At 33.8% G+C, this 271923-nt stretch overlaps 22 protein-coding genes and 1 long non-coding RNA gene across 44 annotated transcripts in view; 10 read left to right on the forward strand and 13 right to left on the reverse strand.

Annotated features, from left to right (window-relative positions):
• Positions 1 to 3239, reverse strand: part of LOC129322186 (U-box domain-containing protein 5-like) — a 5278-nt gene extending 2039 nt beyond the window's left edge. The window contains exons 1-5 of one of the 3 annotated variants that reach the window (XM_054968318.1): positions 2494 to 3239; positions 1473 to 1559; positions 1009 to 1194; positions 720 to 827; positions 1 to 542 (exon numbers count right to left, since the gene is read on the reverse strand). The exon at positions 1 to 542 is cut by the window's left edge and continues 561 nt beyond it. In XM_054968318.1, coding sequence (XP_054824293.1) covers positions 1 to 542; positions 720 to 827; positions 1009 to 1194; positions 1473 to 1529 — 893 coding nt within the window. In that variant the 5' untranslated portion in view covers positions 1530 to 1559; positions 2494 to 3239. Of the gene's footprint in view, positions 543 to 719; positions 828 to 1008; positions 1195 to 1472; positions 2024 to 2493 lie in introns of all 3 variants that reach the window. The other 2 variants (XM_054968316.1, XM_054968317.1) reach the window with 2 other exon arrangements.
• A 23923-nt stretch (positions 3240 to 27162) lies between these two features.
• Positions 27163 to 33117, forward strand: LOC129321965 (uncharacterized). Its single transcript, XM_054967980.1, has 8 exons — positions 27163 to 27631; positions 27738 to 27833; positions 28429 to 28539; positions 29052 to 29361; positions 30159 to 30249; positions 31058 to 31400; positions 31571 to 31719; positions 32208 to 33117. Exons 1-8 carry the CDS (start codon positions 27356 to 27358, stop codon positions 32713 to 32715), a joined length of 1884 nt encoding a protein of 627 aa, XP_054823955.1. The 5' UTR covers positions 27163 to 27355; the 3' UTR covers positions 32716 to 33117.
• A 1197-nt stretch (positions 33118 to 34314) lies between these two features.
• Positions 34315 to 37544, forward strand: LOC129321967 (uncharacterized). Of its 3 annotated transcripts, none has more exons than XM_054967986.1 (4): positions 34315 to 34644; positions 35268 to 35365; positions 35518 to 35884; positions 37267 to 37544. In XM_054967986.1, exons 1-3 carry the CDS (start codon positions 34442 to 34444, stop codon positions 35871 to 35873), a joined length of 657 nt encoding a protein of 218 aa, XP_054823961.1. In that variant the 5' UTR covers positions 34315 to 34441; the 3' UTR covers positions 35874 to 35884; positions 37267 to 37544. The 3 variants fall into 3 exon arrangements, with proteins under 3 accessions (XP_054823961.1, XP_054823960.1, XP_054823959.1); XM_054967985.1 differs by lacking the exon at positions 37267 to 37544 and adding an exon at positions 36045 to 36142; XM_054967984.1 differs by lacking the exon at positions 37267 to 37544 and having other exon boundaries at positions 34320 to 34644; positions 35518 to 36142.
• LOC129321966 (zinc-finger homeodomain protein 6-like) lies at positions 36886 to 40496 on the reverse strand. Of its 3 annotated transcripts, none has more exons than XM_054967982.1 (3): positions 38919 to 40496; positions 38519 to 38846; positions 36886 to 37204 (listed from the first exon to the last, which is right to left on the reverse strand). In XM_054967982.1, exons 1-3 carry the CDS (start codon positions 39439 to 39441, stop codon positions 37189 to 37191), a joined length of 867 nt encoding a protein of 288 aa, XP_054823957.1. In that variant the 5' UTR covers positions 39442 to 40496; the 3' UTR covers positions 36886 to 37188. The 3 variants fall into 3 exon arrangements, with proteins under 3 accessions (XP_054823957.1, XP_054823958.1, XP_054823956.1); XM_054967983.1 differs by having other exon boundaries at positions 38985 to 40494; XM_054967981.1 differs by having other exon boundaries at positions 38519 to 40017.
• Positions 40497 to 53222: 12726 nt separating this feature from the next.
• Positions 53223 to 55020, reverse strand: LOC129321473 (alkylbase DNA glycosidase-like protein mag2). Its single transcript, XM_054967241.1, has 2 exons — positions 54803 to 55020; positions 53223 to 54614 (listed from the first exon to the last, which is right to left on the reverse strand). The coding sequence occupies exon 2, from the start codon at positions 54553 to 54555 to the stop codon at positions 53554 to 53556; it is 1002 nt and encodes a 333-aa protein (XP_054823216.1). The 5' UTR covers positions 54556 to 54614; positions 54803 to 55020; the 3' UTR covers positions 53223 to 53553.
• A 1376-nt stretch (positions 55021 to 56396) lies between these two features.
• Positions 56397 to 61485, forward strand: LOC129321471 (sugar transporter ERD6-like 6). Its single transcript, XM_054967239.1, has 18 exons — positions 56397 to 57321; positions 57420 to 57482; positions 57578 to 57667; positions 57750 to 57809; positions 57901 to 57966; positions 58059 to 58124; positions 58212 to 58287; positions 58463 to 58527; positions 58666 to 58758; positions 58906 to 58986; positions 59103 to 59187; positions 59697 to 59743; positions 59820 to 59882; positions 59990 to 60049; positions 60134 to 60199; positions 60294 to 60353; positions 60571 to 60685; positions 61144 to 61485. The coding sequence occupies exons 1-18, from the start codon at positions 57127 to 57129 to the stop codon at positions 61254 to 61256; spliced, it is 1464 nt and encodes a 487-aa protein (XP_054823214.1). The 5' UTR covers positions 56397 to 57126; the 3' UTR covers positions 61257 to 61485.
• A 1691-nt stretch (positions 61486 to 63176) lies between these two features.
• Positions 63177 to 67008, forward strand: LOC129321472 (sugar transporter ERD6-like 6). Of its 6 annotated transcripts, none has more exons than XR_008596009.1 (18): positions 63177 to 63601; positions 63723 to 63785; positions 63897 to 63986; positions 64297 to 64356; positions 64447 to 64512; positions 64650 to 64715; positions 64813 to 64888; positions 65035 to 65099; positions 65199 to 65291; positions 65385 to 65465; positions 65539 to 65623; positions 65713 to 65759; positions 65840 to 65914; positions 66002 to 66061; positions 66139 to 66205; positions 66303 to 66362; positions 66479 to 66593; positions 66684 to 67008. XR_008596009.1 is itself a non-coding variant. In XM_054967240.1 (16 exons), exons 1-16 carry the CDS (start codon positions 63461 to 63463, stop codon positions 66359 to 66361), a joined length of 1194 nt encoding a protein of 397 aa, XP_054823215.1. In that variant the 5' UTR covers positions 63177 to 63460; the 3' UTR covers positions 66362 to 66472. The 6 variants fall into 6 exon arrangements, 1 of the variants encoding a protein (XP_054823215.1); XR_008596010.1 differs by having other exon boundaries at positions 65852 to 65914; XR_008596012.1 differs by having other exon boundaries at positions 63466 to 63639; positions 63875 to 63986.
• Positions 67009 to 74022: 7014 nt separating this feature from the next.
• On the reverse strand, positions 74023 to 75614 carry LOC129321212 (GATA transcription factor 18-like). Its single transcript, XM_054966905.1, has 2 exons — positions 74796 to 75614; positions 74023 to 74590 (listed from the first exon to the last, which is right to left on the reverse strand). The coding sequence occupies exons 1-2, from the start codon at positions 75225 to 75227 to the stop codon at positions 74297 to 74299; spliced, it is 726 nt and encodes a 241-aa protein (XP_054822880.1). The 5' UTR covers positions 75228 to 75614; the 3' UTR covers positions 74023 to 74296.
• Positions 75615 to 86102: 10488 nt separating this feature from the next.
• LOC129322255 (uncharacterized) lies at positions 86103 to 95591 on the forward strand. Its single transcript, XM_054968447.1, has 26 exons — positions 86103 to 86448; positions 86701 to 86862; positions 87674 to 87839; positions 87986 to 88102; positions 88197 to 88327; positions 88444 to 88594; positions 89208 to 89275; positions 89633 to 89731; positions 89836 to 89951; positions 90700 to 90874; positions 90963 to 91073; positions 91169 to 91247; positions 91376 to 91519; positions 91606 to 91719; positions 91966 to 92087; positions 92163 to 92245; positions 92344 to 92468; positions 92557 to 92677; positions 92773 to 92910; positions 93104 to 93200; positions 93291 to 93410; positions 93847 to 93939; positions 94039 to 94144; positions 94526 to 94668; positions 94788 to 94877; positions 94996 to 95591. The coding sequence occupies exons 1-26, from the start codon at positions 86293 to 86295 to the stop codon at positions 95125 to 95127; spliced, it is 3159 nt and encodes a 1052-aa protein (XP_054824422.1). The 5' UTR covers positions 86103 to 86292; the 3' UTR covers positions 95128 to 95591.
• Positions 95592 to 100530: 4939 nt separating this feature from the next.
• On the forward strand, positions 100531 to 103517 carry LOC129322256 (ADP-ribosylation factor-like protein 2). Its single transcript, XM_054968449.1, has 5 exons — positions 100531 to 100804; positions 100893 to 101003; positions 101899 to 102061; positions 102531 to 102611; positions 103011 to 103517. The coding sequence occupies exons 1-5, from the start codon at positions 100740 to 100742 to the stop codon at positions 103146 to 103148; spliced, it is 558 nt and encodes a 185-aa protein (XP_054824424.1). The 5' UTR covers positions 100531 to 100739; the 3' UTR covers positions 103149 to 103517.
• A 2321-nt stretch (positions 103518 to 105838) lies between these two features.
• On the forward strand, positions 105839 to 107739 carry LOC129323156 (uncharacterized). The gene is made up of 3 exons (XR_008596365.1): positions 105839 to 106116; positions 107012 to 107209; positions 107313 to 107739. It is a non-coding gene; the product is annotated as an uncharacterized LOC129323156 (long non-coding RNA).
• A 3447-nt stretch (positions 107740 to 111186) lies between these two features.
• Positions 111187 to 119035, forward strand: LOC129322728 (uncharacterized). 2 transcript variants are annotated; one of them, XM_054969081.1, is made up of 17 exons: positions 111187 to 111298; positions 111421 to 111703; positions 111784 to 111945; positions 112693 to 112872; positions 113045 to 113102; positions 113555 to 113605; positions 113800 to 113882; positions 114827 to 114914; positions 115501 to 115542; positions 115639 to 115713; positions 115796 to 115864; positions 117572 to 117687; positions 117805 to 117917; positions 118059 to 118138; positions 118240 to 118360; positions 118498 to 118564; positions 118653 to 119035. In XM_054969081.1, the coding sequence occupies exons 2-17, from the start codon at positions 111456 to 111458 to the stop codon at positions 118786 to 118788; spliced, it is 1689 nt and encodes a 562-aa protein (XP_054825056.1). In that variant the 5' UTR covers positions 111187 to 111298; positions 111421 to 111455; the 3' UTR covers positions 118789 to 119035. The 2 variants fall into 2 exon arrangements, with proteins under 2 accessions (XP_054825056.1, XP_054825057.1); XM_054969082.1 differs by lacking the exons at positions 111187 to 111298; positions 113045 to 113102 and having other exon boundaries at positions 111329 to 111703; positions 112693 to 112870.
• A 15148-nt stretch (positions 119036 to 134183) lies between these two features.
• LOC129322115 (uncharacterized) lies at positions 134184 to 135242 on the forward strand. The gene has a single exon (XM_054968184.1). The coding sequence runs from the start codon at positions 134251 to 134253 to the stop codon at positions 135088 to 135090; it is 840 nt and encodes a 279-aa protein (XP_054824159.1). The 5' UTR covers positions 134184 to 134250; the 3' UTR covers positions 135091 to 135242.
• Positions 135243 to 136089: 847 nt separating this feature from the next.
• LOC129322114 (vacuolar sorting protein 39) lies at positions 136090 to 144534 on the reverse strand. The gene is made up of 13 exons (XM_054968183.1): positions 143952 to 144534; positions 142696 to 143354; positions 142256 to 142467; positions 141894 to 142025; positions 141632 to 141775; positions 141275 to 141387; positions 139524 to 139953; positions 138982 to 139305; positions 138450 to 138671; positions 137971 to 138213; positions 137355 to 137804; positions 136836 to 136934; positions 136090 to 136571 (listed from the first exon to the last, which is right to left on the reverse strand). The coding sequence occupies exons 2-13, from the start codon at positions 143129 to 143131 to the stop codon at positions 136368 to 136370; spliced, it is 3009 nt and encodes a 1002-aa protein (XP_054824158.1). The 5' UTR covers positions 143132 to 143354; positions 143952 to 144534; the 3' UTR covers positions 136090 to 136367.
• Positions 144535 to 145102: 568 nt separating this feature from the next.
• Positions 145103 to 147502, forward strand: LOC129322822 (protein AE7-like 1). The gene is made up of 5 exons (XM_054969230.1): positions 145103 to 145305; positions 145581 to 145686; positions 145858 to 145957; positions 146793 to 146838; positions 147141 to 147502. The coding sequence occupies exons 1-5, from the start codon at positions 145194 to 145196 to the stop codon at positions 147239 to 147241; spliced, it is 465 nt and encodes a 154-aa protein (XP_054825205.1). The 5' UTR covers positions 145103 to 145193; the 3' UTR covers positions 147242 to 147502.
• A 7750-nt stretch (positions 147503 to 155252) lies between these two features.
• Positions 155253 to 157866, reverse strand: LOC129322315 (uncharacterized). The gene is made up of 4 exons (XM_054968580.1): positions 157698 to 157866; positions 157465 to 157574; positions 157036 to 157321; positions 155253 to 156471 (listed from the first exon to the last, which is right to left on the reverse strand). The coding sequence occupies exons 1-4, from the start codon at positions 157770 to 157772 to the stop codon at positions 156400 to 156402; spliced, it is 543 nt and encodes a 180-aa protein (XP_054824555.1). The 5' UTR covers positions 157773 to 157866; the 3' UTR covers positions 155253 to 156399.
• Positions 157867 to 172682: 14816 nt separating this feature from the next.
• Positions 172683 to 173952, reverse strand: LOC129284433 (uncharacterized). The gene is made up of 3 exons (XM_054919921.1): positions 173439 to 173952; positions 173173 to 173306; positions 172683 to 172983 (listed from the first exon to the last, which is right to left on the reverse strand). Exons 1-3 carry the CDS (start codon positions 173618 to 173620, stop codon positions 172910 to 172912), a joined length of 390 nt encoding a protein of 129 aa, XP_054775896.1. The 5' UTR covers positions 173621 to 173952; the 3' UTR covers positions 172683 to 172909.
• A 1719-nt stretch (positions 173953 to 175671) lies between these two features.
• LOC129322701 (succinate dehydrogenase [ubiquinone] flavoprotein subunit 1, mitochondrial) lies at positions 175672 to 183971 on the reverse strand. The gene is made up of 16 exons (XM_054969037.1): positions 183647 to 183971; positions 182976 to 183143; positions 182206 to 182293; positions 181771 to 181917; positions 181544 to 181684; positions 181085 to 181170; positions 180904 to 180996; positions 180751 to 180814; positions 180483 to 180626; positions 179731 to 179918; positions 178434 to 178608; positions 178180 to 178350; positions 177146 to 177215; positions 176946 to 177066; positions 176827 to 176864; positions 175672 to 175995 (listed from the first exon to the last, which is right to left on the reverse strand). Exons 1-16 carry the CDS (start codon positions 183740 to 183742, stop codon positions 175893 to 175895), a joined length of 1893 nt encoding a protein of 630 aa, XP_054825012.1. The 5' UTR covers positions 183743 to 183971; the 3' UTR covers positions 175672 to 175892.
• A 20618-nt stretch (positions 183972 to 204589) lies between these two features.
• LOC129321868 (cholesterol 22-monohydroxylase CYP90B51-like) lies at positions 204590 to 208934 on the reverse strand. Its single transcript, XM_054967798.1, has 8 exons — positions 208512 to 208934; positions 208115 to 208439; positions 207853 to 208005; positions 207517 to 207765; positions 207336 to 207428; positions 207138 to 207216; positions 206893 to 206999; positions 204590 to 205108 (listed from the first exon to the last, which is right to left on the reverse strand). Exons 1-8 carry the CDS (start codon positions 208718 to 208720, stop codon positions 204866 to 204868), a joined length of 1458 nt encoding a protein of 485 aa, XP_054823773.1. The 5' UTR covers positions 208721 to 208934; the 3' UTR covers positions 204590 to 204865.
• Positions 208935 to 219840: 10906 nt separating this feature from the next.
• On the reverse strand, positions 219841 to 226219 carry LOC129322765 (ATP-dependent DNA helicase DDM1). The gene is made up of 16 exons (XM_054969137.1): positions 226045 to 226219; positions 225836 to 225906; positions 225375 to 225608; positions 225198 to 225281; positions 224605 to 224951; positions 224326 to 224515; positions 224044 to 224219; positions 223479 to 223548; positions 223208 to 223397; positions 222861 to 222953; positions 222676 to 222770; positions 222472 to 222591; positions 221536 to 221655; positions 221341 to 221439; positions 221129 to 221239; positions 219841 to 220519 (listed from the first exon to the last, which is right to left on the reverse strand). The coding sequence occupies exons 2-16, from the start codon at positions 225896 to 225898 to the stop codon at positions 220307 to 220309; spliced, it is 2205 nt and encodes a 734-aa protein (XP_054825112.1). The 5' UTR covers positions 225899 to 225906; positions 226045 to 226219; the 3' UTR covers positions 219841 to 220306.
• Positions 226220 to 227929: 1710 nt separating this feature from the next.
• On the reverse strand, positions 227930 to 231976 carry LOC129322923 (sulfite exporter TauE/SafE family protein 3-like). The gene is made up of 12 exons (XM_054969388.1): positions 231534 to 231976; positions 231229 to 231388; positions 230910 to 231110; positions 230558 to 230622; positions 230421 to 230457; positions 229902 to 229951; positions 229735 to 229821; positions 229489 to 229539; positions 229123 to 229344; positions 228921 to 229014; positions 228328 to 228468; positions 227930 to 228234 (listed from the first exon to the last, which is right to left on the reverse strand). Exons 1-12 carry the CDS (start codon positions 231759 to 231761, stop codon positions 228152 to 228154), a joined length of 1419 nt encoding a protein of 472 aa, XP_054825363.1. The 5' UTR covers positions 231762 to 231976; the 3' UTR covers positions 227930 to 228151.
• Positions 231977 to 235877: 3901 nt separating this feature from the next.
• Positions 235878 to 241717, reverse strand: LOC129322129 (U1 small nuclear ribonucleoprotein 70 kDa). The gene is given in 12 exon segments (XM_054968204.1): positions 235878 to 236258; positions 236362 to 237054; positions 237302 to 237370; positions 237658 to 237820; positions 237898 to 237979; positions 239217 to 239279; positions 239373 to 239437; positions 239525 to 239600; positions 240731 to 240810; positions 240906 to 241020; positions 241443 to 241523; positions 241525 to 241717. Coding segments are annotated over 11 exon segments (1476 nt in total). The 5' UTR covers positions 241546 to 241717; the 3' UTR covers positions 235878 to 236258; positions 236362 to 236393.
• Positions 241718 to 257731: 16014 nt separating this feature from the next.
• Positions 257732 to 266132, reverse strand: LOC129322297 (proline-rich receptor-like protein kinase PERK4). 10 transcript variants are annotated; one of them, XR_008596245.1, is made up of 10 exons: positions 261584 to 261968; positions 260675 to 261457; positions 259994 to 260392; positions 259820 to 259906; positions 259596 to 259666; positions 259369 to 259445; positions 258918 to 259062; positions 258498 to 258659; positions 258248 to 258409; positions 257732 to 258098 (listed from the first exon to the last, which is right to left on the reverse strand). XR_008596245.1 is itself a non-coding variant. In XM_054968540.1 (9 exons), exons 2-9 carry the CDS (start codon positions 260808 to 260810, stop codon positions 258332 to 258334), a joined length of 1155 nt encoding a protein of 384 aa, XP_054824515.1. In that variant the 5' UTR covers positions 260811 to 261457; positions 261584 to 261968; the 3' UTR covers positions 257732 to 258331. The 10 variants fall into 10 exon arrangements, 6 of the variants coding, with proteins under 6 accessions (XP_054824515.1, XP_054824519.1, XP_054824520.1 ...); XR_008596244.1 differs by having other exon boundaries at positions 257732 to 258162; XM_054968540.1 differs by having other exon boundaries at positions 257732 to 258409.
• Positions 266133 to 271923: the final 5791 nt, after the last annotated feature.

Consider the following 271923-nt stretch of genomic DNA (forward strand, 5'->3'; position numbering starts at 1 on the left):
TTCTTCCCAGTTTTTGGGCATGTATCATGACCTTCATCAAACCACTTTTGTATCCACATCCTTTCATATGTTTCCCCAGAAGCAATGACTACAGGATCGTACATCACCTTTGAAGATATCGGACACCTGTACCCCTCAGGGGAGACAGCTCTGCTCAACTCATGGTTGTGAGCTGATTTATCAGTTGCAATTGGTTCATTGCTTAGAGCATGGACCTTTCCAATTTTCCCTCCCATGATATGGTTTCCATGCTTTTTCAATAGATACCAAAGATACCTCAAGATCATCTTTTTCGTTGGTTCATTTGGCCCAAGTTTATTTAGCAACTTCTTAATAGATCTTTTCTCTATTAAGATGGCCTTTGGGGATGTAATATTAAGTCTTGCTGCTGCAATCTGAAGAGCTTTAATCTCGTAATCTTCGGTTGAATCCGATGTCGAAGGACTTTTCTGCAGCAGTTCTCTCACAACCCTCCCAGCCTCTTCTTCGGATGATTCCAGGACAAACGTCGCACATCCCAGATCATCAATTATTTGAGAAACCTGCAAAGCAACATTACAGTGCCAGTTAGAACAACATACAAGGCTCCAAACGTGTCAAAATATAAAGATAAGGAATCAGAGAAAAGAACATCAAACGACACTAGTTAATGTGCATTCTGTTTTATAACGAACCTATCCAAAAAAAAAAAAAGGATCAAAGCTTGGTAATTAACAAACCTCTGCCGCCAATAAAACTGTAACCATACTCTGAATTTTGTCCAAGCTTTTCTCAAAAGAATTTCTTGCCTTTAAGCATCTTAAGAGGACCGTATGTCCCGTGAATGCCTGAAAGTAACATTAATTCCATTTAACCATACCACCAAAATGGTAATTAATTAATGAAGTTGTTCACAAAAAGGTAGGCCCACGCTGTTTTAAATGTTTTGACTTTATTAAATCAGAAAACAAAAGGCTTTACAATTATAGATTTCTTCGGCCACAATGACGGAAGCTACTCAGTACTCACCAGGTATAGTTTGCTACAATCAGAGCAATGTTGCAGAAGGAGTTTGGCCTTATCAATCGCAGTGTTCAGAGAGCACAGAGACTGTATTCCCGACAAGCATCGAGGTCGTGTTGCCTCTAGATCTGGTAATATCTTTGAGATTCTATCAACTAATCTCATGAGTTCCATGCACATTGCATGATGCACCTGGAATCATTCACTTCAATTGATAGAATAATTTGTTCTCAAATCCAATTTTAGTAGAACATGTACCGGGAAATCCTTAAAAAAGAAGTCAGTTTCCTTTTTTTCCCCTCTATGTCGAGTAAGATAGGGCAATTAATTTGAAAGGAGCAACCTTTGACAGACTTGGAAAATATACTGTCAATTTAAGCATACCAATAGAAAGATAAACATAAATATTTATATAACTGACTAAATAAAAGCCTGCGGCAATTTTTTTTCCGTTCTCTAAATTTGTGTACCTTGAACGAGCAGGGATTTGGCAGCTTGTGTGCTACTTCACTGGTACCAGTAACCATTTATTTACTGAAGCGTCCTAAAGCTGCCAACTAGAAAGAGCAAGAACAAAAAGCAAGTGAATGCCCTTCTTGCATAAAATATCTTCTATTATTAATGCAACCGCTGCATGATAGCTTTGAGAACATCTGAGAGATTGAACTGCTAAGTGGAAAGTTGCATGCTGAAATTGTAAGGCTTACCAAAAGTGAGTAAATTACAACAGCAACAGGTAGTATTCATCTCACAACATAGCAAACTAGAAGTAAATTAAATTAGCAGAAATATACGCAATAATTAGTTGCGAATGCACGGGGTTTTGAGTCGTTTTAATAAATAATATATGATATTAAAACGCTGCATAAAATATATTCTATTAAAACGCAATAATTAGTTTGAGAACAAAAAGCAGGTGAATGCCCTTCTTGCATAAAATGTCTTCTATTATTGATGCAACCGCCGCATGATAGATTTGAGAACATCTGAGAGATTGAACTACTAAGTGGAAAGTTGCATGCTGAAATTGTAAGGCTTACCAAAAGTGAGTAAATTACAACAGCAACAGGTAGTATTCATCTCACAACATAGCAAACTAGAAGTAAATTAAAGTGGCAGAAATATACGCAATAATTAGTTGCGTATGCACGGGTTTTTGAGTCGTTTTAATATATAATATATGATATGAATTTTAGTATACCCAAGGCAAATATTATACATACATATATGCATGTATAAATTGGCAGCATCATAAGGTTATGTATCCTTAATGTTATAAGAACAAAAGCCACGACGGATTTATGTCAGCTAAGTAGCTCCATGCAGTAGAATTAAATGTCGTTGCCCGAATTTTAGTGGAAGCCCAAGATGTCAATAAAATACACCGAAAAAAAATAAGAACTCAATCCTTCATCGGTGTATCTTTGTAAATGAACAAACAGAAGCATGCATCTCTGCACACCATACTCGGCAAAAGGAGAAGATAATTACCCAATGTGGGGAAAGCAGAGGAATAGGAAGAAGAGGATATCCTAGCTTAAGAGAAGAATTCCAGAGAGAGCTCCAAGCAACTATGCACCAACATATATGCCACTACCCTATTGTATACGCATATCTTAATTCCACTTTCAGTAAAACAGAATTCGGCTCAAGTGTTCAGACCACTACAGATTGCTACACCGCTAGACAGTTCCTCAACAGAAAAAAACATCGCCGAACTTTCGCTAATTTTAAAGCAGCAGAACTCGGTCCTTCATGGCGTCTTTGGTGCAGCAGTTGTACCATAAATAAGCAGTGCTAACAAGAAGCAAGGGTTCCAGAGAATCATGATCGAGGAAAAACCCAGACTCTACCAACAGCGAAACCACAAACCTGCATGCATGGAGTCAAAAACCCAGACGGAATGATATATAAGAAGAAACAGAGTGTCGAGGCTTTTTGTTAGCCTCTCAAAGGATTTGAATATTTGATCATGATTAGCCACTGTAATAATGGGTTGAAGGGGAATGAGAGAGAGAACCCAGCAGTTCAATGAAAGCTGAGCCCCAAGCGTCCAATAAGAGGAAGCCAGTTGTTGTCAGTAGCAGAAATCTTGGGTTCAAGGAAGGCGACGAGACGGAGACCCGTCAACGTACGATATTATCTAAAATTTATGGGTCGTCGTCCTCGACCGAGAGGACTAAAGGATAAACAGGAAGCTTTACCCGCCATCTCTATGGCTTGTGGTTTGGGTAGCAATGGTTGTGATGACTGTGATCATCGTCGACTATGCATCCAAAAAGATGAGCGATTACGTAGGTCCGACCTCTCGTCTCGCAGTGATTAAGTGACGTGGCTGTGACGAGGCAATCACTTTAAGTGGTCATTGTACACATGAGTACAGAGAGCTTATTGCTTTTATCAAATAAAAAAAAAAGAAAAAGAAAAAGGAAAGCTTATTACTTTTGTAATATCTAATTTAAATGGTTTAGATTTATAATTTTTTTTTCTGATTATTTTTTAAAAAGTTATTTTAATAGATGTTAAACTGAAAGTAAAAATAATTTCTTAAATTTCAGTTTTTTCAAAAAATAATTTTTTATTCAAAATATATTAATTAAAAAATTGAAAATCTGCATCATTAAGATTAAAACAGTCTAAAGACTGTGAACTTTCAATGTTGATGCAGTGGCGAGGTATGCGACGTCGTTTGTTGACTAATGGCGGCTGACATTTGGACCCGCCGACTTTGTCATCTATTGAGACATTGGGGGCCACGCTGTCGTCACAATCGTCATCATCCATGATTCGATGTTATTGCATTAGTGCCTCAGTGAGCTCTGTCGTCCGTACGTCATCGAATTACATTTTAGTATTTTACTTTCTTTTCATTCTCTTTTTTTCTCTTCTTTTTTTCATATGACTTCGTAAAACTAAAACAAATGCACAGAGCGGGAGAATTTTTGTCAAATCAGTTCAAATAAAGTGAAAAAAATATCAATCCAAGACCCATAAAATATATTTATATCAATCAAGGGTTTTAATTTCAAAAATTTCAATGCATTATCTTAATCCTTAATTGATATTATTTTCATGTGAAATGATTAAATTATTCATAAAATATAAAATAATTCATTATCACCAATCATTGAATTGCCAGTGGAGACCTTGCCACTAGGAAGGTCACTAGAGCTTTGATATTGGTTACATTAAAAAAAAAAAAATTGGTAAAGGTATAAGGAGGTTTGATCTCACAATCTCTTAACCACCGACAAAGCTTCATAACTACCAAACTTATTTAATTATATATGACAAGATAAAAAAATGTAGTAATTCAAATTCCTAAACCACTTTCATGTTAAGATATAATGGTGTGTTGTTAATTTTAAAATGACACTTATTATATTACTAATGTTACTTGTTAGTATAATTAATTATAAATTAAAAATTTTAAAATTTCATGCATTTTACTTATTAAGGTTTGAATGTATTATTGTTAATCACAAAATGATTGTTGTCAAAAGTGAATGAATACGTGTTGATGAATAAGTGACACTTGTATAATTAAATCCATCCTATTAGTTATTTGTTAAAATTCAAATGAATTGTTATTAATTTTAAAAGAGTATTTAAAACTCAAATGAATACTTTTTTATAAAGAAAAAACACTTATACAATTAAATTCATCATATTCATTTTTTTTAACTTGTTAAAGCCTTAGTAAATTGTTGTTAATTTCAAATGCATTGTCGTGAAAACTCAAATAGATACATACTGATAAAAACTAATGCTTATATAATTAAACCCCTCCTCATTTTTTCTAATGTGTTAAAGTTCAAATGAATTGTTGTTAATTTCGAGATTGTTGTCAAAATTTAAATTGATACTTGTTAGTGAAATACTAATATTTATAAAATTAATCACCTCCTATCAATTTTTCTAATTTATTAAAACTTGAATGGATTGTTGTTAATTTTAAATGAGTTGTTGTCAAAACCTGAATAAATACTTGTTAATGAATGATTAACACTTGTATGATTAAGTTCATCCTATCACTTTTTCTATTTGGTAAAGGACTAATAATTGTATAATTAAACCCATCCTATCTATTTTTTTTAACTTGTTAAATTTTTAATAGATTGTTGTTAATTTTAATTGTGTTTTTGTCAAAATTCAAATCTATTGTTTATACACTTGTTCGATCTATTAGACTTGCACTTTCAATTATCAATAACAAATATCCATTTGAGTTTTCATAACAATACATTCAAAATTAATAACAATTTATTCAGGTTTTAACACATTAAAAAAACATATAAGACATGCTTAATTGAACAAGTATTAGTCATTCATTAACAAGTATTTATTTAGATTTCAACAACTCTTTTAAAATTAACAACAATTCATTCAAGTTTAAATATAATATTGATATGATGAGCTTAATTGTATAAGTATTAGTTATTCATCAATAAGTATCCATTTGTGTTTCGACAACAATCATTTAATGATTGAAAAAATACATTCAAAATTTAACAAAAAAATACATAAAATTTTAAAATTCTCAATTTATAATTAAACATATTGGATAATAAGTAACATTAATAAAATAATAATTGTCATTCTAAAATTAATAATATACTAATATGTTATAATATAAAAGTGGTTTATAAATTTGGATTATTATTTTTTTACCACATACAATTAAATGGCCTTGGTGGCTGCTTTTTAGGTAGTTAATAAATTGTGGGATCAAACCTACCTTAACCATTTTTACCAATTGAAAAAAAAAGTGTCACCCACATTGGAGCTCCCTTGACCAATAGCAAATTTTTTTATTATTTTAAATTTTTGGAAAAAATTTGGTTATTTAACATAAAAAAATTAGTATTGATTAAAAACCAAATGACTACAATAAAATTTTAGAATCTACTGATCATTTGCTGATATAAATATGCTTCATTGATTCTTAATTGATATTTTTTCAAATAAAATATGGAGCGCACCTAATACCCCATATCAAAGAAATTCATGTCTCAGTTTCAAATTGATTTGAGTTCAAAGGTCTTATGTGCAAATATATTTTATAGTGAAATGATTCAGTTGCCTCTCATTTGAGAAAATAACATCTTGTGCAAACCATGTCTAATAAAAGAAAATTGTATTATTAATGTATGAATCTTGTCATATTATATACAAATATTCTGTTGTTCATACACCTGAAAACTTATACATTATTATTTAACTAAATCATATGAACTATATATAATGAATGAACATCATGTTATTAATGGATGGCCCTTATCATGTCAAACAGGGACATTCTATTGTTGAAATATATGGAAAACTTATCTATTATTATTGTTTAACCAAACCACGTGAATTATTTATAATGAACAGATATCATGTTGTTAATGAATAGTTCTTATTGTGTTATATACATGCATTCTATTGTTCATGCACTTAAAAATTTTGTATATTTTTGTTCAACTAAATTGCATGGATCATGTGTGATGAATGGATATTATCATGTTATATATGAAAATTTTATTGTATATTGACTTGAGAAAGTTGTACATTTCAAATGAGAGGTAAATAAATATTTTTACTGAAAACATTTGCCTTTGGTATGATTCTTCCAATAAAATTTCTAGACACCAAGGTGCTAAGTAATCGACATCTGAAATTAGGCACCTTGAATTCCTTGTTTAACTCCGTTTCACTAGCTTTCTATGACACCTTACATCGTGAGGGTAAAAATTCAAAATATTTTGAAAATCAATCTATCAAACGAGCTACAAAAATTTAGGATTTCAAATACGATATAGGATAGATATTGCATTTAAAAAGAAAAGTTTCACCCAAGCTCTACACAAGTTAAAGCACAGGAACAATCATAATATTTTTTGTTTTTGGGAAAATTAAAGAGAGATCTAATCCTATTAAAATTTATCATAAAGAACCATAAAAATTAAAATTAGGATGAAGGACCAAAATAAGTATAATTGATTATTATAACCTTAATATAAAATATGTTAATAATATTTTAAAATTAACTTGAAGTATTACATAAGTTACCAAGAAAATATTTTTAAAATAAGGTTCTACAGTTTTTAATTCCACAAGTATAAAAAATAAAAAGACAGTATTAAATTTAATTAAATCTATACAATTTAAAAAATATTTAATTTGAAATAATTTATTGAATATAATTTTAAAATCTCTATTTTTAAAAAATTAAGTCAATATAATTTAAAAAATATTTACTTTTAAAATTTCATTGCATCTTATTTTTTTCATTAGTTTAAAAAGATTCTTTAAATGTAAGCTTATCCTCAAATCATGACGAATAGCATCTATAAATGTTACTCCCTCTGTTAAAAAATACAAGACATTTTTTAAGGAGTTAAATATTTATAAATATAAAATATTTTTAATCTTTCGAGGTGTAATCATTATTTTTTTTAAAGTGCTTCCATTGATAACGATTTTATATTTATTGTAGGGTGTTTAATATGAGCAATATGAAAAGATAAAATTAGTTTAACAGTAGATAACTATTTTATTAAAAGTAAAATTTAATTAAAATACTTTATATTTTTAAACGAAAGGAGTAGGTAGTAATTAAAAGGCCTTGAATTGATTTGATGATTCATGATGATATTTAACTCCTCTTATATATTCAAACTTGAGAATTTTCAAAGTTAAAGAAATTTTTTACTTGCTTTTGTTTTCAATATTATCTGTTCATTTACCATTGCCCGTAAAGTAGTCATCAAATTCAGTTTGAGATGTATTTAGAAAAAAATATAAGAAATTTGATTATGGGTAATTTTATATTTGAAAATTTATATATAGCATTTGGCCCTTCTAAATAATTATTATTTTAAAAATTATTTCTAATAAATAATATTTTCTTCAAATCCTTAACTACAATTTTCCTTTTCCTAGTTTAATATTAGGGAGAATGACATAAAATCTTTTCAAATTATATAAATGATAATCTAATTCTTTAAAATGTCACGATTCAATAAAATTCCTTGAGATCTTTTTGTTAATAAATTTTAAATTAAAAAAATTATTTTACCCTTGTTAACAATTTGTAATTTCTTGTTTAATTCTTGTAATTAAAAAAAAAGTTGTGATTTTTTAAACAAACATTGTGGATATGGTTTATTATTTTAAGAACTTATTTTTTAATAATAAAAATTACATTTAAAAATTTTTAATTTTTTTCAACTCTTGTAATTCATAAAACAAAAGATTCTTATTTTTTAATCAAAAATTATGATTGATGTTTGTTTTTCAATAATAGAAATTACAATTAATAAATTATGATTTCTTATTCAACATTTGTAATTTACAAAATAAAAATTGTGATTAGGGTTTATTATTTTCAACAAAGATAAAATAGTATTTTCACTAAAAAATTATTGATAAAGAGGTCTCTCGATATTTTATTGAAACTATAACATTTTGAGAGATTAAATTATTATTTATATAATTTAAAAAAATTATTATTATTTTCCCTTAATATTATTTTGTAGAAATGTTAAGATATGGGACCTATTTTGGACATTTCAAGGCAGTGGAGTTTGGACTTTTTTGGATGCAATCTAACAATGCAAGGACAGATACATTGGGTGCAAGTGGAAATGGTTTCCTTGCTCATCTCTTGGATGAGCATGCGGTGCTTATTTAAGATATGAGATTTGAATAAAATCTGAACGGTCTAAATTTAAAATATTATTTTATATTAATTTATTAAAATAAAAAATTATAAAAGTTATAAAGTAATTTTAATAAATTTTTTATTTAATTTAAATTTAATTTAAAAAGTTTAATTTAATATTAAAATTTTTATAATTGCACGCGGTGTTTCACAAGAATGTTAGACGCATACGACGTAGCGATTTGTACTCCATTGCTTGCGGGTTCGTGTCTTGATGGAAAATCACAAGCAAGGGACCACAAATCTTTCATTCACGAAGCATATCCATGCTTGTCAGAGACTAACAAGAAAACAAAAATCTCCAACTTTCACTCGTTCGAAGATTCCTTCCCACAAATTTTTGTTCATATAACCTACAAGCGCGTGGACCAGGAAGAACACATATACTGACTGATCACTGGCCCGACGAATTAGAGGGGCATCGGTGGGGCAAGGTGTGAGATGATGAATAGGGGGGCAATTGACCAAGGAAGGCTCGCGGTCGTCGTTCAGTAAATGGAGATGTCGTTTCAATTCATACGTAATTTGTGGGTTACGAGCAAGGCTACACTAGCTTGTCACTCCAACGCCAAGTAATAGGCAACGAAAGTTAAGCCACCGCCATTCATTATTAAGGGCTTTCTTGGGGGTGGACGCGAAGTGACAAACATTCCATGACCGAATAATTATTGTTCTCTCCATATGCAAAACACCTCTTCTGCTCTTCATCGCATGTTTAGAGTTTAGGTTGAATGAAATATGTTGATAAAGAATAAAAAATTCAAGATATGATGATGAATTAGTAGAAGGTGAGAATAATAGAAAGATAAGAGTCATTAATGATGGAGAATATTAAATGATATTTCTATTTAATTAGTCGTCTGTTCTATTACTTCTTCTCTTTATCACCTCATTTTATTTTATTCAATTTTTTTTCAACAACCAGACAAACCTTGATTATAATGAACAGTATTATCACCAAGCTCTTCAACATTATCAAAAAATAAAGATTGTTGGCACCTGCATCTAATAAGTGCTCCTCTAACGTACTTGGTTTCTAGATGATGATTGAGCTTACCCCCTTTGGTCACAAAGATCTATTAACAACTTTAAATAAATTAAACAAACTTTGTTAAACTTACTCAAATCTTTTAAAATCTTAGAATTACTTTGATGAAATTATATCATTAAACAAGACATTTAATCAGTTAAGAAGTTGTTTTAAAAAAATATTAAATTTTGTTTGAACTGCTAATTCTCTTCATTTTGTCAGATTCACATTCGGTTCAGATGGCTACCTGATTGATTCTCGATCAAACTGGCTGATCCAGTCTGATTCTAATAGCAGTGGCTAAAACACATAGTGATAATAAGAAGATGATTTTGCCCTCCTTTCACTCTTCCCAACTCACACAGACAATATGGCATGAAGTCAAAAGCAACACTTCATAATTCCGTATTCTTTACCCTTCAAGCATGCAACAGAGTAATTTACAGTAAATGTAATCTTGTATTAGATTCCTCCAAAACATAACACGGCCTCCACGATTCCACTTGCAACATACATTAGACCTCTCGTCCAAGTTGCCCAGCATGCTAATGCTCTTGTGGTATCCACCAATATAATATCTCTGCCCACGTCTACCACATAAATATATAAATTCGTATTTGGGTTAAGCAAGTGGCTTCATGAAGGATCAAAAACGAAAAAAGCAAATTAAAGAGACCCACTTTGACAATCTCATTAATTGGTGGCTACCATCCTGCATGATGGAATTTATTGCTGGAGTCTGCATTAAAAATCTTGGCAAGGCATGGGCCCTTCCGAAGAATTTCCCGTCAAGCTACAAAAAGAACACAGTCCTGCAACCAAGTCACACCATACAAGTTGATGCATAGACCTTCCCCGTGTGCCAAACGCAGTACTTCCATTTCGCATATCCCAGAGTAAAAATCCACGTCCCCGTCCAATTCCCGTTTATCTCTGGAATAAACTTTAGGACGAAAATCTTGGGGTACCGTATATATTTATAGTTTTACACGCCAAACCTGAACAAAAATGGAATAAAACGACACTGCCACAGAAAAACATGAACAAGTGTGATCCTGCAAAATTTATGTGCGCGTGAGCCAACAGAACACGCGTTGGCTGAATTCTAAGGTTCCTCTACCATTATACATCTATGTGGAACGAAGAGATTCGTTCATATAGTATCATCCAGAGTGCTTTTCTGCTAAAAGATATCATAGTCAAACCACAACTATTACCATTTGGCTTCTCTCTAAAATTCTGCCCGCATCTCGGTTATAAAGATGGCTAGTTGAAGAATCAAAGGCAAAGTACATACTTAACTTTCATCAATCAAGGACCAAATCACGATAATTGGATCGATCCCCTGATTTTGCAAGATTGAAAGTTTTAAAAGATCAATTTCCAATTACCATTTCTTGGCGGCTTCTGAGAGAGATAATAGTATATTTACTACAAATAGCCACGATACGTCTAATCCAAGTATACTTTTTAGATAACGAATACCCTGTGGGATAAGGAATAAACATGATAAGATTATTATAAAGAAGAAAGCAGCATCATTCGGTGGTAATTAAACTCAATTGAAAGAGAAACTAAAACCACATCTCTGGTCTGCTGGGATGCAACACTGGATATTTATAGCATGAAAAGTTGCATAAAAGACATATATACCTACGTACAGCAAGATGTCACGAAAGGGCTGTTCCTGGATTCTGACATTATAATCTGTTCAAACTAATCATTGTTTTACCTCTGTTTTTACCCACAGATTAACCCAGCTCTGTAATTTTGACTGACCAGATTAAAAAAACCATACCATCCTCCAGCAAGAATCTTAAAAATAGATTGAAGCTCTGAAATGAGACATGCTAAATGGACACGTCATTAGAAAACAATGGTTCTACCCTCATAAGGGACCCATGCTATACATTGTAATTAGGAGTATAGAAGAGAAACATCTAATTCTGTAAACTCACGTGTTCTCTGTCTCTCAACTGAACAAGTTCCTTAAATGTTGCTAAAGATCTTCTAATGAAGTGTAATAACAAGACTTTTACAAGTCAGGGCAGGAACGAAGCTGTCCAATGGTTTAAGCATTCCATTCTTTTTGAGTCCCCTTCTGGTGTCTTTTTTATGGGAAGAGACTATCGACAGATAAAATCCATATCTTGCTTCTTTATCAAACTGATAATTAATCCCTGGGAACATAAATCAGTCTGGTATTTTCATGAACATAAATCAGTTGGTATTTAAAAATCGGTATATCTGATTACTTTCATCCGTTGTAAGTTTAGGTAGTAAGTAGTAATTAACAAATAAAAGTAAAATTAGCTCATTAATATACAATTTGACATAAGCGACAATTAAAAAATACAGAAATTTAGAGGCGCAAAATTAAGCACTGATGACATAAGCAGAAAACTTTCATTTTCAACACCAACATGGAATTCTATTCTCGATCTTTTCCTCATGATGCAGTTTAATTAGTTCTTAAAAGTTTCATTGAGCCAGCTGCCTGATGAAACAGGGCAAATCAAATGCTTTTTGAGGCTACCATGAGAACAAACTATTCCCTTTTTAAAGTCCTCCAGCAAGAAGCTGCCACGAGTTTTCATGAAAAAATTCTGATCTTACTATGCTAAAACGCTGATTGTTTTAGGTTTCTTCACCTGCACAAGGAGCTAACAGATAAAGCTGTAAAGCTGTAATGCCAGCATCAGGAGTCCAAGTTAGACAAAGGTGGTTTCTGGCTGTTGCACATTACGTGTCGAGTAGAAAGGATAGTCCAACTCCAACTTGCAGTGACACAGTGAGGAGTATATTTGCTTAAACCAAGAAAAAGGCATGTCCTTTGATCCTGATTCTCCTCTTCAAGTTGCTCTCCATTATCATGCTTTGCCTTGTGGTTCAGAAGGCACCGGGTCACAATATCTTTGGTGCCTGTGGAAGATATATTCCGCCAACAGATTTAACCCCACCAAAACACTTTTCCTCCAATTTATAAGGAGCCAACCTGCTCATTGTTTCCCATACCATCCCTCGACTCAGAGTCGTTGTCCTTGACAGTAAACTTCCATCTGTATTCAAATCACCAACTTAACCTTTCATACGATTTTTCTACTTCCTTCCTCGGAAGCGTGTTAGTTTCAGATGGCCTCATCATGGACACCAAGGCAGAACAAACTATTTGAACAAGCCCTAGCTTTATATGATAGGGAAACCCCTGACAGGTGGCAAAATATTGCCAGGGTGGTTGGAAAATCTGTAGAGGAGGTGAAAAGGCACTATGAGATCCTCAAAGAAGATGTTGATCGCATCGAGCATGGCCAAGTCCCATTTCCCCATTACAGAACAAACGGCAACAACACCTAAGGCATTGCTGTCAAACACCCCAGGTATTGCACCACTTTTTTCCTCACAACTGCATAGTGGTCTTTAGCAAATGTTCTTCCTCGGTTCAAAAGAATCTGTCAATCTCATTGATCAAAATGATGCATTTAAAGAATATAAAGTAACTGTTCGTTCTCTGTGAACATTTAATAAAATAGTAATACTGAATGAGTTTGGCTGTTGCACTGCAAATTTGCTCTACTCCAAAGTACTCCTTGATGCCGGGGTCCTGGGAATAATTTGAGAAAAAATGTAAATTGACAGCTTTTAGTGTCGTTGAAATCCTCAACAATAATCATTTTTTCGTGCGCGCGCGCGCGCGTAAATCGCTATCAGTCTAGAGCATTTTTTGTAATACCATTTTCGGAATTATATATGTAGCTTCTGCGTCTGAAGTCTGATTTAACCCAGTTGTTTCCATGCTTGGCAGGCTGTGGATGATCCAGAATCAAGGACTAGAAAACCCTATAGATTAGAAGTAGTAATCAATAAACGGCCATCGCCAGCTAACTCAAGCGAACGTGGTTGTGATCGCGCCTGCATCTAGCTACCTACTTAGTTATCCCTCCTTTGTAAAATATATGATTTGATGTGAATTACTCTCGTGTGTTGTAAGCTGTAAGTAAAGCAGAATGATCAACTCCCCATGTTATCGTTGAAGATCAATTTCCTATATATTATAATCTACCCACCATCGTCAAATACAACTATCATTGCCTGGTTCCGAGCATCATTATTATAGCCGAAAGGTCCACAAAGGAAAAGGTTGCTTAAACATCAAAGAAAGAGTGCATGGAAGTGACACGAGAATCTCTTATCTCTTATCACAATGTGCTTGAAAAAGTACGTGAATATAGATATAAAGCAAGCTTGAGGCTTACGAGAGAAACAACAGTGTAAACTAATTTAAATGATTTCGAAGCAGATTATAACGACGAGCATAGTAATAAAAAATAAACGAAAAATTACAGCGAAAAAATGACAGGACAAAAACTGATGGTATATATATAAAGCTTGGCGATGGATCGCACTCGCAGAGAGAGGGAACTGTTGCAGGATTAAGCATCAAAAGGATAGTGCTGAGTTGAATGGCTAACGTCAATGATTCTGGATTCTTAACCAAGTATGCGACAAAACCAAATGGCGCATCAGAAACCAAAGGGTAGGTTTCTATTCCTCCGCCGTGATTCAAGGAGGTGGAGTCGTACTAGTACTAAATATAGAACACTGGTCCACCATACGAAGAGAATGCTTAACTCAAATCATTTTTTAAATATTTTCTCAACCTTGAAAAGTCAGCACCCCATCAACTGGTTTTTTTAATATAGCCCCAGTAACACACGGACAAATATGCTGGGATAAATTAAAGCATGAGTCTTGCGCCTGAAACATAATACGAAAGGACACCCACCAATCGACCCCTAACGTTAACAAGATTTGTGAAGGGACGCCCAAACATAAAGAAAGAATGCTAATTATTTTGTGTTGCGGAGCTTAATAGGCACAAAACCGATAAAAGAAGTAAGTAAAGGGGGAAAAACTTGTTGAGCCTTAAATTTATTTTGAGTTCCATTTTTGCCTTGTGTTCAATATAATATTAATTTGTTTTAATTTTGATTAAAATGTACTTTTAATCCTCTAATTTTATATAAAATTTTAATTTGATTTCTTAACTTTAAGAAGTGTATTTTTTTTGTTCTTCAATTATAAAATCAGTATTAGTTTCACATGATTATTTTTTATATCAATTATATATTGTTATTTTAGAAAAACTAATGTTAACATTTGAGAATATTTTGTTAATATTTAAAATTTTAATATATATATATATATATATATATAGTGAAGAAACAAATAATGTTAGGATTAAAGGATTGAAAAGACATTAACCTCCAATTTTTTAATGTTTGCTGGCATTTTTATTTGACATGCATAGTCAATAGTCAATCAAAATTGGTTACCTTGAGAAAATAAGAGAATAAATTTTAAAACAACTTTGTCACCGACAAATTTTGAAATAACTACAACCGTGCACGGAGATTTACAATGACCATGGGCATCGCACTAAGAGGGCTTCCAGTAGCTGCCACTAAATCAAGACAATAATATATCCTCTGTTGATCCGTGTCCATGTCCCTCGCCTTTACAATCCTTATAATTTTACTGTAAAAACTTCTTAATAAAATCATGACAAGTATTTTTTCAATACAATCCTAATCTTTACAAAAACAAAAATAAAAAAGCCCAACAAGTGACTATTAAAATTGCAATATATATATATATATATAAAAACATATATATGTGCGTGCGTTCGACGACCGTGCATGGGAGCAATCAGATTTTATACATTCCAGTGTATTCCTCGTGAACTGAATGAAAAGTCCTCGGTTGGAAAATAAACTCTGGCGGGAAAAAAAACTAAATGCATTGTCTAGTCGGTACATCTACCAGTATCTCTAGGATGGAACATGGTCCACTACCATCCTTTGTCTGCTTCTGGCCTTTTCCCGCTTTTTTTTATGTAAGTGTATATAACATCTACAGTAGTTTTTTCCCCACCTAATAAAAGCGGGTTTATTTTGTGTACTTTTGCATAAGTCAACACCATTTTACTTGAAGAAAACTCCCTCTCACCTCTCTTTTACACAAATTAGTGCTTGTTTGGATAGCGTTTTAATCGATTATTTGAGGCCAAAAATCAATTTTTGCCAAAACTATCCAAACACCTATTTTATGGGTTAATCGATTTTTGGGCAAAAAATCAATTTTCTTCTAAAGCTGAGAAGCAAACCAAAACTGTTGGAGAAAATTATAAAGAAAGGCCCAAAAAAATGACAAACAAAACATATAATTTAATAAAAATAAAATCAAACTCCCTTTCCTTCTCTTTTTTTTTACTTAATAAAATTCAAACTTTGTATCCTCAAAAAAATTAATATTTAGTATTTCAAAATTAAATTATATAGTAATTTATATAGCTAAAATTAATTTTAATTAAATTATCCAAACATCTTCAATTCTGTTAAAATCAATTTTAAAAAAACGGTATCCAAATATATTGCGTTATAACATAATCAATTATGATTAAAATCTACCACTTATAGTGTGTTTGGATAAGGGAAAAAATCGATTTTCCCCCTCCAAAATCGATTTTTTCAACAAATTGTCCAAACAGGCAAAATAAGACAAAAATCGATTCTCGCATGTTACGCGCGTTTTCTCGTAAGCTGATGGAATCAGCTTTTGCCAAAAGTTAATCAAAAAACGTTGGAGAAAATTACAAAAGAAAGCCCACGAGCAAATTACATATAAAGCACATAATTTAATAAAAATAAAATTAAACTCTTTTCTCTTCTCTCTTTTTTTTTCCTTAATTAAATTCAAATTTTATATCCTCAAAAAATTAATTTTTTATATTTAAAAATTAAATTATATAGTAATTTATATAACTAAAATTGATTCTGATTAAATTATCCAAACATTTTTAATTCTGTTAAAATCAATTTTAAAAAAATAGTATCCAAACAGATTGCGTCATAACATAATCAATTATAATTAAAATCTATCACTTAATCAATTATTTTCATAATCTATTATACCTAACTGAAATCCAAACAGACCCTTAATCAATTATTTTTATAATCTATTATACTCAACTGAAATCCAAACGGACCTTTAATGCTTATTATAGATGATCATGAGAAAATAAGGTGATGCAGTAGAATGGAGCCTGGATGGTTGAGGTTTACGAGTTCATCATCATGAAGGAGAGGCTACTGGTGAAGGACCTATACAAGATGAGAATGATAATTGGACATGTATGTGGTTTCATGAAAAAATTAGATTATTACTCAAGTATCATTACTGAGTTACGTTGATGAGTATTAGAGAGGAGCTGTGAGCCGTCCCTATTCAGTTCAGGAGGAGGATCAGGAAAACAAAGGCTTGAGACAAACATATCAAACATATGTGGAAATATGGACTTTGAATCATTTATTTAATGTATGTGACAACATACATGCATGCATGCATGCATGCATAATACTATATATTTTCAGATGTAAACCACTGATACCGAGTATGTCTCAATCACATAGTTTCTTTTGTAAGTCACTCGTTCGCAGCTGTTTGGGTATCACCATATATATTGTAAGCTGCTCCACTTAGGAGGAAAGAATCCCGTAATGGCCGTATTGGCTCATGACATTATGATCGGCTCCGAGTGTTCCACGTATATATATTATAGCATGCATTTAGAGAGGCATAAAAATCTACAGGACTAGTAACAAAAGAGGAAATAATCCCAGCTGCCAATTTGGTTAAAATATTTATAGCTAACTATAGGCTTGCTAGTCCCTAATTTGATCGCGATTCTTCTCTTCCACTTTCTGTCCCTTCATCCCTTGATCACCTTATTTCTGTTCTTTTTGTAACATATATTCGTTCAACACGCTTAAGTGCTTAACCCCGGCCCACCAATTCTCCCACTCCATTGTAAGCACCTAGTCTAGCTCCATCAGATCTCCTTCACAAACACACCATCATCTTCGTTAATTAACTGCGGTAACCCTTTCTTCTCTCTTTTTTCTGTTTCTCGGATAATTCTCCTTCGTTGCCTCATCAACATTCCCACTGCTTAAGCTTCCCCTGAAGTATAATAGAATGACTACTTGGACACCAGCCTAAAACAAAGCATTTGAGAGAGCCCTTGCCCTGTATGATAGGGATATGCCTGACAGGTGGCAAAATGTTGCTAATATGGTGGGTAAATCTGTGGTGGACGTGCGTCAAACAGCACTACAAAATTCTCAAGGAGGATGTACAACGCATTAAGCTCGGGCAAGTGCCATTCCCTCCAGACATAACATACAGCAAGAACACCTCACGTAAAGGATTGTGAATAGTAGCACAGGTATTGCAACACTTTTTTTGCCCGAACCATGCATTTATCCTAGAGTCTCAATCGAGTCTGAACTATAACATTCTCATTATTTGCACCGTATCACTCCATGTCACAAACTTGGCCCTTGATCACCCGAGCACCGTGAAAGGACCAAACGAAACTGACAGTATTTAGTAATTTACTCCCTATATATAAGAACTTGGCAATTTTATTGCCGTCAGTCGCTTCAAACATGTCCAGTGCATGCAAAATGACATAGTAGTTAATTAGCATGGTGATGGTTTTATTTGTCATCTGGGATTTTTATCATATGTGGCTTGTCTCAATCAGACTCTGCGCTGCCATCGTCATTAATGTAAGGTACTATCACTGCGCTGCCATCGTCATTAATGTAAGTAGTCATCCTCTGTTTCCAATTCCTATTCTGTCATCATCATGATCACATCGTGTTTGTATTGTACTAATGAACGGGACAAATCGAAATCGAAGTTAATCACGGCATTGACACTAGAACAAAGTACTATGCCCTTATTAGTATTACTATCATGCAAAACAACGACAACAATAATAAGTGTGTGCGGATTGAATGGCTAACCTTAAATATTCGAGACTTTTAACAATCTCGGGACAAAACCATGCTTGTGCGTATCCAATATTGTGGTTGCAAAAAGCGATTCGAGCACTTAAATGACAAAGAAACATACACTGAGTGAGCAGAGAGAAATGAAAAGGCCCGTAATTGCAAATTGTTTAAAATTCATAATTGCACAATATTAAAAACCTGTAATTGTACACATGGTTGAATCTTAATTCTTAATAAGTGCTATTATAATCAGGTTTTGCTTAGGGCCTAAATGAAAAAAATGATGTTGAAGACCTATGATTGTACAATATTAAAAGCTCATAATTACACACACATTTAAGTCTTAATTCATGAGAAGTAATATCAGAGTCATATTTTGTTTGGGATTTGTATGAAAAAGAGGAAGCTTGCAATTGTATGATGTTGAAAATTCATAATTGCAGAATTTAGAAACCCTTGGTTGCACATGCATTTAAGTCCCAATTTATAACACGTAGTATCACTATCAAATATCGCTTGGGACCCATTTGACAAGACAATGCCGGAAGCTTGTGATTGCTCGATGTTAAAAACATGCAGTTGCACAATGTTAAAAGCTCATAATTGTACATACGTTTTACGTCTCAATTCCTAAAAAATAGTATCACAATCAAGTTGTGTCAGAAACCTATATGAAAACATTACTAAAAAAATGTGATTTAGTGAGAAAATTTATCAAAGGATCTTTTTTTTTCCTAAAAGAACAAGTTAGCGAGGGATTGTAATTTTGTTACCAGGTATATATTATTAACAAGAAAATTTAGTGAGTGCCGTCATGTTCCTCACTAAAAATGATAAATTAGTGAGGCATTTAGTGATAGACAATATTTACATCCTTATAATCATGTTCAGCATGAAAACTTAAAGAAGAAATTATTGTCTTTCTAAATTCATATATTAGTAAGAGATTAGTGAAGGATAAAATCCCTCTCTCACATTAGCAAGGTATTAGAGGCAATTTTCTCCCTTGCTAATTTAAAATTATTTAAGTTTTACCCTATATCATACATTTCTCTGAATATTTTAATATGATAAAAAAAACTACTAGAAAAATGTGATTTAGTAAGGGATTTTTTAAATTCAATTTCATACCTTTGTAAAAAGTATGAAAATGAATTTAAAAATTTTAAAATAATTTTTTAATAGATGTTAATTGTAAATATACTATAATTTATTAGATGAAAATACAAAAATATTTAATATACTCGGTCTTGTTTATGAAAAAATAAAAGAGCATTTTAACGGACATATTGGAGAAGAAAGAGGAGTATCATGACACAAAGAAAAAGTATGAGCTATAGCGAGGAAGCGATGGGGACAGAATGAGAGATCGAGAGGGGGAACCTTCACTCGTTTTGCTCGTCAAACAGTCACCAGGGTCTGATGAAACTTCAAATTTGAACTTACACAAGAAATTGTTCAACCAAAAAAACAAAAAATGAACTCATACGAGAAATCAATAAGCAACTACTTTATTTTTCTTTCTTTTATAAAGACGACTTTATTATTATTGTTATTATTATTTTCTTTACACGGACGTAATGGCTTTAAAGTTTATATTTCTATGTATAAAAGAACCGAAACTCAACACAGCACATGTCCTTCCCTCCCAGATTTTCTAATTTAATAACTTATTCATGATTTCAAATGTTAAATTTAAAAACTATACAACTACCCTCCCGTTTGGCTCCCATATCTTTTTCTAGTTGAGAGTGAATTTTCAATTTGGAGTAAAGTTAGATAGAAAATTATAGTGGAGAGACAAATAATTTATTTTTGCGATATTAAAACAAGTAAATAATTAACCAGGCTGGTGGCTAATGGATATTGAATAGAATAGCAAAGACAAACCCATAAAGTCAATGTCAATAATTCGATTTTCATTTAACTCAAGAGGTTTTCGAATTTGGATGTATAAATAAAGAGTTTCATTACGTACCCACCCTGTTTTTGCCTGATTTTTTTGTAGCTTTTTAGTTTAAGAAGGAAGAAACCCAGAAATGTACTCAATGCTCGCCCTATTTGTAAGCGAAGGAAGTGTAGTGTCACAATTAGTGATTTTTCAAGAAACTAAGATGGTCAGGAGTGTTCTAGAATCCTCCAAAAACCTCTTGATTAACCTTGAGGAAGTTAGAGAGTACAAGGTAATTCTAGAGAAATCTAGACATCTCTAACATAAATATCTTAAGACAATATCTAAAGAATTCCTTGTAAAAATTTAGATATTTGTTATAAAATATCTAGTCAAGAATTCTAGAAAATTAACAACAGTTGTATGATCAATTTAATCTCGATCATTTATTAAGAAGGTGTGAATTTTCTAGATTTTAGAGGAGGCTAAAAATATCTCACCCCTCCTTATTTGTCAGCATCTTTAAGTTCTTAAGGAATATAAGTCTCACATTCTCACAATTCTCTCAATCATCCTTTGCTCTCAAGATTTTCATCCCTCAACTTAGCCAAGCATATTCCTTTTCAACAAGTCCGGATCACTTAGCATCTTCTAGTAAAGAGCGTCTATGTGCCACGCAAGTCATAAGACTAGCCTAGTGACAATTGGTATCAGAGCATGGTTTAATTATTGTGCTTAAAGGAAGGTATTGCATGATGGCAACTGAGTTTGTATAGAGGTGCAAGAGCAAGCTTGTGTACAAGAGGAACAAACTCATAATAAGTCTAAGCAAAGCAAGAGCAAGGTTCCAGCAGATGAGTTCCCAAATATCAAGTTGCTAGCTTGAAAAATCACATGAAGAATGTGAGGATTATTGTGGGAAAACTCGATGATCAATTCAGCAATCTCATTTAAGAGAATTCTGAGGTCACTCGTGTTGCCAAGTTGATGATTGAAGAACTTGGCCGCGACTTTGGGAAAGAGCTTCATTCCCTTAGTTGACCTTTGCAATGGTCTACACTCCTAAATGGATGAGATTCGCCATGAATGGGAATTTCATAGTCGTGCAGGCAATGCTATTAGTTATAGTACTTTAAAACCACTTCTCAAGGTCTGAAGGTGCCTAAACCAATGATGTACAATAGTGCCTGCAATACGACGGTTATAGAGAACTTTCTCTTTGGCCTAGAACAATACTTCGAGGCCACGTGAGTAACTAATGACTTGATTAAAATCAACAATGCTTCAACTTTCCTTTCAAATACAACCCAGCTATGGTGGCGCAGGAAGCATGTTGAGAGAAAGACATTTGCACTCTCAATACATGGGCGTCATTCAAGTTAGAACTTCATAAGCACTTTATTTCCCACAATGTCGAGACAGATGCTAGAGGTAAGCTCTATAAGTTAAGACAAATAGGTAGTATTCTTGATTACATTAAATAGTTTATTACCCTCATGTCTGATATTGAAGACTTATCTGACAAGCAAGCTTCTTTCTACTTTATAGATAGGTTCAAACATTAGGCTAGAGTAAAGCTTGACGGATACAAGGTGCAAACTCTAGATAAGGCTATTACGGATGCTGAGTCCTTAATAAACTACTCTACCAAGAACAAGAAGCCTAATCCTGGTAAGAGCGGGGAAGACAAAGGAGGACAAAAGAAGAGTTCTGATTGTAAAGATAATAGTAGCCATAAAATCCTTAGTGGAAGTTCTAAACAGGATAAACCATCCTCAACCAAATAAGATCCCTCAAAGCCACCAAAGCCATACTTTATATATAATGGTCCATATTGGACTCACGATTGCCCCACTGTAAAGCAATAAATGCCTTAGTTGTAGAGATAAAGGAAAGGCAAGACAAAAAATAATAGGTTGACCTTGGTTCCTTGCAACATTTGGGGAATTATCTAGACTCTTCTCTCTAACCAAGAAGGAGGATAAGGGTTTACTCTACGTCGATCTTGCCATTGAAGGCAAGTCTGCTTCTACCATGCTTGATATTAAAGCAAGCTATAAATTTATGAAGGTTGAAGAAGTCAAGTGATTAGGCATCTAGTTCAACTAGGGATAAGGCAACATCAAGGTAGTAAACTTTACTACAAAACAAGTTCTTGGGATTACTAAGGATGTAAAAGTAAAGATCAAAGATTGGTAAGGTATGTTTGACTTCACCATAGTCCCTATGGATGATTTTAAGGTTGTGTTGGGACTTGCTTTCTTCTGTAAAACATATGCCTTCCCCATTCTTGAAGCCAAATCTATGGTGGTCATTAACACAAATATGGCTCAAGTTATCTCTTTAAAGTGCTTGGAGAAATCCAAACCTATGATTTCTTCCTTACAATTCAAAAGGGGTCTCAAGAATTCAGAAAGCTGCGTTGCCATCATACATTCATTGGTTAAGGAAGAGGATAGCATAACTAACTCATGAGAAGCCTTATCACCTTGCATCCAAGAGGTATTATGGGAGCATAAACATGTCACACTTGATAAGTTGCCAAAGAAACTACCTTTTAGAAGAGAGGTAAACTATTAGATTGAGTTGGAGCCTAGTGTTGAACTACCTACTTTAGTACCTTATCGCATGTCACCTCCAAAGCTTGCTAAATTAAGGAGACAACTCCAAGATCTCTTTGATTTAGGGTATATCCAACCATCCAAGGCCCCATGTAGTGCTTTAATTCTCTTCCAAAAGAAGAAAGATAGATTGCTATGGATGTGCACTCAAGAACAAGTACCCAATACCTTTAATCATTGACTTGTTCTATTAGCTTGGAAAGGTCGGGTACTTCTTTAAGCTTGATCTTCAATCTGGGTATTATCAAGTACACATTGTAGTAGGTGATAAGCTGAAGAGAACCTACTTAATGAGATATTGAGCATTGAAATTCTGTGTCATGCCATTTGGACTGACAAATGCCCTAGCAATATCCTGCATACTCATGAACAAGATGTTCATCCCTTGGGTTAGTTCATGATGGTATACTTTAATAACACTGTAGTGTATAGCACTATCCTCAAAGAACATACTCAATACTTAACGAAAGTCTTCCAAGTACTCTCTAACCATGAGCTATACATTAAGTTAGAAAAGTGTTTTTTTGCCAAAAAAGAGGTAGACTTCTTAGGGCATAAGATTAAGGATGGGAAGCTCATGATGGATTTAGCTAAGGTTTAAGCTATTCAAGAATGGTAGCTTCCTACTAAGATCTAAGAGCTAAGATCATTTTTTTGGCTTGGTGAACTACTATCATCGGTTCATTAAAGGATATTTAATAATCATTGCTCCATTAACATATTTGCTCAAGAAAAATAGATCTCAGCAATTGTTATAAGATTGCTAAGATGCTTTTGAAAAGCTGAAGCAAATGGTCACGTAAGAGCCTGTTATGTTCTTGCCCAATTACTCCAAGCCTTTTAAGGTACATACTAATGCCTCAAACTTTGTAATAGGGGTGTGCTGATGCAAGAATGACATCTTATTGCATATGATAGCCGCAAGCTAAATGACACAGAGAGGTGTTACATGGTGCAAAGAAAGAAATGACTACCATCATTCATTGCTTTCGAACCTGGCATCACTAGTTACTTGGAAGTAGGTTCACTATAATAATAGATAATGTTGCTACAAGCTACTTTTAGACATAGAAAAAGCTCAGCCCAAAGCAAGCTTGCTTGTAAGATTTTCTCACTGAGTTTGATCACTAGCTGGAGTACAAACGAGGCAAAGCAAATATGGAGGCAAATGCATTGAGTAAAAAAGCTGAGTTGGGTACTCTCACAGCAAGCATGCCCCAAAATGACTTCCTTGACAAAATCAAAGAAGATATGTCTTAAAATTCAACAGCAAGTGACTTGATGAAGCTTGCTAATAAAGGCAAAACTTCGGGGTTTTGGGTGAAGGATGAGATACTCCACACCTTTGAGAATCGAGTTTATGTTCTAAAATGGGGAAATATTTAAAGAGATGTCCTTAATAAGTGTCATGATTCAAAATAGGCTGGCTATCTAGGTATGACACAAATACTTGCCCTTGTATAAAATTACTTTTATTGGCCACATATGCAAGATAATTTTGAAGCAAATGTGAGGACCTGCCTTATATGACAGCAATATAAAGTTGAACAACAACATCCATCACTATAAGAAGGGCAAAGCGACAAGGGTGTCGTGAAATTGTGTGGGAGAGAATGTCACAATTAGTGATTTTTCAAAAGGTTAAGATGGTTCAAAATATTCTAAAATCCTCCAAAAGCTTCTTGATTAACCTTGAGGAAGCTAGAGAGTACAAGTTAATTCTAGAAAAATCTAGACATCTCTAGCATAAATATCTTAAGATAAGATGTAGAAAATTCCTTGTAAATATCTATATATTTGTTTTAAAATATCTAGGATAGAATTTTAAAGAATCAACAATAGCTATAGGATCGATTTAATCTTCGTTATCAATTGAGGAGGTGAGAATTTTCTAGATTCAAGGAGAAGCCTATAAATATCCCACCCCACCTCATTTGTAAGCATCCTTAAGTTCTCAAGAAATACAAGTATCACATTCCTACAACTCTCTCAATCATTCTTTTCTCTCAAAACTTTTATTCCTCAATTTAGTTAAGGATCATCCTTTTCAACAAAGTAGGCTTACTTAACATCTTCCAATAAAAAGTGTTTAAGTGCTGTGCGGGTTGCATGACTAGCCCCATGACAATAAGCTCATCCTCTCACCTACATTCTTGGCCACCCAATCAATGACTTTATATCGTATATGGTACATACCTAGCATACATGAGAAAATTTTCTCCTTGAGTTGAGAGAATATATGAATTATCTGTAAATTCAAGTAATGCTCTCTCAACAGAGTGAACAAAAATTGCAATATAATCAACCTATCTCTTTAATTATGGAATCATCGCCAATAATATTACTACCATCACAATGCAGCTGTATATGTTCTACAATAATGAAACTAGATTTTTTTTTTTTATACTTTTCTTCAATACTTCTTTCCATGAGATTTGGAGTGGCACTCGTCAATTTGATCAAACGATTGGAAAGGGGGATGATATCCCATTCAAAGATCAGCTTTCAAACTTTGTATTAACATGAATTTCATTATATATACCCGGTATATTGTTAGCCAAATTTCTTTTCAGGTTCAATAAAACAAGTTACTACTACTCATGAAATTGAAATGTAGCAAAGAATCAATTTAGGAAATGGTAATGTTTTGATTATTTTTTTGGATGAAACACTGAATAGTAATAATAGAAAAATAACACAATTACAAGAAAAACACAAAGAGAAATCTCTCATCAGTTGCCACCTGAAGTAGAGATGATTCGCCTGATCAAAGATTTCAAAAGCAAAAGAAGTCCAACCATGTTTAGCAAGACGACATCAACTGTACTATTAGACTCCTTGCTAACTAGCCAGTCACTGTGCAAGATACTATAGCAGTAGCTTTAATTACATTAATAAAAGGATGGAACACATAAAGATCTCTTATGAGAAGGTAGATTGCTTCAACACAGTCGATATGGATTCTGATCTTACAAAGCCTCTCACCCAACAGTACTGCAAGCCTTATAATAAGCCATGGATCTCGGCAATCACCAGTGGGCAAGGAGATAATTTACTGCTGATAAAACTAAAAAGCCATCTTCCTTCCGAGTTGAAGGCCACACTGCCACAAGAAATAAAACCATTCATAAGGATAAACCCATTGCAAAGTGATCCAATCTCCACCTTTTTCTCTAGTATTGGTTTGACAGTGAAGCTGCCTATGGTGATTATCTGCTATGATTTTGAACAACACCCTTCCCCATCCGAGCACAAATCTGCTTTCTCGCCATCAAAGACCTTTTTGTTTCCCAAATTCCAAATTTCCTAACAGGTATAACTAAAAATCAAGCTCTAGGATACTCTTCTCATGTTATTTGCTCCTAATAAATTTTATCCACTCAGTGCAATCTAGACTATCAAACAGTTCAGGAACAGGGAGAATCAACTGAAGACCATCTGTCCAACCAGAACTTAGTTTGCAGACTAGAAATAATTCTTTTGCCGAATGAGCTTCTTTCATATGATTTTTAATGTATAATTCTCTCTCATGCTTGGATTATATAGATGCTTCAAAATCATATATGAAGAGTTTGACCAAAAAAAAATCATATAAGAGGAAAAATATTGAGAGAGAATATAAAGAGAATTTGATGATTATATGGATGTGTTTGGTTTTCCAATGATAAAAATACATTTATCTTTTAAAATGATAAAAGCAGCTACCCTCACGTTTTTTCAAATTGACTTTTCCGTGACTTGTAAATTTTTGTAGATGGACTTTTTTGTTAAAAAAGAAAAAAAAATTACGTTTGAAAAGTACTTTTGGGCATGAGATTAATGAAACTAAAATCTAGAATTTTTTTCAACGGCATATCAAATCATATAAATTATAAAACGCTCCCAGGAATAGTTTGCAATAATGACTACACCAAAAAGGGATTGGGCCAGGCTAACAAAAAAATCGTTCAACTTCAAGTCGGGTAGTCGTTTCAGACAGGTGCTGTTCGGCAGAGAAACGACGGTCGTTTAAATGTTTTTAATTGCTCCGCAAACAAGGCCTCGTCCATCGCTGGGCTCAACTTTCTCAGTCATGATTCATATCCCATTTGCCGTTTAAACCCTAGCAGGGGTTTTATGCTCGCGCCACACCACAGATCCTCTCTTCAGGTTCAGGGACAAAGGGATTAACCTCCTGAGGTTCAAAATGCAATGTTGCTGAACCAACTTAATTTTCACCATCTTTTCGAAGGCACATTCTAAGCCATGAGTGCCGTAAGATTATCATCATGCGTTGCCACGGCTGCGGCCGTGGCTGCCATGTTCAGTCTCTCCAATAAGGCTTACGCCGAGACCTCCTTTCGGTTCCCTTTTCTCTCTCCTTCGTCCACTAATTCAGCTCCCCTGGAAGATCAGGATTCTGATACCAAGTCAGAATCTCAAGCTGCTGATGAACCCAAAAAGTCCGGTTTTGACCCGGAATCGTTAGAACGAGGGGCAAAAGCTCTCCGCGAAATCAATGCTTCTCCGTATTCTAAACAGGTTTTGATTTACCATTGGAATTCTATCTGACATGTTTTGATTTCAGATACAAACAAAAAGAAGTGGTCAAAAATTTGCGGCTTAATATCTTGGTTCTGCTTTCCAGGTGTTTGATTTAATGAGAAAGCAGGAAAAAACTCGCCTTGCTGAGTTAGATGCCGAGAAAGTTCATTATGAACTAATTCAGTCTCAAGTTGATATTGTAAGTGATGGGCTAGGAAGCGACACTCATGTCTCCAAAATTTCGTTATCAATCAATTTATGAAGATAAATTACTTTGTCGTTCATGGTTCCTCCATGTTGTATGTGCTCTTGCCCGTTATGCTGGGCCTTACAGAACCAGAAATTTGCATAAACTTTTAACATATGTGAATATAAATTAGTTGCGACTGTATCTTTTTAGTAACTTTGGTTGCCACTTTTCTTGTTTGAATATAAATTTATTGTTTTCTCCCCACAGGCTTGTTTTTTCTTTGCTAGCTGACTCATGTTGTAATATTTAATGATCTTAGAACAGAAAAGGTACTTCCCACCCATCTTTTGATTTACAATTTGTCCATTGTAATTGTGTTACGGCTGTTTTTCTGCGGCTCCCTTTTTGGAACTTGGAAGTCGCTTGGTTTTATTTAGTTAGGTGGCTTTTCTTTACATAAGACATAGGCATCGGATCCAGTCGCCCAGCTGCAGCTGCTCTTGAAAAATTATTTTGTAATGCAACATAGGGAAAATATTGTTGGTGTTAATTTTCTGACTTTTCCAGCAGTATGTTTACTTACACCAAAGTGACTTCACTGCAGGATAGGCAGCGGAAGTTAGCTGAAGAACAACGAAATCTTATACAGGAGCAGGCCCAGAGGCAGGCCCAGGTGCTGCGATATGAAGATGAATTGGCCAGGAAAAGAATGCAGGTACAGGCTGCTGAAACAGAAAAAATATTCATTTTTTAATACAGGATATAAATATTCTTGGCTTTTTTTTTAATTGATTGAAGCTACTTGTCACTTGTCTGTTGGTATAAAATTTAAAATGGCATAACAGTCTTGACTGTAGTGGAAGCAGATTAAAAATATGCAGAAAAAGATACTGAGCTTGACTGTGCATGTTATATTCATTGCCTTTCTTCTTTTCCCTTTGGTCTGTAGGTTTGTGTATGCATTTCTCAATGAAAATATTGTCTTTTTCTCTTTGCAGCTTAGAATATTGGAATTGGTCAAGCATTGGTTTGAAGGATTTATGTGATTATTCTCCTCGGTGTCTTTGTGTTTGAAACTGTAGTAGTAGGTTCTGTTTTGAACTCCCGAGGCGAAATATAAGCCTTGGTCTTTCCTGACATGTCCAAGGCTGCACTCATTTCAAGCTCCTCTGTCATTGAATTCTTTTAAATCAAGATCCATCCAATATCTGTTATTGCCGTTTGCAGGCAGATCATGAAGCTCAGAGACGACATAATGTTGAATTGGTGAAGATGCAAGAGGAGTCCTCAGTTCGAAAGGAACAGGCAAGGCGAGCTACTGAAGAACAGATTCAAGCTCAGCAGCGTCAAACGGAGAGAGAGCGAGCTGAAATAGAAAGGGAAACCATAAGAGTTAAGGCCATGGCAGAGGCAGAGGGCCGAGCCCATGAAGCCAAGCTTACTGAGGAGCATAATAGTAGAATGCTTAGAGACCAGATGCGGGGTGAAAGAGACAAATGGCTTGCTGCAATTAACACAACTTTTAGTCATATTGAAGGTATGCATCTGATGAGGACATCTACTGATGCATGGTGGTTCGGAAACTGGCAATTCTGTGACTATTGGTTTTTTCAATTATTATTTATCTTAGTGTCTCTTTTCCCAATTTCCCTTTTTATTCAGTCTAAAAGTATGTAATATATCCTAGAATATGCTTCATATGCATAAATTATCAGTGTCTATACAATGAGTGTTGACTGGCTTGCCTCTATAGTGGATTATTGGCCCTCGTTGATAGATTTTCTATGCACTTTAATGTAGCAAATCTTTTTTGTTTTTTTTTTTTTGGGGGGGGGTGGGAGTGTTTCTTAGGAAGAGTTGGTTAGTGACATGGACTTCATGTTTGTGCACAACAAAACCCATTATAGACTGATGTGTTTATCACTCGTTTGTCGAATCTTAAATCAGGAGCATATATGCTTGCAGTTGGATATGCTGAGTATACCTTTGCTTGCCCTGCAATGCAGGATAGATGCTTGCACTTGCATGAAATTATTGCTGTCATGGCCACTGACTGGTCAATTTTTATATTTTAACTGATATTTCTGTCGTAATTCTCTGTGGGAAAGTCATTTGTTTTTGCGTTGGGTTCCTTTTGGTTGCTTGAATTCTTGTTTCATGATCAATAATGATGTTCAATTGGTATTCTTCCATCTTATAAGTGACTTGTTTGTGGTTTTAGCTTCATGTATGTTTATCAACTATCTTCTCGTTGATGGAAGATAAATCCTGTACTATATTATTCCATTTTGAGAATTTATTGGTATAGCTATAATTTGTCAGCATAACATGCAGGTGGCTTAAGGGTCTTATTGACTGATAGGGAAAAGTTGCTTATGACTGTGGGAGGGGCCACGGCATTAGCTGCAGGAGTATATACAACTAGGTTAATATGCCACCTTTCTTGCTCCATTTGACTTGTTTAACATCACAATTCATTTTGAAAATTAGTTGGCTGTGGGATTTATCCACTCCTTGCTAATTATTAATCTGAGTTTGTAAGTATATAAACCTATTTTAACTATGACTATGTTAATGCTTCTCAATGCCATTTATGCTTACAAACTAAATTGGGGAATCAGCGGGATTGACTGCAACTTTTGGAAGGGAAATGAGTGATTGGACAACTCGGCAATATATCTTTTAAATGAAATTATAATGGGTATTGGGGCCTTGGAGAAAAGTTGAAAGTCAGAAAGTGTGTGTTTCTGTATCCCTCACCAAATAACTGTTTAAGGCTCCTCCAGCATCCTTCCAACTTCCTATCTTTCACCCCCAACTTTTTTGTCCTCCCCTCTGGCCCATGAGAAATAATCCAACGGTCATTATCCAGAATATGCCACGACAACTTTTTCTGAAATCCCTTGACTTGATTTTCAAATTCTTGTTTGTAAATTCTGAAACCTCCGAATCTGATGGAGAAGGAAGAATAGTTGGCCCCTTATTGATTAGTAAAGCAGGTGCAGTGTGAGATGTTCAACTCTTGGTTTCCTTACTAACTGCCTGGATAAGAAGAGGAGAGGGAGGGTGTAATTAAAATTGGGAAATATGATTAATTGATTAGCTTCATATATTTCTTCAATTACAGTTCTTCACTGCATCAAACTGCAGTCTTAAGCTATAAAATCTGTGACCTATCAGAATTGTAATTGTAAATGGGATATGAGCGTTTAATTTTATTTTTGAATTTACAGAGAAGGCGCTAAAGTGACGTGGGGCTACATTAATCGGATTTTGGGGCAGCCATCATTGATCCGGGAATCATCCATTGCAAAATTTCCAGGGTCAAGGATTATATCTCAAGCCAAAAATAAAGCTTTAAGTTATAGTACCATGGCCAAGGCAGAAAATTTTTCTGAGAGTAAAACTGGCCTTGAAAATGTGGTACTACATCCATCACTGCAGAGAAGAATAGAGCATCTTGCACGGGCTACATCAAATACCAAGGCCCACCAGGCACCATTCCGTAATATGCTCTTCTATGGCCCTCCTGGTACCGGTAAAACCATGGTTGCAAGGGAAATTGCTAAAAAATCGGTATGATGGCCTTATTTTTTCTTTTATGCGTAGTTCTTTAGTTAGATTTTTCTTCCAGTTGGCTGGTAATGGAATTTTTTTTAAAATATTCCATTTCCACTTCATTCTTACTAATCTGGAGGTAATTAAGGTTTCTTTAACGACTACTCTTCATCAAATTCGGTGGGCAGGGTTTAGATTATGCTATGATGACTGGAGGAGATGTTGCACCCCTGGGCCCACAGGCTGTTACCAAAATCCATGAGATATTTGATTGGGCCAAGAAATCTAGAAAAGGCTTGCTACTTTTTATTGATGAGGCTGATGCTTTCCTTTGTGAGTAAGTTCTTTTAGAGGTTAAACAGCATTTAGAGACTTAATTCTGGAAGAAAAATATTTATGACTGAAATGATTTTTTCTCTGAAGCTGAATAGCGGAATTTAATTGGTTAACACAATTTGTCTCTCATGCAAAATATGACTTGTCTCATGCAATTTAATTGGTTGAACTACAGTCTATTCTAATGTCTCGTGCTTCTCTATTTTTGGTGATGGCATCTTGTGCTTCTATTCAATTGATAACGGCCTAGAAATGATGTGGGCACCAATCCCGTGGCCCAAACTATAATGAACCTCACTTTGATCCACGGATACCATTAAACGTACTGGTGAACAAACCAACCACAAGATGAGGGGAGGTTTTTTTTTTTTTTTTTTTCGGGGCATTCCCATTATTTGTGGAGATTTGATCTGCAAACAGGATGATAGGTTGTATATTTGGATTCTATAGCAATCATTTTACTGATGATTTATTGTGGACCCGATGCAGGCGCAACAGCACACACATGAGCGAAGCTCAACGAAGTGCTCTAAATGCATTGCTCTTCAGAACTGGCGATCAGTCAAGAGACATAGTGCTTGTCCTTGCCACAAACAGACCGGGTGACCTTGACAGCGCGGTGACTGACCGCATCGACGAGGTGATTGAATTCCCACTTCCTGGGGAGGAGGAGCGTTTCAAATTGCTGAAGCTCTATTTGAACAAATACCTGAGCGGAGAAGACAATGGCAGCTCATCCATACTCAGGAAACAAGCCCAAAAAATAATCATGAAGAATATATCAGAGGATGTGCTGAGGGAGGCTGCGATGAAAACGGCGGGATTCTCAGGTCGTGAGATAGCCAAATTGATTTCCGGCATCCGAGCAGCCGTGTATGGACGCCCAGACTGCACTTTGGATTCTCAGTTGTTTAGAGAAATGGTAGATTACAAGGTCGGGGAACATCACCAACGTATAAAACTGGCGGCTGAAGGCGGTCTTCCTGACAATTTTTAGTCTCCCGTGCTCCAGTCTGAATTCCGGGGATTTCTTTTTCGACAATTTTTTTTTTTAAAAAACTTTCATCGAATTCGTTGTATCATCACTATACTTGACCCCTGAAGCAGATTCATTTATAGAGGTAGAGCCCCGCTCCCCGTCTATCCTGCGGAAAATTTTGCGGGATCCTTCCCAAATTGGTGCGGAATCTTGTAAGTGTCTTGTAGTAGAAATGGAGGTATACTGCTGTGTCTGTGAGGCATCCCCTAGAGGCTTGATGCCATGAAAGCGAGAAACTGGGCCTGGACTAATGGTGTTTTTCTTGCTAACTGAGTGAAAGGCCCATAAGAATTTTGGCCCAAAAAGGAGTCAAAGGTCTATTGAGTTTTAATCGTTATTGAATAATTTTGATTTTGACCAGATTAATTTATTTATAATGGAGAAAAGTAGGTTTTTCTGAGAATTAAGAACTTTTGAATTTATAGCATTATCTTATTTTAATTCCTTATCACAATCACAAGTGTAATAAGCTGAAATATTTGAGATATTGTTGATACGTAAATCCTGAGATGAGGGTAAAGATGAAATATTTATGTATAGTTTGAGACGGGGGATAATGTATCATAAATACTATGTTTGATGTGGATAATACGTTACATTTTTTAAAGTATTCAACTAAAATTATTCCTTTTTTGTGTGTATATTTAGATTAATGAGGATTTGGCTTTAAATTAAATTTTTCATTTGAATATGCAAGAAATTATGGATTTGGCTTCAAAATCCAAATCCAAGTCCATATCAAGTTAAAAAAATTTTATAATTTCAAATTTTCTTTACATTTTAAACATTTTGTTTTTCGTGTTTTTTACTGTTAAAACTTTGATAAGTCTTGTATGTTTTTGCATATCTTATTGATTAAGAAAGAAATGAATTTATCATTTTTGGTTTTTATTTTAAATTTCAGTTCATCTTTCCTTTTCATTTGTTTAAATTATCCAAATAAAAGATTTTACTACATGGATTTCAAATGCCATATTTAAAATACAAGATTTTAAATATAAAATTTAAATTCATCAATTTAAACGTTACCTTAAATTATTTTGATTACCGCAAGATTCCATTAAAAATGTGACATAAATTTTTTTACCTCAAATATTACATTTATGTCATCCCCAGTTTCCTCCCATATGGAAGTTGGAAACCTTTTCTAGGGGACGAATTGGATAAATTCGCGCTTAATTATGGTCCCAAATTTAAGCATTTACAACGTTACTGGAAATGAAGTTCGAGATCAAATTTATAGTGATAAACAATTTGTTGTAGATCACAGCGGGGAAAAAAATTTGTGGCAGAACGACAAGAACAGAAAAGAAAAAACGAAAACAAAGTAATAATAAAACCGGAAAAGGCAAAATTGTATTAAAAAAAAAACCGGAAAAGGCAAAAACAGTACAATGGAAACAAAAATGAACGTGTGGTCCACATTAAACGGGGACGACAGTCCCGTTTAAAGCCATGGATTGGTCGTGGTGCGGGCCATGCGGCCGTACATTACCCACATATTGAACACGTGGCCTCAGCCCCGTTGCATGCCCCCTCCATATTTCGCCACGTTTTCCCCCCGAGCGCCACGTGGCCTCTCCGTTTGGCATCTCGGGACTCCATAACTCAACACCGTTCCTCTCCGCCATTCTCAAATGGCATAACGCTTTCTTCTTTCCGACGAACAAAGTGAGGAAAATCGATGGCAATCCCACAGGTGTTGTACTTGCTGCTGGTGCTATGGGTCGCTGTGTGCATTGGGTTGTGCAGCTGCTGGGGTGACTCTGCTGCCGACATTGCCCGAGCGACAGCCCAGGACGTCCAGCACGGTTGCGCAGAAACCACGCAATATGCAAAGGAAAGTGCCGAATCTATGACTGATTGGACTTACGACCAGTTCCTCCTGTAATGTTCTCCCTCCTTCTCTTTCCAATCACAATCCCTGTTCTCCGATTTCTGTCTCGTAATTTTATTTTTTCTTCCTCAAGTACCCGTCACCCTTTCCATATTCCTATGCCGCGGCACCTCGTTCGATGCTTCAATGAATTGTTCTATTCAATAGCTTGGCAATTCCTATCCTTTCTAATTCGCAATTATAATTGTGTACACGCTGGACAAGGGCATTATGGACACTGTAGGAGTAATCGATCCTTTAGTTTCTAGCTAGAGGTAACATGAAAAGAAGGGGTTGGGAGTAGGCAAAGAGTGATGTGGTGATCATAGTCGTGTGCAAGCAAGCATCCTTTGCAATTCCCTGCTATACATGTTGGAAAAACATGTAGGTGATCTTCCGTCATAGCTTTGGATCAGTGCATGTGTATTGCTGCTAATTTTTTATTATGCTTGACAAGTATTTGTTACATGAACTTCCTCCTAAGGTGGTTGCTTTTATCGTTGGAATTTCTTAATAAATTTTATTGTGGATCAGAATTAATTTAGCTATACTTTATCCTGTTAACATTTATAGCATATTAGACCGAACCTCAAGCATTCTCAGTTTGGTAACGGATTTGCAACCCTTCTTTCAGAAACAAGGAGAATGCAAGACAGGCGGCTCAGAACATAAAGAATAAAGCTGGAGATGCTGCCTCAATGGCCACTGAGAAAATGAAATCTGCAGCATCGGGTTTTTTTTTTTTTTTAGCCCTTTGTGTATTTTTATTCTGGCCTCCTAATTCTCTATTTGAGAGAGACATCTTGTTTAAGTAAAATTTCCTAAGTATTTTTCTGACCAAAAAGCAAAAGGTTCCTAACTACATATGTGATTAATTTGTTCAGGAACTTCCGAGTATTTTTCTCACAAGTCCGGTGAAGCTAAGGAAAAATTGTCAAAAACCATGGGATATGACAAAACTGCTGAGGCCTATAATGAAGTTGATAAGATTATCAGAATGGCGACAGATAAGGCTTCCACCGATGCCATCGATATCTTGCCTGATCCTGTGGGATATGAAGGAAGAGACAAGACGGCTGAAGAAACCTATGACCAAGCTAGGCATGGAGTAGAGGAGGCATACAGGTCAGCAAAGGATGCCATGACTGAAGAGAATAGGATTAATTACGAGGATGCCAAGGAGAAGGCTTCACAGGTCACTGGTGATCTTGGAGCCAGCATGAGGATGAGCACCAGCTAACTAATATGAGGGTATGGCTAGTTTTACCTTTTTCTTGAGTTAGTTTTTTTGTCAGTTCTGCTACATTGTGTGATGCTATGCCAATCACTTGTTAGATATTTTCCCCCTTAAAAAAGGAGGATAACGTAGGGTTCACCCGATCTACTGATGCTAAATAGTTTTATATAATAGGTTGGGAACTTCGCAGCCCATCGTCACCTTGTATCTTACTCTGATGAAACTAGTGTATATTTTTTTAATAGAAGTCGTTGGGTCCCTACTTTAACTTAGTTGATTTCAAAATTGTTATCCCCGTACGGAACTAGAAATGAATGATTAATTTGAAAGGTGGATGGATTATTAAAGGTAATCTCCACTCTTTTATTAATGTGGTATCTTTTCATATGCGTTTTGATTAGAGGTGGTCTTTAGTTGGTGGTCCATACCAAATGCAAGCTATGAATTTTTTTTATGCAAAGGTGGGGATATAAACCAACTTTTATAAGACGTAATATCAACTTTTTCGGAAATATCCAAGAGTGGCAATAGTCGGAAAAATGTTACAGTAGCTACAAGTCACAGTACTGATAAGGGTCAAAGTTGCACCAAGAGTATATTACAATACAATCTGAGCAATTGCCTCCGTACGCGTGGGGAAATAGAAAAGAATACTTTTTTGCGTTTAGTACTGCATTAACAACTTGTGTATGTGTGTGTTCCCAAACTTTGGGCAATGATGAGAATGTGTGGTGCGTTAGAAATTAATTAAAACTAGACGTCTAACAGACAGGTGATCATAACATTAATAAGATTTAATTTGGCTTGGAGTTAACAGGCTAAGCCATTAACAACCAATTTCTTGCCTCAATCAATTCTTCCATGTTGCTTATCCTTTTGTCTTGCAATGACCTGACTATTATCCTTGTATTCCATGCTGCTTATCCTTTTTTAATGATATTTGTTAGTGTTTAATTCGTTGTCATTCTGTTTGGCTCAAGAAGAGCTTGCAAGCAGTAAAAGTGGAAACCATATATCTTGCTTGTGTACAATGATCACAATATTTTTTCTCAATGTGAAATACCTCTATTCGTACCAGTACAAATTTCAACAATCTTAATCACTTTTTCCTTGCCTCGAACCAAGAAACTGTTCAAAATGTGATTTACTTTGATGCCAGAGGCATTACATAGGTTCTTACTCTAAGGGAGTTAAATAATTTTGATTGTGTGACGCCAGCGCTCCTGCAACTAGGGTAAATCCGTTGCACAAACCTTCGTGTGTAGTAATAAACCATCAAAGGAATGCAAGGCACCGCCATTTGTTTGGTTCTGCATGATCAGCTTCCGTCAAATCTGCAAAAAAGAAGAGCTTTTTAGACACTTTTGTGTTTTTTTTTTTGTTTTTGGGTCTACAGATCCTCGCTTCCGAAACGTCTGTTGCACAGATAGGTGTTGTGCGCTTCTTGCATCGCAAGGTTTTATTATTGCGTGTAAAACCAGTGGCACGGAGCATCGGAGGGTGGTCAAATCTCGTGATTAGCAGGCGTGCATTGCTAAGTCATGTGGAAACATTTCAAACACATACACTCCGATATTGCAAGTAGTCATCCATCACCATTACATCAGAAATAGTAGGGCGTATTTCCGTAAGTTTCAGAAAATGGATTGGCTTCTTAAATCTTTGGGGTCTACCCCATCATTATATTGGTTATACTTTTTTTGCTTTCGCTTTGGCCGCAATTCTATCTAATTCATACTATTTCTCCAATTTCATATATACCACTTCGTTCAAGAAGTATTTGACTTCATGGGTGTCTCCTGGATACAGAATAAAAAACATCTAAAGCGAGAAAAAACTACTTCCCTCGTCTATCTGTTTTTCGTTTATCATTATTATTATTATTATTATTATTATTATTATTGGGACTATTATCTCCCCGGTTCGCTGGTGTAGAACGAAGACAAAACACAATCGATAGCTGAAAAAGACATGGTGAGAAAAGAGCGGGGTATAATATTGTCTGCTAATTCATGTGTCGGTGTCCAACAAGAGGGGAGAGGACAAAGATTGTGTGGTTGGGTGGAATCCTATCTCGCTCAGGGACAGCCTTCATAACTCTCGTTAGCAAGAAAGTGAATAGGTTCCACGGACCGATGTTTCCATGATTTGAGGGGTTGGCCTGATTGGGACAACGCTCTTCATTTAAGCCATTATTATACAAGAAATTACACATCGCTGCTAACCTAAGAATCGTCAGCTTAAGTTATGACTGCATCGATCCCTACGTACGACTACGACCTAGAGTTGTCATCCTAATTTCTTGCTGATTCTCTAGGTTTTTTGCTCTAGCGTCCAGATTGTAGTTGCTCTCAACAACATGAATATGCACACAGCATTAAAAAAAAAAAACAAAGATTGCAGGCTGAATAACAGGATTGTGCTGCAAATAACATAGAGATGGGGAAGTCAGAAAAATCGAAAAGTTATAAGTGGTGTTTTCGCGACATGTATATCTAGATCATAGCCCCTCTACCACCGGAGTTTGCGGACTTAATCTACTTATTCGCTGGTCATAAAATCTGGTTGTCTTCTTAAAACAGGTAAAAGAAAATGTTATATATCAAATGACAGGAGATGAAGATGAAGCCCAGCCTTAGATTGCTTACATTTGGTGCTTCTTCATGGCCTGCTTGTTATTGTGTATCCAAACCTTGAAGACCTGCCGCTTCACACCCACTTGATTGCAAAACTGCTGCACTTCTTGCTCGTCATGTTTCTGGATCCTCCATCCCAACTTCTCCGCAAACTCCATCATCCTATCCTTCTGCTGCTGGCTGAACTTGGTCCTAAACCTCTTCTTCGATGACGGTACCGGCTGTACTGACCCTTGCCCGCCCGCATCATTATACTGAAACATGTTCAGATCTTCACTCGAAGACTCCGCCGCCCCGCTGCCGCCGCCGAAGGCCATCATAAATGGCGGGAACGGCCCTCCTGCAAATCTCATATGTTGATGATGATGTAGAGAAGGAGGGAGTGGCGCAAACTGGGGAGAAAGAATCCTACTTTGCGCGTTATTGCTTTTGCAGGGAGGGCAGGCGTAGTAATTGAGGACATTAGTTTGAAGTTCACCTTCGGTCTCTTTCCGGTGAAAATTCCGGTGGCAGTCACAAGCAGCACATATCAAGGATTGCGGAGTGCCTTCTCCGCTTGGCATGAACTCGCCGCATCCGTCCACGATGTGTCCCCCCATGCTCGCCGCATGATTCTTCAAGCATTCTCTGTACCTTACTGTAGTCCCTGTTGCTGGTCTTGGGTTTGATCTGCTAGCAATTGGTGTGATCGCTGTTACGCTCGGCGGATCTGGATCTCTTGTGTTTCTCTGAAATTGCTGGAGTGGGTTCGATGGCAGAGAAGGAGGATGATGAGGATGATAGTGGTCTGAAGTTTGAAGGGGTTGATCACTACTCGTCTCCCCTACTGTTGAAGCTAGAGTTGGAGAAGAAGATGAGTCCCTGTTGGAGGGATTACAACCTGAAGTGGTTGGTAATGGCATCTCTATTTCCTTATCTAAGCCACTCAGTTCCATCAAATCTGAGTTCTAATGAAGGCCTAGATCTAGATTATATATGATTTGGTATAATATTATCCTAAAGCATGCTCATTTTCTTTGCGATTTTGCTTTAATTATATGGTGGTGTGGGTCTTCCTGTGCAACCTGATCAACCCCCCAACTCGTCCTAATCTAGCGGAAGAGCAGTCATACTCGAAGATATTATTGTAGGCGCCCCTAAATATATTCTTTCCTTTTCCTTATTCCGATATTGACATTCCAAGTGCTAAATTTTCTCAAGGAGCCGTGTTTTAGTGATCAATCTGTTCCTATGGTGGTGCTGGAAGTAAGTGTTTTGATATTTTAAAAATAAATAAATTCAGAAACAAAAGAAGAGAAAAAAGGGTAAGCTGGTGGGAATCTATTGACATAAGGCCATGAGATGGGTCCCTTCCCTTTGAGAACCTATGTAAGACTCACCGGTAAGCCAGAATATGACTGTAGATTTGAAGCCAGCTATAGGAACTTGATTGCACCAGCAAGAGCGTAAGAGGGATAGAAACAAGAGCACCTGAAAAGGCTTTCTAATTAAGCACCGATCACGAAAGAGTCTCAATCTTAGTTGATCAGAAAAGAGGGGCATGCAAAAAAAAAAAAAAAAGATGACAATACAAGGTGGGAACCTAAAACTTAAAAGGGCCGAGAAGAATGTTGTTTCCCACCACCCATCAAACCCCGTAAAAACCAAACTATGAAAGGAACAACACATGTGGGTTGGTTGCGCTCAGAACTAGTGATGACTGCGCTGGAGGAGTAGGTGCTGCGGAACCGACAAAGGTCATGTTTGTCATCTCAAATCCAATCCAGTTCTTAATTATTGCCCTTCTCAACTACTCTCTCCATCAAACCCTAACCCAACTTCCTCATAATCAATGGTTTTTTTCCCCCCTTGAAGAATGAGATGGGAGTTACAAACTATAGACAGACGCCTCCTTGCCTTATAAGAATCTTCCTGCAACCTTGAAAATTGCTACGATTAAGCGGCTTCAGTTCGGATATATGCAAATCAGACTGAAAACCCTACTTAAACGAGAGGTTTAATTGGTTTTATTAAGATAAGAGGGGGGAGAAGAAGAAAAAGAGTAAAGAGGGACATGAGGCTTTTTTTCTTTCTCTGGAAGGGGGGTTGTGAACGTGAGAAATTATTATTTATTGAAGTGAGTGAATGCTTGCTGGGCCACTTAATAGCAACTTGTCTTGTTAGTGTTAGTGTGTGTGTGTCAGATTTTCTCTCTCGTGTGCGTTTGCTGCTGCAACCCACTTGTTTTGCCCATTAATTTCTCTGTGATTGATTTGGGGCATCTTCTATTTTTCCGCTCCGCGCGTCAATCTTTTCATTGCCTTGTGGTACAATCTCACGCTGGCCACTATTCCAAGCATATCACAAAATGAGGGGAAATCAAAGCGGCATAACTAGCCTGCTGTGTATCAGTTGACCATTTCCTTGTCCAACCCTGAACCAAGCCTTGGCATTTGGGTTGAAACGTGATACATGTACACGCCAACGCTTCTTCTCCTTGACTCGTCCATCGTCTGTAGGTCATGTGATGGAATGATGTAATTATGAGGAGAGATTGTATTTGACCTCCCAGCCAGCGTTGCTAGAAGTTGAATTATAATCATTTTGGTCATAATCATATAAAAAAAATATTATATTTGAAATGTTCTTAAATTTTATTTTGTCTTTTAACTATGTTTATAGGTTTTTATTTTAATATTACATAAAACACGAACAATTCGTTCATGATCCTGAGCTAATGTTTTGAGAAGTGGTTACAAGTTCTCGAGTTGCGCTTTCATCCTTTGAATGGAATGAGCTCAGCTCGATTGGCAAATTAAACGAAACGTCACTCTGTTCATAACATAATGCTCGATTCCAGAAAGCTGCACATGGCTGACATTCTAATACTGATACTGATTATATTTCTTTATAACAGCAAGTTTTCAGATAAGTATAATGTAACTATAGTAAGCATTGAATTTGATGTGAAAAGCAGGGGGGGAAAAAGGCATCGAATATTGCAAACTGTGCATGCATCTGTGCCATTTATCTCGTGTACTTCGATGATATTTTTCTTTCCCAAGAGTGCTGGCATGATTGTTTCGCTAAATCCGTGACAGATTAGGAAACAAAATCTGCATTAGAGTTGCTTGTTTCTTCAATTTTATGAGATTGTCATATCTGGGAACTAACAGAAAATGTAATGAACGAGAAATAGAATATCTCGCGAGTTCCTTTGAAACATGCAATTCTTAAAGTATGATTTGATGTGTGATGCCTGAGCTTCTTCGTTTGTTGACTAACAGCAACAATTTCGGAGTATTAATTTAATGTACGTATGGCAGCCCCCATTTGGCGAATTAATTAATCAGTAATTGGGAGTAATTAAGAAATGTTAAGCCTCACACGTGGCAGATACCCAGCCAAGAGTCTCTGAATTGGCGTTGGCCTTCAGCTCTTGGGTCTTCCTCTTGCTTTCCTCTATTTCTCGTTCTGTTGTTAATTACAAAATGATATTCTCTGACCTCAGACTTGAAGTGAGAGGAATAGAGGTAGGAAAATGCAGGGCTTATGCCCTTGAGCCCCATTTATCATAAAATAGTTCATTTTTTAAGTTCAATTTTTATTTAAAAGGTTTAGGATCAACTCGTAAGCTCATTTTATTTTAAAATAATTTAAAAAATAAATATAAATACGGATATAAAATTTTTATTAAATTTTAAAATGAAAATAAAAATTTTTAATTTAAATTAACTTTATGAAGTCTGATAAATACAAAAATTTATGTATTATAAAGTACAACATTAATCAAAATGAGGATATAGACTTATTGCTCACCGCAAGTGTACGAGTCGTAACAAGTAATAAAGTAAGAGTAAAGCATTGTTCCCTTAAAAATTTGTTTAAAAATAGTGATTAAAAAAAAAGATTAAGCAAATTGAATTAAGTTGAGTCAAAACGTAAGTAGGTGATGTTTGATTTAGCAAGCTAAATTAACACTAGTAAATAAAGAAAAGTAATTGATTTACACACTTCAAACATAATTTGGGACCTATAATTATTTATCCTCCTTGTATTTCATAACACCAAAATTACCTCATCTCATAAATGCTTTTAATAAAAATAAGTGTTAATTTAAAGTTTTAAAAAAACTCGGACAAGCTCTCTCAAGTCAGAACAAGTGTTTAGTTAGATTAATTGCCCAATATTTTATTATAATTAATAAAACTTAATTTTAAATACCAACATTAATGTGGCTATACAGAGCTAATAAGTATATCTCTATCTTACTAGCAAAACCATCTATTCAACATGCAAATATCAAATTTTTACACTATTTTATTCAAATTTTACATTCAACTTAGCCCTTTCAAGCATCAATTAAATGAACCCAACATCTAAATGGTGGTCAATCACTTCAAAGCATTAATAAAAGAGTAAAATAAATACACATATGTCATTAATTGCAAAAAGAGAAGAAACTTAGTGTTAATCCATACAAGGGTTTCAAATAATTCTAAAATAAAGAGTTTAGCTATTCATAATCATTCACAAATTACAAATATACAAAATAATTGGATCTATTTTAGATTACAAGATAGAAAAGGGAAGAGGGATAAAAAAAACCAAAGAAAATGAGCTTCAACTTCAAAATTTCATTTCCTTCCTTCAAGCACTTTCAATGCCCAAACCCTGATACAAGCAAACTCCAAATATGTCTAAAAGTGAGTAGAATGCATTCTAGGTTGAGCTCTCAACATATATACTTCCTATCCAACCAATTTAGATAAATAAAACGCAGCATTTTTTGATAGCGAGAAAAGTCGCGAACTAAAGTCATGACTTTTTAACAACTTTGACAGTTTTGAATTGTTTTTACAATTAACAAAATTTATTCTTTTTGCATATGATTTTTTCATCTAAAAGTCTTCCAAAAGCATAAATGAAAGTCAAAAAACGCATATAATCAAATTTTAAACCAAAATAACACGAATTAGGTTCAAAAATATCAAATTAAAGCAAGTATGCAAACTCAAAACAAAATGCACATTTCTTAATTTGTGCAATCCAAAATATATATAATTGAACCAAAATATATTAAAATCTAAGAAAAATATAATGAAATGATATAAAATTCTAGATGTTAACAAGACCTTACAAAGTAATTATGTTTAAGAAATTAATAAAAAATTTGTCAATATTGTGTTAAAATAAATGACAAAAAAACCAACATTAATTGTCTTGACAACATAATACTTGAAAAATAATTAATTTTTTAAAAAATAGGGTTCAGAGAGCCATTCAAGCCTGAATCCTTTTTTTAGGATTTATTAGGATCAGGCCTAAAAGCCCAGTTTTACAAAAAATATTAATTTTTGAAACCTAAATTCTTATTTAAAGGGAGCTTTTAAACTCAACCTTTATTTCTTAGCTTAAAAAGAAAGCTTCTTTAACAATAATTTAAAAATTAAATTGAATCAGATGACCAAACTATTAATTGAAGCTATTGATGGCTCAATTTAAATTAAAAAATTGTAAATATACGTGTAAATCCTTTTTGACAACCATTGAATGCTTCAAGCCGTTAACGTTTTGCTTTGTATGTTTCAATTATTTATCCGGAGTTGGAATTTTACGGCCATGGTCAAACTCTGCATGATGAGTAGTATATGTAAATATACGTGTAAATCCTCTTTGACAACGATGTAAGTGACTTTTTATTTTTATCCCAATGCTCAGTATCCGCAGAATGAGGGCACTATCACATTCTATCTAAAATGAATCTAAACTTTTACTGTATAAAATCATTATTATTATTAATGATAGCCTTATGAAATTTTTAACATAATTATTTAATATGGATGCATATCTTAAAACTCAAATTAGAGACCTTAAAATAAGTTAATTTAATTCTTTTGATCAGTTGAAACAAGCACCTTTAATATAATGCAAGTGATCTTATCAAATACTAACCACCTAAACTTTTTTTCAAAAATAAATATTTATTTTTGAAGTTATACACATAAATTAAGAAAAGTTGTTAAATTATTTAAATTCCATAATGATATTATTAGACTCTGCTTAATCTGGATTTAAGGTGGGTTCGGGCTGCAAACACGAATAATTAAATTTCATGCCCCGTGTTTTCATTTCACTGTCTTGTCATCATTTTTTTTTTAACAGAGGATCAAATGGTTAAAAATTAATTAATACGACCTTGTTAAGATTGTAGTGACATATATTTGGAAGCAAAACCAGACCTGAAGCAAAATAATATTTTGAAATGGAGTATGGGTTTTCCAGGTTGTTCTTGTTCATGACATTGGTATAAATTAATTATAGAAAATAATTTAAATTGAGGCGGGTAAACTAATCTTAAAAAAAGAGAAGAAAATTAACCAGGAATTTTGTTTCTTTTGTGGTAATGGTGGTGGTGTAGAAGAATTCAACTAAAGTATTATCAGCTTTGAATAGAGAGGCATCAATCTATATAGATTTGAAGATGTTGAAAGAGAACAGTCAACTTTCGAATTGGTGGGCAAAATAAAAAAGACGATTAAAAAAAAAAAAGATGATTGGGCATTGGTGGTGACGAGCATTTCGTTGGAACATGGAAATGCACGGTGGCTGTGGGGAATGAATGCATCATGTGCACGACACCAAAGTTCTAGAACAGGGGCTGAGGGTTAGCTTCTCCCCACTTCTTTCTTTTTTCATTATTTTTTTTTTCTCACTTTCTCCCTCAGTTATTATATTTATTTTTTAATAATTGAAATTTAATATTTTATAAAATTATTATTATATTTATTTTTATTTTTTAATAATAAATTTATGAAGTATCAAATCTCAATTATTAAAAAATAAATTTAATAATTGAGATGAAAAGTAAAGAGAAAATAAAAAAAATAGAGAGAAGCTAGATCCAGTGAAAGGGGGGAGAGGATTCTCTTCACTTTTTTTCTTTTCATTTTTTTTTCATTTCTTCCATCCTCACTATTCATTAATTTTATCATTTAAAAAAATTTAATAAAATAATTTAAATGATGAAGATAAAAAAACTGTAAGAAAATAAAGAAAAAAAAATGAAGAGATCCGAGGGACGCTTTATATCAACCACAACGGTTGGATATTTTCTCTGCCTCGGGCTGTAACTCCACGGGGTCATGATTTACTATTTTCTTCTCCATAGGAGAGGACGTTTGATAATTGATACGTATATCTAACATCTACATGGTTACACGGAAAATTTGTTTTTAAATTAGAAGGATAATATTTCCTTTTAACGTTTCAAAATGATGATATTATTCTATAGTTAATAAGTATTAATTTTGACCGATTATTAATAAAAACATTATAAAAAATAACTTTAAATATTATAAAAAACGACTAAAAAATTAATATTTTTATTAACTAATAATAAAGTTAATATTTATTAATGGAAAATTTATATTATACTATTTTGAAATGATGAAGAAGAACATTGGATCAAAAATAAATTTTGGATTTCAAATGCTCTTGACTTATAATTTAAGGACAAATGTATCATTTAATATTATGTATAGCAAACATTATATATAGGTCTCATGGAGCATATTTATTTACAAATAAACCTCATGAAATTTAAAAACCAAAACCACATCTCTTAAAATTTAAGTGTAATTTAAAATTAGGGTGCAAAAATAATATTGTCCTTACTTGTAATGCAAGGTTAGTTTTATTATTGAACATGTGAAGTTATAATTGTAAAATATTAAAATAATATTTGTAAATTTTTGATAAAATAATTGTAAATAATTAGTGTTAAAATTTATTAGTAATGCATGATCAATTTAATTATTAGAGATGTGAAGATACAATTATAAAAAATATTAAAGTGATAGTTGCAGATTACTAATGAGATAGTTGCAAACAATTAGTGTTGAACTTTATTAATAACACATAATCGATTTAACTATTAAATATGTAAAGTTATAGTTATAAAATGTTAAAATGATAGTTGTCACTGATGAAGTAACTATATCACTTGTGATCAATTTAATTATTAAATATATAAAATTATCATTAAAAAATTGAAATGATGATTATAAATTACTCATATGACAGTTATAAATTACTTAATTGATGTTATGTATTTTTAATAAAATATTATTATTATTATATTCTAATTTAAAATTTGTGATCTTTAATTCTTGCAAGAGTTATATATAAACAAATTTGACGGTACATATATATTCCTCCGATCCTCTTTATCTCATTAATATCAATGCAAAACAAGTATAAGAAATAAAAGTGTTTAAAATTCTAAATATACTCTTATATAACAAATTTAAAAAGTAATATCAAATTTTTTTTTCTCTCATAAAGAATAATTTTAAAAATATATTTTAAATATTACTTAAAAAGTAATATTATAACTTATAAATGAGATTAAATAAATTTTTTAAAATATAATTTATAAACGAGATAAGAGGGAATGCATCCTTTTTCCCTCTCCCTCTCTCCCTCACTCATAGAGATTCCTGCTATGTGGAAGGACTTTTAATAATCAAGAAAGCAAAGGGAGGAGGGGAAGGGACTTTGCGAAGGAAACGGTGTCCCTTTCACCAAACTCATTCCGACCCTACAGATTTGCCCCCTCCCGCCTCTGTCCCTCTTCCCAAAAATTAATCCTATAAATTCTTCTAAATTAATAATTACAAGATGGAATATATTACCCATTACTTTACACATTAATCTTCTATTATTACTACTATTTATCGTAATGGAATATGATGTTTAAGGGCGTAAAACATTTTACCGAGTCGTCATTAATAACTTACTGCTCGAGCATTCCTTTTTCGCGAATGGGTTTGTGAAATAAATGTGAGATCATTCCGTATCCAGCAACCGTTACTGTATCGTATTGTTGCTTTCGTAAATTCATGGTCCTAAGAAATTGGAATATTTTGCACATTTTTTGTTCAGTTTACCGACTCCTCCAGAACAATTGTTATAGGGCCTACCAGATATGAGAAGAATGTAAATATTATGTAAATTTTCCACGCCATTAGGAACTCGGATGGCATTTTCTCGCAGGAATTAGGAAGTAAAGGTTCGATATCATGAAAGTCTCTTGAATTGAAATTCAACGCATCGTTGATGTTTGAAATCTGAGTCCAATCTCGGCTCGCCGTGATTTGTCCCATCAAATATATCATGTGATTTTCGCTGGATACGGTTCTGAAGGCATCATTCTTGGACGAGAGAAAACCAAGGACGAAACTCCACCAACTTGACCAATTAACACAAAAGGCCCTCTAAAATGATTTTCAGCATAATAGTTATGTCTTAAGTCTTATAATATTGAATCAATAATAATTAAATTCTCAATAAAAATTTTTAAAAGTAAATTGTAAAAATTAATTCAAATAATTACAGACAAAATTTTTTGTTACAATCTACTTCCCTGTCTCAAATTATAAAACAATTCAAGACAAAATTACATAAATCAATAAAGAAAAACAATAAACTTAAGTGAATAATGATACTTCATAAATTTATTTAAAAAAGCAATAAACTTTTAAAAGTCTCCCTACACACTTAATCATTACATTCTTTTTTTTACATATAAAAAAATTATATCACATAATTTAAGAAAAATTAATTAATTATAATAATTGTGTTTAAAAATAAAATAGTTGGACTAAAATACCATGTGTAAATCAGTATAAGTATGAATTAGTTGTTTCTTTTCAATGTAAATTGTGAGGGTAATTTAGAAAATTATAATAAATGCTTATTAATATTTGTGACTTTGTTTATAGAAAAACAGATCAAAAGTAGAAATTTTTCTAACTCAGAATAAAAAATAGAGAGAGAGAATATTATAATATCATTTCAATTTTTTTACTTAAAAAATAATATTAAAAAAATCTCATTAATAAAATTTATTAATGTGAAATGAGAAGGGGAGAGGGAAACAGAGAAAGGAGAAGGAGAAGGGAGAGAAAAGGTTAAAAATGTCAAAAACTTTTATTCAATAATACTCAAAGGCTGAATACAAATAAAAGATTTAACTCTATTTATAAGGCTCTATAAATAATAAAATAATAATAATAATTTAAACTAAAATCCCAACTTTTAAATATAAATATAATCTTAAAAATACTAATATCTAAATAATAATAAAATAAATAATAAATTTTGATTCTAATGAATAAATACCCGTGATGAATAATCTTAATATATTAGATAAATTTTAATTATCTTGATTAATTATTATCTCATATTCCATCATCTATTATTGTCAAATTGTCTGACGTTGTCTTATAATTTCAAATGAAAGAATAAAGAGTTACGTCTGATTTTTAAATACTAATTGGCAATTAAAAATTTTTAAATTTATAATTGTGTGAGTTGATATTTTTAAATTATTTTTTAAACAAAGTTGTCAAAAATTTAGCTATTATTAATTTAATATTTTAAAACCTAAGTCTCACTCTTTTCATAATAACTTGGTCCCCCGATCCGAAATTAACTATATGCAACGTTTCGAGCTTAATTTTATTTTCATTTTTTCCGATTTCCTCCGAATCACTGAAACTGAATGAATCAATTGAACATTGAAGCACCTCATCCAATTGCGCGCGCTTTCTCCCTTTACTAGAAGCATTTATTCTAAAATCTCTCTCCAGCGTTCACCAAAATCATTGCTTCGTTATAACATTAAAAGCAAATATTTTATAATAATTTAATAATCTAAAAAGATTTCTGGTAAAAAATCTGAAAAGATTATATTTATTAGATGGGTTATTGAAAATTGAAATAAAGGACGGACAATGATGTTTTTTTAAAGCTTGAATTTTCTGGTAATCTCTTGTTAATTGCTAAATATTCAAATATTATTCGTCTCTCTTTCGTTGATTTCATTCCATGTCTTAATGTCTAACACTCTGATTTCAACAGTCAATTTCTATTTTTAAATGTAAGTCTCCTATTTTTAGTATCTGTGCATCCCAATGAAATGAGAAGCACAAAGTATAGTATAACAATAACCCGTTCAAAATAAAGACATTTGAACTTTTGACTTAAATATAGTATAGTACAAAAAAAACCAGGACACAGCCCGGAGTATCAAAATTTCCTTCGTTACAGCAAACTAGAAAATTTTTAAAAATCTTAATCACATGATTATAAGCTTTTTTAAAAAAATCAATTAATTCAACAGATATTGGGGGGGCATTGGAAGATAGGACCGTGGATTGGGGGGTAATTTTTTTTTTAAAATTATTTATATAAATTTATTTTATTACCGAACTTTAACTCTAAAAAGGTTGAAAATTTTAGACGAATTTAGAGAAAAAGTTAAATGAGTTTAATATTTAAAAATTGCGGCACAAAACTTGGCAGGAATGAGACGCAGAATCTAAAATTCCATGTTGATGACATGTAATTTCTTCATCACCTAGACGTGACTCCACCGTTAGTTTCAGGGCTTACTTGGGCTAATGTATGCTCCACGGTTCAAAGAACATCAAAATCCTCACATTTGATATTTAAATACGATGTTAGGGATAGGAGCCAAGTTAATGGTGACACTTGCATATTTGTTCCGAGGAAAAAATGATCTTGAGAACCTGGAGGGAAGTGGTCCCTGTGAGTTTATTGTCGCGTAGCGCTTCCATTGTCGGATAGCGGATGTTTAAGAATGTGTGGTTAGAATGCCGTGAAGTGGATGCTGCCTGTGAACATGGTACCACTCGTTGTCTTTTCCTTGCCAGTTGCAGACGGTCTTGCCCTTTGCTTTTTCTTTTTGGGTTCTCTCTTTTACGATTCATGGCCCCAGTCACAGTCATCGAGAACCATCCTTCACTTCAGATTAGTATTGCCTTTCCTAAACGAACAAGGCTGACAAGCACGTGCCTTAACCTAAATTCCCCCGGGCCCACACTCTGCACGACTCACGCAAGGTTGAGCCCAGCTGACCCAACTATTCATGGCCTACATGACAGCCCGCCAAGTCTCATCAACCGTACTTTTGGTATCCCTGCTTCGTTTAGGTCACGTTTATCCACTAAAATTTAATGAAATGAATTAAAAAATTAAAACAAAATAAATTCAATCACCTTCCTTCTGATAGTAAATATGATAAAATTTATTAATATATATTATAAATATAAAAATTATTATATATTTTAAAAATTTTATAAATTATAATTTTTAATTTAATAAATTAAATTATTTTTTTCATGAACGTGCTCACTCATTTTTTTTAATTATTTTATTTTTATTTTTATTATTATTATTTATTTTATCTTAATAATCTAATGTGACTTCAATACTTCCAAGCTTGCCAATAGATTGTCACAAAAAACGACAAATCCAGCTACTTCTTTGGCACTTCATAAGTTAAGTGGCAGGAGCCATCAAGTTCAATGATGGAGAATCAAGGAAGTTTGGGATATTATTTTCATACCGACAGATTTCTTTTTTTTAAAAAAAAAAAATCATCTCTAATCCGGCACCCTTGAGGGGCGTATTGGGGGGGGGGGGTTTCATAAGCACGCAAACATTTTAATGTCAGGTTCAAATCCGAAACTTCTTTCTAAATTGAAAAAGACGGTGCTACAACTGAAATAACCAGGCGTCCACTGCCTCGGCAAAATTTAGACTCTTCATATCGCTCATATTCTTCACTTGCCCTTAATATTTAGGGGGTTTAGATTTTAGAGAGAATTTTAATTAAAGATTTGAAAAGAGACTTAATTTCATGAGTTTAAAAATACTCTAAAATTTTAGTTCAGTTCAGAGAATAAAAGTTAAAAAAATTTTGATGATAAAAAAAATCAAAATACCCTTTACATATTATACAAAATTATTTATTAATTTTATTACTCCACTTATTGGTTTATGAATATCAATTATAAATTACATGAGTTGACATGTCAATAATTATATAAGATTTGCAATATAAGTTTTTCAATCATAAATAACAACATTAATTGTTAAATTGCTAACTTTACTTATTAATTGACTAATATCAGTTGTAAATTTCTGACAGATCTTATAATTTACTAACACCAATTGTCAATTATTGAAAATTTTTGTAATTTACAACTGATATTAATAAATTAACAAGTAAAGTTAACAAATTAATAACCAGTCTTATTAATTGTTTGACAAACGAATGTTATTTACAAGTGATATTAATAAATTAACAAGTGTAATAAGAAAATTAATAATTAATAATTCTGCATAACATGTGAAAAGTATTTTGATATTTTCACTATCCAAATTCTTTTAACTTTTCTTCCCTTAACTAAACTAAAATTTTAAAATATTTTTTGACCCACTTAAAATTAAACTTCTTCCTAGATCTTTAATTAAAATTCTCTTAAGATTTTAAGTTAGTCATTACTCCATGTGATTAGGGTTAAAAGTTAAAAACCCATACTATATTGATTTTGCTTTAGCCATAAACTAGAGTTAAAAATTCGAATAAGCTCAACCCGAATGAACCAAAATAGCAAAACCAACCTGAATTCTTGTAAGTTTCAAACACTTTGAATACCCTAAATTTATTTTTTAAATTATTTTTAATTAATTTTTTTACTTTAAAATTAATTATTTTATTTTATAAAATATATTTTTTTGATACTTAAACAATATATAAGATTAACATATATAATATTTTAACATAAAGTGAGATAAAACTTAAAGAATTAATTAATATTTATATATTTTTAAAAATAAATTTTTTTATCCTTGCATAAATTTTTTCAGGCCTATTTTAACCAAAAATATCTGTTTGAAGTTCAAGTCTAAATTTTTTTAGGCAAATTATTACCGACTCTACCATAAACCCCCACTAGCCCACACTGATTCCTGATTAACACCTTTCCTAAACATGAAAAAAAATTGCAGAGTCCAATATTAAATCTAAAGCTGTACATTTTGAATCATTTTAAAAATTGTGTGCAATGTATTAGCCTATTTACAAAATAAATAGAATTAGTAAAATCAAACCCCATCAAGCAACTATGATCGGGCACGGCCAAAAAGGCCTACATTCGAAATTTGTAAATAAAAAAATTGTATAAAACAATAATTCTTTCTCGGGAAAATGCTAGTAAATCCTTTATTGGGACAGAACTTGATCTGAGACATACTAGCAATTTTCCCTTCTTTTTTTTTTTAAGCCCAGGCATAGCTTAAATCTAGATTGATGATAATTAGATACTGGGTAATTAAAAAAGTACGAACGTTATAAATACTGCCATCGAGTGGGAGAGAGCAAAGCATTAGCCATTATCATTCCTCACCCAGGTGGCCAGGACCTCCCAAGCCGATCCTCTTGCTGGTTTATCGAGGACAGAGGCATGAAATAATGTTGAACTTCCATAACTGGAGCACCTGCAATTCAATCGTGCCTGATGTGCACTAGATCGCCCTCGAGTAAGTGATCACAATGGGATTAAGTTGGTGGCTAATATGCTTTTATTATAGTTTTATTCGATTGGCTTTATTCTGATAACCAAAGCCAGAATAAGAAGATTTTCACCCTCCCATATCCATTCATGGTAAGGACTAGGACACCCACACCCAGAAAGCATGAGATCTCTATTGGCTACCTCACACATTAAAAAATCAACAGTGTTTGAGGCACTTGAGATAATAACAAGCCCAAATCATTCCTTCTGATAGGACCTCTATCATTTCCAAACTTACCGCAATAAACCCTGCATGACGATGACCAGCCATCCAAAATACAGAAATCTCACAGAAGAGTCGAATCCAGCAGTGCCCTTTCTTTCATCAATCACGTAAATCCCTGTACATTTCCAATAAGACACCTACGAGACGCAACATCAATAAACATTCCCTTTTCCTTTCAAATAAATATAACTATACCCGCACTTGCTAATTATAACAGGAATTGAGAAGTCCAATCGAACTTTATAAATGAGGGGTCACTGGATGTTAAATCAAACTTCTATGATAATTTAATAGCAAACCAAACACAAATTCACCATCTAGTTGAAGATGAAGATTGACAAAAGCACAAAATTCCAGGCTTGCAATTCCATTGAAGGGTAACATTGGTGAGGCTATTCCATTTGTTGCTGCTCTGGCACAGTATCACCCGCCAATGTCGACGCTACTTCTACAGCTGGCAATGTCGGCAAAACCTCCTTTGCTTCCATGAGCCTATACATATACCAAGACCCAACAGACCTATATGGCCTCCACTTCTCGCATAACTTCTCCATTTGCAAAGGCTTTGGCAATGCTTTAAGGCCATACAATCGCTCCACGCCTCTTTTAACAATCAGATCCCCTACAGGAAGAACGTCCGGTCTGTGAAGTGTGAAGATCATGAACATATGCACTGACCAAGGCCCAATCCCCTTCACCATAGTAAGCTTATTAAACAGGGTTTCGTCATCCATTTCAAGTATCGAAGAATCTGATAGTAAACCTTCCTTGTATTTGCTTGCCAGATCATGAAGGTAACCTGCTTTCTGTCCAGAGATTCCAACTTCTCGAAGTTGCTGTACCGACAGTCCGAGCACTGTCTCAGGAAGAACTGAAGCCTCGCCTCCACAGAGTGAGACGAAACGGGTGTGGATCGATTTGGCGGCCTGGTTAGAAAGTTGCTGGCAAACAATGCTTTTTGTGAGAGATAGAAATGCTGGGCGATGAGTAGGGAACTCGGGAGGGCGAAAAGAGTCAATACAAGACGCTAAGAGGGAATCAGACAAGCGCAAATGCTGGAGAGCGAGATCGATTTCGCCTTCCAACGTCAACGGCTTAACTATCATGGGCAAAACGGAGGGAGATGCAGATGGGGTTCCCTTCTCCGAAATGATAGCATTGGCTTCTGAGAGTGAAGCCTTGGACGCTTCTGCGTCGGCAATCTGGGGAAGTTTGTGATCATCTGCATCGGATGTGACTCTTCGAATTTTTCGAGCCCGAAATGAGATTTTGGAAGAATTTGGTGGAGGAGGGTGTAATGAAGGAGTAGCGGTCGTGGTTGTAGACTGACGATCCTCAGACTGAAGCTCCGAATTAGAAATGATTTTGGTTTGGGATCGAGTTAGTCTCCCCATTCTGAGAATTAGGGCTGTTTCTAGGGTTACGGGAGAGAAGCACGGATGCTGTAAAAGAACTGAAAACAAAAATAATTAAGGAAAAATTACCCAAAATAACCTCAAAAAAATTTATTTGCAGATAAGGATTTGGATCCTTTTTTGACATCAAACGAGACCCGCGTAATGATCATTTTCCTCTTATTAGAATTGCAAAGCAAACAAAGTGAAATGCAAACAATCTTCAAGCACGCAATCGATCGCATACCTATTGAAGGTCACTACGTCCTGGTTAATGTCAGCATTAGTGGTGGTCGTTGCTGGTGAAGTGAAAGAAGAATCAAGCACGTGTGGTGGTACATTAATGACGGCATTGGAGGACGATCTAAAGGTACAACATAGGAAGTTGTTGCCAGTTTTGTTAAGTTTGCAATATTTATTCAAATAATGCCATCGCTTTTTAAATTTTTGAGTGAAATTTCTTCTTCCATTTCAAATGGAGCAGGTTTGGTTAATTTTTATCAAAGTACATAATGGTGAAGGAAAAAAAACCAAAGAAAAAAGGAAGTCTAAAGTGACTGATTTGCACAAATTTAACCAGAATTCTTGGACAGAGAAAAAATATAAAGGGATGTTTGAGGAAATGATAGATGTGCAAGGGACACTTAAAAGAATTTGTCTGAAAAAAAGAGTAGTAAATATGATAAGATTGTAAAAGTTAAAAAGAAAAAGATCAGGAGGCACCCCCTCAAGTAAAAAAACCTGAAATTACTAATAAGATGCTTTCCAAAATAATTTACGAAAGCAGCAGTTTTTGCGAGAAATAATTTACAATTGAAGACTACGCTGTATAGAATTTGTAAGAGGTAATTTTAGGAAAAAATTAATAAATACTTATTAAGTTTTGTAATTTTATTTATAAGAAAATAATAAAATATACACGGTTTCTCTTGTGATAAAAATGGGTGAGTGTTTCATCTTGATTTTTAAATTTCATAATTTCAATTTTAATCCTGATTTTTAATTTCTGAAAGACTGAATTATATCTAATTTTAATTAATTTATTTCTTAATTATAAATAAACATAAACAAATTAAATATGTGTGCCTCTATTGAGATTAATACTGTGTATTATTCTTTTTAAAATCGGATTATCAACTATCATTGACGAATCGTCAAAAGGTGCTCACCTCTTCAATTACAGACATCAGTTAGTGCGGGTCAGGGGAGTGTGTTAAGAGTTATACGTGTCATTTATGAGGGTTTAATTGCAACCAAGCTCTAAAAAATTGGAAGTATTTTAATAAATTTGGGAAACTTATTTTTAAAATAAGTCTACTATTTGATATTTGGATGAAATTTTCTCTTATTTTTATCAAAACACCGGCAACCCGATCGCATTGCATTGAACGTCTGAATCAACGACAACTGCTTCCTCATATTTGAGATCACTACACGCCTGTTTTTTTATTTTGCCAAATCACACCTGCTTACTTTCGTTCAAGCATTTTTCGTGATTATGATAATCATGTGGATTTTTTTGTAGGATGTTATTGACCTCGGGATCTATTACAAGCGAAATAAAAGAAGATCAAAGAATTGCAATCAAAGAGAACAATTATTGGGAAAGAAGTGAATGCCTTGAGAGGTCAGTGCAAGAACTTGATCCATAATTTATAAATTTTATTGTGGATGTAAAGATTTTGTTGATAGATAATTTAAATCTCACTTAAATATTTTTGACAAAAATAAAAAAAAAAACAAAAGATACCAATGGAGGTTAGTAAATTATTGTTTTACCCGGCTTCACATTATGGTTTTTTAAGGCGATTTTCTGTTCCATAATCCAGAAAATGCGCCACGTAGCGAATCCATCTGACAAACATCTTTCATCGTCTCAAAGCACCTGGCGGCGGGCACCGACTCCACTGGATGGTGAACACAGCCACCCCCTATCACAAAATTTAGATTTCGATCTTTTAAAGTTATTCATTAGATAAGTTAGACGGACTCAGAGCAAGATCATAAGTAACATGAGCAATTTTAATTTTTTTTACATATCCATCTATTTTCTCCAGCTTAATAAAATTCGGATTCCATCATCTGCACGTTTCAAACTCTCAAATATTCTAATGATATTGTTTGCTGGATTCAGTTTTCAAAGTCGCATCCAAATTCTTTGTCCAGAAAAAGCATGTTAAATCCTCAATCAATAGTACATAAATCAAGAAGCAAACATCCACGTCAAAAATTATTGCGGTAAGATAAATCCTAGCACAATAATAGAGTATTGACAGAACAACAATGAATGGCGGAAACGATAACGAAAAATAGGGGGGAAAGTACTGTCATGAAATCCAGTCTGACACAATTTTGACGGCGAGCTGTACTTGGTAGAATTATTACTGAAATCCTTGGGAAGTACAAAAGATCAATTCACACTTATATATCGCTGTCTTCCCGTCCCCTCAAAACTTCGGAACTTCGGCAGAATTACAGTTATCTATCACTCACCCACTTGGATCTCTGGAAAATTATCATTCAAGTTCAATCCACAACTTCGACTTCGCTTGAGGTTCTGAGATTGCCGTGATGAGCTTCAGAGACGATAATGAGGATGGGAGGGATCTTAGGAAGCCCTTCCTTCAAACTGGAAGCTGGTACAGGATGGGCTCGAGGCAGTCCAGCATCATGGGCTCCTCAGCTCAGGTCATACGAGATGGGTCTGTCTCCGTTCTCTTCTGCGTCCTCGTCGCCGCCTTGGGTCCTATTCAATTCGGTTTTACGGTGCTTTATCTGTATCCAATCTTATTATATTTCGTCTTGATAATCATTGAAAGCTATTAGCGACCCCCCCTCCTTCTGTGATTATATGGTTTTTTCAGTGTGGGTACTCTTCTCCTACTCAAGAGAGCATAATCAGCGATCTGAACCTCTCCGTCTCGGAGGTTTGGCTGCATTTGTTTATGTATTTAATTGAATGATGTTCCAAATTTCATGTTGATAATAATAATTCTTTGGCCGAATATATTATCGATTACAGTTTTCTCTGTTTGGGTCTTTATCAAACGTGGGTGCGATGGTGGGAGCAATAACCAGCGGTCAAATGTCAGAGTACATTGGGCGTAAAGGGGTAACTATGATTTTTGTGTTTATTTACTCTTGCAAGGCTATCTACGACTGCGATGTGTGATACCTCGGTGTTTGAATTGCAGTCACTAATGGTTGCCGCAATCCCCAACATAATAGGATGGCTTGCCATTTCTTTCGCGAAAGTAAGCAATAATATGGGAACTTTTATTTGATACCCTATTCCTTCTTTATCTTAGTTTATAACCTTATATTTTGATTGCTGATTCTATATAGGACTCATCTTTTTTATTCATGGGGCGGTTATTGGAAGGATTTGGCGTTGGGATAATTTCTTACGTGGTAATAACCTTGATAGCCCTGTTTTCTTTTCTTATATGCTGGGATCCATAGGAAAAATTCTGAATGGAAATAGTTGTCTTTCTTTTCTCAAGGTACCTGTTTATATTGCTGAGATATCACCTCAAAACATGAGAGGTAGCCTTGGATCAGTTAACCAGGTAGGCTGCTTAATGTTGCTCCTTAATCCCACCTTAATCTGCTCCATTATTCTATCTATTTTTAATATTTGTCTTCTGTTTGCTCAGCTCTCCGTCACAATTGGAATACTGCTGGCTTATCTGTTCGGCCTTTTTGTGAACTGGAGGTTGCTTGCAGTTCTAGGTAAATTCCTTATTATTAAATCATGCAGACTGTTTTGAATGTTTCGAAGTTGCATGCATATCTGACATCAAACAGTTGACAGAATATTTTGAGATAGGTGCTTTAAAACATTTTGTTTAGTTGATATCATTATTATTTCAAGGACATTCTCTTAGTATGTTCCTTCCTTTTGCAGGAATTCTACCATGTACGGTGCTAATTCCTGGGCTATTCTTTATACCAGAATCTCCCAGATGGCTGGTATGAATCATCTGCCATTTAACTTGGTGCTGATTGAATTTCTGTACCTTTGCTATAGCTGATTTATATCTTTCTCTATTTTCTTCCCGGTTTTTTCTTTTCGTTGTTTTTTTTTTTGGGGGGATTTGGCAAAACCAGGCCAAGATGGGGATGACAGAAGAGTTTGAGACTTCCTTGCAAGTTTTACGGGGATTTGACACTGATATCTCTGTTGAAGTGCACGAAATCAAGGTATTTTGCTCATTCTGCCACCTAAAATAGCAAAACAACGTTGATGAAATGCTATGATGCATGATGATAAGTGTAGGCGAGGTGTGATTTGGTGTCTATAACCTGCACTGAGAGCCATTTTTTGCTAAGCCGAATTCTCTTTCTCAGCGATCTGTGGCATCAACAGGAAAAAGAGTTACAATTCGATTTGCAGATCTCAAGAGAAAAAGATACTGGTTTCCTTTGATGGTATGCTATAATTCATCTTAATTGCGGTCTCCATCTGTTTCCTAGTTTGATATATTATTATTTATTCACATGAGAGTTTGAGAAACCTAAACTTTAGGGTAATAAAGTGACTGCAGATAGGAATTGGATTACTTGTCCTCCAGCAATTGAGTGGTATTAATGGAGTTTTGTTCTATTCAAGTACCATCTTTTCAAATGCAGGTTAGACTTGCTAATCAGCTGTCAGCTGTTGATTTTATTTTTCATATAATTTTCTTGTTCATTTTTATATATTTTTTATAAAAAGGGGTGGGGATTCAGATATTGGGGAATGGGAGGATTGGGACATATGTTAAATGTTTTTTCAGGATGAAGAGGAGTTAAGAATCCTCGAAATTCATACATTTGACATGCTACAACATGGTTTTAGATGAGATATTTGTTGACTTGTACTACAAATTGGCATAATCTCCAGTTCCTGTTGTCCTCCCATGACTTTTGTGGTTCTTTTCATGTCATAGTGATGTGTTTAAAAATTTATTGACTCTGGATTTTGGCTGCGTTGCTGATTGAGCCTGTGTAAAGATGGTGGTTGGTTCCCCTGTATTATTTAAATTTCTTATTTGTTAATTTTCAGCTCTAAGTGGTGAAAAACTAATTTCTAACATTAGATGACAGTTGTGGTAGCTCCAAAGTGCTCTTTCTGAAATTTGACTTCCTTCTTGTGCCAGGAATTTCATCCAGCAAGACTGCTACAGTTGGTCTTGGAGCTGTTCAGGTTCGCCATTATGCCATAAAATTCATGTGAATATCAAGATAGTAAATTCGCTCTCTTTAACAACTATCTTTTCCAGGTTTTGGTGACTGCAATCGCAGCTTGGTTGGCGGACAAAACTGGCCGGAGGGCTCTCTTAATAGTATGTATCAAGGACAAATCAAATTTCTAAAAAACTTATTGACACGTAATGTTTTAGACGATGAACATGGAATTTGAAAATTCTGAAATCTGTTATTGCTTCTGCAGATATCCTCCTCTTTAATGACATTTAGCCTCATCCTTGTTGCTATAGCATTCTATTTGGAGGTTGGCACTTGGTAACGGCACTAGCTTGGTGTACTGTAAGGAGCTCTGCTTTATTTATAATTTGTTTTATCTTTATTAATACAGGCTGTCGTATCAGAGGGGTCTAATCTATACAGCATTTGGGAAATAATCTCGGTGGTTGGGCTTGTGGTATGTTTCTTGGGAGTTGGGATATGTTTGATGTCCTTTTTATTCTTTGAAGTATCTTGAGTACTCATCAGTTGAATCAACTGTTTTTCTCTAGGCAATGGTGGCTGGCTTCTCTATAGGGCTTGGACCAATTCCTTGGCTTATAATGGCTGAGGTATTCAAAGCTTGTATTTCACTATTCAGATTAAATAAGGGCAAGGAGAATCAAGTCGTTAATTCCTTATTCAGAAAATGCTTTTGGGTTTCCTTATGTATTCTTGTTTCTTAAGGCACTATGCGTCTCGCAAACCCTTAGAAATATGGGTCACAGGTATAATTGTTTACTGGATACGCTGGGAGTCACTCACTTTTTTCTAAATCGTCATTTTCAGATACTTCCAGTGAATATAAAAGGCCTAGCTGGCAGTGGAGCCACCTTGTTGAATTGGTTTACTTCTTGGGGGATCACAATGACTGCAAACTTGCTTTTATCTTGGAGCAGTGGAGGTCTCTCTCTCTCTCTCTCTCTCTCACTCACCTTAGTTCACCTAGGACCTGCAAGTGGCATTGTGAAAACTATGATGACCATTGCATTTATACGCATAAATCATCATAATACCTTTATGTTTGGGAGTTCATGAGATAATGGAAAGAAATGGATGCATGGGGTGAAACGAAAAGAGCCATACCATTGTTTGAAAGTTCCATGAGATAAAAGAGGGAATCATTAATGGAATGGAATAACATACAGATTATTTTTCTAATGTTACTTGCATAGCTTGAATATGAATTTACCAAATTTTTAGCCAACAAGATATAATTTTAATTGGACCCACATGATTTGCTCTTTGCATGGTCCCCGCCAGTAGGCCACCCAATACCACTAACCCGTTAAACACATTCTTGCATGTCGTGTCGTGACATGTGTGCCTATCAATACAATGATGAATTTTGACTGTCCGCAGGAACATTCACGATCTATGCGGTAGTAGGGGCCTTTACCATTGTTTTTGTAGCAATTTGGGTCCCTGAGACCAAGGGGAGAACTTTGGAAGAAATTCAGTCATCCTTTAGATGATCTTGTTCCAAGCGCACTTGTTTCAACAGACCATTATACCAAATATCTTCTGTTGTTTTATCAATTCTATTTATATTCCTATGTATTGGTTGATGTGTCATTTTCTTTTTCACTGCATGCACGAGCTGAGTTGGATCTGAATTCAAAACACATGTAGAAGTTTCTTTCTTCGCAAATAAACAAAGCAGTCAGTTGAGATTATTAATTGCAGATAATCGATTTTTATCTTGATCCTTTGAGCATTGTTGCTGACTAATCATGATGAACATAGAAGCGTTAGTCTGTGGATTTTATAGTTTCTCATTCTCCACAGCAGATTTATGAGGATTAGAGAATATAAAGGGATAAATGTACAGAATGTCAATTCGTTTGTAAAACCATAAACATTCTCCCCATCCTTTACATTTCGGGATTGCCTACGTTTGTAAATGAATAGATTGGTAGGCTCCTTGAATAATTCGAGACTGCTGCTGATTATTCAGAAAGGCTATAGCATGAGCATTTTCTTAGGATCTGTTTGGATTTTAATTGAGTATAATTAATTATAAAAATTAGTTATTAATATAATTAATTATATTATAATGCAATCTATTTGGATATTAAAAATGATTTTAGTGGTATAAATTATCATAAAGGATATTGTTTTTTAAAATTAAATTATTGATAAAATTATATTTAATATTATTAAATTTGTTAAACTTTATTTAAGAAATAAAATATATTATTCAATAGCAAAATTGAATATACAAGTAATTTCTCAAAGTTTATTTTAAAACATAATTCTGATTCAATAATTAATTATTAATTTTTTTTGCTGTTTGGATAATTTCTCCAAAAATTGATTATTTGAACCCCAAAATTGATTATAATGTCAAACAGGCCGTTAGTTTAAGGTCGCGTCAAAAAATATTTGGAGTTCTAGGCATATTATTAAATATTAAAAAGCTTAGTGTATTGTAATTTATTAATGTTTACTAACATCATTCTAATTTTCAGAGTTGCAAGGTGTGACAAAGTTTACAAATACTATAATTACTGTATAAGATTTCGCTCTTAATAAACAATACAGTTAATTCATTTAATGTTATCTTACAAATTAATTTATTTTAAATATAATTAAACAAAATTTTGTTTGCACATAGATATCCTTCAAATAGGGAAAGTTAAAATAGAAAAAAAAAAATTTAAACACTAACCAATAACAGCCACTTAAATTTTTAAAGTATTGTCCTATAAATAATGTAAATTTGTGAAAAAGAATTTAAACTATTAATATAAGTTAATATTTTAGTTAGATTTTTATTTTTTTATTTTATATTTATATTAATACTTTCCATTCTAAAATTAAATCTTTTTTTTTTTGCCAAAACATTCTAAAATTAAATCAAGTACTCAATATTATCTTCTTTCCAAAGTTTTTAAATTTTTGAGATTTCAATTATATGAAACAATTTGTGTCATTAATAAATCATTATATCAAACATTTAATACGAGCATTTTTTTAAAAAAATATATCTATTGATTTTGATGATTTAATTATTTATTACTTATAAAAAACATTCATTTGTGAACGTTCAACGTTCCATGTAAATATGATTGGGGTGTTAAATTAATTTGGACTGAAAAGAAGAACGCCAGAGCCTATTTAAAATTATTTTTATTTTATTATTTTTAGAAATGATGTTTTGTAGAATATATTGTGAAAATAAAAATAATAAAAATAATTTTTTTATTTTGCCTCTAGAATAATAATTTTAAAACACTTAAAAGATATTTTTATTTTTTTAATCTCCAAAATTTTTTTAAAAACAGTTATCAAATAATTTTTTTATTTTTTTATTTTTTGGCTCCGGAGAACAGTCCCACAAAATAGATTACGAAACATGTCCTTAATCTTTCGAAAAAGACGAGCATCTTAAACAGGGCAAAGGACACGATCAAGGGATCGGGATCGCCTTATTTCTCGCACGCCCAGATGACGCGGACAAGTCTCCGACACTCTCATTTGTAGGCACCTTGCTGGCTCACTCATGGAGGAACACATAATCCTGAAGCTTCTCCTATATAAAGCATCTCACATCCTTTTCTTTACCTTTTTACAACCTCAAAGAATCCAATATATATATATATATATATATCTTTTTATTATTGTTGTTGATGAAGACTGACGGACTCATCCGTGAAATCCCGGGACGTAAGCAGCAATGAATTCGAGGAACGATGTGGAGAACAGCGCGAGCGTGAGGAAGCCATTCCTGGGATCAACCAATGCTCGAGAAAGCTCTCTCTTTGTTTTGGTCTGCGTCCTCATAGTTGCGTTGGGTCCTTTCCAGTTCGGTATCACGGTGCTTCACATTCATACCCCCATCTCGTTGAATACGACGTCGTGTACATGATCCCTCTTTAAGCTTTTTTTTTTTTTTAATATTGACTGACTCGTATCTCTGTCATAATATATCCGTGCAGTGCGCGTATTCTTCTCCAACTCAAGTGAATATAATTAGAGATCTAAATCTCTCAATCTCAAGGGTCTGATCATTCGCTTCTCTCTCAATTATTTGACTGTGTTTTGGCCGCCATTTTTTGTCCTTTTTCTTTAATTACTTGATTCACTCTAGATGAATATAATGATGGGATCAGTTCTCTATATTTGGATCACTGTCGAACGTGGGTGCCATGGTGGGAGCAACATCCAGTGGTCAAATAGCAGATTACTATGGGCGTAAGGGGGTATTATACTGTTCTATATAACTTTCTGGTTGCTATGATTGGAAAAATGAAAAAAAAAAAAACAAGAAGAAGAAAAGAATGGGCCACTTGTAAAAATTTTAAGTATTGGTTTGTGTACAGTGTACACACAAGGAGTTGTTAAAGCATTCTCATTTCTGGAAGCACTAGATCTTTGTACGTTTCAGAGCTATGAGATACGCGTCCTTAATGAAAATCATCCGCCTAATAACAAATATGAATCCCGAAATTTAAGTCGTCCTCGTTATAAACTAATGAATGTTGTTTTGGCTTTGCCGATATGACTATGCAGTCCCTGATGATAGCTGCCATCCCAAATGTCATAGGATGGCTAGCCATTTCTATGGCCGGTGTAAGTGCTGAGTGGTCAAATACCAAAGCTATTAATGCCCTTAGCAACTTCCCTACATTTTAACGATATATAATGCCCCTGAATTTGTAGGAATCATCGCTTCTATTCCTGGGGAGACTGTTGGAAGGTTTTGGTGTCGGAATAATATCTTATGTGGTAATCTATCGAACCCGACTTTTGTACATGTCCACTTCCTCTGCTCTCTATAGTTTTTTCCAACTTATAAATCGGAATGTCAGATAAATTGATTAATTAAGGTAAAGCACTTTTTTAAAACAGTTTTTATGTCTTAGGTACCTGTCTATATAGCAGAGGTATCACCTCGAACCATGAGAGGTAGCCTTGGATCTGTGAACCAGGTTGATTCCATTTTCATGCTGCTTTGAATTGAGTCTTAAAATTGTTCGTTGACAAATGATCGATTTTCATAACTCTGTTTATTTTCCCCCCTTTTAGCTTTCAATTCAGATAGGAATAATGATAACTTATCTGGTGGGGCTTTTTGTCAACTGGAGAGTGTTAGCAGCTCTTGGTAAGTCCCTAATTATTCTCGTTTCTCCAAGGTCAAATTAACTTTTCTGTTTTCCATGTTTTTTTTCCCCCTGAAATGATTGATAACTCAAATTCAGTAACAACAATAATAAAAATATAGTGAACCATTTATCCAATTCTGTGCAGGAAGTTTGCCTTGTGCTATTTTAATACCTGGGTTATTGTTCATTCCCGAATCTCCTAGATGGTTGGTATGCATCGTGAAAAATATTTTAATGCCATAAATGCAACTGATTCTGCTACATCTTCACGTCACCACTGTCTGAGTTTCTCTTGCATGGGGTTTCCAGGCCGGAATGGGGATGAAAGAAAAGTTTGAGGCTTCGTTACAAGTTCTTCGAGGACCTCATGCTGATATTACGATGGAAGCTCGAGAAATCCAAGTACCCGCCATGTTAACCCGGTCTTGTTAGAAACTTTAAATATAAACTTGGGAACGAGACAAGACACTATACTGAACTATGTTCTTGGGACAGGAATCACTGTCGTCCACCGACAAAACAGAAACAGTCCAGTTAGCAGATCTTAAGAGAAGAAGATATTGGTTTCCTTTAACGGTCTGATCCCTTCTCATTCCTCTTGTTATTTTCCTTGTTTGGTTAGTTCCGAAGAATATCAGAGTTGTTGCAGGTAGGGGTCGGATTGCTTGTGCTTCAGCAATTAACTGGTATGACGGGAGTTTTCTTCTATTCTAGCAAGATCTTTGCAACCGCAGGTAAAGAACCACTTTACCGTAAAATTGCCTGTCGTCTGAGTTATCTATATGATCTCCTGACTGTGAGTTTCATTTCCATGGTATAATAGGGATTACGTCCAGTGATGGTGTTACATTTGGATTTGGGGTTATTCAGGTCGAAAACTGTATTCTGAAGTATTGAGCTTAATATTCAACAGTTTTCTAATTAATGAATTCACATTACTTTTCTAATAGTTAGATGCGCAGGTGGTGATGTCCGGGTTCACTGTGTGGCTGGTGGACAAAACTGGGCGGAGGGTGCTTCTGACGGTGAGTATATTATGCAAACAAACCTTACAACAGATCAAATATCCACCAAAATTTATGTTTGATTAGAAATATGAAAACTCTTCGCAGGTATCATCCATTCTGATGACACTTAGCCTCGTTGTTATTTCTACAGCATTCTTCATGGAGGTTGGTGATTCAGAAATCACGAGTTGATGTCACGAGTTTGATTAGCACTGATCCAAAATCGTTTTGATTGCTTTCAGGGAGTCATATCAAACGATTCTGACCTACAAAAAGTTCTGGGGATGCTCAGTGCCGGGGGGGGTTGTGGTATGAATTTATACATATACAGGCATGGTTTACATATCTCTGCGTGCGTGCTTCAGGTTCTTCCATCAGCAATGACTCTCTGCATTTTGTTGTTTAGGCTATGGGCGTTGGTTATTCTCTAGGCATGGGACCGCTGCCCTGGCTTCTGATGTCTGAGGTATGCAAACATATGCATGTGTTGTACATCAAATGTAGGCTCAAGAGTGGATTTCCAGAAGGAATTTTTACAGAAGAACATAGTGAAATTTCATCAAATGGGGCTTTCAAATGCAGATACTTCCACCGGATATTAAGGGCCTTGCTGGAAGCTTGGCCACATTTTTAAATTGGTTCACTGCGTGGGGGATCACCATGACCGCCAACTTGCTCTTAAATTGGAGCAGTGCAGGTCAGTGAGTTCATTCAGTCAACGTCTTGCCTTCGTCTCTCTGATTTCGCGCATGGCTTGGAATATAATACATGTCCTGGTTGCGAACAGGGACTTTCGCCATTTATGCAGTTTTCTCCTTCTTTGCGGTTGCTTTTGTCAAACTTTGGGTTCCTGAGACCAAGGAAAAAACTTTGGAAGAAATTCAGGCAGCGTTTATCGGATGATTTCTATTTTGATAAGGTTGATAAATTTGTGATGTGTAGTTTTCCGTTCTCAAGGTTTGCTCGGATATACATTGCATTGTTGAATTCTGTTGGGATTAGATTATTTAGAAGGATAAATAGGAGAACATCGGCTCATAAAAGAGCGTTTTCTACTTTCTATACAAATTCTTTAAGTCAGTCAAATTCAGATCTAACTCTCTCTTTCTTTATATGTTCATTTAATTATTTATTTGATTTGATGGTCTTATATTTATCATCATCACTCAAATACTTTTTAATACAAAAAGGTCATAATATTTTTTATGGTAGTAATTAAATAAGTAATATATTTAGTTTAATTCCACCCGTTAATAATCTTACCCCATTAAATCAAACAAAAAATAAATAATTTGATGAGATTAAGTATGGGAAGAGACACGAAAAGAGAATGTGGAGAGGATTGAACACCTCCTAATCATCAAAGAGTGTGATGTAAGTGGACTTGACTGTAATCTCCGTCTTGTGCGGTGGTTCTGTCGTGATGGAACCGGAGCTAATTGAGTCGTGAGGCCCAAAAGAAAATTGAGGTTTACGACAATTTAATCTTGTTTGGAAAAGATTGATAGGGAATAGCTTTTGTTTCAGAACTGGGATTAAGGTTAAAAAAAAATGAAGTTTTTTGGAGTGAAATTTTGTTGCCAACTATCTTTTTCTTTCGAAAAAAAGAGCACGTCTGGAGGATCCAAGGCACCACATTCAATTCTCAAGCAGCTGGCTTTCTACTCAAAAAATTGTGATCTCCAATAAATGTGATAGCATTATTGCTCCTTCGTAAATAATGTGTAGAAATCGCGGGGTATAAATGGGGCCAGGGTTTCATATTTCCCGCTCCCGTTAGTCAATGGACCCTGGGCCAAAGAAGGGTTAGTCTCGTCTCTGTGTTAGCGTGTTTAGCTAACCAAAAGCATATATGGTTTCTACCCAAAAAAAATAAAAAGCTTATATGGTATACCATGGAATAAAATATAATTAAATTTAATTTAAAATATTAAAATTATCCAATAAAAATATTTAAATAAAGATATTGATTTATTAAAGACAGTTTTAATTATTATTGAATAAGAATTTGTAAAAGTTTCAACCTTCCTCCTCCTTTCTTTCCTTCTCTTCCCTTCTCGTTTTACATCAATTTGATATCAAATTTAGATTTCCATCACATTTTTGCTGCTAATCTTAGAAAATGCAACTTTTTCATTAAAATTCAAATGTCCAAACAAAACATAGTGAACTTACTATTTAGCACAACTAACTAGAGTGTCTCCATCACCTTCCACGAATTTGTTCATTGTTGGATCTTAAAATTTTGCAATTTTTTCATATGTTTGCAGCATTTTGGGTAATTTTTTATTTTTTATTGATTTAAATTTTTGTATTCCATAAAAATAGGGAACAAAGAGGAAAAAAGGAAAACAAAAAGAGAAAAGGAAAATGGAAGAATAAAAGAAAAAAAAGAGGAAAAAATTTTCATGATGCTTAATTACTAATATGATCTACAATACATACACACATTTAGGCTATTGATACGAATATGCTGATCCACCACAACGTGCTTAGTAGCAAGAGGATTGTTCTCATCGGCATCCATGTAAAAAATATCAACAACAGTATGCCTATCCGTCGCAGGATACTTATTAGCAAGAGAGCTATTGGTATGTTTATGAATAACAACGATATGAGTACACAAGTCGTTAGTGATATGAGCAAGCTCATTGTGACAATTACATGATTGTGTTTATCAATATGAGGATGATACACATTGCCATTGTGAATATGCTAACTTTTAAGAGGACGTAGACCAAATTATAGTTAAAATGGATTACTTTCAACAAGAACAAAATTATTATTTTGACAAGCTTAGGAAGGGTTGTAGTAAAGTTAAGAAGGCAACTTATGAGATTAAGAGGATAGTTAATGAATTGAGGAAACAAATGGAAGAACAAGTATCAAGCAAGCTAATAATGATAGAAGCTCCTTCCTTACCAGTAAAAGATTCTCCAAACAATAATCAAATTATCTACTATACACTAGTACAAGTGGCTCCTTCTCAAATTGTTCCTAGCAAGGATTAATCTCATTGTGCTATAACCATTTATCGTCTGCAGGCTATGTCTTCCATGGTCACTCCGCTACTTAATGGTCAAATCTAACAATGCCCTGTCCATTAAAAAGATTTTCTAGAGATTCTTCATGGTCAAACTACTCATTCTTATCAAAGCTTGTTCACTTGCTACCTAACTTGTTGGAAGGAATTCCCAGATGCTCAAAGCTTTCTTTTTCAATGTCTTACTTGCTGGAAAAGATTTTTAGATTTGAGCACTCTACTGAAATTTATCTCACATTTTCCTTCCTTGATCCATACCTTAATTTTAATTCATCAAAAGCTAAGTTCCTCAAATGGGGAGAAATGATGTAATGTGGGATAAAATATAATTAAATTTAATTTAAAATATTAGGATTATCTAATAAGGATACTAATTAATTATAAATATTTTCAATTATTTATGTTTTTTTATCTTAGATATGAGTATATTGAGGATTTGATTTAGGCTTAGGATTTGAGATTTGAATTTAAGTCATTATTATTTTATTATTTTAAGACTCTATAAATAGAGCTGGCGGTTTTCATTTGCATTCAATCTTGATTATTATTGAATAAAAATTTAGGTTAAGGTCTAATTTTATTCATGTATTTATTTTTTAGGAGTGCTGGGTATTCTATACTCTTTATTGGAGCAATTTTATCCCAAGACTATTTTTTCAAGGAGCAAAAATCTCCATTAATGAATTATTAACTCTACTGTTATATGCTAACGTGGCATGTGTGTAGGGCCCATACATAGTGACATGTAAGACTTTGACTATATTTTTCGATAATAATCTTCCTTTGAACTTTTTTTTAAGAGCGTTGAGCATCCTAAAGTTTTTTTTAAGGGCATTGAGTACCTTCAAGTCTTATTAAAATAAAATTTAATAAATATTACTAAAATATCAAATATTTTCACATTTAATAATTTAAAATTATTTATAAACATTCTTTCAAAATTTATAATTATTTTTTAAATATTAACAATTCAAACTAGCATTTTATAAATTTATAAATGACTTCTTTCCAAGACAATGTCCAAATTATTACACTTTCTATGCATGTCGGAACTTATATTTTTAAGATTGATTAAGTTCCTTAAATTTTTTTTGTCAACTAACGATCTTCTTCTAAAATATTACATTATCCAAATTTAATACTTTTTGTATATTTTAGTGTTAGGGATAAAATTAAAAATATGACAATCAGAATGAACAAAATGACAACAAAAATATTTATTTAAAAGATATAGCTTATTCCATTAATGTGCTATAAAAAAGTCACTTAACAAAAAAAAAATTGAAAAGATGAAAAGAAAAAATCCCTTCATTAATTTATAGATACATTCCTTTTATTTTTAAAATATTATAAATATTAAATTGGGTGATGTAATATTTTAAATAATAATATTTAAATTATTAAATATTAAAATACTTAATATTTTCACAATATTTTTTAAATTTTATTTTAATAAGATTTTAAGGTGCTCAGCACTTCTAGAAAAAAAATTTTAAGGTATTTAACACTCCTAAAAAAAAGTTCTAGGGCGAAATAACACAAAAAATATGATCAGAGTCTTACATATTATTGTACATGGGCCTCACACACATGCTACCTTAGTATATAATGATAGAGTTAATAATTCATTAACGGAAGGGGATTTTTGCTCATAAAAAAATAGTTCAGGAATAAAATTATTCTACTTAAGAGTATGTGATGCTTAGTGCTCCTAAATAATAAGTATAAGAATAAAATTGGATCTTAACTTACATTTTTTTTTAAAGAATTTTGGACTTCCTCCTCCTCCTTTCTCTTCTCTTTCGTCCTCCTCTTCCCTTTCCATTTTACATTAATATCCAAAAATATGCCACGCGTCAACAGACATTCTTGCATTTGAATGATTAGGAGGACATATTAATCTCTAATTAAGGAAGAAAATACTTGAAGGACGATATAAAGGCTTGAATAATACCACATTACTTTTGAACAAAACACTCATATATATCAATAAATTTATTAAATACACTTTATAATTTTATACCTTTTCTAAATAAGAATATAAATTTTTAAATGTGTCATTTATTTAATACTCAATTTATAGAATAATATTAAAAAAAGAGACTATATAGATATGATAAGAAAACATTGAAAACGAATAATTAATAAAACATTGTTTCTGTAAAAATATCTGTTAATTTTTTATACTAGATCTCTTTTAAAAAAGTTTTGTAAATTAGGGCTGGGGAATATATTGGAGCAGAGTCATTGAAATGTATTTGGAGTGGACCCTGACTCACTCAATACCTCGAAAACGAGATAAGGTCATGGTCGCACAACAGAAGCTCGCCCCTAGCTGCCTATGATTTATATATTTTAAGGTTCAAGGACCGTGTGATATAATCAAATGGAAAACAGTTGTTTGAAACTTGTAATCATATAGTCCCTTCATTTAAAAATATATTTAAAAATATAAAATATTTTTAATTTTTTAATGTGTAATTATTGCATTTGTAAAAAAAATATTTCTATTAAATAAATTAATTTATATTTATTTTAGGTTAAAACACCCTATTAAATAGGGATGATATAAAAAGATAGAGTTAGTTGAAAGATAAATAATTACTTTATTAAAAAATAATATTAAGTTAAAAATATTTTTTATTTTTGAACGGAATAAGTAAGGTAGTTTTTTATTGAGCTATAATGAAATGATATGGGTATTTTTTTTTGTCACCCTTTGTAAATAAATATGCACGTGGATCATCTCCATTGTATTTTTCTCTATTATATTTTTATGAGATTTTTGCCCATATAACTCATTTAATAGAACCAAGCAAAGATAATGGCTTGACATTTCAAATATTTTGCAATATAGCCAGATTAATGTTTAAGTTAAATTGAAATGACAGAAACACCATTTCTCCTCAAATATGAAATTTTATTCTCATTCTCAAAATTGAAATACATTATGCCTATTAAGTTGACAGTGAAGTATTCAAAAGTATTTGAATATTGAAGTAATATATCATTGTAAATGAGTCATGATTATAATTATAGAGTTATGCAAATTATGCTATTCAATTATACAATTTTTTTTATTTGTTTTGCCGATAAAAGGAAAAAATCACACTGGTTACATTGTAAAATTTTTAAAAACTTCTTCCATGATGTTTGGTTAATATATTTTTCACAATCATTAGGCCAATTTATTCTATTTTTATTACAATTCTTCATCATTGAAATCAAATTTTAATGTTATAATTTGTCTTTTAAAATCATCAAATTTAACCTGATAGTCTACAATTCAAGTGGTCTCTCTAGTAAGTAGAGAGAAATCGCTTCCATTTTAAACACGTGCAGACTGCATGAAGCGGCTTCTCTCTAGCTGTTTTTTAAAGACCGAGGCTTTTATAACTAAATGTGAACCATCATATTGAATTTATTAGTTTAAAGTTGATGGTTTTGCATATCATTATTTCTTTCTTTCTATTGAAGGCTGAGCCTCTGATGAAAGAAAAACAAATTAATCCCTAAACATTAACACGTCCCTAGTCAAATCATGCCACACAAGGTCCTTGCGCCGACCGCCGAGGGCGAGGATCACTGATGATGGTATCATTTCCTCTTAACCACGTCAACGGTAGTTTTGCCAACCAGTCAAATAAACAGTTAGCCTTTTTGTTAACGTGATTTTAAAATGAGTCATAGTCATGTATGATAAGTTTTCTGATTTCTTTCATTATGTACGTTAAAAGTCGGATGATTTTTGTCTTGAAGATATGTGCATATCATCACTTCACCCATGCGGCTGCCATGTTTACTATATGTTTTATCTGCCTAGAGTTATCAATGGATCGGATATTAAATTATTCAACCTTGTCCAACAAAATTCATAAAAAATGTACTGCGTATATCATTGTAATTACTATCACAAAAAATTATACTTTGTACTGCTAGCAAAACAAATTGTAAATGGAGCTCCTGAAAATTGACCAGTAAATTCAATTGCGTTAACAAGTAAGTGGCAGCTTTAATTTGCTCTTTGGGTTCCATTCCAAGTATTGGCACTTCTTTGGGCAGATTAGATTCCTTTCTATCGAGCGATAGATCTGGGGATTGCGCTCCTGTGAAGGCGTTTGATTCAGCCTCTCACTTTCTTTTGATCCTCTGATCTGTCATGGATTTGTACCTTTAAAAGCTTTTTTCTGTCGAACAATGCCCTTTTTAGTTATCAAGGACCATAAAGTTTAGGTTGTTTTAATCTGAAAAATTAAAAAAATAGTTTCAGTAAATTCGAATTTTCAACAGTACATAAGTATGAGCTAATGGTCTCTCAGGCGCAACAACTTTCACATTCTTATCGATCATAAGTCCTCTACATATTGTATCTCAAGCATTTCATTATCAAGGTTTTACTTAGTCTGCGGCTGGCATTGTATTTGTACAGTCAATGCACAGCTCATGATACATGTTATTCTATTGAGTTGGTGCCATAATTAAAAATCTACAAGCAGAGACTTGGCTATCGTGGAAGGGGGAGCTAGGGAGCAGTTCATCTAATTAAAATATTCTCTGAGGATAAAAGTTAGTACAAAAAGTTCCCAGCCAGCGTAACGCGAGCTCCATTGGACGGTTAGATTCGATACAGTCGACAAAAAAAAAAAAAAATACTCAAAAGAGACATATCAGTTTCACTGTTCTGAACCACTGTGTCCGGTTCAGACAGAACAGTGATCCAACAATTGGACCGTCAGAATTGCATCAACTGGTTCAATTACATCAGTCTCTGCACACCCCCTCCCCTCCCCCCACCCCGGTTCTCTCCGTGCTCACTGCACCTGCCTCGTGGAATTCAGTAAAATGAAAACAACTATCATTAAGTTTCCTCTCTTTTCAGGAAATTATGATTATAACCCCTGAAAAGGGGTCCTTGTTATTATGATACCAACGTGCAACTAAATTGATCCGACGGTTCACATGATCATTGTCATCACCATTTGTTTATTCATTCCCCCCCCCCCCCAGAGAAAAGGCCATCCAACAGAAAGGTAGGTTTTCTTAACTGTAAGAGAAATGTAATTAAAAGAATAAACTCATAAGAAAAAGCAATCTTAGAACATCGGATTATCCCATTCTTACTCCATCTTTGGCAAGGCGGAGAAGAGGAAGAGAACAAAAAGGACAAGGTCAAAAGGCATTAAAACCAGAAAGAGAAAAAAAAAAAATATTGACGAGAGGAGACCATAACCATCGCCATCAAAAACATCTGCATTCTCATCGTAAAACGTGAAGCATAACTGCGTGATCTTGACCGTCGGCTCGCTAGATAACTCCTCTTGTCGTTTCTATTATCCAAACATCATTTTCCTAACGTTTCATCTCGTGAAATCATGAACGAGGCTCGGTCTGTCCGAAACGTTGAGTCTCCAAGAGAGAAACGGAATGCCGCGGTCGGCGTCGTCCGAGACGCGAAACTCGTTTCCCATCCCCGGAGAGATGCACTGCATTTTCTGGCTTTGAGAGTGCGCGTACCACGAAGTGTTGTGCTGACCGGTGTACATCGGCGCCGACTCCATGACACTGCCTGAGTTGGCCGCCGTAGTGGCGGCTACAGCACTTGCCCTTCTCTCTTCCTTCTTGAATCTAATCCCACAGGCATTGCATAGAGACTGCAATAATTCATGTAACACCATTCATTCACTGTTAAACACTTAAAACGCAAAGTACAACACAAAGATTCATGACACTCTTCAACGCGGATAGTAGTTGAACGCCAGTGTCTAATATATGCTGGGAGACATTCTGTATGGATGAAGTTAAGTACAAAACGAGTATTTTGAGTAAAAGATGCGTAACATAGAATTGAATAATTACCTTGGGGCCTCTAGGGCCGTTTCTCCAGAGGGGAGTGGAAGTGGTGTCGCAGTTGGCACAACGACGAGCAAGGAGGGGATCACCGGAAGAGTTACTACTATTAGCGCCGCGACCGGACTTGGTGTGGGAGTGAGAGGTGTGTTTGGATTGTAATAAATCCCAGCAGAAGTTTGAAACAGAGCGATGGTCATGGCGATTGCGTTTTTCTTCGTCTACGGATAAACGGGTCGAGGGGGTGCCAAGGGAGAGGGTGCAGTCAACAGAAGAGGAAGGAGAGGGGGTGAAAGAATACATGTCGCAGTCACCATAGGATTTATGGTTGTGGTTGGGCATCGAGAATAGCACGGAGAAGGAGTTGTTTTGGCCGTGAATCATACCACATGTACACGGTCCAATCACGTGCCCCTGGGAGCCACAGCAACGGTGCATCATATTGCCTCGCGTCTATGACCGTGCGTGGTTTCAAGGAAAAATGCACCCAAACTCAACGACCCCGAAGAATACAGCAAAGGTTTCTTTCGATTTGAAGGCGCTGATGAGGAAGAAGATGAACGGGAAAGAAGCTTAATAAAGCGCAGAGAGAGAGAGAGAGAGAGAGAGAGAGAGTAGTGTGGTGATGATGAGTGTATAGATTTCAAGAGAACAGTGAAGTACAAGCAGGAGAGTAGGGATTGAGGGAGGGACAATAATGAAATGTTTGAAACGGGAGGAGTGGGGCTTGGGGGAGAGAGCTAAATGGGACGAGAGAGGGGAGAGAATTGAGAAGGGGAAGTTGTCCGTTAGCCTTATAAGTTAATAAAATGGCGAAATATCAGTCAGCAGCTGCAGTCCACGTTGTCGTTAATTGCCAAGGGATAGACGTCCATACCTGTATATATAGAGAGAGAGGAGAGAGAGAAGACATAAAGGCACGGACAGATAGGGACCCACCCAGTACATTTGGGGGAGGGGGTGGTGATTGAGTGAGGAGAAATCAAGGGAAAGACTGAGCGTGCTCAGTGGGAGTGGGGGTGGTAGGGCATAAGCAAGTGTTTTCAGTTTCTATCTTTTTCGTGAGTTTGAGTAAATTATTTGATCCTGCATCAGAGTGTTGGCATTTCAAAATTTTCTATGGTAACGGAATGGAAATGAATTGGAGATGGTAAAGACTAGGGAGGGGGGGTTGGTCATTGGGTGGTCAAAAGAGGCCACGTGACTAGGGGGAACAGTCTTCCATGGATCTGCCTTCGCCGATCACGAGGCTTTATGAGCCTCAAACCCAATACATCAAAACCTCTGTCCGTATCCGTATCTGCCACTGCCTCTGCCACTGCCAGCCTCCCAAGGAAAATGGAATAGTTCCCCACTCACGCTCCCCCCCTTACCTTCTCCCCCACACGCTCTGTTCCCAATATCCCCCTCTCCATTTCAATCCCAATTAAATTATAACGTCGAGCGATTAATACTGTGTGGCCTACAAATGGATTTAGATTTGGTGTCAGTGTCACGCCCTCGCATGGCAGTGGGATACGTATTAATATCATGTAAGCGATCTGCTAGAGGCTGTAAAATTCAACACAACAATGACCGCTCCGCTCCCGTCAACCAAAACAGCCCTACTCCGTTAGTTGTTATAGGCCGTCCAATCCGTCAAATCTCTGCTTCAACAAACGATCAGTTTTTGGACCTCCGACTCCCATCACTGGATGCCCGTAGCGTGAGGAGCACGTGAACCCGAACAAATCCAACTTCGTCATCATACTCCCCTCATGCCTTCGAATCTAACACCCGTCAACCACAATAATATTTGCTTTTTAAATTCTCACTAACACCATTTTGCCCCTTGCTCCAAGAAACAACGGTATCCCAGAACATTACCAGTAGTAATGTAATGCAATACCCGGTACATTAATTAATTTCCCTCATTTTTTATTTTTTCAGAAAAAAGCTAAAGGGGAGGAGAGAGAAGGAGATAAAGTATCTCCAATGTGATCCTCCCCAATCATCAAAGCAACCCTTGCCCTGCCCCCTCTTCTTGGCTCACTCTCTGTATTTCTGCTATCAGTGAGATTTCTTCGGGTCAAAGATAGAAACTCTTCCGCCAAAAGAAAAAGGTCGTGTGAATTATTCTAAGATAAAGCCCCGACTATTTTCTTTTCTCTTTTTTTAAATCCAGCTTAAAGCGACCCCACATTCATCAGATGCCGAAGCCCGAACAAGTCCTCTGAGAATACCGATCCCATTCGATCAAAAGATTCAAAAAACATTCACGAAGAGAGAGAAGAGAGAATCAGATCGTCTAGAGATTGATGAACCTGAGGTCGACAAACGGGACGACCACCGCTTTCCAAAAGATGCCCTCTATTCGCCTTGTAAACTACGGGCAAAAACTGCGATTAGCCCAAGACGCTAAGCGTCGCATTGCGATTTACTCGCACCCGGCCTCACGCGACCGCACCCTAGCGTGCATGCCCTCACTCCCTCTCGGTTCCTCCCTCTCGGATGGGCGTGGATCTCACGCTCGTCCTCGGTGAAGGGGAATTGTTAAACACAAACAATGCGGTCATTATGAGCAGAATGTGATAGTGCTTTCTTTGAAGTCGAAACTCTGGGATTTGCTTAACCATAATAATTCGATTCCAACCAAAATTACGAGAGAGAGCGTGCGTGCTGGTCGTAATTAATGGTCACCGCCTCACCCGCCGCAGTCTTTCTTCACGGCCTTGCATGTAATTGTAAATTCACTCATGCTCCCGTTAATCATGATGCTCCGTGGCTCGTTGGATTTGGTGGGACCCCGTCTGTTCTGCCACAGTGTTCCGCTTTTCCAATGAAAGGCCGTGAGAAAATCGATTCTTACTGCTCATCCCGATCTGAAGAGCAGCATAATACCATTAGGTAACTTCTTATTTATAAGTTATATTTTAAAATATTTATTTAATTTTATTTATAAATTATGATATAATTTTAAAATAATATTTAAAAAATATTTTTAAAATTACATTTCATAAAAAAATAATGTAACATTATTTTTGAAATTTATTAATGTATATTTAAAATTTTATACACTTCTCTTTTTTATATTTTTTTATTGATATTGATAAAGTTAATAAAAATAATTTATAATTTAATCCGAACAAAAAAAATCTGAATAATAACAATAATTGATAATATCATCAACCGATATGCCACGTGGGTCTCGTGGAGGCACCTGTTTGCATGCATGCATGCAAATGTGTTAAAGAACGCCCGGGGCTATTTTATAAGAACAAATAAAATAATGGATACGCATGAAATGAGACGACGACAATTATTACAAAAATAAACTTCGGGAACACACGAAATGGCATACCTCAAAAGCAACGAGATACAACTGGAATGTCTGTCGTTCTCTCACTTGGGGTTAGGGATACTTCTTTCTCTCTCTCTGTTTTTTTTTTCTTTCTTTTTTTGTGTTTTTTTGGTTGGAAGCGTTTAAAATCTGATCCTATGGTGGGAGAAGGAACTTTTCGGGTAGGTAGGTTTGGTCTAGTGATTTTGTAGTGAAGGTAGTAATAATTAAGATAATGTAGGAGTGTTCTTTTTGAGGAACGTAGGAGTAAAACGAGGGAGGAAGTGGACCAGGACTTGGAAAAGGCGCGGTGGGGATATGATACGTAAGAGGAACCTCTAATAAGCCGTCCTGCCTGAGAAAGTTAAGTTGTTGTCAGCATCATAACAACTGTAACCTCTAATTGTCTCCTCTCAGGACATCCAACCTTTTTGGTCAAAGGATGTCTTCGAAACCTGCACTTATTCTAGGCCCCTGAAAAAAAAAAATAGCTTCTCCCATTTTTATTTGTTTGTTTTTCTCTTTAATATTTGAAAAAAATCGGTTCCAGTATGGTATTTCATTTCATTATTATGAAGAAAGTTGATTTTTTTATAAAATTGTTGAGTTGTGTGAACTGGAATAAAGTGATAATCTCACGCCAAAGCTTAATATATCATGATTTTATTATCTGCAAAATAAATGTTTGATGAAAAATAAGTAGAATAAGAGTTGTAACGATATTTCAAAACATCAATAACGTGCTTGGACAGCTGAGTGTACTTTAAAAAAAAAATCAAAGCATAGAACTTCAAAGGAGTTTATTTAACCTTTTTTTTATTTATAAAAAAGAAAAGTAATATTCTCTTTATATGAAGACTGGAGTTTGATCGTTTTTTAAGCAGGATATACTTTAAACGGTACATCATGGATTCCTTGCGTGCTGTCAACATCCTCAAACAGCACATAGGGTTGAAGGTTTAAGGTACCCGAAATGAAAATGTAAAACAGGATTCTGAAGTCAGTGAGATGTAAAATATTAGCCCATAATATGCAATGCATTGACAGCTAGCCCAAGACTAATTAAGCTACATTAAGGAGAAAGGCCCAGGTAACAAGCAGCTTAGGTTTCGGGGAGACCCAATCTTCAACCGCGAATGCAATACGCAAAGATGTTTTGTGAACGATTGTGATTGTCTTCAGGGAGGTGCGGTTTTCAAGGGCAAAATCCTAGAACTCATCCGTGTTTGCATGGAAAGTTCTCGGATGAGAGGCCCGTGGAATCGTGAACCCTCTCAAGAATTTCAGCCAAGCAGGGGCTGTTTAAGAAGTACATTAAAGCCCAGTGCACAGCCCACTTTACGTGGTTCGAGTTGCGTGCTTCTGATGCATGGGTCAAACCTCCAGTCGCTCTTCTTACGTTTGAGCCTCGTCTCGAAGAGCTTCAAAATTTAAGCAATTTGAGCTTAGGTTCTCATACGATCAATCTCGCCACCAACTCGCATTCCCAGCATAACAACTCTAATTCTCATGACCGAGGACGTCACTCACAAGGTCAAGGAACCTTTAGTAGGGGAACAAGTAAGGTTTGTTGCTAGCTCCGCAAGAAAGACGATCATTCAATGAAAACTTGTTATCATGATCGCTCTTATAGCGGACCTTCTTCAAACAACAAAGACAACCCTCCCCATCACTTTACATTTGTTGCTACATCAAACACAGTTAATGATCCTAACTGGTACTTTGATAGTAGTGCCACAGCTTGTGTTATGAATGATGTAAATCAGCTTGATGATGTTACTCGTTATGCAGGTAATGTTGGTTTATTTGTTGGTGATATGTATCCACTTCACATCAAACGTACTGGAAATAATAAATTACGTACTTTTGATGGACAAAGTTTACAACTTAATGATATTTTGCACTCTTCTGATGTTGATAAGAACTTAATAAGTGTTAGCAGAATAGCTAATGATAACAATATTTTCATTTTCACTCCAAGTTTCATTGTGTGAAGGACAAGAAGACAAGGGCAATCCTCCACCAAGGGACACGTGAAGAAAATGGGTTGTATAATGCTTTCAACTTAGCCTCAAATAATTCTTTAGTTTGTTATTCTATCTCTCAAAAAAAAAAAAAAGCTTTCAAGTGATGAAATTGAGGCATGACATTGTCATCTAAGCCATCCATCATTTAGTATTTTTTCTCAAATTTTGCATTCCTATAATTTTGAAGTTTCTAGTATAATAAATCCTTCTTCTACGAGGCCTGCAAATTTGGAAAGATGCACAATCTTTCCTTTGATAATTCTACTTTGCACTCAAATTCTCCTCTTAAGTTAATACGCATAAATGTTTGAGACCATCTTCTATTGTCTCAACTAATGAGTTTAAATATTATGTGCGCTTTGTTGACTACTGTGGTTGATAGTCGTGGATATGTCCTTTAAAATGCAAAAGTGAAATCAAAGCTACTTTGATTCAATTTAAGAACTTGGTTGAGAACTTATCTAAAACAAAAATTGAAGTCTTATATAGAGTGATAGTGGAGGAGAATTTCATAGTTTTGCTAGTTTTCTCACTGATTGTGGAATTCAAACCTAGTTATCTTGCCTATACATGTTTGCTTAAAATGATAAAGCTGAGTGTAAACACAAACACATTGTTCAATTGAGCTTGACCATGCTAGCACAAGCTTAAATGCCTTTTTAGTATTGGTGGGAATTCTTTAACATCATTTTGTGCCTTATTAATCTAACTCCTATTCCTATACTTGCAAGGAAGTCTCCATATCAGAAGCTATTCAATAAAGACTTTGATTATAACAAACTCAAAACTTTTGGATGTGCCTATCAACCTTGCATGAAACACTATAACCAACACGAAATTCAATTTCGCTTAGAGAAATGTGTTCTACTTGAATATAGCAAGCAATGTAAAGGTTAAGTTCTCAACTTGGATGAAAGGGTGTTTATTTCTCGTCACGTGGCATTTAATGAACATCATGTGGCATTTAACGAATGATGATTGATTTATCTCTCCTAATTGTAGTTTATATTAGTTCTTTTTTCATGTTCTATGAATGAATTTTAAGTTTTTATTGAAAAAAAATCATAGATGACCTTTTTTTTTTTCAAGGTTTCCATTTCATTAGACATCAATTCAAGTTAATTAGTTCCACGTGGTTCTTTAGGAATAGATGGTGGAGATCATCTCATATTGGGGGGATTAAGAGAGCCAAGGCCCCTATTTTTTTAAAAAAAATTGTAAAATGTAGGAGTTACTCTATTCAGACTACAGTATGAATTATTATTAATTAATTTACATTTCCTGAAAAAGGTTAGTTAGAATTTTGACTTTTTCAAAATTTTCACATCTTTTTAATTGTGCCCTTAAGTGTAATGAATGTAACACTTGACTTATTCAAAGTACCCCATCAATTGCTTAATAGAATAAGGGTATAGTTGAAAAAAAATATAATGCCTATCCAATATATTTTAAATCAAATAAAACTTCTAGAAAATAACTTATATTGTGGTTCGAAAGGAATGCATATTTTTAGCCCTCAAGTATAATTGATATTTATAAAATCTAACTTTACCTTAACTCTAGTAAATGTTTATTCAAGAGCTAAGAGATTATGATTGGAAATGTCTTATGTAAAAAGTTATTAGTTTTGTAGCAATTAAGCTATTGAATTTTATGATGTTAGTTTTTTGTACTTTGATATAATTTGGTCTTGTTGATGCAAAAATTTTTGTAACATTTGAGTATCATTATCATGTTGGTATATTTGATTTTTTCATAGATTATCAATTGAAAGAATTAAAAATAGATTAAGTGAACAAGCAATATATCTTTTTAAATTGAGCACAAATTTGATTCCTCAAAATCATCTAGTGCTAAGAAAGTCTTCTTGTTGAGAAATTTTCCTCTTCAGATATTTCTAACCAAGAAAAAATTTAACTAGAATATGAATTACAACATTATGAACTGTATTCAAATATCATAACTTTCATGATATAACTATATATTATGGGTAAATTATGTCAAAAATTTTATAGAGATTGGAAAGTCTAATTTACATCGTTTTACTTGCATATTACTAAAATTTATATTAACTCTTTTAGTTTCATGGTAACCATTAAATGAGCTTTTTCAGTTGTAAAAATTAGAAAAACAATGCCTCAAAACAAAAAAAAAGATAATTTTTTTCCTATAATTTAATGATATATAGTTTTTATTGAAAAGGGAATTGTTGAAAATTTTTTACCATTGACAATTTTTATGTCACAAATCAAGGAGCTAAACTTTTTTTAAAAAAATATACATATTTTGGCTATATATTTGTAAAGCTGGTTGTGAATATATTACAATATTCATATTATGTTGTGTGTGTATAGATTTCTTTAATTATTGCATATGCTTTGTAAGTTGGCACCTCTAAACAAAAAATCATGGCTCCACTCTAGTCTTATATGTAGAGATGGTATTTATGGCAAACCCTTAAAGGATCAAGGCCTAAAAAGGCCAAGCTTGAAAAGCTTGAAAATATTTTAAAACTCTTGCTTTAAAATTCGATCTTGGCTCCTAGGACTAAAGGTGGGCCTTAGCCCTAATATTATTTTTTTCATTTTTAATTTAAAAACTTAATAAATATATTTATAATCCAAAAAAGCAATTACACATAAAATTAATTCTAAAAAATAAATTTAAGCAAATTAAATTCACAAAAAATCTATAAAGTTTAAACATCTAAATCCAATATTGTAACAATATTATCAAAATCATGCAACCAATTACGAATATTAATGATAGTGTTGCATTATCTAGAAGAGAAATTCAACATTTTGTCAAAACATATGAACTAATACCAAAAACTGACATTAGTCATAATAGTGATTAGAATATTAAGAACATCAACAATCATTTTTAAAAAAATTAGAAAACGATGTTTATTGTTTCTCTACCAGTTCAACACATCTAATTTTTTCTAATCATGAGACTTAAGTATTGGTTCGCTCAAATAATTATCTAGTTTAGAGTTGTCCATGGAAAAATCATCTATACTCGTATAAAATATTTTGATAATCATATATTATAATTTGTAAAGGATTAAAAAAAATTACTTAAATACTAATGAAGCAAAACAAAATTAAAAAATAACAAACTTAATTGACAAAGTATTTAAAACGTGCTTCAAAAATGATGATTGTTGTAGTTGAGATACTTGAAGCACGATGAAGCACTTGATAGATTTTTATTTTGTATTTTTTACCTATTTTTTTAAAAAAATAGTAGAGATTAAAACGAACAACTCTTTCATTTATAGGTCTATTAGGTTCAACTTTTTTAAACTTGAAATTCATTTTTACCTTTTAATTTAACAGTTTGGTCCTAATTATTTTGTGGCTTAAACGGACTCAGCCCATTTTGCTAGTTGTACTCATGTACCATGGGGCGGCTACATGTGATCTAACACCATAAAACTATGGTTATAATCATATACGAAAAACTGAGCATAAAATTAGTCATCCCTTATATTTCGATTTACTACTTTGTAACGTGTTTGACTATGTGCGTGGGTATTAACTAAGGCTTATGCCTTTTCACTTCCAATTAGCATTTCATCTGAGCAAGCAAGCTTGGTATCTTGGTCGCACCCTTTTTGCAGGTGATGATCACGAGCTGAAAATCTATGCTCTGCGTTTCGGCCTATGTCTGGAATGCTGCGATACTAATCATCTCAGATTTGGACCGCGACTCTATTCTCTACCTTATTTCCTTTTTTCCCCCCATTTTTTTGAACTCATGATTTCGAATTCGGACTCTCCCTGGCAAAAATATTCGAGCATGGCATCTTTGAACTCTCCTATCCACGTCATTCTTTTTGTATCGATTCATAAACTTATGGCGTGAGTGTGGGAAGATCCACCGTTGATCATTGAATAGTTTTTATCATTTTCACAGGCTTTCGCGTCTCATTTGATAATCATATTTACAAATAATACAATCCTTTCCAAATTTTCACCATAATGCTGATATTTTGTTCCAGAAGAATGAAAAATCGGATGAGCAAAGTTGACCTCTAATTTATGTCTGGAACTACAGTTTAATCAGTTTAATTAATCTTTATATCTTTTGGATATATATATTCGTATATTTTAAAATATATTATTGTACATTGTTTTTTGGCAAGATACGAAAAGCTATTTGTATCCAAAGGTTTCTTAAGTGTCTGCTCTTTTTTGTTTTAATCGTTTATAGGTATTTTTCTGTTTTTGAAGATAATTTCATTTAAAATACAGTAGGACTCTTCAAAAGTTATCAAGTATCATCACTGTCAACAATAATGATAGGCATGGTTCCATTAAACGAGACCTGCTACATCAATCTCATGGTCTGGTTGTGTTGTGTGCAGTTGGCTTTTTTTCCCCTCCTTTTTCTTTCACAGGCTTGAATAACATTAAAATATTTGTATTATCCCCCCCCCCACCTTCACCAAATGAAAGGAAAGGAAATAAAGGCACAATTATCCCGAGGGTGGAGAGAAGTTTCTTCTTAAAATGCTAAAAAATTTATTCCAACGATGTTCTCTTTACAGAGATAAAATCTTGAAACTAGGGATTACAGATTGAAACGTGCTCGTCAATTAAAGTACCTGTTATGATTCAATTAAGATGTTGCGTGAAAATTTGACACTTTCTATTGATGGAGCCATTGACGAGACCGTACAGGTACAAGAGTTTTAAAGATGGGCCAAGAAAATCAGGCAGTGTTTTTTGATTGTTTAGAAACATTCTCCTTTTAGAAATAATCAGGTAGTGTGACTAGGCACTAAATGAAGATGCATTCTTTGCATAAATCATGAAGTGTTTTGCTGTTGTGAGAAAGCACCCAATCGAATTGAAATGTACATAAAATGAAATGCATGTGTCCTGATAATTACAAGATCACGTGGGGTTAACAATTAACTATTATGATGCTAGTAAATTACATCAGTCCTGACTAAAAAAAAAAAAAACGAGGTCAGTTGCATTTTTTAATTAAATTATAAATCATGCTAAAATTAATTAGGAACTCATTCAGGACATAAATAATGGCAACAAAATCTAAATTTTAGGTAAGAAGACCAAGCTTCACACGCACACTCACCCCCCAACAAAAAAAAAAGAAAGATTATTTTTGTGAACAATGAATCATGATGAATTATTCTTCATACCATTTTTTATGAATGAAAAGTGTAACAACATTAATGAAAATAAGAATAATCATAATTATATATCATTCCAGGCCCTGGACGTTACTCACTAATCGAGATCAATCTGGATTCCCGTCTTAATGTTTTGGCCGTTAATTGGGGTCAATTGAATGGTTAGATTTATTTGGGAACCCAAAACATGTTGATTAAGGGAAAGGAAAAATAAAGTCCCCACACAGGCCATCTCGAATTTCAATTTGATCACACAACTTGAAAAACTTCAAAAGTACTATCAGCAGACAATATCAATATGATGATGAAATGGACGATGCTGAGGACTGGCGTGGAGAACTGTAGGCTGTCTTCCCAACACCCCCCCCCCCAAACTTTCAAGTCAAGAGCCAACGACTAATTTGCTGCAGCAAAGGGACCCTGCATGAGCGATACCAGGGCTTAGACACAGTCAAAGGAATTGAGAAACCCGCGTGTTTTTTGTACAATTATGTCTGGGAGCTTAATTAAAAAAAAAAAAAACTGACATTGTATGGCTGGTCCCGGAAATTGTATGGCTGGTCCCGGAAAGAAAAGCATTAATGAGCGTGTCTTGTCAAAAAGGAAAAAATGCGAACAGGTACAATCTGACGGAGCGTTTGCTTTTTGTGTCTGCCCCACTTCCCTTTGGGGCTTCTACTTCTGCTACTTTTTTTTTTGGATGAATAACAATATAGGAGAGACTAGGCCCAATAACAAAAGCACTTATTATTAAGCCGACAAGGGATTAAATCCCAGGCTCTCCTTCTGAACCAGGTAACGTTTTAATTTAATGGAGGAGACGTGGTTACCAAACACGACTTCGCTCTGAAAATCCAAAACAAAACGGACAACCCGTTTCCGTTTGAGTCTCTTTCTCCCGCCATCCTTCTGCCAAAAACCCTAAACCCCAGGACACTGAGCACGGGTACTTCTTTAAGACTAACTCCAACAAATAAAAATATCGTTAACGAAACGATGGACGACGCTACGCTTATGGACTCTATTGACTTGAAGGTGAGAGAGCTATTGAAGGAGGTACAGCTCGACTATTCTCCTCAATTCAGTGAGTTCCTGGACGACACTGTCTCCGCCATCAAAGCATCCATCGACAAGATCCCGGAAGATTTTAAGGTTATTCATTTATCTGTTCTATTTGAGTGCGCGTGTCCGTATCTCTGCGTTGTATTTTATAAATACCTGTAGCTTCAGTCTTAACTAAGGAGATACTTAAAATTATTGTCTTCTCATGGCCTTCAATTTGATATACTTCCTTCCGAATAATTGGTATATCACCAATGAAAAGAAAGCAACTGCTGCAGCTTAAATCTTTCGAGAATGCAATACTGAATGAGCTTACTGTTCGAAATCGTTAACAACTTGCAGGTAACGGCCGATATAGCTCCAAATTTTGTAAGGGACGTTGGCTTGGATAAAGTTGAGTTCAAGTTCAAGAAGCCAACATCTATCAAAATTGGTGGCAGCTATGCCACGCAAACTCTTGCAAAGCCTGAACTCTATGTAGACCTTATTATTAGGTTGCCTAAGGTACTCAATTAATCTATCTGCTTCAACCCTTTAACTCGGCATTATGCAAACAGGACTTCAGTAATCTCTTTAGATGCGCATCCTGCTTTGAATTGTTATTCAGCGGTAGAGTTTGCAGCAATGCTACAATCGCTCACCTCAGACTCTAAAAGTTTGCATTTCAGAATAACAAATGTCTGAGAATTTAATATATATCAATTGAGCCTAAAATGTCGACCGAGAAATTATAATGGTTTTTGTTTTAATTAAAAGTTTACTAGGATAGTCTCACAAAGGATGTGCTATATTCACAAAATAGAAGCACATAGCTAACGAACACATTTACAGGACCATGAGAATAGTAACTTCTTATTTCCTATTCTCTGGTATCTATTTTGCCTGATGTTGATGTTGTCTTTCTGTTTCTCTGGCTTAGAGATTCATCATTATGAAATTGATGGCAACTTCATTGCTGTTTTTTGTGATTTTCTGAAATTTTGGTGGTACCTATTTGTATGATTTGTTGTTTTCTGGTCATGGTGATTTTCTTTTGCTGTTGCAGGGATTAGATGGTGATTTCTTGAGGCCTGGATGGTTTTTTTTATTCTTTCGTTTTGTCCAAGGAAATAAGAGATATAATTTAATGATTTTATAGAATTTAGATATATAAAGTACAGGACATGCTGTAGGAAATATAGTTGCATAAATATCAATAAAATAGGTGAATAATTTAAATTTTAAATTTCAATTAAAACAAATTCAATCTCAATGAGAAAGTGAGAAAGAGAATGCAAGAGACATTACTTCCTAACTATTTTCCCTATCTTCTCAGGAGAATTTCCACGAGAAAGATTACTTAAATTATAGATACCATGCCAAGAGATGCCTGTATCTTTGCGTGCTGAAAAAGTACTTGGATGCTTCTGCATCTTTTGATAAGGTCGGATGGTCCACACTGCAAAATGAAGCCCGAAAACCTATACTAATTCTTCAGCCAGGTTTATTCTCCTTTTCAGGACTTCAATATCATTTCCTTTTCTTTTAAAGAACACTTACTTGACTGATGAAAGATAGCAGTGGTGTTTTGTTGTGTGCTATTTTTTAATAGAGAATTATTTTGCTAATAAAGAAAATGGCATTGCAGTGGCAAAGCTTGCTGAAGTTCCAGGGATTTCTATTAGAATAATTCCATCAGCAATGTCTCTATTTAGCATATCAAAGTTGAACCTGAATCGTAATAACATTCATAATCATTATCAAGGTTCGTGCCTTAAGAACTTGTATTTTTGCTATTCCTCTGAGATCTGATCCTTCCTGTTTTATTTTGTTGATCTTACACTGTTAATGCTCTGAAGGGACTGCTCCTGAAGCTACACCAAAGTACAATAGTAGTATTCTGGAAGATATGTTTTTAGAGGATACTGAATTTATTGATAAAAGTTTTTCTGGATGGAGGGAACTTAGAGAGGCTTCAACTTTGCTTAAGGTTTTATATCTTAATATCCTCTCTATTAATCATACATTCAATGTGCACATATATTTGGGCAATATATATATATATATAGGCTGAGGCAAAATAAATTGATTATTTTTATTGGTTAGGTTTGGGCTCAACAAAGAAGTTCAATATACGTTTATGATTGCCTAAGTGGATTTTTGATCTCCGCCATTCTGGCGTATCTTCTGACAAGGCAGCAAATCAACATGTCGATGAAAACAATCCAAATATTTCGTGTTACCATGAACTTTATTGGTATGCATATAGACTTTCTCCTTCAGTAGTTCAGAGATTTTTGTTTACCCCTCTATTTGATATGTTGGATTACTATACCTGATCTTTGAATGTCAAAATGATCATAAAAGGAAATTTGTCTAAAGCAAAATTATTGAGTTCCAGTAGAATGTAATGTCACCTCCCCATGTTAGTATGGTGCCTTTAATTTCAGTAATATCGTAACTATCAGTTATCAGTATAGTTTATGATAAAGATGATACATACTTCTTGGTTTTCCACAAAATGCCTAGAAAAGCAATTTATGAGCACTCCCGTTGTACCTGATTTGTAATTGAAGCCAGCACTTCCTTTTTCTTATCCTCCTAAAGAATTGGGAAAACTTATTGTTGTCGCCACATATATATTCTTTGCTATTCAACTGGATGAAGTTGTTTACATAGTTTCAATGCAACTATTTGTTATGGTTATTATGTTGATGATGAAAGTAGCATGGATTTTGGAGGGTTGAGTCTGCTAAGTTCTTTTAGTTGGTTAAATTCCAAGATAAACAATTTGGGGTTCATTGTCTGAGAGCCGAGGCATGTATATTTTTACTATGAATAGATACTTATTATGGCTATTGCTTTTGCAGCCAATTCAGAGTTGTGGAGCCGTGGGCTTTATTTTCCTCAGGACAGCCAGAGTAACATTACAAAGGAGGTGAATCTTCCCTTCAATATTATCATAGTGATCTGTTTTTAACGCTTAATTTATACTTGGAAAATAATTTTGGATATATATATTTATTTGTTTAATTGATTCTCTGTTTCAACATTTTCACTTTTACTTCCTTGGAAGGGTGAAAACTTTGACATGAAGCAAATATATTGTGACAATGCCGTGTAAGGCTCATGAAATTGAATGGAAAGTTTCATGATTATATTTTAATCTAGTACGTAATGGCTTGATCTTGATGGGATTTTTAAAGTGTTGTGGATTTTTTTCCATTATAAACTTCAATACTAAATTTTTGAAATATTACTCACAAGGTATTGTGCTTGTAATTACCATTTGCAGGAAAAGATTCAATTTAAAAAGTCATTTCCAGTTGTGATCTGCAATCCATCTGGAAAGTTCAATTTGGCTTTCCGGATGTCTAGAAATGGTTTTACTGAGGTACGTTATGCCTAAAACAGAAACAGTTTGTGTTTTTATATTCTGCGACTTGTGATGCTAATCTTGATTCTTATACTATTGTTCTTTTATATATCTTCATGTAGCTTCAAGATGAGGCTGCTTTGACTCTTAAATGCTTGGAGAAGTGTAAATACGGTGGATTTGAGGAAATTTTTATGACTAAGATAGACTGTGCAGCTAAATACGACTACTGTGTAAGGTAAAATTTTATTTTAAATTTTGTATTTTTCTGGTGAAAGACTTTGCCTTGGATATTATTATAAGAATGATATATCCTTCCTCTATATTTTGACTTGGAATTTTTAGCATGCTTTAATTACTTGGATGTTTTTTGGGCCAACAAAAAAAATTCTTGGATGTTTCTACAACCATATGTTTTTTATGTACAACATATACTTTGGTATCTATTCCTCAGGTAGTACTAGATTTCACTGAAACAAAAAATTTGAATGAATTCACTATAAGGTAAAAAGGGAAGAAGTTAGTGGTAGATGTTATATTTCAATTCAAAGTCGTATAAAACAGATATTCTTTGCTAGTTATGTTTATTACTGCGTGCATGGCATCTATTCTATTTCTGTTAATAATTTCATAAATTGGCACTGCACGGTTTCGTTGCAAAGACTTATAATGTCATTTCCAGAGTTTAGGTTTATGTTATGGATGGATTGGATTTTATCAATTCTAGTTCATTTCACCTTGGGTATCTCCATTTATTGTATTCTCAAGAGTGGTCATCTTTTGTATTAGTTTTATAATTATACAACAAAGTTCTTGTGTTAACTTAAAATTGTTTTGTAAACTGTTGGACTTTGATAAATTAAAAGGCAATTTTGCACTGCAGGCCTTCCGTCAATTGATAATGTTTTGTTTATTGAATCGTTTTCTTGATGAATTGCTTTGAGTTATTAAAGCTCGTTTATCATTTTCTGTGTTTATCACTATAGAATAAATTTAAAGGGAAAGGAGGAGGTATGTGCTTTGGGATTTTGTTCAGACAATGAATGTTGGAGATTTTACGAGGAGAAAGTACATGGTATTCTAGCTAAAGGGTTGAATGATAGAGCAAAGTTCATTCGTGTTACCTGGAGAAATGCACAGTCCCGGTGGAGTGTAGATGATGTATGGAATCAATTATTGACCCTTAGTACTTCATTTAACCTATGCTTCACAGTTTGAATTTTGATTCTAACCTTTTTCACTGCTACAGGGCTTGTCTGCACTTGATAAAGAACCGCTATTTATTGGAATTTCAGTGAGTAATTTGGAGAAAGCATTTCGGATGGTTGATATTGGCCCAAATGCTGAAAATAAAGATGAGGTATTTCCCGTTTCTGCTGACACTGATGCCTTTTTCTTTGTTGTTTTCAATATTTCGTTTGATACAACACAGGTTAAACTCATTATCTAAAATAGGCTCTAGAATTTCGGAAGTTTTGGGGTGAAAAAGCAGAGCTTAGACGATTTAAAGATGGTAGAATTGCAGAAAGCACAGGTAGATTATCTTCTGGTCTGATAATTGATTTTGTTGAGTCAATATAACTACCATTACTTTCTTGGAACATATCACGTTTCATGGTGATATCTGATATGCATGATTCCTGTTTTTTTTTTTTTTTCCAGTCTGGGAAAGTGATAAGTGGACAAGGCATCTTATTTTAAAAAGAATAGTGGAGTATATACTTAGTCGACATCTCTCTCTGTCAAAAGAAAATATTGTAGTAGCAGTGGATCAACTTGATTTCTCTTTGCTACACGGAGCTAGAGGTTACAATATTAGTTAAACTATTGTTGTTGTTTTCTACAATTAACTTATCAACCCCTGCAATGTTTTGATCTTAAACATTTTGCAGATCCAATATCATATTCTGAGAGTTTGCTGTTGGCATTTGATGTCTTATCAAAGCACTTGCGTCTTGTTCCTGACATCCCTTTGAAGGTGTCTAGCGTACAACCTTTAAACTCTGGTATTTTCTCCTCCTTTAAAACCTTTTTGTCAATCAAAGATATGCTATATTCTAAAAGTTTTCTGAACTTTTTTGTAAAGGCATCTTTGTGTCGATGCTTTGGTTTTTGTTGTTGGATGAAGAAAACTATTCCGACCTAAGAACAAGGGTGTCTATGTTTTATATATATATATATATATATATTGGAGTTATTGGGTGATTCTGGTTTGAAGCTTCAGGCCAAATTGTACTCATTATTGTTTACAGCTTTCAGGTTTACATCAGTCTTTCCTCCTGAACCTCATCTTTTGGCTAAAGAAAAGATTGAGTCTGTTAAACTGCATAATGCCATCCCGTCATGCATTCAACCACTGGAAGTTATGATTCAGGTGTGGTGGGAGAAACTTGTCACACTTTATGAAGTGATTTTGTGCAGTAAATTTATGAAGGTCTCTTGCTTACAGCTGGAAGGTTCTGGTAACTGGCCAATGGATGAAGTTGCAGTGGAAAAAACAAAATCTGCCTTCCTTCTTCAGATTGGAGAGAGGTGGGTAAGAGTTGGATTCTATATTCATTATAGGGTTTTATTATTTATTTATTTATTTCATTTATTATTTTTTAACTTTGATGATGCACCTGTAACAGTCTTAAAAAACTATGGGGAATGACATGTATCGCGACTGAGGATACTGTGGATGTGTTAGTATTGGGATATGCATTTCGTCTTAAAATTTTGCATGAGAGGGGCCTTAGTTTGCTCAGCAAGGAAAGTATGGGCTTTGAACTCATAATCTGAATGACTGCTTCATTAAAATTTCTGCTGGTCAGTTTTACTTAGCAAACCACTTTAACTTCCAGGTGAGAATGGTCAAGCAAAGCGTGTTACTTTGACAGACAAGAAACTTTTTGTCTGTAGTCAGCATTCTAGCATGATTAATGGATTACAAAGCCGTTACCCAATATATGGTTCGGTAGCTAGGTAAATATTTGAAAACTTGTATATTTTAAGCAATTTTCAATTTTTAATCGATACTTATACTGGGTATTCATATAAGTGTTTTTGTGTGTGTGAAGACTTGCAAAACGATGGGCTGCTTCACATCTATTTTCGGCTTGCTTGGTAGAGGAAGCAGTTGAGCTTTTGGTTGCATATGTCTTTCTTAATCCTTTGCCATTTAATGCTCCTTGCTCAAGGATAACTGGATTTTTAAGGTGAAGTTCGAAATTCTTTCTGTTTGTAATCAGCAATCACGTTTCTGAGTAGATGCAACAATAGCTTGAACAGTAATTATCTGAATGCTGAAAAGATTTTGAATGTAATTTGTTTTTATATGTTGGCTATTGCTTAATAGAATGGATATGTTGTCATTTATCTCAATTCATCCTATGTTTTATTCATTAACAGATTCCTGCGGTTACTCTCAGAGTATGACTGGACATTCTCTTCATTGGATGTTGACATAAATAATGACTTAAGCGAAAGTGATAAGAAAGAAATAACTGTAAGTTTCGTGTGTGTGTGTGGACTAATGATTATGTTGGTCTTTATTAATTTCATTCTGTGCTTGGATAATAACTTATCAAATTTTTAGGATAACTTTATGTTAAGCAGAAAGGTTCAGGGAGAGAATGGACTAAGGCCAGCTATGTTTATAGCTACAGTTTATGATAAAGCATCTGAGGCATGGACTGGATCATCACCAAGTGCAATGGTTCGTTGTTCTTTAAACTGGATATAATTTCTCCAAACTCAAACATTATATTGTTCTTCGACTTGCTAGTTCAGTAGGTCTGATTTTGGTTGGTTGCCTTTTCTTCATGAAAACTTCGTTGCTTGTAATGTCTATCTGTCCTCTGTTTGATAGTGCAATAAATGTCAGAAGTAGTTTTTCTTCAATTATTTTATGGCTTAGGAGTTGGGTTGTTGCTAAGTATTGTTACATTGCGTATGCTTTCCATATATGGAATTTCCCTCAAGTTATACCATCTTAAATCCACCGAATACAAGGAATGCATATTAATTTTTTTAAGCCAATCCTGCCCTTAAAATTGTTAACATCTGGTTCCCTCCTCCTCCTCTCTAGTGCATACTTATTATGAGGTGGTGTTGATGCCTTTCATGTGACCCTAGATTTTATCGTTCAACAGGAACTAAAACGGCTGGTGGCTTATGCCCGTAGTAGTGCAAACTTGTTGACGAAACTTATATTTCAGGATCAGATTGGTCCATACAGATGGGAGGTGATTGTAATCCATTTTATTTCTTTATTATTGCAGCTTTTGATTTTAGAAAAAGATGCTTTTTCAGAGGCTGACAAGAATTTTCAATTATTGCTACAGTGCCTTTTCCGAACTCCTTTGAACAATTATGATGCCATAGTTCTTCTCCACAGAGATAAACTCCCTTATCCTCAAAGACTTCTCTTCCCGTCAGAAGTTGATCATGGTATAGCTCTTCTTTTTTGGTGGTACTTCGCAACCGTGGAGAGTGGTGATTTAAGGGTGTTAGGGGAATAACTACTTGGGAGAACTAGCTATCATTAATTGTAATTAGGAAATTACAGAAATTTCATTTCCCATGCTAGTTTTGTGACTCTGTTATGGGGATCAATTATGAAGACACTAAAAGCTACCCAATCTCAAAAAAAGAAATTTGATAGATGAGAAGCCATTTCAATAATTTTTTGTTCCCATATAATTTTTGAGAGTTTAGTGAAAAGGCAATTGGTATAATGAAATAAAGAAACTAAGTAGTTTTAATAAGACTAAATGGATTTGCTCTTCAATGCTTGATTTAGTATAATAATTGGTAGCATTTTTTTCTTAGGAAAACATGTTGCTAGAGGACATGCTAGCAAGTGTTTCCAGCCTGTGCTTTTGCCTGGAGATTTGAAGGGAAGGCCAGAGGTAGTTAGAAGCAAGTTGCTGGTTGACTTTGATCCATTAAGGTGCTTCATCAGGGATTTAGAGGCAAGTGCTCTTGAATTCATTCAATATTTGATCATAATGCTTTTATTTTCCTTTGCTTCCCATTAATAGCACACCCTCTGATCTGTTGATTTGTGTACTTTTTCGTTGATCACTGGCAGAATGAGTTCTCCACCACGTTCAAGGCATGGTACGATTTGCTGGGAGGTGATGCTATTGGCCTAACGTGGGCGGAGAGTTATTCTTCAAAGGTAAAATTGCCAGCACATGGGTAGTTTAACATACCGAGTACATCATCATGAAGTTTTCTTTGCAAACCTTGCATATCTTTCCATCACTGATACGTTTCTTTCCTTTTCTATTTTTAAGAAACGGAAGCAAGAGGAAGTAGTCGAGAAGGACGGACATGACCCAAGCAAGTTGCTGAAATCAGTAGGTGATGCTGGGAAAGGTTTTGTGAGGAGTATTTACTTCCTCAAGCCCCCAAGGCCCACGAATTAATCGGTGTTGGACATTGAATATTTATTATTTTTCAAATTTTGTCCCAATGCATTGCTAATTTGATTTAATATAATTAATATGGTTGCTAATATGCCGCCATGGTAGAACTTGAAGAGACGCTTCTTCCGGTAGAAGATAGAATTGGATATTGGTGTATGTAGATCCTTCTCCTCAGCCGTCCTGTCTTGGCATGGAAGGGCTGAAAGAAAAGTAGATTGTAATACACTAATACTTATGGTGAAGCAGCTGATATCGTGCTAGTAAAATTTTCATCCTCAATGCCTCGGTCCATTTAATGTCAGTATCAGGACCTCGGGACTTTGTGTAGGAATTCAGATATATGTAGTGCATAGACTGTATGCTTCCATGTAAATTTGTTGACAAAATTAAATCCCATGTGACACCAAGTTTTGCGAAATTTTTGAATTTCTTTTTTTAAATCACCGTGTTGGATTTGTACTTGATTTTAATGTGTATAGTAGTATTTGAATTTTTTTAAAAAAATTGTGGTTTTAAGTTCACATTGGAATGTTGTGATGCATTTTAACAAAATTGTAGTTTTATCATATTTTTCATTTTATTTCTTAAGTATACTCAAAATCAATATTATAAATTAATTACTTCAAAACATGATAAATATTCAAAGTCAATCATGTAAATTAATTTTATTATCTAGTGTTCTTCGAAAACCACGTTTTATGGAAATTACTTAGATAAATGGGAAAATTTCATTAATGACCCTTGATCATATTAAAAAAGAAAACTTCAAAAAATTTGATATATCACTGCAAATAGCGTTGTCGATTTAATATTAAATTAAATTTTATAGTGAAATGATAATATTGCCTCTCATTGAAAAAAAATAAAAAAGCTGAAGTTTAATGAAGGAAGGCGGTGGAAAAGATACATGAAAGGGTAAGAATGCTCTCTCTCTCTCTCATTCTCGAGCCCCCCTCACTTTCTTTAAGCATTGGCACTTGTTTGGCTTTGTCTAACACTTTAGTTTTATTATCTAAAATGTTTCTACTTATTTTTTTCCCCTTCTTCATAATGAGACTATGAAGCACCAATACAGTTACGAGTATTGGATATGATACAATATGATATGTGGATACGACAATTTTTAAAAATTTTAGGATACGGGTACGGTTTTATAAATAATTAAATATTAAATATTTATATACATATATATAAATAATTAAATAATTAAGCAATATCAAGTGACAAAAAATAATGATCAACTTAAATTAATGAATGTTAAAAAATTGTAAACTATTTCTTGCATATTTTAACATGAGGAGAATTAATAAAAATTTAAAATAAATAAATAAAAATTATCTAAATTCAAGCTTTGCCATTATTGTAATTGCAAAGACTATATAAGGAAGTTAATTTTTTTTTTAAATAGGATCATGAAAGAAGAAAAAATTAAAGTTAATGGATAAAAAGAGAAAACCAAACTTTTTTTTTTTTGTTAATAGCTCTCTTATCGATCAAATCACTCCATCCATATAATAACAAAGAACAATAGCCAAGATCATGACCTCTTGAGTCACGACTGAGGAGGAGAGACAAAGAGCAACACAATGATTAAGACACCAAAATAGTGACTGAGGAGGCAGAGTTAGAGAGCGACAATAGCTTAGAGAGACAAAGCAATAGAGGGGAGTATTACCTCGCTCGAGCTCGACGAAAAAGGGGGAAAGGACAGTGGTCGGCGACAGTGGAGGGTCGCTGGGTTAGAGTAGAGTAATGCAAATTAGGTGAAGGACTTGGGAATGAAAGGGATCGGTTGACGTTTGTGAAGTAAGGCATCTAGGGAAAAGAAAGCCTGAAACCAGCTGCATTTCAAATCCTACCAGCATTGACTTATGTCCGTTGGCAGCCGCCCATGTTTGCCCATTTCACCAAAAAAAAGGGGACACGCCACATCCTCATATGAGATAAGTATCCATGTTGGATGTGTATTCGACACGGATGCTGTGCTGATTTTGATGTGTCCGTGCTCCAAAGTAATGAGATCATGAGCCTTATGAAAGTCATTTGGGGTGATTCCTTAATCTATGAGTGACTTTTTTTATAGTTTTTACTTAAGCCATCTTCTTCGAAAAGTTGGACATAGGCTTAGATTGAATTAGAGATTTGAAAGATTTATTGAGAGATTAGGTTGATGGTTTTTGGTTGAGAAAGTGTTTAGGAGATATCACGGATGAAATTTGGTTTTAGTAAAGAGATGGTGATTATTGGGTTAAGAGATTTTAAGTTTCCTATGGTGGATTTCAAGATATGGGTAAGAATGAGACAGAGGCACCTTTTATAATACAAAGTCATACCAAAATGTTACCAATTTAATGGTATGAAAAAGTAGCCGCTGAAAGTAAATTTTAAATTAATGGATGAGATTAAAAGATCAAGATAAAGAAAATGTACTTTTCATATCGGTATGTCTCTAATACACAAGTATATGTAGTTCTTATCGATATGTACTAGTTCTATCAGTATGAGTGCGAGTTTCTATATCATCAGCCACTGTTATACCATTTTATTGTGTTGATACAAATGAGTTATTCATGTTGGTATGTATTAATTCTATTAGGATGAGTATTGGTTTCTATAATAGCATCTGTCATATCAGTTTGTTGTGTTGATATCGATATGAATTATTCATATTGGTATATACTTGTTCTACAGGTATGAATTTGGATTTCACCTAACTTAAACAATTTTAAGTGACTTATTTGTCACCTTATTATGTGTGATTTATTACCTTACAGTGTCTTATTAATTTCCTTACCTCACTTGTTCATTATAATATTAACTTGAAAAAATTTCAAGTGTTGGTTGGTTTCATATTTGAATGACTTATTCGTCACCTCACTGTGTGTAATTCTTTACCTTATGGAATGTTAATTTCCCTATTTTACTTGGTTATTACAACATTCTGAGTTAACATGGAACTACTCTCTCCAACTCAAATTATAAGACACTTTTAGGAAAGATTCATCGTTATAAAATATAAGATACTTTAGTAAAAATAAAGTTTCATTAATGATATTTTTTGAATATTACCATTCCCATATATTCTTCTTTTTAATATTCTTTCATCAATAGAATATTAAATGAAGTGTATTTTTGAAAGTTTATATTTTTGTTTTGAAAAAGTAAGGTTGTAAAGTGTATTTAATGAGTTTTATTGGTATGTGAGATTTTATTTAAAATTTTTTATAATTTGGAACAAAGGGAGTACATATTTATAGTTCATATTTCTTATTAAATGCAGTTGCAAATGAATAAAAATGACTAATTCATTCCTATTCAATGACTTGTTCATATATACACAAAAAGAACAATTCTAAGGAATTTCATGACAGCAATAATATGCAAAAGTTATAATATTGACATTGTTAATAATTGAAACAAGTAATTCAGCTTCGCATCTTCTTGGCATTGTCATTTGTAAGGAGTTGCAGTACGGCATCGTGTTTGGAGTTCTTCTCATGGTTCCCATCGAATGGAGTTGCAAAATCTCATGTGAGCTTCTCTTCTGGAGGTTAACTTTATCATTAACTCATTATTCTGTCCATTCCTTAATTGCTTCTGCATCAGAAAATCCTCTCCCTTCAACCAAGGGGATTTTTTGTAGAAAAAAGCTACATAGAAATGAGTCAAACAATGCAAATAAACAATTGTATTGAGGGGGATTAACAATTAAACTTTAGAAAATGAACAAGTCTTCATACATACCATTAACAAATATATGCAACTATCAATGTTCTTATGCCCTTAGATGACCTAACTTTAACAACTGTTGGTACTTTTTTATCTCTTTACTCAGCTCATCTAGCACAAGAGTTACCCAATCAAATTTGTCCCAACCATTGCCATTGAACTCTAATACTTCCACTAGCTAATTTCTTATAGATGGACTAGTAGTAGGACTAAGCAAAGTACCAAGTGTATTGAGCATGAATAAAACCTTAAATTCAAGTGGGTTACTTAAAAACTACTGTTTGGGCAGTGAACAACACGGCTCAGCTAATTCTAACTTTGTTAATTTATAACGACATAATTCAATTAAAATTTTGCCTAGCTTTTGAAAAGGATTTTCAACAAGAGATGATTTACAAAATCGAGAAATTAAGTTTCACTAATTTTTCGTACCTAAACCAAAGAATTCACCAATGACTATTGAAATCAAGAGATAATTAACTTATATCATTATGCTTCTAGCAATTTTTTGCATGTTACCCATGGTTCTTCTTTAGTCAAATGTTCAACCGAACCCTTTTCTACATCCAAACTGATGGAAGAACAATGCCGATCAAAAGAAGTTGCAAGGTTAGAGACAGCAACTGACAAGATAGTGACTTGGTCAAGGGAGGTTCTTGGGTAGGAACTTCGGGGTTCTTCTTTAGTCAAATGTTCAATCGAACCCTCTTCTACATCCAAGCTGATGGAAGAACAATGCTGATCGAAAGAAGTTACAAGGTTAGAGGCAGCAACTGACAAGCTAGTGACTTGGTCAAGAGAGGTTCTTGGGTAGGAACTTCGACAATAGAGGTGTCGCTCATCTTCAAACTTGAAAGTTTGGGAAGTTTCACCACATGCATCATCCATCTTTTGTGTTTGCAAGACGTGTTTGTGTCATAGTTGAGCAAGATTTTAGTTTTTTCTTACAATGAGGGATAACACTTGGCTATGAAATTTAATATCAAATTAGTGTCCCTACTTTGCAATGATATATCATGAATTCTTAAGCCTTTTTTTTTAATACATATAGTCAAGAAGTCTTCAGTGAAATTTTGCCTAGATAAATTATATTGCTTCTTAAATAATGCATATTGTTTTTCTTTTCTAATAAAATATTTCTAAGCTCTGGAAACAAAAAAAAAAAAAGTGCTCCATACAAATAACTAAGATTTGCATTCGGTGCTTATCGCATATTCAGGAAGCAATCCTCTTGGCCCTCCATTTTAATCCAAATTAATCTCTATCGTTCATTTAAATTAATTTTTAAATATTTTTAATATTATATTTATTAATATAAAAAACTAAAAAAATTTTAATAAATTTGTTTGTTACCAATCTGATCAATATAAATTTAATCTAGCAGTCTAATTTAATATTAAAATTTTTTATAATTTTATAATTTAACTATTTAGATAAACTCTCGAAGTTCAGATATAATTTAGATGATCTAATTTAATGTTAAAAAAATTATAAATTTTATAAATTAATTATTTAAATGTATTTTAAATAGTATATATTTAATATTAAAATTTTTTGAATTTTTTATTTTACTAGAATGTTAAAAATATTAAAAATTAATTTAAAAGAACGATATTTTAAGCTTACATGAAGGGTAATGAGCACAGGGTAATGAGCACCGGACGCAGATCACTGTCTGTCGAATCATTTCATGCCATTTTTTTGGGGAAGAATGCGGTCTGTAGGTGGCGTAGGTACAAGGAGTAACCAAAACCAGCCGCCCCCACTCTGCGGTTCCCCTCCCCCGCTCCTCCTCGACTCGGAAACTAAAAGATTTGCCTAGTCAGATTTCAATTCGGAAACTTCACAGTTTGATATTTCAGCATTTGATCTAGCGTAGCTTAATGGGTCTTCTCAGTATCATTAGGAAAATCAAAAGGAAAGAAAAGGAAATGCGCATTCTCATGGTGTAAGCAACTTCTCATTTCTTTCGCACATCCTTATTGACTTTATCTTTGTTCCTTCTACTTACAGTATCGGTCTTGATCGTTATGCAGCGGGCTGGACAATTCTGGGAAAACTACAATTGTTTTGAAGATTAATGGGGAGGACACTAGCGTAATTAGTCCTACTCTTGGTTTCAACATCAAAACCATCACCTACCAAAAGTAAAATCCAGTATTTAATCGTTTGCCCCCTTATTTCAAGACAGAATCAGCAATACGTGTTTATTTTTCCTGTTCTGATTTTGTAGCGGCAATTTATTATATCTCTGTCGTTAATCTTGCAGATCGTAGTGGTTGGTTTGGGAACTAAAAGGAATTAGTTTATTGTAATCTATATAGTTACTTTTGGAACGCTTGATAAAATTTCACTTTTCCTCCTGTGGTTTGGCGCAAGTTTTTTTTGAATCTGTGGAGAAAATAATGGATTTTATATGTTTAACTGGTAATATCTTCAAGATTTTCAAATGCTAGTGAAGTTAATTATCATATAATTATGTGCATTAAAATGATGGAATTAACCACTTTAGATTAGTTCAGCTTGTTAGGATGGGGTAGGGAGTGGGTAGAGCCGTGGAGGTCAAGGGTTCCAAGCCCCTGATGTACATGGGATTAGCGTGTGCCCCAAAAAAGAAGAAGAATGCTAGGATTAGCCACTAAACATGATTTTTCCATTTAAACGGTATGTCAAATTGGCATCCCTCCTTCTCTCACACTCATAAGCACTTGCTATCGGGTGGTATCTGGTTTGGAAACCTGTATATTGAACATGTATTCGAATATTGTAGTGCACTTAAATATTGAGGGGTAAAACTGTATTCAATTCATTTCTGGTCTGATTGGGGAAGACATTGATGTGTTGTTGCTTCTTAATGTGCTATATATTCTAAGAGCATGATTTGATTTTTTTTATTATTTAAAAATAAATTTTGCCCATATTTCACTTTAAACTTACAGTACATACTTGATCATTGACATAATCTGTTACCGTTTGCTTCACAAAATATTGTGATTGTCATATAATTGGCTATAAACTATCTGTCCACACTGACAATGGCAGGTATACTCTCAATATATGGGATGTTGGGGGCCAAAAGACAATAAGATCTTATTGGAGAAACTACTTTGAGCAAACAGATGGTTTGGTCTGGGTAGTTGATAGTTCAGATTTAAGAAGGTTGGGTGATTGCAAAATGGAGCTGGATAACCTTTTGAAGGAGGAGGTTTGTTCAATATTTATTTTTCATCAACTGAGCAACTTGCTTACTTGGGCCATTCTTTTAGAATACGATATCATCAGCCCATCATCCTTTTGTTTGATTAGCTTAAACTGCTATACTTTGAGCCAGTATTATTTGAAGTTGGTAGTCTGCTGCTTAAGGATTGATCGTTGCAAACCAGTGCCTTAACATGATCCTGGGATTTAGAGTTTGTTTATACTTTCAGTAGTCCCTTTACTGTGCTTATAATATTTTGCTTCTTTACTGTGGAGAAGATATACCCATATACCAGTTGCAAGTACTTTATCATTTATCATTTAGAAGAAATATTTGCTATATTTGCAACAAAACCAACCAAAGTAGTTTCTACCAGCAACAATTTGGGATGCTGGATTGAATCCTCTTTCTCTTTCGCAGTCTACATTTTTTCCAGGAGTGTTTAGTTTGTAATATATGGTATGTTCGTTCACAGAGACTATCTGGAGCATCTTTGCTGATACTAGCTAACAAGCAGGATATTAAAGGTACCCTTACACCTGAAGAAATAGCCAAGGTATGCTTATAGTTTGGGATGCTTCCTTCATCAGCAGTATTTCAGGATTTCATACAACTGACCATATTTTATCTGAGATTATAAAGTTGACAATAAGTAGTGTCAACGATATATTGTGTTATTTGCTAATATCATAATTCCATAACATGTGTCTTTCGCTGGTAAATTTCCATGTTTAAGTTGTTTCCAACTGTTACGTACTAAAAGAATTCCTTGGTGGTAGGTAGGTACTACAGCCTATATTTTTTTTTTTTTTGGCTAACATACTACAGCCTATAGACTGGGCTCCTTGTTGTAATTGTATTCGCTCCAATTATCACCAAAAAACCAAAAATGGGAAAGACAGAAAGAAGTGGCATCTGAAAAGGATTTTAATTTCTGAAATGGTTTCTTGTACAGGTGCTGAACTTAGAAGCCATGGACAAATCACGGCACTGGATGATAGTTGGCTGCAGTGCATTTACTGGTCAGGGTCTGCTTGAGGGATTCAATTGGCTGGTCCAAGACATAGCCTCTAGAATCTACATGCTTGACTAATCGTTTTTCATGAAATAGTTCCAATCTCTTACCTGATATGCTGGTTCAGGGGACATCGTGAGTGTACTGCATCCCTGGTAAATTGGATATCATTTCTGAATGCATGCTAGTTTTTGAACGCAGCAACGTAATAGCGGATTGCTGATTCACAAGAATGTGAAACCTACTTGTGAGAATGTGAACATTGCTGAGTTCTTCTATGCACATGGAGTAGCTGTGAACTTAAACATGTTGGTGCTCTGAACTTGTTGATGTTCATATGAATGTGTAGTGGACCTTTGCTATATTTCATAATTTTATCTGAACTCGTGGGGGAATGAACAATATCTTTCAACACAATAGAAAGACTTCATGATTCTTTTTCTTCAATGCTTCCCCTCCCGTTTACTCATCGGCATCGGTCAGTTGCATGAATTCCTAGTTTTGCGGGTTCAAATCTTTTTAAGAGACAATCGGAATAACTTTACCCCTTATTTGGTTGGAGGGATTTAGAGGCGGGACGGGAGGGGAAGGATTTTGCCACTCTACCCTTGTAAATGAAGGGGAGGGGAACTTTTAAGGAATTTTCCCTCCCCAACCTTTGCCCTTTGAAAGTGGGGGAATTTGGTGGGGAGGTTATAAATATATTTTACTATGGCTAAGATAATTTTATAAAATTTCGTTATTCCAGCTTTGATCTTGAAACAATCTATATAAACGTGCCAAAAGTTCTCACAAAATTACTGTCACACAATTTCAGAAGAAAAATCTCATAAAAATCATCTTTGCTATAGTTATTGGGATTGACCACAGAACTTATTGTCCTTAATATGATATCAGATCTTGCTATTATCATCATCCTTCATTCTGATCAGTTTCTATTGTTACCTTTTTTATATTTTGTTTACTTTTCTTTCTCCAAGATTTCGTGAATATGATTTCTCCAAACTTTTAGATAAGTTACTAACTTTGTATAGATATTACTTATGTACTATAATTGATTTACCGTTTCCTGCCATTTCTTCTCTCTCTCTCGTCTAGTAGTTCGCCTAGCCAAAGGCTTTCGCTTCATGACATTGGTTAGGGGTTGGTGTTAATTTTCTGATGTTTATTTTTCTTTTGCTAGAGTACTGTATAATGCTGTTTATAAATCCAAAACCGTGGATATATACACATTTCTTGTTTTATTTTTCATACTAAGAATATCCAGATAAAGATTATTTCTTTATTAAAAGCAATCCTGTTTTAATGTTAAAAAATCCCAGTTGTCAATGGAACGAGTCAAAATTCCAACATATCATGGGCCACAAAATGCCAGCAGAACATGTGCCACAGCCCACAATAGCATCTCCAAGTAAGGAGGTTGCGGGTCAAATCCAAGGAAAAGATCATATAGGTAGACGGGTATAGTTGTAATTGTGCCCTGAAAAAAAGTGAAAAGCACCACTATATATTTTTAATTTTCACATTCATATATATTATACTTTCTTCAACTCTGAATATAAGTCTTAATGCAAATTTTTAAGTATAATTAATTATACCTGTTTTCAAAAATGCTTTTGACAGAAAATATGCATTTTCAAAAATGTTTACAAGTGGATGTACTTTCCCATTACACTAAATAGAGGATAAAAATGAAAATGAAAAAAATAGTGTTTGCATAATATGATAATACATAATTTTTGGTACTGTACTTGTGTTATTTTCAATATTAGGTGGGAAGGTTGGGCGCATGTAGGCATGTCTCTTGTAGGCTCAACCCGTAAGTTCAGTTATCCCAAAGTGAGCTTTTTTTTTTTTTTTAATCTAGCCTTTATTGGGTTAAAATCTGGCCTGTAAACTCCTTTTTTAATATTTATTTTATTTTATTTTTTAAATCTAGCCTTTATTATAATGTTTAAAAATTTAAAATACATAATATAAATTATAATTTTAAAGTATAAACATATATAATAAAATATAAATTTGATTTAAAGATAAAAAATATTTTTTTTTTTAAAAACGGGCTGCTCGTGCCCAAGCTTTGAATACCGATTACATTAAAATTTCTTAATTTTTCAAGCCATATAACTTATCAAGTCTGACCTTTTTTTTTGTTTTTGCCAAAAAGATCAATTTTGTTAATATCAAAAACCAATTATACATATCAATAAGTGAAAGGGGGAAAAAAAACTAACAATACAAGCGAACACACAAAAACCTCACACCAACATAAAAAAGTATACAACCTATAAAATAAAAAGTCAAGTCTGAGCTTATCGTCATCTCTCCGCGTATATAGAAGAAGCAAGTACTGTTAGTTTAAATTGCCCCTTGTATTATCAATTTATCATGTTAACTTTCCCCATTGTAATGTTATTATTTTTTTCCCCGAATAAAACTGAATATCAATTAGCAACTAAACAAAGTACAGAACAGCGGATAAAAATCAAATGAAAAAGAACTAGGCTTTTTTATTGTCCTTCATCCCTAAAATTAGAAAATAAATAATGATCAAAAAAGCAAAAACTATTATTCAAAATGTGTGGTGATCTAGCAAAAAAAATCTGCATTCCTATATTTGCCCCTATTAATTACTGTGATGAAAACCCACGTCTTCAACCAATTAAAGGATAGTCGTGGTTATAGTAATGTTATTGAATAACTGGTGAATTATACCTAATATTTACAATTTTTTTTTTAAATTGTTTCTTAAAGTCCATAGAAAAAAGTTAAGAACATCATCTATGGAAGAAGCGGGTTCTGGTCACACGGAGGGCAACAATCAGTTTCTGTCTGCAAACCTATACGGCGCCGCTGGAGAGATATACCGTCGCGCTGAAAGGCGAAAGCGCATTTTGTGATCGGCCTCGCTGTGCCAGGCGGAGTTTGTGGCAAATTCATAACACGCACCGGAAACTATCCTGAGCGCTTGTTGCTTTTCACATCCTTCCTCTTTCTATATTTGTTCGCGTGGTCCGCGGTGAACCAGTATAGAATTGATCCTCAGGTCTGTATCCATATTCCTCCTCAATTTAGGAGGAAAACATGTGGCATATACTTCTTATTTTTGGTTCATCTTTTCCAATTTTCTCAAGCTGAACTCTGCTTTGAAAGCGGTTAATGTATGGCTTGTGGTCTAGCTGCAGTTTGGTTTTCTTTGATGCTTGATTGTTTGGTGCAGATTGGTTTTGTATATTCTCCAGTGTAGCGGACTAGCTGGTCTTGCTTCTGAGATTTCCCGTTGTGATTTTTTAAGTTATGACTAATTGACGATGCATGCATGTGTAATGTATTATATCCTTTTCTTGCTACGATCTTGAGATTCTTGCATCTGTTGCAATCTTCAAGTATTGAATGCATCGAGTTTCCTCTATAACTTGAGTAACTTTTTTCCCTTCTGTTTTGTTTGTTTTACACACACACACAAGTGCGTCCGTGTTTTTTTTTTCCCACTCCTCCTAGGTGGAGTGAAAATGATCACGCTGAATATGAGGCGCGGTACGATTACACGAAAATGTGTATACAAAATTTAATCTTTAGTCTAATTACACTGTCATTTTCACCTCTTTTTCAAACTAATCGAGCATGAACATCGATATTCTTTATGGATTCTAGAGCTCTGGCACAGACTCATGTGATGCCAATTTAATAAGTTCACATGGGGCTCAATGCAAGTTCATTCTAATGGGTTTATACAATCCAGCTCTACATTATGCAGAAAAAGAACGTATTGTTTGTCTGCGTGATGTAGATATAAAAAAGAAGGAAAAAGAAAAGCAAAGATTAGCGATTTGTGATAAATCTCTCTAAAGCAAGCAGCTTAAAACAAATGCGCAATAAAATTTGTTCGTTGACCCTTTGTGGAATGGATGCTAACAAGAATGAGCTATCTTTTGTTTCAGGTGCTGACAAGAATGGGTTCCAACAGCAGCCAGACTGATGAGAAACTATCCGTTACCCCTCCGTCAAGAGTTACATTCTGCCAAAGAAAAAAGTCCAAGAATGGCAGCTTTGTGTCTACTTTAAGAGATAACTTTCATGAATTCATCCATGCTTCCATGGATGAACACAAGACATGCCTGAGAAATACAATTCAAAAGGTAAAAATCCAATTCCATGCCATGTGTATATACTATGTTTCTCTCCTTTAATGTGCTAACTGTTGCAACTTGCTTGTGATAAATTTTACATTGTTCAAAACAGTTACTTGGAGAAAAGAGTGACAGCCCCAGTGAAAATGAAACATCTCTACCACTTCAATCAACTACAAAGGATTAGAAGGTTTTCAACAATATTGATTGTCAGAAGATGAGTTGCTGACTTATTTAATTGTATATTGCATCTTTTTTACTTTAGCATTTCACTAGATGATTTCAGAATTGTTAGTTATGGTTCTTGACTTCACATTTGAAGAATTTTATTCAGCGTCACTGGTAAGGTGACAAGCATTTTCGAATCCAGATTTTGGAATGTGATGACTTTGAGGTGATGCTTCTATTTGTACTGAATATTAAATGGGATGCATTGTTGTTTCACTTCGTGCCATATTGCCTTATGGTGCCCCATCCCTATTTTCATTAATGTAGCGTTTTTTTGGCCATGACATTAATGAAACATCTTTGTCTTGTAACTGAATGTTGAGATCCAGAGAGAGACATTGCTCTTGCTTACTGGAAGGTATGCAGTGGGAATTTTAGACTGAAGCCGTATTAACTCGTTAATTAATTTATCATTCGTACCTGTAGATTTGGTCCACGTTTAAATTGTTTGAGATGAAATGTCTAGCCTGTTAAAATAAGTAAGCTTTCAGTACAGGCCTCTCTGATGGCAAGACATGTGCCATATGAAGGCAAACAAATTACTGATGGTCTATGCTTTAAAAAAGTGTTGAATTGATTTCCCGAAAAATGACGTTCATTTTCACTGATAACATCACTTTTCTTCAGACTTAAAACTTCTTCAGCCAGGAGTTAATGTGAAACGCTCTAATTCTTTTCTAGGTTTTGACATCATTACCTTAATGAATAGCTAATAAATGCCACATTGTGGGTTCCAAAACAAAGATTTGAAAGAGCCATAAAAGGTTTTGAAAAACATTATTCAGAAGTATCAAATCTTTGCAGTGAGCAAAATATAGAGACCATACTATAGTCAGGAGTAGTGCCGGGGCTGGTTGCTGGCCTTAGGTATTACATTATACTGGAAACCAAGGCACTAGCGCTATTTGCGTTCGATTTCAGTAGTAATCTATCATCCATAGTAATGTGATGAACTGATGATTGATAAATAAGCTTATGACATGGTGAGAATTGCACACTACCCAATCATACGGTAAAATGTTAAAACCTGGATTGGAAGCAGAATGTCTCTTCTAATTTCTTTTTCCTTCTATAGGGGTGTGTCTGTTATATCTAAGTTCAAACTAGGACAGCAGGAAATTTGAAGAACAAAAGGAAGCATGGTCTTACTGATGAACTGCAGTTAATGCTTAGAGTTCACAATACGACGCTACATCAGCATTTCTTTGGTAAATACGAAGGGGAACTTCGCTTGATTCAATGTTTTTGATGTCCTCTAAAATGATCTTATATTGCGTTCTTGACTTCATCTTCAGTTGAGTTTCCAGTAAGTGTGATATTTTGTACCAACGATAATGAAATTCCTGTCATATATTGCCAAGCCGCTCTCAGTTTTTCCTTCTAACTTGTCCATCTTACAATGGATTAATGGATGGAAAGAAGATTTGAGGCAACCAATTACTATGATAGGAGGAATCTTTTGACTGTAAAATGTAATTAGTAAATGAATTGGGGGGAAAACCAAAAAATTCATGAAAAACATGGGCACATTTATATTTGAAAAGTCTTGTACTTTTTTCAATACAAAAAGTTCTTTGATAAGGAGAATCCAGGTTATCTGCCTAAGGGGATCGATGGAAAAATTTCTCTTTATCTGGTGGTTCATGAAGTCGAAATTACAGCACACCCAATCTGAACTGCTGAATTGAACATGGTATGCAGAAACCATGACTGGCGTTCTGTGTGTGTATGTTAGCTTGATACATTTAACTACTTCATTTTTTGTTTTCCAAATTTAATGAAATGAAGTAACAGTTGGAGATCTACCAAATATGTCAGCACGACTGCGATCTTGGCATCAATGGAGTTTGAATTTTTGTATGATTTGATAAAAATCGATGCCGACCACAAATATCATGGGTGTGATCTTTATCAATAGGCATTCATGACTTAACCTTTTTAGCTGCCAAATGTCCTGTAATCTTATCCCTCGATGAGGCCACTGAAGTTTCGTGCTAGTTATGAATTTGTGTTGAGCCAATTTCTTGGTTTTTTTTAATATTAAAAATGACTTAAACTTCTTGATGTTATACTGGGTTGGAGAATTTCACTGCTAATTACGGGAGTATCATGCAAAGCCCTAAGCCTATAATAGTGGCTATTGTCTCAAGCCGGAAACTGTGCCACAGTCTTGGAACAGACCCTGGTAGGCTGGTTCGAGGAAGTGAGGAACTAGGATGAACACATAGAACTCGTGATAGATAAATAAAATGTGAAACGATGAGGTCCCACCGACTTGGGTTACTGGATTCAGAGTCCAATGTCCTAACCGCTAGACCTTGGGATTAACCCTTAATAGCGTGTGCTACTAACACTTTCAAGATATTAATTCTCAGAATCAGGTCACCAAATGGAATCAAGATGCCCTAATCTATTTCTTCCCTTTGCGGGTGACTCGTAAAATATGTGGGATTTATGTCCCGCATATTGAGGAAGAGAACGTGTCTTGCTGGAGATATGCAACTGGCGGCAAATTTGGCCTACAATTCTGTCGGTAATCACAACCGACAAACAAATGGATTCCCGTTCAAACATCTTTGACATTGGCCCATTCAAGAAAAAGTGAAATTCTTCCTTTAGTAAGTATTCTGTGAAAAACTTCTTGCTAACTCCTTAAAAGCCAAGTGTGATATTACAAATAGTGCGAAGTGTCCTTTTGAGTATCATAATAAAAAAAGTATTTTTTATATTTTGAGAGACTGTTGTGGCAAAGAAGGTGCGGCAACTTATTATTACTTCTAACCATTATACATATTTTTTTGCCTTTGATAATTTGTAGAGTTGGACTCAAGAAGCAACTAGGAGACATTTAGGAAAAATATCCTTCAAATGCTAGCCTTGATTAAGATTTTTTACAATATCTGTTAAATTCTCTAGAAAAATAGATGCAGCAGGATTTTCAAAAACTATGGCAACGCATCAAGTCAAATTATCCATTCATTTCTATTCAACTTGATGAAAGATTCTAGTAATGGCCATTAGGAACATGATGTTTTTCAAGAAATTAAAAGTAACAACGCTCTTTGAACTAGACCTAGACATAAGTTTGTTTATGTTGACATTGACACTTCAATTGGGTATCTGAACCAAGCAGTGTGTGGAGGAGTAATTCAGGACCATAAAGGTCAATGGATCCTTGGTTTCAATTGTCAGTTGAATTTTACTGCTATCTCAATAACAAATATATTAGATATTAACAATTTTCTCAAGATTGCTGATATGTAAACAGAGTGAATTTAATAAAATCCAACTATTTACTGACTCTCTTGAGATTATTAATACTTTGTTCTAAAATAGTGGAAGGAATCATTTTTATGAAAGTATTGCTAATTCAACTAAAGATATTATATATTAGAATTGAAAATTAGAGGTTAACTACAATTATAGAGAAAGCATTAATGTACAGATCAAATGGCAAGATTGGGTTATTTTTCTAATACTAAAATCACACTCTTTTTGGTAGCTCCAGGCTCCTGTTGAATGTAGTCAAACTTTAACGGATGACTTTGCTAATAGTGTTTGACCTGTTCCAATTTGTACTCACTTCAAGCTTTGCTTGCCCATTTATCAAAAAAGAAAAAAAAAAGAAAAAAAAAAAGACCAAGGGACCATTCGTTTCCGGTTAGCTTAAATATGTCATGATAATCATTAAGTTGTTGACCTGCCTGGATTTTTTTTTTTTTTTTTTTGTGAACAGATGTTTTTCTCCCTCTTGGCAGTGAAAAATTAGACTTCTGTGAGCATTGAGCAGGGCAGATTCTGAGAATCTGGGACCGTGCGTTTGAAAGTGCAGGAAATTGGCGGGGCTCGGAAAAGTGAACAAAGTGTGATGTAATACAGTTCACAAAATTATGGAATATTTTATTCCATTCGATGCTAATTTATCTTCGCATATACTATAATCTATAAATTATCGAATGATAAAGTTGAGTCAGCTAACGGCTTCCCCACAGTGAAACTAGGTAAGCAAAAGGAAAGGCCAGGAGAGATGTGGCGAAGGAGCTTTAGCACTGCAGCCTCCGCGCTGAAGGACAAAAAATGGGACGCTCTCGTCGTTGGTGGCGGCCACAACGGCCTCACGGCTGCCGCCTATCTCGCCCGCGGGGGTCTTTCCGTAGCCGTCCTCGAACGCCGCCACGTTATTGGCGGAGCCGCTGTCACGGAGGAACTCATTCCAGGTTTCAAGTTTTCTCGCTGCAGCTACCTTCAAAGCCTCCTTCGTCCCTCCGTAATTAAGTAAGCTTTCCAATTACATTGGTTATTCGTTGAGACTATTGCTTGATTACTGCTTATTGCATCACTTTGTGGACGAACAGTGAGTTAGAGTTGAAGAAACACGGTTTGAAGCTTTTGAAGAGGAATCCGTCGTCATTTACTCCCTGTCTCGACGGACGGTATCTTCTTTTAGGGCCTGATAAAGACCTCAATCATTCTGAGATTTCCAAATTCTCTAAAAGAGACGCCGATGCTTATCCAAGGTGCTATTGCATCTTCTTTTTTTTTTAGTCCCTTCTTTTGTAATCTTTCTTAGTACACTGTGATCTTAGTAAGTAATTGTATCATAATAACTGTTTTTTACTCACCGTTCCCCCGAGCGACGATCTCAAGATTTAATGATTGTTTTAATCATATTCTCACGATTTGAAATCTTCGATCATACAATTAAGGCACTACAAGCACAGGAATTTGTATCAGTGTTGATTTCAATAGCGGAAAGATTTTTGATATGGTCAAAATGTGTTGGTACCATAATAGATATCTTTGGGTGCTTAAAATTGAACAGGAAAGATAACCTCTGGTCGTTGCTTTTGTAACGCAGTTAAAAGTCCCCTAATGGAGTACCTAATGGAAGGCGATACCAATCAAACATATATGGTTTATCTATCCTGTTAGCCTTGCATTTTGCTCAAAAACTCAATTAATGGTAGATTTAGCTATTTTAGGAAACTGCTTGAGTCAGTAAAAATACGTTAGAATCATGATTCACAACTGTAAAGATAACTTGCGAAGTGAAAAACATTTTTCTGAACTTGACATGACAGGCTCAAAAATATTTTGATATTCTAAATTCTAATTCTTCATCCCTCTTTTGAAGAGCCAATTTGAGCAGCTTATTGCCAACCTTATTGATTTTATATGCTTCATGAATCATATGACCAGTTTTTGTTTGTCTTTTCAAGCTTCTTTTCCTTACTGGTAGTCATTTTCTTTGTTCTATTATACAGATATGAGAAGCAGCTTGAGAGCTTCTGTAAATTTATGGATCTAGTGCTGGATTCGGCTCCTCCTGAGTCTTTGCAGCGTAAGACTTCTTTTAATGAACAGATGAAGAATAAAATACAGAATTCGGTCTTTTGGGCAAATTTTCTGCGGCAGGCAGCCTCCTCAGGACAGAAAGATATGGTGTGAGTGTTTTTATCCTCACCAACATGAAATTGTCTTTGTTTCCACTAAAATTTCATATTGTAGGTTGCAAGTTATTTAAAGAATTTTCGTGATTCAAATCCCATAGATAGTAATTTGAAGATACAAATTATGGTGTCAGTCTTGTATAATTACTTTTTATTTATTTGGCAGGGACTTTTTGGACCTTTTGTTATCCCCAGCTTCTAAAGTTTTGAATAACTGGTTTGAGGTTATATTATCTTTTTTGTTATAGCTGATTATTTATTATCTTTAACCTATGATTTTAGTCTTTAAAGTTCATGTTTTTTTTTTGGGGGGGGGTGTTCATGAATTGAACTCAGCTTTAGACTTTTAGGCGTCCTCTTGTTATCTTTTTTCAGAAAGCTTCCTGAACTTCTTGAAGTAGAATTTTAATCATATATACTTCTTAGAATAGGATGTGTTGGCAGGAGAGAAAGATGTTAATATTGGGTATTATTTTTGTGTCTCAACACCTTCAATTTCTGCTGTCTATTTTCTTCAGTTGAGTTCTCAGCAATCATTGTCTTGCAAATTCATTTACTGACGTGTAGATCACATATTGATGAAATAACTATTTAAGCATTTATTTGGATACTTTTCCGCATTTCTCTGCTCTTTATGGTTGAATGTTAAATAATGTTTCTGACGTTGTTTCTGCAGGCAGATGTCCTGAAGGCAACCCTTGCAACAGATGCTGTGATAGGAATTACAGTAAGATTAGTTGTTTTTACTGGGAAAATCGGTTATGATATAGTTGGAATATTAACTCTTTTTTGAAGGGCGGAGATATTATGATAATAGTGCAATTATTCTTCTCAGTTCTCTGTGATAAAAAAACAGTATAGTAGATGTTTCATGCTAACATTAATATTTAGGATCACTATGCGCTCAATTCTCTAATGCAGGGAAGTGTCCACACCCCAGGAAGTGGTTATGTTTTGCTACATCATGTTATGGGAGAAAGTGATGGGGATCGTGGAATTTGGTCGTATGTATCTCTGTTGCTGGCTTGAAATCTAAATAGTGCATCACATCAATGGCCACAGTAATTTGCCAAAATTCTATTTCTTTTCCTATTTTAATGTAACTTGAATTTTGCGTTACTTAAGTTTAATCTTTAAAAATGAAGCATTGATGTATATTGACTAAATGAAATTAACAAAATACCATATAAAACGTAAATGGCAGTGGCATCTTGTTATTTGGGATTAGTATTAATTGGCATGTTAGTTTATAAAGGTCCAATTGTATCCTTATTTGTATAAAAAGGAAGATATACTATATTTATGATTGTGATTGATTAGAATCAGAAATATGCTTTCTTTTTTCTTTCCACCAATGTAATACAATTAAGCCTTTCTCGCAATCAGCAAACTAACATATTTCTAACTAACAGACTAACTAAATAATTAGCTATTAATTCTAAATAACATTAATCCGGCATGACATAGTAGAGTTTGATAGGTACTAACAAATTTAATTACAAAGGATATTTTCCACTCCTAAAATATCAATACATAATTCACAAGTCATTAATGATACGACTCATTCTTCATACCCTGTACATTGAATAGGAAAATGTGTCTACTTTTCATAGTATTTGTATAATGGGACATAACAAAAGAATTTAAATTTTTAACCACACATAATACTTCCCCAGAATTTTAAAAATTTTCTTCTCACAGAAAGGTGGATTTTCTCTTTTGGATTTTTTCGCTTTCTTTTCAGGGTTTTATTTGATAAATCAGGGGAAAATCTTTGGGTCCTTTCTACGTGTCACATGCTTGTTCAATATGTGCCTTATATAGTTGACTATGAGCTAGCTACCCTTTGCCAATAGCTTTATTTGACTAAAAAATTGTGAGCCATTTTCAACAAATATGTCTGAAAAAGTGAATCTAATTATTTAAGCATGTCATTATTTCCTTTTAGGTATGTTGAAGGTGGAATGGGCTCGGTATCTGCGGCTATTTGTAATGCTGCCAGGGAAGCTGGGGCACATATTGTAACCAATGCTGAGGTACACTGAATGATCTCTTTAAGCTATCAACCTTCACTCCCTCAATAATGACCGTTAATTGTGACACTGTAGGAAAATTCTTGTAGTTTAGTCAGTTGTATCCTTGTTCAACAGGATCTTTGATGCAACCAGCAAACACTGGAAATTTTATGCTCTTCACAAAATATTATGAATTTTGTCTAGGCCTGAAATATCACAAAGAATGGAACAGTTAAAGTTTTGAAGCAGGCTGATGAATAAATAAGTTTTCCCCTATCTAATTCTAATTATGAAATATATGTAACCAGACTAGAGAAGCTGATCATGAAGAGGCATTTTCCTATACACAAGTCTTAACATGTCCACTTCACTTATCTGGGTAGTAGCCAAGTATTATAAGTCGTCTGGAACAATATAATTGTATTCCGTTTACAATGTTGACGAGAAATATGGTTACTTCATTACTAGGCAGTGGGTATCTAACGTAATTGTAAAGAAAAAGGAAGGTATTGCGTGCATTAATTTTCAGAGGTTTATTCCCTAACCTTCCCCATATCTTTTTCCTTTGCAAAGTTTCTCATTACCATGATACTGTGTGTTTTTTTAGGTTTCTCAACTGCTGGTTGAAAACTCTGACACTGTCTGCGGGGTTAGTGTTGTCTGTGAGTTCCTTTAATCAAGTTGGGTTTTAAAGTTGGATAGCTTTAGTTAATTCTTGATGTGACTTATATTTATATATGTATAGGTGATGCTGGCTGATGGTACTCAAGTGCATTCTTCATTTGTTCTATCTAACGCTACTCCTTATAAAACTTTCATGGTAAATTCTCAAATCAGTGGCAGATGCTAACGGTTCTATCTCCTAGATTTTGCGTTACTTAGTTTTTGGTAACATGACCCAGGAATTAGTGCCTTACAGCATCCTTCCCGATGATTTTGTTCGTGCAATTAAGTATTCTGACTATGGTTCTGTAAGTTCTTTTTCCACTATATTTCAGCTGTTCTTTTTCCTCCTTTATGGGTATTTTCTACCATGAGTCGCTGTATAAAACTGTAAAGTTAGGATATCAAGAAAATCATGACAATTTCTTAGAACGGTAGCTTCTTAAAATTTGGTGATAATTTTTCTAAGACTCGGTGGTAAGTTTGTACCAGTCTGATGACAATTTTAATAAGGGTAAGGGGACAAATATATTCATAAAGTGATCAGCCAGGGACACTCAGTGTTTTAAAATGAGGAAAAGGGTAAAAATATCCATAACGTTATATGAGTGAGTGCAAAAGTAATCAAACCATTAACTTTGATCTAATGTTGTTAATTTTGACTGTTAAATGCTGACTGTGCATGCCACATATTAGCCTTTGTTGATATGGATTTATAAAGGGGCAAAAATACCCACTAAGTTATCGGTCAGGAGCAAAAATACTCATAATATTACTAGAGTTGGCGCAAAAGTTACCAATTCATTAAATCTTTTAAATGTTGACCGTTTAGCTAACATCTAAGTGGAAGTTAACGATTTTTTCACTGATGTAGACCAAAAATATTCCCAGATGAATTTTTACGGATGTTGATCGATCATCATATAAGTATGTATAATCAGTGACCAATCTGCCAAAAATCATGCCACATAGTTTCTTTCTATTGCCATGTATCTTGCCCCCTTCCTTCCTCCCTTTCCACTCATTTTTTTTGTTGCAAAAACTGATATTCAACATAGTGAAATAAGTTGTACACATTTGAAGATTGAGATTGTGCATACCTCCTATGTCATGCTATCTTAATAACATTGTCACAACCTTAAGAAATTTTATTGATGATAGGTTCAAAATTTTCAAATGTTTTTTGCTATTGCTGTAAAGAAAAAAGCGATTTAATTTAATATTCAGTCAAAACAACACTTTCTCACACGATATTCATATAATGACCGATTAACCTTGAGAGAATTTCATCTAGGAATATTTTTTGTTTGTGTTAGTGAAAATATGGTCAACTTTTGCTTAGGTATTAGTTAAACAGTCAACATTTAAGTGATTTGATAGTGATTTGATAGATTGGTCATTTTTACATCAACTCTTGTAACATTATAGGTATTTTTGCTCCTGGGCAACAACTTTGTGAGTATTTTTGTCCTTTTATTGGTCTATATCAGCAAAGGCTGACACGTGGCATGCATAGTTAACATTTAACGGTCAAATTTAATGACATTAGGTCAAAGTTAACGGTCTAGTCACTTTTGCAGCCACTCATATAACGTTATGGGTATTTTTACCCTTTTTTTCACTTTAGGATACTGGGTGTCCCTGACTGACTACTTTGTGAGTATTTTTGCCTTTTTACTCTTTTAATAATATGTAGGAATTATGATTTTCAAGATATTTTAACCTAAATATTATTACAATGGCACAAAAAAAAAAAGCCTTAAATATTATGACATCGGGACATTAGATGTGATTTGCTCACTTAACCATGCTAGACATCAGAATATCGTCTTTGTCAATAATCAAGGCCTGTTTTCCCGAAACAATTAAAACACAGCAAAGACAAGTTGGGGGCGTACTGTTTATATTTCATTAAATGCATTACGACGAATGGAACTCAGATTAGATTGCAAAGGAAATCTATGTTTTCTCCATTCTTTGTTGCTTTGTTACATGAAAAATATCTATTGAAACAGGCCACTACGAAAATCAATGTTGCCGTGGATAGATTACCCCAATTCCAATGTTGTAAGATAAATTATCCTGACGCTGGTCCCCAGCATTCTGGTACAATTCACATAGGTTCAGAGAGGTTTGTTACGATTCAGTCATTTTTTAATCTTGTTCTAGATGATAGAGTCAGAGCCTATTCATTTGGGACGCACCATTTATTTTTCTTGACCTTTGGGCTTTGTCCATTCCCCTGTAGCATGGAGGAGGTTCATTATGCATCTCAAGATGCAGTGAATGGAAAACCATCACGAAGACCAGTTATTGAGATGACAATTCCCTCTGTACTAGACAACACTATATCTCCACCTGGTATTCGGAACTTCAGCTCTAACAATCTTGATATGTATATCTCCTCAGTAAAAGTGCAGGAGAAGCTTTGCCTTCAATGCATGTCCTTTTATATATGATGCTATCTGAATAGCGGCAATAAATTATTTTGTTTCTTCTTAGGTAAGCATGTGATCAACCTGTTTGTTCAGTACACACCCTACAAACCACTGGATGGTGACTGGCAAGATAGTGCTTACAGAGTGGGTTTTGTCGAGTTCCCCCCCCCCCCCCAAACCTTTGGGACATAAATCTCTTTGTTCAACGGAAGGTGAATCGTTATTCTGACAAGTCTCCTTTTCAGGAATCATTTCTGCACAGATGCTTCAGCCTGATTGATGAATATGCCCCTGGCTTCAGCGCATCAGTAATTGGTCATGATATGCTGACTCCACCGGACCTTGATAGGGAAATCGGTTTGACAGGTAAAAGTTGCCTGGTTAAATATACGTTGAAGTGACCAAGAAACCTTAAGTTAAATATTAATTGATTGAAACGAGAAGTGCTTCGTTTATATTAAGTATTAAATCTCAATAAGAATGTGAATTGTATCTTTTGACAGGAGGGAACATATTTCATGGTACAATGGGATTGGATTCGCTTTTCCTCATGCGACCTGTGAAAGGATGGTAACTTTTGTCATCTCCTCTTAACATTTAACTATTGCAAGCCCCTGTAACCGGTAACGGCATGATTCTATTTTGTTTTGGAACTTAGGTCGGGCTACAAGACTCCACTTCAAGGGTTGTACTTATGTGGAAGTGGGGCGCATCCAGGTGGTGGCGTAATGGGAGCACCAGGACGTAATGCTGCCCGCGTAGTTCTGCAAGACGTCAATAGATCGCTTAAATGATACACTGCTTCAGAACATGGAGTTCCATCCGGCAGCAAACGTTAGAGCAACAGGAACTAAAATCACGGTTTCACTATTGCGGATTTAGGTCACTCACAATTGGCTTGCCTATATTAATCTCGGTGCATAACAATTGGCTGTATTTATTTTAGTGCAATTCTGTGGTGGGAATTTTCATGTCTCGGATCTATGTGAGACAACTATGTTAATGACGAAGTGAATGACTGCAAGGCAAAACTCTTTCCTATGTTTGGTTTTTTTTTTTGGTTGGGGGGGGGGGGAGGGGGTGGAGAAGTCTCTCCAAATCGTCTCAATGTTGGAGGGGGCAGGGAACTCCTCCATAATGTTTTTGCCAAAAAAGTGGGAGGAGAGTCCCTTCCCTCCATTTTTCCAATCCAAACATCGAAAGTTTTTTCTCTTTCCCCTCCAATCAAATATAGTGCCCACAGAACTAATGATTATGATTCATAAGTATAGAGTACTAGATAATATAATGATTGACTATGGACAGAAGCATAAAAATACATGAACTTCCCCAAATGTGCATGGGTGTGCCCTATCCAAACAACAGGAAGGAAATTTTTTAAATTTGCGTATAAGTATAAATTTGACGAGGATCATGAAGGAAAGTAGGAAATTAGTGAAAGGTGAATTTACTGTTTTGAGTATCGCAACAATCAGACAAAGTTTGCACTCACTAGTCCATTATTGCCCGAAAGAAGTTGATGAAAGCTTGAAGGCACCATTGAGGTTGCTTAAAACTTATTTAAATCAATTATACAGAATCAAAATGACATGAATCAATTAAAATTGATTATAAATAAGGTTTGGTTTAGTTTTTCTAGCAATACCAATGGTATGTTTCGGTTCAAGTTTTTGCCATTTGAAATTTAAAGCAAATCAAATCAAGTTTTATTATATTTATATTTGTATAAATTTGCAAGTAAAAAATCTGTTACAATTAGGTACATGTCCTGTTTATGATAATTTTTTAATTTTACAATCAAGTGTTATTATTAATTTTTAATAGTTAAATGTGCTAATTACTTGTAAAAAAATTCTTTTGCATTCGTTTTATTGAAAATAGTAATTGATAGTTAAAAATTATCAACGAATAAGTGTGCACATACACACACATATTGATTATAAAAAATATAAAAAAAAATTAAACTTGATTAAAACTTAAATCCAATTGAACTAAATTGTTCAAAAATTGAACCAAATCGATTGAAGGAAAAATCAAATAAGTTTCAAGTTTTGGTTAACTAATTGTTTTGGTTTAATTTGATTTTTCTTCAAAGCCAAATCAAATCAAATTTGTGAACACTCTTAAATGTCATGGCAAGCAATAGTATCAAGGCAGAATGACCAATAAGGATGTCATAAGAATATTAATATCAAATTAGGATCTCTTTACAATTAAAGTTTCCAATTTCAATAATCTTATAAAGTATTTAAAAAAAATTAGGATCACTAAAATATTAAAAAAAATCCTGATTGGCATTAACATTCTTATAAAGTATTTACTTATCGTTTCTTTTGGTATTTATTATTAATATGCAAGAGTTGATAATCAAATCAATATATCTTTAAAATCTACTTTCACCTTACGCAACAAATAGTATCCATTACATATGACTCTTTTCACATTTCATCATTTATGTGAACAATATCAACAGTGACAACTTGCATTGGGTTGTGTAAAAGTTGCTTTCCTTTTTTTCCTCAATTCTTTGAAGTTTCAAAATTCAAACAAGATATAAACATAAACTAAATCAAATTAAACCGCTCAAAAGTCTAACCAAATTGATAAAAGAAAAAAGAAAATCAAATAGACCACAAGTCCTCAAGGATGAAATGAGGAGGATTAGTAGGTCCACGCCCCCCCCCCCCAATTTTTAAATTTTTCTTAATATCATATAACTATTACATACCTTTTGGGATTTATGAAAGCCTTGTAATATATATATATATATATATATATATATTACTCTTGACCCCCTTTATTTTTAGATTTGGCTCCATTCCTGTAAGCTCCAGTGAATGGTTTGGTTTGTTTAGGAACGGACCCACATTTATGATAAAGAGGGCCCCACAACCCAAGGAAAAATCACCTCAGATGATCCGAAATAATTTTAATTGTCCCCTTAAAAATTTTCAATTGCCCCTCTTATTTTAAAAAATTTCACTTATCTCCTTATAAAATTTTACTTATTCCACTAGTGGTCTGGTTTAGTTAACTCTTTTAACAGAATGCACATAGAAGGTCACATTAATCATATTAGACGCATCATTATTCTACTCAACTTACTTTGGAAATCAAGAAGCCTTGCAATCCATAATGGCAATGTTATAAGCCATGAGACTAATAAAGGAATATCAAGGTGAATGTTTTTTTATAGATAACAATTGCCAATGGAATGCTAGCCTTCTAGTGAGTTCTTGTAATCCTTCTTTCAACTCCTCAGATTAATGGAATTATATATCAGTTTGGGGCATTTGGATGGAGAAGGTAAAAACAAAGAACCTGACTTTATGCAGAATCCTAATATAATGCAATTCTGATTATCTGCATGCCATTACCAATTAGCTATTTCAAACCCTATTTAGTTCCCTAATATGCTTCCAGGCCCAATTAAAGTCTTCATTAATTTCTTATACACCCTATAAACCTCATTTCACATTGAATACACATTTATTTCCCTAATAAATCCCAGAGTAATATTAATACACATTTGAATTTCTTAATTAAAACCTCAATAACCACAATCAATTCCTTATTTAAATATCAGGATGATACAAGTTGCACTTTAGTGTATCAAAATGTTTTGCAACAGCTATAATATCAGCTCCTTTCTATCACATCTTATTTGTTTCAAGAAAAAGCTCGTTACATAGAATCTACTGTCTATGAACTCCAACAGCAATGTTTCAGCAGACATAACTTTACTCCATAATTTTTAGCATTTCAATGTTCAAGTTGTAACTTATGAATATTTCTTTTCTATTTTTAGTTTCTCACCATGGATTATAGACTTTAACCTTGCACTCTAATCTTTTTTTTGTAATATATTCTTTTGTTTTCCTTAAAAAAATTATAACCTTAAAAAACAATAGTTTTAAAATGGAAAGAAATAATTTAGAAAAAAGATTTTTTTATGAAAAATTTTAAGGTAAAGGTGCATTTTTGCCCGAAATGTTTTTTTTTAGGAGCCTCTAGTACTCTAATATTTTTCGAGTAGCATTTTTGCCCCTAATGTAATTAATTTGGTGCACATGTTACCCTAATGTTAAATCTACACTAACACCATTAAAAATTTCATGTGGGCTCCATTTTATGTGACAGGTTATCATCTCCCTCCGATGATGATTCTTCCATTGCTGCCTCAGTCTTTAGTGTTATCATCTCCCTCTAATACCAGAAGCTTGATACAACACCCTCGTCACCTACTAACCCTTCTCGTCATTATTGCTCACCTACTTTCAATGAAGTTTAAAGCTTTGCAGCCTCTACTATCACCATTTACCTCAAAGCTAGCGCCTTTGCTATGTTCACAATTGCCATCCTTGAAGCTCGACGTCTTTATTTCCCTCTCTCTTTATAGCCATCGACCTCGAAGCTCATCCTCTCCATTATCGGTGATGATCTACCTCTTCGTTGGCCTCCCATAATGATTTTACTAACCAAAACACTCATAATGATTTTTCAAATTTCCAAGGCCACTTGTTCAAGCTTCAACATTCTTCCCCAACCATAGAGTGATCATAATGACTTGGGATAGCCGTTTTGTGGATGTTCGGAGTGAAGATGGTGAGGAGGACAAGTTATGCAACCAGCATTTAGAGTGACAATAGTGATAACCTTAGATGTTTGAAGGTCATAGCAACCCATTGTGCTCTCTATTAGTAAGAAAAGCCAATCCACACCATTCATGTTGATGCCTTTCCAGTGTTGACCATGATCTTATTAGTTATCCTATGGATGATGCCTTTTGTAACATCCTGATTTTTATATAATAAAGAAATTGTGGAATTTAAGTTTTGAGGAAAAAATGATAATAATAGGAATTTATATTATTTGAGGTTATTTAGAAATAATATTATGATTAGGTATTTAATTATGAATTTAAAAATTTAAATTTAAAACCACATAAGCAATATTTAGTTAAAATATAATACATAAATAATTTTTTTATGTGTGTGTTAAAAAAAAGAGAAGGTAGAAGGAACAAAAAAAGGGGGTGAAAGGTTGTTGTTTTTAAGTCCCACATTGGTTAGAAGAGGGAAGAGAAGAGGTACCTTCATGTATAAAAAGGAGGGGGTGTGTGCATTAGGAAGCATGAGAGGCTAGGATGCAATTTAGAGAAAATTGCAACTTTTGGCCCAAAAGGTTTGAATAATTAAATTCAAACCTATAGTTTTTTTTAATATAATTTTGGGACTCACAATCCCATTTTTATATTATTTTTCTCTCTTTCTCTCGCGTTGCTCGGTGTTTTCTCGCAAGGGGGGATTATTTTTTTTTTCTTCAGGTATGTTCTAATTTTCCTGTTTAGATTAGCATTTAAAAATTTATTTAATTACAAAATTAATTTTATAGTTATTTTCTAAATAATATTATCTTTCTAGTGATATGATTATTTTGTAGGATAGAGTAAATATTTTGATTAGGATTTTTCTATAGGATAGTTAATCTGATGATATGAAGAATTAAAAATATAGGTTAAAACTCTTAGGGATATAATAAATATTATAGAATATTTTCTTGAGGTTGAAACTCATGTTTAAGAATTTTTGAGTTAAAATCTAGATCTATATGGTTGAATTTATGTGGAATCTGAGATGTAGGGATAAACCTATGATTATTAAATATTTATTTAAGTATGAATAGATATTTTTGAGGTTATAGAAAGTTGATTTGAGGCTTCAGGATAATTTTAAAATTTTTAATTTATTTTTGGACGAATTTTTAGAATATAGAAGGATGAAATTGTGATACTAGAAGTGATTTGAGGATAAAAAAAATAGTTTATTAGGGTGAGAATTTTAGAAAAGAATTTGGGAAGTTAAATGAGGCATAAATCTTAAATTAGTGTTAATATGGATTATAGATCTAAGACTTTCTAACTATTTAAATTAGAGTTATTTATTTTAATGTAAAATTAATATATAGTATTGTGAAATAATTATGTAAATTATATTGACAAAGATAGTGGTGAAAAAGGAGTTGTGAAGGGGAACTTGTTATTCAAGACATAATGTAACCATTATTAATGTGTTGTGATGAGTGTGTTTGTGAATGGTTATGTGTTGTTTTGTTGTTTGGAAAAATTATGAATTATTGAAACTAAATACTGTTATATACTTGTTTGAAATTATTGCCAAGTGGGTTAAAAATTTATTTTTGTTTATCATGATGAGATATTATTGTTCGGATATATTTCCGTTTGGATATTTGAATGATGCATGACTTGTCAGGGTATTTTAATGTATGGTGTTAATGAAAATTTCTGTTTGGTTAATTATTACCACGTGGTAAGCCCTCATTGGACCCAATGAGTGGCGTGTCGCTTGGTCCAACTCACCTTTGGCCGGGTGATTTGGCGTCCGAGCATGGTGAAAGGAGGATATAAGGTGCAGTCATGCAATTAAATACTTGTTCAGTTTGTTTGAAAATATTGTTCGGTTAAATGTTTTGTGTGCCCACTTAGCAATCGCATAATTAGTTACATCCGCATGCATCATTACATATTAATTTTTGGTTACTGGGACTTTTAAGTCTCATTCCCCGTGGTTAATATTTTTACAGGAGCGAGTCCGACCGAGAAAGCACCAGAGGTGTAACTGTGGTGTATGAGACACCATCTTTTATGTTGCCTCTTATTTTAGATTATACAATGTATCTTGTGCCAACTTAGGACATATCTTCTTTGTGAAGCATGTAAACTCTAATCCTTTTTATTAAAAGTATTTATATGACCAAGAGAATTATGTCTGTCCCTCTTGATTTATGATCTGATTTGAATAACATGCTATGAGGATCATTTCTGTCCCTCATGGTTTTAATTGCTTTTTTGAGATATTTTAAGACCTGTGGTATATTGTCTTGGATGTATCATGGTAGAAATTTTTCTACCATGATCAGGGTTCAATGAAAAAAAAAAGATTTGTTGAATTAATAACTTGCGAAAAATCGGTCTGTAAATTTGAGGGTGTTACACCTTTCAAAGTGAACAATATGACCTTTGATTAGCTTCTGTTTCTGAGAACAAACATAGGGGAGAACAAAGACATCAATGCCATCGATCCTTAACCATCTCCTTTATCTCCTTCTCTCTTTATAGTTGTCACCTTCATGCAGTAGTTCCTTCTCTTTCATCTCCACTCTGCCGACCATATGGGACCAGAAGTAGGGAGGGGGAGAGAGAGAGGAGAGAGATAAATTTTAGGAGGAAATTTTTTGACCAGTTGATTGTAAAGTGTAGAGAGAGACAAAAGTTTAGTTCAACTCAACATTTTTGATCAAAATGTAGTCCAACTCAGCAATTTTAATAGTCAACGTGTGATGAGTTAATGTCAAGGTAATGGATACTCTGAATTAATTACTTAAAGGGTGAAAATACTATGTGAAAAATGTTAGGGTACTAGGTGCTTCTCGAAGAAAACATCAAGGATAAAAATGCACCTTTACCTAAAATTTTATCATAAAAAAATTCTTTACCAAACACAAGATGTATATAGATTTTTTTAATGAAAGTTAAAAAACATAATTCTAATAGATTTAAAAAAGGGTTAAGTGCATTTTTTCATCTGTACTTTCTTTCAAGGAGTGATAAGCACCCTATGATAATAAGTAGGGCATTTCTCCTAAACAGATTAGTAAACGAAAGTGGATTTTTGCTTTTTTGAAAAATAATTTAAGAAGAAAAATGCCCCACTTATTAATGCAGGATATCTAGTACTCACCAAAGGAAGAAAACTTCAGGATGCCTAGTGCTCCTAAAAAAAGTTTATGGATAAATTAGCACCAAGGACATGCTACATCAGCAGAAAAAGGCAGAGTTAACGGATCACTAACTTAGGTAGATTTTTCCTCCTCTAGAAAATGATTTTAGAAAAAAAATGTCTCACTTATCAATATAAGGTACTCAACACTCTTCAAAGAAAAGTACAAAAGAAAAATACATTTGAACCCTTTAATATAAAGAGAGTATTTTATATTATTATAACGTTATGTTTTATGCATTTTTTAATATTTAATTTTATTAACTATACTATTAATATAATTTAAGAAAAATTAATTATTTAGTTCTTATAGTTTTGATCCAATTATAACTCAGTCCTTGATTTTTGACTCGTTATAACTTAGTCTTTAAAGTTTTAACTCAATTGTAAATCAATCCTTGAACTTTACCTCTTACAATTTAATTCTTGCAATTTTAACCTTTTAAATATTAGTCTCTATATTTAAAAAAAAATTATAAAGATTAAAAATATTTTAAACTTTAATATTTATAATATTTATAAATGTTAAAAGGATTTAGCAATTTAAGATATTAGTAATAAATTTTAAAATATTTTTAATCTTTATAATTTTATTTTTTAAAATATATGGACTAATATTTAAGAAGTTAAAACTTCAGGAAAACTAAATTTTAAAAGGCAAAGTTCAGGGATTGATTTATAACGGAATCAAAACTTTAGAGACTGAGCTATAGCTAGTCAAAATTTAATAATTGAGTTATAATTGGGTCAAAACTACAGGGACTAAATGATTACTTTTTCCTATAATTTAATATTTTTATAAAAATATTGATATTTATTTTAAATATAAAGTGGGATAATTTCTAAAAAAGAACTCACCAAAAATTTATTCACCCATAAGGACTTAGGATATATTTCAAAAGAAAATCACTTGCTATCAATAATTGTTAAAGGTTAGATGATAAAAATAGCCTTACTAATAACAAGAAAAGGCAAAAATTGTTGTATGTGTGTCAAAAGTGTGCGTGTGTCAAAATCTCACATTGATTAAAAGAAGAAATCTCCTAGTGTATATATACTAAGGAATGAAGTAGGCTAATAAAATGGGCTTGGAGGAGAAGTGGCTTCGCGCATATGAGACAGGCCAACTCAGGGCAATCATAGTTGAAATCAGCCAATTCACTCTCTACGTGTGAGTTCAAGAGGCAATGGGTTCCTTTTACCAGGTTATTTTTACAAAAATAATTAAATAAATAATTATTTTTAACTTACTCGAAAACCTCTAATTTTACTAATTTGAACTTGAAGCCTTAGTAGTTTTTCAGCATTAAACCTCTTCTGAAAACTGATTTTACAAGTTAGTGTTTTGTCTGCCAACGTCTCCAAATAAATTGATTTTGCAAAGTTAATATTTAAACGTTTTGTCTGCCAACGTTTCCAGACAGAGGCTTAAATGAGATTTACGTCTACATAACCCCTAGACAAGTGCTTAAACGTGATTTATGAGAGTGTAACTGAAGCTTTAATTTGATGATTATGAGCCAACGTTCATGTCTCCTTCCTCAGGCTATATATAGCTATGGGTGCGGATAGAACAGGGACCAGCCTCTTGAGTTTTTAAGGCAATTCTCTCCTCCCTCGGCCTTCTATTTGTCTGTTCGTTTGTGTTTACTTTTACTCTTTGCTGTTTTGTTTCCTTGCTCCGCTACAGGAAATGCTTGTTTAATTTTGGAAAATTTCCAGTTTGTCATCTCAGTGTGCCGGAATAGTTTTTAAGGACAGTGTCTTTTTGGGCAAGACTCAAGCAGTTTGAAGTTCGCCATTCACATCTGTCGTCGGTGCTGCCAACAAAAATTGAGCAAGGTCCTTCATTATCAATATTTCATACATGATCTGTTGTTGTCAACATGTTAAAAGATCCTTTGCTATCATCAATATTTCAAACAAGGTCCTTTGGTATCAATATCTCAAATAAAGTCCTTTGGTGTCAATATGTCAAGCAACGTCCTTATGAAAACAAAGTCTTCCACAATATATGAAAATACTCTTTAAGGAAATACAATCTAGATTTCATATATTTGAATATCAAAGTTGCATATCCTAAAAATTATGTCTTCATATCAAAGTTTTATGATGCAATTTTCAAGATATGCAAATTGTGTATCTTGAAAATTATGTTTGTGTCAAATTTTTAGGATTCAATTTTTAAGATATCTAAATTGCATATCCTTAAAATTACATATAATGACAATAATGTCTTGTGTCAAATTTTTGTGATACAATTTTTAGGATATGCAATTTGCATATCCTCAAAATTGCATATTTTCATGATATGCAAATTGCATATCCTAAACATTATATCTTAGTATCAAATTTTTAAATTAAACGCAATTTAGCTTCAGCCATATGTAATTATTCTTTTACTAATGCATGAAATCTTTAAGGAAATGCAATATAACTTTCACATATTCAAAAACATATTTACATATTCAAATCTCATTTATTAATATCTCTTATAGATATCATTGAAAACATGTACAATATTTCTTTTATGATATGTGACCAATTATCAACTGAATGTATTTCTTCCATAAATTCAAATGTCACTTAAACATATTTGAATATCCCTTGTTAATATCCTTCGTAAATACTTTTGAAAGCATATGCAATGTTTCTTCCATAATATGTGACTGTTCTTCAATGTAATGCAATTTTTTTCATATATTTAAATGTCACTTATGTATATTCAAATATCCTTTATTAATATTCCTTATGAATATTTTTGGAAGCATATGTGAAGTTTCTTGATATGCAAGTGATTTTCAATGGAATATAATCTTTTTCTATATATATATATATATATATATATTCAATGTCACTTATGTATATTTGAATATTCCTTATGATATACTTGGAAGCATATGCAATGTTTTTTCCACAATATACGAATGATCTTCAATGAAATGGAATTTTCTTTCATATATTTAAATATGTTTTTTTTGCATATTTTGAAAAAAAAATATCTTGGTGTCAAATTTTACATAGAATGCATTTTCCTTCCTCCAAACCACAATATAAGGCATCCATTAAAAATTTTACTTGGTCCAAAATATATGATATTGGATAGCTTTTATATTTATTTTTCAACTATACCTTTACTTCATTTGTTACTCTTTTAAAAAATATCATACATTAAAATTTAATTATTATTATCAAGGCTTTTTATATAGGGTATTTAATGAAGGTATAAATAGAAAGATGTGGACATTTTTAAGAATTTAAGATTTCAATTAATATTATTCATAAACTATGAATTAGTTAACTACAACTTATATTGTGGTTCGGAGGGAGTATATTTGAATATACTTTTGTATACTATGAAAAAATATATCTTAGTGTCAAAATTTTACATAGAATACACCATATATTTGAATATGCTCTTTCATATTCTAAAAAAAATATCCTGGTGTCAAATTTTTACATAAAATGCACCATATATTTGAACATGTTTTTTACATACTCTAAAAAAATAATCAAGGTATCAAATTTTACATGGAATGCACTTTAAATTCAAACATGCTTTTTGCATATTCTGGAAAAAAAAATCTTGGTGCCAAAATTTTACATGCAGTGCACCTTACATTTGAATACTTTCTCTGGATCATAATATAAGGTATCTTTTAAAAGCCTTACTTGATTCAAAATATTGGGCGTTGAGTAGCTTCTATAATTAATTTTTCAGCTATTTTTGAAAAAAATGTTGCATTAAAATTTTGATTGTCATTATCAAGGTACGTATATATGATATTTAATGAGGGTATAATTTAAAAGATGTAAATTGTTTAAAAAAACTTATATTTCAACTAATTTTTTATAAAAATTGTGAATTAATTATCAATACTCTATATTATAGTTCGAATGGAATATGCTTTTTGTATATTCTAAAAATTATATCATTTTTCATAAAAATATCAATAAATATTCTGAAAATGCATTTAGATATTCTAAAATTTTTCTTATTTTTTATGAAAACAGCAAATAATATTGGGCCATCAGGATCATGAGGCTGATGAATTTGCACTATATCCTTTGCATCTAGTAAATGCACGAGTCCTCTCTCAATTGAGGATACCTTTACAATGCAGCAAATACATGGAGGACCAAAGTTAACAATGATATTATTAACAGAACATAATGTTTGTGCATTCGAATAATAGAGAAGAAGGAATTTACTTACTTCAGGATCATGCTTGTTTACTAGTCGTCTCCTGCTCATTGACATCAAAAGATATATGGTTATGTAAACAATTGTATCGCCAAAAAACAATTATATTCCTAGATCTAGATCAAATTTTTCAGACACAGTGAAAAATGCCAACTATTCTAAATGCTAAAAACGCAAACCAAAAAGGCTGAAAGATACCAACTACTCTAAAAGCTGAAAACAACTTTCAAATGCTTACTCCTGCCCATTATGAAAAGCTGAAAACACTAACAGGATGTGTTGGATTCAAGGGCCAATGAAGGATGATGATGAAGCAAGGAAAGGAAAATAATAATAGCAGCAAAGTCAATGAAGGATATGATTGGAGAGGAAGGAGCGGCAATGATGAATGGAGTAGGGAGCAGCAATCTAATGGACATACTTTAGGCTTTAAGATTCAAAGTAAGCGGTGCATGATTGAGATAAAAATTAAAGAAAGGTAGATGAGAGTCTCCAGTTGCTGACAACCTTACCTTACTTACCGTTGTGTCTATTGTTGTTGGAATCACGATGAGCTAGTCAACATCGTGACAAGAAATCCCATAGGACAAGAGTTGGAGGGGAGAGGGAGGGATATAATTTGGCGAGGATAAAATAATCATTTAACTATTCAAACATTTTATTCTTTTAGTCATTTCATTTAATATCACTTAGTTATTTCTCAAATTTTCGGGCCTTATGGGCTGTAAAATTCTGATAAGATCTTTTAGAAAAAATTTTCCTTGATTCATGTTTTTAGATGGTGGGTTCATTGCTTCCTTCTTTTGCTCAATTCTTTCCAATTTAATTTTTTTTTTCCATAAATTTCCTTCCATACTTTTCCTAAATTTCATAATTCAAAATGGGTCATTGGCTCGTCAACTCTCTCCGTCTCTCTCCTCTTCTCACTTTTGCTTTCCCAACTCTCACTCTCCTCCCAAGACTATATAGAGTGTAAACCATGCTTTCAAGTCTCCTCCCTCACTTTTGCATTTGTATTAGATGCTCATCATTCTGTAGAGCACTGAATGATCATTAGGTCAGGAGCAATTTTAATCTTTCATTTTAGTTGAAAATGATCTCTGTCATTCATTTAAATTAATTTTTAAATATTTTTAATATTATATTTATAAAAATAAAAAATATAAAAAATTTTAATATTAAACATGCACTATTTAGAGTACATTTAAATGGTTAATTTATAAAATTTATAATTTTTTTAATTTTAAATTAGGTCATTTAGATTATACTTGAACTGTTTAGAGTCTATTTGGATAGTCAAATTGAATAATTATAAAATTTTTTAATATTAAATTGAACTATTAAATTAAATTTATATTGGCTAATGAACAGATTTATTAAAATTTTAAATTTTTTCATAGTTTTTATATTAATAAATGTAATATTAAAAATATTTAAAAATTAATTTAAATGAACGGTAAGAATTAATTTAGACTGAAACGAAGGATCAGGGTTGGTCACGCCATGCACCGAATGTAGATCGCTCACTTTTGCTTTCCTAACTCTTATTCTACTTCCAATACTATAGACCACGCTCTCTAGTCTCCTCCCTCGAACTTCTACTCTTCCTCTACTCTTTCCTCTGTTACTCCCAATCAAATCTGCAAAGTTAAAATCTCAATTTCAAATCATAAGAAGTTCCAAAACCTCAACGCTCCTCCATTACCAATTTACCATCGGCTATCAAGAAGAGGGAGCTAATATTGCTGTCTCAATCGTTTAGCATAGATTAACAGTCATAGGGGAAGTGGTGTGACATGGTGAAAATTCTCAATGGCTTTGATTGCAGTTGCTCTACACCACCACTTGCTATACTTGAAATCTAAGACCAACACTTCAACGGTTCAACCACACCGTACAGACCCACTCTTTTAAGCTTGGAAAAGAAGGCTCTCTATTTACTCTTTCCTATTCGTCATGTCTTCTACTTCACAGACCCTAGAAGTTAACAATGAAAGTCAATATCAAACTCTGACACTTCTCTAATGATGTGTTTTGACCTGGAGAGGAGGATTGAGGAGAGAAGGGACCTCCCTCCCATTATATTTTACCAAAAAACATAGTGTAAACTGTAAAGGACGAGTGTCTTTTCTAATTCAATCGCTCTTTTATATTCTATAAAATTTTACCACATGGTTGTTTTTTAAAAAGGGATTCCTCACTATACGGGTAGAACAAAGACAACAAAGAACTCTAATCACTTTTTTCTCATGCCCTTTTGATGTTACACTGTATCCCGATGATGGGACTTGGATCCAATGGATGTTGACAACACTTTTTACATGGAGAGTTGGAAGAGGAAGTTTACATGAAAATTCAACATAGACCCCAAGCTCAAGGCAACATTGGCTTTGCAACCTACAAAAGCCCTGCATAGACATAAAACTTCTCAAGGCATTCTCCTGAGTCCTGAATCAGCGCAAGTATCTAACCTGGATGATTGAGGATTGCAGTCATAAACCTATTTTTCAGCAACATGCATTGTTGGTAAAATTCTCAGTCATGCTACAGATTAGTGAAGACTTGTTAGGTATCTCATTTATCTCATAGGCACTTGTCCTGACATTGCCAATTAAGGCAAGAGCACCGAGAGCCATGTTTGCAAACGGCTAAAAGACTTTGGTTATTACGTTAAACAAGCACTAATTCAAGGAGTGTTCCATCAGTCATAACTTAGATGTTTTGGCTTGTTGTGATGGGTCAAATGTACTAAATGAAGATCTTTTGTACGGAAAGTGACAGTTATAGGTTCATCACTCCATCTCCTGTCAGATGGAAATCTGAAAAGAAATCGACAATGAAATCATTATCTAAAGAAGAGGAATATTGAGCAATGGCATTTATCTTGACAAGAAACATCCGATGATGAACGTGTTGCACATTTCTCAGCTTATTATACTGTATTCTGATAGCAAGTCAACCATTCAAGTAGCTGCAAATCCTACTTTTCATGAACCGAGAAATCACAACAAACGTGACTGACACTTCATCGAGGAATATGTCACCAAACAAGTTATCACTCTTTAATTTGTCCCATTTCAGAGAGTTATAAGCAGATGTGTCCCAAGTCAAGACAATTTTGCCCATTCATTTCAAAAACAAAATCCAAGAGCAAGACTTAATTCCACTATTTTCAGTGTTTCCCCTCAACTATGATTAGCGGAATATATATAAAGAACAAACTCCAAAGAAAAAGCTTGGCAAGTAGAAAGCTGAAAGAAGATATACCAAACTGAAGATAGACTCGGCATCCATGAAATTACTTTTCAAGTCCATAGCAGAAATCTGAGAAAATAGACAAAATGGCAATACAAATATAGAAAACAAATCCAAATAGAAAAGCAGTGAGGCATTAGCAAATAGTCCGGTACACCGTAATTAGATATAGTTAATATCAACTATATCTGATTTATGATCCCGCGAGTGAAGCTAATATCAACTACATTAATCTTTCGACTACGATAGAAGACAAAAACCTGCAGAGAAATCGCCTGTCCTGCTACTTCTCTACGGTCTGGCTGAGCACATCATATCATACCATCCTTATTAAAGAGAATATATTATGATCCACTGCGGAACTCAATGCTGTAGTGTTAAGAAAGCAAGCCGAAATTCATAGAACTTGATGGGACCGAATTTCCGTCTTGCCGCTTCTTAGATTAAAAAAACAAAACCAAAAAAAACAAAACATCAACAATGATAACGTAACTTTGTTCTCGGATTAGTCACTTTCAAATTTTAGTTTTAAAATTGTAAATATCAACAAAAACCATGAACCAGAGCATCACCGAGCAAAATAGGATCAAACTACACGACTTGTGAAACAGGAATTATCTAGCAGTAAGAAAATTGTTCAGAATGGCGTCAACGGGAGTCTTCGATCACATATATCTATTGCCTACACGTCTACAGTGCAAAGAGTGGCTGATCTGAGAAATTTTCCGACAGTTATCAAAGGGAACCGCTTTTAAAAAACGGTTTTTTTTTTTTTTTCCTTTCTTTCTTTTTTCTTCGATTCACCAGCAACCAACTCAATGAAGGCCCACGATATGGCCCAACTTAACCCAGACAAGATAATCATGAAGGGGCTAGACTAGGTCAATTCACAAGCCCAACGCCGCGAATATAAATTGCGTGGCAAACATGCCCTAACAAGGGGAAAAGACTGGGAAATGGAGTCGGCCGCGGCTTCGCTGGGGGGATTCTTGTGAAAAATGGAAGAACAAGATAATGACGAAGAAGATTTAGCCTCATTCAGTTTCCTCTTAAACGATGAGGATAATGAAGAGAAAGTGCTCATAAATGGCCAGCACGCAGAACACAAAGCAAACGAAGGGATGACTATCGCGCAGAACGGTGTCGCGAAGCAGCAACTACTGCAGAAGCATTCCCTCCGTTCGATTAACTCAACGGTCGTGATTCGGCAGCTCCCATCCGAAGGTCTCTCGTTCCAGCTCTGGCCGGCAGCCACTACTTTGGTTTCCCTTCTGGATGGATACCGATGCGACTCTGGTAATAGCCCTCTCACTTCCACCCTCTCGGTATTTTCGGCGGGTGCAAATCGCCGCCCACTAAATATCCTTGAGCTCGGCTCCGGCACCGGCATTGTTGGAATTGTCGCTGCCATCACTCTTGGCGCCAATGTGACGGCCACAGACCTTCCTCACGTTATCCCCAACATTCAATTCAACGCCAACGTGAACGCGGGCGTTTTGGCTTCCAATGGTGGGGCCGTGAACGTGGCGCCACTAAGGTGGGGTCACGCTGATGACGTGGAACTAATCGAGCGGGATTTCGATCTTATTCTGGCATCAGACGTAGTTTATCACGACCACCTGTATGAGCCTCTTCTCCAAACACTGAGTTTGCTACTATTGGGCAATCAGCTGAAGAAGATGATGTTCGTGATGGCCCATTTGAGGAGGTGGAAGAAGGAATCGGTCTTCTTCAAGAAGGCAAGGAAGCTTTTTAATGTTGACGTTTTACACCTGGATAACCCTTGCAGGGGATCCAGGGTTGGAGTCACTGTTTATCGTTTTGTTGGGAAGGGTTAGCTTTTGAAATGCTGCAACATCCTGCTCTCATTTTGGAACCTTTATTACCAAAGAAATCTTGTTTTTGAACTTTTTTTTTTCCCTTCCAGAAAATGTAAAATACAAATGTGCCTCTAAAACATTCAATTCAAATTGACGCAGCGCTTGTCATCTGTAATAATGCATCCGAATGGGCTCATTTTAGGTCCTTTTACAAGGTCCCTTCTTTTCTGATTTTCTCGCATCCGGTTCTGCAGAAAACAACTTAAAACCTACGAAACTTTCTGGACGCAGCATTGCACAAGTAACGGTTTTGCACTTTGTTCTCTTCTTTCTTTTTCGTATTTTTTTATGGACAACAACAACGGTTTTTTTGTCATGCTCCCTCCCCTTGTTTGGCAAAAGGGACCTCCCCTCTCCTCCAACCAAACAGGGAGTTAGTGTGGGGTTAGTGTTGCTTCTTGAGCAAAACCCGCTTGATATTGGAGACAAAAGTGCGGAGATTACACTTGGATTAGTCCGTCTGATCAAGATGGTGCTTATTTTGTTTTTTGTATGAAATATAAAAGCTTTGAAGGTGCACTTCTCTATGGGATCCGAAGGATGATGGATCGTGAAGGAGAGGAAGCCTTCAATGGAAGCTTTTGCCATAACCTGAGGAAAGCTGCTTGTTGTGAAATTCATAGATTTAGTTGTGGAAACCGCGGTACTCGAATTTAGAGCCTTTAGAAAGTTAAAAATTGACTCCGCAGGTGTGACGAGATGAGAACCGTGGGATCCAAAAGATAAAACGAAGTTTCATGTTTCCGGCCTTGCCCTTCAAGAGGCGGGATACGATTCCCTTTCTGTTTGCAAGTGACGACTTGAGTTAGAACAGATTTAAGACAGAAAGAAAAGAAAGAGGGGGGGTGTTTGACACTCACTCTTACAGTAAAAATAAAAAAAATAAACCGTTATTGTGTGGTATAACTCTTCCCACATATTAACCGGAAAGTAGCATAAAGGAGGGGCAAACTCTGCTAACTTTAAATGCTTCAAAATAAATAAATATTGTACATACAACAACCTGAGCCAACATTTACGTCACAAAAGAAAATGAATGAAAGAAAACGCGTCACGCCTTCAACATATCAAACCGCACAATTCAAAGCAAGTGCAAACGAGTACATGCTGATCTCAAGAAAACAAAGTACGCCATTGATTGTAATTCTCCAACCAGCAGGTACTAAGCATAACGACAAGTTCAAAAAAGCAACTAGACCACCGCTTGATATGACTAGACCCTTCAGTACCCATTTCTATATCCGCTTCCTCAGTGATGATCCTTTGGCCACAGCTCTCATGCTCTGAGAATCTCTGAAACAGACAAAGTGCACTAGAGTTTTTCCATTGGGGTAAACTGCAAATACACTAGTCCCTATCTTCTTATGGCAAAGTGAACACATGCTGTCACCGGTTATCTTCACAGTTGCTTTCCTCTGATTATAGAGTTCATCTTTCACCTGTGCAGAGCAAGTTGAACAAAGATGAAAAGACAGAACTATCTAAGAAAACAGAAGCATCTGAATATGCAAGATCATGTGGCTCTGGCGCACTCTCAGAAACAGATCAAGAAAATCAGAAAGAGATAACACAAAAATGGAGCCACTAACACGTCTGTGTGTGTGCTGGATGCGTTACAAGTTTCAATTATATCCCTCAACAATACCAATTTCACCTAATATTATATTACATAAATGGAACTTTGTATCTTCACGGATGCATACCTGAAGGTTCTCGCTTTGTCTCAAGCTCTTGATCACCGAGTAATTACGGTACATTTCACTAGATTTTCGCATAAGAGGTCCCAGAAATGGACGCAAGTTCTGCAGGCAACAGATATGGTTACATAACTTTATGAAACTGAAGCAATCCAATCATGTTAGACAAGAAGGTATTTTCTCTTGACACACAGGAAAAAAACAACGAATGGAAACATGCGATGGGTGGTCCAGCTGTGGAAGAGCAAAAATAACCAGGCAGACATGATAGTTTCATTCATAGATTTGATGAATGGTCATGACTAAGAAGTGGAGGGAAAAGGATGATAAAAAAAAAATGGAGACCCCTCTCCCGTTTTGTTAGCTTCCCTTTGGTGTTCTCACTCAACAAGCCAAATCTACCCTGGTTATGCACCAAAACCAACTTGCATGAAATATTTAGTCTATGACTGCCTCTCCCCAAATCCCCGAAAATGAAAAAAGGACCGTTTGAAATTTAACTACTCAATAACATAAAATTAATACCTGTAGTTTAGTTTCTCTTGGTAGAAGTTTGAGGGCCTGAGCTCCATTTATTCTATCCCATCTGCGGCTCAACAAATCAAGGACTTCATCAAGCATGATGGCACTGCCACCTTCCTCACTAATTTCATCCGGATCACCATCGCTCCGGCTACTATCAGTGCTGCTCAAACTAACTTTTGTGTCCTCAGCACCTTCTATTGCCGCAATCTTTTTATTTCCTCGGCCTGCTTTAGATTTTACTGATGTCATAGGGCCAACCTTTGGAATGCTTGTATTCTGGAGAGATAATAGATTCATGATTCTCTTTTCAAAACTGTTGGTTGTCCTTTGTGGATTTAAATAGATTTTCAGAAGAGATAGGTATATGTTGCTGGGAGATTTTCCTGAAGGGTGATTTGTTGAATCATATACTCGATCACAATAAGATAATGCTGATTCTGGAACATGAAGCTACAAATGAAGAGATAGTTAGTTATTTCCATAATATTCGAAAGTAAATGAAATATATCACCAGTACTTGCACACAAATGAAAGAACCAAAATGCATTATGATTATTTATCAGAAATAACTACCACACTGAACTACCCACGCACAGAGGACTATACACATTGATACCTTATGTACATATAAAGACAGTGCCAATTCATGTTGGTTCATTTTTCCCAACAATATAGCACGCTCCTCATACAGAGCATCTGGTGGAAGACGTTTCAATAGAGCTTCTGGATTGTATCCTGATATACTCTCTAAAGCAGACAATAATTTCTTCCTTGTTGGGGAGAAAGCTTTCTCATCCCATTTCTGTTGAGCACTTAAATCATCATGCCACTCAAGTACTTCAGAAAGATAGATTTGCACCTACATTGCAAAATAAGCTGAGTAAATACTTCTTTTAGACAAAAAATGATGTTATGCATGCTGACCATTAAGCAATCAGTCGTGTATCACCAGCACCAAGTTGTTACAGGTTTTTATGAGCAAATTTTATAGACCTCACCCCTCCTCAATCAAAAGAGTTGGCACTGTAGTAAAACAATAGAAGAAGATGCAAGGAAATGGTGGTCTCATTCATTGAGACGGCAACAAGTCCTAACCATTTCATTTTGCAAATTTCCAGAGACAGCACTCTCATTCATTGCAAGCATGAGTTCCAAGTAGGTAGTCTGCATATTTGGAGAATGTTGCTTCAAATAGGAGTTCACCATATCTGCAGGTATATTTCCAGAGAGAAAGAGCTCTATAGTCTGTGTCGGACAGCTTTCAAGAACAAGCATTGAGTACTCCAGGACAAGCATGGGGTCTGAACTACACAGAGGCTGCATCAGAAATCCACCAAATAACAACAGCAGAGTACTTCATTTTCATGACAAATATATATCCAAATTAAAAACTATATTTTAAAAGGATTTGGAGTTGAATACAAACTGTACACATTAGGTGACAAGTCTTTCTAGTTAATCTCCCAAGTAACTGCAGAAACAATGTTATCCAACAAAACTAGATGCTATTGGAGGAAGATATCTGAATTAGCCATGCAATAGTGAAGAAGAGAGATTTCAATCATCACAATCTTAATAAAATGACAAAACTATGAAATAAATTTATCTTTCAAGTAAACAAAATCACCTTGAGATATTCAATAATTGCCTCAGGCTTTAACTTGTGCGTAACTTCAGATGGGTTTGACTTTGACTCTTCTATCAACTGATGAAGAAGTTCAAGAGCTTCTCGATGCATTGAATTGCACTTGTAAAGTTCTAATAAAGCAACATTACTGTTTCCTTTTTGAAGTACCTCTTCACATATCTTCAAATCACAATAGTTTGGAACTCTCAGTAGTTCTAAAGCAGAGGAAGATTGTCCGGTAAGAAGTAATGCTTGGAGTAGTGCAGTATCCAACAATGAAGCCATTTCCCGAGCCCCTGAACTAACAGGAACACTACCACGCCCCTGAAACCAATAATTTATTATGTCATATGATTTCAATACCAACTATACCAATAAAATATTGTTGGACCACATGATCATTATTTAATAGATGATTCAGGATACTAGATGCCTCAAAGCTTCACCACAAATCCAGAAGAAATTCCTTAATGAAAATCTGATCAGTTTAATATGTATATTTTTTTACACCAACAGAACAAAAAAAGGGCAGATTCCTTTACCTTGTTTGTTTTCTTAAACCTACGACTGTTATAGGATACTAGGTTGTCCCCAACTGCATCTAAAACAACCTCCTCCGTCCCCTCAGAAGTGGCCTTCTCAATAACACTATATCTCTTCTTCTGCAAAAACTTTATGAGAGCCATAAGCATATTATGATTCATCTTTTTGGTTTCAAGCGCTGCATCGGATTCTGATAAAGGTGGTGGTGGTGGGGTTTCCATATCATCTGAAAGGCCTGAAGAACCCCTAGAGAGATATGAAGCATCCAAGCAAATGCCTGCCAACTTGTCAGGCTCAGTAACAATGGTTGTCTTGGGAAGGATAATGGATGGATACAGAGAAAGAACATAAGTTATATCCACTTGAGATGCAAGAAAATGTTCCATTGCCTCCTCATAGCTCCCATTTTCAAAAAGATAGTGAGCATATCTGTAACATGGGGATAAAAGCACATTAACAGCATATTTGCAATAATTGTATAAGCAGCAATTATTGATACACAAAAGACTTACAGACTTTGTAACCTGTACTAGATATAAATACGAAAAAAGAAGAAACTCACACCAAACAAAGTTGTCCTTATCAATAATTTAGGTATCATTAGCTAATTTTAGAAAATCACCGATAAGCATAATACCAGGATGTGTGTGCTTGGCTCAATTGAGAAAATGATCAATTAATTAGTATTTCATACACACTAAAAAACCTATATGAAACAAGTTGAAATCCCCTAACAAAAATCTCAAACAACACTGTTTCAACACAATATAACTATTTAACATATATAATTATTATGACCTGAAAAATGTGGTATTAATTCTTATTTTATTTTATTTTGCATTTACTATTAAATTCAATTATAAGTTATAACTTATGTGATATACTCCCTCTGTTAAAAAGTGCAAGGCATTTTTAATCGGATCTCACGCCCCAACAAAGTAGTCACTTGTCTTCAAACTAACCCTATCTTTTCATATTTACACCTATTTAATAGGGTATTTCGCTCTAAAATAAATATAAAGTGATTTATTTAATAAGAGCGCTTTTAAAAAAAAAGTAATAATTATACCTTGAAAGACTCAAAATGTCTTGCATTTTTAAACATCCAACAAATTAAAAAATGCTTTATATTTTTTACTGGAGGGAGTAGGTAGACATTAATTTCTTTTTTCATCCTCTTAACAATTTTATTTTCTTAAACATTATAAATAATAATCAAAATTATTATAAGTAAAACAATAGTTCAAATTGTTTCCTTCAAAATATAGAAAACTTAGCATCCATTGCATAAGCCACATTCTAGATGACATATCACAATCCAGATTATACATTAAACTTTTCTTCTATCATTTCAAGTCCTTGGATTCTTATCTACAGAGAGTATCCCAACTTAACTAGATTATGAGTAAGCAAAAGGAACATCACTGCACTAGTGGAATAAATATATCAAATATCAGGCCTTTTCCTTTGATTTAAGATAGTCATTATCATTATGATAGCAAGCCAAATCAATGTTAGTTCAATTCTCATATAGAATGTCCTATTCTGTTTCTACTCTAAGAACAACAAAATCTTTCAAATTCAAGAGACAAGATTCAGCAGTTAATATGCAAGACTTAAGGCATAAATACAAACTTGTAATTAAAAAAAAAAAAAAGTTCTTAATGCAAGAGAGTTGGTTCTGCTACAAACATCAGTGCCTTGCCTTGTTTATTTCTTTAACAGGAAGTACCTACTACTGGCAAATCACCTTATATGGATTGAACCCTCCTTTGCAGCACGGAGATTTGAATCTTCAGGTGCAAGGAGTTTGCACAATGACAGAGCTTCTTCAAAGTCGCCAGATGCTGTTAATTGGACAATCTACAACAGACAAGTAAAATACTTAAGTCTTGGTATAACACACAAGTAAGGAGATCAATTGACAAGAATTAAATGTAATAATCAAAGGATGTCTGTGCTATAATCAAATCAATCCGCTAGCACAAAGGAATGATAACTAACTGTAATTAAACAAGTAAAAAGTGATTCACTTCTTCCTCATTTGCACTAGAATCCAAAAATAGGAAGCACAAGCATCTGCATCATATAGCATTATTTACCACACCTGGGCTCCAAGAGGAACAGGGAAGAGTCCGTGAACAGAATTATCTAATGCAAGCATCACTGAATTATTGCTTTGGCGAATATGACGAACATTTCGAATAACAACAGTCTGGATCAGTGGATATGGATCTCGAAGGGATCGAACCTGCAAAATGCAAGTGCTTTAAAGCACATGAATGCACATCTTCCACGGTAAAAGAAATCCAGGAATCATTTTCTTTCTAAGCAAAATGCATATAGTGAAACATCAAATGCTTAGTCACCTCTACAAATCTTGGCAGCAGAGCTATTCCATATGGTTTCCAGATTACAACTTCTGCGGGAGCCTCTGACCAACAAATCCTGCCTTCTGGAAGAAGTTTCCCATTTTGGTCCACAAAGACTCCAATGTTCTCCTAAAAATGCATCAATAGATATCAGCTCCTCTGACTCAAGAATATGAACTATATGTAGTAACAAGAATTGAAATGTTGACCTCAGCATAAACATAAAATCATCTTGATCCATTCATATTGGTAATGCACATTCAAACGTATGAAGCAGACATCCATCCACATTCAGGATTTCCACCAGAAGAGTGACCAGTATGAAATGCCAAGACTACAGCTAATGAAGATGAGAATACCTTTCCAAGAAGAAGTTCCCCCGAAGATAGAGAGACCACTAAAGGCGGCGCTAGTCTACCAGAAGTAAATACCTCAGACAACGCACCATTTGTAGCATTCAGTATGACATATTCTCTTCTAATTCCCAGACATATATTTTCACCACACCAAGACATCGACTTCACCACATCTGGAACACCAAATTCTTTCACATCCACAAAACCTCTACCACCTGAAGAACAACAAGGAAAACATATACAGGCCTAATTTGTTCCCCAAGAAGTTTTCAGCAATGCCAAAAAGAGAGCTGCAATGTTTCAACTATCTTGCAATTGCGTATCAATTCCTCAGTTATTAGAGAAGATGAGCAATAGATGGTGCATGGTCAAACATGTCCCATCGTGGTCATCGTTTAGTAAAGAAAAAAGATAGAGAAACATTGTGGAATAAAAGGAATTACCATCGTGTCTGAAAATACAGACCCTCTTTTGCCTCGCGAAGCATAAGAAACCTCTTCGGTCATCCCAGGAGAACACATTGGCGCCCTTAGCCTTGGTGATGACTGCTATGGTTTCAAAATTAGGAAGACGGTGAAAAGCAATAGATTCGGAAAGTGAAAGAAGCAGTTCCCTGGATTCCAAGACCTCCATTGATAAGATAGGCTTCTTCGCAAAGCCAGTCAAGTTTCTTTCGAGCACGTAGGCTTCCTTCCGCAGCTCCTGAGCGTGTTGATCGGCCGACGGAGACCGATCGGAATCGGACGATTCTGGCGCGTATATTCGGAGGGAGCCATCAGAGCAGCCCAGAAGGAGCTTAGAGCCGTAAGATTCGACAGCTTCGATCTTCGAAGGACAATTATCGAGGAGTTGGAAAGAATCGTAGGCATTGTGCACCATTCCGTCGTCACGTTCTTCCTTCTGATCGAGGAGCACGCAGCAAAAGCTTTGATGGAAACGACAGTGATTACATCCGACGCCGTTTACTGCGTCAACCGGTCGTTTTAGCTCCCCGCTTTATTATCTGCTGAGGAGGGCTAGGGAGGCGGACAAGGACACCTGGCAAAGTATGAACAGCAACAGCACGGCTGGAAAGGGGAAAGTGGCAATTATCAGCCATTCCCTGCAAATGAGTAAAAATTTGTGCATTCAACTTCGCGCATTTTATTTTTTTTTAATCAAATTAAAATAATTAAAACAAGTGTAGAGTAGTTATTATTTTTCACTCACTTAATTAAAATATAAATTAAATAAAATAAATGTAATATGTATAAATAAATGCTAAACTTGGACAAGGACATTTTGTCAGATTCATTTACATAAAATACACGCTCGAGGCTTTTGGTGAAGCGAAAATAACTTAGATATATCAGTGAATGGAAAATTTTGACCATTGATTTATTATCTTAATTTGTTGGACGCAAAAATTCCAATGTTTAACAATGAAGTGATGAACATCACCATCTTCCATGTAGGTAAACACCGCCAATAAGATGATGACATGGTATATTTTGGTTGAAGGGAAGATTCTAATTCTAATTACTCGAATAACACATAGAAGCCAGAATCTTAGTTGTTGACGCTTTTAATTTTTAATAGATGAATTTTTTTATACAATAATAGCTCTGTTTTTTTATATCTATTTACCTTTACTATAGAGCATTTTTTTGAAAAAAATGTTGAGTGCATGAAGTGCTTGGAGGGAGTGATGAGTTTGTACCGCTGTCTTTGAGACTTGGATTTGCCAGACGGTCGGATTAGTTCAACTGTCGTTAGGCCAAAAAAGTGGTCTCCTTCAATCAGTAACCTGTTTTAACAATTGAACTGGTTCAGCCGTTTTGGGGTGGACAGTTTTGGTAGACCCAAGAAAATACCAGAACCCAGAACAGGATTTTGTGTGTCACGGTGGGTCTTTTAAGGGGGTAAATTTGGCATTCAAAAAATTGTAAACCCTTGACTTTCATCTTCATTCAGACGGCAATCGACGTCAGACACTCTCCCGCGCCATCGGCCTTCCACATTCCGTCTTCGTCTTCTTCATAGGTGATCGGTGGCACAGTAGCAAACCAGGAGCGGGAGCTCAAACTCGTCTTCGTCTTCTTCACTCCCCTTAGCAGCGTTGTTCTTCGTCTTTGTCCTTTCCAGTTCTTCACCCTTAGCACAGCAGCGAGTTGTAAGGACCATTTTACATCAATGAAGAATTGTCACCAAACCAGAGAGGCAGAGGAGAGGATGACGAACTAGAGAAACAAATGGAGAGAGTGGAGGAGACGATAGTGCGAGCAAATCTGGAAGTGAATTCTAGACATGAATCTCCGTGATGGTTGGTCAATATATTGAAGCTGTGAAGGGAAAAATGGTTTTCGAATACTGTAGGCATGTGAATGCTTGAATTGGAGACCAGACCACTTGACCAAGATTAAATGAGAAAATTATATCTACCTCTCAGGTGAGGAAATTTATTATTAAAATTTTAAATTTTAAATTTAATTTAATTAAAAATATTAAAAGTTAGGCAACAATTATTTATAAATTATAAAAAATAATAATTGTTGCTCAATTATCAATACTATTAATTATTTTATAATTTAAAATTTAAAAATATTTTATAAATTTTATTAAAATTTTTAATAATAAATTTTTTAATTTTAAATTTAAATATAATTAAAATTTTTTTATATGAAACCTAAATATAATTAAATTAAAGAGGCGGTGGTAACAATTTAATTATTAATATATTGTGATTTTTTTTGTCAAATTAACATTTTGTTTTTTATATATATAAATCTTATTTTATCTAATTATTCAGTTGGACCGAACCGATTGAATTATCAAAACGTATGACCTGTTAATATTTCCGGTTCATTCTTCTATCCGCGGTTTTAAAACATTGGTCTGTACGGAAAGCTCCGGAAGCGGAAGACAGAGTGGAGCTGCTTGAGAGAAAGGAAAGAGTGGCAGGATGACTCTTGGTCTGATCAATGCGAACCCCGTCGTTCATGCGAAAAAGGAGAGAGTAGCTCGCACCGAAGATCCCCTCGCAGATGATGCCGTTGACCCCCTCGAAATTTATGATATCCTCCGTTTATTTTTTCCCTTATTCTTCTTCTTTTTTTCTTAAAGTCTCTTCTTTTCCCCTTTCTTTTCTAGTTTAGATTTACTATTTCTATACACCTGGTGCGTGGGAAATTCGTTGATCGAGCTTCTGGAAATTGAAACTGAGCTTAGAAAAATTGTATTTGACGTGCTATATTCCGTCTTAGTGACATAAGCGAGCACAGTGGTACTTTTGGCTCTGCATTTGTTATTTCTGATGTGCTGGCTGCGATCCTTGACTTTGAATCTGCAAATTTCGTGAGAGATATCAGGGATCCGGAACACCCTTATTCCTTAGAACAACTCAGCGTCCTTTCTGAGGAATCAATCACAGTTGATGACAAATTGGGCCGGATTCTGTGAGTAAACCCCCCTTTTTCTTGTCAAATATTATTTCTCACAGTCTCGTCTAATTCAACATGGAGTCATCTCTGAGCAAATACAATAGCTTGCTGCCTTTTTGGATGCCGTTGAGCTCCATTTGTTTGAGTTTCTTTTGGTTCTTGCTTAATTTCTGTATTTCTGATTAGGATAACTTTTACACCGACTATCCAGCACTGCAGCATGGCAACAGTAATTGGTCTTTGTCTGAGAGTTAAGCTAAAGCACTTTTTCCCTCCTCATTACAAGGTTGGTTCTTGACTCCTCTCTAGATAACCCCTAAATAATGTATAATTCATCGATGGCTTTGCCTTCTATTGTTTAGGAAGCTATGCTGCTTTCGTTTCATGTAAAAAGCAAGGTGAACAAATAATCATGTGTCCTTTGTTTCACTGTTTATAAACTGTTCTAAAGTTGTTTGCACACTGCTATTCCGGAATGGATACTCCCAGCAACTTCAAATGGTCTTACCCTTTAGTGACCCATTTTCATATTCATGGGGTCATATATTCTTTGTTAGAAGGTAACGGCATTCCCTCGGTACCATCTTGAAAGGAAAGGAAAGGAAAAAGCTGTTGCTTCACGTGGACTCGATTTGTTATAAATATATAATTTTGGTCCACCCCTTATACTCGCATTGAAGGGAATTAAATACTTCCTTCCAACTGGGGTAGAATTGTCCGGATTAAGTGCAGTGTATTATTTTTTCTGTCACTCCCAAGGTTGGTAACACCGTCTCTGATATGACTTATTGTTTTTCTATATAATCAGTTCTATAGCATGTTTGGGATCATGGGATGGCGTTGACACCACCCCCAAACACGCTGCAAATTTTCCATTTATCATTGTTGCTGTAAAATACCTATTTTTAATATCTTTCGAATTGATTATAGTTTTCTTGAACTTATTACAAGTCTCCTCTCACTCCCCACCTAGACGCTTTATCTTCTCATGTAAATTTCATTTATCTTCGGTAAAAACTCCCATCTCATTCAGGCCTGTTCCATTTGTTCTAAATTCTAATTGTTCTGCCTGTTTTATATCAGGCTATTTTATGATTCTCTAACTAGGTTACTCGTTGTAGGTGGACATCAAAGTATCTCCAGGATCTCATGCTGATGAAGAATCAGGTGCAAGCTGAACTTTTGATCTTTGAAAAGCATTTACCTTAATTTACGAATGACAACAAAGTTATGCAGTCTTATTCACTCTTCACCATTCCTTCTAGTGGTTCCTAAATGAACAAATTGGAACATGGGAAGAGCCAATGCCATTATTGGTCCTTTATTTTCTGATTAAAAAAATGACCTTTGTTAGTTTTGTGCAAAATTGTGGATGATGATCATGAGTTCCCCTGGCAAGTTTCTCCTAGAATTCCTTCTTCTGGCCATCATGTAACAATTTGATAATTCTGCTTATTGTTTTGGCGCAGTCAATAAGCAGTTAAATGACAAGGAGAGAGTGGCTGCTGCGTTGGAGAATCCCAACCTCCGCCAGCTTGTTGACGAGTGTCTCTACTCTAATGAACTATGAAGTTTTCCATAACCTGCGCGATAATTTACAGGGTGTTTGAAGCTGAAGAATGCCATGATAGCCACTTGTCTCTGGGTGTTAGTTGTTTCTGTCCTCCTCTAAGCCAACCGACTATATAACCCTTGAGTTTGACCTTATATTGTATGTTGTAAATTAAATCAGAAATCATGCTCTGTTTACCATATTTCAGTTATCTTATGTAATATTTTCTGTAATGAACTGATTATTGGCCCTAATACCTGATTGGTATGTCTCGTTCCATGCTTTTGATTTATGAGCTTCGTTGATAGAAAGAGATTAAAAATTAATCGTTGGAAGTATTTTAAAATTCGTCGGTGAGAGATCTAACGAGTGAAAGTGGACTCGGAGATTCTTATATTTTCGGTTGAATTCTTGCCTTGTTAATTAGTTGCTGCTGCTTAATTCTCATGCTTGCAGGCAACTCTATCGCCTCTCTGAGAGACCATTAAGTGTCAATGATTTATTTTATTTTTTATTATAATAAATAAAATAAAAATATCAATGTAAATTATAAAATATTAAAAAAAAGCAAGCTACTCAAAAACCAAAAAATAATGACTAATTTTGAACTCCATGCAAATATAGATAATCACTTAAGTATGAATACTCCCTCTGTCTTGTATATAAAATATTTTTAATTAAATTATACAAACTAATAAAAATTGATTATTTACTTAAAATAAAATTAATATTTTAATTTTGTCTTTAATTATTGTAAATAAAAATAAATTTTTTTAAAATAAATTGTACTTATCTTTTTTCTTTTTTAATGCAATAAGAGTATAATAGTTTATAAAATATGCTTACAGTCTCTTATATTTATGAATAAAAAAATTAAAAAAAATTCTTATACATAGGAATACAAGGAGTATATATATTCTCTGTTTGATCGTGGAAATTAAAAAAGAAAAAAGGGAAAGTAAAGGGAAAAAGCTTAAATGTGAACAAAACTAATTAAATCCGCGCACTTGGTGACTGAATCAAACAAACAATTTGTTTGAGTAAAATTAAGAAAATGTAGCAGATGAAGCCGTGTTGAGTTCGATGTTAGACGTTCAATCAATACTTTTTTTTTTATTTCGCTTTTCAATTTTCCTTTTACTATATTGCTTCCAATGTGACCTGATAACGGCTATATAAGTATATATCAAGGCACTCAATCAGAGCAAAAACCAGGAGACTTTTACCATCACAATCTATCATCTATAAAAAAGGTGGGTTTCTTTCCTTTATTTGTTTTTTTTTTCACTACCTCTTCACTGTAAATTTAAACAGTTTAAATTAAATTTATATTTTTAAAAATTATCAAATTCAATTTAACAATTCATATCTCCACTGATCTATCTTTTGCTCTCCTTTGCAGGGAAAAAAAATCCAACTCAACACTAAAATTCCAAATGCTATAAGGTCAAAAAAAAACATTTTTGAATCAAACAAGTAAAATCAAGATAGAAAATCAAATGTTGTATGATTTTTTTTTTATTTTTTCCTGTGGAGAAAGACTATTTTATGAACTGGCTCATAATGGAAGTCCCTCTCACTGTCCACCCGCATGATGGAGCCAGGCGCAAGGGTAAAGTAATGTCTATTGAATATTCTTTTTCTTTTTGGGCCAAGAAAGCCCATTAATGTTAACAGCGAAATTGGGCATTACCTCACGGAACACCATAAAACCATTACCCAGGACGGAGGAGCAGCAGAAACCGAAAAGTTGATTGATGGAAGGACGGAGAAGTTTCAGGTGCTCTAATTCACATAGCTCGGTGCTCCTATCGCAAACCGTGACTCCGGAATGTGCGAGAATTGCTGGCTATGAGAGACTATCTAAATCCATGAGATTAGTGGGGGAGCGCAAGAAGGACAGCAAGCTGGGCTTAGGCCTTCTAAGCAAGGTCTTCACCTTCAGAAAAATCTCCTCCGACCATGAGAGGCTGCCTGAAACGGTGTCGGCGGTGGAGAAGCAGGAAAAGAAACGGTCTTCTTGGCTTCCAGATCCAGATAGGAGGTGGCCGATACAGGGATGGTAATTGATTTTTATGTCCAGAATAGGTTTCTGTGATCAAATCACGAACTCAATTGCAATTATTATTATTATTATTATTATTATTATTATTATTATTATTCGGTACAAGTGTTTTAGCTCTAAAAATGAAGGCACGTTATCTAACTTAGGCAAATTTTGACACAGAAGTGGGAAGTGGGATTTTTTTGAAGAGATCTACAGCAGTCTGCTGCTAAGATTGGGTGTATGTTTAAGAGAGATAAATTTCATGAACTCAAATCTATCACGAAGCACAAGTGGATTTTGATGTGAGCTCCCGCCTTCCTCCGATACCTGGTCTCCAGTGACATTAATTAGCCTTTCGTCGGTAAAAGGCCAGGGGCTAAAAGAAAAAAAAAGGAAAAAAGAAAATAACTTTTTAATTTTTATAAATAGGAGAGCTTGGGTTTGATTACTTAAAAAAATAGAATGGATTGAATTAAAAAAAAATAAAAGTAAAAATAAAATACTTTTTTTATTAATGAATTTTAAATTAAAAAATTATTTTATCATTTAAAATCTTATTGTCATTTTCCCTTTATAAAATGCAGATGGGCGTGACATTCGTGAAAACCTTTGCGCTGCAAGATCACTGTTGAGGAAATATTTTGAAAAACATTTGGAAAATGAATTTATATTTTCATATGGGAAGCACTCAAGAATACATTGCCATATTTACAAAATCGCCGATAGATAGAGCCAAAATTTATTACATATACACAGCAACAACGATGGATCATCTAAAGCTGGTAAATTCTAAATGTGTTCTTTTACATCGATCGATCCGAGTCAAGAGAAAAACATCTTCCTGAAATGATGCTTATCGTATTGACTTCCCATATTGGCTTATTAATTTGTTTTTGCACTTGCAAGATTGATTTCCTTACACAAAATGGACCTTCGAAAATGATGCAACTTGTCGGATTCTCATATATTCAGTGAATTTGATCGTCACATCACTAATGATTCTGTGAATCGATGTCTAATAATTTCGCTGACCCTATTATAAGGGATACAAGAGGAAATCATTTGGCCAAGAAAAATAGGTTCTTGTCAAGTTATGTCCTTGGAATGCTTATTTAGGTTTCAAAATATTAAATTAATGATAGGTCTGATAAAAAAAGTTAGCAAAAATGTTAGCTCTTCAAAATGTGATAAATTACTATTTAAATTTTTATTAAAAAAATGTCTATATTTAATGTTTGATTATATTTTAAATAGAGTTATTTTTTAATAAGGAGATATTTATAAGTAATAAAAAAGATGATAGGCCTTTAATATTTTTTTAAAATCTTATAATAAATATCAACTCAAATAATTATAAATTTAAAATTTTTAATTATAGATAAGAGATTTAAGTTTCAAATGTGATTCTAAAATTACACTTAAAATTTGGGTAAATTGTTGAAAATGACTTGCTCAAAATTTAATCGCCCATAGGTCCCTAGGGCATATTTCAAAAGAAGCTCCTTCACTGTTAATGATTGTCAGAGGGTGAATGATTTAAATGCCCTAATGATGAATAAAAAAAAAAAACAAAGGTTGAGCAAGACACTTCACTATTAATATGTCACACAGGATCATTTGTTATTGATAATTTTAATGTCAATATGTTATACAAGATTTTTCGGTGTCAATATGGAAAGAAAGTTCTTTTATAGCAATTTGTGAAGCATTGGAGCATAGGGTTTGTTAGTGTCAATATGCTGTATACAATGTCTCTTTCACAATATGCAAATTATCTCCAATGAAATATATGTAATGTTTCTTCCACGATATACAATTAATCTTTAACAAAATACAATGTTATTCTATATATTTAAATATCCTTTATTAATATTCTTTATGACTATTTATAGAAGCATATGCAACGTTTTTTTTACAATATGTTCAAATATTCCTTACGCAATGTTTCTTTTACTACCTATGGAAACATATACAATGTTTCTTCTATGATATATGATTAATTTTTAATAGAATATAATTTTCTTGTATATATTTAAATATTTCTTATGTATATTCAAACATCCTTTATTAATATAGAATTTGAAAATTGAAAATTTCACTAACATTTTTTTTAGGATATATGACATGGCTCTTCGAATATATGAGAATCAACACTAATAATAATTTAAGATACTTTCAAAAAGCAAATGAAAATTCTAAAAAATTATTCACCTTTCATGAAAACATAAACAGATATTCAGAAAAAAAAAATCATTTTTAATGAAAACATAAATAAATAAATATTATAAAAATTTTCTCAATTTTACAAAAACACTCATGGATATTATGAAAAAACTAATACAAAAAGGAATCAATCTCTAACTATTATTTTCATGAAAAATTTATATCGTATCCTTAAAATTTATGTGGTATGACAAATATACTCATACAAATTTGAAACCATTTAGTGGAATGGCAACTAAGCATTAACAATCTTTTTTGTTTTTGCATTGAACATTGAGTCTAAAAGAAGCACAATACAAAAACACCAATTGAAAACTTCATTTCATTAAAATATAAAATCACAACGTCACTGTGAACTATTTTTGCAAGCCACAATTACAATTCAAACCTATAATCTCTAAACACAATCTCACTACAATTGCATTGTACAAGTAGTCCTTCTTCTACAATTAAATAAGTCAATTGACATTTCAATTGACAAATAACGCAACTTAAAACAATCATTCCTGTCAACATTGTTAGAACAGAAATTGCCAATATCTTGCTCCTTTGCTTTGTCTTGCCCCAATTTTGTTTTTACTTGAACCAATTTTATGCTCTCAGAGACATTTCAGTGCCATAATAATGGTTGTGCAAAACACTGGGCTTGCAACAAGTAGTTCTGAAAATGCCTGAATGATTCTACTATCTATTTTGACTGTTGTACTGTCCATGTCTTCAAATATATCACCTTCCATTCCAATTAAAACTTTTCATCCAATCACCAATTAGTTTTGCAAAGAAAAGCGAACAGAAGGAAGATATTTCTTGCTATAACTGCAGAGAGAAAGCTACTTAGAATTGGGCTAAATTGAAACAGAACTATTATTTTGGAAACATTACCAACATACTCTATGTTAGAAAAGTTTTTAAAAAAATTACATTTACGTCTCACATAAAAAAACTTATTATCAAAAAGACTTGTGAAATTTATAAAACATTCTCAAGTCCTAATCCTACGCATTTACAACTTAATTAAGGATATTAACAATTGAACAACAGTCATTACAAATCATAAATGACCATTGCTTAATTGTCAATATCTTTAATCAAATTATGAATAAGATTTAAAATTTAAGAATATTTTGTGAATTTTAATAGACTTGTTGATAATAAATTTTTTTAAAACCTTAGTGTAATTTTGCCCAAACTTCTCTAGTGGACATGTCACACGTGCTACTAATTATGTGAGATCTACCTACGACCTGCATCTGCCTATTATAGATTTGATTACTTACTTTTTGTATATTTATCTTATTTAACTCGATCTTGTATCACTTCTATCAAACAAAGGGCAAGTAGGGTTTGCATAAAGATTTACCGAATCCAATCATATGCCATCATATTGGGGGGGAGGGGGGGGGGAGAATCACGCTCTTTTTAGTGTCAATGTAATTGTGAAAAGCTCAGAGAAAATGCTCTGCTTCAACAAGCTAAGCCAACCCACAAAATAAAGGTGAAACAACTTGCATTTATCTCTTAGAAAATAGTGTGGCTAAATTCTGAAATAAGTATCTGCGTTTATTTGTGAAAGTTAAGGGGTTAGGATGGTGCAAATGATGAAATTATAATGTGCATTCAGAGAAACAATCAACCCAGAAAACTAATAACCAATAGGCAGAAACACTCATTTGAAGCTACAAGACCATTCCATCTTGATCAACTCTGCTTGCCTTTCTTAAGGTCTAAAATTAGGTTTTTCAAAATGAGTAATTATTTTATGAATCTAAAACTTTCTAAATTCCTTGCTTCAGCCAACACTTCAACTTCTAAACAGTTTTTTCAACACATCTCTACCGCATTTCTCTACGTTACACAATCAATCAAAAAGCCTAGAATTTCAAACTCAAGATCAATCTCCTAAATCTCATATGAAGTCATTTTCTTGTCATGTTTATCTCCTTCAACCTCCTAATAACCATATTTAATCACGAACCACCCAATTTCAAGAAAATCCCCAATCTAGTTAAACTGAATGTTTAGGAAAGTGAAAAGGGAAAAGTTATTGAAAAACTCAAGAAAATGGAAATAGACCTAACTCTTTACCTCTCTAGAATCAACTTTATCGCACAAGCATGATTCATTTTCACGGTTTTCATTTCTTCAAAATTAAAAAAATAAGTGATTTTTAAGTAGTTTAAAAATTTTATAAAAAAATATTTATTTTATAAAAATCTTATAAAAAGCATATATTATTTTATATTTAATTACACTAATAGAAAAGAAAGTAATAATTAGTTATTTTTAAGTCTTATCATATCTTCATTGATTTTTATTTTATAAAAATAATTTAGTATTATACTATTTTAAAATTTTATAATATCCTCACATCCCACTTTTTTAAACACTTTCTCTCGTCTATTGCATTAAATTATTTTTAAAAATTTCTCATAGCAGTTTTTAAAAATAAGTAAAAATGTATTTTTTTTTTTAAATTTTAATCATTTTCAAAAGTTTAAACAAATATTATACCTCACAAAATAAATTTTTTAAAAAAATTACTAAAACAAATAGGCCTTTAGCCAACAACTGATTGAAGCAAAGAATTAAACTTCCTCTCGAACTCAGGGGTACACTAACGGGCCAAGTCAATGAGAGAATGAAAATGAATGTTGAGATTGAAGGTGGTGTGCAAGGTGGGGTCGTTGAAGGCTTCACCCTACTCACTCTTCCTCTCAAACAAGAAGGGGAGTAGAATAGAAGCTTACCTTACTTCACTCACTCTACCACCATCTTCAGAATGAAGACCAAACCTTGTTCATTGATGTCATCATCAAAATCACCGAGTGCTAGATGTCAATGTCGCTAGAAATTACAATAGAAGATGGAGAGGAGAGAGAGGGAAAGGACTTGGTTAGGGCATTTCTTTTTCATTTAAAATTATTGACACCAAGGGCCTTAAAACTGGAGGGACTTTTGGGCAATAAATTTGCCAGACAAGTAGTCATGAACAACTTTCCATTTAATTTTTGTATTAATGAAACCATTTTTTTTTAATTTTTACTAAAACCCTATGTACTGACTACCCAAAAAAATGACATTACCAGACAGTCAAAATAATAGTGGAAAGCAGCTAACAAGTGATACAAAGATCCGGGTGGATTTGAACCACCATCCTCTCAAAGCTCTGTTAGAATCAACAGATGCATTAAGCGCTCTTCCATTTTCAGCTAACGGATCTATCAGCAGCTTCTGTAACCTGACACCTAAGCATAGGACCACACTAACTTTCGTACTTTTCAAGCCCTTACAACACAACCCACAAAACAATTTAGATAGAATTGAATCCTCCATATTCTACCCCAATACTCCCTTTCTCAATACATCATTTCATAAAAGATGTAAACTTGCTAATTATGATATTAATCATCATTTTCATTTAATTTTTTTTTGAAAATAACTTCATAATAGCTCTTTAATAAATTAGATAAATATATTTATTTTCTTATCATAATTAATAATCTTATCACATTAAATCATTAAATGAATATTTAAATAAAGAAACAAGTGTAACTGAGCATGAAGAGAAGCATCCAGACAGAATATGAAAAAGATGCAAATCCAACTAGACAGGCACATTATCTCTTAAAACTATAAAAAATACAAAAACGGTAATACTTTCATTTCAATGAGTCAGAAATTTCACATCCACAATGAAACCAACCAATTGAGATAAACAGCATATTAATATTTAACTTGCTTTGCTCTAAACTTCTAGAATTAGAGAGAACGTATATGGGCGTATTAAATTAAATTTAGATTATAGTTTTAACAAAACTACACTGGCATATAATTACAGCACAATATTAGAGGTCACGGGTGGGTTTCCAAGCAAACCATGCTTTGCGATTGTCTTTCAAGGGCAAAACAGAATTCTTCGCTTAACAAGCAAAATACATTGCAAAGAACAGAGACACGAGATGGGGCGGGACTCACTTGGGAGATATACTCCAACCATCATGTGCAGAACTCTCCGCATATCGCTCTGCCTTTGGAAGCGCAAACCACCACAGCAACCCCCGCTCAAAACCCGGGAAAAAAAAAATTAAATTGAATGCCTCGCATTAGGCAACATGAAGTTTTAACTTTATATCACTGAGAAGCTGAGACCCAAAGAGAAAAAATAAACTGAAATAATTTAACCCTTTCCAGCTTTCCCCCACCCTTCACTGCCACCCATCAGAATTACAACCAACTAGTCTATAAACAAAATTATATACATCATGAACCAAAAAGACAATTAAAAAAATCTACACTATTATCGATTATCAATCAATTAAATATAATTAAAGTTATAACTTACCAATCCCGGGGCTCAGATTTTATACATTGAAAATCAAATGAAGAAAAAACTGGTTTAAAAAGAAATTCCAAATAAATTCCAAATGCAAGACAATCTAACCTACTATGCGCCAAGATATCTTTCAAGCATAAATAGCATGAATTAGAGCTTGAAATCCAGATTGAGACAACTCCAGCTCGTTGATATCACTAAATTGTGAAGATCCTGGTTAAACTGTTCTTCAAACCAAGCACAAGAAATCCTAACCACGCTACCACAAACCAGTCTAACTGTGAGAGAACACAATGTTTGGATAACGTCAATTATGTAAAAAATGACTCACATCACCACAATCTACAATCAACTAGTATACAGTAAAAAGCAAAAGGTAGGCATGTAAGAACAATAACTTCAAGGAATGAGAAAAATACCAGCTTATAAAAATAAGAAAACGAAATCATGTGAGACGATCTCTCTATAAAATGTAAGAACTGAAGAGGCATGTTCGGAACAAGGAAACTTGGATATTCTATTAAGCGTACTTCTGCTTGCCGCATAGTCACCCCCGGGCCACATGCTGAACGTTCACATAAGATCCATGCATGAGACTTTCCGCACTTTCGATGAATCGGCACTAAACACTAACGAGCTCGATCGCTGGGGCACAAAACGCAAAGCTTCATATAGATACATACAAACTACAATCTGGTCAAGTCCAAATATATATAAGCAAACTATTTATAATGGTATTCAAGAGATGTGAAATTACAAGTACAAATGCTACGGCAGATTTTTAAGGACATGGTCAACGATAATTAATGTTATTCTCGAGCTCAAAGACAAAACTAGAGCAAGGAAGCAACTTGGCCGTTGATCGAAAAGCAAACACTGAGGAATTTCATGTTTAACGAGCGCATAATTGGACATTGTTCAGACAGGCATGATGTAAACTACTTGACATCAAAGTACCTTCAAAAAGAAGAGCGTTCAATGAATTCTAAAGAAAAGGTAGTGAACGAAATTCAATACTTAACGCTGACCGGGTTTGGTAGCAGAGCACAGATTCTAAAATACGATTATGTGAAAAATTGCTTGTTTTAAGACGAAGTATATTGCAGTGAAGATAATTATCGTTGTTAAAAAGGCATATAAATGGTAAACCTGCCGAAAACAATTAGAAATAAATATCCAATAAGGTGTAAGGAAGATTAACCTAAATACCTCTGTTAAATCGGCCAACGTATCCTTCGCACCAGTGGCGGTATGCAGGCGATCGGGAAAGGAAATAAGGAACGCAGAACATAAAGGAGCACACACCACACAAGAAGAGGAGACCCCGAGCAAATTCCCGTGCGGTCTCCTCTGGAACCAAAAAAGACTCATTTTATTAAGATACTCTTGACCTGCCATGCAAGCGCACCTGTCATGGCAAAGGTCGGATGACAAAGATCTTTCAGAACAATATGACAGACCACTATAGCGCGCTCCTCCCAAAATCTCGTAAATCCTACGCACAAACAGATCACTCCCAGATTCAGACCGATTATTCAAATTACATTACATTATCTATAAAGGGATGAACGAATCACACAGATCCTCGAACACAATCATGAAGCGTGCACCAATTGAACCCCTATAGGGCAAGAACACCTAATCGCCCGCTGCAGGATCCACGTCGAGATCATCGATTCTTCCCCATACCTGTGGATACAAATAATCCAATACCTCAAGGCCTTGCAGAGACAAGATTCAACAGTAGCCTACAAACCAACAGAGACATGAAGCAAACCGCCTGGAAAATAGATCTGATGCAAGAAACTCCAAAACAGCGGTAAAGGTAAGAAAATTTTAAAAGAAGACATCAGAAAAATGTAAAATCAGACCTCCAAAGGTAAAAATAAATATGGCTTGCACCGTTCGGAAACTACCATCGGCCGGTAGATCTCGATCTGATCCATGCAGATCCGGCGAGTAGAATAGATAGCAACCAGAAACACGAACAAGATCTGGGAATCCCAGAAGAAGCCATGGAAAACGTAAACGCTTATGGGGAAGGCCGGAGCGAACCAATTTTTCTTATACAGGGGTTGAAACGCAATGGACGGCTAAGATCACTTAATTTGTTGGTTAAGATATGACCACGCGTCACATTTTGTTCTCCTTTTGTCGCTAGGGCGGTGTTTGACTGTTTGTTTTTGTTACTAGCTCGCTATCTACATATCCATCGTTTTTCCTTTAATTTTAATTTTTAAAATTACTTTAAACATTCAACGTACTAATATATCTATCAAGCGTTAACATTTTCATTCTTATACTTTCTTGAAACTGTAGGAACCTTATAATAATAAATAAAATATTTTTAAATTATTTTTTAATGAGGAAAAAAATCTTCTCCATTGACAGGTCATTAACGAAAAAAAAATTTACTCCTCTAAAAAATATTTTTTTAAAAAATATGTTTTAATAAATAAAAAAATATTTTATTTATTAATATAAGGTGCCCAACATTCTTCAAAATAAACTATAAGGACAAAAATGCATTTTAATTTAAAAATAAGTATTAATAATTATTTTAGTTTAAATAATAACTATTTTTTTAGAAACAAACAATCACAATTTTTTCTCTATAAAAGGCCTATTGCTTAAAATAAAGTAGTCATGAATATTTATTTTTTATTTTACATTAATGGTATTTTAGTTGTGTCATAAAAAATCATTAATGTTTGAAAGGTTTTTATAGACTTGAGAAAAATCATAATATTTTGTGAGAACTTATTATCATTTGCATATATCAAAAGGTTAAAGTACATTGTCGAACTTTACTTCAAAAAATGCTAAACACCTTATATTAATAAATAAAGTATTTTTCTTTCTAAATAATTTTTCAAATAAACAAAAATCTTCCTCCACTAAAACATTGTTAATGAAGGGAAATTTTTGCTTATTTATTATTGATTTGTTAAATTATATCCAGTTAGATAAATCTTAATATTGAATGTTGGAATAAAATTTATCTTAAATTATATCATCAATCAGTTTTTCTTTTTTATGTCAAAATCACTTAAGGTTAATTTAAAAATAGAGCTATAATACGAATTGGGCTTATCATACTACCCTTTTAAATATTTTCTCAGGCCCCAACCTTTGAAATTTGGGACTTTTTTATTTAAAGAAGTTTTTAAGCTCAACCAATTTAAATCCTAAAAAATAGACCCAGGCTATTTGTTTAGACTCCATATTTAGTTTTATCCTAAAAAGATTATATATTTCAATTTTTAAATTAAATTTAGATTTTAAAATATGTGTTTATATTTTAAACTTAGAATTTATATTTTTTTATTTTTGAACATTATAATTGCATCTTAAAAAAAGGGTATGTAATATTATAGTGTAGAAATTAAATTTTAATAAATAAAAAATTCTTACCTTGATCAATAAAAGCTGAACCTAAAAATAATATTGATTTTTATGGTAATCGGCCCTACTCAGATGGTGAAAGATCAAAAGTTGTTTAAGTGTCTATAAAAGTAACTTGGTTGAGACGTATGGACTAAAATCATCATTATGTTACAAAGAAGTCTATATTAAAATATTCTCACTATGAATTACAGTATGTGTGGTTTTTAGTTTGTTTAAAATGAATTTGTTAAAATATATTTAACAAAAGTTAATTCTCAATTATTCTAATAAAATTTATATTTAAATATATTTTTAAAAAAATTAATTTTATAATTAAAATTTATTTAGATGATATATAGTAAAATATATTTTTAAATATACAATTATTAAAAAATATTAATTTATGATAATTTATAATTTTTATTATACAAGTGTAATATTTAGAAAATGTGGTAAAAATTTTAATAACATAAAATTTGATATCTTAAATAATAAGAATAAAAAATATAAAGTTTAATATGTTAAAAAAAATACCTAAGGAACCGTAAATTCATATTTATGTTTTAAATGAATGTATTTAAAAACTAAATGGTTTCATCTAGAAAAGTATAAGCAAAATAATATTATACAAATAAGAAAGAAGAATGGAAGTGAACAAAAAATCACAGTTACAAGAATGTAAAGAAGGGGTGATAAGGGGAGATTAAAAAGTTGGTTCATGTAAGAGAAGGGGTGGTAAGCTACTCTTTGTGCTGATTTTCTTACAAAGCAAGCCTGCCATCATTCTTACGATCTAATACAACTGCTTAGAGCCCCTAGAAAATGTGAAGTTTATCTCTTAGCTGATAAGAGTGAAATTATACATACAGCTTCTAACCTTATCTAGTTTTTATCACTAGCCTTTCCAAAAAAAAAGTTGGTTCATGTTTTAACTCTCTCATTTATTATCCAATACCCAAATTTAAAATGTGAGTTTCAAAAGTTACTTATAAATATTAAACAGCTAAATTTTAAATTCACTTCCAAAATATTCATTTATCTCTCAACTTTTCTCCAAATAGCTTTCACATTTATAAAGTCCTAAATATTAAACAGAGGTCACCCAAATAGTCCCAGAAGCTCGAATGGTGAATAAAATACCAATTACCTACCAACATTTATCAACCCTGTCATCACCACAAGCATCCAACCAAACACTTGTCTGCTAAGTTCACAGCTTAAAATGTTTCCTAACCAACCTTGTAGTTTTTTTTTTAATAGTAAGGACTCAGGGCAATGCTTGCAAAGTTCACAAAATTACATCATATAGTTTGACCTATATAAATCCAAACAACCAAACACAATCGTACCAAATAATAAAGTCATCCTCCCTCTTACGGGCATCCTTTGTAATCCAAACTATAACTCCATTAACTTCACGCTATAAGTATTCGATCTCAACATCCTAGTCTGAGATAAGAAGCTCTTGTATGTCCATAATATCATATTTCAATGGGTGATCAAGACCACCCACTATCCTAATTAACTCAATACAATCAAGTGAATCCAAATGACATTTAAGTTTGGTAACATCAAGCTATTTGCACAATTTTAGTCCCTCTTTCAATATTGTGATTGTTGAATTGCCATCATCATGACAATAAGCATTGTAATGTGATTGCACAATATATAATGACTAAGCAAGTGTGTGATATGAGAAAAATATGTTTATGTGGTTATGTACATGTATTCCTTAGTTACACGTGTGTGTGTGTGTGTGTGTTTTATTAAATAATTGTATTCACCCCTCTCTCTTAACATTTTATAGATTCTAGCTCAAGTACGAATAAGGAAAAAGCTTTGAAGGCTTAGGAATTCAGTGTTTCTACCGTAAAGCCTCCTATCTAATTTATTTTTTGTGTAATTATAATGATATTGCCAACTAGTGATTGCATTTTTTTACTTCACTTGCAATATACTATATGCATGATTTTACTATTGTATTTTAGGCCCTAAGATTATTGTATGAAAATTTGATTATTTTTAATAGGGCCAAAATACTAGTACAAGTATAAAAAAACTATAATATTAATAATTGAAGTTAAGTGATTAAATGCAATGCTAAACTCCTCCTTTTATTTTTGGTATTAAAGGGTTAAGGATTAAAAATAAAATTGTGTTGTTATTAGCTGCACATTTGTTCTAAGTCTGTTGAATATGGTTTGTAGCTTTTGGCACAATTGTTGGGTTTTAGACATCCTTATAATGTGAATAGTGTGAAAAGTGTGGAAAATACATTTGGGTGTTCAACTCCTTGCGTGAAATTATTTGGGAGTAAAACTCATACAATTAGCTAGTTCATGTAAAATACTTTATGTGGGCACTTATATCAACTCGATCAGACATTGAATGGAAAAAAGACCATGTTAGAAGTTGTCCCTGGGTGCCGTCAAATTCTATGCAGCGTGCCATGGCACCCAACACAAAGAGAAATAAGCAATAGCACGTCCCTCTATTTTCATTCATATTTGATTTTTTTAACTATTTTTGAGTCTTTTGTACTACCAAATGGTATCTCATATCTTTCACACTTATTTATACTTCATTATGGACTTAATAAAATAAGGTCATATTTGATTCATTTTATGAAGTTAAAACTTGGGATTCTAATTGTTGAAAGAAATAATTTTCAATTTTGAAATATTTTAAATGGCTAAACATGATTAGGTAATCCTTTTTAGTTAATTCCAATGATTACCAATGGTATTATGGTCAAGTGATGGATTAGTAAGAAAAACCTTACACATTATAGCTGAGGAGGAAGTCCCTCCATGACATACTTTCTTCTTCCTAAATCCCTAATAGTTCATAGCCTTGACCAATAGTTGCTGGTGTCTTGCTCTTCCCCTTGCTCTCCCCTGTCATAGGATCTTCCATTGGGGAGTCAATGATGGCAACGTCAATGTTGCTTTTCAATTTCTTCTTCTTGGAATTCGGTGGAGAATCATCCTTTGACTAGTTTAGAAGAATTTTTTGGTGATTCTAGTCATCCATAGTTGATGAACACTACAAGCGCAAAAGAGAGCAAAGTCAAACCCTTTCTAGCCTTGCAAATTTTACCTGCACGTTTTGTTGCCTTTATAGAGCTCTCTACTAATTTTTTTGAGGGAAAAATTCAATAAGCCCCTTGACACAATTGAATTGCAATCGAACCCTCTAAATTTTGAAATTTCATTGTACATGTAAGGGATTAAAATGAGATTAAAAAGGCTAGCTAAAATGATCTTATTGTCAAGTGAAGCTAAACGCATGAACAATTTGTATACAGAAAATGAACAACCAATGTATGGAAAATAACTAACTAATTTTATTAACAGTATGACATCACTTTGGATTTGCAACTCTCATTCCACCTACGTTAGTTATTCATTTTCTATACACCAATTGTTCATACGTAGCTTTACTTGTTTATCTTCATAGTGTTGCTATGTTATTAAAAGGGTTACAAATTATGCCTATGTTAGTTGTTCATTTTCTATGTATCTATTATTTATTTTTCATATATTAGTTGTTTACTTTACTAGGGACAATAAAGTCATTTAAGTTAGTTCTCTAATTTCATCTTAGTCCCTCATATGTATAATAAAATTCTAAAATTTTAAGGAGTTTGATTGGAATTAAGTTTGGTCAAGAAAGCTTGACTGAAATTTTTCTTTTTTTTTTTAGTGAACACAGCTCTCTATTATTTGATTTATTTGTAGCTCATTAACACCATATGCTGTTCACAACTCTTATTTATATTACATTCAGCTTTTAGTTATCATCGACTCTTTAGCCTCGCACTACTATACACTTGCATTATACATTTCCCAAATACTGCATTAAAATATTTGAACTCCATTACATGATTGATATTTTTTAGAAAAGGACAACAAGATCATAGAACTAACTCCACTACGTTGTTTTTAAAATTAAAATGTTATCATGGACTTATTCTTTCACCATTTGGATTATAATTTTAAAATTAAAACTAAAATTTATAATTCAAGTTAAGCCTAATAGGTTTATTTGGATTGGGTTTGAGAGTTTTAAAAAAAATTACTCTAAATTTATTCAAGTCATTTGAATAAACTTGAAGAAGTATAAGTCAAGTATGAACTTGAATAAGATTAACCAAAATTCTAATTTTTTTATTATTAATAAAACAAAATACCTTCGCCTCAAACTCTAGTTCTCACATTTCACACTCTAAATGAAATTTTAATATTCTAATAACTATTTGTTTTAAATATTTTTTAAAAAAATATCAAGAAAAAACAAATGCAAAGGATTACTTTATATAATTTTATTTTTACTTTTTCAATACTTAACATCATTTTTTATAACAAAGGAATCAAAAGAAACTAGACAACAGTACTAATATCTTTTATCAAAATTACATCTAATCCAGGGGAAAATAAAGGATGGAACATAGCAACGTAAGAAAGAGCCTTCTTATATGGCACATCAACAGTTTTATTAGGATCTTTGAAAATTCTCTGATTGTGCACTATCCATTTTTTAGCTAAGAGTGCTCTAACTTCAACATTAATTCCATAATTACATCAAGGAGCATGTCATTATGTATCATATCCATAAGTTCCCTTAAGTCAAATTCTAGAATAAGTTTTCTATAACCAAGATTCCAAACCAATTTAAGACCTCATATATAGAATTGGGAATAAGGATCGGACCTATGGGTCCTATTTAAATGAGAGTTAATGCTAGAAAAATAAAGGATTTTTAATGTAATTGGGCTTTTGGACCTAACCCTGATAAGCCCTAAAAAATTGGCTTGGGCTCATGCGACCCTCCAAGCCTTGTTGTCTTTTTTTTTGCAGTCTATGTAAAAATGGTGCATAAAGAAAAAACCTAAGGCTTGAACTTCTCTAATTTCTGATCTCTTGACTTTCACTCTCTCAGCCTGAAGATTGAAAATTTCATAGTCACTCATTTGCTCTCTCATCGACTGTCGCTTATCTCTACCTCAATTGGCATCTTTGTTCTCCCGTTAGTCATTAATCATCCCTACCTCATCTCTGATCTCTCCTTCACTCAGAGTTACTTAGCTCTCCCTCCCACATCTGTTTGCCTTATCACCCCTCATGTCTATCGCATTTGCTTTCCCTTACACCTCTCACGATCTGCTTTTCACCCGTAGCTATTATCTTGTTGTGGGTGTTAGGTGGCCAATACTTTGATATTTTATTGTCTTATATGGGTGCTCTAATTCTTACTAAATTTAACCAAAGTAATTATTATTAATTTTTTGGCCAGTTAAAGTAATTACCTTGATTTATTTTATGTTTCATTTTAAAATATTCTAATAAAATTATAATGTTAATTTTTTTTATTTTTTTGTAATTGAGCTTATGAGGCCCCGCCCTAAGCCCTTATATAAGGACGGGGCCTTAAGATTTGAATGAATTTTAAAAAAGCAGGCTTTAGACCTTAATCTTTTAAAAGCTAAGCCTACCCGTTTCCCAATTCTATTCATATATAAGCTCACAATTTATCATAAAAAGGGTCACCATGGCTCATCTAGTAAAGAAAGCCTGCCGAAGTGCTCTTATAGAGTCACAAAGTAATCCACCACACCTAGTATTATTGTGACAGCTAGATAAAGCACCATCTACATTGAGTTCTAGTCGGTGGACTCCAAGCCATCTACTTAATATCACACACACATATATATACACACCACAACCATCATCCACAACTTGACACATATGTAGATTTTGTAATGTTGCAATTCCAGCCTATCCATATCAGCATTGATTTTTAAAATATTTTTTAAAAAATAATGAGCATGATCTCTAATTACCAAGATAACTCTTATCCTTTATTTTTCTCTTTTATTATGCCAACTCTTTTTTAATTTATTTTTGAATTTTCTTTCTTATGATCTCTATCCATTACTATATTGATTTTTTTTAAGTATGATATCTAAACATGTAAAGATAACTTCCTCTTATTCCTTATTTTCTCTGATATTATCTTAATATTTTTTTTAATATAATACATAAAACAATCAATATAACTTCCACCTATCCCTTATTTTCACTCTTACTACCTTAGTCTTTTGTTTTTAATTTATTTCTAGATTTTCTCTCCCATAATCTCATTTATTATCATATGATTAGTTCCCTAAAATTAAAATTAATAAAATGCCTCTAATCCCTCAACTATTCCAACCTACTTTTGAGAATTTCTTCATTGATTCAAGACTAATTATCTTTTCAACATAAATGTTTTTTTAAAAAATTATCCCAAGCATATATGAATTAATTTAAAAGTTATGAGATTTTAAATTAATTTAAAATTTTAAAATTGAACATTGATAACTTTCCTAAAATATATTTATCAACTATTTACATGAATCCACAATCTAATTATTAATTATAAATTATTTTTTTATGCCCACAACTTTCATCCTGTCATAACTTCTCTCATAATCTAATATCATGACATTTAGTTCTCCCTCTAACTCTAAGCATGAATTCCTCCACTACATTTGCAAGCACACGTGGGCTTTTTGAATTTCATCCTCATCTGACATCAACAATATGTTGTCAACCGCCATCAAAGTCAAGCTTTCAAGTCCACAAGCTATAAGTCATAAGCAATGCCTCATCTCTCTTAGTGAGATTTTCCATTCATCTCCCTCTCAGACTCACTCTCCATTCTATTCTTCGCCTCATTCATTTCTCTCAAAATTAATCCAATCTTCTCTCTATTTTTCATGAACATTGTTTGATTTTTGAACTTTGTTTGGTTGAAATATATCTGTAACAAAATTTCTAAGCACCTCTGTAATACTTGCCCCGAGTGTTATCCAAAAATCACATAATTCAAATCAACTAAGTGTGGTTAAGGAATTAATCCTAAAACCAACTTAGGAAACAAACCATTTAAATCACTAAGAAAATACACAATTGCAAAGTAAACATTTAAAGCCTTTAAAAAAATTTATAGGTTCTACCTACAGCACACGGAAGCAAGCTAGATGAAAGTAAAATAAAAAGATGCTATCATGACAGCATTAAATTGCTGTCATGATAGCCCTCCTAGGCCAACTTTCGGGAGGCACTGTTTTGTCATTCGACCTTCGATCGAAGTGATTTTAAAGCTCACATGTCACATTCAAAGGGTACTATAAGTATACCAAATTTCAAAAAGATCCAACGGTCGAATTGAAAATTAGACATGTTAAAAAATTAATTATTTTTGTTGTCATGACAGCTGACAGCACTTCCGGACCAACTTTCGGAGTGCACCATTTCATTATCTGACCTCTGATCGGAGTGATTCCAAATCCCACATGTCACTTTTAAAGAATACTATTAGCATACTAAATTTTGAAAAGATCCAACGGACGGATTGAATTTTATGCAAGTTACAACATCAACACTGTAGCTGTCATGACAGCAATTTAATGCTGTCATGACAGCACCTTCAGACCAAATTCCGGAGTACATCATTTTTCCGTCTGATATCCGATCGATGTGATTCTAAAGCTCACACGAAGCTTATAAAAGGTTTTACTTGTGACCCAAATTTTAGAGAAATCTAACGGTCAGATTAAGATTTGAACACTCGGATGCAAAAGTGCAGCTTTTTGGTAAAAACTATTTTCAAAATTGTCCAAATCTCATCCTAATGGTCACAAAAGGAATACTTTAGACACGTCAAAAAAAAAACTAAAAACACCTGATAGAACATTCAAATGATGGAAAACCCCCATACATAAAAATTTGACCACCCGGGTGCCATTTCCCAAAATGGACCCTAAACCCCCAAAATGTACAAATCATACAAGAGTGGTCATAAGTCAATCCAAATACCATGTATTTATATAAATACATATGCTAAACATTTTCACTTGGCTCAGAGCTCCTTATGGGGCCCACGCACCCACTCTCTCTATCCAAGATGTATGTTTGCCCATAGCATACCGTTTGCAATGCAACCACTTTGTAATTGCTTATAAAATCACTCACACACACACACACACACACATTAAAATAAATATCTGTTTGTAATAGAAACTTGGTATACTAAGTAAATCCATCAAAACCACACACCATAACCAAGTTTCCTAGCCACAAGTCTACAAACAGACAAAAATTCATACACAAGCACACAATCCACACATATTCACCCACACATACATAATCATATCCTACTAGCACCCTAATCTTAAATACATTACAATATATTTGCTCAAAAGAAAGGGGTTGCAGTTTTTTACAAATCACAAGCAAACCCCTAGCTTTGCTCCTTTTCCCGTCCACCACTGGATCCTTTACCTGGACCTAGAATATTGAAAAGAAAGGGGTGAGACAACCACAGTCTCAGTAATAGCGAAATCTACATTGTTTATTACAAAGTAAGCCATAATCAAATAAACAAATAATAAATTCAACATAGTATATAATTTAGCCATTTAAAATGCATGAATGCATGACCTAGGCCGGTATGGCCTTTCATGACCAACAGAATACCCCTGGCACTCTTTAACTCGCAGGTAAACCTTATACCTACTTATACCTCCACAGGCACAAAACATAATCTAAGGCATGATCTAATCCACCGAACCTCCTATGCCCCTTCGACGTGAATCCTAAGCAGTTGAAGCTAACTCCCTCCCAGAGCCAGCCCAACTTACTTTCCATGTGAGGGCTACTTTAGCCTAGGCACTCAACCTCACACTTCATATGTTGGATTCCCTCTCCTACTGAGAGGTGTCGAACACTCAATACACTAACCATTTTAGTGCACCGAGCCCACAATACGTAAGACAACACTGAGTATTGACAGTGTGCCATTGAATATCAAAAATCTACACCTTCTCATTGGTGAACTCCCACCGAGATCATGCCTTTTACTCTTATTTATCTTTCCTGAATATTGACCATTCAATACTCTAAAGTAGTATAATATTTATAAATCTCATTTCCATAAAAACATTGTTATTAAACAATTAGAAAACATATTTGCACTATAATCAAAGTAATACCCCATAACCTCTTATAAAGCACATTTAATCTTTTAAAACATGTAATGCATGATAATTAGTAATATTTATTCAAAAATAGCTAAAACAAAGTAATAAGAAATATAAATTTCCCTGTTACCTCAACCTTTTAATACCAAAAGGGTTCTCCTTGTACAAAATAAGGCTCGACTTGTTCCTTACTTCTCAATAAGTTCCACCAACAATTTCCTACAACATATAAGTGATCCACATCACTTATCATGACAAATAACATTAATGAAGACTATAACTCATACCACACAACTTGGGTCAATGAGTCATAATCCACCCTAATGGTCCATATATTAAACCAAACATTCACATAGTATCACTTAACCACCAAAACCATTTATTAGCCATCATTAGGCTAATTTCTAATTTATATAATTTTTTATCAATTAAAAACCTTCACTTAGTGTCATCAACTTTCACTATTAGCCCTTATAATGAAAACTAAACCTTAATTTAAATCTTATTGGGCTCAAATAGAAAAATTATAATTAAATCAATAAGCTTAAACCATTGAAGAGCAAAAACCCAATTTTTCAAGGTTTATTTTGTGCCCAAAACACCTCTTTTCCTCCAATTATCCACTCAAAACATTAGATCACTATATAGAAACTCAAAACATGCTCCCTAGGATCTAAAGAAACAAAAGCTTACAAGAATAAAGCCTTTGAGATCAAAATCCAAAAATATCGTCTTCCAAAAATTGAAGAAAATCAAGAGAAAGGGAAGAGGATTGAAGTAGGGAGTTTACCTATTGTGTAGCCGAGCTCGCAACAGTCGCAAAGACTTCTAGATCCGAACCTAACTCCCTCTCTTTCTCCTTTCTTCTTCCTCTCTCTTTCTCTCACGCGTTTCATTTCCTTTCCTTGTTTTCTTTTCTACGTTTCTAGTCTGTTTTTCTCTTTAAAACTGATGCTAAAATATTTTGGGGAAAATTACAAGAAAGGGCCCAACATTTTTTATTATTGCACAAAAGCCCGGGTCAACTTTGGTAAGTTAAAAATCAAATAAAACTAAACTTTTGCTTAGTAAAATTCAAACTCTGGACCTCTAAATTATTCTAAATTTTAATTTAATTATAAATATTTTATTTTATTTTATTTTTATAAATTCGAGTTCTAAAATTTCGGGATGTTACAACCTCTTTTTCCCTGCTTGTATTTGATTGCTTAGACACATATGTATGTAATTTGTTTGAAAACTTCTTTTTATATAATTTTTATTTCATTACTGTCATTGATCTTGTATTTATTCTACTACTCAGGGCACTTAATGGAACAATAATTATGCATTGCCTTGGAATTGACCTTCTTAATGGAAGAAAATCATGACTCCTTTTACCTAATATCATCTTGTCTTAATTAAATAATTTTATAAATTTTGCCAATTTTGTAGGTATTCACCCTCAACCGATCTTTCTCAAAGATTTAAGGCCCAAAAAGTAAGAATGCTATTTTTGTCTTTTATTCAATCTGCTTGAAATATAGTAGTCATCGATATGTTATGATGACTATTCACTATAAAATTTATCCATGTTCTATCTCATTTTTATCTTTTTTGTTCACTATGAAATCTACCCATGTTCTATTTAATTTTTATGATTTTTCATTATCTAATTTTGGTGACTAAGAAGATTAATCATATAGCTTAAAGTTCTCGTCCTCTTAGTATTAGGTGTAAGCTAAATCCTTCTTTCTTATGCGTGCAACCTTATACAAACATGTTTAAAAGATAATTATGTTAATAATCTTCTAATCAAATTGAAGATGAATGATATAACTGCTCAAATGTGGAATTTCAATTCCAAGTAGGTATGTTTGTCAAAGCTCGTGTGCCTATCACATACTCTAGTAGATTTTTATTTGTTCATACATACCTCTTTAAAAAGTTTGGTATCACCGTGGTCTCTCTTTTATTGAGAATTAAAAGCTTAAATTTACAAATGAGAAAGGGAAAAGTTGGAAATAAAATTGTTGTCTCTAAAACAACAACCTAATACTACAAATCAAAAATAAAACTTAAATATGATAAATTGATTTCAAATTTTTTATGCAGTCATTGGTATCAATTTGAAAATTTTAACTTAAGCTTGACTAATAATTGGTAAGATTCCAATAATTTTATTTTCTTTTTTTGACAAAACAAGCAAACCCTTTAATAATTATATAATTAAATAGAATTAAAGTGAGAAATGAAATTCCTTATGAGAAATCAAATTACTGATTTTTATTCAAATAATATGAATCATTGAATAATAGATTAGTTATATTGCAAATTGTATGTTTAACTTACTATCCCTAAAGCTAGAACCTTATAAAAAAATTATATATAATGATAGATAGATACTGAGTATGACTTATGCCTCTTCTTGTAGGACATAGGTAACAGCTTATGGATTTTCCTTTTCCATATTGCTACAAACTCTTCATAATTTATCATTCCAACCCATGCATATTTGGTAACTTTTAATTTTTTATTCATACTAAAAACAATATTAACATGTTTATTTATTTATATTCTTTAATAAATCAAAATATTCATGAGTTGTGAAAAATATTGCATCACTTATTTCTATATATTTTATCAATTCATTTGACACCTATGTATAGCACATTACTAAAAAAATCAATTTAGTGAGGGATAAATGACATACATGCCTCACTAAATTTCTACAAAATTCCTTGCTAATTTTGTTGCAAGAAACAATCTTATTAAATTTAATGATGAAATACATTTTCTTATGTTAATTTCTCGCTAAACATGTCTATATTTAAAAATGGCCACCTAATGCTGCATCACTGGCGTCTCCTCACCAATCACATGTGGGTTAACTTATGTCATGTCATGTCACCCAATGTCATGTCACCCACCATTCTGTGCCTCATTATCTGCCATTTGTATGACAACTCATGTTATCCACTACTAGTGACATCACCCACTCATTATCATATGAAATATATTTATGTCAAGTTACTTAAACTCTTGACCTTCTACCTTCTCCAAGCCTTATATTCTCCTTTTTTTCAATTGAATTGAAATATAAAAAATCAAATATATATTATTTAATTATATAGATATATCAAATAATATATTATAAAAATACACATGCATATTATATTTTATTTTCAATTACTAATATATTTAAAATATTTATATTTATATGACTCTTTATATTATATTTTTAATAAAAATATTATTTTTTAAGTAAAATGACCTTAAAATAAAGCAAATATTAAATATAAATAATTTTATTATAAGTATTTTAGTTAATTTTTAAATTTGATTTTTATTTTTTAAATGAAGATAATTAAATATATAATTAATTAAGAGTCATTTTCAAAATTTTAATTTTTTTTCATAATTAGGTAGGGACACCCTCACTAAATCCCTAGCTAATTAAGCTAATGATCTAATTTTAGAGAGATGATAATCTCTCTCTATTTTTCTAGCTAATTACCTCTTTAATACCTTATTTTTATTTTTATTTAATTTTAAAGAGGAATGACAATCTCTCTCTATTTTTCTAGTTAATTACCTAATACTTTAATACCTTATAGTTAATTACCTAATACTTTAATACCTTATTTTAAAGAGGGATTTAAATTTCTTTGCTAATTTCCTTATTAATTTTAAATCTAACTATAAAATTAACATCCTTAACTAATTTTCTTATTAATTTAATATTTTAAAGAGGAATAGACAATTCCTCGCTAATTCACTTGAAAAATTTAAAAATTTTAAGATAAAAATTAAAATTATCTCACAAAAAGAAAAAATAAAATAAAATAATGTTGTTAATTTTAAGTCTAACTATAAAATTAACGCCCCTAACTAATTTTCTTGTTAATTTAATATTTTTTTTAAAAAAATAGACAATTTCTTGTTAATTCACTTGAAAAATTTAAAATTTTTAAGATAAAAATTAAAATTATCTCAAAAAAATAAAATAATGTTTTATAATAATTTGGAAATTTGAGCTAACATGAAAAAGCTTCGTTCAAATTCAAGGTGTTAGGACCGAACCGACTGCAAGTAATTTAAACCAGCCCAAATTGATCACAAGACCTGCACAACTTACGAGGCTCTAATTAAAATATACACAGCCTTCATAAACTTGAGTAAATTGTTAGAACTGAGACATGAAAAGTAGACAGTAACTGTTTAAACTAGGACATGAAGTTTCATATTTTGACTACAGAACTTTTAAGTGGCTTTGAAGTGATTTTCCCTTTCGTTAAAAATAAAACGTAAGGCAAAGATGAAAGCATTAAAATTTTGACTATATAACTTTTAAGTGGTTTTGAGGTGATTTTCGCTTTCGTTTAAAGTAAAACATGAGGCAAAGATGAAAGCATTAAAATTCACTGGAATGATCTTTTTCATTCCAAGAGACGATCAGAAAAAATAATATAAAAGAACTTACTTGCTTATCAGATAAAGATTTCCAGGAACTCTTGGAAGAGGCTTGATAATTGCTAACGTGAAAAATCGATGCTTACAAGTTACAAGAGGGGGTAAAAAAAAAGAAAAGAAAAAAGAGGACAAAACAGAGAAGAGAATAGTCAAGAGCACCAACATAGGGCTCGTAATTAGGATGCACGTAAACAAGCCAAGGGCGCACATGATCATAATCTAGTTACTAGCGCTGGTTTGGTGCCTGGCTTTTTCCTTCTCCTTCACCTCACTCCCTTGCGTCTTGTCATAGGCTTCGTTGTCCCAAAATAAAATCAAATTGATCAACACAATATCAGCGCCAAAGCCAATATCATTTTAGAAAGAGAAGAAACCAACCTTACTTAGAAAAGCTTTAAACTTCTTGCTGATATTTAATCAGTACGTAAGTACTTTTGTCCCCAAAAAAAAAACAAAATATCAGTACGTACAAAAAGACGAACCTGGGTGATTTTCATGGATAAACTTGTCTGCCTCAATCTTTGAAGCTGACTCGTTTCCACCGTAAATCCCACCAAAACCTTCCTCATCTGACCTTGTAGCATACCCTTCTCCAAAGGAATGAGACATCACATCCCTTAAAAAAATATAAATGTATTAAGTCATCCGAAACAGGATAAAAGATCGGAGTTAAGTATAACATGCGCCAAATACACACACTATGACACTGATGCATCGAAAATGCAATTAGAAAGAAAAAGTAACGCACGCAGGTGTTTCATTAGGGTCGTGCGGAGGCTTGTCCATCTCACGATCGGTATCGGGTTGGCTGTATACAGAGACGGATTGCGTTTGCCGGAACCGCAAGAGAGAAATTTTCCGATCAAAGTTGGGAGAACGGGGGAAGGAAGAGAAAGGACAAGCTCGAACAGTCTTGACAGCGTGAAACATATCTTTTCGCGTCTTAAAAACATTGTGGCCAAGTGGAGCACTTATATGCACCGATTGAACAACCCCTAGGGTTTGGACACCCAAAATGGGATTATGGGAGGGTGAGGATTGGGACAGCGTCTGGTTGTTCAAGCGTCAGGAAAATCTCGAGCGTTCTCATGTCTTCACACGTGGTGTGCTTTTGTGGACACGCGTCTTTTGACAAAATCTAATGAATGGCGCGTCATCTGGTCGAAACGGTGAAGCATGTTAGCTCCATACCGTTTCTCGACCAGATGAATGTCACCAGTACTGGTATTTAGATTAAGAAGATCAGATGGATATGCGGATGACAGATCAAAAGGAAATTCAACCCCTCCCTCGCTGTGCGATTTGCGAAGGTGGCCATTGGTGATAGGGCAGGAGAAAATGATATATACCTACTTTACTTGTAACTCGCTTCTGAATCCTGTTCTATTAATAAACTAAAAAAAGAAAATTGAAGTTGATCTTCATTTTGCTTTTTTCTCTTCTTTGTTTTTTTTTTTTTTTTGGCCTGAAGAGCTGAGGCTTTAGCGTTCAGATTCAGAGTTCTAAGAAATAACACAAGTGCGGAACAAGTGACGTGCCATGATAGACATGTGGTTTACAGGACAAGTGCGGAACATCAAAAGCAGAAGGCTCATGTGATGTGCCATATGAATGACAGAATGACTATTGTTGATGTTCTATGAATAGCTCTTAATCGACTAGTATTTATTTATTTTTTTATACACAACTATTTTGCACGTTGATTTCTTTTAAGATTTCTATTTGATCTTGTTATCAAATAACTGAGAATTAGAGAAAAAAGACAAAAACTTCGAGAAGAAAAATTATCATGATAGACAGTACTGTATTTGATATTTAACTCATTCTTTTATGTAAGAATATTTAATTCATTCATTTTGAACAATTCGGGTAAAAGGGAAAAAAAAAAAAAGTTCTTGGACCCTTTTACCCAGCTAAGACATTGCCCATGATATTCACATTTCTCGGTCCAAGCCGTGGATCACCATCACCAAGTTCTATTTAGGCACATAACCAAGAAAAAAAAAAAACAAAGAAAGTCCATATTATGTAGATGATATTAGTGCCAGCAGGCGTTCAGATCAGATCCGGTTTATTAATCGCACGAAGCACCTAGTCAAAATTTGTTGGAGTCTTTTTCTTTGAAATACCAAGTCATGGCAAAATCCGTGTAAGAAAATCTAGATCAGAATATATATATATATATATATATATATGAGATGAAAATGTGCTCACACCTTGAAGACGGAGAATGATAATAGTTTAGTAGTATTCATGTTACGAGTCAAGCAAGCCTTGGAGTTTGGATTAAAAACTCCAAGCAGATAGGACTGATAGAGGACAGCCGGGATTGCCTGGCTGTGGTGGTCTTGTCAGAGGATAAAAGGGCAAGTGAAGTGGAGGCTTTGTCAACAACCTTGGAGGCCAGGCCGGGGCATTGTGTCTGGTCTGAGGCTTTGGCGATTTGCAATCACTTGGGGCTCAAGAAATTGTTAGTTTTCCATAAAATGACTCCCCTGCTTCTGTTAAGACTGCTCCAGTCGCAGCATAAGACACTTGGGGACTTGAGATCTCTTCAGCGAGAAATCTCACAGATTGGCAGGTTTGCGCGAGACACTTTTAGTTCAGAGATTGCAACATGTTTGCACGAATATTGTGTCAGGACTCTTGATGTGGTTGGTCCTTGGTTCTTCTGTTTGGGTTTTGGCCCCTTTTTTACCCCAAAAAGTTAAAAAAGAAAACAAAAAAAAAACTTACATTCATACCTTTTAAAAAATAATAAACGAGGTTTTCTGAAAAAAAAAAAATTAAAAATAGAGACTTACGGTTCAATAATACCCCAGAGCTTCAAGGGAATCCGCTGTAATCAGTATCGGTATTATGATAAAACGAACATAATGAAACTGATTTTCTGCGACCAATGGGAAAAAAATGCAACTCCGCATACAACACCGGTAGAGCACTCATTAGCATAACTAACAGTTGCTTTCCACCACCAAAAATAAATAAATTGTTTCGATTGTATTGCGATTTTTCCGAGATGCAAATACAATGTAATTAAGCATGCCTTGAAATAATCAGTTCAACGTTCATGATGAACGCTACAATTTATCAGCAAATTCAGGCATCCGCAACACTTTATTGCATGTTTTCTTATTTCCACTTGCCACTCATTCCACTCTAAAAATCCGCATAAGCCGTGCACCATAACTTAGTGAACATATTAATACACACGAGCTTTAGGAGGGAATGATTCAACCTCAGCATCCAATGTATTCATGTGCACCGGCCTGTAATCTAAGCGAACCTTCTCATTCTCCCAATATCTGCAAATCAAATGCCCAAATCTTAGTTAACATAACAATGCATTGGTACAAACGTATATCTTCTTAAAGAGTCAGTACAACAAATTCTACAAACAAACAAGAAAGTAGTATATCATGCAAACCAGCCCAGCAAACCCTGACAAATTTCAACCCAACCAAAAAATGGGCATTAAAAAAATATTTCCGCCGTAGCTATGGCCATTTTTTTTTTAATAACGGGATAATTTTATTCAAAAAGCATATAAGTTACACCACATAATACATGCTAAAGAACCCTTTCTACTTGGATCCTCTGTAGCCATGGCCATTTATAAGCGCATGATCTCATGGAGACTGACTAGAACATCTACCACGCCAATAGTCCGAAAAATAATTGAAAATGACGAGAAGTTCAACTTTCCCGCATGGTTTGCAATATCTAATCTTCTTATCCCCGCAGCTCAAAGTGAAATATTTCATCATAGTGAAAAATTTACAATTCAACCAAAACAACTGTAACCATTGGAGACTAGGCAGTGATTGAGGATATTCAAGCAAGAATAACTCAGAAGGGACCAACATGCAGATCAGGTTTTCAATCATATATCATCTTACATATTATCTGTAAGATAATATAAACACCAGATAACATCAACATCATTCCACTTTAGTGTCTGATTCGTTGAAAGATTGGCTGCTTAACAGCTCAATTGTTCTTTAATAAACTCAAGTGTATTGGAAAAAAGTGAGGAGCAAGGTTCCCATGAGCAAGAGAGAGACTGAATTCTCCATTAGTGGCTTCTATTGTCAAAGATAATTAATATATTTAACACGAAATTGAAGATGACTTACCCTAATGTGTGCTTCAACCAATTCTCATCTTCTCTTTTCTGCAGAATCAAAATATTCAGCTACCATTATTCTTCACGTTGAAGAAAATCTGGAAAAGAGATAGAAACTAAACCACTGACCGTAAAGTCCTCGCGGGCATGTGCTCCTCTACTCTCTTTCCTGGCTTCAGCCGAGTGCATAGTGATGGAGGCATTTATCAAAAGGTTTTCCAGCTCAATAGTCTCAATCAAGTCAGAGTTCCTGTAAAACAAGCTGTCAAGTAGAATGTTTTGAATCGCAATACTTGGGATTCTAGTGACCCTTGCAAAATAAGCTTTACCATATGAGACTACGGTCCTTCAACTTTACATCATGAAAACTCTCCCATGCTTTATCAATTAATTCACAACCTGCCAATCAGCAGATGGAGCTTAGAGATAGAAGGTAAATATACAATGTTCCAAACTCTATGTTGATTTAAAAAAAAAAAAGGTACATTTAACACTTTTAAGTACATTTTAACGCAAATAAATCTACAAGTTCCAAAAGCGATCAAAATATAGAATGGTCAAAACTCTTTCCTTGGTTGACTATCTGTTCACCCTTGCTTTGAATTGAGCTAAAATGTAGTTTCCAATGGGCAATCGGAAATTAAAATCAGAGTGCAGAAGATTCCCCCCTTCTCAGTCTTCAGATAAAACGGATTTAAATCATAGGGGAATTCAGAATCAAAGTTCCACAGACCCTAGGAGTTTCTTCCCTAGGAAAATGGAATGTTTTTTTTTTCCAATTATTGCCCTCATCACTACAATGATTTATTCCCAGTGAATGGAAGATTATTATGAAATCAATTGTTGTGCATGCACAAAATCGCAAGCTGAAGTTGAAAGTCTAGAAATAAGATAAACAGAAATAGAAACCAATGCTGCTCTGTTTTGGGAACTATGAAAATGAAGGGAAATTTTTTTATTCTGGTCTTCGCTGGAACATGAATCAAATTCAGAACCAGACAAAGAAATAAACAATCCTCTATAGAAGAAGAGAACATCAATTGCTGGACTTCACCAGCAGAGCACTAGATCGGAGAAGATCAATGGAGGAATCAATCCCAGAGAGTGCGTGTTCAGGAAAAGAGATGATGAGAGAAGAAAATGATGAGTAGGAGGGGAGAGAAAAGTGCAAAGACAGCACGCCACATCATCCTTAACAGCATGTAATGGTGTTATCCTCACTCTCTGGGATTACTTTTAGGATGACTTTTATTAGGGCTAAAGCAGCGTATGGGCCACGTAGAAATGGAGACATTGAAAAGCATAATTAAGAAAAAGAAAGGAAGGTAGGGGGATTGACTATATTTGATTTAAAAATGATTACCTTCTTCTAATGTTTCCTGTGTGCGGAACACAGCAGCATTATTTTGCATTACTCGTTGCATATTTAATCGAATATTTGAAGTCGGTAATGAACCATTTGAATTTCTGAGTTTGTCCAGCCAAGCAATTGTCTTTCCACCAGCATCATTCTCCAAAGGCTTCTGTTTTGCTCCTGCAATATGGAATGTGGATGCATTTTGATTGCAACCATTTCAGTGCAAAAATCTATTTATATAACTGGGGAGAATATCTTGCCTGGCCTTTGAATTTCTGCAACCCTATTTGCACAAGCTCTACCAAAAACAACGATGTCCAGAAGAGAATTTGCACCAAGCCTATTGGCACCATGAACTGACGCACAGGCAGCTTCCCCAGCAGCCATCAGACCTGGTACTACTGCATCTGGATTGTCACCTTTAATAGTAACCACCTAATAACATGACAGCAAATAAGTCAACATTTTTCCTCCCACCACCCAACCAACAATAAAGATAAAAAGCACAAAGCAAAATGGAATTCATGTTCACAACGAGCATCATTATTCATATCTGATTTAGATGGTCAATGTCATTTTTGCAATGAACATGCACACACAGTGTAACAAGCACTTATCTGGACTAAGCACAAAGGCTATAGTGCCTACTTCACATGTAGCAGGACAAAACTAGGACTCAGACTAACTAATCCATTGTCCTGCCTGTTTCCACTGAAATAAAATAAATAATCCCAAGACCGCAGTCCAAACAAATGATCAAGAAATCTAGGAACAGAATATATTATGAGAAAGTTCTAGCTATTTCTGACGTGAAAGAAATAAATACATAAAGCACCAAACAGCAGTGCTGCCACTGCCACATATGAGGGGCAGTGGCTGACATGGTTATTATTAACACCATTCTTGGAGTTTCTATTAAAACCTAAGATTCATACGTGTGAACATTCCAATACTTCCTTATTTTTCTTCAGCTTCTCCCAAAAGCTTTGCTTTCTCTAAACTTGCCACCATCATATACTTCTAGTTACTTTTGCCCCACATATTGAACATAATAATATTGATGGCCAAGAAAGCCAAAAGAGCCAAGTAGCAAATACCATGCTGACTTTGTTTTTCCTTTATGCTGATTTTAGGCTGTTCATTCCATATTTTGGCCAAAACAAAGCAATGTCTCTGGCAAAGAATTAGCAGGGGCAGTGATTTGAATAACTACATTTGGAATTATATCATTGCATGAACGGAAAAAATTTATTTAACAAATATTTCTGTGCAAATAAGTATGGATTTTGAGGGGCTAAAACCTTGCACAAATATTACCAAAATTCTGCCTATCCTACCACCCCACACAGCTCCCTTTCTATCACATGCATACAATCGAACACCTAGATAATTCCACCATCACTTCCACGTGTCCCTTTCCCTCATCTTATCAGTCATATATTCCTCCCTTCATAAACATATACTCTTATTTGGGTTCTATGAATCAACAAATTGCTATGCCTAACTTAGAGCCACATCAGATGGCTTATCTTAGACTACTTGCTTTTAATTTCATACCTCTCCATGATGGTTAGTGGGAATACCACCCATATTATAGTGCACAGTTGGCAAAACAGGAATGGGTTCCTTTGTAACATCCACACCAGCAAATATAGCAGCAGTTTCAGAGATACCAGGGAGCCTTTCCTTAAGCACATCTGGAGGCAAGTGATTTAAATGTAGATAGATATGATCTTTCAGAGGACCTGCAAATTTATTCAACCATCAGTGTAAACATATCCAACTTAAAAAGACGGAGCATGGCTAAAACTAAAAAACTAAAAAACTAACAGAAGGACAAACGTTCTTATACATAGGGAATACAGAGGTCATGGTTTCAAGCAGATCAAACAAGCCACAAATTTAAAATTTTAAAAAATAAACAGTGTATTTTTATTTATTTTATATCCCGTGTGTGGGCTTCACGTGCCCATGAATTGTTTCATACGCAAAATACTAATTAGATGGTATTTTTTAGCACATTTTAAGTATATTATATTAATAAATATCTGGTTCTAAAAAGAATACACACACACAATGGGACTGGTTGATATGGGTATCTTACTGCCCAGACCCGTAGGCCAGGTTCAGAATCTTAAAATAGCTATAAAAGTCCCCATACCCAGACTCAAGCAGGTAATTTTTTTGGGCACGCATAAGGTTTATTGCCCATTCCTACTTAAAATCATTCAGGCTTTTTATTAAGTCATGAATGGACAAAAGCAGAAAGAACTTTCAAAATGTGGCTTTAAACATGGAAACTAGCATACCTACACCACGACCTTCTCTGATCTCCATGGTCATTGATCTAGAAACAACATCTCTTGATGCAAGATCCTTTGCAGTAGGAGCATACCGTTCCATGAATCGCTCACCTTCACTATTCCTAAGAATTCCACCTTCTCCACGAGAACCTAGAAGTCCAACAAGAAAATGAGAAACATGAGAAACACTATTTCAACTTTGCTGGATAAGGTGAATCATGAGATGCAACCAACGGCAAGTAACGGGTAGCAAATGAGAAAGTAAACCACTAACCTTCTGTGATCAGGCAACCAGCTCCATATATACCTGTTGGGTGAAATTGAACAAACTCCAAATCCTGCAAAATTTATGCAAAGAAATTGTGAAGGGTACAAGGTTCACTCCATAGGATAACAGCAACAAGTTTCAATGGAAAAATGAAGAAACCTGGAGTGGGATCCCTGCACGTGCAACCATGGCATTACCATCTCCTGTGCATGTATGTGCTGAGGTCGCAGAAAAGTATGCTCTACCATAACCCTGAAGAAAATTAGAAATTTGACTCACAAGTCAAATCCATGATAAACGCAGGCAGTATTTCACTGTCAAACATTCATATAAATCATACTCCTGTGGCCAAAATTGTTGAAGCAGCTTGGAACCGATGCAATGTTCCATCCTCCATATTCAAAGCAATTACTCCTTGGCAACTACCTAGATTTCCAATACGAAGAATTAGTTTGCCTTGCCATAAAATCCAACACCAAAAAAAGTGTTCACTTTTCACTTCAGTCTATGAGTTTTAAAACAATGAATCTCCTTTGTGAATAATTTTCATGGGAATTCTTGATTGATGAAAAAAAAAAGTTGAACTTATCATTATACATGATAAGTAAAAGATGATTTCAAGAAATTGAAACCATAGAATGTCTATTTCATCAAGCACTGTATGGGCATTATCGAAGATAAACTCCTTTAACCCTTCCCCACCCCCTAATGGCCAGTATAAAACTGGTGAGAATTTGTTCAATTAATTGATCGCAGATTGTTTTGACTAGGAAGAATGCCACTCCATGCAACAACTTACCATCACTATTCATTAAAAGATCCAATGCAAAATATTCCACAAAAAATTGAGTATTATGTTTCATAGCCTGGCCATAGAGAGTGTGTAATAAAGCATGTCCAGTTCGATCAGCAGCACATGCACAACGGTATGCCTGTCCACCTGTGCCACAACAGCATAAGGAAATTAAGTTGAGAACTTCTTTAAGATGAAGAACAAACCATTCCTGCTCCAGAATCTGCACTCACCTTTTCCAAAATTCAGGCTTTGACCACCAAATGCACGCTGGTATATTCTTCCATCCTCAGTTCGGGAAAATGGTAATCCATAATTCTCAAGCTCAATGACAGCTTTTGGTGCCTCTCTGCACATATATTGGATGGCATCTTGATCTCCTGTACATCACAGTTTGCAAGTATTCATATTGAAATATATTATGTTGGTTCAGTAGTACTCAAGCTTGCACAAGAACCTAAAAAGCCTTTAGACTTTTGGCAAATGCTGTGTAGCTGCTTTTGCTGGAAAACAAGAAGAGGAAATACATTCTCTTACCAACAAATTCAACAATGAAATCAAAGCAATTCAAAATGTCATCACTTTCATTACAGCAAACGCTTGGGCTAAGCTCTTACTAAATTTTGATGGGCAAACAAAAAGATTTCTGAGAATGAAAAATTTAGTACCTAGCCAGTCACTTCCCTTGACTGTGTCATACATGTGCCACCTCCAGTCATCCTCAGTCATATTTCCCAATGCAGCATTTATACCGCCCTATAAAAATTTAAATTTCACTGAGCATGGCCTATTGGTTGAGTCAAAATAATTTGAAGAATCAATTATAATTTGGTTTATCACATGTTACTTTATAATCAGGAACCAGCTCTAGAAGCAGGAAGATTTTGAAGATATAGCACAACCTCAGACTTTAATGTTGTTTCTAGAACATCAGCAATAATATGTCAAACAAAGACGAAATAGTGGTGTTACAATTTTCCAGAACATAAATGGGATAATTAACACTCACAAAATGTTACAGCAAAATGTAAAGTCATAATTTATACAGAGACTAAAGATTACTTCAACATCATATGAACCTGTTGGAAATGGTATAAGAAAGGTAACTAAACTGGAAAAAAAAAATTACAACTGCATATTAATCTTGTTAACAAGACATGAAATATGAACAACTGTCTTTTGGTAGGGTTATTAAAAAATATTTATACCTAGAACTCAACGAAATAACTGCCACATATACAGATCACTTACGGGAGAACCCATTGAAAGACTGGTCATTCGCAGAAAGGATAGAGGGTAAATGGATTCAAGTAACAGGTAAGAAACTAAACTAAAGCTATAATACCAATGGAGTGTAGTCCTTATACTAATGCATATAAAACGTACAACGGTATGACAAACAGAACTATCGGTAGCTTGAAATTTGAATGTATCAAACCTGAGCTGCAACTGTATGTGAACGAGTTGGGAAAAGCTTAGTAATGCAGGCAGTATTGAACCCATGTTCCGAAAGTCCAATAGCAGCTCTCAACCCTGCACCCCCGGCACCTACAACGATTGCATCATAAGTATGATCCACCACGGTATATGAGGAGTTTCCCCCAGTCTGCACGAGCAAAAGTAAGCGGATTCAGTAAAATGCAACTTTTTTAAGAAACAAAGTAAATTCTTGTTCTGCCTAAATCAATCAAGGTTGGATAAGAATTCCAAAATCCAGCCAGTTATAATCTGAACGGCTATGAATTTATACTTTGTGATAAATTCCACGGAAGAGAGAGAAAGAAATAGGAATAAACGACAAAATGCAATGCAATAATTATAATTTGAACTAAAAGTAGTTGGAAAGTAAGTTACTGGAATGAATCAAAATTCGAATCAAGTCCATATAACCAAAACGGAAATGATCAAACTGGTAAAATGCGTCCAGTACAATTTGCTCGGGCATTCAAATAAGGATAGCCAAAAAAAAACAAAAACAAAAAGTTAGGAAGGAGAACCGGAGGAAGGACGGGAATTAAAAATACAAGCATATAAAATTCAACAATTTTAACAACACCCAAAACCTAAGATTGGTGCCTTGGCAATGATCGAGGAAGAAAGAGATCATACAGATAAAAATCTAGGAACGATAGATCGAAGAGAGTCATGAGGAATCGATCTCCTGGAAGCTGGTACGAGAAGACCACGAGCGACGCACCGCCACATTTCCTTAACACAGTCGCTGCACGACCCCGAGCTGGCTTTCTGAGTCTTTATGTACGTGTGCCTGCCTCGCGACCACCCTCTAGTCCAACTTTTTTATCTGGCCGTGGCTTTGTTGATGCCTTACGAATAATTAATAGAGGAGGCGAACGGGATCGGCCAAACACAACAAATAGCGGCAGCTCTCAATAGGGTTTATAAATTTTTCATAATATCTCTAACAATTATAAAGAATAGATATACTCGACAAACAATAGAAACTACGAAGTGAATTTTTTATTTTTCCCCCGTCTAATTATGAAACAGGAAATGTGATTTTAGAAAGAGTCTTGCTTTTAATAATTTTACCCCGTCGAAAAATGTTTCTTGAAAAATGTTACTTTATCAGAACCAGATTGGTAAAATTACGGGTGGCGGCGCATGGTATCCGAAACTCAAACATATGCGAAGATAACTTTTGGATAAAGCGACTGGTTGCCGAAAATAACTATACCAACAAATTAAATTTTTTTTAAAAAAATTATTCAAATATAAATATCATTATAACAATTAATTTTTATTAAATTAATTTTTGTTAAATAAATTTTTAACAAACTAACTTTTAACCAATAAGAAACAAAACGGTGCAAGATGATGGGAACCCATCAATATTTTGTTTTATCCTATGGTGATTAATTTAAATCTAAAGCAGTTTTCTGCCCTTTCGAATTTTCCGCTTTTCTTGGGTCCGATTGTTGCACCTAAGAAATGTGGGATCACTGGTCAGTTTCATTTGCAGTAGCATGATTTAATTGTTAATAAGTACCACTATTATCTATGACAATTAAATTAAGAAGTAGTGCTTGTTGTGAAAGATGAATCTACGAAAATTGCAAACCAAAATAAAATTGTAGTCTTCTAGGATTAGAGGTGTCTCCGCAGTCCGCGGGGCCGCCAACAAATGAACAAAGGAAGAAATAAGATTTGGTAGGCGCAAGAGCATCAAAAAATCGAGTTTGGGGTTGCAAGACGTGAAAGAACAGAAGAAAAACACGTGGCAGCGCTGGGACGACTTGCTTCTCAGAAAGGGGAGAGCTCCTCAGTCTTTTGGTACTCTGTTGGCCACGTCATATCCGATGGAGACATCACTCCCCAGGCCACGTCGCCTTCGTCTCGACCGCAAGCTTCCAAAGTCCCCCCGCAACAGCTATTCTCCAGCGAGTCGCAAGGTATTAATCTCATTAAATGAATGAATGAGTTCTATGATATCACCAACCCTGTATCTAAAGTTTGGATAACTAATTACATTACCTACGCGGTGCTCGTTTTTCTTCCATTCCGATGCAGTGTTCACACGGTTGGTTTTTCCATCTTAGCTTGGTCTGGATGCCAAAAATTGTTTTTTCTCCCATGTTTCTTTTTCAGGAATCCTAAAGACATCGGCATGTTATAATTACTGTATGAGTGTGTCAAAAGATAAATCTCTCATTACTTATATGACAGGAGAGGTCTTAGCAATTTTTTATGAAAATATTTTTAATAAAATTTAAAAATATTTATTTAAAAGAGTTTGTCAGAAGACTCTTCATTTACCTTACTTTAAATTTAAATTCACATAATAAATTTAATTTTCTAGATTAACTTGTCAGAAAATGCTAGCCACAATTTAACTTCCCATTGTTATATCCTAGTAGGCCATCTAATTACTACATTTAAATAGACCTTTTAATTCTTTTGCAACGTTCAAAACCACATGCCTTGATGATATTTTATTCATTCAAATTGTGAAGTAATGATGACTCTTGCAATGAAGATTCTCATATCCAAAATCCTCAAAGGGTGAATTTGTCTTTTTGGTTTTATTTGCACGTTATTTCTTTAATGGTTACTTAAAGTTTTATTGAAAGTGGTGAAATAATGGTGTAGATCATGAAGCATAAATCATTTTTATAAATAGCCGCGTGTGCATGAGACAAGAGGCTAAGGAGTAGTTTGAAACTATTTTTATTTTATCATTCTGTGGACTAATATTTTGTAAAATATATTTTGAGAATAAAAAAAAATAAAAATAAGTGTTTTTCTCATTATCCCTTATTCTCCAGAATAATAATCCCAAAATACCTGAAAGTTATCTTCATTTTTTTGCTCTCCAAAACAATATTTTGTTCTTTTGTTTTCTAAAGCACTTTTTGAAAATACGTTATCGAGTAGATTTTTTTGTTCTTTTGTTTTGGAGAATAGAAAACTATTCATAGAACAAGTTGTCGAACAAGCCTTAAGCTTTTGAGTTTTTAAGCAACTCTTTCTTCCTCTCTTGTGTGGTGCTTCTTGAGTTCAGTTTTTCTTCTGAATTATTTCTACTGTTTTGTCACCATGTTCATTTTACAAGAGGGTTTCGCTCAACCTTGAGGAGCTCCGACAACTGTGCCAGAATTGATCTTAAAACCAATGTCCTTAGGCATGACTCAAAACAAATTTTACACCGTTAGTGCCATCACAACCAGCATAGTACCCATAAGTTACTTAAGGAAATAATTGTCACATAAATAATTGTCTAGAACTATCATACTGCAGGAAAATAGTCTTTTGCTTAAGAAAATTTCTCATAGAAATTGAAACATGGGAATTTCTTATAGATTTTCTCACAAAAAAAGCAATTTATGCATGATTTCTCAAACTTTTTTCTTACGACTATGATACAAAAGAAATATATGTGAGAATTATGTGAGAAAATTTGCAAGAACTATCGCATGTTATAGCAACAACTTTCTCACGATGGGCAATCATGAGAAAACAAAAGGAATATTGTCAAAATATAATAACAACTTCTCACTAACAATATATGTAAAAGAGATTTTCATAGAATTTTTGCCCATAAAAAACATTTCTAAATGATAGAATTCATATGGTTTTTATCCATGAGAAATTCTCATGAAATTTGTGCCCATAAGTAATTCTTACAAATTACACAATGTGAGAAATTCTCTTCAAATGGTTTCTCTGAGAAAGTCTAGTAAGCAAACATTTCTCATGGGCAGCATGATGATAAGAACTTCTTTCGACGCATTATTTGTGAGAAAAGTTTTCAAGTTATTTTTTTTTCAAGTATTTCTCATAAATAATGTGTCGAGAGAACTTCTTTCAAATTTCTACCTGTGAGATTATTATCTTGAATGTTTCTCAAATTTATTCGTAGTGAAAAATTATCATTATTATTGATAATCACTGTGAAAAAGTTATTTAAATGTATATTTTTTTTCCAATAATGTTGTTAAATGATATTAATTAACTAAAAAATTAGTTTTATGAAAAAAATATTTAAGTGTGTATTTTTTTATTTTATATGAATTTTGTTACTAACTAATTAAAAAATATCCAAATAATATTGACTTGGTTCAAGATCAAACCATAAATATTTTTATCTACATTTTTAAGCATAGAAATATTTTATTTTTATTACAAATAAAATAAATAAATAAATAATTTATATAATAAAATAAAATAAATATAAAATTTTCTCACAATTTATATGTCAAAAGAATCTCATTCAAATTCCTACCTATGAGAAATTATTATTGTGAATAATTTCTCACTGTATTATTAAGTGTGAGAAACACTCTTTGATAATAAGTGTGAGAAAGTTATTTAAGTACATGTTTCTTTTTATAACAAAGTACAAAAATACCGAAAAACTTAGGTACTCATTAACTTTATAAAAAAGGCCATATAGCTAAATTTAACCCTAACAATTAGTGCTTTCAAGCTAAACCAAACAACCTAATTGTTAAATATTATTTCCTCCATTAAAAAATATAAGATATTTTTTGAGAAGTTGTATATTAAAAAAATATAAGGCATTTTTAGTATTTCGAGGTGAATCATTGTCTTTTTTTTAAAGCACCCTTATTGATGAATGACTTCATATTTATTGTAGGATATTTAATAGAAATAAATATAAAAAGATAGAGTTAGTTCGAAAGTAGATAACTATTTTATTGGGAGTGAGATTCGGTTAAAAATACCTTATAATTTTTAATAGAAGAAGTGTTTTATTTTATTTTTTTAGTACATTTCAATTTTTATTTTAAAACATTAATATTTGAATTACATTTTATAAATAATAAAAAAAAAATTCAGCTATTCAAGTTTGGCTCAAATTTATTTAGCTTATTGTTTTGAAGTCGATAATAATTAGAGGTTATTTAAATTGATCACATATGATATCCTTATAATTATTTTGTATTGTGAGCTATTGGAATTCATTAAAAATTAAAAATTGTTCAAAATAACTATTAACAAAATTTAAATAATTTAAATTAATTTTTTATTAAAAAACTTTTTAAGATAATTGAAAAATTGTGGATAAAATTTATTTTTAAAAAAGGAAGGAATGCATTTAACTATTTTGGGAGAAGATGAAAATTTAATAATTCATTTAGTAGATTTTCATAAAAATATGGGGAAATAAAAGTAAAAGATATCTAAAATAAACTTTATTTGGTCACTAACATAAACTATTGTAATACATATTATAAATAAATTTTATATTTAATTATTTATATTTAAAAATTAAAATTAAATTTACAAGTTGGTTAAAATATTTATAATAAATTAATTTAATATGTAAAATTTATTTCTTTATTTAAGTTCATTTTCATAAAAAATAATATTTGTTGATAAAAATAATATTTTATTAAAAATATAATATAAATAGTCATATGAATTATTTTATTATATTATTAATTGAAAAAAAATAAAATATATGTATATATAATTTTAATAGTATATTATTTAATATGTGTGTAAGAAGTTAATGTATGTTTAATTTCACATATGATGATTGCGGGTGCGTTTTAATTCAACTGGTAAAAAAGATGGCATAAGACTTAGAAGGTGGAAGGTTAAAGGTTCAAGTCTTAACATTGGCAAATTTTGCAACACAAAAATGACATGACATAAGGAGGTGATATGGCGCGAGTAAGATATGGCATATGAGGTGGTGACGTGGTAGAGGAAATGGTGTGAGCTGACCCACACATGGTAAGTGACATGGCACTAGGTGGCAAGTGATATGGCATGAGCAAGATGCACACGTGGTGTCTGATATGGCATGAGGTGTCGTTTGAAGTAGGATTAACTAATGCATATATGGCAACTGACATGGCACAAGGTGGTAGATGACGTGACATTAGTTGTAATGTTTCTCACAATACATTATTATGAAAGATTAACAAAATTTCTCTTATAATAAATTCTCTCAAATTTGTTATATGCGAGAATTTCTCATGAAAAATGGTTATAGAAAATTCTTATAACATAGCAATATGAGAGAAATTCTCTCACCATTTATGTGTAAGAAATTGTCTTAGATTTAACTTGAAAGAACTTCTCTCAGAACCATTCTGCGAGAATATCTGGAAATTTCAAAGGTCGTGAGAACTTCCTATAGATAATGGCATGAGAAATGGTTCTTGTGGTTTTCCTTATGTGAAATATTTTTTCTTTTGACTGTTTTAGTGACAGACCTTTTGGCATGAGAAACTCTGTAAGAAATGACATTCTCATAGAATTTTGGGTGTTTTCTCACAAAAATATGCTGTAAGAAAATCATTCATTTTGGTGCAGTGTCAGTCTTTCATTGCTCCTTCTTTTGGTTTTCTGAGAGCATGTTTCATAAGCATTCTTTTGAGTTTAAATGATTGCCTACCCATTTCATTCATTCCACAAAGCCTCCCTCACCTTACTTGACATATTGGGTGTTTATAATTATACTACGGATCTTTTACATCAGAGGTCATTTGTGTGTGCCCTTTCTAATTGAGCATTATAATGTCATCCTTGACATTACCAAACACACAGAATACTAGACACAAAACAGCATTATGATAATCAGGATTAGTCTAATCCCAAGACAAATAGTTATCATAATACAAGGGTTTAAAGAATATTTAAAAAAAAAAGGATCCAAGAAAAACCCTTTTTAAAAGATTGTTTAAGCTTAAACTACAGTTTAAGACCAAGTAAATAAGATAACAGAAGCATAGAAAATTCATCATGCTATAAAAATTATAAGCGACCAAAATATTTTTAGTCACATAGGCACAGTGCACTGGCGGCAGCCCTCTTTGTGCCTCAATTGTAGCCTAATAAATAATGCATTGTGGCACACATAGCTTATCATGATAACAACCTACCATCATGACAACTCTTTGGACTAACTTTCAAAGCGTGCCATTTTGTCGTTCGACATTTGATCTAAGCGATTCAAGCGTCCACATGTAGCTTTTAAAGCCATCTAGTTATTGGCATTGGTCTCATACCCAAACACTAAATCAAATTAGATTTGGACACCTGAATCCAAAATGACTCATTTTCTTTTAAAAATCACACCAAGTGCCCAAACCCTTAAACTAAGTGCTAATAACTGTAGAACCATTTAAACTAACTTAAATGGACCATAAACAACCTGTTCAAGCATTCAAACACAATCAAAGTAGTCCAAACAAGATTTAGCTACTAAAAGCCCAATTTAACACAAATTTACTAGGTAACAATTCTCACAAACTCCAATGCTCAATCTATCACATAAATCAATACAACACTAATACTTATATTAGTATCTTAACCTCTCATAACCATTACAACACAGATATAACAAACCTAGGTTGAGATACCCACAATTCACAATAGAGTTTATGCAAGTGTATGTCAAAAACTATATGTTTATATGTCATAAGTTAGATATGTATTCAACCATTCATTACAAATTAAAATAAGTGAAAGGATTATACAACTGAGAGCCAATCCCCTCGATATTCGATTGCACCTTCCTTTTCCTTACCTTTATCGGAGCTTTCACTTGTAGAATGTAACCACAGGGTAAATCAAAGGCTTAGTAACAAATAGTCTAATCACTACTCTGTGTGAGAACAGTTTGTGCGTATGTGAAGTGGCATAATAAATGATATAACATGTCTTATAAATTCACACATATGGTTATAATATGATATGTATGATCAACACACCACCTTATACCCTCCTTATATCTTCCGACTACATCTATGGGCTAACAATTCGATAGGACCAAGTCCATATGACTGGACTGGCCCAAGCTCACCATTAGTATAAAACAACCCCAACAAAAGTGTCTTCACCTATTATGAACCACAGATTTCTCTTATCTACAAATACTAAGGGCGTCGATACCTAATCTACTACTTATAGTACTTGAATTTCTAAACAATATAACACTAAAGACTGGGGCCCTCACGGTGCCAGTGTACTATATGAATTTTCAAATAAGTCTCGAAAACACACTAGAGTGAACTCCCATCCTCTCACAATAATCATGCTAAACATACTTAATACATCCAACACATAGTCATAACATATAAATTATCACAATTTCTTATTTTCACATAAACCATATAATTTCACAAGTAATTATACATAAAAATAGCATTTAGCTTTCTAATACAAAAGCATTAAAAAGTGAATTATTCCACTCTATATAACTTCACAATCATAATTTCATATTAAATAGGCTAATAGTAAACTAGAACTACCATCCAAACACACAAAAAAGGAAATTGGGCAATACGGTTATCTTAATCCTTTATCACAAAAAGGGTTACTGTGGTTAACCAAGAACTCCACACGTGTCCACTAACACCATAATCCTCAATTAAAGGTTAATCTAAACAGTTAAACCCTTAATTGTCAAATTCCGACACTAATCACCCAATTTTATAATACAACTAGAGATACCTATTATGCTTAAAACCTTAATACGTGTCCACTAACACCATAATCCTCAATTAAAGGTTAATCTAAACAGTTAAACCCTTAATGGTCAAATTCCGACACTAATCAACCCAATTTTAGATAATACAACTAGAGATACCTATTATGCTTAAAACCTTAATTTAGCCCTAACAATCCTTCCAACATACTATATTAACCTTTCTAACATTCTAACATATGAATAACACCATTACATTACTCACATTACTCTTATCATTCAATTTCAACCTAGGGTTCATCCAAACCTAACTAACAACTCTTCCCAAGAAAAGATGAAATCATAGCCTAAAAATATCTAAATCATCAGAAAGTTTGAATATAAGGAGAAGAAAAGTGGAGGAAGCTTACCTAAAGCGAAATCTTACTCTAAATACTTCTAATTGAGCCCAAGGTTAAGCCTAACACCCACCAATCATCTACCTTCGTCTCCTCATGATTCCTCTTCCCACTTCTCATTTTTCGTTTGATTTTTCGATCTGAAAAATGCAAAAAATTGTACATGCACTATGGCACATGGCTCACCCACCGCATGCATGGTATAGAGAACTACACACTCATTTTAAAACCTCTCTTCGTGCCATGGCCCTCTCGTACTTCGATCTAGCCCTCCCTTAAGGTTGGTCTAAAGATTCATTAGCTACATTAGTCTCCTAAAATAGTATCAATCAAAAATTCACTTAATTTGACTAAAATACCCTTATAAACTTAAAAATTCTCATAGTTAAAATCTAAGATATTACAAGTATTTTGTTCTTCAGCTCTCTTATTGTGCCCCTTTCAAGTCATCTCTCTTATTATTTTCCCCTTCTTAGAGGATTTGTTTGTCTTTTTTCAGTCTTAGTTACGTTTTAAAAAGGATTACTTGATAATTCCCTTGACGTTCCTAGTCTGTTTTGTTCTCCATCTGGTTGTTTATTAAGGGGTATTCCTATGTTTTTTATTAACTTTCCATTACCACCATTTCTTCTTCCTCCTTATGACCAAACTAACCTTTATAACAAATGTATTTGATTTTTTAGTGTAAAAAAAATGCTGTCAACCCTCTATTTGTGATTTATTTTTCACCCCTAGAAACTAGTGAGTTTTGTAAGTTCTTTAAATAGTTGGCCCTTTAAGTTTATTTTTTCTATTGTTAAATTGTTTGGAGACCTCTACTCAATCCCTTGTTCACCATTTTCTCATACTTTTGAATTTCATCCTTATACCGTCATTCATCCACCCATTAATTTCGTCTCCCCTTCCTCCTCCTGGTGATACTCATTGAACCATGCTCGATAATACACTGTGAGTAGGAACGATTAGGTGTGGGGTTGTGGATAAGGTTGTTTAATCCTCTCTATTAAATACTACACGGTGGAAGGAAATAACTCAAGCAGTCATGATTGGTGCTCACCATTTTAATAGATTAGCTATGATAATTTTTTATGTCTTTAGTTTTATTACCTTAAATATTGTTGATTTATCTAAGTTTAGGGAAAAGTTTTGAAGGAAAACTTGGCATATCAAGTATCTAAAAAATTTATATTTTTATTCTTTTTTAGGAAAACATAACTTTAAATTCCTGTACTTTGCTTGCGTTTTAAGTCCTTCTACTTTTTCAGTATTAGATGTCCTTATACTTGTGTGTTTTTTTGTGTTCTAGGTCCCTTGAACAAAGTGTAGAGACCTAAAATACCAAATGTTGCCTACGTCTTTGCTTTGTAGAAAAGGTTATGGGGTCGAACCCCAAGGTTCTGCGTTATGCTAAATCCTTAAAATGTTGAACATTAGGCAAGCTATACTATTATCATACCCTGCCCTGAGTAAATTTGACTTGAAAGGGTCCCACTTTATGCCTATTAGGGAAACTTGGGAGGTAAACTTTAAGAAGAGGGAGGGCAAACACCATATACTAGGGAATTTTTCTCTTAATTGAAAAGGAACGTTCAAAACACACCAAGTTTTAAAAAGGAATGCATATTGACTAGCTAGTCTTGGTGGGAAACCACATCACAAACCATGAACAGAAAGTACTTAAAGAAGTATTCGATATCATTAGAGTGATCATAAGGGCCTGATACCTAGAACGGCCCCAAGCAAAGAAAATAGGCATAAAAGACTCAAGGCTAGAATGGCCTCAGGGTACACGAAATAAACATTTGGCAAATAAATGTGTATATTCATAACCCTTGTAATGTATATGAGAGAGAAAAAAGCATAAAGAACTAACCCAAGTCACTCCAAGATTTGAGCCTGAATCATGTCCTATACCCCCAAGTCCTTGTCTAGTTCAACAATTAATGATTGATATTAAGCTAAGGCCGTATCTAACTCTGTTATAAAGTGGAGCTTTTCTTCAGATTTAGCCTGTGACTCCTCTAACTCCTTCTTAACAACCTAGAGCTCAAACTCCACAGAACCTTCTTTAGCCCATGCCAACTCCTCCTTGGTAGCCACCAGTTGCTATCTTAAGTCGGCTACTTTAGTTTGCAAAGAGTTAAGAAGGGCCACCCAAGAAGTACACTCCTCAACTTGATTGCTAGCGATGGTTACTCAAGCTACAACATCGTTATACTTGTCCCTCACAGATTACTTCTTTAGCAGTAAGTTCGACAAGGATGATAAATCTACACGATATTAGTTGATCATGCCATACAATTAGGGAGCTGGTGACAAAGAAGCTTCACACGTTAGCGACTGAATTTCCTTCTCCAGGACTGATATAGCTTAGAGGATTTCTTTGTGGCCTTGCTCCTGAAATAGCATGGGGTTCTGACTTATATGAAACCAGATGACTTTTCAAGCATCCCAAATGACATCCTTATCAGAGATAGGGAGACGAGTTAAAAGAGTGTCGATTGGGTCTATCAAGGTTGAGGTTAAAATCCAAAGAAATACAGACAATGAGTTAAAGGAGTACTCGAATAGTAATGGAAAATAAACCAAGGCCAAAACTATACCTGGCCAGGATCCACCATAACCTTACCTTTATCTACTGAGTGAGGAACGACCTTACATCTTATAGCTTCATTAACTCTTACCTCAAGGGTCGCCGACTCAATCACCCACATAGCTGAGTTAATGGCTAAGGGCACATATGAGAGCACCTTAGGTAAAGACTTTACACTTGTTACATCAGGGTTAACAAGAGTGAGTTGGTTTGAGAAAAGTGGCTTAGAATTCATTAGCCCAACAGCCTCCTCTTGAGAAACAAGTGGTAGAGTCTCCAGGGCTATAGTGGACACAGCTACTTAAAGTTTTTCTGGAGCCACTTGAACTTCTAAAGCCTCCAAACTACTAGCTTGAAGAGGAATGGGCCTATTATCTTATGGTTTTTTCCTATAAGATCATTAAGCGAGAGCATTTAAGCTGAGTGTCCTCCCCTTTTAAATTAACCCCAGTAGAATAAAGTGAAGAAGGGAGCCATTTTGAGACTATTAAGGATGGTGAAGTTCGTTTCCCTCTTCTTAGGCTCAACCAACTGATTAGAAATAGTCAAAGAGGTCGGAGGTCATTTCTTATTCATCCCTTCACTCATGTTGCCTTAGGGTTGGTTTTTTTAGTTTCGACTTCTTAGGAATAAGGACCCGGGATGAAGCTTCGTCATCCTTCTCAATCTCTTAAACTATGGCCCTGAGTGAAGGGAGCATCCCATTATTAGAGGCTCCAGGAGTGTCAATATTTCCCCTTAAGAGGTCACCAATGTGGGAGACTATACCCAATCCTGATCTAGATACCAAAAGCTATATTCAATAAACAAACAAGTAATACAAATAAAAGAAAACACAAAGATCAAAGCAATACTTATTGGTATAGGTCTTCATAATACGTCAGAACCTCTAGGGTCACTACTTATTGAAGTAAAGGCAGACATCCATATCAACCATCTCCACCTTACATTACTCCCGAGTGTCATGAGGAATGGCCATGCAGACAACAGTTGCCTTGTCCATCAGTTCTAGGTGAACTTGTGGAGACAAACTGCGTGGGATGCACTGGCTAAATCCAAACTGGCATACCACTAGTTGGGGATGATATTGTAATATTTGAGAAAAATTAAGCATGATTAACTAACCTAAAAAGTGTAATTAGTGAGTTAATGAGGTAATGTGACTAGAGGGGCCTAATTAATATAATTTATTATAATTTTAGCCCTAGTAATGGGTCTATATTGATGGCGGGCCACTCAGGTAAGGAAAGAGAAAGAAAAACAAGTAAGGTGAAGCCTTTTATGCCTTGTGTTGCAGCTTGTTATCAATCTTCCATGTCACACAGAGGCAGATTTTAAATATAATAGCCTTTCTGTGCCATGTGCATCAATAGAGGGTTGCGTGCACTATAGCGTATGGTTAAAATTTGATTTATCAGATATGATTCTACCTGTGAAAAATAGAGAAGAGGAAAAGAGAAACACGAAGAGCATGATAAAGGCTCTTCTAAGGCACAACATTGGTTCCTATTAGTGATGTTTGAGACTCCCAAATACCTAAGGTATATTATGCTCTCATCTCCCTTCTCTACCATATTTTTGAGGTTTTAAGTTAGGGTTTGGGTTAGAAGGTTTATTTTTTATCTATAGGAGCTATGGGTCTGAACTTAAAATAAGTATAATGGAAATTATTTGAGGTATTAGAACATAACATTAATGATTTTTGAAGTGGTTGGTATATGGGAGTAATAAATATCTAAAATTAACATAAATATAGTTGTTGGAAGTGTTGGTGGATCATTAATGGTGGTTTAATAACTCATAGTGGTAATGAGAATCAATAAAATCTAATGAACTCATTGGGCATTAATGGATAATGATTTATAGATTGATAGAATAGAGTGGTAAAGATTAATATTGGAAAACTCACAAAATGAGATATGATGATATCCTTGTATTGTGTTTGTAGTGTGGTTTATTTTGACACCATTTAAGCTTTGGATAAGCTTTGGAAGTGTTTTGTGTGAGGGGTAAACCTTTGACCTCTTAAAAGTTTAAGGTAATCGAGGGAAACCTAATTTTTATAGTTGAATATTAATTATGTTTGTGAAATATGATTGATGGTTTAAATTAATGATGCAATTTGGCAATGTGTTAACTTATGAAATGGTTTTAAAAAAATGAAAACCTCTTGCATGCCACCCATTTGCGATTCATAAATTTACTTGTGGCATGTTGTTGTGAAAGTGAAGAATTGTGATGTGTAATGAATTGAGTATGTGGAGTATATAAAAATGAGTATGTGAGTTTATATAACATGTATTGATCGATTTGAATGTATAATTTTGTGAGTTGTCTATAGCATGATTATCAGCGAGAGTTCACCTAGGGAGGGGAGTAGTTTATTTAAATCCACATGGTATTGGTAGTGATCATTGGAATAAAAAACTTGCCTTGGCATCGACCATTAGAATTGAGAGGTAGCCCTTGTCCTCTGGTTGATTTGAGACTGCCCTATTTATTCTACGAGGGACTTAAATCTAACTCGTCTTTACCGATTCATAAGGAGGCTGAATTAGGGGTATGACACCTTATAGTTGTTAGTATTAGAAAAAACAAGATTACATAAGTGAGTGAGTTAACCTTAGCTCGGTAGCTCCTCATAAACGGAAGGCTAGATTAGTCCGTAAAAGATATAGCCACGCAATAGCTAATGGCTTCATGTTGGAGGTAACAGGAGGATATAAGGTTGGCATATGATCATGCATATAAATCTGACTACATGGTTGTTAGTATTATAGCTTGGTATGTGTTAGGGGCACATAGTTAGTAGTATTGTGACCCTATATTGTACATTGTGATTTGAAATGGATACACATGTTTTTAGGTCCAGTCATATATTTGTTAGTATTGTGAACAGTTGCCAATTCTGTCATGTTGCTGTAATGTATTTTTGCCTATTTGCATTTATTTATAATTGAGATGCAATTGTATAAATTAGGTGAAACTTAGTTATTGTGTGGTTGCACTCACCCTTCAATTCTTAATATTTTCAAGGCTTAACTCATTGAATTTGAGTTGAAGAAAACACATAGAGGTTTAAGATTTATAGAGTAATCCTTTTGCATGCCTCTCTTTAGTTGTTTTATGTGAATGAATGTTAATATAATTTTCAATTAAGAGTCGCGTGTCATTATTTTGTACTACTTGCATTAGTTGAGTTTACAAATTCTGTATTTTGTGCCCCGAGTTAGTGAGTTTTAGTTATAAACCTGTGAATAGGGCTAAAATACTTGTGCAAATAAGAACATGTATATTTTAAAAGATTTGAAATTAAAATGATAATTTTGTGTAAAGGGTATCCTAAATTAGGACTTAATCATCAGACTAACTATAGTAAATCAAGGACTAACCCAAAAGGATTATCCTATAAGAGATTAACCTAAATAAATTCTTAACATGTATTTTCACAAACGATTCAACACAAAGGGATCCCAAGTCTTTAAAATATTTTAAAAACTCATATCATTTAATTAGAGATATGTAGAAGCCTGATAAAGGAAACACATCAACATGGGAGAAAATCTTTCCCCTTTTATTTTCTCTCTATGCCTTACTTCATAATACATACATACATACATACATATATATATATATATATATATTCACAACATAACACTTGGCCACTCAAACCCTTCCATAACTGACAGCGAGGAGCTAAGGTCTCAATCACATTTATCACAATGACTATTACCTAATTATTATACTCTAGATATCATCTATTCATCAATAGCCCATCGTATGCATGAATTTTTTTTTTATTCACATATGATTAATATCAATTGCTCACCCTTGGACATCAAAAACACAAGGGGAGACCATAATAATATTTAAGTTCTCAAATTAAACAAATATTAACTATTTTCACTTGCATAAATATTTTAGCCTGTTAATATAGTACAAGCATCAAACCACATTTTCTAGGGCCCAAAATACATTTCCACCCAACACAAAACCCATAATGGAAGTGGATCAAGAATATATTATCCTAATTGGCAATATCATAAACTAAATATACATATCAAAATAAAAAAAAGGCCTACAGAAGTGATTACTATCACTTGGCTTAATGCTCCTTTCCTCTGTTTTTCTGAGATGAGCTAGCTCTTGTAATATGTTAAAAGAGAGGGGTAAGTACAACCACTCAATAACCAAGGTACATCTAAGTTATACAAATACATGGTAATTAATCATAAATGTAAGTGGCTAATAAATTTATCAAGGTGACCATGTAAACAATCATATTAATAACATATTAATCACAGTAACATCTAACTCATGTGAATAATCTTAAGAATAAAGTCAAGTATAAAGTTTGCAAAAATGGCCACATATACATTATTTGTATAATTACTACATATTCTTATTTTCACAATTATAATCATATTCTTAACATAGCTATCAATCACTCAAATGGCATGATAATAATAATATGTATGATCAATATCTTCCTTATATCCTCCATTATTTCCTCTGATATGAAATCTGTGGGCCAACAATTGGAAGGGATCTTCTATGTGGTGAGACTACCCTAGACCTTAATCGTATTGTGAGGAGCTACTGGGCTAAGATTACCTTGCTCACTTATGAACACGATTTCTCCCAAATCACACACCATGGGATATCATACCCAAAACTAGCTCTACTCAAAACTTCAGGTAGGTTAATAGGGTTAAGTCCCTTGATAAGAATAATGCTACAGTACCTTACAAGGTAAGTAGCGGTTATAACCCCTAGAATTATTAGTTAATAGCCAAGTACCATATGAATTTTGCATAATCGCTTACTCCTTTATTAAGGCAAACTCCCGCCATATGACCATGCTCATGAGAAAATGCATTTCGAAAAAATCATATATATAATTCACAATTATCCCACATGCTCATCAACTTTCTTGCTCACAAACACTAAGAATCATTATATTTCAATCATGCCCCTTGTATTAATTTTTATATTATCACATAAAACCACATTAGCATCATATAAAACTCAACATGCTCATATACAATTCATCACTATGCATAATTCACAATTCATAATCAAGGATGTACACATCATCATCAACTATCAATCTCATTACTCACAACAAGTTACAATTAACTTGGTCAAAAGTCATAGAGTCTCAATAAAACTACATGCATTACAAACAACCATTTCAAAATTTAGATATATATATATATATATATATTCTTTTGTTTCACTAACATAATTAATTAATTAACATATAAATGCATATAATAGATTTTTCTCGGTTACCTCAACCTTTGAGAGGTCAAAGGTTACCCTTCCAGTTACAACACTTCCAAGCTTTCCAAAACTTGAATGGTGTCAAAAAGAAATTAATCTACAATTGATCATATCTCAATGTGTCAATAATATTATTGATACAATTTTTACTCATACTCTAATACTTAAGTATTTATTTTATTTTGTTTCACATTTTTAAGACCTTAGTCTTAGCTTTTTGAGTTTTAAAATTTAATTCATGTATTTGAACCTATCTACTTAGTTCAATAGTCTCCTTCACAATAATTTCATTAAAGTTTAGCTAAAAACATCATTCAAATAATTTTCTAATATCAAAATTTCTCTTTCTATTTCAAAAATTCGCACATAAAAATACTCAAAAATTGTAAACTTAATTTCAAGCCTAGAATTATTATTCTATAGCCATAATAATTTATTTTTTATATCAAATAATTATTTAAATATCAAAAAATCAATTTATATTTTTAAAATTAACCAAAATCTACCCATAAGGATCTAAGGATAAACTCAAATGCCTCAAATTCTAATTCTATTAATAAAATAATACTCTAGAATATTTATTATACTACTAACAACCTCAACAACCAGATTTACCCATCAAAAATTCATCCCTCTTTCAAACCCTAGAGTTTTTAAAATATTAAAATCTGCAGCTCAAGGGGAAAAACGATTAAGAAAAATGTTAAGAATACTTATCTAGTCTTAAAATAATTAAAATCTCATCTGAAGTATCCTACTATGGAACCTTACCTTCTAAATTAGTTCCTACCACTGGCGACGCTCTCGCTATGTTCTTTTTTGTTTCTTTTTCACACTTCTGTTGCACGCACGGAGAGATGAGGAAGGATCAAGACAAATGAAAAGGGCTTTTGTGTGTTTTAAAATGGGTGTTCATATATATATATATATATATATATTAATAATAATATATGTGAAGGTCCTCTCTGAATTCAGTAGCAGCCCCCTTTCTTTTTATTAAATGCATACATGCACACCAACGTCTTAATTTGTATATATATATATATATCTAACAAACACACACGTCCCTTCTCCCTTCCTTTAATTTGTGTGTGTATATATAAATATATATCTCTAACACACACACACACACACACACACACACACATGTACAAAGGGATGAAGTCTGTTCCTAGTGTTTTTTTCATTTCACACCCCTTTTCTCTTTTAATGATAATAATAATACTTCTATTTATTTTTTTAAAAAATCATAATTTAGGATTTGGATTTATTTTAATTTAAATCCAACAATAATCTCCTAACAAAATTATTTATCTCTAAATACTCTTTTAAAATTATTCATTTGCCCTTGATTAACTTAATTAATCTTGGGTTAAATTTTTGGGATGTTACATTTTGTGCATGATTTTTCCTCCTTATTGTATTTTGTAAAAATTGAGGTTGAGTGGTGATTTTGAGAAATATGTGTTTTTGGTTGTGTATAGTGTATGGCACTGGTATGCTAGAGTCCATTAAGTATGGTCAGAGAGTTGATGTAGACTTTTGGCACTTTGGTTGAGTTAGGATACCAAAGTTGTGAGATTTTTATGAAAAGTGATAAAATGAGTTTTGGTGTCCAACTTTTTGTAGAAAATAAATTTAAGTATAAAACTTGTATCATTAGCTAGAGCTAAGAGAAAGCTCTATGTAGATACTAAAGCCACCTTAATCGAACGTCAAATGGAGATTTAGAACACGTCAAAAATCCTCCCCCTGTGTTATCATTTTGACAACTGATATCTATCAAATTCGTGCCAAGCACCGGTGCATGACACAGAGATGGGTAAGCCACGACGCATGTCACGTTTTTTGCGATAAAATTTAGTTTTGAGTTTTAAAACTCAACATTTTAGGTCCCATGTGATTTTTCATGCTTCTGCCTTATTTTAAACTCTGATTTGAGTATAATAAGTGTTGATTGAGATTTGATATGTTGATTTTGAGATCCCATTATATATGATTTAAAAATTTTCTCTTTTATGTAATTTTATAACCTTGGTAATCCTTTGTGGGCTAATCCTTTGATTACCTTCTAGATATGACTCCATAAACATCTTCAAGGTCTTAAAGGAGGAGCTAGTATAAGGAAGTCATATCTTCCTAAGCATGATAGCCGAGAGGAAGATTTCATCTCTACTATATTCTTATACAAGGTGGGAAGGTGATGGTTTAAAATGTCAAAGGCCTTTATAGACTGCTGTAAAGACTAACTCTGTAGGTAAAAGAATCTAAAGAAGTCTATTTTTTCATTCAGCATATGCGCGCCCAACGGGTAGGTAACTAGATGGGAGACACTTGGATCTTGGGGAAAGTTTCTTAGTAAAGCTTTAAAAAGTAGGCTATAGGCTATAACCTTAAAATCCAAATAGGCCCATAGAAATTGTTGAAAGGCCTCTTTTGCACGGACTCCCTTATACCATCATAGAGATAACAAAGAAACACAGTGCCTAGAGCTAATTGATTGGCGTAGAGAAGGGATTGGGCCACACTTAGATGAAATTGCATAGGCTTTCCTCCCCCAAAGGCTAGAATCCACTGACTTAGCAAAATCCAGATAAAATCCAAATGCTCTGTAGGAGTCACAAGCTCATTGATGGACTTTTCTGAGAATAACTCCACGATTTGAGTGTAGGAACTGGCACCCTTGATCTTAGACTTGAGCTCAACAGGCAGAGGGACACACAACTTATACTTCTCTGGGATGGCATAAAAATCATCTTTCCTAGTAATTATTAACCCTAAAAACATGAATACATCTGTAAGAGTGACATTCATGGGGCTTAGTTCAAAGAAGAAGACATTATAGTTGGGAGCCTAATAGCTGAACAAGGTCTTCAACATACTAACAGGAATGTTGACATTAACATGTAAAAGTTAGATTAGGTCATAAAGACATATTTCCTTCCATTACCCTTCATAGATTATTTTCAAGTACACAACCCATTTAGTCCAGGCATAAAAAGACTTGGGCTAATTGTGGACTTTCCTACAGGAAGATTCAGTAAAAGGTACCGTCACCAGGGCCAGTATTACATCCCGAACTGAAGTTAAGGACCATGGGTTTGGTTGACTTGGGGCTCTTGCTTCTGAGAGCTCCAAGGCTATGGATAAATACCCACATCGCTTGTATTCACTAGTTGGAAACTCCATGGAGAAACACCAAAGAAAAAGGGAAGAACTTAGTCAACATCAACTCGTAAGGAAACAAGAAATTTGACATAAAGGAAAGATTTTATTGGAAATGGGCACATTGATAGAATGATGAAACTTCCTAAAGAAGGAGGAACGTTAGATCAAAAATATAAACCAAGAAAAAATGAGTACAAGACGGAGTACTCACCGTAGTGATACCCCCTAAGCGACCGACAAGATTCTAGACTATAGCTAAGGATTTGAGCAAAGTAGCAGCAAGAACATTGGGTTGAGCATTATCGAAAGTGACAACAGTAGCAAAAGAAGAGGTAATGGCAAGGGAAGAAGCCATTGTTAAAATGAAGCAGTAAAGAAGAGGGAGCATGAATGCTTAAGAGTTGAGAAATGGCAAGAGGAACAGGAGGGATTAATTGGAGGGAAGAAGGAAAATATATATTCCCAACAGGGCACAGAGAGATGAAATGATTGCTCAACCATGCCACGTGGCTTATGATTACCGGCCACTAGCATGTGAGGGGCATTGTTTGTGTTAAAACTGAAATGACACCAATTCAAAAGGACACAATAGCTATGGCAAGAATTGGGCCATGGAAATGAAGCGTTAGGCCCAACAAATGATCCAATGAGGGTAAGGCTGGTTTGGATCATGGCAAAATGGCCTGACTAGGTGAGCATGGTTTTTGAATGCCTTAAGACTTGAGACCACTAGAGACTATTGCCTCTCACAAAACCATAATCTCAACGGGCCACAAACCTCACAGGATCGCAACTTTCATCGCGAATATTTTTAGAACACAGGCTGGCAGTTACAATCGCTAACGATGGCCTGCACACACTATAAATACGAGAACAGCAGCAAGAAACATCATCAACATGACAATATGAAATTATCATAAACTCCATACCGGCATTTATCCTTAGTGTGCTTTACAATTTGTTTTAGCTTTGTATTTTCCTATTGTAATTTCGTGCTCACTCAAACCCATTAATCAGACTTGATTCATTCTATCTCAACTTGTATCTTTGCATTTAAACTGAGGTAAAGGAGCTTGGGAACCCAATCTTATTTGAGACTCAATGTCTTTGGTACACTTTTTTTTTTTGGTTGGTTGATTGGTTTCCCAAATGTGAACATATTATTTCAATTTTTTGAAGTTTTGTAAGCTCTACGAAACTATAGAAGGAAACTTATAGCTTTGCACGTCCCTCTAAAACCCCATCACAATAATTTATTTTCACACGGGCCTGGATTGCCTCTCTTAAATCACAAAGGCAACTTCTATTTTACGTTAGAAATTTGCTTTTTTCAAGTACGTTTTATTTGCAGCACGGATCTTGTATAAAAATGTTGCTAGCTAAATCTTCATTTTAATTACCTCCATCAGTATAGTACACTTTACCCGAATCTGAACAATAAACTAAACTCCCACAATTTTAGTCGATACAACTTGATGAACAATATCGCAGACTCCTAGTTGTCAGTGATTCAACTCGTTATACGTATCGTGATATTCAGTAATCCAGCAGCTAGTTGTATAAAATAGCATGTATTTTCCTTTTCTTGCAAGGCATATTTATTAATTCCTAGGCACGCGGTGAAAACAAAATCCTTCATAGCTCGAGGAAAGAAAATAAATAAAATGTTGTAATGAATGACACACGCACAAAAAGGTAAACTAATTAAGATATCATACCAAAGGCGCATATACAGATTTAAAGTTTAATTACAACTGTGTGGAATTTATGAAACACGTCGGCATGCAGGTCCTGGCTTGTGCATGGGAGGGATGCATATATAATGAAGCGGTTCCGATCTAATGCACATGTTTTGTAACTCCTGTATTTTCATCACTTTGTCCTCCCTTTCACTGGCTTGTGAGCTAGGCCACAGTTCACAAAGACACGGAAATATATTTGGGCAAACGCGCGCTACGAATTCAAAGATAGACGTTACGCTGGACTCTGATGGGCAAGCCTTTGGGAAAATCAACGAAAGGGTATACAAAAGCTTGATCCTCTTCAGCCAAGTCCCATTGATAGTTGAGAATGAGATGGTGGATGAAAATCGCTATTTCTAGTTTCGCTAACTCTGATCCCGCGCAGTATCTCCCACCTCCCCCGAACGGCATGAAGTTGACATTATTACTAGCGCCTGCGCTGCCCCCACGGCTCCCATTGTTCTGCACAGCCACAATCAACAATATCGAGTTATCAAATCAATAAATGAAGAGAGAGAGAGAGAGAGAGAGAGAGAGAGAGAGAGAGATCGAAACATCAGTTATGGCTATAATCGTACGTGAGGAAGAAGCAGAACTCATGACAAAGGGAGACTCAAAGGCCAATATCAAATAACCTGAAGCTGACGAGGACATATTGATAATGTTAGATTGGTTTTAGATTGCTGATTTATGGTGACAGTGCATGTATACGGTACCTGTCACCGTCAACCAGTTATCCTCTTGGTTATAGTTCGGTCCCTTTCCACTTGGCTAGTCGTGCCATCTATCAACTCTGGAATTGATCTTTTTTATTTTGTTAAAGTAAACGTAGAAGAAATAAATTGCAATAAGTAATAAATAGGGTTTGGACCAGAGAGGAGCAAAAAAGGCACAGGTGCAGGTGCGAAAGAGAAGCCCACTTCCGCATGGGCATTAATAATATAGGAAGAACCTAGCTAATTAGGCCCTGACCACACGCTATCATCTCCACAGCATCAGGTGGGGGACACCATCTCTTTGCTCGCCGATCATGACTGTTCATCTCCGAAATCATATATACGATGAGGACGTTCTCTTAGCGACACTTACCCTGACGTACGGGCTTCAACGGGGATATCGGGATGGGTCCACTCATCAATAATCCTCCATCGCAAGCCACATCCTTGTTTTCGATCTCCATCGTCCCCCACCCGATGTAAAAGCTATAATCGTCCGTAACGTGTTAGGATGATAGCATCTGTGTATATAATATTCATAATACCGTTCGAAATAATTTCATGCAACTTTCTTTTCTTTCTGCTTCCTGGGCCCACCATTCATAATTACTTCATTGCTTCCGCATTTTCTTGATTTAAATAAGGGCTTTCTATAATGATTGGAAAATGAGGAAAACGAGAAGTACTGGCCATAATTAATCATGAATATAGAGCCGGGGTGACAATGTCTTGTTTAATTTCAGGAATGAGGGTTTGGTGTGAAATATGAATACAAATTAACATTAATGTAAGTGATGACTTAAGCAATGACTCTTTCAGCGTAGGTGTGGTCTGAAACGAGAAGCTGAAAATTCTGCTATGAAATAGAATGGGAGATGACAAGGGCTAAGATTACATGTAACAAGCAACAACACTAAACGATACTTTTAGCGTAAACCAAATCCCCAATATTCCAATATATTAATTACAGTCATCATGTTGACCACTCTGCTGATCACCCACAGCCGGTTAGGTAGTGGGATGATGTTGGGACCCACACATGAGGCTCCAGGAAGCAATATTTGAACGAAAAGTTCCTAGATATTTTACGTACATATTATTACGAACATTAATTCACACATGGAGGTTTAACCCCATGGAGATCCTGGCATTGTTTCTTTAAATTAAATTCCTCAATGCTGCATTTGAAGGCTGGGAATGTAGACTTTTTCCAAATCTACAATTTAGATTCATAAAACTTATGAATTTGTTTTATCATATTTTTTATGATTTTAAATATCTCATATACTTTAATTACTTGAAATGTTAGTTTTTTTAGCCCTCTTGTCCTCTCGTTTCTTTATTTCTCATCTCCATTTCATCACTGTCTTTGAATTTAAAACTTCTATACAACCCAAACAAAAAATTGTCAAAATGTATGAATGTTAAATTCACCCATTTAAACGCTGCTTATTAATTTCAAGAAATGAGTTTTAGAGAAGATGGAAGAGATGGAGTTGTGAGGTTGTTGTAATATAGATAAGAAGTCACCTGCCATCTCCATGGATCGAAGAGTTGAGGGTGGTCAAAATGTGAAGGATCCAGATGCACGGCTGCAAGTACCGGAAGGACTTTCCACCCACGTGGAATGTCATAACCTTTCAAGCACAAACAGACATTTTCAATATAAACCGAAAGGTTTTGCATCGACTTAATTATACTGATGACTTTTCTTTGTGCTTCAACTCCAACACTAATCCTTCTCTCTTCTTTTTCCGTGAAAGAAAATTCCATACCTTTGTACCGGATATCCTTGATAGCCTTCCTGTGAAGAAACCTGACAACATTTCCAAGCCGAAGTGTTTCATTGACGACCTTCAGGGGACGAATAGGAGTTTGATTTAAATAAAAAGAAACAAAAGAAAAATAAAAAACTTTTATTTTTTTATTTGTTATTTTTTATTTTTTATTTTTTGCCATATTTTGTGACTTACCCAGTGAGTAAACTCCATCCGCCTGTAGTCGTCCCAAGTCAATTCCACTTCACCTGCTTCCCTTTTGGCTCTGGCAATTTCTCCGTGTTCTTCCTGTTATTTTTCCCGTAAAAATAAAAGAGAAATCAGTGAAAATTCCAGATTCTCGTATACCACACGTGACATCGTTGTACTTGCTCACCCTTAACTGTTGGACAGCTCGAGGACAACCTGGTAAAAAGTGAAGAGCAAGAGATATGGCTACGGATGAAGTTTCATGTCCAGCAAAAAGCAAGCTCAGAATCAGGTCAAGAATTTGTTCTGCTGTAAGATTTGAATTCCTTAAAACCCAGTTTAGAAGGTCATTGTCCAAGCCTTCACTACCCTCTTTCATGTTTTGGTTTCTTTCTTCCATTTTCTTCTCAATGAACTTCAGTATGGTGAACCTAGACTGTAAAATCATGAAATATGTACAATATCAAAAGCTAATATCCGACGGATGCCAAATGGGGCACTCCAAATAATCATGGATCATAACCTGTAACGCCTTCCGGTACGACGTTCCCGGAAAGTTCAAAGGTGCCGAAACTACCCCTTTCATGAAAGTGGCGTACGCTTTCTTCAACGCCTCTGCCTCAGGATTATCAGGCTCCAGGCTCAAGATATTCTTCACCATCAAATTGAAGGTGAACTGTAATTTGCAAAAAAAAAAAAACGAAAAAGAAAAAAAAAAAAAGAAGCCGAAAACTTATTACTGTTTCACCAGAAATAAAAAAAAAAAATCCAGCATGAAATTTTACCTTCTTAGCCTCTTCCTGAGCAGAAAACTTAAAATTCTGCTTCCACGAGTTCAGAACAAGCAGGGCATGCGTCTCCACGTCTTTCAACATGCTTGTTCTGAGCATGGCACTGCTCATAAAGTTGAGCGCTATAGCTCTCATGTCTCTGTGCATGTCACCCACTACGACCAGCATAGACCATTTTCCCAGTATTCCACCAATGCTTTTTGGGTAGCTGCATTCGAACAACTTACCTTCGTTATTGAATATGAACTTGTTGAGCTCTGGATCAGCGGAAACAATCGCTGGCTCCCCAAACAATGTCGACTTGAAGACTTTACCATACCTATACAAAATGACACGCTTTTGAGTCCTTTCTGTGAAACAAATAAAAGATTGGGCTTGCTTTTGATTTTACCTTGCTATATGCTGTTCCATGAACTTTCCTATTGTCGTGGCAGGGTATGGCTTCAAAAACCCAATCGTTTCTCCAACAAGAGGCCATCCCGTTTGGCCTGGGGGAAGATTAAGCTTGGGTTGCTTTCTTCTGTAGAGAAAGACGAGGGGGAGAGCTAGAACAACGAGAGAAAGAATACATAGATTGATGTGTGAATCAAACATGAGCATTTTTTTTCCTTTTTAAATTTGTCTGATTCTGTCGTCGTTCTGATTTATAATATATAAAAGCAGAAAGTGAAACAGAAAGACGTTTATGCAGCTTCTTATAACTTGAGAAGAGGCTTAATTTTATGTTCCCGATATAGAGTTTCCGTTTCCTGTTTGCAACAAAATGCCTAAATCAGGTGGTTCCAATGAAACTCTAAAGTCGATAGATCCTCTCCTCATCCCTTTTCTCCTTTTCTTCTCCTCATCCTCATCTCCACCCTTAAATAGTAAAATAAAATGAATGGTCCAAATCTTTTTATTTTATAAAATACTTTTTATATTATCATATAAAAATAAAAATAAATTTAAACTGTTAAAATTTAACCTACACAATTTACAGTTACATATTGTTATCAATTTTTTTATAAATTAAACTTTTTTTATTTTATTGCAGTTATAAAATTTAATAGTTTAAAATTATTTATTTATTAATATAATATTATAATGATTGTTTTATAAAATAATTGAATTTGAAGCCTTCATTTTGTTTTTTTAATCAAAGGTGGAGATGGGATGTGGAGAAGAAAAGGAGATAAAGGATGAGGAGAGGATCTCCTTCTGTTTTTATAAGCTTCTTCTCCGTCTTTGAGCGAGAAAAGCGGAAAGTGGCAACTGAATCGGCTTTACACATGGGAACACTACTTTAATGCATGATTATAAAAATTACTTTATCCAACCAATAACATTCAATGTTTAGTGTGAATGATTATAAAAATTGTAATTAAGTTGGGTGGCCTAAAAATATTCCGTTAACTATTATAAATACCTTCATAATTTTTCTTATTTGCATCAAATGATTGGATTCTTATGGCAGGTCCATATCTATTTGCAGCATTTTTTTTTATCCATATTTTGATGAGTGCACGTTGCGTCTTGTGAGGCTTAGCTAAAAAATTATTCTTCTATCCAAATTTTTTTAAAAAAACATATCAAATGAGGTCAACATGCAGCCATCAATATCAATATTTTTTTATTACATCAATATCAATATTATGCCAGTATGTTTTATAAATATTGATATTTATATAAAGAATTAAGAAGATATACTGTTGATGAGGTATAATTCATCTTTTTTATATCTCTATCTGATTGGTTAGATTTGAGTATTGCAGAATCTAATTATGAGTAGTTTTCTCAACTGTAAGTTTCATCATATATTGTAGGAGTATTTCCCAACTGTAAGTTTCATCATGTGTTGAATTATATTCCGCCGCTGCCAATGCGTGAGTGGCAATATTCTCAGCTATCGTTCCTTGACACTGCTTGTGCTTTCACAATTGCCTCCTCGCTGTGACTACCCACGCCCCCTCGCATTGATTGCCAACCCATCTGAACTATTGATATGTGATTTCACTTAACACCCAACCAAAAAATAAAAGATGAATTCTATTATTCTATATGTATATACACACACACACACACTCAGGGTTATACTAATTAATTAACACACGCGTATAACGTTTCTCAGGGACACTTCAAAGGAGTTGACTTTGCTATATATCTCTTGATCATCATGTGCCCAAAAATATTAGAGCCTTTTGAATATTCATGCACGGAAGAGTGATAGGAGTGGTGAAGCAAGAAATGGCACCAATTTGCAGTAGATTATATGTATTCACATAGGGAGAACCGTTCTTGTGAAAGCGAAAGCATGGAAAAGAAGAAGAAGAATGCCCCTACCATGCCATCATTTACACGCAATAGTTTGGGTTAACTTCTGATAAAATTAACATAAACTAAGGACTTAGTAACTAGGTGATCATGCACTTGGAAACATCAACAAGAACTAAAAATACTCATATCTTCAACGAACCCACCAAGAAAAATGCCATTTAACAAAGGAATTTAGATTTAGTGAGTGGTTTAAATACACTCATGCAATAAATACCTTATGTGCATGATAACAATTGTTTGATTTAATCAAATGACTATCAAAAATTTTGTCCTATAATATTTAAAAAGTACCAAATTAAATTGCCAAATTTTTGGAAAAGACGATGCATGTAATAAATATTTTGAATTTTTAAAAAAGAAATATATTTATTAATTTTTAAGTATATATTGATAAAAACTAGCATATGTAATCAAATACAATTCATATAATATGTCATTAGCTGGTTTGTTCCCCATGTCAGTGATACGATGTGTAAATATATAAAACTTGGATATCAACATAACGCAGAACATGCATGCTGAATAAAAACAATAATGTTATGATAGGTTATTGAAATTGGGAATGTATGTAACGAATTTTTTTTTACCAGCTATTATGAAGTTGATAATATGTAAAGTTCATAAAATTTATATTTTAAAAAAATAGAGAGAAGATTTTATGTTTCAGAAAATAACAAAATAACAAAAATAAAAATTTTACAAAGATTCATGAATGTTAATTTTAATGGACTTTTTTACCAACTAATTTTGAAGATTGAAGTTTATTAAAATTTTTTAGGATTAAATGGCAAATTTGCCTCCAAATTTTTTCTTGAGGGGCGCCTAACACTTTAAACTTTTTTAGGGCATTTTTGCTTTAAATTTTTTAAAAAGAGAGCATTATTGCCCCATTGTTAGATATAAAAAAATGAATGTCAATTGTTAAACTAAAGTTTGATTAAAGGTTAAATGATATATTTATCTTAAAACTTTTTCTTTGAGGTGTTGGGTATTTTGAAATTTTGTTTGAAGTTTATTTACTTTGGAAGTTTCAAGAGGAGAGCAATTTAGCCCTATTGTTGGTATTAACTGTTACTTCAAATTTAATTGCCACTTGCAGCCATGTGGCATTTTTTAAAAATTAAAAAAAATTTACCTAAATAGCAAGAACATCTCCATTAATATCAATAACAACAACAAAAATAACTCTATGAATAGCAAGCAAGAATAACAAGAAGCAATACCAAATCATCCAAATCGATACCCAAAAATAATCAATTATCCGTTGAGTTAATCCATATAAACTCGACCACATGAAAGCTCTCTTCTTCTATACTCAATAATTCTACTATCTCACTCAACTATGATGACCTTGTGGATTACAACCTTGACTTAGACACTTTTGAGAGCTTCACAACATGAAACTTGACCATGGCAATAGTGGCAAAAGCAGCGACTTGGATGTTAAGCAAGAAGTATGTGGCAAGTCGAGGGAGGATGAGAAGCAAAAGTTAAGAATAACATATTTGCCTTTAGTGGACAGAGTGATGATGTTGTGGGCTTGAGCGATCATTTTTGGGGGGCAAAAGTGCCAAGCCAGATGTGAACGAGACTTCTTGCGATGCTTATAAATCTCAGACACTCATTTTTTCTCAGTTTCACATTTGGATTCCAATCCATGATAGAGCTTGTTAGTAGAAGAGGAGGAGGAGGAAGAAGAAGAGGACGATGAAGAAGAAGGAAGATAAAATTGCTCCATTTTTTAAAAGTTTCAAGACAAATAAACTCTAAATAAAAGTTTAAAATATCTAGCGCCTTTGAAAAAAAAATTTCAAGACAAATATGTCATTTAATTTTTGGTCAAATTTTAATTTAATGATTAACATTTTTTATATTTAATAGTGAGACAAAAATGCTCTATTTCTAAAAAGTTTGGAGCAAAAATGCTCCCAAAAAAATTTTAAATGCCAAATGTCCTTGGAGAAAAAATTTTAAAATAAATTTGCTATTTAACCCAATTTTTTATACACTACACTCAAAATTGGGCGTGCTTGGAATTAATTGCAAGGGTCTAATTCATGAACGATTCTTTAATTAAGTATATAATCTTGATAATCACTGTATAAGAATTGAACAAATTTAAAAATCATACACCTTATAGCCTGTAGATGTGTGAATATAGTTAAATATTTTATACACTCATAAATAATGTACTGAGTAATTAAAATATTATAATTAATTTATATAATCATGCGGCAGGAAAAATAAGTACTTAAATAGTAAACAAAAGTAAGGGAATAAGGGGTTATGAAAAGTCAAGACTGGAGGCATCAAAAGATGGAATTGGATGGGAGGCTGGGTAACGAAGTTCCCAAGGAAGAAGCGACACTCGTGCGGGTAATGACAAGGAAGAAGCGACGACCGAGCTCCCCAGCAGAAGGTCCGCAGCAAAGCCACTCGTGCGGGTAACCAACGCACGCCAATGATTGCTTCCCCAGCGCTCTAATGAGATTGTGCCACACGGCGAGGCTGCACGTGTACATTCGCACCCCGCCATCCACGAACAAACTGGTGCCTTCTGGAAATATGAATTGATATTTAATATTTATTTAAAAAGTAAAATATTTTATATTTTAAAACGCTAAGCCACCTTAAAAGGATAAGTATCTTATAAAATAAAATGAAATGACTATATCCTAACCTTTCTCCGTCCGAGTTTATTTATAAGATAGAGTGAAAAAAAAATTTTGAGTTTTTTTATAAAAAGTATCATTAATTTTTTATTATAAATTTATTTGTTTACTCTCATTAAATATCAGTGGAAAAAATATTTTATTAAGTAATATTTATTTAATAAAAATAAGTTTGAAAAGCTATTAATTTTTAAAGTGGAGTTAATAAATTTTAAATTTTTGTTCTTAATTCTAATAAAACAATGTTTAAAAGTTTCCCTTTGACTTTTTTACTATAGAGCACCTTCTGACAATTTTTTAAAAAAACATAATTTTGGGTCTTTGCAGGAATTTAAAGTTATATTTTTTAAATATATTTTTTTTCAATGTAAAGTATTTAATATATTTTTAAATATTATTTTTATTTAAATTTATTGAATATGAAAGAAAATATAACACAAATTTAATTTTTTTACTTAAATAAAGATAAAATTAGAATTAAAATTTTACTCCATTTTAATAAAATTAACAAGTTAGCTCAGTTATCTCTGACTAGATAATTAGAAGCACTCTGCAGTAAAGATGGGAAGGAACACTACAGAGGGGAGAGTGTAATTGCGTGGCTCGGGGTGTAAGGCAATTAAGGGGCGAGCGTGACTGTGCAAGGACTTTAACAAAAGCGTTGACCATAGTCAAAGGAAAACAAAACAAAAGCATTGCCTCTCTTCATTTACTAATAAATTAATGATCCTCATCTCCCTCCCTCCCTCTCTCTCTCTCTCTCTCTCTCTCTCTTTCTCTCTCCATCCATCTGTGCCAAACGACAAACGCATGCCATCAATGATCACTCGCCATTCACCATCTTTGAATTTATTGTCTGGTTATCGTACAAAGTACCAACCCCCACTTGTACTGTCAAGTCACTGGGAACTTCAACCAGATCCTCCCCGTACACATACTAACACACAACCCTCTCACATACTCATCATCCCATTCGCCGGACTCCAAAAATTACTATATTCATCCATTCCTAATTATTAGATACAATTTTTTCAATCAATAAAAGGCTTTGGTCCGATTGAAAATATATTTGAGGAAATAATAATACACATTCATGGAGGGCAGGAGTGGAAAATGGAAAAGATTTTAAAAATTAGACAATTAGGAGGAGTCATAATCCGTGGCAGCCGAGAGTGAACGAAGAAGAAGGGTGCATTCGAGCGAGCATGCATGGAATAGAAACGTGTGAAGCGAGCGAAGAACAAGAGAGGGTGTAAAAGAATGAAGGCCATGAATTCACAGCCCCACCCTAATATATGAGCCATAAAATCCTCCTTAATGAACAAACACATCCATGCCTAGCCATGCTAACCGCTTTATGGTCTTTTATGACTCTTTCACACCAACGAGGTCTCTGACTCTTGTACTGTCACCGTGTCACACAAAAACAAAAAATAAATCTCTGTGAATAAAAAGTCGAAAAACTAGTCCAAAAAAATTTTAAAAAAAAAAAAAAAAGAGAAGAAACGAAAAGGAAAGGGTGAAAGCATATCTAGTGCTGGTGCATGAATGTCCTATGCAAGCCTGAATCTTTGACCACTTCCACCCACATCTCCCTCACGATCGGTGCGTGTATCCAAAATTAAAACCATACAGAAATTAAACGTCTCTCACCAGTCACCACTGCCAAATTGAGCTAGTTGCACCGATCCTTGAGCAGACCATGAGAAGGCAGAGGAAATACGAATTTTAATTTTATGCCTAATGAAAAACCCAAATAAAAATGTATTATAAAAGCCAATCAGTCTTTTGGCTTAATTATTAGTACTAAACTTATTCCATTTTGTGGAAGATCATGGCTTTGATCTTGCTTGCATTCAAACTATTTCGGTTTGCTCCCCGTGCTAAATAATTAAGAAAAGAAAACATGTAATAAAACGTGCCATATTCATCCATTATCAAATATTAAATACTCCATCTCAAGCATCAAAAGTAAGCCAATGATTTTTTTTTCTTTCTCCGATATTCCAGGTCTTCAATTTAGATTAATTCCACTAATAGTTTGCGGACACTTTTTAAGGGGCGTACTTGTCATATAAAATTTAGTTACTATTGAATGCCAAAGCTTAAATCCAAGACTTTGTATTTGTCTTTCCTATTACGTTTCACACTGGAGAAATTTGGAAAAGATCTTGAATATATAAGCAGGTGATTAAACTATATTTTTAAAAAGATGGTAATGTCTCATGACATTGCGCCTGAATCATCAAGGCAACGTAGTTCCGTTGCATGCAGAAGTTAGTGTATATGGTAACTGCCAGCTGGGATCTTCAACAACCGGTGGCCTTCATATCCATGATTCAAATTGGATGTATCGTTACTTATTAACCTATTGATAGCGCGCAGAGAGAGAGAGAGAGAGAGAGAGAGAGATGAAACCCAAAACCTTTGGGCTATATTAGTGCCCGTTAAAGGGCTCATCTGCTTTTGCTTTCCGCCAAGCCTCCACGCAGTCCCCACCAAAGAGGTCATGCTTCAACTGAATAAATTATAGCATGTCATGGATTATTACAACCACTGATTCTGCATCGGATAATCATGAATATCAAAGTTTCTGCCAACACAACGCCAACGATCCTGAATATAGGATTTATTTAATTAAACTCAATGGGATCTCTTATTGGCCGAGAATTTTGCCTTTTTTGGTTAATTACCCTAATAACTGAGTCCTTTCGCTTCATCATCAAGGATACAAGGAGAACCAAATCAACTCATGACAAATAAACCTAGCCAGCCACAGTATTATAAGTTTATAACTTTCCAATGGCAAAAGTGCTTTGCTTTAACAACTGTTTCCTCGCTTCCCCCCTTCCCCCCCCCCGGGGCGCGGGGAATACACTCACCAAGGCTGAGAAGAGCTTATAATACTGTTATTGGGCCCTCATTTGTATATATAAAAATTTATGCATTTCGTGTTATAATTTTTTTTATAATTTTAAATTCTCTCTATATCCTAATCATTTAAAATTTTAGTCAAATCTCTCATTCCATCCATGCTTTGACTATTAATACTTCAATCATTCTCGTATCTTTTCTCATCTTTTGCTCTCATCTCTCATTAATTGAAGCAAATTTGTTGCTTTCAATTTTGTGTTTCCATTTCAAATCTATACATATTTCTTTTTTTTATTTTGAAATGTTTTAAATTACCTAAACAAATAATTTTAAATATATAAATTCTAGATGTGAGATTTAAAATGTGATATTTTAAATATAAAGTTCAAATTGAAATTTACTAATTGAAACGCAACCTCATAACTTTTCAGTTCTGCCATAATAACAAGTTTAAAGTGAGGATATGATATGGTGCTTGCAGCTGCCCAACCCACTTATTTACGAAAGAGAAGCAGCGTTTCGTCCACCGTCATGTGTAAAATTGGTCCACCAATTATAGATTGGTCATGTGGGATCGAATGAGATACAGCAATGAGAGCCAATCAATACCCAAGAAATAAAAAACCAAGAAGAAGAAGAGAAAAAAGAATGCTGTAAAGAGAAGTCAGTTTGTTTATATGTGATATTCATACAGTACCTCTAATTGGATAGAAGAGATGGATGATGTTTTAGCTAGAGTCGAAAATAAAAATCAAGTTTGAAGGGCCTGTTTAAATAAGGATTCACACTTTAAAAATTAGATTTTTTTTTAAGTAATCAGGTTTGAAAACTTGAGCTTAATAAACATTGTAAAAAAGAATTTGGACAGTTCTTTAAGCCCTATTATTTTATTATCAATTTTTTAAAAAAAATTATTATGAAATGCTGCATTTGAAGAAGGGACTCTATTAAACCTTAAGCTCACTTGACTTTTTAAAAATTGAAGAACTCAAATTAAGCGATCGCCTCTTACTTTTCCTTCCTCATCTCTCCCTCACACCTTTGGCTAGTCAACCACTCAACCTCACGCCTCTCATTCCTTGTCTCTGCCTCAACGCTCATGCCCCACATATGAGGGGTTTAATACATATATTTGATTGATAATGACATAATTTAATTAATATTTATTATAAGTGATGAAGGAGGAGTTGTGGAAATAACTATCATTGAACCTCTACTTTCATTTTCAACAAACAGACTTACATTTGAGTGATCTAATATTCTATTTTTAAATGATGAAAAAAAAAAGATTTAGATATATATTGATGAAAATTTTAATCTTCATTTTAAATTTAAACTTTTAAATTTTTATTAAATTTTATGTAAGACTTTAATTTGTTTTATGTGAAAATTTAAAATATTTTATTTAACTTAAAATATTAAATTTTTTTTTCCAAAGAGAGCTTACAGGCTTGGCCTTAAATCTTTCAAATAAGGACAGGCTTTAAAATTAAACTAAATTTTGGGTAACTAGGCTTTAAGACTTAAGCCCTTAAGAGTCAGGCCTGCCCAATTTTTCATTTATAATTTCAGCTCGTGCCTCACAACTAAAGATATGAAAGGGAGAACTTTTCTTGTCCCCAAAACCACTTTTGAGAGGCCACATTATTAAACTCTATGTTAAGTATATCAGAAGATAATTTATTTTATTAAAATAGCTTAAACTATTTAATTAGATACACTTTAACTTTTATATATTTTAAATCTATCTTTTATCTTTTAGAGGTGGGACCTTTTTCTTTATCTCTAATACACACACAGAGATCATTGAGCATTCATCTTTGATTGATTGTTTACATGTTTGCCACTAAGCACACCTATGATTCTATTTGGTTAATAGAAAAGAATGGAATGAAATGGATTGAAAAAATTAATATAAAAATAAATTAAATTACTTTTTCTTTTTATGATAAGTATGATAAAACTTATTAATATATATTATAAATGTAGAAATCATCACAACTTTCAAAAATCTCATGAATTATGATTTCTGACCTCATAAATTAAATTACCCCTCTTTTTAGTAAATTTAATTCACGATTCTTTTTAATCATCTTATTTTTATTTTTATTTTTATTTTTTTAATCTATTCAATTCTATTCCTTTTTGGTAATTAAACGGGTCTTATATCTCTTTTAATTTTGATTATCGTGTTGTGACAACAGTGAAAACATAACCCCCAATAACTTCGTTTTGTTTGAGCAGTCCATTACCTATATTAGAGTGTTCTAACCAATAGTGTGGAAATTCTTTTCCATGCTCATATATATGATGAACTACACCCTCCTGTACTTTGTGCGCTTTGAGAACTCCAACTAACAATGTTTTTATTCAATATATATCGTACAGGAGCCGGGGAATACATTCATGGTAATAGTGTCGTTACAATGCTCAAATAGATGGTTAGATATATGAAAGTACATATAAATATAAGGAGTGTTCACAGGAAGAGATGAGATCGAGACATCCTTGTTTCATGTCCTGCCTTAAAAAAAGACTAGGATTGAATTTGTCTCGTATCCCATTCTATCCTGAAAGTCATTCCGTTTCGTTAGAAATCGAGACGAGATCGAGATGTCCTGCCATCTCAATAAATCAAACAATGTCAGAGAAAAATCTAGATAATAACATTTATTAAAATTTTAAATTATATAATTTATTAAGTTAAAAATTAAAACAATACAAGTGCATAAATTACAATTTAAAATTAATTATTAAATTACATTAATCACAACTACATATTATGATAGCAATTACAAGTGATCTCTAAGCTATAAGAGCAGCAGCAATAGGCAAGCCAAGCATAACATTAAATTATTATTCTTCTACTTTAGTTAAAGTGTGCTAAGCTAATTACTCTTCCAAAAATAAAGCAAGAAATACGATATAAATAAAAGTTATTAAATAAATAGATGTAAAAATAAATTGTATTAATATAATTAATATATTATAAAGAAAGATATTGCCCTATTTACTCTATATCAAACTATCAATATAAAAAACTTTAGTTTTACATAAAAATTGTAAGTATTAAAATTATAATTGATATAATTAATATAAGTATAAATTATATTAATATAATTAATATATTTAATGTTTATTTTTTAAAATAAAAAATAATATATATATATATATATATATAATATTTAGAACAGGACGGGACATTTTAATAGTAATCTCATGTCTTGTCCCTTCTCGAACCCTTTTTTATCTTATTCTGATTGTTTTTGGGTCGAAATGAGACCCATCCTGATATAATTGGAATGATACTGAGTCAATTAAGATAGGTATAAATTGAACATTTTTAATAAATATGCTTAAGCACGTGATAAAACACAAGGAGCCCCAGCGGACTGAGGTAAAGGGTCAGATACGTCGAGATAGATATAAAATGCAAATCGAAATCAGAACAAAATTGTCAAACAGTGAAGCCAGTGGTTGACAAGTTCCCAAAGATTTCGCACACAAAAATTACAACGGCCCAAAAAATCAATGGGCCAGCTTAGGATGCAAAACAATGAAACGTGGAATAAATATAAAAATAATTTATATGTGAAATAATAAGCACAACTATTATTTCAAAAAAAAAGCACTATCATTAATTAGATAATAAATACAAAAATCATAAAATTATAAAAATAATAATAACATTAAGAAAAGGAATAAAACAACACGCCATAAAAGGCATCCGCTATTTTTTGGCAGTAGGGAGAAAAAAGAAGACTCACTAGTGTTTTGAGTTTGTTCTTGATATTATTATTATTATTATTAACGATGATTCACATTTTCATTACAAAAAATGCCATAAAAGAATAATCCGGATGATGACACAGCACAAGACAGCTAAACCAATTGAAAATCAGCTGCACATACAAGCGTTTGACTAGTCACTGACTCACTGGGTGCATCAGAATCATATTGCCCAAGACCCCATGACCGCTTAAGATATTACATATATAGTAACAGTAGAAGCACTTCGTCATTGAACAGAATGTCTTCGAGGGTAAAAGAGCCCAAAAATAGTTGAATATAGGAGCATCATTCCTGAACGATAATCAATCCCGTTTAGAACATTTACAAAATGAGAGCCATTTAGTGGCTCTGAACGCCGAATGCTCATCAAAGTATCATTCCTTATCTAGCTCATTTCAACGCATACAAAATGAAAGAGCTATTCCACTAATTGTGAAACATCATTCCCTGAGACTAACTCGAAAAGCAGTTATCTAATGTTACTGCAAAAGGAAGTATTTTCCAAAAGTATCTTGGGCCATGCAGATAAGAGAAATTAGCTGTTAAGAGTAGAAAGCATGCTCCCGGTAGGAATCACCACCTCCCATCCAGGCCCTTTAAGAGGAATCTTGCTCGGACAATTTAAGTTACCAGAGATAAGATCACTGCGATCCAAAAGCTTCTCTAAGTCTTCATCACTAATATCTGTTTGGATCGCTTTGTCTTCAGCAGATTCTTCCTCTTGAAGCAATTCCAACAATTCCTCATCCTTAAATCAGATCATGTACAAATTCCAAATTAAAACATGACAACAATAGCAGAGAAATTATCTCAATCCCAACACAAGAGACCCTATGGCCAGAATTTCCAGTCCTAATGTCCTCTTCATACTTCCCAACTTCATTACTGGGAGAGATCCCACACCCATGCTTTATTATACTATCAGACCCATTAAATCATGGTAAACCAATGCTCCCAAAGATGTCTTGCATCTTTCCAGTCTGATATACATTTATATATATGTATAACCCTTGTATAAACAAGACTAGACCTAGATGTTTACTAGATGGGACAACAGAATGGTGCCTGATTAGTGAGACATATTTTTTACATATTTAATAGACCAAAAAAGGCCATTATATTATGGGCAAGGGGCAGTAAGCTAAAAAAAAAAGGTCATTTTCTTACTATCTATACGCTAGTTTCATAAATACGATGACAACATGAGAAATTAAGGTTTGCTGGACTATAAGATTATTCCATAAAATGCATGCCCACTAACACTGTAAATGTAGTGTGCTTAAGCTTAAACATACACAGAAGATCGTAGGAAAGCAAATTGAGAAATTAATGGAAAAGAAACTGCTAATGGAAAAACCTCTTTGACATCCATAGAGTTGGGTTTCATCCGTTCTTGATGAAATTGCCCCTTTCCAATCACCACATGCTCAAGCTTCAACTTGCTGAAAGCTCTTTTCAACATGCGACCCTGTAAAGAGAGTTCATTATATCCATAATAAATTATCAAGCAACATGCAATTAACATCCTAGTAGGCAAACACCAAACCACAATACAAGGTAGCCATGTACCTCCACAGAGTGAGCTGTTGCAAGCCTGTAGACATGAACAGGCTTAGTTTGACCAATTCTGTGACATCTATCCATGGCCTGTAAATCAATCTGAGGATTCTGGAGCATGAACGAACTTGCGTAAGCAAATTTAACATCAAAGATGCGGAATGCAACATAGCATACAATAAAATTCCCATAAAAAGTTATATATACCCAATCACTGTCATAAATGATACAAGTGTCAGCTGCAGTAAGATTAATTCCCAATCCACCAGCCCTAGTACTGAGAAGAAAGATCCTGTAATTGCTATTCACATCATTGAACTCCTCAATCTGTTAATAAGCAGGTAAAATAAACCAATGAGCACATTGAGTTTTTTTAGGCTAACATGAGTTCAATATAATTCAACCATTGATAACATCACATAATTTAATCCCTGACCAGGATCAATGTTTTTCACAACAGGTGCTAATCTCAGTAGAAGGACTCAGGTCCCTAATTAAACCAATATTTTACATGAACAAAAAACTTGAATTGGACAATAAACCAATGAATTAGCTGCAGTTCCATTCCATTATATTTTACTTTCCAAATTGACTTGCCAAAAAACTGGTCAAAAACCACCTTTCCTTATTTGACAATATCAAAATATTTAGCACTTAATAGTAAAAACATAATGTTAGAAGACTCTACTCAATTTATGTGTAAGCATATAAATAATTATGTCTATTTCAAATATTATTTTACAATAAATGTATTATTGTAAAATATTATACTTTATACTTTTTCCTATACATTTCAAAAATGTTTCAACTGCAGTTCAACTGTGATCAAAGCATCGCACTGTAAATAACTTATTATTGCAATTCAATAAGTGATCTGAATTTAAAAACATTGATACTCTCAAGGAACAACTCGTTAGATGCTCCAGTTTTGTCTGATGCTTCTGAAAAACCCATTCAAGAAATTACAAAGAATTACATGCAGCAAATAATTAAAAGATGAAACTAAACACTTCCTTCTTTGGTAAAAGAGGTGTCAAGGAAACTAACGCAATAATGCAGAAACTAGATTATATTATACAGCAAAACCTAAAATGAATACATAAATTCATCCAAAAAAAAAAATAAAAATTCAAAGGCACAAACCTGTCTTTTCCTTTCATCTAGTTTTACACTGCCATCAATTCTGCAAACTTCAAAGCCCTTTTCACTAAAATAGTAATCCATTATATCCAAAATTTTAGTCCACTGGCTGAAGATCAGAACCTGACAGCAAAGGCAATTACCAGTAAATAACAGCTCTCCAACAAAAGATGTGTACAAATGTAAAAATGATACTTTTAAACATACTTTGTGCTTCCGTTCAAATAAATGAGCCAACAGACGGTCTAGTAAACGGAATTTCCCACATTGTTCAACTATCTCATTGACAGGTGGATAGAGAACTATCAAGAAAGCAAGAATACATCTTGGTCATCATAAAGCATCAATTCCATATAGGAAAAAAAAAACAAAATCAATTTTACAGTGCTTACACGAATCATCAAAGGCTGACTCTAAGAGGTCAGGATGATTACAGTTCTTTCTAAGCTGAATGACCACATTACGAATATTTTTTGAAGCACGTCCTGCAACAGGGCGACATAATACAAAATTGATTTAATAGTTTTCATAATCCAATTTTTAACTGCCAGTCGCAAGATAGACATTATATGTATATATGCCAAAAAACATAAAATCACTGTATTGCATAATTCCTAAGCAGTAAGGAAAAATACAGAGTTTCTTATTCTTTTTAGAAAAATATACATAATTGGAGCACAGGAAAATTATATGAAGAGATATCTTTCTTCTTGATTGGAATAATGAAAACAAATCTCACCCACTGCAGATTTTTCACGGAGATATTTCTCCAATGTCTTGTTAATTAAATGTTCCTGAAAATTCTTCTGATGTTCAGTCATACTGGCATATATTATTATCTCTTTTTTTCGCGGCAACATCTGCTCAACATCACTCTTCATCCTACGGAGAAGAAAGGGGCGCAGAATGGCATGGAGCTTAGCTACCACCTACATGTGATAAAAATCTTAAGCCTTCCGGTTCAAAAATGCAAAGGTAAATCATACAGAAGCTGTCTTATTACCGTATACCTGAGCTCTTCTTCCTTCTTCTAATTCTTCTTTTGTTGCTCCAGTACTGCACTTTCCTGACAGATTGAACCTATAAAGAAATTTGATTAGATTAAGAAAGTAAATTCCAGGTTAACATGTGATGTTTCTAGCTGCAATTGAATAAACTGAAACCAATATTGCCAAATGCAAATAAGCAATCATTTCTACTTCCAAAAAATATAAAACAACAGTCATATGTAAAAATGGAGAACCAACCAGACCTTGCATGATAGAGATTTGATAAAACCACTTGCCATTGGAAAAATGTAAAAGTGGAAGCACCACAGGATTTACAAGAAAGCCATCAAATGGGCCATACAATCAAATGAAAAAAGCAACATAACATTTCTTCAAAAATACCAGAAAGGAAGACTAAATTAACTGGCAAATTCTGTTGTATAAATATAGGTACCATTGGAAAACTGGCCAAACTTCCATTAAATGCTATGCAATTGCTCCAAATTGCTTCCCCTCAATACAGAAACTTAAAGAAACAAGAAAACATGTAATGAACTGAAATGACAAATAAGCAAGGCAAACTAACCATGACTCAAATTCTTCAAGGGATGAGAAAATGTCAGGTAAAATGAAGTTCAACAATGACCATAGCTCAGCCAAGTTATTCTGAAGAGGTGTCCCAGTTAAAAGAAGTTTATTTTCAACTGGTAAGAATTTCAACATCTGGACTAATTTGCACTTTGAATTTTTGAGCCTGTGTCCCTTCATTAAAAAAAATCCAGTTGGTTAGCACACCATAACCAAATCCATTTGAAATATCAAATGAATTCTTGTTGATAAGATGCAACTAAAAAGAAAAGCTCTTTACCTCATCAATTACAACATATTTCCAATGGTAGAACTTGAGATATCTCTTAGCATCATTTAACGCAACTTCATAGGAAGTTATGACTATGGGAAATTTTGGGCCAATTGTTCTGGGCATATGCTTCCTTCGGATCTCATCTCTTTCCTTCTTGTCACCATGGTAAATAATAGTAGTAAGTATTGGAGCAAACCTATGTGCATGCATTGAAGATATTAGGTTACAATATAAAACCATGACAAATTCCAATTGCATGGAAGACAAATTCTATAAAATGTTTACCGGGAAATTTCATTCATCCAATTAGAAAGGGTTGATAGAGGAGCAATTATCAAATATGGGCCATCCAAACCTTTCCCTTTCAGATGTGCAAGAAAACCAATAGTTTGAATTGTCTTCCCAAGACCCATTTGATCAGCCAAAATCCCATTAAGCCCGTTTTGCCACAATGAGATCAACCATTTGACACCCTTCATTTGATATTGCTTCAACTTTCCACCTGTCAAGAGAGGTATAAGCTCTTTCTGCTCCTTATCAATTCTTTCCTCTTCTGTCAGGCTCATATCTTCAGCTCCCTCACTTTCTTTAGATCTTGTAAGCATGGCAGCTACTGCTCTTTTGGCTTTCTTCTGAAATAATTTCAAACATGGTAACATAATTGGTTGCAACATCAAACTAGGTACAAAAATAATCAAATGGAATAAGATAATGTACAAAACTACAAGAGCATGCTTAATCTATATACAGAAGCAAAAGGCAATAACCGGTGCTTCTCACACTTTCTTGGAAAGGTATCAGCAAGAGAAGATTTGATTTTCCCTGACACACTAAGTTAAAAGAAAGGGGAAAAAAAAAAGTAAACATATGGAACTCACATTATTATATTCTGATTTTGCTTTTCTTTTTGAGCCACGGCCCGTCTTTTTCTCAACCGTCTCATCCTCTTGTTCACCCCCATTCTAGGAATCAAAATTCAAATATAAGATTCTGCAAGAAGAAGAAATAAATAGGAATGCATAGAAAGTTGAGACAATAAAAGCACGAGGAAATACAAGTGTGATGTCATCCATTTTCTCCAGTAGAAATTCCGAGTAAAGTTGGGTCTGTGTTAAAAGCTCATCCAACTTGCTAAACTGACTTTCATTAAGCTTTGGTGTTTCCTGTGGCTCATGTTTGGATTCCTCTTCCTTAATTCGAGTTTCCAAAAGCTGTTTTTCCTCTTCTTCCATTGACCTCGATAAAAATGAAGGCTCCTCATTCTTAACATCTACTTCCTCTGTCTCCAACTTCCCATTTGAAAGGAGCAGGGAAAATAGAAACACAAGCCAGGTAAGAAACTTATCGGAAAAGCAGAAACACTATCAGCAGAAAAGCGCAGATAAATTGGGGCTTCCGTTTTAGACTTACTGCACAGTCACGCGGGAAGAAAGACAGTACTTACAAGAAACAAATACTGCCCAGGCAAGCATATACTCACGAGAAAGAACAAGGAGGCCTCTATACGAAACTATACCTCATGCTTTTCTACCAAAGTCGGTGACTTTGCATTTCCATTGCTCTTCACTCCGTTCTCCATTCTGAGCCCTAAAACAAACAAACAACACAAGAAAATGTCCACAGGAGATCAAAAAGGCCAGAAAGAAAAAGGAAGTCGGAGGACACACGCTCCGATCGTTCAACAGCAAGAGTGCTAGGGGGTAATATTTGCACCGGCGAAAATACCTGACAGAGAAATAGTGGAGCAATAGCAGCGGAAAAAAGGAGGAAGGAAATGTGCGATTTGAACAGAAAGGGCTTCTTCTTTCTTGAATCAAAGAGGAATGGAAGCCCAACGGGAGAAGCCAGAGAAGATGGAATTGGACGACGGAAGCTGGAGAAGAATAACAACAGGGAGTGGGGGAACCAGAAGCAAAAAAAGCTTTTAACGGGCGGGAAAGACTACTAGACAAATTGCCCTCGTCTTGTGGCCTTAATTACAGGGAAAACCAAATTTAGACAGTTCATTTTTTTCATTTAGAGAGTGGGGTGGGCTTCCCCACAAAGACGGGACTGGACGCTTCCTCACAGCAGTTATTATTTTTGTAGACTTCTAGTCATAGGCTCCCAATCTGCTATTTATGAGTGATATAATAGTACCCTTCAGTTTTAAATTATAGAATATTTTTTAAAAAAATTAACATTTTAAAACATAAAATATTTTGATAAAAATAAAATTTTATTAATAAAATTTTTTAATATTATCTTTTTTATATATTATCTTTCTTCAATATTATTTCATCAATAAAATATTAAATAAAAAGTATTTTTAAAAGTTTATATTTTTATCTTGAAAAAGTGATATTATAAAATATATTTAATAAATTTTATTAATAATTAAAAATATTTTATAATTTGAAATGAAAAAAAATATAATATAATATCTATATTTGTATAATATTTATTTTACATTCCTCTGGTATGCAATATAGAACATTTTTTATAAAAATTATTAATTGTACTGTAGAGGGATTGTATAAAAAATTATAGGTAATTGTGATAAATTAATTTTAGTTAGAATAATATTAAAAAATTAGTAATATTTTTACTGTTTTAATTATACAAATTATTTTTAATTATTTTCGAGTTTTGGCCCATTTGGCCGGACGTGCCCAGACACAGCGACTCCTCGTGGTTCGTTTCATCCCATCGGGACTGGAACACCTGGTTCTCCATCGAACCTCGATCAAAGCGCTTTTTGAAGTGCCTGAACAAGTTGATGGGCACCAAAAAAAAAAAACTAATGTGCTGGAAAGTGAATCAGGTAGTAGAGATTTGCCTTCTTGAATTAAAAAAGCATCGTATTAAAATTAAGTTGTTGTTCTCATGCGAAAAAAATATTAAATTATTATTTTGATCGTTAACATTAAAAGTCTGGTTCAATCTTCTGGTAACTTTTTTCTTTCTGGAAAATCAACTATTCGATATGAACTGTGCGAGAAGTTGGGAATCCAGTTCATGATCACGCATGACTCACCAAAGTTTGGATAAACTTTTTTTTTTTTTGGGGTCAAAAATAAACGAAAGGTATATAAATTAAACCAAAGGGTGACATCCACGTTTGCTCACGTTTATATTCACGAGAAGCTGAGCTTCAAAGATAACACTAATAAACTAGTGATTCACAAGACACAGATTATAGTTACTTAGAAATGAGCAATATTTCAACTGCCTCTCATAAACCAATCAAAACAATATCGTTGTACAATGTCAAAAGATATCAGTTAAAATTGCTGCAGTATATCCCTATACCCACATCTATTACGAAGATTATCAATCATCAGCATCAATATTGTATCTGATAAGGTACTTTCCATGCAAGAAAATAACAACTAACAAGCAAAGTAATCAGATGCAGCAAGGTCTCGGATTCACCAAGACATGTCATTGGGCTCCATGTGGCCCCTTTCATCGATGTGTAAGCCCATACAAACTGGAAGACGGAATTTTTTTTCAAGCTCCACAACTTCATGCTACCTAGATCTACGCGCTGTTTAAATTTGTCACCTATAAAAACAGTATGCCTTGTCTGATTTTCACTCATATGATGCTCAATATGACTCCAATCACAGGTCTCAAATAACCATTTATTTATACTTTTAGTTGACATTTAATGAACAAAGTGCAAAAAGATTCTACAAAAGAAATGAAAACAAAACAAAAGTAAATTACATAAATATTGCAGAGCCTTTTCTTTGCTTGAAGAAGACGGACAAATGGATGACGGTTTTACCATGTCTGAAACATTGTCGTCCAGAGAAAATTTCCAGAGCCACAGAAACGCGAAATAAGCCTAAGTATGATGACAGAGATTCTCAAACCCCATATACTCCTTATTTTCCATCTTCTCAACCATGCTTTCTATTCCCACTCCACCTGTTACACACACACCCACCCACAGGACATGAGCCAACGAGAATCTCTGAATTAACATTCAAAAAAAAAGATTATGGGGATTAAAGAAAGTACCTAAACTTATAGCGCTGACAAAAATAGTGAGTGCAAGAATGAAGATGATTATGGAAGCTCTGCCCAGGATTGCAATGATCCTCCTCACCACATGCTGCCCAGTGAATGCAGCAACGGTCGCCACCAGCACAAAATATGAAGCTGCAGCAAAGAGCATTACCCCCCCCAACCCCAAAAAAAAAAAAATCAGTGAGTTTCACAGCTTTTGACGTCAAATGACGACAAGTAAACCAAAATAATATCTGCTCCTCTCAAAAAATGACGTTTTTTTTTTTGACCAAACTCAAAAAATGACGTTTAAGAAGAGAAAAATAAGCTATGACGGCAATGAGTATTCACGGGTTATAGCAAAATCATCAATGAGCTGTTACCTTGATTTTTCGAATGAAATTTCAATACAGGGTTGTGAGTTTAGGATTTATTTACATTTTAAATCCAATAAATATACACGAAGAGAAAAGTGACAGAGATTTAAGCTTTCATTTTTTGTGAGGTAATATTTTAGTGTATGCGCTTCGCTGCTAGTTTTTCTTTCTTTTTCATCAACCTGGCTAGTAGGATTTGTTCTGGCTTTATTTTATTTTTCTCCTTACCATAGGGTACTGGGAAGCGATCCAGAATATAATATTGCACCACTGACATGGAGGACGAGAAAGCCATAGCAAAGGTTGAGGTGGCACTTGCAACCTGCGACAGAGAAAACACGTGTTGGCCTTAATTTTTCACGTTAAACTGTTGATGTTCTTTTGGGAACCTTGAAGATCACTAAGTGCACGAGAATGGTTTAGTCAATACCTGAGGAGGAATTCCCATTTCCAGAAAGAGTGGTCCCAAAATAAAACCACCTCCAAGACCAAGCAACCCACCAACCATGCCAGCTATAATCCCACAAGAACAGTAGAGAGAAATTTGATGGACCTTCCAAACTGTTATTTCTTTTCCCTTCGAAGCAATCACTCTTTTTCCTTTGAAAAGGGATACGGCCTCAAAAAGCGTCACAGATATAGCAATGGGAACCTAAAAAAGTTACCGAAAAAAAAAAAAAAGTTGTCATTCCTCTGATTAGTTCTTGGAGCAACACGCGTTACGCAAACTACTGCTAATTGCCTAGTTTTTCCCTGCAGGGAGTGCCTAATGTGTTGATCTTGAATGCTAATTTACCTGCAAGGAATTAAGAATCCAGTACGTGACGGAACAATTTTCAGTGTATGTCTGCATGAGCAGAAAAAGATAGTCACTTAGTCAGTAAACTCGAGGGAAGAACGTAAACTTTGAGTGAATTAGTATAAAACCGATACCGCAAAATTGGAGGTTGAAAGTTGAAAGTTGAAAGTTAGCAGCATTTTATGGATGATTTATGAATTAAAGAGGGGAAAAAGTTGTTGAGGGTACTGATAGCTTGCTTACCTTGACAATCTGAACGACGAGAAAGCCTACCCAAACGTACATAAGGAGTGCTACTTCTTTCCAGTAAATGTTCTGCATTATAGAGACCTGAACACAGTTTGATAAAACTAGGTAAGAATACAGCAAAGTTGCGATGAGAAATGATTCGAAATGACGCTTGGAATTACCTCTTCATCTTGCGCGTCAGCCGGGCCAGCTGGTAGTGATTTATATTCCTCTGGGCAGGCATTCGAAATATTTGGTAAGTAGAATGCTGTTTTAGAATTTGGATTCTCTTGAAAGACTTGAAAGGGATGGGTTTAAAAGATATAAGAATATAGGATGGATCTAAAAGATATAAGAATATAGTTGTAGGTTCTACCTACGTTTATTCATGTGGGTCTCACAGCAATGGACCCCATAATTCTACTTAACGAGATCAGGTTGGTTTTTTTACTTGACAGAGAGTATTTTTTTCTTTCCATGTTAATTAAATAGACGCTGTCACTTGCAGAACTTCAAGATGCAAATATTTTTTCAACTGGGAAACGAACATGTACGGATTCCATTATTCTGATATGAAAGGTCTTATATCATTACAATGTAGTCTTCAATAGTACTTGGTTTCTGACAATTTTTTAGTCAACTTTTGCCCTAGTTTTCAGATACTTTTCTCTTATATAAGCACGTTTATGAGGACTTATCACCTGGTTTAGGCTCTGATTCAATCAGCTTGGCTGCTTCCTGATCAAAATCAATTAGCACATTAATTCTTATAGTCAATAGGGGACATAGGAGACTGATCATTCTAAAGCTTTTAAGTGCAGGATAAAAGTAATTGTACCCTTTTCATCATCGTTTCCTTTTTCCACGTGTCTATGCCTTTGAATAAAGCTTTTGTTGATGTACCTACAATCAATTATATTACGTTGAGAATCAACTAATCCAAATTGAACATCATGAATATATACACAAATGCTAATAGCTCATGTTACACTTACATTATGCCGGCAACGAAAATTTAACGAGTAAAAATCAAATAAAATCATTTCTTTGGTTTCTTGTGGAGAAATAAAAGAAAAGGAAATTAAGAATCTCAGAAAGAGAGAAACAGCATTTGTGTAGCTCTCTTATAAGATATTGGGGGGGGGGGGGAGCATAACGGAACGGGCTTAAAGAAGACAGGAGAATATTACCTAAGAACAGGATAATAAGCAAAACCGTGACCATCCAATCAGCAAACATGACATTAAATGCGACACCGATGCTTATTCCAAGCATTAACATAGGCTGGAAGAGCAAAGCTAAGTCATAATCTATAAGTGGCATCTCCAACGTTGGGTGTCTAAGCCTCAGATTGTAGTATACAGTTGATCCAGCAGCGCCCATGATCATACCTATCATTGCAAAATCACATAACAATATTCAAAACAACTCTGCATGCATGGGAACACGTCGATTTACTGAACATTCTGATCATTCACATCCATGACAATCCCAGAGAACAGTACTAACACTTTGAAATTGCCGTGGAAGACTTAGGGTCAAAACCAACGATCAAAGTGAGCATAGGGACGAAAATGCCTCCACCTCCTACCCCTCCAACGCTGCCTAAAGCTGCTCCGAAAAACCCAATGATTGATCCTACTACAATTTTCCAACCAAACTTCATCTCCTGCAGAAACAACCAGCACCATGCATCTTTAGAGTTGAAGAAAAAAACACATTAGATTCCAAATAAAAATAGCTAAATGATCAGTTGTATGGTCTAACGAGATGCTGCAAGCTCATGGCATGCAAATATTTTCTGATGAACTCACCGGCCAGACAGGTTCGTAGGAAGACCTATCATTCTGCCACATGAATTGAATCACTCTAGCTAGAACACCACTTCTCTCATCATCTCTCTCGACAAGACTGTCTGATTTCTTGTCCTGGATAATTCTCTCGGCTAAAGTGATGTTGCAGATCATGATTAGGCTCCATAATACAACCCATGTTGCTTGTGCTGCTGCTCTCGAAGTTTTCTGGTTCACTTGTATAGCCATGGATGAAGTTTCGAGTTTAGACTACAATGCTGAATATGATGCTTCTCCTCTCCCCTGGGTTTTTCTTTTCCACTGCTTACTGGTTTACGCTTTTACAAGCATGGTGGAGGTTAGGAAATTGCGAGAAGTGAGAAATGCACTTGAGTACTTCTGCCAGTGTGTGTCTTTATAATAATAAATGTGCTCTTTCTGTCTTGTTTTCTCTGGCATCAGTGAATCACGCTATCCAATTTTCCGGAAGAATATATATATATATATATTTTGGAGGTGGGGGCTTTTGGACCGTTTTGTGCATAAAAGAAAATAAAAAGATACATGAAAAGGATTTTAAAACTAAAAAATATTTTTACGGTTAAATAAAAAATTACCATTAAACAATAATATGTATTACATATCCTAATTTTTATGATAGAGAAATAGATTGTTTTTCTTTTAATATATCATACTCACCATAACATTTTCTCATACAGTAATTGGATATGTTGCCTCAATCTGAAAAATGCGTGGAATTCTTCATGATTTGTGACTAGTTGTAAATTATTTTATCATACATACAAGCACCCATTAGTGATTGCTGGCTTGAAAAGCTGTGCAGCAAACAACTGAACAAGACCATAGGCATGATCGGTCGCTTTAGAATTTTGAACAAGTCTGTTATGAAACTGATTGATACACTGCATGTAAAATTTAATTTAACTTTTAATTAGATGATTATCTTTTATATCTTTGTTTCATGAAAAAAAATATTTTAATTAAGAATATATAACTAAAATAAAGTGCGTGTTTTTTTTTTAAAAAAAAAATTGTTAGTTTTCCTGGGAGGCTGGGGGCATCAATGTATATACAGCGAGGGTTTTCCTTTTGGGGAAAAAACGTTTTTAGATTAACACGATTTATATGAACATAATGACCAATATGTGGATTCCCACTCATTGCTATGATTTAGAAGTGACATGATAAGTAGCATAAAATTTAGGTTAACTTGGTTTGGTACAAAAGAGCACAGTGAACATGCATATGAAGCGACAGATATATTTGGAAGAGGGGCAGCAACGCTGGTTGTCTTATTGTAAAGTGCCTACTGGTTGAAGTTTCGCGGAAGCAAGGTCCTAATTTTGATTGGGCTCAACTCAGCCCGCTTTCATCTCTACTGTTTATCCCCATATAGTGCGTTATTCGAGGGCTCTTTCAGCAGGCAAGTTCTTTCAAACGACAACTTATGATAATAACAGGGGAAACTCTGGGATCTACCACAAGAAACTAGCCAACGTATGTTCCAGGAAATTTCATACAAGAATCGTTAAGCTTTATTTTCGAAGCAATTAGTGAGCAGTGAGAAGCTTCAGACTCAAGCATTTATCCCTCCAGGATAATTAATCAACTTACACGGATTTTGAGCCGGTACACATGGCAAAGCCAAGAAATTTCTTGGCAATTTCCACTGATTTTGGATTTTCTCTCGCTTTTTCATAATAGTAAAAACCAACTAAAAAATACACTAAACATATACAGGCTACTTCCTGATTTGGTAATTTGTTTGTTTTTAGTGACTATGGCCTCCAATTTTATCGCAGTTACACCGCATCAGATATGCTGAATGAGCGTTTTTTTTTTTTTTCCAGCTGTGTTAAAAACATGTCAACAATGAGTTAATGACAATGTCACAATGTCGGATGCGGTTTTAGTTGTGCCCTCCAGCTATGATATTTTAGTGGTCTTAGCATTTTACTTTTCATCAAAATAAAATTATCTCCAAAACTGTAACAAAACAATGACACCAAGTAACATCAACCTTTTCCACTGCTGATCAAACTAAAAATTGTCTTGAAAAGAAAAATGTTATTCCTTTTAAAATGTGGTTGTGTCTTGTATTTATTTATTTATTTTATTTGAATAAACAACAACAACAACAACAACAACAACAAGAACAAATCTTTATCCCACTAGATAGGGTTGGCTACATGTATTGTAAGACGTCATTGTACTCTATCATTTATCAAGCTTTTAGGAATATTATTAACTAACAGATCGCGTTCAATGACTTCCAAAAGTGTTCTCTTAGGCCTTCCTCTATCTCTCTTAATCGGACTCAAAGTTATATGTTCCACTTTTCTCACTAGTGCCTCCCTTGGTCTTCTTTGTACATGCTCAAACCATCTCAACCGATTTTCTACCATTTTTTCCTCAATAGGTGCTACCCTCACTTTTTCGCGTACGTGCTCATTTCGAATTTTATCTTTACGTGTATGTCCACACATCCATCGTAACATTCTATTTTATTTTCTACCATTATTTTATTTGAATGTTATAAAAAAAATTAAATTTTAATACTTGATTTCGGTTTTTCTTGAACCCGTTTTGGTGGCCGTGAAATCCCATTTTGGTTCGGGTTAAAGGATAAATTTCGGAGGACGTGGATTCTAATAAATGGATTAACTTGGTTAAAAAAAAAAAAAACACACTAAAACAGTTGCTGGAGTTAGTATGTGAGAAATACGTGGGACGTGTTGATTTGGCGAAAGCATACTACAAGGCACTCACAACTTCAGCAAGGAAACATTTTGAAGGCAAGGCAGTGGTGTGATTGCTAGCATGGAGCACTGCAACAATTTCATGTTGCTAGGATGTTCTTTTCCTTAACTTATTTAATTTATATAAAGAAGTATATAATGCCGTTATATTATAATTAATTGATTATAACGGCGACTACCCGCAAACCCCCAAACGACCGGTCTTTCTTGGTAATTTTTTTCGGCTCACAGCTCCAATCCAGGCAGAGCGGAGACGAACCGCGACTGAGCAACAGGAAACGACGAGGATTCAATGCCAGATGGTCTTTTCACTGGATCCTATCGTCTTTTTCCAAGATATGATTCTGTCGGGCATAAGGTTTCACCTTTGCCAGAGTTCTCCAGTTAGTGTTCATATTTAAAGTAACTAAATTAGAATGAAAATCTGAAATTATAAATTCTGAATAATAATAAAAATAAAATTTACTTGAAATGGGATTAACCTAAATTCATAAATTTTTGAAAAATGACTATTAGAGACCCTATAAGAATGACAATTATAGACCTTAAATTATTGATATCTTAATAAAAGACTATTACCCTTACCTGCCATTAAAATAATTTAAATAATTAGTTGAGAAATATTTTAAATATATTAAAAATTATTTGTAACATTGGTAAAAAATTTACAAGAATTAGTTGTACATCTCAATTTTTTATTGTCAATATGCAGATAAACAACTTAAAAAATTAAATAAGTACACTTAAGATTATTTATAATATTAATTAAAAATTTATCAAAGTCAATTATAAAATTTAAAATTATTTACAACGTTACAAGAGTCAAGTTATGAATTGTAAATTATTTACTTGTAATTTTCTATCATTACTTGAAAAATTAATAAAAAATAATTAAAAATCATTATATCATTTATTATGAATTTATCAAAATTTGTTATTAATTTCAAATCATAATTTTGTTGCGAGTAAAAATCATAATCTATTATTAAAATTTTTATAATTTAAAGTCTGTAATTATTATTACTATTATCATAGATTCTGAATTATTTTTCCTAAATTTTTATCTACCTAAATAATAAATTTGGTCCAAATCCAAACCTGTTTGCTCCAATCAGAGTATAGTCATCATGAGATGCAATGAATCAATACGCCAAAATATAGTATAAACAAAATCTACTTAGAAAAGCCGTAGTATTTATACGAGATTTAATTCTATAATAATAAACCCATACGTTGTGCGAAACATCTAATTTGAAATGCCGTCAAAAGGCTCTAGTTTGCGCATGAAATTGAGATTTTTGTATCATCTAACCATTTTTCGGAGGAGCTGGTCAACTCGAAAAAAAATACAAAAAGTACAACCATTTTACGGGGGAAGGGTAACCACCCGACGTTCAAAAGTTCGAAAATATCCTTCACGCGCTCAGCGCTAAAACTTAATGACAAGGATGAAATTGAAGAGAACCCCTAGAATAATTCGAAAGACAGAGCAATTCTGACCCTCCTCGCCCTAATTTAGGGCTTCGCACGTAATAATGCCATCACTTTCTCACCGGCGCTCCAATGTACGCAATAGAATCATGAATTAAGCGCATGCACAAATTCAATGATGGTCGCTCTATGTGCAAACAACATTGATGCTTCACCCGTTCAACCAAAAGGATGGTTCCAAGCATACACACAAACCAACTCCATGAAAATACAAGACTCAGACGATTGTTCACCACAAATACAATAAACCCTCTTCTGTTTCTTAAACGTCTGCAGAGAAGACATCAAAACCCAAAATAAGCACCAGCATCATCAGTTCAATCCTATCCTCAAAACACCAAACATTGAGAAACTAATAACTAAACTACAGCAATAAAGCCTTCAAACACGGACATCAGAAATCCAGAATCAATTATTTCGCGCAGATGATAGCAGAGCAACTAAGTTTTCCTGTTGTGCCATGATCATTCCATACCTGGAGTTTATTTCAAACATGTCAAATGCTAATACTAAGATTCACGTCAACAAATGATCATGATTGAATTGAGGAACGCTGAAATGCAAACCATGGGTCTTACCATTAAGTACAGAGATAATATGCTTTTGAGCACTAGTACTCGTACTCTCGAGAATGAGACCTCTCTGACCGATGATATTCATGATCCACATCACGATTTCTCTCCCGGTCACGAGATTCAGATGTTGTATGTTCGTTGTGGTAGTCATCCTCCAACCTATCACGGTCAGGATATTGATCATAATGGTCACCTTCTCCACGATCATAATGCCCTCGTGCTTGATGGTGCTCATGGTGGTTGAACTCCTCAGCATCACCATCAGGATCTGCATGCCTATGTCCATGCTCAAGTTGATTGTACCATGGACGATCATCCTCGGGTTCATAGTCTCGCTCCCTTTCCCCATGCCGGTCCCTCTCATTTTTAGAATCCAAACGATCATAATCAGACTCCCTATCGTGCGAGCGTCCACGTTCAAGGTCCCCAACTTCATAGTCCCTATCCCTTTCACGATGACGATCACGATCCCTCTCCCTATCACGATCACGTCCTCGCTCCCGATCACGACCACGATCCCTATCTCGATCACGACCACGATCTCTTTCCCTTTCCCTATCTCTAGTCCTATCCCGATCTCTGTGATGTCTATCCTCCCTGTGATCCCGAGTACGGCTTCTATCATGAGAGCGTTCTCGTGATCGCTCCCGTTCTCTATCTCTGTCCCTACCTCTTTCACGAGATTTTTCTCTATCCCTAAAACCATCTCAGCTATCATCAGTCAAAGTGTATGTTCATGCTCATGACTGATTTGGTGAAAATTTTACAAATAATTATTCAAAGTGGCCGATGTTAAAACAACTACAACAGGACAGCTTTAAATTTAAAAGCTCCTTACCGTTTTCTTTAACTTTTTCTCAAAAAATAAGTGATTAGCAGACAGTGACTGAGCACAAGAAACCAAAACCAATTACAACTTCATAAATCCAATGTGAGAGCTTACCGATCAACCTGTCGTTCCTCCCGCACTTTTGGTTCTTCAGATCGAGAGGGTCCAGATTGCAGTTGTTCCCTGGGAAATGAAGACATTCAAAATTGCACTTCAAGACAAAAAGAAAGCATCCAGCATGCTCTAAATTTGACAGTCAACAAATTAACCAAGTGTGTTGCCTATTGATGTAGAACATAACACCTACAAATTTATTTAATTACCTAACAAGATTCCAAAACCTCATACATAACAAAGAATAAAATGACAATACAATTACCTTTTCCACTTATTATCCATTCAATTAGATAAATCCAACAAGGGAATAAATTGACAACACATAACAAAAAATTTGCAATCAATCCACTTACCTCCCAGAGTTCCGCTGATTAACTTCTTCACCCCCAACTCTAGTAGTACCAAGCCCACCACCTAGTCGGCGAGGTCGCCAATTAGGAACAGTCCTTCCACGTTCAACATCCACAAGTACCCTTCTACCCTCAATTTTCCTACCATCAGCTTGTTTATAAGCAGCTGCATGATGAACAGAAAATGAGTTTGAAAGGCTACATATAATGAAGTAAGAGAAATCAATTTACCACTGTATAGACCTTTCATGTCCCTTGTGTGCAGGTACTCAATGAATGCATAACCCTTGGGCTTATTTGTGTCTTTGTCTGTAACCAATCGAACCTGTGTTAAAAGAAAAGAAAAAGGAAAAAGAAAACACAATCAGAAAAGAAAATTCTGGTCACAAGGAAAAAATATAAGATACTTTCTCACTTCAGAATTAACTAAAATACTACCAGAAGAAAAATACTAATTGTATACATAATCCTAAATGGCACGGCAGACAGGCACTATGCCTAATTAGCCGTGCTCACCTTTAAATCACACAGCTCCCATCGCGAGATGCATCACCACCAGCACTAGTTGCAGAAAAACTGATGTATATGGGGCCAATTAACCACTTGTTGACTAGACTCCCCTTACCAGGGATGTTTGTTTTTTTAAAATGATAGAAAGGAAAACTATAAATAATATAAAATATACCATGACATCCTCTCAACTGCCGAATTGTTTTTGACAGCCTTTAGAGCGAAAGATAAGATTTAGCAACATCAAAAGCATGGTAACTAGGAATTTAAACAGCAGAGGAGGAGATGGCAATACTCCCAACATAATTTACCCAGTGCAGGAAAAGAACAGAAGTTGTCAGTCTCCTTTTCTTGCTCGAAAACAAGGCCAAAAGGCACAATTTTGCATCGATGCTCCGTCCAACTAAAATATTCAGCTATGCCATGCAGGAAGAAGCACTTGAAACTGAGTGGTTTTGGTGGAAATTTAAGAATCATTTACCATTTGTTGAAAAGGATGATCTCCCCCTTACCAGGGATGCTTGTTGAGAAGCTAACTTAATGCTAAATAATCCCTAAACATACCCTAGCCCCAAGAAGACCTTTTATCAATAACTATTGGTCTATAAATTATGTGGAAGTAAAAATTATGTATTACAAGTAACTGATTAACTAACACTAAAGTAGAAACTCTGAAGAAGCTATACATTATAGCAACCAGCTTACTACTAAGCCTTGAGAACCACTCTAGTAGCAAGAAGTTCATACTGAAGCATTTCTCTTTTCAGTAACATGAACAACAAGGCACCTCATCATGATGACTAAAACAGTTATGATTTTTCACTGGCAAATTAATGAAGAAGAAGTCTACAACCAGAAAAGCTTCCATTTTATTTATAATCAAAATACAAAACACGCACATGTATTTATTTTTGCATATAAAAGATTTGTTGAGATGGGCATAACACATATCTAGGATTCATAACTTCAAATGCTGCCAAGAAGTTAATTACAATGCCTAAAATATAGGAAACTCTTACCGAACTCCTTTGGCAATACTCAAAAATACCTACCCGTTTGATTGGACCATATGACTCAAACTCCCTTTTGATTCTGCTCTCGGTGGTCTCATAACTCTAGGAAAAGTTAGTAACAATCAGATACGAAATTCAACAAGTGATGCTTTAAAAGGAAGTGCTGCATCAAGACTGTATTGAGGCATAACTTACAAGTCTAGCCACAAACAAGGTCTTGTAGGGATCTCCTGAAATATTTGGGTCATTATGTGGATCATCTGCAAAAAAGCAGATATAAGGAAAAACAAACAAGGAACATGAAGCCACAAAAACTAAAAATGTCATATCAATGAACGATTCATCACATTTTTCTAGCTCTTCAGCAGCCTTTGCTGCTCCCTTCTCTAATCTTAGCTTGTGTATCCTAGCTCTTCTTTGCATCTGCATTACAAGAAATGGATTAACAATGTATGCAGATCTAAAGAATATTCCCTGTTCTCATATTTGCTATCATGCTATATTAACACATACAACATAGTTGTTATATACTAGCTGTACCAAATTTAAAAAAAAAAAAACCAGTAAATTAGAACCATGTCAGTTTCCTAAACATTATAAATTAACGAGCCTTTCTCACATGTATTTACTAACAATTTCACAGCTGATAAAAATTTAGTTAAGGCCAAGGGTGATCATGGTTTACTCAATTAAACTGCTATAGCTGACATAAAAATGTTCATACAGAAGCTATACAAAACACAACACTTTGTATCATCCCCAAGTCCTAAAATTTTGAGAAAAATGTTCTATGTGGTGAAACAGTAATTGCTACAGTTTAAACAAACAAACAAAAACAGTTGCAGAGCTTTCCCCTTTGTAAAGCTTAAAATGTAGAATTCAGAAGTGCAAATCATAGCCTGATAGTAAGTAAATAGATCGAAAGTAACAAACTCCACAAAAGTTCATATTAATAAATACTCCCTCTATCCCAAATTATAAAACAAATTTAGAGATATGTTGTCCCAAAATATAAGACAATTTGAAAAAACAAAGGTTTCATTAATAATGCTTTTCCAATATCACCCAGAGAATTGAAATGATATTGTAGCATAATAATTAAGAATGCAAGGGCATGTTTAGAGTTTAGTTTTATTTTGAAAAAGTAAGTCCGTAAAGTGTCATTATTAAACTTTGTTAGTATGCATAATTTTTGTGTCAAATTGTCTTATAATCAAGGACAGAAGGAGTACTTGTTAACATTTGTAGTTATCATAAATTTACTGTAGCGATGAAATCTTAGCGGAACAAAGAGACAAATCATGAAGAGCACTCTAGAGAAGAAGCAAAATTTTCATTCCATCACATGTGATTCTAGAGGAAATTCAGAGCTTCGCAACTGGAGAACTAGCTTACAAAATAATTAGCAACAATTTTACACAATCACAAATATATAACACCGAACCTCTTGAAAGAAAGGATGTCAGATGCAGCATCCAAACACAATACTGAAGTTATATTTAACATAAATATTGTATACATAAGTATTTAATCTCAGAAGAAGCAAACATTACAGGAGTTTCAGCTTCTTGGACAGGAGGAGAATATTCGGGATCTCCAGGTTCAGCAAACTTACCCACAAACTGTGCCATCCCTGGGGTTATAAAGAAGGTAGGCATATAAAAACATCAAATAAAGCCTAAAACTGAAGCCGAACAGGAGAGAAACAAACAGAAAATGATTAAATACCTGTTAGTGGTGGGCATTTCCTTTTTTCTGGAGGTGGTTTATACTCCAAAGGAGGTCTAGGCTCAAACAGCTTCAAAAGGTTAGCCGTGAGACCAGTTGGATGACTCTGTCCGATCTGTGATGCAATCGAATAATACACAGAAAGACATCAGACCATTAACAAACGTATTTAAGACCTAGCTGCATGATTAGGGAAGCTACTAGTTTTTGGAACAAGCGAAGCGTATTTGTTTTATTACAGTACAAATTAACTCTGAGCCCCGCATAGTCAATCCCATCAGTGCACAGGAGTAGATAGGAAGAACCTTTTACCCTCAGAAACAAACCAATTAACTTACTGAAAATGACAAGAAAAATTTTCGAATCACGAAGAAATTGCAGCAGATCAACACATCATAACAGTTCAGATGTTAGGATCAAGGATTGTGAGAAAACAGCAGCGATAAACCCTAGCCTTGGCGATGGATTATTTCGTTTTTCCAGAAAAGGAACTGCGAGGATCTCAAAATAAACATAAGAATGAAAATGAGATCAGACCAGCTTGAGCTGGAGGACGTTGGCACGGTTCTGAGCTTTGGTCCGAGCCTGCACGGCGGCGTTTTGGTTGCGCATGAAAGCAAGCATCGTTGTAGTCTCCCATGGCGAATCGATCGCAGCCGAAGTTACGCCCAGATTGCGATACAACCACAATACGAGAGGAACAAATTGCGTGGAAGAGCTTAAAGATGGGATCCGATTTGAGGCCGTCAAGCGCGGATAGAAGGCAGTAGAAGGCTAGGAGCCTTGATGCGGCAGCTCTCGGAGCTCTGGCTTCTCATGTGCGAATTATTTATATCATATTAATCCCGGGTATCATTTAGTACTGAAAAAAAGGGAGAATTGCAATCAGGCCCTCAGGATAGACATATTTGCAAATAAGGCTCGAATGATTTTGATTTGTTTGCACTTAAATTTCTTGTTGAAATGACACTAATTGCTCCTCGCATTTTCTTCCCTCTCTCTTCTTCATAGCTCTCCTCTCTCTCTCTCTCACACATGGCGGTGGACGTCACAAATAATATGCAACTTATTATCTTGTGGGGATGAGAGGGTAGAGTGATATTAGATGCACAAGTGGTGGAGTGCTTAAGCAATAGCAATTTGGATTCCAAGTTAACCTAAGGAGAGCTACATGACGGTGGTGTATGCACTGAGTTGTGACAAGTCAAGGTTTAAAGCAGTGGTGATGTCAGTAAAGGTTGTGAAGGTGTTAAAGAAGGAGGTAAAGGTGCGAGGCAAAAGGGCTAGAGAGAAGGTGTAAAGGATATTGGACATGATGAGAGTGTAGGAGGAAGCCAAAGAAGGCGATACTAGAAGGTGTCAGGTTCAACTAAAGCTTCTAGAAAGACCATCCTGTGAGTGTCAAAGATGCACCAAGGGCCACTTCAACTTTCTCATTATACAAGAGTAGTGAGAACTTTAGTAAGCCAAAGAAGAATTGGAAAAGGAAGCATAGAGATTTGAGATTGAAATTGATTATGGTGAAACATGATTCTCACCATCTACTATGTTCAAAATGAAGGTGAACCTCATTACTTCTAATTAGGAGGCCATCTATGAATTTCTTCCCATTTTAAAGTCCATCTTCACCTTTTCTTTTATGCATTCTCCGTGTTTCTCATTATTACATACAGGAGAAAAATAACTTAATTATGGTATCAAATTTAAAATTGATTCATGTTTAGTTTCACCAAAATTATGGTTTTAAATCTACAAGTACAACAAAAAGGTTAGATTCTTGACGTTTAGGGAATCTCGATTGAGATATGCAAAGAAAATAAAAAGGAAGGGAAGGGAGAGAGTAGAGGCAACTAGGACACTAGCTCAGAAGGTGCAATATAATTTAACAATGTTTAAAAAAAACTTTTAATAATTAATAATTTTATTTCATATCTTAAAGTTGTGATTTCATGTTAAAAAAAACATTGAATTTGAGGTAAAATAAATAAATAATTTTAAAAATTGTTGTGAAGATTTCTTATTTGATATATGTAAAATAAAAATAAAAAATGATATATTCAAGTTAGTGAGTTTACAATTTATGTTTAAAGTTTATTAGGTTATAAGTTCTAAAACACACACATATATATAGTATACATGAAAAGCCTATTTAAATCAAGTATATTTAGATATAAATCAAGACTAGGTGGCTTTCAAATAATGAGTGTAAGGTGTGCAATATCCAGAAGAAGAAAAAGAAGAAGAAATATTTATATTTTTAATATAAAATAAAGAGTCTTTTTGTAAAATGAATAAAAATAATGTGATTATTGCAAGTTGAGTGACGTTTTTGCCAAACACAATACGGCAAACAAATCATGTATGGCGCACAAGTTCTTTTTTTTTTCATGTGACATGACTTTTAGCATTTAAACTCTCTTCTCCTCATCACACATATTGATTACTCCTAGTTGAGGTGCCCCCGAGTTAAATGTGGCTCCACCACTAGGGGGAGGGAGTGGTCAGGGAACATATTTTGACCAAGGAAGATGATGAGTTTAGGGAGTGACATGTGTCAATATCTTAGTTAAGAAAAATATTTAACGGTCAACGTGATATGGGTTAATAGTGGAAACAAAATTACATCATTCTAAAAAAGGTTTTAGAACAACGTTGTTATACTTTTGGGAGAAAAAAAATTAGAGCATTTTCACCTTTTTGTCCTAGAGTATAATTTCCCACTATTTGTAAGGGAAAAACTTTGAGTTCTTAGAAATAGGTTCAAAATAAATAACTTATAAAAATTAGTATCATTATAAATAAAACATCTAAAAGGTAAATTTTGTATTCACAATGCTAATAATTACTTAATTATTTTTTCATAAAATAAAAGAATTACTTAATTCGGTATACATATTTCTTTGGTTTACTTTGTTTTAAACTGTTTATAAATATAGATATAGTTACAATTCTCTTCGCCAAAGAGTTATTGTGATTTAGAAAATATTAATCTTTTACATTTTAAAATAAAAATAATTAAATTTATTACAAAGTTTCAATCAAATCAATTTACAACAACAGATTAAATGCATTAAAAGTTGTCAAATCAATTCACGTGTTGTAAGATCTATTTGTGAATGAATTTGTTTAATAATTTTATCTTCTATATATGCAGTTTAAATGAGTGTGTTTGAAGTTATTTGATATTTTATTTTATCAAAATTTTGAATTAATAAAACATTAAACACAGTAATTTAGCGAGCTAAAAGTAATGGATATGATCTACACTTGAGCACATTAGACCCTGACATAGTATTTCAAGAAATTCAAGCTCTAATGTTAAGGCATTTTGCTAAGAAAATGGAAGCAATGTGAAGGAACTTTAGGCAAGGTTAAAGATTTCATATTAAATATCTTTATTCCAATTCTCATCGTGATGATGTTAACTTTTCAACATGTTGAACGTGCTCCTGCTTTCACTACATCGCAATAAAAGGAATCTAGACAAGATTAAAAATTTCATATAAGAAACAATAACAATAGAACCTTGTAAAATTGTGATTTTATGAATAAGAAAGATATCAACATTTTATTTCTATACATGATGCAATTCTAAAAATTTGATAATATCATGAGAGATAATCTATAAATTGCCATCATCTTTATCGTCAATTCGAAAAACCATAATTCCTTTTTAAGTCATGTATATGTGTAATTACTCTCCTCTTTCATACACTGTACCACTTGCATCCAATGGAGCACACCCTACAGTTTCCTCTGACATCAACAAGAAAATCAATATTTTAAATAAGATACCTTAATGATCCAGCAAACCATCTTTCTATACATATCTCAAAAGTTTTGCATTCTTTCAAGAATATTGAGCTGATAAGCTCTTAATTGGCTAATTCAATTCTCTATGTCATGTATCTTAAAAAAAAAGCCTCAAACTTAATCTTCAAGGCTAGTCTCTATATTCAAGTAGTTCCAAAGCTTGCACATTTATAGTAACTCATCAATGTCACCAAATAAATTTTAAGCTTCTGACAATGTAAAAGACTCCCTGACTAACTTTCTTTGTATTTCTTTACGTCAGATAAGCCCTTATTTGCATAATAGAAGGGACTAACTGAAATTTAGGCAGGCCTATCTCGACTATTAAGGGCTTTTATATTTGCAAAGAATCCTCAATCAAAATTACTTTGCATGATGGTTTTCTTAGCCAACCGATGCCAAGAAATAGTTATCCTAATGATATAATAACAATTTGCAACAATCTATCAATTGGGAGGTTAGTTAGTACTAAGAAAGAAAGGGGGCTTGTCCTAGATAGGTTTATTGATTCCCAAAACAATACAGCTAGGAGATATGAGAAAGCTCTTCTGCATTAAACTTGTTCCAAGCTTCTTATTTCATAATTAAAGAAGTAAAAAAATACAATAAAAGCAACAACCATAAATATGACACCTCGATATTAAATAATAAAAAAATTGTTGAGAAACAAGTTTTTTTTTTATCAATGGAAGATTTAGGAGCCTACTTGGATAACCATAAGACATGCTTGATCTTCAATTGATGTCCAACAAACTCCAAACCATCATATATCATTAACCAAAGTAAATGTCCAATTAATTTTTAAAGCAATAAAAGGTAGAATATAGGTTTAAAATATATTGGCCTGGATTACACCAGTTTAACGATACGGATGAGATTAGTTCACTTTTGGCTCAAGACTCTATGGGCATTAGTAGCTCTTAAGCTACTCTCTTTTGCATTAAAAAAAGAATATATTTTCAGACATGAAGGTGAACAATGCTAATGACAGAAGCTTGGTAGATTTTTTTGTAAAAACATCTAACACATCAAAAAACATAGATAGAATAGTGGCATTTAACTTTATTGAGGGATAGGTGGAATAAATAAAGGACTGCTAAGCAAAGTAAATTATTTCTCATTTATATAACAAACCTTAAGGATGTCAAACACTTTCTCTGCAATATATTTCTATAGACTTTTTTTAATAGAAGCAGAAGTAATAACATATGTTAGAGACACTAGCTACTAACCACTTTCAAGCCAAAAGACCTACTTATAAATTTAAAAGATAGTTATCACGAGGAACAATCATTTAAACAAACTATATAATGATAAATGGTTCATTAAATAGTACATTTATCATGTCAAAATATAGCAACAACATCAACTTCAGTGTTTATAATTGCTAAACAAGCTTTCAAAGTAAAAGGTAAAAATATATGGAAGTAACTTTGTTTAGAACTATTATAGTTATGTTATTTATATAGTGCAGTCTTTTTTTAGACTTAAATTTATACAATGCAATCTAGATTGTCTTTCTCTACATTTAAAGCCTAATCATTTACCATCAGTTGAGAAGCTAATGCAAAAATGTCTTAACAGACCTTGGAAACTATTGAGGAGAGCATTAGCAAATCATAGGCCCCAGCTTCGCAAAAACCATACACTCTCTTAAGTTTCCTTGTAAAAGAAAAAATTGTATCTTTCTTGTCAAATAATTAGTTAGCAATTAATCAGATTTACTCATCCCTACATAAAAGATGCTTCTGATTAGAATTTAATGCCATGAAATAGACGTACTTTAGTCAATATATTTTATTTGGCCTGCCATTAATTTCACAAATTACAAACAATTTAACTATAAATTAAAGAGAAATGGAACATTCAATAAGCCTAGACACATTGATAAAAGTTTTGTTCATCTATTCAATATATTCAATATATAATCTACTCTTTCTTTGCATTTCTATCTTTTTATATTATGAACAAAAATTTATCATCCTGCCTTAAAATTCTTGGTGACCACTTTTATGAAATCCAAACCTTTTATAAATAAGTATACAAAAAGTATGATGGATCCATACCTATTAAGCCACCACAATCAAACTACCTAATGCCCTTATTTCCTTTTTTTCATGCCATGATACTTTAATTTCTTACAATAGCCACTAAGAAAGCAAATCATATCACATTAAAAAAGTACATATATGCATATCTTAGAGTCCTAAAGCACAACAAAGATTTAACAATTATGATGGCAAAGGAACAAACATATTGTAATGTTGATAATAAGGCATGCATATTGCTTTCTTTCCCTGCAACCCATCACTTTATTTCAGCATCTAGAGTTTCATCAATTCTCTGCCAAATTAAAATCAAATTCCACAATGAGAAAATGTATCAAAAATATGTGGAATAAGAAAAACATAAGCATGAAAGGCATTAATAACAACTTGCCCAAAAAATATGTAATTGAACCATAGTATTCAAATATTCTAGCAATTACAGAATTAATATCTAGAAGATGATACCATAATAACCCTTAAAGAAAAAACCTATCCAAGTAAAACACCATAGATACTTACAAGCCTCTCTTCTTGCTCCAATGTGTTTTGAAGGTTCCACTACTTCATATCAACCATTGCTTTTGCTTGAAAACATGACAATTAACAAAACAACAAATCACCCTAGCTAAAACTTTTTAAAGAAAAGCATGTTCTTTTATGATGCTAAGGTTTAATGTCCAGTATATAGTTTCAAGTATGAAATACATAAATGGTCGTGTGCTCTAGGGTCGAGCCGGTGTTAGGCTAGAAGCTTCTAATTCATCAGACAGCACTGCCAACAGTGTCAGATTACTACAAGAATATGGTGCTAAAAATGCTAAAGATAGAACCATTCTACCCTACAAAGATGATAGTGTGGCTTTAATGCGTGTTTGCCACCATCACGGTGTTCTACTAGCTCAATCGTGATGTTCACCATCATCGCAGTGTTTTACTAACCTTTAGTAAAGAGAGAGGGAGAGAGAGAATGCATTTGGCGAGAGGAGCTTTGGGATTTAGAGGTGGTGATAGCAGAGGAAAGGGATATAAAGAGGGTGCGATGACGGTAGAGGAAGGGAAGACAAAGAAGATGCAGTGAGGCCGTAAGGGAGATGAAGTTGAAAAGGAGGTTCCTTGGAAAGGACTAAGGAAGCTCGATCAGCAGCTAGGAGTGAAGACGGAAAGATGGTATGATGATGATGATGAAGGGTAATCTTGATCGACAATGGCAGTAAGGGTGATAGCATGAGATGGTGATGATTTTTTGTAAGGGATAAAGGGGTCTGGAAGGTAAGAAAGAAGGCCAGCTACCATTTTTCCAAAATAATAATAATAATAGTAATAAACATGGCTATTGTTCATGTATTGTAGCTCTAGACATCCTAAATTAATAAAAATATTAGAAATCAATTGTAAATAAGTAAAGTACCTTTTAAATTTTTGGTCTAGCAGTACTTTAGATCTTAGACTCATTCATTATACAAATTACTCTCTTAACTCTTAAAGATGCTACAATTTTGCCTTTATCTTTAACAAAAATTAACTTTAACTGTTAGTTGACAAAATATAACAAAAAAAAGACCACAAAAATTATAGAAAATGACCAAAAAAAAGTTTTGGTCCTTGTCTGTAATTTTTAATTCCTTATAATTATTTTTGTATCTTTTTCTATCATTTTATTATCAATTAAAGATCAAAGTTAATTTTGGTTAATGATAGGTGTAACAGCATAACTTTGTAATTAAAAACTTAAACAAATATCATGGTAATAAAAAGATTTAAACTAGTAAACATAATTACTATGGTATAAAAATTTACAACTAATTCTCAAATTTATTTTAAAAGATCATCATGGTAGAAAAGAGTTAATTTATATTTTAAGAACTACTATATTTCTAAAAAATTTCATCTACTAATAGATATCTAAAATCTAGTATTAGTATAAAGTATTAAACTAGTTAAAAAGGCTATAAAGATTATAAAAGTTTGCCTTTACTATTTAAAACCATAAATTATACCCTATTATAGTAGAGAAGAGTCTATCATGGTAGATAAAAAAGAATCTAAAAATAAATATTCCATTTAATAAAAGTCTAGGCTTACTAAAGCCTACAGAATGCATACATGTCCCACTATAAATATTCAAATATTTATTTTAATAAATGTCTTGATATTTAGAATTGCATATTAAAATATTTACTTTAAATAGATCCGTTATGCAATTTCTATGGCTTTAGGCTTTAACAGTACCATTTTTAATCATTAGTAAATAATAAGTAATTTTAAAACTCAACCCAAATAACAAATAAGTTCTATACTGATAAATGATTATTCTACAAACTGAAATGAAGCTTAAAGCTTATTTTAATTTAAGCCCTAAGCTTCCAGACACTTCTCCTTTGCTTCACTAAGCTTGCCTAAAATGTTAAAGAAAAGGGTGAGCACTAATGTCTTAGTAACCCATAATTTTACCATACATGTACAGTTAACAAATACATAAAATAACATAAGTATACATGCCAATTCATTATGGTTATTCAATTATGAGCATAAAAGCTTAAAGGACACCATTCATAATCATTAAATGCAACTCATGATCAAATGCAAAATAGGTAAGCTTTCCCTTATTACTCTGTCCAACCTTATACTGCTGACTAAAACCATAAGCTAACCTATGGTTTCGCCCACACACAGGACTAACCCAAGCATCCCTACTACTCGAGATATACTTAGCCAAAGGTACAGTGTCCAAGCCCAGGCTATGGCTCCCCTCTTTAAAGAACCTAATCATGAGGTGTCACTATCCCATGTTGCAATATCTTGATTTTTAATCCCCTGGTTTACTAAGCTTAATTAGGATAATTAAGTAAATTGTAGTGGTGTATGGCTAAGAAGGTCTAATAATCATATTCGATCATGTTTCAACCTAATTGTGTGTCTAGTATCAAGTTGAGCCATGCGAGCATTAAAAGGAGAAGAAAATGAAAGGTTAGTATTGTTGTGCCACACACTACAGCATGTAGTGCATCTACCATGATGTACAAACACTACAAATGCAGGAAGGAGACATCTTTGTGCCATGCGCCGTGGCACATTACGCGTCCATCACCAAGCACAACCATTTTCTACAGAAATAAGTCACAAATTGAGATAGAAATAAGAAGGAGAAAAAGGAGAAAATGAAGAGGCATGCCAAGCTTTGCTAAGGTTTGTTTTTATAATATCCTCCTCTTTTATCCTATAATTAAAACCCAAGTAATTAAGAAAATGAGATGATAATAATTATTAAATACAGAATTCTCATTGGTTAACAAAATGGGGACCCCAAGTCTATAAAACCAAAATCAAATCAAGTCTCGCAAAGAGGCAAATCAAAGTTCGCAAATACACAAAAATAAGAGATCATCGCATAAGTGAGTACATTAGTGCAAGAATCTAAAGAAAGAAAAATTCTAAAAATTTTCAAGGCATGCGTCGTGACTTATTGAATATGTGCCGCGACATGTTTGCCTCTGTGACACGCACTGTGGCTCATGACACCATGCACTGTGACGCAAATGCATGAATTTTGACAGTGAATTCTGCTGTCACAACATTAAGGCCAACTCTCAATGTACCCTAAATCTCCATCCGACTTCCAAATGATGTGAACTAGGAGTCTACAGAAAGCTCTTTCCAGACTCTAACTAATGACATTGGTCTCAGAATCAAATTCTGTTTAAAATAAAAATTGAACACCCTTTTCAAAACTTATACCTTTGTAATAAATTTCACAAATTTTAAGTGTCCTAACCAAAACCAAGAACCATAGGCCACCGACACTAGACGATCACATACAAATCATCAAGATTAACTCGTACAATACACCAAGACACAAGAAATAATTCTAGATTAAATTTTGACTACTCAACCCCTTAAATCCAAAAACATAGGTAGGGGGAGTTTACCATAACTTCCATCAAGATTTTCTAGAATATTATATAATATTCACTACCCTCATTTGCATTAGTATTTTGCCCTATCATTATAACAAATAACAATCAACTCTCTCTTAAGGGCTCAAAATACTATTACAATTTACATTTCACTTAATGCAAGTACGTAACAAAAAGGAAAATCCTAGTTGGCAATCAAAATTTTCTTACACATAAGTTACCCAAAATAAGAAGGCCTATTACAAATGGGTCGCGATCCTAAGCTTCAAGGTGTTTTCCATTGTCCACACTTCTTGACCTATTCCCTGAAATATTGAAAATAATGAGGTGAGTATAATTACTTAGTAACCAAGGTGTGACTAGCCCATACTAATGCATATCCATTAGTTTTAAAGGCAAGCGGCAGTTAATATTAATACTTTAACCCATGTGAGACCATTGAAATTAGATATTCACAGTTCAGCTTACATAATAGCTTTTACCTAGAAAACAATGCTTTTAATACTTTTCATATAAATAGAGTTGATCACACAAAATCATTAACAAGCGTAATGACGAAAATTAATACTCAACTCAAAATGTCATCATTGTGAACTCAATATAGACAACAAGTGCCTTTACTCACTATATGCATGATCACACCTCCCTTGTATCCTCCTTATTCATCTGACACGAAACCGTGGGCTATAACTTAATGGGATAGTCTATATTTCTTGACTTCCTTAGCTTAAACATTCGTGAGGGGATTACTCGGCTAAGGCGTACCCAACTTACTCATAGATCATAGTTTCCCTCACTTCTCACACTATGAGGTGTCATACACCTTAGACTAGCTTCCTCATTGAACCGGTGGATAGCTAGCAAGGTTCAAGTCCCTCGTTAAACCAGTGGGACAGTCCCTCATTAAACTAGTGGGACAATATGGATAGAATTAATCTAGGCAATCCATCACACGGATGGGGGCCTTACCACATGGGTTTATCATCTACTCCACTTCCTAGGCGAACTCCCACCTCTCAAGATCATGCAATGCACATTTATTCCATAATTCACATATATACCATTCATAAAACTTTATATTAATAATTTTTATTGAACTTTATCATTACACAAACATTAGGATTCTCAAACACATTTCATAGAACTTTAAAACCAAACAAGTCGTTGAACTCCCAAATCACAATCATTGTACCTTACACTTTTAAAATTAGTGAACTTCCCTATTTTTGAACATCATTGAACTCCTCTAAAAATAAAGATTCACTTTGCTTCTTAATTTGTAAAAATCATTGCACTTCCAATAAACATTAATACAAAAATCCACCACTATTGTTCCCAAGAAAAATTTTACATCATAAGACATAAAACTCACAAATTTGATCTAGTGAATTTCTTTAAAAATTAAGCCACACTTGCATTTCTTTTATTTTATACATTTCAAATGATAATTCATAAATCAATAAACTAATAGGCACACACAAGTATGAGATAGACTTCCCCCGATTACCTCAAACTTTTGAGAAGTCAAAGGTTTCACCTCTCAATTATTCACTCTTAAAGCTTTCAAGAAACTTGAATGATGTCAATGGTAGTTACACTACAAACATTCACCATGCAAAACATTAATATTCATTTTGAGCTAATTTCCTTTAACATTTTATCATTTCTTAATACTTAAGATTTATTCTAGACTCATGTAGAAGTACCCATAAGGCTTCTTAACTTCTTTTAACTCTCATTTATAACATTGGGCTCTTAAATGAGTATTAATAAAACCATAATAATACCAACCACTAAATTTATGAAAATTTTGGACATTTAATGTCCTCCAACCACCAATCATCATAAAATTATAAATATCAAGTTTACTTAATCTACCATCACTAACTCTATTTAAGTTAATGGGTTCGGGCCTATAACTTTTGTGGATTGAAAATTACCATTAGAAATCAAAATTTAACCTCCACCATTAAGAACATGAAAGAAAAGAGGAAGATTTAATCAAAAAAGTTTATCTTTAATATTTATGAGCTCTAAATTACTCCTAACAATCAGTTTCTTCAAGTGCAGCTTAGCTTTTTTGCCACTCTCTCGTTCTCTTTTCTCTTCTCTTCTTTTTCACTTTAGATTTGTGATTTAATATTGTAAAAATCTGACCATATGCCGTGACAGACGCACAATACGCCACAGCGTATGGCACAGATGGCCTTTTCTAGGAGTTTTGTCATGCATGCATCGCGATGGACTAACTACAAGCCACGGCGCATGACACAAAATTACTCCCTTAGAAATTTTTCCTCTTCTATTCCGAGGTAGAGCCGAGAAAATGGGCCGAGCTCGTCCGGTTAGCTTGTTTAAGCCCGTATAAAAGTAGGGCCGAGCTTGTAAATAGGACTCCAAAATGATAAATCGGGTTTAAACGGGCTGGCTCATTTAAGCTCATTTAATCTAGGGCTTAAAAGGGCCAGCCTTGCAAGGCCGAGGGCCAGCCTGTTTAAGCCCACATATGTATTTTTTTAATTAATTTTCATAATTTTTACTCTTTTTACATTTGAAAAAAAATTAAACTAAATGTTACTCCACATCACATATTAGCCCATATTTACTGAGGATGAAAGGTAAAAAAGAAGGAGGAAAAATAGTAATGAAGAATCATTGATCAAAAATTATATTAGTCAAAGATCAGTTGTTGTCAAAATTTAAGTAGATACTTGTGAATTCGAGTTAGCCTTTATCAATAAGTATTCATTTAGATTTTAATAACAACTCATTTTAAATTAATAATAGTTCATTGTAGCTTGTTTTTCATTCAGGTTTTAACAATAATTGATTCTTAATTGATATAAATTTCATACAGAAATCCTTGGCTGCTATTTTCTAAAAAAAATACAACCTTAAATCCCCTAATTCATCTAGATCCATGATAATGATTCATTCAGTTCAACATTTACTCTTCTAATTTTGATTGGGTGTTTGTCGGCTTAACCAATCTATTACTTATTGTATTGTTATTATTTTATTTATGTTTTTAATTCATTTAGATGTTATTTAGTTAGTTTTTTTATACCTTTCTTGATTGAGTATTATATTAGAATGAAGTAATTTTTTGTTTGATTAAAAAATTTTAAAAAAATAAAAATAGTTAAAAGGGCCTAAAGCCCGCAGGGCCGGCTCTGAGCCCGTCATATCAAGGGCCGGGCTTCAAAAATCAGGGTCCTAAAGGGAACTCGGGCTTAAAAGGGCCGGCCCTTTTAGCCCCAAGCTCTTCAAGGGCCGGCCCTTTTTGCCAGCTCTATTCCTAGGTGACCTGATTCTCCTTCGAACCTGCGTTTAGAACTGAAATCGAGATCAAACACACCTGTTAGGCCTCTCTAACCATACACCTCATAGATACACTTTATTAGTCTATTTAAACTTAATTAATTTGAATTTAAAATTGAGGATGTTACAGTTCTTGGATGACATTGGGAGTGTTTTGAAAGCTACAAACACCTAAGGTAAGTATTATGCCTCTCAATCTTCCATTTTCTTCTACATTATGAAGTTTATGGTTATTCAATAAAAAATCAATAGAAAATGAATTTTAGAGAATAAAAAATAATATTCAATAAAAATTTGGAAAAATATGCAATAAATCTTGAAAAATTTCCTAAAAATATTTCTCTGTCCTTTTATCACAAATATTACTCATTTATCTCAAATTATATAAAAACAAGTGCCAAAAAGCTAAGATAAGAGTGGTACAAGCGTGTAAACTATATGCATTTTCAAACCACAAAATGCACAACTAATGATGCCATTCAATCGTTAAAAAAGAAGAAGAAGAAACTTATATATTTAATCTCACTTATTTAAAGAAATTTTTTTTTCAATTAAATCAAAACATATGAATCTTTTATATATTATTTATTTTATAAATAATTCTTATAATTAATATTATTAACATGTTAAAATAAGAGAAAATGATAATTAAGGACCTCATAACACTATTAAGTATAATTAGGACCTTGAATTATTGAAATTATAATAATGAACCATGCATCTTATATGGAATTAAAAATATATGATTTTACAAAATTGCCCTCACTTGGAAAATTAAAAAAAAAAACACCATTGAAATTACTATAATATGTTATAATTATTGTTAGTTTTAGTTGTAAAAACATGGATCCATACTTGGGAATGTGTTGTTTCCCAATATAAAATTAAAATTCACATATGAGACTTTCAAAAGATATTCATGAATATACGATAATGACTTGAAAATTCACTAAAGTTGCTTTTGCATATGAAGTCAATTATTGATGAATTTTTATTATTGTTAATGTATGGGTAAATCACTTGGACCATGATGAAAGCCACTATTGAAATTACTATCATGGGATGAGACTATTATTAATCTCAATTGGAAATTCAAGATTTCAAATATTATGAGTTCAAACTATTAAAATTATTATTATGAGTTGGGATTATTGCAATCCTATTTTCAAGTATAAATCTTAGTTTTTTCAAATGAAATTACCAATGGTCACAATCTAGTACAATCAGGGGGGTGCATGGGTAGAATCGGATCGAACTAATAATGAACCTAAAGCTCAACCTTAAAAGTGGACGAGCTATGTTTGTTAGGCCGACACCCAGCCATACCCAAAGATTGCCAAAGATTTTTAGGGTCAAGCTTATGAGTATGTCTAAGTTCAAGCTCTGTCTTTTTTTTTTAAAAAAAAAAGTTTGGTGTTTTCAACCTTAAACTATGGGACCAAAATTATAAAAATAGATGGGAAATGGAATAGAACTTGTGACTAAAGAGGACTAGATCTTCTTACCTTGAAGAAAATTGGGAAATTGAAATAAAAAAAAAGCAAAGAATAATCTCAAAAACATAGCCAAAATCTTATAAATATAATTTTTACAAAGAAGAATATACATTAAATGAAATGGCATTCAAATTTAGATATCTAAAATATGCACTTAAGGCTGTTCCCAAAAAAAAAATGATCATCTAAGGCTAAGGAAGATTTAGTGTAGAATAATGCATGAGCATCCCAAATTTTTTTTTATTCCAGTAATCTTGCGATGATTGAAATAAACAATTAAAAAAGATCATCATACCCGTATGAATCTATGGTATCAAAATCAAAAAGTTGAAACAAAAATATAATTTTCTACAATTTCCTTTAACTACAAATTTTCCCTCTCTTTTTTGTTTAGTCCAAGCAAAAGATTTAGTCACCTGTAATGACACAATTTCCATTGCTTTTTTATTATTCAATAGAAGTGGATTGAAAAATAAAAGAATATCTCTAATCTCTATTGACCAAAAAGGCAACGTCAAAGAAACCTAACATCTAAGGAGACTATTAAGTCTCATAAGCACCTCAGCCACTACTACTTGGTCTAAGGTCTCAAATCTTTAAATATTTTGACTGATAAATAAGTAGAACAACACATTACACATGTCTCTCTTCTCTCAAATAGGAGAAAGGAGAAGCCAAGAAACACAAGCAAGCAAGGCGAGGTGACACTGCGATTTGCAATACCCAAGAACTAACCAAGAAATGAAGATGGTGACACTTATAAACTAAAGATAGCAACGAACTGAAGTGGAGATGGAGACTAAAACACTAATTCATCGATGACATTGTTAAGCCCTTGTCGTCTTAGATTTGGCGGAGATGGACGTCGATTAGTGAGAAGAGTGTGAGAGCATTTTAATTGAGGTGGAGAGAAATTAGGGCATCAAATTAGAGTCGGTAATTCAGGAGTGACGAGCTTATTTGGATCGAGCTTCAAGCATCCTAATTTTTTTTAAAAAAAGCCCATATAGTGAGCCCGGCCATAACTTTTTTCGGCTGGGTTCAGACGGGCTTGTCAGGCTTGAACAAAATTGCCAACTTTATATACATATAGAGCCAAAAATTTTAGTTGTCGGTTTTATTTGAGTCGAGCTTAATTCGGGCTTGGCTTGTTCAAATCGGGTTTGAAATATTTTACCCTATTAAAAAAGCTCATATAATCAAATTCGGCTCTAACTTTTTTCGAGCAAGTTCAGGCTAGTTCAAATTACTGGCTTTACATTAAATTAGGAGAGGGGTAGACAAAATAGGCATTGCAAAATGATAAATGAGTTTAAAAAAATTAAACCCCACAGCCCCCAAAATGACACAACATCTTGGCTCCTATTTTATTTTTTTATTTTATTCATCTTGAGTCGAGTCGAGCACAATAGCTTAACTCTAACCCTAGCCTTGCCCGATGGTTTAGCCTGACCCAACCATGCCCAATAATCTTTGGGCAACTTTTTCTTTAATTGAGTTAGACATTTTATGGTCGGGTTGGGTTGAGTTGATTGAGGTTTTTTGACACCTTAATTAGCTCTAATTTGAATGTTTGAAAGTAATTTTGTTAACTCATTTTTAATTTTAAATAAAGACCATTGTTCATTATTGAGATTTTCAATAATTTAAGGTCTCTATTTGTATTTAATGATCTTATGGGTCTTTAATTGTCATTTTCTCTTAAATAAACTTGCTTTAATTTAATTGGATAAAAATATGTTAAGTACATAAAACTAAGTATATAAGTTTTTTGAAAAAAAAAAACACCACTTAATGTAAAGAATAACGTGAATTATATTGACGATGCTTTTGATGAAATTTTGAAATTTTGGACAGTTAAATTAAATTTATGATTTGTGTTAATTTGTGCTTTATTAATATTTTACACGGTGACGGATTGTATTAATCTTAGAACAAAGAATGTTGGTCCAAAAAAAGAACAAAGAATATTATTGCCATTTTTCACCAGTATACTATTTTCATTAGAAAGTTTAAACTAAAATACTATCTGAAAGGAGCAATAAGAATGGGAGAAATGGGTTGGTTATGCCATTAGCTTCAATATGGATTATGGAGGAAGGCTGTTGAGTCAAGTTTCTTTCTTTCTTTCTTTCTTTCTTTGTTTTTTAAAAAAAGACCTGACAATTGACAATGTTTATAGACAACGGGGAAGCCAAAATTTAAAAATGAGGGAGTAGAAATTAAAAGGCATATCATATAATATATTATAAAGATTACATAAATCTTGGGTAGTTGAAAATATAAAATATCTATGCAATATCAAGAAAAATAAAAAACTCAGGAATCAATCATGGCCCAAGCCAGCCCCCACTCTTCGACCCTGTTTATGGGTCTTAAGTTGATGCTCCTGAGCTGCTCTTGTCATCTTTCAGACTCTTGCTTTCCTGGTTGCTGGTTTAAAGGGATTTAAGACAGATTAATCCCGACTACATGCTTGTCGTAATGAATTGTACCATTTCTAAGCTTCTACACGTGGGAGAGTCAGCTTCCAGTTACCATTTGTAGAAGAGAGTTGCAATGTCGATCTCCAGCGCATTAAACACATGACTCCTCTGTTGACTTCAGACCGAGGGCCGAGAGTAAAAGAAATTTTTAGATGAATAACAAATTAAAATTCGAGAGTCTGCATGTTAGTATAAATATGAGTTTTGAATCATATTTCAACATATCTTAAAAGCTCTGGAATCTGATTCAACCAAAGATCTTACAATTCAACATATCTTATGAGCGATATCCCAAAAGGACGTCGCCACACGATGCTGGCTTATTGGTATTTGCATTTGCATCGCTGACTAATGAAAATCATGAGGAGGTATACCCGCATCAATCAAATCCTCCGATGATGCGTTTCCTTCCAGAGCTAATAGAATCTACACGCACCACCATCATATAAATTCATGTCATCCAAACACTTCAAGACAGAAAGTAATGCTTGTCAAAGAGGGCGTACGAGTATACCTGTCTCATGTTGGGACGTTTTTTGGGAGAATGACGAATGCTGGCCGCAGCACAAGCAGCCACACGAGCAACTTGTTGATGATCATAGTTCCCTTCCAAAAATGCGTCCACTAACTCTCCCAAGTTTCCATCTTCCAACCCTCGATTCAGTAGTGGTCGAGCCTGCTCATAGCATATAGTTAAATTTTCCTTGTGATAAAATAATTTCCCAAGGTTTTATACTTTTATATATTAACGTAACTCTTAACTATATATATGAGTTAAGAACGAATTAATTGACATTGTTTTCGTTTTTATTGTTAAATTAGTTTAGTTGCCTATTTGCAATCTAGTAGGTGTGTTTGAGAATTAGCTACGAGAATAACTAATTGAAATTTATAACTTGTCTTGATGAGAGTGAGAGTGAGAGTAGGTGCTTACCAAGTCCACCAAGGTATCATCCAGGGCATGAGAGAGATCCATTGGCCGTTTCCCAGTTAAAATTTCTAATAGCAATACCCCGAATGAGAAAACATCTGATTTCTCTGTTAATTTTCCAGTCGATGCATATTCTGGAGCCAGGTACCTGTTGAACATCAAAATCAAGACTTTCCAATTATGGACACTTTCATTGCCCCCTTTTTGCTTGCAGCTTCTTCCCATGTGAATGTTTCAAAACCATGACTTATATTTAGATTACCTTTTTTGGGTAGTAATATTAAGATTACTTTAAATTGTATAAATCATGAACTACAGATAAATAAGAAGCAGGTTAATTAAATCATACTATTTACTGACCAGGGGAGAAAAAAAAGAGAGAGAGACAGAGGAGCAAATCTTATACTAGAGGTAACCGATCGGCTGGAGAATGCAGTGAAAAATAATTATTTACCCCAATCCTCCCATGACACGAGTTGAGACATGGGTGTTGTTATCGGATATCACCTTAGACAAACCAAAATCCGCCACCTGCATATTGGAATGCATTAGTCCAACCAAATTAGCCTTGGCACCAACATAAATGCCATAGTATTTATTCTTTGTTAACATTATAAACAAAATGAAATATTGAAAGTGCTAAACATGTGGTCAATTAAAGTAAAACTCTTAGAAGGGAACCTTGGCTTCAAAGCTCTCGTCAATGAGAACATTAGCGGCTTTGATATTACGATGAACTATCCGAGGATCACCTGGTAGTTTGTTTGTAAAGAATATAATGGAGGTGAGAAGGCAAAGATATATGGTTAATGACGACAATAAAGAAATGAAGATCACAATGAAGGGCATGAATTACTATTCTTATTCTTATTCTTATTATTTTTTTGCCAAAAGGACATGCTTACAATCTTCATGAAGGTAAGTAAGCCCTCTGGCAATTCCAACTGCAATCTGCATCCTGCGAGGCCAACTCACGAGTGGCACACCTTTTCCTGCCAAACAATACGCTTCTCGGCAGCAAAGTAAAAAAGCAACGGTGACAGAGCAAAGAAAGGGATATTACTAGCTAATTAAGTTACCATGAAGATGATGTTCCAAATTATAACAAGGAACAAATTCATAAACGAGCATTCTTTTTTCGCGAGAAATACAAAATCCGAGGAGCAACACGAGATGTCGATGATGAACACGAGCGATGGCCTCACTCTCCGATTGGAAAGGCTCAAGGCCATGGGAACCTCCTTCTTTGAGGGTTTTAACAGCAATTGTCTTTCCATTAGGCAGAACACCTTTATGCACGTAACCAAGTCCTCCTTCTCCTATCAGATTCCCTTTCGCAAATCCTTTCGTTGCCAATGCCAACTCCTCGTACGTGAATGTACCCTCGCTCACCTCTTTTACCACTTTCAGTTCGTCACATCCTTGTTCCGAACCTTTTTGTCTCTCGGATGGCTGTGCATTGTTGTCATTTTCACCACCTATACATGCATAAATCTTATATATATGTACCATTCTTAGCTATTAACAAACTATCTGTTGAGCTATATATATTTCAAATCTAAATTCATTCCTTCATTTATAATATGCCACGCTTGGAAACTATTCTCACTTGCGTTTCTTTTAAAGATGCCTGTGGCATAATTATTCTCGATGATATATATATATATATATATATATATATATACATACATATAGGGAAAGAAATGAGACGATGATACAAAGGGATGTGAAAAACTGAACAAGATAACTTGTGTTGAGACCTTGTGCTGCTGCAAGATGAGGATCTTCATAATTTTGCGCCTTCTTTCTCTTCTTGGAAGTGCAAATTACACGGAAAGCGATGGCAATAATAACAATTGCTGCTATGCCAAGCACTGGTCCGACTGCTTTTGACATTATGTATTGTTAATGTTCTTGCCTTGTTCTAGTGTCCAGCCCAGCGGTTATGACCAGACAAACCTCAATGCCGGAAACTTCATCCTCCCCTCACCGATCCTTGATCGGATCTCTTAACGATTCAGAGATCCCTGACTGAAATACGTACGTCAATTCCGATTCAACAATACTCTTTCTGTTGATTTAGAGATTGTGGGATATTTCGGGCTTGTAACCAAATTCATTGGGCCGATACTTGTGAGGGGTGGATAGAGATGTTCCCAAAAGTCAAAAGGTGTTGCATCATGGCTGCTTCAGTCAAATTTAGATCTTACCATTTCCTGAGTAGCAATATTTAATTTCTCACAAAATATTAATTTAGAGGCTTTTACCATCACAAAGCTTGATTATAGCACAGATTTTAAGGGAATAGTATTCAAGTTTCTATTTGCCAATCAATTCGTCCTCACTGAAATTTCTTGTTTTCTCTAATAATAGTTAAAACAAGGGCGAAGCGTCTATTGCGCAGTACCATCATAGTCCATGTATACCTACCCCCCCCCCCTACAATGAGGGAAGTGAGACAAACTCCATGAATATGGCGCCTCTAAGTTAAAGCTTAGGAGTAATCTTCGGATTTGAGACACACAGAATTCAGATCCAGTAACCTTATGAGACGAAAGACAGAAAAGGGACATCAAACATTGTTTAGAACCACTGCATTAAACAACTTTAAGAGAGATTCTGAGAAGGAAAAAAATAAAATAAAAAACCAAGAACAACTTGAAGAGTACCTGAGAAACGAGCAAGAAAAGACAAGAAAAAAGGGCTGTCTTGACTGTTGGACAAGTCATTGAAGAAAACCTTCAAGAACTTGTCCCGGGGTTGCCAGAACTAGAAGGTGAAAACTAGAATCCAATAAAGCCAGCTTGGTTTCATCAGGGCTGAGCCGAGACCTCTCTGATCTCGCTGAACATCTGGTGATGGCGCACAGGTACCAGGTTGTTCACATAAGGCAGAAATTTTCCTCCCGCATAAATGCTTCCTATGTCCAAAGACTCGGCCATGTCTTCTTTTACATCATAGACCACCAGATTCCACCCAATAAGAACTGCGAATTTGCCTCCACTCAAACAGGGCAAGGCAAGGAAACATTCCTCCTCTTCATCATCTTCTTGCTTCACCAACTTTCCATACCCCCATATACTTCAAGCAAGCATTCGTCATTGTCTAGCTTATAAGGTATAATATAGCATAATTCCCCATTAGATTCCGTTAAAACACCTTCTGGCCCTCTGTTAGCAGGAAGGGAGCAAATGCTATACATTTCATACCTGAGATCCAAGGCCAGAACTTCACCACAGTAAGTCTCCCAGTAGACATATCCCTTCATGTAAAATCCATCTCCACAAAATTTTGTGCCAATCAGGTCAGAGCATACTGTGTCCACAACCCTCCAAGTCCTGGACCTCGATGAGAAAATCTCAAAGCGAACGACAGGTTCATTGATCATAGGAATGGCACAAACGAGCTCATAATCTGCTGTAAAGTTTAGGAGTGATGATTCATAGACAAGCACCAAAGCTGATTCGGGTCCATGGTATAGATTTGGCTCAGGAAGCACCAGCCATTGCTTGTTAGTAGGGTTGCAGATGTAGTAATCATTGTTCCCCGAAGTACCTTGGCAGCAAATCAAACCATTGCATGTAGCCCTTACAGTAACATATTCAGGCAGGAAATTGAGAGAGGGGCAAGCAACACCATAAGCACTTGAGTCCAAAGAGACGAAGACAGGATAAGTGCCTGGGCACTGATAAAAGAAACCACATGTTTTCTGGAAGCAGTTACTCTGCCGGAGAGCAAAGAAAGGATTATTTATCCATTGGTTCCACTTCCAGCAAACAGATTTGAACCTGCAGAGTGATTTTGCAGGAACAAATGGAAGAACAAGCTCCTTCACAGCATCTTCAATGGTCAAGTCTTTCTTCAGCTCAGGGTTAAAACTGTCATGTGTAGTTTGCCATGATGCCCTCTTATGGGAAGTTTCAGGAAGCTGCAACGGAATTAACAATGTTGTGAAAACATTAGGATGCCAATCAGATCACTATGCAACAAATCATTTGAAGACTGAAATAAAGATTGGCAAGGGTAAATTTATAGCAGGTTCAATCCACCCATATCCCTGGTTTTGCAATTGTGTTCATATAGCCATGTCACCAAATTCAAACTACCTTTACAGTAAAAAGTAAGTATGAAGTGAATGTAAACAAAGTAAGAATTTCATGTTCTTTTCTTGGGAGTAACCAAACCATTAGATGATAGTTGGGTTTTGGGGCAACTCCCAGATTAAAAGGCAGGGAAGGAGCTAAGATTTCATTATAAGATATACTGAGATTGAAAGGCATGTATAACACAAAATTTGCATCTATAGTACCAAGCAAATTAAAAAAAGTTCAAAACTTACAGGGCATGCAGTCACCACTAAAGGGTTGATTTGAAAGTCATTTTGCTTACCAAAGGCTGCTTCCATCAAGATGTGGTTTCGATAGTTTCTAAAGGAAAACCAAACATATATGCAATATACTTTTGGTTTGACCCACATGTAAATGGAAAATCTATTGAAGACAAGTTCCTCGAATTTAAATATTGATGATGCTGATATTCAGAAGAAAGCTAAAATTAAGGATTGGGGGAAGGTGTTTGCCTCACCACCATATGATATTACCTTGGCAGCTTGGGACTTGGATAAACAGCAAAGCATTAATTTGAAAGAAGAAGATAATATTTGCTAAAAGCCTTATAAAACAGATGACATGAGTACTCAATTGCCAATGCTGGGACTGATTTGGGTGATAGTGGTCATAAGGTTACTTGGTAGAAACTTATTTAGGGAAGTCAACATTCCTAGACACATTCATTTAATGATTAATATTGGAAATAAGATTGGCTGTGAAAAGCAGGTTACACAAATGGGAAATGACTACTAATGTTACCGTAGCATTTGAAGATATTTGGAAAGATGTTCTTAGCAGGTGCAGAATTTATAGAAGTCCTAGCTGTTGGACTGGAGAAATTGGTTCGACAAGGCATGGTAGCAACTGTCTACAAGATTTAACAAGAGATCAATGTAGCTATCTTTCAAACTTGTAATGCAAATAGCTAGAAAGTGATAAGGAGAATAGTTTATAACGTGAAGTATAAATTTGTTTCTAGTCATGTGAAAAAAGTTCTGTTCTAATTATATTTTGAATGGCTAAAATTAGTCATTTCTCTTAATGTTGATGTATATAATCAAAGCAACCAACTTCCAGATTACTTTAAACTGCATGAGCTTGGACTTATTTTCAAAATAGAATTATTTCACACTTCCCCTTTATATATTATCATGTTTCTGCAAACATACTGTCATGTAACAATTTATATTGTAATGGTCCACACTCTTACGAAACAAAGCAGTTTTAAACATACCTGATCGGATGGCAAATGTTTCTTCTCTTGACTGTTAATAGAAGGAAAATCTTCGGTATTGGATTCCAAGTAATCTTGGTTATCCATGAGAGATCTGAATTACTTCTGCTAAGGAAGCACTGACAAACTGTAGTCAGAAATTTATAAATAAAATACAATATATGCCTTACTAGCAAAGAAGAAGTTTTAACCACAAAATATTAGGTAAGCACAGAAACCATAGGTCCATATAAGAGATAAAGCAATAGAAATCGTACAGAGATCATTAATAGATAATCGATTTTCAAATGAAAGGTTTTGTTGCCATTATAATTGGAATCTAATAGTGAAGAGTTGTATTAAAAAATTAAGACACAAAAGGCTCATTTCTACTGTAATGCGATGCTATTCATTCTGGAAAGATGAAAAGGCAATGCAACACAAAAATGTACATAGCTGAAGCAATTACAGTTATCAATTATTCCAGTGGATGACCAACAATCCACTAGGTAGGAATGTGTACTTTATCAGAAAAGGGGAAATCCTTGGAATAATACTTATATTCAACTATATAAATTGTACCCTGTTTTACAGGTAATCAATACTGACAAGCAAACAATCTCATGAAAGCTAGCCCTGTACATTCAGCCATAATTACCTCAAAATCACCAAATAAGGTCTAAGAGAATAATCATTATAAAGTTACGTAAGAATTATCAAAAATTAATCCATGATTTTATTTTGATCCCCTTTGTCCTGCATAAGAAGAGAGAGGAAGCAGGAAGGTAACAGCTTTTGCCACTATGGAATCTTCAATGATGACTTCTGTAACATTTTTTGGTGAAACAAATCCACCACACTACCATATGCTACACATATATATTGATATAATGAACTCAATGTCAAACAAACGAGGTAGCAAATCTCAAAGTAAAAGCAGCCAAGCCATGGAAATAAAGGACATGCCAATCATGAAGTTGTAACTCATTCATTTTCATGTATCTTCAAACTTTCCACTTTGAACGAACAGAGCATTATAAAGACCAATTAAAGTTAGTGCCGAATACATAAATAACAAAAGGAAACCTAATCTGCAATCTGTCAACCAGGGAAAAAAACAAAGAGCGATGAAAATAAAGGTAAGCCCTGAAACTTCAGTTATCAATTTTCAAAGTCCACCTGCTACGCTACCCGAAAAAAGAACAAAGGGAATCCAGAAGTGGGCAATTGAATTTGAGTGATGGGATTAGAAACATGCAATGGGAGTCCTTGCATTGATTAAAGAAACCAGAAAAATTATGTATAATGAGCTTAAAAGTAAGCTCTACGTGCTTTTATTTTCATTCACACAGGACTAGCTAGCTAGCAAAGGACAAAAAATGGGAATTCATAATTGGGCAATTGAGTAGTGGGGTTCCGGGGGCCAAAAAAAAAAAAAAGCAAAAGGGATCCTCATAGCGGCTCAATAAACTCATTTCCCGTACTATGAATTCATCTGCACAGAAAATTCCATTTGTTCCTGGAAACCTTGGAGAATGTACAACCCCGAAATATCTCGCTTGCCATTCAAAGGCCAACTCATTCACAGACAGACAGAGACTTGTACTTTCCACAGGCAAGCAAAAGTCAGAACAATCGAGCTTCAAAGCTTTGAGAGTGCCACAAGACGACAGCAAAACGATATCATAACAGAAATGGAAAGCACATAGAGAGAGAGAGAGAGAGAGCCGCATAAAGCGATGTACCTTAATCGTCAGCGAACCTTTCTTCAGAGGCAAACTCAGAGAGGGGACTGTAGCCTACGTGCTACGCAAGTCTATGAAGCTGTTGACTGTTCTACAGTCTGAACGTCGCAACGCAGCGGCCTATGGGCTTCGCTACGAAGACCTGCACACACCATATATCTATCTATCTATCTATCGATTATCAAGTATCAACATATATATATATATATATAGATATATATTATTTCTCATTCTCATTTTGTGCCGAAGAATTCGTCAATATTATAAAGCTGACACATGGTCGAATAACATTGGCTGAACGGATGGAATATTTTCGCGAAGTCTTCGTCACCATTAGAGAGAGAGAGAGATCACAAAGCAAGCAAGAAATTTAGCTTTGACCACGTATTTAAATGTTCCTGGCGAATTACCATAAAAGGACTTGAAATTTTAAAAAAAAGGGCCTTGCAATTGAAAATTGAAATGTGGTTGAGTACAGATATTTAATATGTTTTCGTGATCATTTGAAGAAGAAAACTAGTCAATTTGAAGTACACGTGTATGACAGAGTTAAGTTCCATTTAATATGTAAAATAGATTTTGATAGTAGATATAAGAAGTTAGGAAAGAATACCGATAGATGGAGAAATCCCTTGAAATAGTAAAATTGAAGTTTTAAATTTTTATTAATTTCATATTATCTACTTTTGTTTTTTAAAAAAGAGAAGAAAGATAAAAACAACATACGACTCCGTCAATTTACATTTTTTCAGGTGCATTGGAAGGTGAAAGAAGAGAAATCGCGGGTGAGCTCTCGTTGGCAATGGGTTGATTATTTGGGGCCTTCAATCATTGCCATAGGTCTCTCACTTTCAACGTGAATTGCCCCGCAATAGCAATAGAGCTTTTTCCTTCCAAAAAATTAAATAAATAAATAAACAAATAAAGCTTTTCAAGGCATTTGAAATTCATGGTCTAGTCCAAGACATTTTGCCTCAAGCATGGAAGTTGTTAAGAGTAAAACTTGAGGGGGGAAAATAATTGATTTTGTGGCAAATATGTCAAGAATTCATGCCAGGGCGTCCCTTGTTATAGATCTGTGCATACGCTTCATAAATTAGGCACACAAGCATTGCAAAAAATTTAACTGTCATTGCCAAAAAAAAAAAGAAACATTTTTTCACTCAATGGCTAGAATTTCCAACAAGGGGAAAAAATCATCCAAACCACAATCCTTCACAAGTGTAAAAGCTTTTATTATATTCCTCTCATAAATAGCCAAAAATAAATAAACCAACCTCATAGCAAACACTTTAATGCGATTGGACCTCTTTTTTTTTTTTTATAGTATTCTTAGGTCAATAGCGCAAACACAAAACAAAAAAAATCTAGCAATTACATAAAATAAAGTCGGAGAAAAAGTAGGAAATAAACTAGAAAATGGTGATAAATTGCCAAAGGGTTTGAGTCTTACCTTAATCGAGCTTAAGAAAGAGGTTATAGGGATCAATTAATAAATCTATGTTGAATGATAGATTTGAGGGGAGTTATGCCTCGCGGAGCAATGAAAAATAGAACGTATTCACAAAGGCAAGGTCAATCAGATCAACATTAACAAATCATCGATAACGATAAAATTATCAAGAACAAGAGTATATTTTTTCTTCCCTGACGGATCTAGACTCTTCCCTTCACTCTAACTAAAACAAGTCGATTCATCTATTTTCTGAAAACATTACACTCATAATGTTGGAGAATGAAGATTAAGAATCAGACACAAAACAGACTTATTGTCCTATTTTCTTCTATTCACTTAACAGATATCTTATATATTTTCTATCTCAAATTATAAAATATTTTTTAAAAAAATTAATATTTTAAAATATAAGATATTTTGAGAAAAATAAAGTTTTATTAATAATATTTTTTTAATATTATCTTTTTATATATATTTTTTTTAATATTCTTTTATTAATGAAGTATTAAATGAAAGGTATTTTTAAAAATTTATATTTTTATTTTAAAAAATAAAATTATAAAATATATTTAATAAATTTTATTAATATATAAAATTTTATTTAAAAGTATTTTATAATTTTAGATGAAAGAGAGTATAACCTGAAGAGAGATGCAAAGAACAATTACCAAGTGGAATCCAAGTCACAAATGTGTAAATCAAGTGTCTTTATCATTACTGTGTCGTTATTCGAGGCAGTAATGACTCAATAACTTACATTTATGATGTCGGTCGATCAAACGGAGGAAATGAATTTATTTTCCTTGATTTTCTTACAAAATTTATTGCATGTCTCTAATCATCATTTAATAGCTTTTATTGGACGAAATAAAGTTTTAAGGCTTGTTTGGTTTTTGTTTTTAAAAATATTTTTTTGATTTTATAAAAGAAAATAATTTGGATAAGTTTTTTAAATTTAATTGCTTCTAAAATTATTTTAATTTTAATTTTATATTTTTTAAACAACAAATAAAATATTTTAAACCAGTTTTATTTTAAGTTTATTATTTTCAAAATGTATTACATGTCATCATTGAAAACTACAATCATATTAAATAATTATTATCATATATCATCATTATTAACCGCTAATAGCCATTACCAATTTTTGTATTCTAAAATTATTTTTAATTTAACACAATCAAATAAATTTTTCATTTTATTTTTGAAAAATTATTTTAAAAACTACATTACAAAAAAATTTAAAAAACCAAAAAGAAAACACAGACAAACAAGTCATTAGTTTTTTAATTATTGGTCCTCCCTCCCCTTATATGACAATACTATAGAGGAGGTGTTTTTGGATGGAAAAACAAATTGGGAGATTTGAAGGAATTCCTCCCTTCACCTCTCCCCCAACTAAACATAGTATTGATCTAAGCTATGTTCTCGCTGGCAATGTTTAATTAATAGCTTATTGTATTTATAACTCGAAAATATAGTGCATAATATGCCGGGACATTTATAGAACAAGACGGTTTTTGCATGATTATAGTACGGGAAACAGGAACTCTTGGTCCTTATGATTTTACCTAATTTTCAATTTGGTCCCTATTATTTAATTGGCATTAATTCAATCTTTACAAATTAAAAAAATTCAATAAGTGGTCTTCGTACTTTTAATACCATGCACATATTAAATAAAACTTGTATGTGTCTCATGTGATACACTGGTTTTAAATGATACGTAATGATTTAATTAAGGAAAAATGATATTAAAATATATTTAAATTATTTAAATGACATTTTAATCATTCAAAATTTCATAATTTTTCTAAAGTTTTTAGAGACTTTTTTATCATTAAGGAATTAATATAAAAGACTAAATTACTTTTGATTGAAATAAAAATCTTAAACCTCGAAATAGATACTTGCAAATTGCGGTTGAATTCTTACAATTTAAAAAAAAAGTTGTGAATATTAAAACAAAACTTATGAATAATAATTGATATTTGTATATTGTTACATTTGATTTTTGTTATAGTAAACCACTGTATATTGTGAGCATAACTTGTTTAATTATTCCAATATAATGCAAATGGTTACTGAGGATGTGCATTGACGTCATTAAAGAATTAGAAGATTCCTCATGAATAGAAAACATGTTATATACTTTAAGTTTTATATGTGCTGCTTGTTTTTTTTTTAAATGAGATGTTCAATAGATATAATTGAAAATGGATCTGTTTCTAAAATATAACAAATTCAATCATATAGACCCATTAGATAGCATGCGAATAGTATAAATATTCAATAAATTTGACAGTGATCCAAACAATTTTAGTTTGAAATGCTAATGAAATTATACTTCAAACTTTAAAAAAGCCTATTTAAAAGGTGATCCAGCAAAATCATTCGTTAAGGCCTCATCTATAAAGAGCTAGAATAATGTTTATGAGAACAAAACTTTTATTGTTAATTTGAAATATTTAATGTTACAAACTACATCACAATACACATTAAACCAATAAGGTATTATAAATTCTCCTTTTTGAAATTGGCTGTTAGTTAGAAGCCAAAAATATGCCATCCTATAATTTTTACATGTGCAATGCTTATTATTATTGTTCCACCATGTTGCATATAAATTGTTATTCATGAAAAGTTGGGATAAATGTTCGATAAAAACCTCCTCCTTCTTGTTTGTGTCTAAATGAAACAAAGAAATGTCTATAAAGGATGCAAATAGATTTAGGAGACTCATACTACATAATTAATTGGTTGTCATCATTTGACAAAGTTTTTCAAACATGAAGGGGAGAAAATGAATAGCTGAAAAAAAAAATATATGGAATGCATTGTTATTATATCTTATTTAGATCCTTACATATAAAAATATGAATCAAGAGTTCATCAAATGTTTTATTCTTATAATATCACAAAAGAATTTGTTAGATAAAATCACTGATTCTTATGAGAATTATTGAATTTCTTGTTCCAACTAAAAATGCTCCAATTAGAATAAATGAAAACAAATCATGCTTGAAGCATGAGAGATTAATTAGTTCCTAATACAAAATCTTGATAAAAGAGGAGCATATAATTAAGATGATCATACCAAAAAGGCAAATGCTCCATAAGAGGGTAACTAACTGTAAAACCTTAAAAGAGATTCAAGTACTTGAAAGTGATAAAGAGATATCTCAATAAGTTATGTCATATTTGAAAAAATGGAACTGAAAAGATAAAGTTATTGACAACAATTTTGATAATGGTATCAAATGATTAAATGAGAATCTTGTGTACAAATTTGTCATGAAAAGTAGACAAAAGATGATTGGCCAAATAAAAAAAGGTAAAGACATAATATGAGTAGGATTATATTAATTTTTAATATGTAAAAATCATAGACATGCAATCCAAATACTTGAAATGTAAATGTTATTATGGTATAAATGAATATTTATGTGAAAATAAAGATTTTCACAAAGGTTTAATGATAATCAAGTATATTGTCTTGTGATAGATTTTTGAGTTTATTATTAGTTTGGTAGTATATGAAATTAAAATATGATGTTCATGATAATCTTTAAAGGAGTTAAAATGCCAAAAGCATGAAAAAATTTCAAAAAATTTTATTCAACATATATGTGTAAGCTGTTAAGCTTGTATGAATTATTATTATTCAAGTGTATGTATGTATATATATTGTCTTTGCAAATATGTATTGAAAATAGGCTTTGATCAAAATAATTTGAAAATAAAATTTTGGTGTCTGTTTTACATTAGACTTGTTGATTGAATATTTAATATTTATATCCAATCATTATAAAATCATTATGCTATGTTTATTTTGTCTGTGATACTATACTGGATTGATTGGTCCTGAAGTACTGCATATTTGTTGATATTTGTACATTTGGTTAGTATTGTTTATGATACAACTTTGTTAGCAAATTTAAGTTCTTGGTGAACTAATAGATATTGAAAAAGAGATATAATAATATGAGAAAAGTATTATATCTTGAAGACATATTTTCAAGATATAGCAATGCATCTAGTGTGATTTGACCAGAAGTAAGATCTACTTGAAAAAATATTGACAACAATCGTATTTAAGAAATTAGCAAATTATATTGAAGTTCAAGAAATAAAAAGTAGTGTCATTAGGGGAAGTAAATACATGCTGTACTCTTTTTTGCTTAATCAAGGTTTTGTTCTATTAGGTTTTCTTGGTAAAGTTTTTAATGAGATAGCATTGGATAATGTACACATGAATGATATACTCTCTTCTTTTCCTGTTAGATTTTTCTCCTATAAAGTTTTTCCTAATCGAAGTTTTTAACAAGGTATATTCTTATACAATAAACATCCAAAGGATTATGAATATGAAGAATCACGTAAATGTCCATCTCCTGTGTCTCTTCATCTTTATCTTCTCCCATAAAACTCTCACCATCCTAAATGTTGATTATGCTTTATTTGACAAGCATGTCAAATAAAGGTG

This window comes from Prosopis cineraria, unplaced genomic scaffold (genome assembly GCF_029017545.1).
Source record: "Prosopis cineraria cultivar Desert tree isolate PC_DT_omini unplaced genomic scaffold, ASM2901754v1 PC10, whole genome shotgun sequence".
Classification (NCBI taxonomy): Eukaryota; Viridiplantae; Streptophyta; class Magnoliopsida; order Fabales; family Fabaceae; genus Prosopis; species Prosopis cineraria.

Excerpts from the sequence above, each read along its gene's own strand:
- LOC129322297 (XM_054968540.1), bottom strand. The coding sequence starts at position 260,810 with ATGTCAAAAGCAGTCGGACCAGTGCTTGGCATAGCAGCAATTGTTATT. Across the intron at positions 260,393-260,674 it reads TCATCTTGCAGCAGCACAAG|GTGGTGAAAATGACAACAAT; the intron begins GTCTCAACACAA and ends ATGCATGTATAG. Across the intron at positions 259,446-259,595 it reads ACGAGAGCTTTGAAGCCAAG|GTGGCGGATTTTGGTTTGTC; the intron begins GTTCCCTTCTAA and ends TCCAATATGCAG.
- LOC129321473 (XM_054967241.1), bottom strand. The coding sequence starts at position 54,555 with ATGGGGAGACTAACTCGATCCCAAACCAAAATCATTTCTAATTCGGAG.
- LOC129321868 (XM_054967798.1), bottom strand. The coding sequence starts at position 208,720 with ATGCTCATGTTTGATTCACACATCAATCTATGTATTCTTTCTCTCGTT. Across the intron at positions 207,766-207,852 it reads CGTACCGGAAGGCGTTACAG|TCTAGGTTCACCATACTGAA; the intron begins GTTATGATCCAT and ends ATGATTTTACAG. Across the intron at positions 207,217-207,335 it reads GGATGGAGTTTACTCACTGG|GTCGTCAATGAAACACTTCG; the intron begins GTAAGTCACAAA and ends CGTCCCCTGAAG.
- LOC129321472 (XM_054967240.1), top strand. The coding sequence starts at position 63,461 with ATGAATTCGAGGAACGATGTGGAGAACAGCGCGAGCGTGAGGAAGCCA. Across the intron at positions 64,889-65,034 it reads GAGAGTGTTAGCAGCTCTTG|GAAGTTTGCCTTGTGCTATT; the intron begins GTAAGTCCCTAA and ends AATTCTGTGCAG. Across the intron at positions 65,915-66,001 it reads GGCGGAGGGTGCTTCTGACG|GTATCATCCATTCTGATGAC; the intron begins GTGAGTATATTA and ends AACTCTTCGCAG.
- LOC129322256 (XM_054968449.1), top strand. The coding sequence starts at position 100,740 with ATGGGTCTTCTCAGTATCATTAGGAAAATCAAAAGGAAAGAAAAGGAA. Across the intron at positions 101,004-101,898 it reads AAAACCATCACCTACCAAAA|GTATACTCTCAATATATGGG; the intron begins GTAAAATCCAGT and ends TGACAATGGCAG. Across the intron at positions 102,062-102,530 it reads ATAACCTTTTGAAGGAGGAG|AGACTATCTGGAGCATCTTT; the intron begins GTTTGTTCAATA and ends GTTCGTTCACAG.
- LOC129322315 (XM_054968580.1), bottom strand. The coding sequence starts at position 157,772 with ATGGATCAGATCGAGATCTACCGGCCGATGGTAGTTTCCGAACGGTGC. Across the intron at positions 157,575-157,697 it reads ATTTATTTTTACCTTTGGAG|GCTACTGTTGAATCTTGTCT; the intron begins GTCTGATTTTAC and ends GTTGGTTTGTAG. Across the intron at positions 156,472-157,035 it reads CGTTGGCCGATTTAACAGAG|CGATCGAGCTCGTTAGTGTT; the intron begins GTATTTAGGTTA and ends TTTGTGCCCCAG.
- LOC129322765 (XM_054969137.1), bottom strand. The coding sequence starts at position 225,898 with ATGGAGAACGGAGTGAAGAGCAATGGAAATGCAAAGTCACCGACTTTG. Across the intron at positions 224,220-224,325 it reads AATATGTTGTAATTGATGAG|GGACACAGGCTCAAAAATTC; the intron begins GTAAAGAGCTTT and ends TTTTTAATGAAG. Across the intron at positions 223,398-223,478 it reads AAGAAGGAAGAAGAGCTCAG|GTGGTAGCTAAGCTCCATGC; the intron begins GTATACGGTAAT and ends TATCACATGTAG.
- LOC129322728 (XM_054969081.1), top strand. The coding sequence starts at position 111,456 with ATGTGGCGAAGGAGCTTTAGCACTGCAGCCTCCGCGCTGAAGGACAAA. Across the intron at positions 113,103-113,554 it reads TTTTGAATAACTGGTTTGAG|GCAGATGTCCTGAAGGCAAC; the intron begins GTTATATTATCT and ends TTGTTTCTGCAG. Across the intron at positions 113,606-113,799 it reads ATGCTGTGATAGGAATTACA|GGAAGTGTCCACACCCCAGG; the intron begins GTAAGATTAGTT and ends TCTCTAATGCAG.
- LOC129321967 (XM_054967986.1), top strand. The coding sequence starts at position 34,442 with ATGGCAATCCCACAGGTGTTGTACTTGCTGCTGGTGCTATGGGTCGCT. Across the intron at positions 34,645-35,267 it reads ACTTACGACCAGTTCCTCCT|AAACAAGGAGAATGCAAGAC; the intron begins GTAATGTTCTCC and ends CCCTTCTTTCAG. Across the intron at positions 35,366-35,517 it reads AATGAAATCTGCAGCATCGG|GAACTTCCGAGTATTTTTCT; the intron begins GTTTTTTTTTTT and ends TAATTTGTTCAG.
- LOC129322923 (XM_054969388.1), bottom strand. The coding sequence starts at position 231,761 with ATGGCTATACAAGTGAACCAGAAAACTTCGAGAGCAGCAGCACAAGCA. Across the intron at positions 229,540-229,734 it reads TCGTCGTTCAGATTGTCAAG|ACATACACTGAAAATTGTTC; the intron begins GTAAGCAAGCTA and ends CTGCTCATGCAG. Across the intron at positions 229,345-229,488 it reads GGATTCTTAATTCCTTGCAG|GTTCCCATTGCTATATCTGT; the intron begins GTAAATTAGCAT and ends TAACTTTTTTAG.
- LOC129321966 (XM_054967981.1), bottom strand. The coding sequence starts at position 39,441 with ATGGAACTGAGTGGCTTAGATAAGGAAATAGAGATGCCATTACCAACC.
- LOC129321965 (XM_054967980.1), top strand. The coding sequence starts at position 27,356 with ATGAGTGCCGTAAGATTATCATCATGCGTTGCCACGGCTGCGGCCGTG. Across the intron at positions 31,401-31,570 it reads GGGAAATTGCTAAAAAATCG|GGTTTAGATTATGCTATGAT; the intron begins GTATGATGGCCT and ends TTCGGTGGGCAG. Across the intron at positions 31,720-32,207 it reads GCTGATGCTTTCCTTTGTGA|GCGCAACAGCACACACATGA; the intron begins GTAAGTTCTTTT and ends GACCCGATGCAG.
- LOC129322701 (XM_054969037.1), bottom strand. The coding sequence starts at position 183,742 with ATGTGGCGGTGCGTCGCTCGTGGTCTTCTCGTACCAGCTTCCAGGAGA. Across the intron at positions 181,171-181,543 it reads TCTTTTAATGAATAGTGATG|GTAGTTGCCAAGGAGTAATT; the intron begins GTAAGTTGTTGC and ends TTGGAAATCTAG. Across the intron at positions 177,216-178,179 it reads ACAGGAAACATTAGAAGAAG|GTTGTGAATTAATTGATAAA; the intron begins GTAATCATTTTT and ends GCTGATTGGCAG.
- LOC129321471 (XM_054967239.1), top strand. The coding sequence starts at position 57,127 with ATGAGCTTCAGAGACGATAATGAGGATGGGAGGGATCTTAGGAAGCCC. Across the intron at positions 58,528-58,665 it reads CAGAATCTCCCAGATGGCTG|GCCAAGATGGGGATGACAGA; the intron begins GTATGAATCATC and ends TGGCAAAACCAG. Across the intron at positions 60,200-60,293 it reads TCTCGGTGGTTGGGCTTGTG|GCAATGGTGGCTGGCTTCTC; the intron begins GTATGTTTCTTG and ends GTTTTTCTCTAG.
- LOC129322115 (XM_054968184.1), top strand. The coding sequence starts at position 134,251 with ATGGAAGAACAAGATAATGACGAAGAAGATTTAGCCTCATTCAGTTTC.
- LOC129321212 (XM_054966905.1), bottom strand. The coding sequence starts at position 75,227 with ATGATGCACCGTTGCTGTGGCTCCCAGGGGCACGTGATTGGACCGTGT. Across the intron at positions 74,591-74,795 it reads ACGGCCCTAGAGGCCCCAAG|TCTCTATGCAATGCCTGTGG; the intron begins GTAATTATTCAA and ends GAATTATTGCAG.
- LOC129284433 (XM_054919921.1), bottom strand. The coding sequence starts at position 173,620 with ATGTTTCACGCTGTCAAGACTGTTCGAGCTTGTCCTTTCTCTTCCTTC. Across the intron at positions 173,307-173,438 it reads GACCCTAATGAAACACCTGC|GGATGTGATGTCTCATTCCT; the intron begins GTGCGTTACTTT and ends TATTTTTTTAAG. Across the intron at positions 172,984-173,172 it reads TATCCATGAAAATCACCCAG|CCTATGACAAGACGCAAGGG; the intron begins GTTCGTCTTTTT and ends GGGACAACGAAG.
- LOC129322822 (XM_054969230.1), top strand. The coding sequence starts at position 145,194 with ATGACTCTTGGTCTGATCAATGCGAACCCCGTCGTTCATGCGAAAAAG. Across the intron at positions 145,306-145,580 it reads TGACCCCCTCGAAATTTATG|ATTTCGTGAGAGATATCAGG; the intron begins ATATCCTCCGTT and ends TTGAATCTGCAA. Across the intron at positions 145,958-146,792 it reads TTTTCCCTCCTCATTACAAG|GTGGACATCAAAGTATCTCC; the intron begins GTTGGTTCTTGA and ends TACTCGTTGTAG.
- LOC129322114 (XM_054968183.1), bottom strand. The coding sequence starts at position 143,131 with ATGGTGCACAATGCCTACGATTCTTTCCAACTCCTCGATAATTGTCCT. Across the intron at positions 141,776-141,893 it reads TGCTGCCAAGATTTGTAGAG|GTTCGATCCCTTCGAGATCC; the intron begins GTGACTAAGCAT and ends TGCATTTTGCAG. Across the intron at positions 138,672-138,981 it reads CAATTATTGAATATCTCAAG|CCTCTGTGTAGTTCAGACCC; the intron begins GTGATTTTGTTT and ends TTTCTGATGCAG.
- LOC129322255 (XM_054968447.1), top strand. The coding sequence starts at position 86,293 with ATGGACGACGCTACGCTTATGGACTCTATTGACTTGAAGGTGAGAGAG. Across the intron at positions 89,276-89,632 it reads AGAGTAACATTACAAAGGAG|GAAAAGATTCAATTTAAAAA; the intron begins GTGAATCTTCCC and ends TACCATTTGCAG. Across the intron at positions 89,952-90,699 it reads AAATACGACTACTGTGTAAG|AATAAATTTAAAGGGAAAGG; the intron begins GTAAAATTTTAT and ends TTATCACTATAG.